Raw genomic sequence first — 288,358 nt, forward strand, 5'->3', positions numbered from 1 at the left:
CAGGGAGGTAACCATGTACATACAGTTAAAAAGGGTTGGGAGAGTAAAAATGGGGTTTTAGTAAGGTTTAGTAAAACGGTGCTAACGTTAGCTTCTCTAAAACGCACGCCTGAAACTGGTGGTCTGATTCTGCTGGTCTGAATCTAGTGATCTGTAACTGGTGGTCTGAAACTGGTGGTCTGATTCTGCTGTTCTGAATCTAGTGGTCTGTAACTGGTGGTCTGAAACTGGTGGTCTGATTCTGCTGGTCTGAATCTGCTGGTCTGAATTTGCTGGTCTGAATCTGGTGGTCTGATTCTGCTGTTCTGAATGTAGTGTTGTGAATCTGGTGGTCTGAATCTGGTGGTGTGATTCTGCTGGTCTGAATCTGGTGGTCTGATTCTGCTGTTCTGAATGTAGTGTTGTGAATCTGGTGGTCTGAATCTGGTGGTGTGATTCTGCTGGTCTGAATCTGGTGGTTTGACTCTTGTGGTCTGATTCTGCTGGTCTGAAACTACTGATCTGAAACTACTGGTCTGAAACTGGTGGTCTAAAACTTCTGGTTTGATTCTGCTGTTCTGAAACTGGTGGGCTGAAACTGGTGGTCTGAATCTGCTGGTCTGATTCTGATAGTCTGAATCTGCTGGTCTGAAACTGCTGATCTGAAACTACTGGTCTGAAACTGGTGGTCTAAAACTTCTAGTTTGATTCTGCTGTTCTGAAACTGGTGGGCTGAAACTGGTGGTCTGAATCTGCTGGTCTGATTCTGCTAGTCTGAATCTGCTGGTCTGAAACTGCTGATCTGAAACTACTGGTCTGAAACTGGTGGTCTAGAACTGCAGCTGGCTTTTCGGCTCTGCAGATAATGTTGAGTTCATTGGATGCCATACCTTAAGGGGCAGTAGTGGCTCAGCAGTCAGAGCACCGCTGAAACAAACAGCTTAGACCAGAAATGTATTTATTTTGTAATTATATTATATTATATTTGTAGCAGGGCAGTATGTAGGGCAGCTGCCTTTTTAGATGTAAGAAAAATGTAAAAAATGAGTGTTTTAGAAGGCTTGATTATGTCAGTGGAGATATATAATATATTTAGATATCTATATATATATTAGACACTGCAGCGTCCAGCAATATGCTAGCTAGCGAACTAACTATGCACAGCAGTGCTTACCTTCAAATGTTCCTTTAAAAGCTGAAAGAACATTTACTGCTGTGAAAGCAGAATTTCACACTGGGCAGTGATGTTCCTTCATGAAAAAAAAACTTCATTAAGTTCTTGGTGCACAATATGCTGGGATGGCTTAAACTTTGCCACAAGGGGGCGCTGTTACACTCAACTAGCTCTGTGTGTGTCATTACAAGGGCAGAAAAGGCCACGGCAGACCGCAACAACAACAGCAGCATCTCACAAACACGTGTTCGCTCACTCCTTTAGAAAAAAAGCTTGGTAAGAGTAGTGATCCTCTTTAGGCTGTAACATTATCCTGGTTGTAATCACTGTGTTTTGTAAATGTACCTGCAATCGAATGACTTACATTTTCACCACAACATTAACTGACATTACAGTTTCTGGTATTTTTTTGTATCCTGATTATGTAACCCGTTATGTAAATCCTGTTATATGTGTTTCGTTACTACCCAACCCTAAAGGCAACAGTACAGGGCAGAGCACACCAACCATACCTTCTGGGACAAAGCCCAACAGGCTAATGTTGGCAGCTGTGAGAGTTCTGAGAAAAGACCTTCCGTGGCACACCAGTCAAACACCACACAACACAGCTCGTCTGTGAATTATTCCCATCAGGATCGACCATGTTTGTGTTTTCCTCCATCGTCCTCTGAGAAAATTACAGACAGAATTACCTTGGGCCCCACTTTAGTGCTCTTTAGGCGAGCCATCAGCCACACACCATGTAGCTTGATTTAGGGTGTCAGTGTGTCTTTGCTATCATAACGGTGGAAAAAAATATGCCTTGTACAACTCGAAACACGCAAAAGGCATGTACTAAGTCTCTTAATTCATCATAGGTGTGTTTGGGTGTAACGTGCAATAAACCAATCAGCGTGTCGCTTGCCATTCCCTTTAAGAGTCAATTGCAGTCTGAACTTGGGGGTATTGCTATTTCAGTGGCACAAAGCTGGGCGTTGGACGAGCGTTGGGCTGCACGCACCTGGGTTGACAATTCACTACTACTACTTCTGACTGTTGACGTCTGCCTAGGTTGTTTTCAGTCAGTGGCGCTCTTGTGTTTTCCGTTGCCAAGATTTACCTGAACACACCTAATTTTGAGACCACCACGCCCATCGGCGTAGATATATTCACAGGCACCGTTGCTGTTTAAACAATGCAGGCAGAAGGCGTGAAAATAGACTATTAGCGGGTTGTGAGATAGCAGTGAGCATGGCGACGTGCCTTGTGCAGGGTGTAAGATAGAGTAAGATAGAGCCCCTACTGCTTTTCACTAACCACAGCAATCAACGGATAGTTTTAGACCCACTGCTCTGCACTGTATTTATTCTCCGAGCGCACATATCGGAGCTCCTCCAGGGGATGTTAAACTTTCTGAATCGCTAAAGACTGAAACATAAAGGCTAACCTGCTTATTTCTTCTCCACAGCACCACCTGCTTTTTAACAAAGTTAGCTACACCTCACAGAAGATGTCAAAGCCCCAGTAATATAACTATATATCCCCAGGAGAAGGCGTTTGAATAGTACTTTGAGTTTTTTGACAATAAGTAAGTCCTCCCTGTCCAAAAGGCTGCCATTATCACGCCTTACCCCAGCAGAAATACTAGATAAACAGCAGAATCAGTGAGCTGTTGGCTACGGTTACCCAGAAAGCATGAGCTGAAGTTATGGTCTGTTGGAAGTTATGGCCAACTGCCATTCATTCAGCATGTCGAATTCGACCAAACATTTCCAGACAAACCCGAACAAACACAGACAGCCATGCCCCACCAGCCCCACATTCGTGTTTGTTCGTGTGCATCCGGTCGGTGTTCTCCAGCCTTGAAATTCCTTATTGAGTATTTAAGTTGTTTTTGATGAATAAACAGTGAGTGTGTGACTTTGGTTGAGGTAAAATGAGCTTAGATGCACTTTTACAGGCCTGCTTACCACCCTGTTACTTTACCTCAGAGTGAAACGCATTGATTTAACTTATACCGAGGGCTTGTGAAGAAGAAAAGGAAAGCTCTACTCCAATTGGCTGCTTTATGGGACCACAATAGCATAGTTTTAACTGTGTAATAAAATGCTGTAATTGTAATTTTTCTAACCATAGCCCCGTCCCACAACACTCACAGTGCTCAGTCTCACAGTCAGAGCAGACCCACACCGCTCCACGTCCACCCTGCAAATGAACTGCGCATGCCCACAGCCGCCGCTGACCCCGCCCCCTGTCTCCAGAGCGGGATGTAAATAGAAATGCGTCTCAGAGAGACACGAAAATAAACCACTGCATTTAACTCACACAGTCTCAGTCACCCCCTCACCTCCAGACTAAAACTACAACTAAAAAAGAAAGAATATAAATATATATATATATAAAACTGAGGAACTCAGAGTCAGGCTCTCTTTTAAGGTCACTTTGCCGGAATCAAGCCCGGATAAAGGAGGAGGTTGAACGTAGAGTAGCAGTTCCACCCACATAACAGTCTTTAGATTATATTTGATATGCTGACATTTAACAACACAGGACAAAATTCAATTTATATAATTTACGTAAAAATCATGTAATGTGGGTCTAGACGAAGCATTAAAGTCATAGAGAAATGTTTCAGAATTATTTCAAGGGCAAAAAAAAAAAAGAATCAACATAAGAAGTTCATTTATTCAGAGTTCCTGTGTCGTTCTGACATATTTAGGGTGTTTTTACTTACTTTTTCCTCATCATTCTTTTATTCTACAGCTTCAAATACACGCAAATGGGAGCTTATGCAAATTAGGTGATGACGTCATTTAGCGACTTCTAGACAATAGCTACTTTCCTTACTGAGGAGTTGGCAACACTGTGTCCTCTCAGTGCGATGGGCTGTTAGCTAGCTGAAGAGCTTGTAGCCAGGTTAGCTCCAGTGGCTACTGCTCAGGAAGGCCTGCCTTCTGCAGGTAACAAGCAACAGCTGATAGCATTCAGCCTGATAAATAAGCCCTCATTTAATGTAGTTCCTTTATTTTAGCCTCTATTTAAGCAGCTAATAGCATTTAGTCCAGTAAATAAGCCATCATTTAATGTAGTTCCTGTATTTAATACAAAGGACAGTTTTCTCTGAAAGTGCAAATTGCAAATGGAAAGAGCGTGTGGTGTGAGAGTGGGCTTCAATTTATCGGGGGATGTCCTTTGAAGGTGCAAATTGAAGAACTGGGGTAATTTTTGTAAACACCTTCAAATAACAGCTTTTGTGGAAAAGTGTAATGTGGATAATGGGGATAATAAGTTATGAAAATGTTATTAAGTCACCAGCTGAATGTCACAGAGCAGCTGAAGGTGTGTGCTAAGGTGTCTAATAGAGCATTGCACAACTCCCGTCTCAACAGTCTCAAGCTCATATGGTGGACAGACCTTATGTCTGGGTGAAAGGGACTATACGGTATATGTACATGCACTTTGGAGCTGGCCTGCTGTGAACAGATTTGGGAAGGAAATCCTAGGCATTCTCGGTAATTGGGCTGGCTGTGTTATCCCGTCTTGTCATAAATTCTCTTCTTATTTCGGTAGGCATTATTACAGCACCTAGAGTAATCCTAAGCCACAGGAAGAGTAAGCGTGCACCGAAGTCAGAAGACTGGATGATGTTAACGACTGAAACAGTGGCATATGAATTGGAAAAATGTACTGGATGAAAAAATCAATTTCCCATAAAGTTAGCAGTAGATTCCAGCAACCGTAATAGCAGAATAATATATGTCTAATATCAGGGCAATTCTGTCATGTGTGTTTATTTAAAAAACAAACAAAAAAACACCTTAAAAATGTCTTTAAAAAAGAAAAACACACCTTAAAATGCATTTAAAAAAAAAATAAAAACTGTCATGGTGTGTACGGCCAGACAAATAGAGATGAACACTCGCAGGGATGGGATCAAAGCGAGAAGGTTTACTAACTAAAACAAGTACAACACAAAGGGGCATGAAACGTGGGGTGCAGCAACTAAGAGCAAAACAGTAAACAAACTCAAAACGTGGCAAACAAAATGGTGAACACAACAAACCTGGGACTGGGAGCTGAGCATGGAGAACCGGATGTAACGACGGGAGAACCAAGGAAGGGGCCAGAACTTAGAACCACAAGCCGTGCTTGGGCGACGGGGGGATAAACAAACCAAGGACAGAACGGCGCTTAGTAAACAAAAGAGGAGTAGCTGGGGAACCAGCCGCTAGACCGAAGGGCAAGGCCGACCTAACCTGACTTTGCAGCGTGCTGCCCTGAACGTAGGTCGCCTTGGAACCAAAACGGAAGCAAACGGAGTCAACAATGGCAGTGAACAAACAGGGTAAAGCTCCTTAAGTACTCCCAGTCCCAGGTGCAACACATGAACAAAACCATGACCAATGAATCAACACAAAAGAACATGAATCAAACTAATTAAACAGAACCAAACACACCTGAACACAAACAAGCCGGAAATGAGGAGGAATGTGGGCCTGTGGGAGGGTTATTGACACATTCTGTCACCAACACCCAAATCGACGACTCAAAAGAACAGAATAAGGCCCAGCAGGGGCTCTACTTGAGGATGCAGATTTTTAGAGGCTTGATTAGAGCCTTTTGGCCCTTGGCAATGCTCTTACCAGTCTATCAGTCTATCTAACTTTTCACCCTGGTTATATATTCCTATGTGTAGTTAATTCAGTAACTACAGTCGTGTGAAAAGTCAGGACACCCCATTAAAACCTTTGTATTTTTTAATATATTTAAACGGATGGACATTTGATCTTCATTTAAACAATACTGTTAGATGGGGGAAGCTTTTGATGGTTGCTGGTTTCATATGGTCTGAACTGGTCCTTGATGGTCAAGGCGGTTATTCAAGCGAAGACATACACTATGCTGGCAAACTATCCGATTTAGCTGATTGGTCAGCTTAGCTACTGACCAGCATATCAATGATTTCATTCCATTTAATGGACTAGGCTGGTCTGTTAGCATTGGCCTATATGAGCTGGGCATACTTGTGGACCAGTGTGGTCAGATTGGTCAACCAGCTTGTTGACTAGAGCAGCAGGGTTTTTGACACATGGGACCACTTCATCAATGCAGTTTGTACAGGACCTAGCGGCTACTGCAGTGTAGGTTGAGGAGGGGTTCAGTGAATCAATTTGGCAACCATGGCCTACTGTTAATGAGCTGTATAGGAACGCTTAGTATTAATAATACATTGTTTTACTTCTAGAAGATTGGTGTGAATGATCATATTCATCATTTATTAGTTATGATTGCATCATGCAGGTTCATCCCTACCGTGTTCTGACAATTATACAGTGATCTTGCCCCTAATAATGAATGCATTCAGCTACTTTAAGCTGCACCCATTGCTGACACAGATGTGCAAATCCACACACACAGTATAGTCCCTGTAGAGAAGTTTTGCCAATAGAATAGGACTCTCTGGAGAAGATAAACATGGCACCATGCCTCTTAATGCCAGGCATGAGGCCGACCAGGACATGGAGCCCCAGGTAAAGGGCTAGCTCAGGGCTGACACAGGGGGAAGAGCTGCAGACTGGTCAGAGCATGGTCAACGGCCAAATCACAGGGGCTTAATCAAGCCCTTTTGAGCCTTATTATGCTCTTTTGAGTTGGGTGTTGGTGACGGGATGTGTCAATAAAGGTCCCTTCAGGGTTGCATTGAACTCATTCCTGTCTGTCTCTGTGCTTGGCTGACTACTGGGTCGCCCGCTGTCCGCGACCCTTTCCCCTTTCCCTGAGAGACGTGCCACAAGGGGTATGAGCTGTGGAGCAGTGGAGCTGTGTTCTCTGGAATGATGGTTGGTGCTCCATCCAATACTTTTGGGATCAGTTGGGGATGAGGGGGGTGTATGCACTCAAATCCTGAATGCACTCAATTCCTCACAGCAGTGCTCCTCCAAAGTCTAGCAGAAAGCCTTCTTCCCTGGACGGTAGAGACAGTTACTCCAACAAAAGCAGGATCAACTATGCTGTAATATTTCCTCGATTTTGGAAAAGAACCAATGTATAATGAGGTGTCCCAATACTTTTGTCAATTTTGTGTATCTTGCTTTGATACACTTTCCCATGGGCTCTTCTATGGGAATTATGGATTTTACATCATTGCACGGCTGTATAATAAATCCTTCACATTCAGGCCTGTGCGCTCCAACCCATGCTAAACATGAACAGGCAGAGGAAAAACAGTAGTCACGGTACTCCGTCTCAGACATCACACCATTTTTATTTTCTCTATTATCCTTCCACTTACTGATTCTCTCTCTCTCTCTCTCTCTCTCTCTCTCTCTCTTTCTCTGTAGTGCAGACATGCATACAAATTCCCGTCCTCTCTAATTCTTCATCTTCCCCTTCTTCTTTTGTCCACAAGCATAAACACACACCCTCTCTCGTACACACACTCTGAGGTTTCCTTTGAAGATCTCGCTCAGATAGACAGGTCTTGGCCCGCACCTCCGACCTGAGAGACAAATAAGCTATTTACTTTCTCATCACTTGGCTGGCTGTATACACAGCATGTCAATCAGACAGCAGAATGTGAGTGTGTGTTGTGAGTGTGAGTGTGTGTGTGGGGGGGGCAAAGGAGAGGGCGTTTATCTGAGCATCTGGGCGCATGTCTTCGACCATGAATCTTGGTGACACTCGGAGGGTTTTATCGCCACACCCGATCCTTTTGTGATTCCGCAGCCTTTCCCTTTTTTTTGTGCCGATTTGATCTCGTGTGCTGACTTTTAATGTAATGTAATGTAATTGCAGCGTCGGTCACACAACTGCACAACTGACCTCAAAGGGGTTGGTGGGTGACCAGTCCAATTTACAGTACACAATTTGCCTCCTTTCCCCCCACCCCCCTCCCGAACTGCAATTCATGAATGAATACATGCTAATACACAATATGGACAAAAGTATTGGGACACCTGCTCATTGATGGTTTCTTTATACTAAATAAAGAGTTGATCCTGATGTTGGTGGAGTAACTTTCTCTACTGTCTCTACAGGGAAGGCTTTCAGCTAGATTTTGGAGCTTATTGCTGTCAGGATTTGATTGCATACAGCGACAAGCATGTTACTGATCACCGCTCCACCTCAACCCCAACTGCCTATGTCATCCCAAAAGTCCTTCCAGCAAAGGTCCAAACTCAACCAGCCGCCTCAAACATTTTAAGGTACAGCAAAATGTGTCCTCCGTAGTTTACCTACCTGTGGTAGTGAACACACACACACACACACACACACATTAGTGAACAAGGGCAGTGAGCACACACCCAGAGTGGTGGGCAGCCAACTCCAGCGCCCGGGGAGCAAAGAGGTTATCGAACCCACAACCTTCTGTTCTAACCACTGAGCCACCACTGCCCCTTATTTATGCCCTTATTTATCCCACATTTATGTAGCAATAGGTTTTGATAGATATGTGAACCACTAATACTGGAATTGGAATTTAAGCCAAATCTTTCAGCCCTACATGACGCGCTTGCATGTGTTGATGCTTGGTGCCGGAGCTTCTTTTTAACTGTAAATCCTATTTCTCCCTCCCTTTTATCTGGGACCGGAAGACTGGATCCACTTCCTGTATCCCTCTTTTCAAATTAAAGGCAGGGAATTGTGATCTCATGGGATTTCATATAGTTCTGAAACAGCGGAAACACTGCCAGGTTAATCCAGTTCCATTCAAGGACACCTTTAGAATCATTCAGGGTCTGTTTTGAGAAGGTGGTGCACCATGTCAACAAGATCCTGCAGCTCAGAAGCGGTGTTGGGAAACACAGCAGCTTTCAGATTTATTCGTTACATAAGCTCTTTATCCATTGAACGCCAATAACTCACCTCCGTCTGTTTTTTCCGTGATGTGGTTCTAGACGGATGCAGCCCGGGTAATCTGAATCCCAGACAGACCTTCCATAATGGATAGCGTATACTCTGTTCTTGTCTGAAGGCGGTTGCCCTTCGAGGCTTATGTTCTCCCAGCGCGTCACTCGAGTTCCTTCTGTATTGTTTAATAGCCTTTATACCTGCGAGGACACCTGATATGTCCATTAAATAGTCCAGTGGTTCCTGTGAGTGCAGTCTGTCAGCTGCTCAGTGGACTGAGATGGTAACGGCAGGGTGTTAAATCCCAGTCGCTTGACTGGAGCCAGCGGAAAAACAAGGGCCTTACTATTCCCATCTGTCGCCTGCCAGGACGGAGCTCTGCGACTGTTCTCATATCCACTGATAAATGTTTTTCATTATTTACTCATGCCAACATTCAATTTATTATGCTCTGTGCCCCTCTTGCATTGGATTGTTTGCGGAGAGGGATCGCACACAGCATAATTGTGTCCATTTCCATGTAGAGCTCAAAACCTTGCCAAAACTGGCCTTTTCACACGACACTTTGTATTCCAATGCTAACATTGCTAACACGCACCACTGACATCGCCGTCCATATGTCACACTGATATCGAACAACAATTAGAGCTTTTTGGAAAGAGGGCCTAGTTTTAGGAATCAGATTGGCTCATATCTTATTTTTTCGTGGGTTTTATGTTCTCTGCAGGTGCACTTATAACATTTGTGTGAGTCGATGTACCACAAACAGTCGTATTTTAGTTTCACGTCACCGCTTTCCAGCCTCTCTTTATCTCTTCATGTTTCTGTGCCATTAACACTGATTAACACTAACTGGTTGCCCTGAATGTTGCTTTAAAAGCAGTCTGAGTGGAAATTCTCCTCATAACTTTAGTGTGATAGGGCAGGGCTAAACCTCTGGAGGTTAATTTTGCAGTCTGGTTTCTAGACTGCAAAATTAGAGGCTGCAAAAATATGGAGGTTCATTTTGCAGACTAATTTCTCAAGACTTTCATTTCTATCCCAAAATGTCTTAAAGTATTTCTTGGAATTTTAACTTACTATGTAAAAAATAAAAATAATAAAAATTAAAAATATTTTTAGAATAATAATAAAACAATAATAATTTTTTAATTACATTTCCACATTATTCATTTTAAAACAATGACTTACTTTGTCAGAAATCGCTAACTTCAGTTACAGCAATTTGCAGTTGTAAAAGGCTGTGTTTCAGAAGAAGTCCTGGAAGATTCAGGAGTGGTTGTCACAGTCTTCTGACTTGAACCCCATAGCAAGTCTTTGGTGCAATTTTGGTGAAGAAGGGGGTTGCAGCAGCATTCCCATGATTATTAGTGAACTGAAGGCCACTGCCCACGAGGGGAGTACTGTATGTACATTTCCTGTGTTCTAACTGTGTGCCAGGAATAGACTTGCTAAATCTTTCCTAATACATAAATACATACAATACAAACATACATAAAAGATAGATCATTTAACTAAGGTCACTTAATTTTCCCTTTTACCCTGAATATAATCGCCAAGCTAACATGTCCATGTGGGTCCAGGATGGGACCAGGGCCCCATCTGGGTTCTACACTGTATACGGGGCCTAGACAACAAGATTAAACGTAAACGTAGTAAGATGTACTATAGAGCCCATTAAAAACGCAAGCACAAACCCACTCAGAGCCCATGCCCACCTGGAAGCCACCTAGCCCAAGTTCCATCCATGTGGGCCCCACATGAGCATGTTGGCTTGGCGATCAACTGCTGGGTGTTTGGAGTTTGCTTCTTTAGTCCTGAACTGGGTCTACACGGCTACTGTAGCTATCAAACAATGGGTGCTTATACTGCAGGCCCTGTTCATCACTCACTTGCCTCAAACTATGTGGAGATGTTTATTCAGAACTGTTTACTCCTCTTCAGACCTTTTCTCTGAAGGAGGGTCTTTCTGCATGTAAGAACCTGACTGATCAAACTAAGCTGACACTGAAACGTCCTGCCTGGTTATGGTTTATTCTGATTCAGAGCAATGTCCATCACCCGAATATGTACTGGCTTTTATTATGACGGGACTCTGGAGCTCTTTTAAAGCCAGGCTTCCACTCCGAACATTGGCAAATGTACACAAACATGCGCAGATAACACCTGATGCACCAGCTTAGAGAGAGATTTATTTTCTCTGGCATGATCTCTCTCTCTCTCTCTCTCTCTCTCTGTCTTTTTAAGCAGTATTGATACGCATACCAATTATCTCCTTTTCTAATTTTTCATCCGTCCACTTCTCTGTTGTCCACAAGCATGAACACACACACAGTACACACACACACACACACACACAGTCTTCTTTGAAGATGTCTTACAGACAGACAGGTGCTAGCTTGAACCTCCCACCCGAAAGACAAATAAGCTGTGCAGCAGACCCTTGCTTACATTATTTAACTGTGTGTACTGCTCTCCAAAGGGGCCATGTTCTGTATTTTTAGTGCAGTGTTTTATTTTACCCTAAAAGAAAGGCATTCAGCCACGTAGCATTTGAAGCGGTTTTATGGTATCTTTTAAATAATACAATGTTAGAATACTGTGTGTGCATTTCTGCCCAATACGTGGGCGAATAGTAGAATGTTCACCTGAGTGACTTGTGTTTAGTTGTTTCTAAACTTTGAGGTATAGAGCTATTTTTAGCCTTTTTAAACTAGCTGAGGTTATGAGCTCTCTAGATTAGAGCGTCTGCTAAATGCCTTAAATGTAAATGTAAATATTTTGACTGGTTGCCAAGTGTTGTTTCAATAAAAGGTCCAGGCTGAATGTATGGAATAAACTACTTTAATGATTTTTTTTCTTTTAAATAATTTAATTAGCTGAATTTGTATATAATTGATAATAATAATAATAATAATAATAATAATAATAATTTCATTATGTCATATGTATATTTTTCCTTTTTTCCTCACAATTTTGGTACGAACCCAACCGCACTAGCATTAGCAACGCTCCTAAGAAGTATAAGGACTTAACATGTCTCCTCCAGCCAGCGCCTCCTTCCAAAATGCTTCCAAGCGGTTAGATAACAGGGTTGTGGGTTCGATTCCCGGGCTCGGCAAGCTGCCACTGTTGGGCCCTTGAGCAAGGCCCTTTACCCTCTCTGCTCCCCGGGCGCTGGAGTTGGCTGCCCACCGCTCTGGGTGTGTGTGTGTACTCACTGCCCCTAACACATGTGTGTGTGTGAGTGTGTGTTCACTACCAGATGGGTTAAATGCGGAGGACACATTTCGCCGTACAGTGTACACTGTACAGTGACAAATACGTGCACCTTTACCTTTTTACCTTTACCTTTACAATGCAGCATCATTGGGCAGCCGACAGCCTCTAACTCAGTCCCCAACTCCGCCACACCAGCTACCATCGCTTTAAGAGTGATGAGGAAAGAGCTCCATCCACCCACCCAGAGAGTGCACAGCCCATTGTGCTCTCTCAGACTCCGTCCACTGATGGCAAAAGTGCTCAGGATTCGAACTTGTGACATGCAGGCCTTAGTGGGAGCATGATAGACCACTGATAGTCACTCTGAGCCCCCATAATTAACTTAATTCATTAAGATGGAGGAGTGGAGTTTGGAGTGAAATGGTTCATTGCAGAGAAACTTACTGACTTGATTGATTTCTTTGCAGTGGTGATAAATTAGAACCAGGTGTCACAATATCTACACTAGTATAACCTTTTTATTTATCATAAAAACACTAGTAAACCTATGCATGTGTTCTGAGCTTTATATGTAATAATATTTATGGTAAAATAGCAGTGAAGCTGAAAAAAAGGGACTATTTTACTTTACAATGATTTTTCCTTGCCCCTCCGCCATGAACGGATTTATTGTGATGGATATGTTGTAAACCTTTAATTAAAGTTAATCTAAAAACTATCATAAAACAAATCATCACAGTCATGAGACAGAATATTCATATTTATTTCATGTATCAACTTTCTCTGAGGGTGCTTTTAGAAGCATTAAACTTTTGGGACGTCTGGTTCCATTCCCCACCACTGTAAACAAGTCTGATGGAAAGCTTCTCAGAAATGGAGCTTTTCACATCGAATTCACACTGAATGACTTTACTCTTTTGGTTATCTGGGTTAATTGGAACTCTGCAGTGATATATTTGCTTCCAGCCATCTGGGCACACCATGTTTTTCCTCGTATCTTGCACTCCAACACTCCGCCTCGCTTTGACATGAATTAACAGCTAAAAATGCTGTAGGCTAAACGACCTGTCATATGTAAATATGCTCATGGCTGTGGCATCACAACCATGATGAATTCCGAACCATCTGTTACATGAGTTTCTATATAGGATAGGGAGGATGGAACACACTGAGGGGCAAGCTGGAACAGCTGCCATAAATGTCTGGTAGATGGATGCTAACACAGTTTATTTTCAATACACTTCTATGTTGTTTAAACCAGACAAGTTGTCCAACCTACAGTCAAAGGCAAAAGTTTGAGCACCCCAGGTCAAATGACATGTATTCTTTATTCCTTATCTAAGTGGATAAATAAAATAAGTGAACAAATATACTATATCAAACCTACTTTTACATAGGCTAGTGCACAGTTGCTCATTATTTGCTTAATTTAATATATTGGGAAAAATATAAAGCATAAAATGTATATACAAAAAGTGTACCAAAATGTGAATGTGAATAAATAGAATAGCACTCTAAATATGTTTTGGGCTCTGTAGAGATTTGTTACCTTACCTAAAGGAGTGTCCAAATGTTTGTGTGTGACTGGGAATACATAAAATATAAGCAGTTAACATTTACTTAGTATAAAATATTAAAATCGAAGTACATTTTTGATGAAATGTTTGATGAAATTATGTTTAGTGGTTTTGCATTGAATTATGAGGGGTGGGGGGTTGGATTCGTCTTTGGGTATGGATTCTTTGGAAGACTAAGGTATAACACTGTGATAAAGGTTCCCTATTGTGGAAAATTGAAAACTTATCTTGGCATAGGTGAATGATTAGAGTTCAGTACATGGAAGTGAAATACTGTGAACCTCAACCATTGTTGTTCCACCTTCGAAAGGAAATCCAGCAGCACCAAAACAGAGCTGCAAAACAGGCCAATTCCAAAACCTCAAAACTGTTACATCACAGTCTCAACTCGCTTTATACATGCACCAAAAATGTACATACACGCAGCCCACTAGAGAAAACTATTCGAAACCAGACCTTATAACCGCAGCTTTTCCTGGACCAGACCCCTGAAGAAGGAGAGCGTAACCTGGGAAGCAAGGCTAAAAGCTAACATTAACCAACTGGCTTTAAGCACCAAAACTGTGCGAGTGAGAGGGTGCTAGACGGGTGCTAGGCTAAAGTCATTGGCTGACTGGCTGGCTCTTCAGCTACATTTATTTGTTCTCCTGCCCAACAATTCAAGGGTGTGCTAGCTAGCATTTTAACTTGTGATTAATCATAATTAATTAGTAATTAGTCACAGATTATTGTTGGGATTAACACTATTAAATGTTTTAATAGGCCTATAAATAGGCCTAAATAGGCAAACACACAGTTGCTCATTAATTGCTTTAATATTTAATATTTTGGGGAAATAAAGCCTAAAATGTAGTATGTATGAAATCAAATCAAATCCAATTTATTTGTATAGCTCTTTTTACAACTGGCATGGCTATGAATTGTCATGTATGTACAAACATTTTACCAATTGTATGCTGAACATGTTAAGTTCAGCGAATAAATAGAAATTGCACTCTAAACATGTTTAGTCTCTGTAGAGATTTGTTAACTTAACTTTTTCTAAAAAACTAATTTCTAAACTTCGACAGCAAATACATAAAATATATGCAGTTAATATAATTTATGAAAAAAGGTGGTCTAAAATATTTAATTTGATAGTACTTTTTTGATGAATCGGTGAATAAAATCTGAGAATATTAGGCACACATTTATTTGTTTGTTCAAGTGAGCACTTTAGTTATTAACTAATCATAATTAATCACAGAATATTGTTGTGATTAACACATTTAAGCTTTTTAAAAGATTGACACCACTCATAAATATGTATATATGTGTATATATATATATATATATATATATATATATATATATATATAGGAAATTGGAAGAACAAACAAATGACCACCTTTGTATTTGCTGTAAAGTGCAAAAGTTTGGACACCCCTTTAAGTTGATGTGTGGAGGCTGTACCTTAGCCTGGCTAGCTCTCACTGTGTGTTATTTAGATGCCTCAAACTGACATTATGAGGCACCAAGAGGGAATTTAACATAGTATAGGAGTGAAATCTGCATCTGATCCACATCATTCAGTAATCAAAATGCAACTTTCCTGATCCAATAACGTTCATAATCCTGAGAAAGTCCAAAAAACGTTGTCCTGATAACTGTAAAGATTCACAGATCACACTGCTAATGGTGCTAATACATTTTCCAGCACATGGCCACTTGCTCAGCAGTGAAGTCCCACTAACTTTATTGGTGTGAATCTCTGAGCACTCTCTCTGCTTTTACCTAAATGTCATAATAAAAGGAGCAAGGTTGTTCTTCCAAAGCCTCACAGTGCCGCCTGGCTCTCTCTTTCAATGTCACAACATGCTCTCAGCAGCGGTGGCGTGTTTGCATGTGTTGTATGTGTTACATGTATGTGTTAGGCTACCAGGTTAGGTGGTTATAAGTAGTTCTCTCCCGCAGATGCAATCTGGTTGCTAAGTGCGCTTCACCCTTTCCTCTGTTTCGCACAACAGCTGAGCCCTGATGTGATGCCTATTGATTGGTGCGGCGCTGATGCTTTGCTATGACAAACCATGCATTCACAGCTCTGGTGTTTGTGGTCCTCTTTCCTTACTTATTTACATCAGAAACTCAAAAGACTCTAAATTACAGACACTTCTGTAGGCCGCAGAATGCGGCCCATTCGTTTACATCAGCGCAATTTAATGCAATGGAGTAGCTATAGTGACGTCCAGAGGGGCGGAGCTTCAGACGTGCCATCTGTTACTATAATTTCATTTCGTTTAATTACTCTTCCCTGTCGTTAGGGGGCCAGGTGGAGTTGTTTAGCGAAAGGAGTGGAGACACTTTAAAAATGGGCTTTAGAGGTGTACATTTTTCAGCACAAATGCTCTGGTTTTATATAGAAAGGAACCAGGGTGAAGCTGGGACAGTGATTCTTTGTTATGCGTGCTAACATCAGCAAAAAGGGCGGCCTAGCAGAGAATGCAAGCAGCCTATCGGTCCTGATCTGACTGAGAGCAAACTAAAGCTGGCAGAGTACTCCAAAAGAATACGAAGCCAGAGAACAAAGCGTATATAAACACACTGCCGTAAGTATACGTAGAAACAACGCCTTTATGCAGTGACCATGTGACAGCACAGTCATTAGGAGGTCTTTGTTGGTGATTACGACCAATCATTATCAGAGGAGGTCTCAAAACAAACAATGTGAGACAATGTGGGAGGTCTCACATTTTTGATTAGGACCAATCACAGTCCTGTCAGGGGGGTCCCAAAACAATATCATGGTAATTAGGAACAATCACTGTCAGAGGAAGGTTTTGCAGCAAATAGGCAGTAATTAAGACCAATCATGGGCAGGAGGAGGTCTCAAAACAAAAAAAACACAGGGAGTAGGACCAATCCCAGTCAGGGTGAGGTCTCAAAAAACAACAGCATACTGAATAGGACCAGTTACTGCCAGGGGGAGGTCTCAAAACAAATCAGTTGATGATAAGGACCAGCCATAGTCAGAAGGAGGTTTTAAAACAAACAAAGTAGTGATTAGGACCAATCACAGTAAGGGGGAGGACTCAAAACAAACAACACAATGATTAGGACCAATTTCTGCCAGGGGGAGGTCTCAGAACAAATACGTTTTTGATTAGGACCAATCACAGTCCTGTCAGGGGGAGGTCCCAAAACCACATTGTAATTAGGAACAATAATTAGGAACAATCACAGTTAGGGAGGTTTTAAGGCAAAAAATGCAGTAATTAAGACCAAACATGGGCAGGAGGAGGTCTCAAAACAAAACACAACAGTGAGTAGGACCAATCCCAGTCAGGGTGAGGTCTCAAAAAACAACAGCATACTGAATAGGACCAATCCCAGTCAGGAATAGGTCTCAGAACTACCATGGCAGGGATTAAGACCAATCACAGTCAATGTGAGGTCTCAGAACTACCGTGGCAGAGATTAGATCTAGTTATTGGCCTTGAACCCAGTTGTTGGTCACCTAGAACCTTAAGATCAACAGAAAAGCCAGTTCACCACTAGTCTCTCTGCCATGGTCTCTCATTCTCTTCTGTGTTAGAGCTGGTGCTGCTGTACCTGGCAAGAGCATCACCTGCTGGGGTCCCACAAAAGAAGGTGGCCAAGCCAGGGTAATCTTGTCAAGATGGACCCTGGTTCACAGTGCTGAAAATCTGGAGGTCCTGGACTTGTTGTCAGTAGACTGCCTCTCTCTACTCTGCAAGATGTACGTCTCTGCTATCCCAGGACTAGAGTACTGTTATCTGGTGACCACCTCATTTAAATGTTATTTAAATGGATCCAGAAGGCTGACATTGACTAAAATGTGAGACCAGTTGAGATCCAAGATGCACATAAAGTCGTTTCTGCTCTAGAGACTAGTAACTGGTACTCACCTGCCTGTCGTGCTGGACAGTTATCCCTCGCTAATCTGCTCACATAGCTGTATGTGGATTCATCTGTCTCTGCCCACCTCCAAATTTCATTTAAATGATCAAGTAGTTGAGCGATTCAATCCAAATTCATCCTGGGAGTGTTTACACCTGATATAAACAGCCTACGAGAGAGATTTGCCCCGTCCCTGCCAGAGTCTACAGGTACTGGTGCCAGCCGTTCTGACAATACAGTCCCACTGATCCCCATAGTGCTGCTTGGCATTCAGGAGGGTGACACCATGCTGCCTATCACCAGAGTACCACATGGCCTTCCAAAGGGCACCACCATGCCGTGACCTGTTTTGTCAGCACCCCGAGTGAAAATGAGTGGATCAGAGCATATCATAGAGTGCATCAACAACGTTGCCTGGTGTCCTGGAGGATGCCAGCATGCCATTACCTGCCCCAAAGGTACTGCTGGCACCTTATGGCAGAAGAAGAGGTTAGGAGTACAGACTGCGACGCTATGTGATACGACTTTTTCTAGCATTTGCATTTGTTACACTGTCATTTTACCCTCACATGGATGTGTCCTCTTGAGGCCCTGCTTTATTTCCTTGAGAGTTGCACAGTCTGTCCCCCAGCCAGCACCACGAGGTGGATAATGAAAGTGAGGGTAATGAAAGTGTTGTTGACATTTATAACCGTCTCAGAGTTTGTTCATAACTACCTATTTAATCTAAGGGAGTGATCCTTGCTGTCTCTCCTAATGTTGTTAGATTTCACCTAGAGGCTTGAGAATAAATTCGGAGAAACGTCGGAGAAAAATGATGTTTACAGCATCATGCAGCTGATTTGGAGGCGGCTTCCGTTTATCTCAGCTCACCTTTTAATACCGTGATATCTCTTTCATTTTCAAAATTAAGCTAATTTTGCTATCATCCCACCCTGAGATATGGATGGGAGATGTCATAACACACCTACCCAGCCTCATTATTTCAGCTGGATAGTCTTGTTTCCTCGTGTCTGGAATTTAAATACAGGTTCACAGGGAGCTCCCGCTACTGGCTGGACTCTGGGTCCTCTGGAGGACCTCTTTCAGTTTGTATTCAAATGTTTTTCGCTTTAGCATGGCAAAAAAAAAAAAAAGGCTAGAAGATGGCTAGAAGAATCCCACCTCCCGCATCTGGGCTCATTACTAATACCCCATCTCCTGCACTGAGCCAGGATCTTGCACTAGATTGGAAAGTAGTTTGTGGACCCCTGGACTGGCTGGCTAGTAGGATCAATGCTCCTGTGCTGTAATTGGCTAGTAGTACCTTACCTCCTGTGCAATATTTGGCTGGTAATAGACCTCTGAAATACCTCTCATTCCATGACATAGTAGCCCATGTTCAGAACTCTGGGTCAACACAATTTGTTCTCTGTAAGAAGAACTCCTATGGTGTCCATTGCTAAACAAATGTTATAAGTATGTTATAAATGCGTATGGTACTTAAAGATGATGCATAAGGCATCCATTCTTGTTGGACATGATCACCGCTATCATGCCTGGTGCTAAACAATAACAATGGTCCGAACTAGGAGTACACCCAGCCCTCTAGCAAGAGCCCTAGTCAAAGCTCGCTAGCTCTAGTCAGTTTTCTGAGACAGGCTGCACATCACATACAGACTCTGATAGTTTTGGAGTACAGGTTGCTATGTGAACCAGGCCTCACGACTGTGGCTTTTCCCCGTACCAGTCAAAAACTTTCATAGAAAAAGCAGGGAAATTAAGCCGGTGCCATGCTATGCTAAATCCCCAGCTGACCGGCTCTAACAATTTTTTTTTTCCAACATTTGCTCCCTTAGAAAGCAAACTGGAGTGTCTAATAATTGGCAGGGGTCAACTCTATGGAAGCGAGCAGGTGCTAAGTGGGTTCTAGGCTAAAAGCTAACACTGGCTGACCAGCTACAATTGTTTCGGCTGTATGTAACTGCATGACAGCAATACTAGACAGCACAGTAATAAATGCTATCCAGAGTATATATATCCAATATATCCAGTGTATATATATATATATATATATATATATATATATATATATATATATACAAAGTCTATGTATAGCCTTATTAAATGTTCACAGGCCCATATAAATGCCCAAACAAAGCTATGCTATGCTACACTATGTGGCTCCTGTGATACACTATGTGGCTCTGGGTGACATAACCAGTGAATCACAGCAAAGCTCATCAAATATCAAATTACATAACCAGCGAATATCAAGTGATATCAAGTGACATAACCAGCGAATCACAGCGAAGCTCATCAAATATCAAATCTCCTTAAAGGGAGATTTTGAGACAAAATAACTGCATTTGAGCCTTTTTTACCCAAAAATACGAGAATAATACTTTAAAAACATCTGTAAATCCTGCCTAAATGCATTCCTTGGCATTTTTTGTGAAAAGTGTCCCATAAACATCAGGTTTGGAACATTTTTTACCTCTTGATCTTCTTAATGGTCATTCATTTTCCTCATAGAAAAAACCTGCTCAGACTCACCTTAATATAACTCCTTATATGGTCATGACATGACTACAGAATGACATGCCTTCAGAGGTCTATGTGCAGTAGTAGGATCTCAGCTCCTGCGCTGTGATTGGTTAGTAACCACGCCCCCCTCCATCAGATTGCTAATGATAATGAACTACTACCCAATCTCCGCGCGGGGGCGGGGCTTGTCGGAATACGGGTGGGAAAGGAGCGTCAGCCTGGCTGGTAGAGACTCGCGGAGAGAGGAGAGAGGGGAGAGGAGAGAGGAGGCAGGCTCCGGGCGCAGCATCCCGTCTCACAAACATGGATTTGCCGCTGAGAAATAACCGCGGAATGCTCCTAGGACTTTCCCTGCTGCTTTTCTGCCACGTCCGGGGGTCGTCCGGCAAAGGTGAGACCACGTCGCTGTCTCCTTGTCACTGTGTCCTGAGGGGGTTTGGAACAGACGTCAGCAAGTTGCTTTCTGAACTTTGCTGCCTGAATCAGCGGCGCTGTGTGGTTTTAATGGTTTGCTGCAGGAATTCACCAAATCCCATTCAAACCAGTCTGAAGCTTCACGCACAGTAACTGTGGGACTGTGGGGGGCTTTTTTTTTATTTTGTAAATTTTTTTATTATAAGCTCTTAAGTGAGGTTTGTTTTTCAGCGCATTCATTTTAATATACGCATTTAAATGGGCGCGTGGACGTTTAATTTGGCTACATTGTGGCTACTAGTCGCCTACGGGACTGTTGTTTTAACCGGCCTGTGCTGAGAAAAGCTACAGTAAATAAAGTAAAAGCTCACACAGTGTATTTCTTTACGTTTCACGAGCTGAGCAGAGAGAACCAGAAGAGCAGCGGGGCGGGGGAGGACCTGCTGCCCGCTCTGAGAGCTCACGGGCCGGCGTAGAGTTGGAGCGGAGCGCTGCTGCAGCTGCTGCTGATGCTGCTGCTGATGCTGCTGCTGATGCTGCTGCAGCTGCTGCTCTTTTCATTGGTCGGATTTTCTCTCACAGCCAAGTTCGCCGTTCCGGGGCTGGTGATGCTCAGCAGGGCTGCATTAACACTTACAGTGTTGGAGTCACTCCATACCGTGGTCATTTGCGCCCACAAGGACCAGGAGTGACCACAGTAGGTGTGTAGTAGTCGAGTTAATGCGGTAGGGACTGTGTGTGACACTGCTCACTTAGCCCGGAGTGGTCCACAGACCTCCCTGTTTGGGGAGGGCTGGAGGTGTTAAGTCAGCACTGTGTTGAGGCAGCTGTATGTTCTGATTCAGCCCTGAACAATAGGAGATTCAGCTATATAGACTAGGTGTTCATTCAGTCATGGTGTTCCTTCAACAATAAGTGTTAATAAGGGGACAGCCATGTCTGTGGGACTCAACACTATAGGCTTTAATTAAAGACCCTAGGTTGGAGCTCAGCACTGTCAGTGTTAAGTTAGGGGGTCATCCCATCCTTAACTCAACTCTGTAGGCATTCATTCAACACTGAAAGTGTTAAGGCAGGACTTTTAAGTGGACAGTCAACCCCAACACTATGCATTACTTAAACACTGGCTGCGTTCAGGCATTCTTAATGTGTTTGTGGTCATTTAACACTGTAGGTGTTAAGGCTGTATACGCTGAGTGGTTGTCGGCCAATTCTGTGGGGCTCTAGTCAAAGCTGTAGGCAGTAGTTAAACACTGCAGGTCTGAGTTGAACACTGGAAGTGTTCAGGCAGGGCTTAAGTAAGTGTTTAGTCAACAGTAGGTGTTAATACAGCGCTCGTATGCTGTATGTATGTAAGTGTACATTCAACCCTATGGGCCCCTATTCAACACTATATGCATGACTTAGTGTTCAGGAATGGCTGTAAGTGTTTACCCAGCTCTTAATGTGGGTGGTAATTGAACACTGTAGGTGTTAAGACGGTGTATATCGGAGTTCAACGCTGTGTGTTAAGGCAACGATGGGTGGTTGTTCAACACTGTATGTGTACGTCCAATTCTGTAGGGCTCTATATGGCAGTATAGGCATTAATTCAACACTGTAGGTCTGAGTTCAACACTGTGTTAAGGCATCGCTGTACATGTACGTCCAATTCTGTGGGGCTCTATACTCTGTCTGTGTTCAGGTAGGGCTGTAAATGTTAATCTAACATACACACACACTTAACCACATACACACACACTTAACTACACACACATGTTCATGTTCAGGGAATACTATGTGCAATATCCCACCCCCATGTGCAATTAAGAGTCTTTTACTGTAAATATTGTTTATTGCTTTTTTAATTCTTATCTATATTGTGTGTATATAGTGTAAATTATTTATTTATCTAAATTTTTGTAACTGAGTGTCCTGCTATCCCTTTCTGCTGTTACACTGTGAATTTCCCCACTGCGGGACTAATAAAGGACTATCTTATCTCATCTTAAATATGTCTATTGAACAATAGGTGTTACTTGTTAATGTAAGTGTTAAGGCATGGTATTCAACAGTTGGTGTTAATACAAGACCGTAGGACACTGTAGATGGTTATTTTAATACTGTAAGTGCAGCTTAACCCTAAAAGGACTTAATTCAACTCTGTTGATGTTAATGCAGAACTATTTACCCTATATTTTATATAGAACTGTATTGTATATTGTGTTGGTGTTAATTACGCCCTGTGTAATAAGTGTTGAGGCATGGCTTTAAGTGGTTTCTCATACTCATACTGTAGTTGTAGCCTCACCCTAATAGGACTAAATTCAGCACTGTTGATGTTAACGCAGGACTCTGTGCCGTGACGTACTGGTGTTAATTCAACCCTGTCGGTGTTAATGCAGCACTGGAGACTTGCCCTCTTATTGGTGGCATTTGGCTTCAGGTCAGTCCGCACCATATGCTCTGATTCTTGAGCACTTCCCCTGCTGTATCCTCAGAGCATGTTAAATGCCCTCTTCAGTCAGCGTTTAGGAGGTGCGTGCGGTGGTGATGAGGCTCCCAGCGCTTCGGTGCAGAGCGTCGTCAGCTTCTTCAGACGCAGCACTGTTTTGCCACTGGCATTGATTCTGAAAGTGAGAGAAGTGTGTCTGCCTGCAGTGTGCGTTTCTATTATTGACACGAGGCTAATAAGAAGCACTGTAAGCATCTTTCTAACGGCTCTGATTGCAGACTCCGTCCTAGTCTGCTGTTTGTTCATGCTTTTGGCTGCTGAAACGAAGAATAGACCTTACGCATGTCTGTACAGTGCTAAACACGAAGGTGCTACAAATGGTTCTTTGAGTGATGCTGTAAGAGAACCAGTTTCATTAAAGCAACATTATGAAGCATTTTTACATTAAAACAACAGCTTCAACATCATAGTGATGCTTTACTGACCATGATATGAAAAATATTGTCCCTGTCCTTGATGCGTCAGACTCGGCACGCCGCTAACTGCACTAGGTCACTTGGTGAAGCAGGCAGGATGCTTGTGAGAACTGTGTATTTTACCTCCTCAGCCCACATGTTTCTTTAACTTTCTCTGGCAGTTCAGAAATGCATGTGTAAACGTGTCCTTTGGGGGTGGGTCACAGCGTGAATTCCATTTCCTGACTGTAGGGGGAGCAAGACACCCATGAGCAAGACATGCCAATTTTTGCATAATGCTGCTTTAATAGTTATGTATTTATCATAGAGATGTGTGAGCGTGAAGAACCTTTAAATCGGTAAAGATCCTTTGGATCAAGTGAAGGTTCTTTAGACCTTTAAAAGATTGCATTATGTGAACCCCACTTGCAACATTTGTAGGTATAGGGCTAGAGCAAAAACGTTGAGGGTTGGGGTTCCTGAGGACAAGTTTGAGAACTGCTGCCTTAGACTCTTAAAAATAAATGTGCTTCAAATGGTTCTTTGAGCGATACCATGGAAGAACCACTTTTGGTTCCATGTTTGTAATAGAGATATGTGAGTGTGGAGAGCCTTTATATGGATAGATCAAGTAAAGGTTCTTTAGACCATGTAATACATGGTTCTTTATGGAACCAAACTGTTCCATTGGTATTGCCATTTGAAGCACCGTTATTTTTACAAGTGAACAGTACTTGTGTGTTCATGTGTTTAGGGAAGCAGTAATGAAATTCATCTGTGTTGTAATTGAAGCAGATGGCTCTGAACTTCAATGTGCCCCGAAGAACTAGCAGCGTGACGGATCCGATTCCATTCCCCCATCGTTAAAAAACCACTCTGGACGGAATGGCGAGCCTTCGAGATCTTCAGGAGTTCCTTCTTTCATTTTTTACGGCTGTTCAGAAGAGCCGCCCCGCACCCAGGCTGGAGATGCTCCTGAGGCCAGATAAGAAACAATACTTTGTATGGTTTCAGGTCAAGGCAGTTGAAATGAGCTGCTCAAGAGGACGAATGGCTCGCGGCACTTTAAATGAAAGTGACCTCGCCTGCTTTTTTTCCCCCTCCTTTTTCCGAGGAGCTGGGTTAAAGATGCTAAGATATTCTGGTGCTCGTTGCTGAGGGTGTCAGAAAGCAGGACACGGAATCAAAGCCTTGCTATATTTTTGCGGATCCTCCAGAGGAGGGCAGCCGAAGAGGCAAAGCTCACAGTAGCTGAGCCTAAGTTCACAGCTGGAGCCTAACGTTTTCTGTTTACTGCCTGAGCCAAGTGACCCATTTCCCCCCCCACCCCCCCCCATCCTTCACTGCCCAAAAGGGCCATTCACATGAGGCCCCCTCCACATTAAGGTGCGGTTTAAGATTATTTTAGAAACGGACCTACTACTGTGTGCTTGTGGGAGATAGCAAGTGCAACCTACTGGCCTGGGAACTTGTGCTGCTTTCAGACACGAGTTTTCTCTAACTTGATTTGGTCCTTAGACCAATCGTGAGGAGTTCCACATAGTTTATTAAGGTTCCAAATAGTCTTGGGCTTCAATCGCTCTCATTTAATTAAGTGCCAATATTATGCAAATGAACACCATTAAATTCCCTTTCACGTGTCTTTTTAATTGATTTACCTTTATGTAGCCATCCCCGGTTAAACAAACTGTTGTGTTACACTAAAAAAGGGTTCTTTGTCTTAATAGAATAGTGAAACATTTTTGGTGCTTGGATTGCTAGGATTGCTACAGTGCTTTCATTGTTATTGCGCCATTAGCATCGCTACCACCCCAGCTGCCAGCCTCGTCCAGCATCGCTACCGCAGAGTTAGGCACAAGCCGCAAGGTCCCGACCCCTTCACATCTAAAAATTAGTAAATATATGGTCTACATCTTGAGGCTCTGAGGGCAAGGCTTGAGTCTGTTACCAGGCAGGGTCACATGAGATGGTACATTGATGAAACATAATGGAGCTCATTTTAGGCCACAGTACCCTTTTCACAATAAAGAGCAGGTATTTAGGGCCCAAACCCCCAATTGTTAAAACACCATTGACGATTCTATGGAGCCGATGACGGTACGACAAAACTAGGCTTGCCTGTTTTTTCTTGTTTTAAATAGGAACCCAAAAGTGGTTCTTCGGTGGCCTCGCTCGATGAATTCTTCATATTTGACGAGCGCTTTTGAACAAAAATGAAGCGAAAATAAATCTGGGTTACTTATTTAAAGTACTTTACTATTACCACCAGTGTACGGGCTGCTGGCATTCTGTTCACTTCCCTTCTCAGCCATGAGGAAAATGGCACTGATGACTCAGTTCAGACCATTCAGATTACACAGAAAACTCCAGTGTCCCCGACTTCGTCGTCCAACTTCAAAGGGTGCTCCCGTAGTGCGTCCTTGGTGGGAAACTAGTTTTTTCCAGATAAAACCCAAGACCATTTGAAAGTGCTATTAGCTGCAGCCCATGTGGCTGTGTGGTAAGTAGTGTGGGTTTGATTTCAGCTGATGGCTACTGTCATTGTGTCCTTGAGTGAGACTCTTAACCTCATGTGGATAGGCACTCAGCCCCATATGGATATGTCCATGCAGTGTTTAATGTGAAGCAACATTGGGAATGGCATCAGCTGCAGCTCTGTGCAAAAGTCAGTGACCACTGGTTATTGGCTTAACGAGCAGTCTTGTCCAGCAGCAAGTATAAGTTCTTGAGGAGCAACATTACGCAGGAGTTTTACCTTCAAATAGCTGCTTCAGAATCTTGTTGATAGTATGCCGACTACGATGAGTAGAATGGCGTCTCTGTCATTGCTGTTAGGGCAGCCGTGGTCTGAGGGTTAGAGAAGCGGCCTTGTGAGCAGAATGTTGCCGGTTCGATCCCTGAACTGATAGGAAACCACCCAAGAGCCCATGGGCAAGGCACCTAACCCCCCAACGCCTCCCAGGGCACTGCATCCAGGGGTGCGAACTGTTCCCTAGTGTGTGTTTGCTCACTATTGTGTATGTATGTAGCCTGCATGTCGCCACGCTGCCACTGCAAGGCCCTTAAGCCTGGGCAGCAAAGGCTGCCCACTGTTCCGGGCATGTGTCCTCACTGCACCACTCTCATGTGTTCACTGCATGTGTTCACTGCAAGTTCCATCTGCGTCCAACACAAATGATGAATGTTGTTGTCTTTGATGCAGAAAAATGAAGAGCTTGACAGCCGTTTAACTTGAGGTGAAATAAATGAAGGGTGGCTTCTGACCTTTGCCATACATCTAAAGAGCAGACGTCTGGAAGAAAGTCAGGGATGTTACAGCGTAGAAGCAGGTGCATGGCTTCATGTAGGCCACACTGGGGATGACTAAAGTCCTCCAATTAAACAGCTACTCTGCTACAGAGGACCGTTTCATCTTCATCTGTTTACCTGCCTGCGCCCGAGCCAGCCCACATTCATGCAAATCAAGCGAGCTGCCTGACACCAATGTTTCTCCTTCACGTTAGCAACACTCGGCGCACTGCGGTGGATTCTTCGGAGAGAGAAGCGGGCAACGGGGTTGTCGGTTCCGAGCGGCGTCTCGCCTTTTCGCACTTTTCCTTTCTGCGGTAGCGAAATTTTAGGGAGTGCTTATCTGATCTGGGGAGGACTTACTTTCACTCCTCGCGTTATCGGCGCGTTCAGGGGTGTTTATCTCTGTCGAAAGCCGGTCTGGAGGCAGCCAAGTGCTCAATTTAATCACCAACTGTATGGCGGCTTATGGGCCCGACGCAGTATCTCGGGCGAGCATGTGTTATGATAAAAGTTAGTCGCCGGCAGAGTGGCGGAGCGAGAGGCTCTGGCCGTAATTGTGAAGTATGTTGGCACGGCCGGCTAAAAGCGAGCAGCAGAATCAATTACACTGCTGGAAAGGGGGCGGACAAGAGGAAAAGCCAAGAGAGGTCTCCGCTTTGGCCGGCTTTCAACTCCGTCCGCTGCCGTCCGCCCAAAGATGCCGTGGGAAGAGCGAGCTCCTCTAAAGGCGAGGTCTAATCTTCGATAAGCTCTTCTGTGTCCTCTTGTTCTCGTCGGGCCGTCCAATTTGCACCATTTCATTGTTAGCTGTGGGAGGCACGGATGAGGTTGACTCTTGGACTCTTAAAGAGCCCAGATGCTGTTTTTCTTGTTTATTTTTTTTGGTTCTTTGACTTTGTGTGGGTTTGTTGGTTTTTAAATGATACATATTCAGCTCTTTTACGAGACCAAACTCTCTTATAATTAAACAGGCTTTGCTTTATGGGCCTTTATTGTGCCTTTAACCCTTCTGTATACTCCCCTTGTCCTAAGAGTCAGAAATGACCCAAAGACAACTTTTATGGATCATGGGCATAACATGGTGTGGGTTGAACAGCTGAATATATGCAAATGCTTTGTAGTTTCTACTAATATGGGCTTTGTTTGGCATGAATCACTGGGACATGAATAATGCTGTTGGTTGAACAGGTCAATATATGCAAATACGTTGATGGCATCGCTCAAAGAACCATCAGAAGAGTCTTTATTTCTGAGATGTGAGTGTAGGGAACCCAGAGTGTTTTTTTATGGTGTTCCTATTCCTCCGAAAGATCCTTGTTTGCCTTGTTTGGAGGTGCGGTTACATTATGTGGAGGCTGTCTAAACCTTAAAAGTTCATAAAGTTCTTCACAACAGATTTACAAAGACAGCTCTGACATTCTTTTTACTAATAGCTTGTTTAGCTCAGTGGTTCTCAAATGGTCCCCAGGGAACCCAACTTGCAACACGTATAGATGTAGGGATAGAGCAAAGATGTGGACTGTCAGAGATATTCTGGAGACAGGCTTGAGAACTACTGCTGTACATTCTTGAAAAATGAAGGTGCTTCAGATGGATCATTCAGAGATGCCATAGAAGAGCCACTTTTGGTTCCATGTGGTCCCAAGAACCTTTTGTACCTTTTGTTTTGGTTCTGAGGTTCTGTAGACCTTTACAATGTTCTTCATACTAACATGATTTCTCTATTATAAGGTGGGTGGAAAAGGGGTTCTTCTATGGCATCTCTCAAAGAACCATCTCAAGCATCTTTTTTTTTGAGAGTGTAGGGAACCCAAAGCGATTCTTCTATTCCTCTGAAAGAACCTTTGGCACCATCATTTCTGAGAGTGTATGGAAATGAGAAGCGGAGCGCTCGGGCAGTCGGCGCCAGCCTCGTCCGAATTAATCGCTTTTCAATGAGCCGGTTGTTTGCGTGGAAGGGAACATAAACTCCCCCCGAATAAGATCAATTTGCAGCGAATGCTCTATGTGTTTCTCCGCAAAAGCACACTGTCCATTATGATTCATGAGAGCATGGCGTCTCAAAGCGCCTGAATGAAGGAACTGGGGGGGAAGCAGGGAATAAATCACCCTCATACATCTTCTTTACTGTCATTTATGAAAATATGTGATTGGAAAGTCAAACAGAGAATGAGAGTGTTATGGAGTCAAGGTTACAATGGTATCAGCGGGGAACTTTTCCTTTTTTCCCACCCCTCTCCCTTCTCCGTTCCCTCCCCGGCCATGAACCGCAAGCCGGCACTCATGAATCTAGATTTATTAATACGCAGTGCAGTATTTAAGCAGAAAATTGGCCGAAAATTACGCCCGCACCTGTCAGTGACTTATGCCTCCCTGTTTGCTCTCAAGGCTGAATTCCTCAAAAGACTTGAGCACCTAAAGCCGGACACATTCATCTTACACAGCTGTCAGCGCTGATCGGTGATACAGGGGAGAGAATTCATCATCCAAACTGATTCTGTCTCACGGTATATACTGCACCTGGGAAAATATTTCCTTAGCTGCCAATGCAAAAGCCAGATTGGGAGTGTGTTTACCTTCTTATTTGTCATGCATTTCTGTCCACACGGAACTTCTGAACACGTTCTTTCTCTTGCTGGCAGTTAGTAGAACTAGATAGGGCGTTGAGGGCATACACCTGCCTTGAACACTGGTGAGACTAACCACTGTCATATAGGCTAGAGTTAGAGTTTAAAGCCATGCACACATACAGTATACACTGGTCTACGGTAGAATACATATAAATGTTGGACACAAATGGACATTTTCTACAACTGAATGTACATTTTTCTGTTGGACTCAATAGATAAAATCAATATTGCATTATTGATTATTGTAATAACGGTTACTGTTGTCGACAATGTCAATGCTGAATCTTTCTTCATAAATATTCTCTTTCTGTGACTTTAGCTTCTTAGGTCTCTAAAACACAGACGCTTACCCCAACAGTTCAAATAACAAGTGATTTTACCGCTCCGTAACCACGCTCCATGAGGTCTGTCATTTCTGGCTCAAGTCCGATCGACTCCAGCTTTAAAAACATCTGGGGCTGCAGCAGAGTCTGACCCGGTTGCGAAATAGGATTTTTAAAAGTTTCCAAAGACCCCAGGGAGACCCTGAAATTAGCATGTTAAAAGGTGGTTTGTACACTGGGCAAAGTTCTGAAGGCAGACCTTCAGATGTGACACACAATAACCTGAAGGGAACACAGAGAGGCGTCACTACGCAGACTGACTAAATTGATTACATTTTTTAAATAAATAATTTTACATGCTCAGCCTTTTGGTAGGAAAGGTAATCGTTTAGAATAATTGAGTAATCGTCAAAATAATTGATAGATTAATCGACTAATCCACAAAACAGTTGATTGCTGTTGGTGGCAGGCCTCATGCAACCAATGGTAATAAGTATTACACTCCTATCATTTCTAAGGTGTTTATGTTATACATGACCGGGTACACTTGGTGAGTGTTAAAGCAACATTCTGTAGCATTTTTACCTTCAAATAGCAGCTTCAAGATCATGTTGATGCTACACTGACCTGTTATAATGAGCATAGCGCCTCCGAGCTAGTCATGCTGTCACTGCTGTTATTACTACTGTTACTAATGTAACTTTGGTGAGGCAGGCAGGACAGCACTCTGTATATCTCAGCTTGTCCATTCCACTTCCCCACTGCTGGGGGAGCCCAGGAGCAAGAGATGCCAATTTCGCATAAAGCTGCTTTAATTGTTAAGTGTCATATCATTCTCAATCATAAACGTCCCAATCCTGCCATCAGCAGCCAGACCCCGAGAGCTCACTATTGCCCTTGCTCTCTCTGTGTGGATAGTGTATGCTGTTAGCAAGTTAGCAACATTCTATGCTAAGCTCAAGCTGCATGGCGTCTGACTATGGCGAATGCAAATGACTCACTGCAGCTAGATCTTTCCTTTGGCATGTTGACCTTAAACTTTTAATATTTTGAGTCTATGCTTTAAAAAAAGTGCTACAAAAGATTCTTTGAGTGATGCCATAGAAGAAGAAAGAAGAAGAAGCGTTTTTGTCATCAAGAGAAGCCTTTTTGGGTATTTTATAGGTTCTTCACACTCATACATCTCAATGACAAACATGGTTCTTTATGGAAGCAAACATGGTTCCTCTGTGGCCTCAGAACCATTCAAAGAACCATTTCTAGCACCTTTATATGAAAGAGTCTAAGTGGACCGAACATAAATGGATGTCCTGTTGCTTGTTTACCAGAACAATCCATTTGTGTGTTGTATTATTAAAAATATGACCTATATGAGAGTGCTTAACACACTACAGGCTTTTCTAACTTCCTCAGGGGGGCGCTATCCAACACCACGTTGGGTGTGACAAACTTGTGAGGGGGCTGAACCTCGAATGTCACTCCTGTGGGCGAGTGGCTACAGCAAGCAAAGTACTAACCATGACTGAGGTGCTTACTAGGAATCAACCTCAAAACGAGAAGAAATTAGGCTGAGATACATAGAAGTAGAAAAAATAAGCCAGTGTCTCTTGCTTTGCATAAGAGCAATAATGTAGAACAGACCTATTTTTTTGAATGTGCTGGCAGTGGCCTTTTATTTTTCAGCATTTCATGTCTTTTGATTTAATTAGCTTTTGATGGTTGTGCCCCTCTCAGAGTTGGATAACTGTTTGTAGTATTGTGTTTATTTAGTTTGATGTGGTGTGCTTGATCACTTTCACACGCCTACAGTCCATATGCGACGCTAACAGAGCTGGAAAACTTTAGATTTTTTGTTCTATGATGAGTTTCTGTCCTTTTCTGAGGTTCAGATCTTTTGCAAACGGATTGGTTCATGTCTGTGTGTCTGTTTATTTATGAATAAGATTAGAATACTCAAAGTATATCTGAAGTAGGGCTGTGGGATATGGTAAAAATACTATATCACGATATTCAAAGACACTCATGATACACAATATATATCACAATACATGTAACCACAGACAAAACACATCTTAAAAAATACTCTCAGATACTCTCCTGTTTGTAATGAAATTTGTATCACCGTAACAAAATTCATCACGATACCATAAAATATCATCATCATATTATCATATTGCCCAGCCCTAATTTGAATTTGGGCAGGCCAATAAAAAGTGGTTGAGTCTAGGCCCAATCATACAGTCACCATTGTATCAATGAATCTATTCGGAACACCCTCTATGATATAAGGTGCACATGAACCTCAGGTTAATTGGTAAAGTTGAACCATTACAGTGTGGAATACAGATTTTGCTGCCGCTGTTACAGTTTACAGTAATAATTCTCTATGTTTCAATGCAGAGCTGCAGTCTGAGTGAATGAAAGCTAGAATTACTGTTTAACATCAAAACATCTGATCCATGACTTAAAAGCCATGATCCGATCCCGACTGTGAGTTCTGTGATTCGTTACGTACTGCATTATATTATTGGATTAACCAGACGAGTACAAATAACCTATGTAATACTGATTTTAGTACTATAGGTGATCAGTCAGACACTGTGAGCGCTAATGCTAGGCACTAAATAGAGAAATTTGGGTAATTTAGGTAAGTCCACTTACCTTGACTTACTACTACCAGACATGTCAGGGCTAAAATCATCCACAGAGATCCTAACTAGGCTAGGATGAGTAAGGACAGAACACAATAATCTAATAAATGCTAAACTCTATCCTTACAGTGCAAGCCTATGCCCGATGTGCTGACTTACAGTTACAGTGATTCATCAACCTGATAAAACCGTCACATTTACCTGACACAAGCATTCTTTTTACAGAATGAAAATGACTATTTTAGCTTACTTATCAATCCTACATACCCTATATGTCCAAAGGTATCCAGACACTCCTTCTAATTAGTCAGTTCAGCTACTTTAAAGAAATAGTTACGTGATTTATCGTGATTTATCGCTTACCCCAGGTGCAGTTAGGCCAAGGCATGTAATGGACTGTCACCAATCTACATACCCATGAATGCCTCAACCGTCTCGAAACACATCATTTCTTTTTGGACAGACAAACAGACGTGGTTTAGAACACATTTTGACTTTCTTAGGTCTAAAAAGAGTAAGAAACTGATTGCCGATTGTTGAAGGGTAGGCAACAATCAGCACCAGGGCCACTTTTACCTCGGCACAGTACGTGGTATCATTTCGTGCACTGCAGTCCAGTTTGGAAGTGGAATAGGACCACACTGTTAAAAGTAGAAGATTCTAGAGGAGATTTTTGGAGGTGTATCAGTTTACAACTGTGGAGGAACCTCTTAAGGCACTTTGAGGAACCTGAAAGGAACCTCTTCCTTTGAAAACTTGGAAGGTTTTCTTGAAGCTTTCACATTGCACCTTAAGCGGTCCCTCTACAGTTTTGTGAAGAACCTCCAAACGTTCTGCAAGGATCTTTTAACAGTGTACAAGGCAGAACATTATGTGGATGATGATGTAGTTCCAGCTGTATCCTAAATCTTATAATTAAATTGCTCACAATGAAACTCCTATGTTTCCAGCCTAGCATCGTCAGATACCAAACAAGTCTTGGCTGATCAACTGCATCTGGGGTGATTATTCATGTGTATTGAATGCACCAAAAAAAAAACACCTATTCCTTTAAAACGGCCGAAATTACTGCTTAGAATGGGTGCCTGGATACTTTTGAAAACATAGGGCCAGTTTAGGAGACCCAGATTAAGGTTCTTCACTGGTACTGCAGTTTATTGCAGTAGACCAGTCAGAAGATCATGCTTCCCACTTGTGAAGTTGGAATTACAAGCAGGTCATGATCAAGTACTTTGTTGTTGAAGCAACATGAAAAATGGGCACTAATGAAATGTGAGCAGTACACGTAGTCAGTTTGCTATGGATGGAGTTTTGTACCATGCAGTTAGGGCTGGGCGATATGGTAAAAATATTGTATCCTGATATTTAAACATATTTTCACAATTTCACAGACGTGATCGCAGACAAAATGCATCAGTAGTGATGGATTTTTAAAAACTACCATCCAAACACTCTCCCATATTTAGTACAGTGATTTTTAATGAAATGTGCTGTACTTTATTCAGTTAAACCAGACTAATTACACTGTTTGTAATGAAACATGCAGCTGATCAGCGTTATGTAAGGACTGATCATATCCTCAATATGCCTAAAAAATCATATTGTGTATCACAACAGGAAAATTTATCATGATATGATAAAATATTGTCATATTGGCAAGCTCTGCATCCAATACTGATTCCGATTCTTCTCTGCCATGTTAAAAGGTTGAAGATCACATGAACTTGAGACTCGGAAACTTATTAAGATTGTTCACATCTTCTAAGTCGGAAACTCCGATTGCATGTGAACGCAGCATTAATCTGTCTGGGAAACTATCAGCTTTAATGTATCTAGGACTGAAGCACAAAAATAACATTTAAAAACTACAGTACTGTGCAGGTGTTTTAGGCACCTGAACACATTATTTCACAGCATTTCTCTCAGCAATAAGAGATTGTACTGTAGAAACTCCAGATCACACTGGATCAGATGCAGGTAACCATAAATCCAGTAAAAAGGAACAAGAATTTCTCATTTTGAAGAAAATGGTGGAGATCTTGTGAGCTAGTCTTAAAAACAAACCTGGCTTGGTTCCAGGTTCCTCCTGGAGGCCTCCAGCCAGCACAGTGTGGATGTGTTCAATTCCATCAGCAGCAGCAGCAGCTTAACCTCATTAAGCTCTGATTTACCAAACCAGGTGTTGGAGGAGAACTCTAAATAATACTAGACTCCCATGAGGAGAACTTTGGAGATGTTTCAGTGAACACAGTTCTGGTGAAACCACGACTTTCTGCAGGAATGTTATTAATATTAATAAGGAATTAAATACCTACTGCCCAGATAAGCAGCTTTTTAGTATTAATATTTATATTTAGTGTTTTATAAGTTTTGCACAGTACTGTACACTAAAATCATCCATTTATTCTGTAAAAAGGCAAAAAGAAAAAAGTATGTTTGTTTTCCTCTTGGAAATGTAATATATTAAATATGCAAGTATTCACTTTTTTTTTTACTCCCACCCCCGGTTATATTATATAGTGGTATTGTTGGGCTGAGTAAGGAGGAACAGCTGCAGGCATGGTACCAAAAATCCACCAAAACTATTTGCTCAGATTAGTGTTAGAAGTTTCAGAGCTGCTAGTCTGACCCCGGGACACAGACATTACTGAACAGAATTACACACCACCACCCTGCCAAGGAACAGAAAGCCGCTGCAAAGTGTACCAAGAAGGCAGGGAATACAGCAGACAGTACAGACGCGAGGCGGTACAGGAAGTTAGGGTGGACTGTCTGACCATCCCACCTAGCGGCCACCCTTCAGCTGTCTGCCGCTGCAAAGCTGTGTGGCACTCGGGGCTTGTATTTCATTTCACTCTCCAGTGCTTTCCCTCGGGACGGGGCTGTGAGGAAGACGGGCCTTCTGCCAAACTGTGAAGAGACAATTTGTTAGATGTTCCTGTGTGTGTGGTAAAGCTCCCTGGATGGATGCATGTGGGTATTTTATTGTGATGAGGGGTCTGACCGCTATGGCAATTATTCCACCATGCACATTTTCAGTTTTTCTTTTTTTTTTTTTGAAGAACTGATAACTAAAAAGTTCTGATAACTGATAATAGCAGCTAAGAAGTTAGTTTCAATAGTTATGGTTAAACGGTGCTTTACTGGCTGTTATGATGTAAGTAATTTCAGTGGTACTTTTCCTCAACTCAAATAGCTAAACATCAACAACAATTAATAATTATTATTATTAATATTGTTAGAAAGTTTTCAATTTATGTTTCTGTGGTTATTTTGTCCATCAAAATCCATCTGTTTGGTCAAACCAGCTTTATGTAAGCTTAATAGCTTGATTTGTATATTTGCTCCTGTGCAAAAGCTAACCTATCTAACCCTACTCACAAGCACCTGGTTATCCTAAGAGCTAACCTACCTAACCATATTTACTAGCATCCAAAGCGTCCGCTTGACCAGACTGCTTCATAACTGAGACATTTTTTTGAGTAAGGATGTTCCAGAGCAGACGTGTGGACTTTTGGGTGGATGTTTAAAAGGCTCCCCCTACAGGCGTGCAGTGTAATTCATGTCTACACCCCTACTGTAAATACAAATCAAACTTGGAATTGGTAGAAACTTGGTCAAACTTGGGAATGATAGAAACGCCATTCTCCCTGTTCCAGTCAGTGGAGCATCGACCTCATTCCAAAGTTGACCACGGCTACCTAGGACTCCCAATAACACACAGTGGTACCACCTCTAGGAGGGTGAAGATTGAGCCACATGAAGCAAACCAACCACATCTTTTCGAACTGCCGATGACTCAACATCATAGGACCATTGAACACGATTGGAGGAGAACACTACCTGCCAGTTCTGTTGGGTAGGATGGCACCTCCCTCTTCCTCCATCACTCAGAGCGATGCTAGCCAGAGACCACAATTGGCCTCAGTCTCTCTGGGCGGGTAGGATGACCCTGCCTCTCCTTCATGACGTCTGAGTTTACAGAAGAAGCCTGCAGTGGCTTGCACCGTGCTAGCACGAATGTTTGTGGCATTGCTGGAAAACAGAAAGTAAAGAACATTGGATGGTGCTAAATTTTAAACATCCACCCAAACGTCGACATGTCTGCTCTGACCATTTTTTTTTACATACCCTTAAAAGTGGAAGTAGCAAAGTACAGTGGATACAGTTGTAATTTGCACATTATAAGATAGCAGAGAGTAAATAGCCCATCAATTAAATTCATCCATGAAATTAAATCTAAATAATGCATATGATTTGGTTGTTTTTTAACATTGAGGACGTTCTTAACTCAAAACGTGTGAATTCAGTTTAATGCATATTTACTGGCCTAGCGACACTAGATCCAAAATCAGTCAGACATTTAGTAAAATGTGACGCTTAAAATGTCTTTCACTGCATCAGAGCATGCTTAGCAGTAGGAGATTAATGGACCCCCTCAAGTACACCATTCTAAAGTACTTCTGGAACTCTCTCTCCCAGTTTCTGCTTCCCAAAGCCATTTAATAGCATTATGAGAAACCAGTCCGAAATAATGGGCCTGCTCATAGGGAGATCCAGAACTACACAAGTCATAGAGGACACTGGTCTTAGAAAGTGTCCAAAGGATCATCAGCCGGAATCAGCTTAATTCATGGAACTGCGTGAATGTGTTTCTGACAGAACTACTTCAGAATGGATATAAACGTATTATCAATGTATATTATGTCTTAATACCCAATTGTAGTTTTTGTTACAGTGAGTGATAATCTGTGCCTTACAGCAGTGTTTTCATTAGAGCGCTGCATTCCCGCGGGACCCACCACAGCATCTTGCAGCACGGGGCTAATTTTCAGTGCTGCGAGTGGGAACGGATGGTTAACCAGCCCAGTGTGGGCGAGAGTGGGATAAGACATTTTGCTGGAGCTGGATGGACTTTTTTGTGGAAATGGGAGTAAAAAAAAATCAGTGCCGCGTAGAACTTAGATTTTATTACAAATTTCAAACATGCCACTAACAAGTATCAGAGGCATTTTTGCTGATATCACTGGAAGTCCTTGTAACCAAGGCTGACTGGCAGCAAAAAACAGCCTGGGAATTTGCTGTCAAGTGGCAGGGGGTCCTCATTATCACCTGTAGACTGCTTAAATATATCTCTTGTCTTTGTGGGGCTGTGTTTTGGCAAGAAGTCTGCGATTTCAATATGTTGATGTATTGCGAGACTGTAAGCAAGACAATATATTGAAGTTTTTTAAAAATCAAAATTAATTTTAGGAAAAATGTCTACTATTGTGGAGATAAAAAACACTGACCAGCTGCATGGTTCATTACAAAGAGTTATCGGAATACAGTTGCTATGTGAACCAGGCCTTATGACTGCAGCTTTTCCTGTTCCAGGGCCTGCAGAATGGATTTAGAAGCGAGCAGGGATCCATGCAAGGCAAACACTAGCTAAACTATCACCGTTTTTTCTTTCCATCATCCGCTCCCTTAAAAAAACCTAAAAGCCTAGTCTAGCTAAAAGCTAACTTGGCTCCGCACTCTTTTTCTACCTACACTGCCCCTGTGGCGGGAGGACATAATATTTGGTAAGACTCATCAGTAATTACAAAAATGATTACAGTGTTCATATTAACGTGTTAAAACAGAGCTATGCTATGCTACATGGCTCCTGTGAGCAATTACAGGAGCTGTAAACCAGCCAATCAAACCAGGTTGTTGTTATTATTTTTTTTTACAAGCCCTCTGTAAAAGAAAAATCACTGTCTTTAATTCTAAGGGCAAAATAACAGGGGGGTAAGTAGGCCTGTAAAATAGGCCCTTTCTGAGCATTTTCACCCTGACCAAACTCACAGGCTTACTGTTTATACATAAATACTCAATAACCTTTCTAATCAAAATAAAGTAATTCTAAATAGTGAAGTAACTAATCACATGTGGACAACACACAAACTGCACAAGCAACAGGGTCCTATATAGAATTACAATATTGATTCATTTTTTTATTATCTTTGTAGAACAGCTCACAAAAGAGTCATTTTACCAGGCAAAGAACCATTTAAGCATGCAGGTGGTTCTTGTTTTTGGCCTCGATTTACCAGTTTGTGAAGTTGATCTTGATAACAACCCCGTCACACACCCCCATATCCCCTCCCACCCTGCTCCACTGACTGTAATAAAGAGAATAGCGTCTCTAATGTTGCTATTCCGGGCCACCTCAGTCCATATACTTCTTTCACTTTCAGTGCCGGTTCAGTATCTCTCAGCTTGTCCAGAAATGCATGTACGAGGTGGCTTACACAGTGTGAGTTACACTTCCCAACTGTAGGGGGAGCCCAGGAGCAAGAAATACCAGTTTTCACATAATGCTGCTTTAAGGGGTTTCTAACAAAAAAAAAAAAGTGGTTAAATCACCATAACTCCCAGCCCTCCCAGCATTACTGCTTAATATTTTTACATAAGGAACACGGTCTAAATGAATGGTTGCAGGCCTGCTCCAGGCTTTCTTGTAATCGCTCACCCACTTTGATGGGCGTGCTGCTCTTCACAATTACGCAGCGAGAGAGTAATACGTCGTTTACATTCCCGACAGAGGCTAAGTAGTTGTTAAAAGAAGCGATTACAGCATGCGTAGCGCACGTTGACTGAATTTATGCTCGGCACCTCTCCCGTTCCCTGGGCGTCGGCCCGTTACAAGCCGGGATTCATCAAGCACTTTAAATAGCCTTGCCGTCAGGAATTATCATTTCTAACAGGAAGACAGATCTCATCCTAAAATAAAATCTCAACAAAAAAAAAAAAACGTCAACCGCATCACAGGCGCAGATAAGATGCCCGGCCGGAGAGCTTTGAAGCATCTCGGCGGCAGCATGCAGATGAGAAACACGTGGAGATGAAAAAGAAGCTTTGAGTGAGAGGACATTAATGGACTATAGGAAGAGATGTGCAGTTGCTTTGGTGCTACATACCTCCTGCTCTTCCTTTTCCTTCTCAACAGAAGATCCTCCTTAAAGAGGCGCGATATAGGGCCGAGGAATGAGATGGAACAGCTGCGCGTAAGTGAAATCTGTTGATGAAACCAAACTGTTTGATCAAGAACAGCGTTAGAAGTTTCAAAGCTGTCAGTCTAACCCCAGGACACAAACTTTACCACCCGCATTCCAGGCCCATCCCGAGAGCTTTAACTTGTAAGCTTCTGAGAATCTGAACCAGTGCTGAATAATGAATGGCACAGAAGACTTGGTGCAGTTTTTAGGCCAAACCTCTCTTTCTCTCTCTCCAGCTTTCATACTCGCTCTCTCTCTCTCTTTAAGACTGACGTTACAGGGGGTGGGTGTGCATTACACTCGTGGAGGAACTCCACGAAATAGAGCCGAAATATACATCAGCAGGTGAACCCCTCGCCTCCCCTGCCTGACCTCTGTATATTTTGAACGCACTAGCGATTTCTTTTGCACTTGCCAAGTAGCACTGGAGTATCACAGTATTAGGTTTAGCAATACTGTATCGATTGTCCATGAATTTTTTATGAATACTTTACATTGGAACATGAATCGTATCGCCAGGTCCTTGCCAATACGCGGCCCTACTGCCAAGTAATATTCAGCTAGAAACAGGCTTCCCACAGGTCCTAGAAATTTAGAGACTACTCCAGTCATGTAAACTCCTGAAAATTGCTAAAATTGTCCTGGAAAAGTTAAGCTATTGAGCCACGTAAACTCCTTGCAGACATGCAGTGTAACCCAGAACTTCTATGAACATTATCCAGAAGAAAAGGCAGCCCCCTAGTACAAAGTCTGGGTAACACCCCTTTGCCAAAACCATCCTGCAGGCCCCCTAGTACAAAATCCAGAAAAACGCCTTTTGCCGAAAGCATCCTGAAAGCCCCCTAGTAGAAAGTCTGGTTAACACCCTTTGCCAAAACCATTCGGACAGCCCCCTAGTACAAAAGCGAGGTAACGCCCTTTGCCGAAACCATCCGGAAAGCCCCCTAGTACAAAATCCAGATAACGCCCTTTGCCAAAACTATCCTGCCAGCCACCTAGCACAAAGTCCGTGTAACACCCCCTTGCCTAAACTATCCTGCGGGCCATCTAGTACAATGTCTGGGTAATGGCCTTTGCCGAAACCATAATTCCGGCCACACAGGTGCTGCCCCTTGAAGATTTCCTATAGCAAGAATGCGTCTGGAGAATATCTGGCTGTACCCTAGTTGTGTGAAAGGGTATCAGCAAAAAATATCTGGACCTGATTATTCCCAGGACCAATAGAAATGCTCCAAAATGACTTGAAATAAAATCATTTTACATTGACTTCCATTGAAAGGTAAGAAGGTTTTTTTCCTTTCCTTGTAAAGTTGCCATTTTGGAGATTTTGTGTGACAGCAGTGATACATACCAGAACCTGACATCAAAATCAAAGTTTCTGCAATTGGTTATAGTACTTTGACTCTTCCCCGTTCATCGACAAGGCAAGAATGCAAAGTGCCAGGAAACAGAACACATCACGAATAACTGCCAGTTAAGTTCGAGGGTAACCTATGTCCTTCCATAGCTCTCTAATAATGAGCAGTAATGATGAACAATGTGTGGTTCAGTATGAAACGCAGCCATGATGCATTGTTTCCTTGTTTTGGCTCATTATGCATTCCCATTCATCACATTGATCTCGCCATCCTCTTTCCAGCGGCCCTCGCCAAGTTAAAAGCACGAAGGCCGATTGATGTCGATGTGTTCTTTTCATCGTGTCATTATAACCACATCACGTGCCCCCTAGGTCGTCGTTAGATGCGACTCGGTGGCCTTGACATCACGCCTAATTGTTTTGCTATTGTTTAACAGAATCATTTCCACGGAGATGAAGGTGGCGCGGCGCTTAACTGCCAGGTGTGTCTGCTCAAAGATCCAAAAGCAGGGGATCAAACGGCACGTTGCTTGAGCGCTCCGCTCAGGAGCTGACAGCACCAAGCTAAGGGAGTCTGCACAGCTTCCGCTCAACTTTAAATATTAAATACTGTATAGGCAGCGTGAACCCGGCCACTCAACAGAATACCTATGTTTTTTACGAGCTACAGAAAGTTGTGGAAAACTCTGGACCACCTTCAGCAAGTGTTTTCAACACTACCAAGAAAGTTAGAATGGTGTGTTTCAGAAGTGTGAAAAGCAGAATGCTGACAGACAAATTAGTATGTAAATGATTTGAATATAGTAGAGCTGTGCACCTTCACTTCTTCATTATAACCATACAGAGTATTAGCAAGAAGCTGTACAGCTGTAATAATCGTAAAAAAAAAGACAAAATTAAGAAAGTCTAGCTGTGTCCAGAGTGATGAACAGAGCACTAGATGATCCTAATGGCTCATAATAAGTTATAATAAAACTGAAACATATTGTAAGTCATTATAATTTTATTGTAAAAGTGTTCTTTGAGCAGTGCCATAGAAGAACCACTTTTGGTTCTAAAACGAACCATTTTTCCAAAGGAGTTGAACCCCTTAACCCCTGAGTTTTAACCCCTTAACACTCCAAGGCTGTTTAAGGGGTTTAAATCGGTAAAGAACAAGGGATGTCCCGATCAATGGGACACAAAAGGGATGCCCCCCCCTCCCGATCCAATCTGAGTCTCTTAATGCTGACTGTCACCCCATACTGATCCAATCTAATCTGATCTTTATTCTAATCTAAATTCTAATCTGATCTACTTTGTTTGTAGTCTGTAGTGTTTAATATCCTACAGTCCAGTATGACTGACCGCCCTGACCATTCAGCTCCCAGTTCCTTTACAACTCTAATCACTCTATCAGCAGTCTAATCACTTAGTGCGCATTAGCATTCGCCTCTTCCTCGGTTCTCAATGCACAGTTCAGAGCTTGTGTAGATCCACAGAAAGGAACGTGGTTCTCTTGCCTGGTAGAATATTTAATTCCCATTAAGGTGGTTGGTTTGTAACCAGACGAGATTTAAGAGTAAAGACGGGATGCGTTGGATTATGCCTATGATCCGCTGGCGGGACGAAAGTGGTATTACAAACTTCTATTACCAGAGAATAGCCCACCAGTGTTTAGGGGTTAATGGAATAAAATATCATTGTCATTGAACAACTACAACCAAACTGGGTGTTTTTTTTGGCAGCGTGGACAAAAAATGGCAGAAAATAAACTTAAACATTTTCTGGAAGAGTAAAGAGTTGAAATCCTATTATGACACTCTTTACCTGCTGCTCAGTGAGCCATTTGTTGTTGCTGTGTCACAGCGTTTACAGCGAGACTCTGAGCTAATTCTAAGCTGAAGTTTTCCTCTTCCCCAAACTTTCCGTTCCACCCTAAATAGTGCAGCAGTGATGCTCTGCTGTTGAAACATACACTGTAACTCCGGCACTATTTAAGCTGGAATGTAGAGTTAGAATTAGAACCAGCTTTAGCTTTAGTTTTAGCTGCTAGGTGGTAACGTCACCTCACTTATCGGTCAAAATGAGCGTGGGGCAGTGGTGTCTCAACGGTTAGAGCACCAGGCTATTGATGACAGAGTTGGGGGGTCGAAACTGCCACTATTAGGGCCTTGAGGAAGACCCTTAAGCCTCTCCACTCCCCAAGAGCGTATAATTCCATAATTACAGTATATTATTCAAATACCTTGTTGTCGAACCCTTGTACTGATGCCAGAATGGAACGGCTGCTCACTCAATCAATCAATCAATCAGTCAATTGCTAAGTCAATCAGCCTTTATTGTGACTAGGAAATACACTGAAGGCGACCCTAATTTCTAATGTAGCCGTGCCTGACAATACAAACACAACAGACAAAACAGTAAAAGGCTACAATATATGGCCAAAGGTTTGTGGACAGCAGCTCGTCCTTTGTTTGTTTTGCCACAGTGATTGTCTCTGTCCCTTCTGGGAGTGCTATCTATTGGATTTTGGAACATTGCTGTAAAGTTGATTGAATTCATCCACAAGAAATGTAGTAGTTTTGCTACTCCAGCTCATCCAAAAGGTAGTGGATGGAGCTCTGTGGGGCTCTATACCCCTCTAGCCCATGCTTGCAATTGGCCATGATGACCTTAGGCTCAAGGACGGCCTAGAGCGGCTAATTCTATTGGCAGTGTTTTTTTTATAAAGATCATACAAACTGTGCACCTTAAAGTAGCTAAATTCACAAATAAAAGATGTTTTGGACATATAGTGTATCAGACTATCAAAAGTCTGTATAGTACACCTGATAATTTTACTGTTAAATTAATGCATAAATAAATACAATTAAAGACACAACCAAAAAGGACAACAGCGCAACCAAGAGAAACTAAAAGCAGCTGCAGGTTGAGTGGAAGTGGAAGTGTGACGAGATTAAAGGTTTGAAATCGTTGAACGACACGAGCAAGTGGAGCTTTAATGTGTCTTCTAATACATTCCAGCTCACTGAGAGCATAGTAGCTAAAAGCACATTTTCCCAGTTCAGTAAAAGCTCTCAGCACCTGAAGGGTAATGCAGTCACGGGAACAAGTCTCATCATTTATAATGAAAATGCTTCTATTTAAGGTGGAATGGAAATTCAAATAAAAAAGGCTGGCGGATAAGAAAGCAGCTGTATCCTCCAGATCGATTCATGTTCTAGATATTGGAACACGAACTGATAATAACATTGTTTTTGCAAGTCCAGACAAAAAGTACTGATTTGGTTATTATTTAAAAGTTAAGGGACATTTAGCAGGAGTGGAGGGGTGGTGCACTATTCTGTGACCTTTATTCAGTGTCAGAACTTCGCCAACAACCATCTAAACAAGCTCGATGCACTTTGGAAACACGTCCTGTGAACTGATGAAGTTAAAACAGAAAAAATGTTGGCTGTAATAAAGAAAGGTGTGAGGAAACAAATGGTGCAACATTTCATGAAAAGAACACCTCTCCAACTGTTAAGCACTGATATGGGTCGAGGTTTGAGCTTGCTTTGCAGCCACTGGCATGGAAAACGTTTCCTCTCTGAGAGGAAAGAATCCATTTCAAGAATATTGGTATTATTATAAAAGTACTGGATGAAGCACCATCCATCCTTCCAGAGAACACAGTTCCTCCACTGCTCCACAGCTCAATGCTATATATCCCTGTAACCCATGCATGGTAATTAGGCATGGCGCCTATAGGTTGATGTTAATCTGCTCCAGAAAGTCCTATTCTATTGGCAGTGCTTCTCTACAGGGACTAGACAAGCTATATATGCACATCTGTGTATATAGTGTGGTTATAGTGTAGTTGTCCTCAGGCAGAGTTGAGAAGTTTCCTTCTCAAACTCCTTCTCGCTTTATGACTGCTGGCCTCAGCTTGAACCCCTAACCTGCTCCTCGAAGCTGTAAACCTGCCTTAGACTCGTACTGAACTCCTTACCCACCACATTCTCATGGCTTATATCTGTCTGACACACTCAGCGCTCCAACAATAATTGACAGATTTTAACCCTCCCAGCTCCCCCATAGGGTGTACGTTTTAAAAGCATGTATTCCTTTAAAAATCTAACAAACGTGCTGATAAAATGTTAATATGATATACAGCTGTGAGCCAAAACATTAAAACCAGCCAATAACTATGACACATTAACACTCCCTAAACAGTCTATTGTCGTGGGCTTATTTTGAGCATCTCCAAAATGTGGGTGGCTATTAACTAACAGTGATCTGAGGGTCCTGGACACCCAGGAATCATTTACATTTACATTTACGGCATTTAGCAGACGCTCTTATCCAGAGCGACTTACAAAGTGCTTTGCTATTTACCCAAGAAAAGCCTTAGCTAGTTAGAATAGACTAATAATTCAAAAGATACCTCTAAGGTTAGACATTGCTAAACACAATACAATAAGGCGTCCATAGAACTATTCGTCCAGGTACTCTCTGAAGAGGTGGGTCTTCAGTTTGCGTTTGAAGACAGCGAGCGACTCGGCCATTCGGACACCCAGGGGCAGCTCGTTCCACCACTTTGGTGCCAGGACAGAAAAAAGCCTGGCCGCTTGTCTTCCGTGGATTTTGAGGGATGGCGGGTCGAGCCGAGCCGTACTTGAAGCTCGAAGGGCTCTTGGTGCGGATCGGCTTTTGACCATTGCCACCAGATACGGAGGGGCTGGTCCGTTCTTGGCTTTGTAGGCCAGCGTCAGGGTTTTGAATCTGATGCGGGCAGCAGCTACAGGAAGCCAGTGGAGAGAACGCAGCAGTGGAGAGACATGGCTAAATTTTGGGACATTGAAGACGACCCGTGCCGAATCATCACCGTTTGGGGGCAAATAAGGCTATCCCATCTGGGTGGAACCAACAGAAGGACTACTGAGGAATAAGTCTCAGAAATGTTTAATCAAGATTATAGGAGGCATACCTCCCAATACAAAGTGCATCACCCTGCAGAACAATCAGAGGGCACATGCTAACCCCTGTCCACCATCAGAAGTGCCTACTATGGGCATCTGGACTAGACCTGGAACAGTGGAAGAAGGACGCCTGGTCTGATGAGTCTTGTTTTCTTTTTGATCACTTGGATGGTAGGGCTGTGTATGGGCAAGAATCTTCTAGAGTACTCCTCCTGCAGACTACTCTGGACAGTGCTCATGCAACCAGCAGCAAACAAACAAAAGAAACAGCAGAGTTGAGGTCCACAATCAAGAAGTTGTAGATAATGTAAGCGAGAGCAAACGGCAGCATGTCTCAGCATGTCCCTGTTCAGAAGTACTGCCAGTAGATTGGAGCAGATAAACGTGACCCTATTGGCTAGAAAAGTATAAAGCCCCCCAGCATTGAGCTGTTGAATGATGAATGATGGTTGGTGCTCCATCCAGTATTTTTGGAATGAGTTGGTGAGTTGGGGATGAGGTTTGGGTGGTGATCATCCAACATCCTGACCTCATCAACCACAACAGTGTGGAATGCAGCTTTACTGCTGCTGTTACTTTTTACAGTAATAATTCCCTCAATCTGGACGCAGAGCTGCAGTGAACATGTGGATAAACCCTTTACAGAGCCACACATCTGTAGCGCCATCACTCTGGTGTGAGAGCGGAGAGGAGAGTGTGAAGCATGGGAATCTCATATGGACACGGGTTAAGTGTAAAAAGGAGGAAATCTTCACGCCAGTCAACCCAGAAACGTTACAAACGAGGTGACTGGCCGGGTGGTGATCATCCAACATCCTGACCTCACTAACACTCTTGAATGCAGTCAAATCCTCACAGCAGTGCTTCACAATCTAGTAGAAATGTTATGTTCTGGGGCTGCTTTGCTGCATTTGGCACAGGGTGTCTTGAATCTGTGCAGGGTACAATGAAATCTCAAGACTATCAAGGAATTCTAGAGAGAAATGTGCTGCCCAGTGTCAGAAAGCTTGGTGTCAGTCGCAGGTCACGGGTCTTGCAACAGAATAATGACCCAAAACACAGCTAAAAACACCCAAGAATGGCTAAGAGGAAAACTGCACTATTCTGAAGTGGCCTTTTATGAGCCCTGACCTAAATCCTATTGAGCATCTTTGGAAGGAGCTGAAACATGCCGTCTGGAAAAGGCACCCTTCAAACCTGAGACAGCTGGAGCAGTTTGCTCATGAGGAGTGGGCCAAAACACCTGCTGAGAGGTGCAGAAGTCTCATTGACAGTTACAGGAATCGTTCGATTGCAGTGATTGCCTCAAAAGGTTGTGCAACAAAATATAAAGCCCTTCGAGCTTCAAGTACGGCTCGGCTCGACCCGCCATCCCTCAAAATCCGCGGAAGACAAGCGTCCAGGCTCTTTTCTGTCCTGGGACCACAGTGGTGGAACGAGCTGCCCCTGGGTGTCCGAACGGCCGAGTCGCTCGCTGTCTTCAAACGCAGACTGAAGACCCATCTCTTCAGAGAGTACCTGGACGAATAGTTCTATGGTCGCCTTATTGTATTGTGTTTAGCAATGTCTAACCTTAGAGGTATCTTTTGAATTATTAGTCTATTCTAACTAGCTAAGGCTTTTCTTGGGTAAATAGCAAAGCACTTTGTAAGTCGCTCTGGATAAGAGCGTCTGCTAAATGCCGTAAATGTAAATGTAAATCTATAAAGTTAAGGGTACCATCATTTCTGTCCAGACCTGTTTCATTAGATTTTTATTTGTTAATTTTCATCGAATTTTTTATTTATTATTACTTTTGTCAGATTCAAGTTATTTCTGTGACCATTGTGGGTTTTTCTTTCATTAACCGAGGAGTACCATTCATTTTGTCTGTGTGTATATCAATAGGTATTGGTATCAGGCTGATATCAGTAGAGGATATGCTGGATTCCAGGACATTGGAGAGTACTTAACTATTTAAACGGCACTACTTCCTCAGGTGAGAGTAATCCAGCTCAAATAGGGCTTTAATCGAATATCTTGCTCAATGAGAATTTCTCTAGAGGGTTAATATCAGTGGCTTATCTTGCCGTTTCATTCGTGGGGGGGGTAGTTCAGTGTTTGAGTAGTTTTAGCAAAGTTTTAATCTACTTTTAGAAGCTCTTAAATTAAGTGCTTTAATTAAAAACAGCTCATTTGGAAGCCCAGTACTTTTTAAGAAGGATCAGTCCCATCTCTGGCTAAACTGGGTTAAAATGGAGGGTTTCTGCTGTTCCCCAGGTGCGAGTAAACCCATACACATATGCTCTACACCTCCTCCATATTTTCATTTCCACTGCCGTAGATTGCATCATCGCATCAGTAGTCACCTGACCGAACTAGCGTCCACACCAGCGCCCCACGCGGAAGCAGTCCTTTTCTGCTTTACTGCTTTTCTCCAGGGACATCACAGTCCGTCTTGTAATCTGAATGTTAGGCTCAGTGTCTGCCGCAGAGTCTCTGGTGCTACCCCTGTCTCGCTAATGAAGAACCAGAAGAGCTGGCTAATGAACTCCCTCATGCTTTGAATGTTTATCCACGGCCTGTTTTCAAAGACATAATCTGCAGCTCTGACTCAGCTCCGCTGCAGTTCACTGTTCCTCAGCGAGAAGGTGTTACAGCCTGATGCGTTTCGGATCAGCCACCGTGGACCCTTCCCACCCCCCCTCCCCGGTTCTCTTGAGTTTCCCCAGAAAGGCATTATTAAAAGTTGTGAGTGGATTTCTGCAGTCTTTTGTAAATGATGGATCGCTGTCATTAGCGCTCGCTCTCACACGCTGTCATTTGGACGCTTAGGTCAGTCAGTTATCCCAGTAAATTGTAAAATCAGACACCATGGAAGAATAATAGAGGCAGGAGCGTGCATCCCTGCCGGGACGAGGCGCACTCTTATCGATAGCGATTGAAGATGCTGTAGGAAAGAAAGGACGTCTCTCTGAGCTTGATGGAAAATGGTAAATCCCACACATGACACATGGATGTACCTCAGATTCAGCAGAGCTGGACTGAACAACCAGTTGAAGAACACAACATATTTACATTTCCACCTAACTGTCCTCCTAAACCCCTCCTGTGAAGGCTGTCTAGCATCTCTGTTCTAACTATGATGAACTAAATGGAAACTGAGTGGTGTCGCCTTCATGTCTAGACCAGATCTATAATGGTTGATTAGATCTTTTGGTCAAACAGCGAAAGCCTCTTTCTTATTTGTTTTATCGTTTGCTAAGGAAGCTAAATGGTCTCCCCACTGGAGGCAGACATGATTTGGGTTCACCTGTAATTCTTACAGTGCTTACAGAGCTTTAAGAGTTGTGTTTTAAAACCAGGCTTTTCAGAGTGATTTTACATAGCACCTGATTACCAGCCTTAAAAAGTCTTAAATTTATTAAAAATCAGTTCGGTCTTGTTGGCTGTTGGTAGGATGGTGATGAATACACTCCTAAGGCTGTACAGTAATATTGCTTCATATCTAAGGGGCAGTGGTGGCTCAGCGGTTAGAGCGCCGGGATATCGATAACAGGGTTGTGGGTTCGATTCCCGGGCTCGGCAAGCTGCCACTGTTGGGCCCTTGAGCAAGGCCCTTTACCCTCTCTGCTCCCCGGGCGCTGGAGTTGGCTGCCCACCGCTCTGGGTGTGTGTGTGTACTCACTGCCCCTAACACGTGTGTGTGTGTGAGTGTGTGTTCACTACCAGATGGGTTAAATGCGGAGGACACATTTCGCTGTACAGTCCACACTGTACAGTGACGAATACGTGCACCTTTATCCTTTATCCTGTATCACCAAAAAGTTGCTTGAACCCTCTGGAGTCTAAGGGCATTTACTCGATTTTTTATAATTCATTTAAAGACACTTACATATTAGATAATACGAGAATACGAGTTTCTGAGTTTCCATTGGTTTCACACAAAACCAGGTACACATTAGTAGGGCTGTACCTAACAATATTTTTTTGGATTAATCTAACAATAATTTTTTCTAATTTTTTCTAATTAGTCGATTAATCTGATAACTATAATGTGAGTGTGTTTTTTTATAATGTGAATTATTATTTTTAAATAATTAAAAAAAATCTTTTAATGTTGCAATATTTTCTTTAATCGTCTTTTCTTAAACACATAGAATGCACTTGAAGGCACTATTCTGTGACAAAAAAGAAAGTGCAACACATTTAACAATATAACAAAATATATAAAATAAAACAAAAAAGTCACTTCCCAGACGAACACTAGAGCAGTTTATATATAGTTTATATATATATATATTGAATATATATTCAATTCCACAGCTCCTTGTGTTCTTTCGACTACAAATTACTACACACACACACACATATATATATATGTATGTGTGTGTGTGTGTGTGTGTGTGTGTGTGTGTAGTAATTTGTAGCCGAAAGAACACAAGGGGCTGTGGAATTGAATAGCCTGCGCTGTAGGGGGTTCAGAAGCACGACTTAATGTATTAAAGGGAACCTTAAACGTACATGATCTATAAATGGTTAGAAGACTGGCGCTCTGACTGGACGTTTAGAGAAACAAATGACACATAGCCTACATACCTCACGCATAAGAAAACAGACATTTTGTGGACTATATGTTGGCAGAGAGCCATTTGAGAACCCGTTATGTGTATTATACAGCTCCCACGGAACTGAGAAAAGCCTTAGGTATCTACTCTGGGTGATTAAGAAACTGAGTGAAATACTCCCACACTTTAGATGCACGCGGGCAATTCTTTTGTAGCTACAGCTTGCTTTCCAAATAAACCCATGCTTTCAGTAGACACGGCCATCTTTGTGACGCATCAACACACGTTATGCAAATCGACGTAATTCTGTAATGGATTGTGATAGTTGGTGACGTCAACACAAGCGTTTCTTGCACTAACTAGGAACAGTTCAGGAAATAAACTATGAAACATAATTTTTGTCCAGTTTTCTGCACTGAAATTTGGGTATTAGCTTTATTATACCTTCTAGCAGTATATTTCTGAATCAACTACAACTCCCTTCTTCTTTCTAATTGTATATAAGAATTCTTTATTTTTATTAACAGCTATATAGTTCAGGTTGTACAGAACAACCTTATTATTATCACTTGATACATTCATCTGCAACTACACTGAGTTCATATTTTCAAAAGCCCTGATTCCAGACTTTTGAATGATAGTGAATATTCCAGTCTTCCACTTACAGTAATCCCCTGTGAGCCTCTGTACAGAATAATATTTGTAGTGTTGTAAGTGTTCAGTAGTTGATCATCTGTATTTTGGTTGCGTTGTACAGTTGTGCACCAGCAGTCTGACCGCTACTGGGTTGGCCTTGTTGTTTTTTTGAAAATGTCATGATTTGCTCTCAGCCTTTTTACAGAGAGCTTTGGGTGATAGGATGATGACTTTTTGTAATCCATTAAATTGTTTATTTGTGCTCTGTGCTGTTTCTGTTTTTTTCTTTAGTTGCTGATGTCTGTAAGTCCATTAAACTTGATTAGTTGATTGTCAAAAAAAATCATTGTGGTGAATCAGCAGTGATTAGTAGGTAGTTTTTAAATTATCCTAGAATTTTGTTTTTTATTTTTAATTAACGGCCTGGTGTACACACATATGAATTATATTATTTTATATATATTATTAGGATATTGGAGTATTTGTTCTCCTATTTAGCAGGGGAGTAATTATCTACAAAATTTAGAATGCAGTACAATACAGTGGTGCTTCAATTTTCTTCTCATAAAGCAAACATAAAGAATGGCTGAAAATGTATATTATATGAATATGAACATTTCACATTATAAAAGTACAATATTTCAAAAATGTGTGCTTTATAAAATCCCCACTGTAGGCCCTAAGATAAGCTTACATACTAGTTACAAGACAGCTATCCAGTATAATACAGTACGACACTTTATACTGGTACACCTACAGATCATTTTTTAAGCTACAAAAACTAAAAGCCTAAACTACAATACAGTACCAAAAGCCTTTACATTCAACAGTCATTGTCACACAAAATCATTGTTGTCACACAAAAACCTTAAACTGAATCTGGCAGTTGTTCTTTACATTGTGTCATTGTGTTGTTTATTACATTGCAATTTCAAACAGCGGACCTGTAGAAATACTCCAGAATTACTTGTAATGATATCTTTTTACATTGACTTCTACCAACATTTAAGATGGGGTTTTGTCTTTTTCTGTGATGTTGCCATTTTGGAGATATGAGGTTTATGAGGAGTAAATAATAGCTTAAAAATAAATTAATAAATTCACAGCAGGCATCCATATCATGTCACCTCAGAGTTCACCAAATGATGCTGCTTGTCATATAGCTAATGAATCTAGAAGAAATCACTAACTTCATAACAGCTAATTTCAGTTCATTCGCGCCATCGCCAATATACTTTATTAATACATCTAGATCACCTCCAGAATGTATTTTAAACTACATTTTAACAAACATTTTAAAAATATGATTAATGGCTAAACTTGACTTTTGTATTTAGGGGTGGTACTCGGGTCCTTGTTCAGAAATGCCAACAAGTATTCAAAGCCTGCAAATAGCTTTGCCAACATTTTTAAAAGTTGTTTCAATGCGACTTTTCTTGTTGAAAGGCTCTAATTACTTGATTATTCATGAAAATAATCAATAGGTTACTTAATCACTAATGTAATTAGTGCTGTTAGGCCTGGCTTCATGTAGGGCAACTTTATGAAGAAGAGATGTTAGTGTGAAACCCCTCTTTCCTCTAGCTTTTTATTGATGTTAGGTCAGCAGTAATGTGTAGAGCTGTGTGTTCACACAAAGGCAGGGTGTCAGAAGGTGTGAATAAAGCCGTTACACCTTCCCATCACTCCCTGTTTTGCGTCAGAGTAAACCAGTATAGGCATCGTTCACAATTCTTCAGGTCTGTGGTGGAATACAAAAGCTGCATGTGGTGCTGCATGGTACTGGTGACATTAAATATTTTTCACTATCACTGTATAAATATTATTATTAATATTAAGATTATTTTGCCTAGTAAATATTGTGCAATTTTTTTTTTTCATTTAAGTACCGAAGTTTACACGATCATGAAGAACATGTGATTTCCACAGAGCAAACGCAGCAGTGGCTGTATGTTCTGCATGTAATGGCTGTATGTGTGAAAAAATTAGGAAACCCCACAACAATATTGAGAGAAGGAGGTAATAAAAATGGAATCATTTGTGAAATGTTATTAATAGAAATGCATTTTTCTTGTGAGGAAAAAATGAGGACAGCCCCACATGTATAATTACTTCAAATTCCTAAACTTAGGAAATTAGTGAAGCCTGTCTTATTTAAATCTCAGCATTGGATTGATTACAGATGCTTGATTGTTGAAGTGAGTGATATTGCCATCGTGAGCTCTCTGAGGCCTTTAGAAAGAAGGTCGTATGTGTATATGAGTCTGGGAGAAGTTTTAAAAAGATCATCCGGAAGTGGAAGGCTTATGGAACTACTATTAGTAGTGGAGGCGGTGGGAACATTGGTTTCAGTCAATACCATAAGTAACGTACTCCACCGCAATGGTCTCCGTTCCAGAAGAGCCCGTAAGGTACCTTTACTTTCAAAGCGCCATGTCAAGGCTCGTCTGCAGTTTGCTCATGATCACCTGGAGGACTCTGAGGCAGACTGGTTCAAGGTTCTCTGGTCTGATGAGACCAAGATCGAGGTCTTTGGTGCCAACCACACCCGTGACGTTTGGCGACAGGATGGCACTGCATACGACCCCGAGAATACCATCCCTACAGTCAAGCATGGTGGTGGCAGCATCATGCTGTGGGGCTGCTTCTCAGCCACGGGGCCTGGCCATCTGGTCCGCATCCACGGGAAGATGGATAGCACAGCCTACCTGGAGATTTTGGCCAGGAACCTCCACCCCTCCATCAAGGATCTTAAGATGGGTCGTCATTTCATCTTCCAACAAGACAACGACCCCAAGCACACAGCCAAGAAAACCAAGGCCTGGTTCAAGAGGGAAAACATCAAGGTGTTGCAGTGGCCTAGTCAGTCTCCTGACCTTAACCCAATTGAAAACTTGTGGAAGGAGCTGAAGATTAAAGTCCACATGAGACACCAAAAGAACCTAGACAACTTGGAGAAGATCTGCATGGAGGAGTGGGCCAAGATTACTACAGAGACCTGTGCCAGCCTGATCAGGTCTTATAAAAAACGATTAATAGCTGTAATTGCAAACAAGGGTTTTTCCACAAAATATTAAATCTAGGGGTTGAATAATAATTGACATTTTTATGTTTAAAATGTATTATAATTTAACTGGGCAACTTATATTTTTTGTTTATAATATTTATGCATCTGTTAATAAAGGCTGCTCTTGTTCAAAGTTTGAAGGCTCTAACTTGCTTGCAATTTGTTGTATTTGCAAAATCTGGGGGTTGAATACTGCTTGGAGGCACTGTATATATAACGAGAGAGAGAGAGTCTGTAACACTATGTAATGAGTGATATACAGCATTCATATAGGGCACTCATGTCTTAACTTTATACATCACAGACTAAAGCCACCGAGTTTAAGATTTGGAGCTGAGATTTTATCAAACGTGATGACACTTCCTCATATTCCAATTATCTACTCATTACCAGAATTACCTGGTACATGCCCACTTTAATTATCTTATGTCCTCAACTATGAGTTATAGCCTCGGAGTCTGAGGCAAGATTGGGCAAAAGAGACTCAAAGCTAAAAAAGGATAAATCATCGCCTTCATTAACTTTCATCATCAGGAAGATAAGACCAGAAAAAGTCCTCTGTGCCCAAGGGTGTGTTTAAAACCTGACAAAAAACTCACCTCTGGAGCTGTTTGTGGCTAATGTAATCTTCTAAGCCCGAGTTCCTTCACTGCATGACTAGCACTGCCTTTTCTGGCAGAGCAGCACTTCGGAAATGGAAATTAGCTTTCTGTTTCACGAAACAGGAACCTTGACGGCTGCGGCTAAGGATGTGCGATACGGCAAAACTATAACTTTGGAATGGATACCTTAAAGCCAAAGTATGATGTGCAGAAGCAGAGCAGAGAGCGTTATGAATAAATGAATAATAGCAAAATATTTTTGATAGAATTCAGGTAGTTTTTCTACAAACCCCTCTACAAGATTCATTAGTCCACCAGACTAGTTTCCAAAATGTTTCAGGCTTGTTTAGATGTTCCTTTGCAAACATCTGACGCTACATTTTGTGGCGAGGACACAGGAGGAGGTTTTCTTCTGATGACTCCATTAACTCCATTAAGGTCATGTTAGTTTAGGTGTCGCTGCACAGTAGAACAGTGCACCACCACTCCAGAGTCTTCCTAAATCTTCCTGTAGGTGTTTTTGTTTCTTCTACTTATTTAACAGTAACACGGTAACAGACATTTTGACCAGGGATGCCCAAACTGCATATAGCATTACATTTGGGGAGAGTGTGCACAATGCATATTCATATTTTTATTATCATTGTGTTCGTATACATTTTTTAATTGAGGCATAGTTTGAGTGTTCTGAGCAATGCTACAAAATGCAGTTTATTTACTTTTTATACTAAATTACAAATGATTCTTTTATGTTATATCATGTTATTTTTGCTGATTAGGCTTTTGTTTGATTAGAGTTTAGGCAATAGGAACATATTTTATTGTCAGTGTGATAAATTACATCCCAATACATATTTCTGAGGTAATTATGGGTTTCATAAGTGGATAAAGAACACTGTCCATCTTAGTCTTGTTTAATTAAATTTGGCGCAGCACAGTGTATGACCCATAAGGATATTTATTAGTAGTTGTAAGTGAGACAACAATTGTTTTTATTTTTTTATGTACCATCTTATCAAGTAAAAATGACAAAAACACACATACTTGTGCTGTATCAGCCACCCCTATTGTAGATACTTTAATAAGTCTGGTTCTCCTGACAGCAACTTAAAAATATCAAAATGAACTAGAATAAATGAACTAGGGGTGGGCAATATGACAATATTTTATCGTATTGTGATAAATTGTGTTATCGTGGTACACAATAGGTTTTTTTTAAGTATATCGAGGGTATCGTCAGTTTTTACACACAGTGTAATTAGTCACTTAATTAGTTATTGGATAAAAGATTCAGATTCTGAATCACTACAACCACTGTAGTCAGTCTGGGAGAGTATCTGAACAGTAGTTTGTAAGAATCTGCCGCTACTGTTGCATTTTGTCCATGATCACATTTATCATGATTAATATTGTGTATCGTGAAAAAATCTTTCAATATTCTAATAGCACATTTTTATCAAATCACCCAGCCCTAAAATGAACAGTGTAATAATAAATGATGGTACCAGTCAAAGGGTTAAGTTATAAACTGAACTGAAAAGAGATGATTTGGTCATTGAGGTTGTAAAGGCTATTTATTTATATATGGTTTTGCTAAATGAGTACATTTGTATGAATTAATAAATAATGTACATTAACACACTACAGCTGCATGGTTTGAGAGGTATTTCCACACTCTCACACACACACACACACACACACACACACACACACACACACACCCAGCCACAGTCCTAAAACTTAGGCCTACTTGAACCCCACACCCCCAGCCATGACATCCTAATTATGGTGCATACCCGTGTGTCCCCAGTGTCCTCTTTTTTCAAAACTAAAATAGGGTCACCCTTGAATTTGGGTCAGCAGATGCTTTTAAGATGATGATCAGCTCATATTTCAGCAGGTGTGTCCAAACACTTGACTGTCACTGTATATAAGTGGCATCATGGACTCCAGCCAGCTGTTAGTTACTACAGTTTAGGCTGTTAGTGTATGCTAGTTGCTGTCGTTTACATGTGCTCTGCATTGTAAGCATTTTAAATATTTATGATGAAGGTGCCACAAAGGGGAGTGATGCACAAGAAGAACCATTTTTGGTTCCATAAAGAACCATTTTTGTAATATAGACAAAAATCACCTGAATTATTTGTGCATATTTGTGTATAATTGGTCTAAATCTGCTGTTTTCAGAATATATGCAGTTGTTTGGGGTTTTGTGAGTACTGACTACCACTGATACACATCATCCAGCAACTAATTTCTGCTGAATATTAAGCAGGAGAGCAGTAATAGAGGATGAAAAGATAACGAGTCGGTATGTTTGAAAAGTGACAATAATTGGTTTCGAGTCAGGTGTAGTTACTGAAGTCTTTAACAGCATAGGGAGTAGCTCACAAGTGGCCAAGGTTCCCCTGTTCAAACAGAAACTTTGCTGCTATGAACTACCAGTAAAAGCAACTGGCCTCCAACTGCAAACTACAGTTAGGTACTGTGCTAAACCACTGTCCATTTCAGTGTGCACTGAATACGTGAATACAGTGTTTCTATTTGTTTATTGGTCAGTTATTCTAATGTATCGGCATCATGCTATTGGCAACAGTTCCTTCCCGTTTCGGTTGTTTTGTTGTTTGTTCTGTGTATACCACAGTCTCCTAAAATGATGAGAATATCTCCAAATATTTCAAAATTACGATGTGTCTGATGTGTCCATCATTTATGTGCAGTTAAGAGAGCCACAGGATATGGGAGCTTTAGAAAAGTCACATGAAAGGTGTGAAAAAAAAGGCCCACCGTACTCATACTTAAAGGTGCACGTATTTGTCACTGTACAGCAAAATGTGTCCTCCACATTTAACCCATCTGGTAGTGAACACACACTCACACACATGTGTTAGAGGCAGTGAGTACACACACACACACCCAGAGTGGTGGGCAGCCAACTCCAGCGCCTGGGGAGCAGAGAGGGTAAAGGGCCTTGCTCAAGGGCCCAAAAGTGGCAGCTTGCCAAGCACGGGAATCGAACCCACAACCCCGTTATCGATATCCCGGCGCTCTAACCGCTGAGCCACCACTGCCCCTTGTGAGGTTAACAACGTGCTGAGTTCGATTAAAAGGGAAAGCAAGCAAACCTGGCTAGACCAGTCTACTATAAGTGCCTTTAGAATAGTCAAAAACACTCAATTTCTTGTAAGTTCATTTACTCGACTTTACTCGTGCCCTAAACTTGTGTGATTTGAGCCTCAGGTAGCTGGAGTAATGCCAGTGCTGTGGTGCTTAGCGTGCTAGCTAGTGCTTATTTAAGCTATTTAAGAGTCCAAACACATGGCATAGCTGATCTCTTTTCATCTTTCCGTTACTCTCAACACCATTCGCTCGAGGCCTTGTCTTCTAAACTTGTGTGATTTGAGCCTCAGTTAACTGCCTGCTAGCTAGTGCTAGATTATGTAAGCCTAGCTGGCTGTCTATTAGTTCAAACATGACACTACCAGTCTCATTTCGCCTTCCATCTTTCTGTTATTCCCAACACCATTTACTCGACTTTGTGTCTTAACTATGAGGCCTTGTCCTCTAAACTTGTATGATTTGAGCCTCAGTTAGCTGGAGCCCACTCAACCTCGAGTGGGCTACAAACCCAAAACCAATCGATCTGAGTGATCATCGTCTAAACGTTTCTAAGTGGGGTTTCCGTCAGCTAGTATCACGGCCGAGTTCTGTGGTGAACAGGATGTTATCATGCTAACTACGCTAATGCTAACCAGCTTTTCTCTCCTGATTCACAGCAGTGTAACATGCTGTTGTCAGACTGACGGTTGAACATGGTGTTTGCCTGGCCCGTGAACCTGTTTGATTGATTTGCCCATCTTACGCTACTCCCAACCCTCATTAATACCATATCCACCATATTCCACCACGTTCACTTTCACGAGTTTCAAGAATTGCCAATCTCTTCGTTTCTAATGGTTTACGGTTCGTATCGTATTACAAATGAATACAGTCTGAGGTAGGCTACTGCTGTGGAGGCTGATCGTAAAGGACCATAAAGTGGCTAGCTGTGCTAACCCAACATTCAAACAGGCTATTTAACGTTATTTAGAGCAGTGTTTCTCAACCCTGGTCCTGGAGGCCCACCACCCTGCACATTTTAGTGGACTCCCTGCACCCCTGAAACTCTGAAAGCGCTTGTTAATGAGCTCATCAGCTTAATCAAAATCAAATATTCGGGGAACACAACGAATTTGAGAGCACATTTAGCAGTACAGCGAACCACTGTCGGTAAACGAGTGGATCCCTCTCAGCTCACTCTGGAACAAGTTCACACGCCAAAGTTACCACTGACCTCAACTCGTGCAACCAAAATAACTCAGTCAGTGCTTTACTTTGAGAAATGAAAAACTGACAGACATACGACATACTACAGCAGAATGTCAGCCTTTAAAGCAGGATCTAAAAATATAATATATATTATAATATAATTTATTTACTTAAGGAAAAATCCCTATTATAATATATATGTATATGTATATATATATATTTATATATATATATATATATATATAGAGAGAGAGAGAGAGAGAACTGTGAATTTCTGTTAAACTGTTAAAACAGTAGTAGTATCTTTTGGAGATTCCAACGTTCTGACTGCATGAAAAGTAAACATTTTTACTCTGAATTTATGCATGTAGTGGTTTGTTTTTATTACTATGACAGTTTCCTTAAAATTAGATTAAAAAATCTTAAAATATCGCCTGGCTTAAAGTATCACAGTATATCGCAATATATCGAATCATAACCCCTGTATTGTGATACATATCGTATCGCCAGATCCTTGCCAATACACAGCCCTAGTCATGTCACTCATAGAACCATGAAAAGACTTTTTCTTTTCCCATTGTTTATGAAACTGTTTGACCGTGTCTGCACTGACCGGCGTGGGAGAGCGAGGGGAACAAGCACTGTTTTTAATCGCTGTGTCTTGTTTTCATTATCATTCAAGTGGATTGTTAAGTGTTATATTTTGACATTTAATTGTAGACCTAGTTAATCCTTTGGGTTTTTAGTCGGAACCTTTTTTCCCTCTCAGCGAAACAGCAAAAGTACAATATTATGACCATTTCTGGCTGAAGTGTTGAAGTGGTGGTCCATCCCTATTCTCCACAGCCTTATAACCCCCCCCCTTTGTTTCCTGGTCATTGCCAGCGCAGAGCAGAAAGCTGCAATGAGTATTGACCAGCCATGTTTTCAATATCGGCTGTGAAGTTACTTTCAGGACTACTCAACTCTGTGCTCTGAGATATAAGCCTTTATCCTCTAGATGTGTTATGAGCCTCAGTTAGTTGAAACACTGTCTGTACTGTGGTGTGTAGGCTGCTAGCCAACTTACTTAAGCCTAGCTGGCTGGCTGTCAGTCCAAGCATGACATGACCTGTCATTTTACGACTTTCTGTCACACCCAGCTTCACTCACTTAGATGCAGGTATTTCTGTGCAGTTTTTGACCATTTTTGGTCTCACAGCCCTTCTTCGTTTCCTGGGTTCATGCAGAGCATTTGTGGTAATTGCCAGCACAGAGGAGCCAGCTGCCAAACATTCATGCATTCATGCACTCAAGCTGCAAACCCAACCATAGTGGCGGTATAGTAGCAGCCTCTGTCAGTATTCACACACGGTCATTTCTCCAGGAGCTCCTTTGCCGTGGCTGCTCGTACCTGAGGGTTTTCTTTAGCACTAGTGAGCTGCATGGGGATCTCTAATACATCGTCCCCGCACCATACCCACATGCTTTAACACCGTACCCAGAACCGCCCACGTTCACTTAGATGGTATCTCCATATGAGGCCGGTATTTCAGAGTTCTGACACATATGATGTGTCTATTTCTGTTCCAAAGGATGCACTGTTAAGTTAATGCCAAGACCATTCATTCTACTCTGTACTCTCAGTTATGAGGATTATCCTCTAAACGTGTGGGATTTGTGCCTCAGTTTGCTGGGACACGGTCTGTGCCGTGGTGTTTAGCCTGCTCAAACGAATCGCACCAAGGGTGAAAAGGGCGAGTCCGATTTAACCGAGCTAAAAGGTGCTCAGAGAGTCTCAGAGGGCCTCAAAAGTTACAAATCACAAAATGTTCCCCTTGCATCATAATGTTTCATTTACAGGAATGCTAAACTGCTGTAATCCTTTTTTAAGAGTAAGAAACACCTTAACAATGTTCTTAATAATTTTTCTTTATATAACAATACGGCAGTCATGTGGGTATTAAATCCGCAGCTAATTTTAGGTGTAAAGTATGAGTCTTTTTATTAATATTTTCATTAACTTCAATAATATTACTTCAAGGCTTTACGTTGCTGCTTATTATTCAGTCGAAATGCCTTGCAATGCTATCTAAACACGTTTTTACCCCACAGAGGAATCCAGACCTGATGTTCCCAACATGGGTTTTGGTATAGATGCAACCGTCATGAAGTTTTACAGCATATTCCAATTTCGTTTCCTTTAAATCCAAATTGGCTGATTTTGTAGTTGTGGCTGCAGTATAACAGTAGCGCAAGATAGCTAGTCATAAAATTGCTATACAGATTGACTAAAACTGAAATAACAAATTGGAGGTTTACAAGTTGTACCTTTGGGGGATAAAGGGGCAGATTCCAATCTTCCAGTTCTGATTGTTTAGCTTTAAGTTCAAGGCTTTTAAAATAGGCAGAAAACAACAGTAAGGATATCAGGTTTCTATGAGGCAAACCTGGAAAACGCTGGATAAAGAAGTCAAACTCTGAGCTAATGGCAGATTTATAAGCAGTTTGTTAGCAACAGTTGGTAAGCAGTAATTGGAAGACAGTTAGAAAATAAGGTATGGGCCAATTGCTGTTCCTCCTACATGCTTAGACTATAGAATTGATCAGCGAGAATGCCAAACATGCTTGCAGACTGGGGAAACCACCTCACTGAACCATTTCCACACTATATAAGCATTTATCAAAGGTCGACCTGTGGTGAGGGGCAGTGAGACCAAAAACCTTTCTGTCATTTGTTATGTATAATTCTGCTGGTGCCAATAACTAAATATATTAAGAACATGCATATCTGGGGCTACATTGACCTGGACTGTCATTACAGACATATATAACATTATACTTGTATTTAATTATACACTAATCATCAGCCATAACAATAAGACCACCTTCCAGATATTGTGTTGCTCCCCCTATGTTGCCAAAACAGCTCTGACCTTTCAGGGCATGGCATCTACAAGACGTAAGCAGCTGCTCTGTTCCAGCAAGTCCCAGCAAGTTCAGTAAGATGAGAGGTGGGGCCACCATGAGCATCAGTGAGCCTTGTGCACCTGTGACCTTGTCTATCACTGGTTCACTGGTTCACTGGCTGTCCTTCCTTGGAGCACTTGTGGTAGGTACTGATCACTGCATATCAGAAAAACCCTATAAGGCCGTTAATGTTCTGACCCAGTCGTCTAGCCGTCACAGTTTGACTTTTGGGAGCCATGCTGCCAACGTGTTTTAGGTCCCTAGCTGTAGCATCCCTAAAAATCAGGGCTGAAATTGTGAGGCGTGCACTTGCCATTGCTGCTGCTGCTGCTGTTGCTGCTTCTGCTGGTAGAAATAGTTCTTTATTTTCTCCATCATTATATTTTAGTACCTCGACTAATTAACGAAACAACACTGATGTGGATCATCGGAAGCCAATTACGCTAATAGTGTCTGACACTACAGGCGAAGAGGTGCTGCAGTCTGCTTAACTGGGGGAACTCCACAAAGCAGCAATACTGCGTACACTAATTAATACATACAATAAGACAATTATTCGGAGCACTCGAAGCTTGTGAAACAGTGTATGTTTTAACTCGCGTGTGTCCTCAGGTTAACGACCGCCGCTGAAGTAATTGCGTTCCGGGCCGCAGGGACAGTGCATTTTCTATACAGAGCAACTGGGGAGCGTTCCTTGAAGAGTCCTGTCAGTGGACGTGCTTTACTGCGGCCATAAATTTCAGCCTTATCAGTAATAAACATGATGGTGCATAGAGCTTGAAAAGTCTCCCTCCCAAGTGCTGAAATTATAGCCCATTCATAAGGGAGTCTGCGCTGAATGGACAGCGGCTCTCAGCTGCTTTGGAGATACGGGAGGCGTATCGCTTATCTGTGAGGTTAAAAGATGCGTGTAATAGCATATCTCACCCTAATATTCTAGCATTGTTAATGGAAGGAGGCTAGAAGGAGGCCCAGTTAGTCTCTTACAAATGAGCTCGTACTGCTCGCCGTTAGCGTTCATTAATTATTAGCCACATTAGCATTTTTGACCACACATTATTCCTTTAATGATGAGTCTTTGTTAAGGATTGCCGTTAATGAATAAATGCTAAATTATCTTTACACTGCTCTCTGCCATAAATTACACTCCAAACACATGTGCAGTCTGACCTTTTTTTGGCAGCTGGGTAGGAGATTGCTCCTTTGTTCTTTTGTTTGAGTGCCTTCTTAGGGGTGGGCAATATTAAGATCCAATATAATTATACCTGAAGACTTTGTGATCTTCATGACAAACGATCCACATTATGGATGGGAAGTACTTTCAACACTGTTACAGTGTAACACTGTTTCTATGAAAGTGAGTACTCCCATGAATGCACAAAGGCAGTGTTGCCAACATTTTTCAGAAGAAAGTAGCTAAAGCCTGTTTGTGAAGTCACTAATAACGCTAGATGGCGTAATTCCCTAATTTGTAGGAATTTGTAGCACAAATTGTATATTGTATATTGGTTGTTTTAGTGCTAATCCAGTTCCGAGTCTTTATTTTAACCACAGTGTTCAGGCCACGAGTGTTGACAGCGGAATAAGGTCATGCTGCTGGACGATGTATCAGAGTCAGGTACTTAGAACTTTCCTCCGATTGTCACCAGTTGTCGGTTGGCGTTGCATCGTTGGCATTTTGGAAAAAGAGGTGATGGCTGGCTGGGCACTTGTTGGAGGAGGAGTGTGCCCCAGTGTGCCCCTGTGGCTCCCAGTGTCAGAGCATAAGATCATCACCAGCTGACCCGGAGTATACAAAATGTTAAGACCACACAAAGGTTAATGACAACATTTACAGTGTGCTGAAAAAACTATGTACCAATTATCACATTTATCATAATAACAATATCTAATGCTGCCATATTGCCCAAACCCATTGCTGAGAATAGAATCAGATGATGCCATCCCATGCTTTGCTAATCTGTGTTAATCTCTGTTTTCAGAGGGCTGCGACAGTCCACTGGTGTCCAGTCTGCCCCAGTCTGCGTTCAGAAGCTCATCTCAGCTGTCCAACAGCCACGGGCCTGGCTATGCGAAACTAAACAGGAGAGATGGTGAGTGTGGCATGCAGGTGAAAAGGTCAGCTAGCAGCAGCATAGAGGTTGGTGCAGTAGGTACTAAAGCTGGACAGTGAAACTGGTTTTATTGGGCATTGCGACGGTGACGTTTGCAATACGGAAATTGTAGAAAGCTGCAATATGCAAATGATCCCAATGACCAATCGTAGTTTCAGACAGTGTTGCTGTAGGTGTTATGAGAAATGAAGATGTTCACGTAATTTAATACAATTATATGCATTTAGAGATCATAGAGTAATCACTGATGTCTGAAAGCTAATCATTGCATTCATATATTGCATATTGTGGCTGTGGCGTGTACGTTTACGTGGCTTCTGTAGAATCTCACCCTGCTTGATTTTAAAATGGTTTTGGATCTGTAGCCCTCTCACTAAGCTAGCCTTTGCTTAACTAGCTTGGCTACAGCTCCACCGAGTATCTAGATTAACTGCTGAGCAACCTGATGAGAGCACAGAGTCAGAGAAAGGGTCAAATGTGTTTAGGCTCGGTTCATTTCTAGACTGGTTCATCCTTGCACAGACGACCCCCCCCCACCCCCCACCCCCTTAGGGCTCTCTTAAGTGCACAAGGGGGAATGAGCTTATTTGGCCATAAACTAGATAGACACAGAACAGAAATCTGACATATCAGACACGCCGTAATTTCATCCTTGTTTCGAGATACCCTTAACATTTTTTTAAAAGCCCTCATACCAGTCAGGACCCTGTGGTGGGTGAGGACACCATCAGCTTCTTTGTCCTTCTGCTAATGCTAAAACAGTGCTGGTGTCTTTGTTGTGCCTAAACCGCAGCAAAACAAGGATCAGTTTTTGGAGTTTGCTACAGACGTACAGGGTACGTCTCCCCACACGCCACACAGATGACTTATAAAAAAATACATCGCTTTTTTTAAACATCTGCTTCTTTTTGAAGCTTCTGCCACAGCCGGCACATGTAAAAGGGAAGAATTTGCCGATGCAGCACTCAACAACTCTCTGCCTCTTTTAAAGAGCGTAATTTTGAGGCACTAAGTCGCACTTGACCCCGGCAGAACATCCGAGAGCGTTCGCGGGGCGGCTAATCAACTTCCACGTGATTCAGCTGTGTTTATTGTTTAAGTCCATTTGTGCCGAGCCGTTTAGTGGCACTCGGTGACTACGACTCCCTTATTATCCAACATTAGCACGAGGTGTGGACATTTGCTGAACAGCAGTAATAATTCCTTGCACTCTCTCCATTTACAACAGTGCAAGGCCTGCTTTGCATTAGCATCGGATAATGTACAGGCCGTGCTGCATTAAGGAAACACGCTTCAACATGCGTGTCAGAAAACAGGGGATGGGGGGAATGACTCGAGTGGGAGGAAGGTATGATTATTTTCGCCGGAGGAAAGCGGCCTTCAAAAGGCAGCTCCAGCTTGATTTCCGGCCAGAATACCGTTTCTGGTCACGATTAGCGAAGCTGGCTCTTTTATTTTCTCACAGAGCGCACACAGGCTCCACGCAGGAGGCTTCACTCCCCACAGGACAGAGCGTAGTGCACTTCAAAGGCTGGGTACTGAAGCCAGGTCCTATATTGATGCCTCTGCTTAAAGGCTAGGTTGAAAGAAAGGAAAAGGAAAAGGAACGGTAGCGCTCAGACTTCGGCCAGAGGAGTCTATTAATGCAGTGCTAAACTCTGCACGCATTCTGCCGCCATCGGAATGAAGCGAAATCAAAACTAGTGTCTCCTCTTGGGGCCAAAGTGGATTTGATGCAGTGTCAGGGAAAGAGCCTGGATAAGAATGGAGACTTTCGCCTTTTCATTGAATCCGTAAGAGGTTTTGAACACATCTGGGTCACGACTGCCAGTTCTTTGTAAATGTAAGAGAGTTCCACCTCGATATATATTTATATATTTATTTTTGTATTTTTTTCATCACAATAGAATGGAGTTAGCCATATCCACGGGATAAAAGTACCACTTTCAGGATGATTGTATATATTTAATTCTTCCAGCTTCTTTTCCTCAGGGCTGCCTCCACTTCACTCGGCGAAACAATTGAAAGGAATCACAAAAGGCTCTAAAAATAGCCTATCTCTTAACTTTGATACTTCCCTTTCAAATTGAATCCCCTGCTTGATCCACTTCTCTATGAATCTGTTTTATTTTCTCTTCCAGTCTAAGAACCCGCCCATATGAGCGTTTTTCATGGCGGGTGTCCGCTAGGACAGAGCGCCGCTTGTGCACTCATCCCGGCAGGCAAGTGAGGTGCACGCACAGCAGGTGTTCTCAAAACACATTTACCAGATTTCGCCGCACAGAGCCCAATTCGCAGAACGCGGCCTACCTGAGGACAAACCGCAGCAGAGCTGGTCGCGAGAGTCTAGCCAGGAGGAGAGCATCTACACCTCACTTAGGCTTTGTTAGCAGTGATTTAACAAGCACATTGATGACGCACCATATGGTAATACTTTAGTGGCTTCATTAAAGCACTGGTGGTGTATTTCTTTTAGGACTGCTGATCTCCAGATGAACTGATCTCCAAAAGGCAAACATATTAAGCAACATCACTAGGTTACGTTATTTTGTACAATTTGTAGAGAGAAAACAAAGAAAGGAGCGCAGGCCTTGTCCACACGTCCACAGGTATTTCAAAATAACAAAACATTTCCATGTCCAGAGGAGTTCAGAGGAAGTGAGCCAAATTTTGTGCAATGGCGGATGCAGCCCAAATAGTGCTAGCAAGTCATGTCTGTGTTGCTTAGGCATGCTCTTAACAGGGCCTAAACAATACCTCTGTACATGTGGACTAGGCCTAAGAGATTTGGGCCCCCAGATGACCTATACCAAGGTCTCAGACCTTAATTAGACCGTTTGCGCTACAGCTTTTTTACAGTCATGGTTAGGAAAGACGAGGTGATACAAATTTCATAACTTCATAATACTCTGACTCCTCAAACCTTGTCTCAACAATCAGCAACAGTTTATCATGGTCATTTTATCATGGAAAAAAAAAACTAGCCATTTGCTCAGACTGTGAGAAGTGGCAGTTAATGACGGATGTCAGGTTGAGATACGGAGTGCACTGTTCTACTGTGCAGCAACACCTGCACAAATATGACCTTCATAGAAGCTTTCCTGTGTCCTCACCATAAAATTCACCAGTTTTCAGCATTTTCAACAGAACGTCCAAACAAGCCAGATGCATTGCTGTGATTATATTAGAAGTGATGCAATGAACTGATATTAACTAGGTTAGCTTAGGTCTGGATCACTCCAGCTGATTCCAAAGGTATTGTATAGAGTTCCATCACTCCAGAAATCGGAGTGTCTACAAACCTTTGGAAATGTAGAGTATTTACATTATAGGCTGTTTCTCTGAACTCATCAAACCCCACTGGATCAACAAGATAAACATGCAAATCCGATTGCTAATACCATGCTAATTCTGCACACGCCACAGGCCTTCCACAGAGTCAAGATCGCTCAGAAACGCTTCCCTCTACGTCTACCGTCAGGCATACCATTATGTACCTGTTTTATCAGCCGCTATTACTCTGCTATTAGTGGATCAGCAGGTTTATTTGCTGTCTCTCTTGGGTGGCTGAGTGGAGGGTACAGTGAGAGGCTTGATTAGCCTGGAAATTTGACGGCGTATCTCTGTGAAGGCATCTACCAGCTGCTAGGCAGTGGAAATTAGGCCTAATCCTGATGCAATAAATATACCCTTTGAGACGATTATTCATATTGGTATAAATATCCATCTCGCAGGCATGAATTTTCAAAGCTTAGGCTACATGCTGTCTTATTCACACATAATCCTCATATCCTCACGCGAATGTGGCCGGTTCGCTTAAATCTTGGTGCCGTTGTAGATTTTCTAAGCGGCTGTTTAAGATTGCTTCACTGCTTTGGCGAGCGATAATAGGCATCATTTAACATTTCTAATAATTTCATCTAACCAGCTGCGCTACACAGAGGTGACTCAAATGAGTTGAAATGGGCTGCCGGTGAATGGGAGCTCTGTAATCAGTCTGATAAAAAAAAAGGAAAGAGATACGATTAGATCCTGGAATGAAATTAACTTCTAATCAAATACCTTCTGTTAATGAACTTCACAGAGGTGATCGTACAGAATTGGGTCTACATTCCATGGCGTTGACGCTCTCGCCGACATTTCGTTCAGAGGAAGGTAATTGTCCTAAACGAATACCCAAGTCAGTGCCATCTACCAAATCCTATTTGCGGTACATGTGCTTCATCAGAGGCAGTGCCCCTTTTACTGTTAGGCACTTTGCTTTTATTAGGCAGTTTTTCCTGAATCCCCCCTCTCCCTCCGGATCCCAGGCTCATGCAGGTGGAAAAACGGTGAATTATTGATGAGAGCATGGCCAGTTCATTAGACGCGCATCTGCTCTTCATTGGAACGCTGTTTGCCATGCCAGACTTGCGTCAAGGGTGATTTGCCTGCTTCTGTAAAAGGATAATAGGCAATAATGCTTCTATTCAAGCTCCTGTTCCGGGTTTACTGTATCGCATGACGTTCTGGTAAATCTGCCTGTGTGACCAAACACCATCCAATGTTTCTTCTGAAATCAAGGATAATAATAGGCAGTTTGTCCCTTATTTGCTGCAGTGACAGCCTGAACTCTTCTGGAAGGCCTTCATACTAGATGCTGGAATGTTGGATCCTGAACGCCACTCCAACTCAGCCCGAAGGTATTGAATGGAGCTCCTTCACCCAGTTCCACTGTTCCACAACCCTACTGAGCATTGTGGTGGCCTTAGTAAGATCAGGCACATTCTGGATCACACATCCCACTCCAACTCATCCAAAAGGTATTGGATTTAGTTGTGTCACTCTAAAGAACCCACTGTTCCACAGCCTAATACACAGGGCTGTGTAGTTATACCCCCTACTGACCATTAGTAAGGTGACCTTAGTAAGTTGGTGTTCTTAGTAAGATCAGACACCTGTTAGTTCCGGATCACACATGCCACTCCAAATCATCCTATAAGTATTGGATTTAGCTCTGTAATTTTAGAGAACCCAGTTCCACTGGTTCACAGCCCAGTACACAGGGGGGGTTATACTCCTACTGACCATGGCGACCTTATTAAGTTGGTGATCTAATTAAGATCAGAACCCTGTTAGTTCCGCATCACACGTGCCACTCCAACTCATCCCAGAGGTTGAGCTCCCCAATGCATGGAGCTCCATCACTCCACAATGCAGGGCTTTATACCCCTCCTGAGCATGAGGGCCTGGGCAAGGCTGATGTGCGGCTCCCATTCTATTGACCGCCCTCCTCTGGGAAGATCACACAGCTGTGTGTGCACAATTGAACACCTGTGACAGCAGTGTGTGCTCTTCAGAGTCGCTGAATTCATATATTAGAAAGTCTGGATAGTTTTGGACATAAGCTGTAAAAGATGTTGGTTAGTTAGTGATAATAAGAGCATAGTGGAGTTCAGTATTAATCATTTATTACTTACATTATTACTACATCTGCTCTTCATTGGAACGCTGTTTGCCATGCCAGACTTGCGTCAAGGGTGATTTGCCTGCTTCTGTAAAAGGATAATAGGCAATAATGCTTCTATTCAAGCTCCTGTTCCGGGTTTACTGTATCGCATGACGTTCTGGTAAATCTGCCTGTGTGACCAAACACCATCCAATGTTTCTTCTGAAATCAAGGATAATAATAGGCAGTTTGTCCCTCATTTGCTGCAGTGACAGCCTGAACTCTTCTGGAAGGCCTTCATACTAGATGCTGGAATGTTGGATCCTGAACGCCACTCCAACTCAGCCCGAAGGTATTGAATGGACCGTAGCACCGTAATGTTCTACTTCAGGTGCAAATTCTGAATGTTCAATCAACACTACGTTTGTGTTGCGTGATGTTTCAGAACCCCCTTCCCTGCATGGTTTAGTAGTTTTCTGCTGTAACACACTACACACCTTCATCTCAGAAAGGGCTTAGGAAGCTGGATCAGGTGTGTTGGGAGTAGGATAACCAGTAAAACATGCAAGACCAGGGTTGGGAAGCACTGCTTAAGAAGAAGTATTGTTTTTTTTAGTTACATTATTACTTTCTGCATAACTCACTACGATGTCCTCAAAATCCATAACTCCAAGGATTTTAGAAAGAGACGTCCTTTCCACATTTGTCAACCACCCCCCGCCAACCCCCTTGACATGGGCCGACATGGGCCACGGCTTCGGTGATTAGCCATTGCAAATTGCCCTTTGTGTGTTTCCCACCGGCTTAGAGATTAAATGTCAACGGTGGTTTACGTGTCCTGGATCGGGTGATATAATACGACGATATGGACGACTAAATGCCTATCAGGAGCGCCGGTCGGCCGCCCTCGCCCACGACCCATCATTAACCCTAATTGCTTTGTTCATTTGCCAGAGCAGCCTCTGTCCACTCTGGTCAGAAGGAGTGAGAGAAAAGCAAGACTTTTGCCTTTATTTCGTCCGACAGCCGCGCTGTGATTGAGCTCATTTGGAATGAAGTTATTACACTTTAATCAGGGGCCTTTGAAGGGCCACTTAAAACCCGACTCTGCTTTAAGCAGATACTTAAACAGAAAATAACCGTACGCTCCGAGTCTCATCATCGGGAATGATGTCACCAGCGTGCTGCTGGACTCAAGGAGGAGAGAGCATTTTCACAAGTATTGATATTTCGTTTATCATATTCGTGTTCATTTAAACTCAATACTGTCATTGAAAGCAATGCAAACGCTTTAACTAGGCTACAGCCAATCTCTCTATCTCACTCTTCTATCAGCCATTTAAAGTAGAGAATAGTTTGACTTCTGCTGACCTGATTACATATGGAGAGGTCCAGCTAGGAAACGCTAGGCAACAGCCTACTAGACTATTAGCCTCCTTCGCTGTAGCTCTAGCTCTCTTCCTTTTTTCTGTAAATGCAGCACTTGATTGGTGACCTTGCAGTTCACTGCCCAGTTCAAAAAACTGAGAGCAACTAATGGCTAGTCTAAAGTGCGACCTTTTACAGCACTAGGCACTAGAATGTTAGCTTGAGGCTAGAGTTGTCTTGGCGCTAACTTATTAGTGGGTAAAGCATTAGATCAGGATACTGAATACTGAATCTGACCTGTATTATAGATTGCCATCCCAAAAGCTCAACATTAGCCTGCTTTATCCGTTCACAGCTACTGTTGATTTTTGTCTGGGTCACTACCCTGGTGGAACACCCAGTTCAAGTGTCCAAGTTTTAATCATCTAGCTGATGATGGTTTGAGGTTAGGCTGAAGAATTCCTATTGATTATGATTCCAACCACTTTATGCAAAACAGCCCCAGAGCAGGATGGTACCACCACCATGCTTAACAGTTGGTAGAGTTTTTTGGGTGGTTATCATTAGTCCATCAAATGTTCAAATCTTTCTCTCATCTGACCATTAACCTTTCCTCCATTGTCCATGTGATTCAGCTGCAAAAAAGGGTCTTTGTTCTTGCAACCAAGCTTCTCAGGCCATGGCGACATAGTGACACTGGTGTTCCAGCAGCTTCCAGTTTATGGCAGACCTGTGTCTTGGTGGTTCTTGGGTTGTTCCTGACCATCCGAACCAATTTTCTCTTCTAGCTGGGGTGTTTTCATGACTTGTGGAAAAACACCTGGCTACACCTCCATTCCTGTCTTGTGTATTCACTTCTTGAACAAGTGTTTATTGTGTTATGATAATCTGTTGACTCATCTTCTCCTAATGATCATCACGTTCATCATCATTGAGGCATTCTGCCACAACTTTTATCACAATCGTTTTTCTACATATTACTCAACTCTAACGTCACAGATATGATCCTAGTTAATGGCTAATGGCCATTTCACCCTTGAGCGAGGCACTTAACCCCAAGCTGCTCCAGAGGGACCGTCTCCGCAGTTGGTTAATGGAAGTCGCTTTGGGCAAAGCGTCAAGCGTAATGACCAAATGTAAATGGTGGCTACTGGACTGTCCCATAAGCTGCTTTCTGCGGCTACACATCAGAAGGAGATCTGGAGGTGGAGTGAACGGCAAAAAAAGGTCCCAGGGTGTTGTACATACCTTAGCTGACTGATAGTGTGAGGTGCTGTTGGATCCGATGAACATTAGCTTTTCCTTGGAGTGTGTCGTCTGACACCGCATTGCATCATACTGACCCTTAATAGCAAGACCTGTCTTCTTTGGTGACTAGCTGAATAGTTCTATCCTATACAGTGTCAGAAAACCTGTCCTTTTTACTACTGATTATGTACAGTATGGTCAAGCGTGTTTATTCTCACACATTGGCCAAATGTTGAAGGCTGCTTGTCTTCCACATTCAGGGCTTTTATTGTGTTCTTACCTGAACTGGTTAGAAAAAAACTCCAGCCACCAGTTCATCAGAGTTACAGTGATTAGTGATTGGCCCCGTTTATGCAAAGGGAATTTTCACACCCGAAAGTCCGGACCAGAGTCCGAACTGAGGTTTGGATATTTGGGCCAGTTCGCTTTGGTAGTTTAGCGAGTGCACTAAAGAACTTTGCTATTTCCCATCAGAAGCTACGTCTCCCTGTACTTGATGTTTTGAAGAAGAGCAGTGCGTCGGACGTCGGCGAGTTGCCTTTCCAGATGTTGGATTCCGCCTGTCTGTCTGTTATTTTGGGTGGGACCAAACTAATAAGTCTGAATGTCCGGATCACACAATGTATGTTGTTTTCTCACTACTGGTGGAGTTTCCTACAGCCCCAGCAGCATCTTTGTTAAGTTGAGGGGGATGTTGTTGCGAGTTAAGGTACTGAACCAAGCAACAAGCTTGAATGCACATATTAGTTGTATTACTGATTCCTGGAAAGCTGCTTTGTGACAACGGCAGGCTAATTTAGAGTTACATCAATTCCCCATTTCCCCATTTCTGCTCGGATTGATATGTATGAGTTCTCATTTTTAGGGCATTTTCACACATGAAAGTCCGGACCATGGTTCAGGTGCCACGTCCCATCATCATCACCTATGTAGGCGGTGTCCCCCTGTGCCTGGCACTGTTTGGTTTGTACAGGGTCACGCATTCGACGTCTGCATGTTGTCAGTTCGGCGTTTCACCTGGTTTCATCTTACTGCTAATATTACAACATTACTACAACGTCAAGCATAAAACTCCAGACTACTTCCACATCACCAAGTGAACGAGCTCATCGTCACTGACAGATATTTTTACATCTTGTTTGTTGGGTGATGACAGCATGCCTTAACGTACTGTAATTGGTCCGAAAGTTTGAACCATTCGGGAAAAAAAAGCGCTTTCACCACAAACGAACCGAATCCAACCATGCTTTAGTTTCATCTGGACCCAGAACACCTTTTCTGGTCACATTTGATAAAACAGTTCTCAGAAATTGCCAAAATGCACGTCTCTCTGGGCATCGCCTTATGAATGTGCGTGACTGACAGCCCTCTGTCACTAGCGAACAAAATGTGTTTACGCTGCCATGACACCACACACAGCCTTGAGACAGAGAAGTTGCATTTTTAGCTTGGATTGCGGCTGTCATTTCACACATTTTTAGAGTATAATGAGGTTCGGATATCTGTTTTGTTTAATGGGTGACGATAGCCTGCCGCACCTTCCTGTAATTGGTCCAAAGGCCACCGATCGCCATTGACAGATGCAGTCGTCCCCATGTTCTCCTGATGCTCATTTTTACTATTTTTCATCCGGTTCTTTTTCTTCCTCTGTGTGTTTAATGGGTGACGATAGCCTGCTCTAACTTCCTGTAAGTCCAAACCATTAAACCCAAACATAGTTCAGTTGATCCGGGCCGAGACCACTTCTTTTAGTTGGACCAAATTTTGGTCCTGTGGCCTGTGCACCCTTCACAACTTCTACTTTGGTTTGGACCAAACTGAAAAGTCTGATGGTCCAGACCAAACAAGGCAGGTGAAAGCACCCATAATAAGGCATTGTGTGGCTATTATTACTATATAAGTATGGTTAGCATAAAATGGACATATTATCCTGTTGATTTTCCGTCCTCTTATATCCATCCTGGTGGCTTTGTAATTACTGTCTCATTTAATTTCTGAATTATTCAAACGTTTCTCAAGCAGGACATTGACTCTCTAGCAAAATCACTCCCCTAGAATTCATCAAGATAGTTTTCAAGATAGACACTTTAAGGTGATTTTAAGTTACAAACTGGTCGATATTTGCTGAGAATCCCTCTGGTAAGAGCTGACAGCCTGTAAGAAGTGCAGGACCTGGGCAGGCCTTTGGAGAAGAGCTGAAAATAGAGGACTTGCAGAGCTTTGTCACTTTTGAGTAAGATCAGGGCCACTGCACTTTCTATAGCTTGGATGCTGAAGCTGATTTTTAAAAACCTGTTTGCAGGTCTGGAGCTTCTGCCTCTTTCACTTCGTCTCCCACTTTCTATTCCGCTCTCAGTAATGAGTAAAGGTCAATGTGTTTGCTCTCTCAGCCCGTTTCAGTGTCAGCGGCGGTGTCGGCTACTGAAGTACTTACGCTTGGCCTTTCGCCGCTGTCCTAAATGCCAAAACAGGCTTGTTATTCCACCATAAATATAACTAACCAGTATAAACAGTGAACTCTGAATGAGCTGTGCATTCTAATAAGGGCTGCTATTATTCTGGAGAACATAGTGACGAGGTCAGTGCCATATGCAAATCAATGGTTAATGGACTTGTCGGCTGCCGAGTGTTTTAACCTTTAATGTGATGGATTCGCATAGATGAATACAGCGTTCTGCAACGTCTCCTCGCTTTAATAATTTGTACAGACCTATTCTAAAAACTTGTGACACACACTGGAAACTATTGACACGTTGGAAGTAGGGATGTCCCAATTCGTTTCTTTGTCCAGTAGTTTGAGTATGTCTGAGCTTTGTTTTCTTTATTTATAATACAGCCATGAAATTTAGACAACATGTGCTTGTTAGCTAATTAATGCTGCAGTAAAATGGCTGTAGTATATGTGAACATGGGACCTTCTGCATTGATTTTTGATTGGGTTTTCATTTACTGTAAAATGCTGCAGAGAAATCCATATGGCTGGTGACAACCCGCATAAATAAAAATAAGTCGTGGCCTTGAGTTAGCAAGGTGTGGGAGTGAAATCCTAAATCATGGCCACTATTTAATTATCTTGTTCCCACGCCCTATTAAGTCATGGCCACGATTTAATTATCTTGTTCCCATGCCTTATTAAATTGTGGTTATGATTGAATTATCTCGTTCCAGGCCTTATTAAGTCATGGCCATGATTTAATTACCTCATTCCCACACTTCACTAAGTAATGGCCATGATTTAATTATCTTGTTCCCACACTTTACTAAGTCATGGCCATTGTTTAATTATGTAATTCCCATGCTTCACTAAGTAATGGCCATGATTTAATTATCTTGTTCCCACACTTTACTAAGTCATGGCCATTGTTTCATTATGTAATTCCCATGCTTCACTAAGTAATGGCAATGATTTAATTATCTTGTTCCCACACTTTACTAAGCCATGGCCATTGTTTAATTATGTAATTCCCATGCTTCACTAAGTAATGGCCATGATTTAATTTTCTTGTTCCCACACTTTACTAAGTCATGGCCATGATTTAATTATCTCATTCCCACACTTCACTAAGTAATGGCCATGATTTAATTATCTTGTTCCCACACTTTACTAAGTCATGGCCATTGTTTAATTATGTAATTCCCACACTTTACTAAGTCATGGCCATGATTTAATTATGTAATTCCCATGCTTCACTAAGTAATGGCCATGATTTAATTATCTTGTTCCCACACTTTACTAAGCCATGGCCATTGTTTCATTATGTAATTCCCACACTTTACTAAGTCATGGCCATGATTTAATTATGTTATTCCCATGCTTTACTAAGTCATGGCCATGATTTGATTATCTCATTCCCACACTTCACTAAGTATTGAACATGATTTAATTATGTAATTCCCACACTTTACTAAGTCATGGCCATGATTTAATTATGTAGTTTATGTAGTAATTATTCTTATTAAGTTGTGATTACGATTTAATTATCTAGTACTCCTGTAAACACTCTGAACGGATGGCTTTAAAATACTTACAGTGCCTTTTGTAAATGAGTCAGGTGTTGGGTATTTTCTCTGGTGATGTTCTGCCAGGCTTGTACTCCAGCATATGAGCATGCTTTAGGATTAAGATCAGGTCACTGACTTGGTCAGTCAAGAGTTTTCCAGTTTAAAGGCTTAGCACTCCCACTACCATGCTTCACAGATAAGGTGGAACACTTCTGCACTGATAACTTCCATTGCCTAATTTATCCTTTATTGCCTAATTTACATCCATTTCTACAGACCAGATCTAAATTGTTAACCAGTTGACCTGCCAGTTTACTGTCTACCTTTGTACCATTTGAGATCACTGGACACTGTATCGTTTCAGGTTATTCACTGGACCTGTTACTGGACCGTACTTTGAGTGAAGTGTGTGTTGATTTAGGCCTACAGTTTGCACAATGTTAATTCATTGGGGTGTAAACTTCCTTTGCTTGTTAGCGACTTTAGCTTCATAGCTTGTAACCTCAGACACCAAATATTGTTTGACAAACTGCTAGACGTTGGAGGAAGGAGAAAACTGCAAGTCTGACTCTAAGTTGAACCTTATTTTTTTGAATTAGCAGGCCTGTGTTTGAGAGAGAGTGAATTACGCTGCTCCTCAGACTGACCCTGTTTAGACTGGCCCAATTCTGCACATCCTCCTGATCTCTGCTGACCGCACGGAAACGGCTCACACTCGGCTCAGGACACCTCCCTATAGATCCTGAGAACTCCAGCTTGATATCTTTTCATCCTGGTTTATAAAAAAATCTCATTCACACCATTTTCCCTTTACCTTGAACGTCATCGACTAGCCAAGACATGTGTGTCCATGTCCAGAGTTAGCTTCGGTTAGTGTTGTTAGTTCTTCTGTAGTTTCTGATTCTGTAAGACATTCTGTTCTGGTCTGAAAAAGGAGACAATTAAAAGTATTAGGGCTTGTGTGTACAAGCACAGGTGCATGACAAAATACTGTATGACTAAATGTGACAGCAATGTGAGCCCATAATGTGTCTCAAATGAATGTTTAGTGTGCTAAGGCTGCAGCTAATCATGCATACTGCACATAAAAGTGGCTGCTAATTGCGCTGTATTTGTGAGGAGCAGGGCCTAAAAGGTGCAGTGAAACAATAGTGCCATCAGCAAGCTCAGGACAAAAGCAGAAAATGATGAAGAGAAAGAGATGCTACTAATGAAGCACTTTCCCACCCAACCAACCCACCCACTCAGAGGCGTAGTTCTTCTCCGGCTAAAGAAATGGAATTTGGGAAACAATACCATAGATTGTGAAGGTGTATATTACGGTCAATCCAGGCACGTTGTTCTCCACGTGTTTTCATATACATAATCCTGAGAATATAATAACAGTACAGAAAGTTTCAGCGAAGCTTATTGAATATATTTGCATATATAAAGAAGTATTTTGGGCCAAAAATCTAACTGGCATGGTTTACCTCTTAACTCAGATGCTGTTGATCAGCAATTGACATTGGCATTGGTATTTGGTGTTGTCATGGGACGATGGGACGAACACTCGAAGAGATAGAGGCAAAGCAGATTTATTAACAAAATAAGACAAACAAAGGGGGGCAAGTGAGGCAAAAAGGCAGCAAAACATGAACAACAGTGATCAACAAAAACATGAACGTGGCAAACAAGAGGGCGAACCCAAAACGAACCTGGGACTGGGGGTTGAGCTGGGGGACCAGCTACTAAGCAAGAACGGCTAGGCCGACCAAACCTGGAACCACAACCACCGTCTATCTGAGATGTGGGTTGCCAGTAAGTCCTGGCCGTGAGCGAGCGAGCCTCGTGGATGACATAATGACCTGCTCCTGAACGTGAACTCTGAGCAGAAGCTGGCCTCAACACACTTCTATAGTATGGGGAACCTCTCGTGAAACCTCTCAAGGTCCCAAACAATCTAATTCTCGGCACAGAATGGCGGTGTTGAGGCTTCTAAAATACCCCCCAATCCCAGGTCAAACACGTGAACCAAATGAATATGAATCATGAGCCGATACCAAACACATGAACGTAAACAAGGCGGAAGCCCTTATTTGGGCCTGTGGGCGGCGGCTCGGAATCGCCCCGGGGGAAGGCGCGATACCGAGGGGCTGACAGGTATGTCTTTGGCATCTTCAGTTTCGAGCGGGAGATGCTAGGCTAAGGTTGTTTCCATGGTGTTTAGATGCGCAAAATGCCATATAGAGGTATCACTAGCAATGCTAATCTGGAATTTTGCCATAAAACCTAGATTTGCCATAAAACACTGGTAAAGGATCATCAAACCAGTTGTGGTGAACGGCAAAGTCTTTAGCTAGCTGTTGTTTTTTTTGCAAATGTTTTGAAATAGTGTACAGTTATCAGACTGTTTAACTGGAATGCGGTCAACTCGGGAACTCATTCCCAGCTCCATCATCTGGCTTCCGAGGTAAATGGAACATAGCACTAGACCGCCACCAATCTTATCTCTGTAAAGATATGATCTAAGACATAGGGATGCATCGATCCGATTTTTCTGTTCCGATACCGATACAGATACACAAACTTTGCATATCGGTCGATACCCGATACAGATCCAATACCATTGTTGAATTAATAAACCATATGCCTCACAATGTGGGAATGACTTAAAGCATCAGGATTGACTTAAACTTTACTTTTCTACTTTACTTACTTTTTAAAACAAAATATAACAAATTAACACACTAAAAAATTAAATAAAAGTACTAAATTGCTATTTATTTGTCACTAAAATAAACAATGGTGCTGGACACAGCATTTAAATTCTAAATAAAAAAGAGGTCAAACTAAATATATATAAAAACATCAAATGAAAATAAGTAGCTTCACATTGTCGAACACAAACAGTAATGAATCTTATTTTAAAATATTTCGCATTATTTACAATAAAATCTAGCAGCTGAACCTGAGAATAAATAAGTAACTTGTCTAAACATCCAAGCAGTAATCAAAAATTGAACATGTAAGCATTTAGTGCAGTCTCACACCAACAAATTAAAGTGAAAGGATCGGTTCCATGGATCAGCCTAATTATCCGATACCTGATCCAGCTAAATTTGTTAATATCGGGACCGATATCCAATCCTAATATTGGATCAGTGCATCTCTACTAAGAAAACCTCTCAAGTATTTCTTAAAATTCACCCAGAGTTTTTATAAACATAAAAATATACTTCTTCACAGAGCTGAATGGTGGGACATTTTGTGCGACTGGTACTCTAAGCTTTGGACAATAAATGGAATATTTGCAGTCCAGAAAGTGAAATAGTTTTACAGAGCTGGACGTTATGCAGAAGATAATGTACTTCCGAAAATTTGTTAATAAATGATGCTTTTGAGCATATATTTACAATAACAAGATTGGTGACAGTCTTGAGTCCAGTGTGTCTTAGTAACATTAGTCTAGCATCTTCCAGTGTAAACTAAAGAAGCACAAGTCAGAAATCAGACATGTCTTGGTTGATTGACTGCATCTGGGGGTGAGGGGGGGCCATTTATGCTTGGGTTCTCCACTGATTTAGATATCATGGCATTTATAACAGCCTTTTTATTTGCTTTGTTATGTTTATGAGGCGCAGCCTTTTTTTCTCTCTGCCACAGAGCCAAAGCGACACGCTCGACTGCCTAACAGGGAGGCCGCAAATAACTATTTCTGGGCCCCCGAATCAGCAAGGTTGTAGAAGTCCATCCCTTCTAGGGCAGGATTTAAAGGTCTCCTACAGGGAAATCGACTCTGTTAATACACCGAGGCTGCATGGATTTGGAATGCCGATGACACCACACAGTAGAAAACCTATTAGCTGGCGTAAGCGTTGACAGAATTGAACTGTCTTTTGAACGCGCCCAGAAAGACGGTCCTGTCGGAGTTGGGAGGGGGGGGGGTGTATGGGGGGTGCTCAGTTTCATCATATTGTCACATTTCATATTTCATCTCTTATGAAATGCTGCATTTATCTGCGTACACACAAACATGCACTGGAGGTGAATAATAACCCCGTACATGACGACTGTATAACAGCTTGCGCCTTAATGAAATATGTTGATTAAATCTTAATCTCACTGCTTCTTAATCATCTGTTAAAAGATTGCTTCACCATTTTTGCGCAAACGCCGGGGGGAAAGCGGGGGAAATTGTTTCCTCTCCACACAATCCCTTGACAGATCGCCTCCAGATAGGAGCGGCGCATAATGCAATCTGTTCAGCTCGTCTTCGCTGCCTTTCACCTCTTAGTATGAGAGGCATAGAACAAGAATCCACCGCTCTTAACCTGCTGTTGAAATTTTTATAGACCGGGCAAGGCTTGAGTGACGCTCTGATAATGTTTTAGGAACTTTAAAAATGTTTCATTGTAACCAGACTAAGAGCTGGGTGCATTTACATTTATGGCATTTAGCTGACGCTCTTATCTAGAGCAACTTACAAGGTTACCCATATTACAGAGGTGGGTCAGCGTAGTGTTAGGAGTCTTGCCCAAGGACTCTTATTGGTGCAGCGCAGCATAACCACCCAGACTGGGAATCGAACCCCAGTCACCCACGTGGTGTGGTAGCTCAGCGGTAGGTAGTGGTGTTATCTGTTGCACCACACCAGCTGGATGCAGGTGTCCAGTGTGGGTGGTGGTGGGGGGTGGGTTTATGTAGCTTACAGAACACCTATTTTTTTTGAAGTGTTGAACACAGATTGATTTGTGTTGATGTATGTGTTAATATTATATGTGTTTATAAAACTTAAAAGGTGTGCCCGTGTGCCCTATTTAATGTATAATGCACTAGGGCTGGGCAATATGACGATATTTTATGGTATTGTGGTACATTTTGTTATCGGGATAACATTAAACTTTTCTAAGCATATCGAGGATTCTGTTAGTGCTTAATAAACACTGATCAGCTGCAGGTTTCATTACTAACAGTGTAATTAGACTGGTTTAATTAGATGAAGAGCAGCAGATGTTGAATAAAAATCACTATTCAGTACAAGAGAGAATCTGAATAGCAGTTTATAAGAATTTGTTGCTACTGATACTGATTTTAGTCGTAATAAATATCGTGTATTGTAAAAAAAGTCTTTAAATTTCGTGATATAGTATTTTTACCATATCACTCAGCCCTATAATGCACTACTTTATGGTTTCAACATTTTGCAGCAGTGTCTAAAAACAAACTCCTGAATTTTGCCACAACTTCTGTTACCAGAGAATAGTCCCACCAGTTTTTACAGTCCCTGTAGTTACTGAGTAATACACCTTAGTGTGCAATAAGAAGTTAAACCTGTGCTTAAATGTTCCATATACAGTATGTATATGTATATGTTTATATAATGTATGTTTTTATAACGTAGGTGTGACCGTAACTGAAATTGTGCCCCATTCACTATATAGTGCACTGTTTTAGTTCCGCCATTTCGTAGCGGTGTCCGAAAACGTATAATAATATATTCACCGTAATTTATAGTGTACACTTAACGAACAATGTACACTAAACTAACATGGAATACCCATAATCCATCACTGTGTTTGGTTTGAATATTTGCGTGCAGCTTCCCTGAGGGAGAACAAAGTTCAGACTGGTTATGTACTGTTTACGTGTTGCCAGATTGGACAGTTTCTAGCCAAATTGGGTGGATTTTGCAACACTGACATCAGGGCCCTTTATCAGGACTTGGGTTGTGCCACAAAAATCTATAAAGTTATCAAATTATTTTGAAAAATAAAATATGTTTTATACATTGTTAATATATTATAACAGTTCATTATTAGACCATGTTGGTGTGGTTTACTGTCGTTGACATGCTGGACATCAGCTGTTTTGATTGTTTACTTTTGGCTGGCTGTTGAAACACATTTGGCTGGAAAGCACTGTTGCAATCTGGCAACCCTCTATGTGACACTGCTGTCACCCATAAAAGCTGAAATTGCTCAGTTCCTTGTGGAATTCTGTTCCCTATAATAATGCTCTATATAGTGATCTGGGTTTTTGCATGCAGTGGATAGGGAATAGGGCACGGCTTCAAACACGACTAATTTCTCTTGCTCTCTTGAAAGTTTGTAAACAGTCTGTGATGTCACAAAAACCAACACAAAATTTGCATGCATTGAGCTATCCACAGTTTAGCTCCGCCCATTCATATTAAAGTTACAAGAAGTGTTTCATGTTTCATGTTTCATTCCCTACTGCTTTTGGAACGAGATGTAATACAGGGCAGTCAATCGGAACAGAGCTCAATTACATATGTCTGACTTTAAGGCAGTAACAGTCTGTATTATTCTTTTCTCCCAGCTTCATAGTGGCCAGTTCGCACTCACTGTCTAGATATTTCCCAATCACACGATGCTACCAGCAATGGGAGGACGAAGCCAGCCAACTGTGTCTTTCCAAACTGTTGCTGATGCTAACGTACTTTAATCAGCCATATGTCAACATAAAATGTTCTATTATTCATGATAATTGTCTAACCATTCATCATATTTTTTTTATATTATCAGAACGAATGTATTATTATACAAAGAAAAAACACTACATGTGTAAGATTTTATTTAGGTACTATCTAAATGTAATTTGGTGCCAAATAGGTTTAAGAATTTAAATGTAGACATTAGAAAAAAAAATTGTTATGTATTAAGTATTATATAGATTCTGGCATTGAAAATCTAAAGATATATTGGCAGTGGCAGGAGGGGCTGAATGGCAGGTTTGCTGAAACGTTGCTGATAGTCAGCTTAAGGCCACATTCTGACCATTCTGAGATGGTCTTAAATGGTGTTAAAACGTTTGAGCTTGTTTTCTCAAGGTCATTTGTTTTGACACACATTCAAATTGACAGACAGTGCGTGGCACTAATTAAGTACAAATCAAATGTATTGACTGTATGTTAAGGCGTCACACAAGGTTCAATTTTGGGTTCAGTATTATTCTTTATATATATATATATATAAATGAAACTCCAAAGCACACCTGTATGCATTTGTACTGTTCCTGCTGCAATAATAAAAAGCTGCAGTGCTCTTCAGTGCCCTACAGGTTATGTTTTTTAATGTCAAGAAGAAGAATAAGAAGTTCATGCTGTTTTCCAGATCTACTCAAAATTATTCTAGGAGTGTAAATATCACTATCCTGAGAGGATTTAACGTTAAAAGAGTCACAGACTATGAGTGCCTTGGCACATAGCTGGATGATAAACTGACATCAGTATTGATGATTAAACCTCACATCAGTAAATTAGTTGGTAAATGCGGGCAGAAACCTTTAATTGTCTCTATCGAAATTAATATTGTTTCCTGATGTTGGCCAATTGTGCTCTCTCTGACTCCAGATGCTGATGACAAAGTGGGATTCAGACCCCCAGGCCATGTAAACTATGTATAAATGTTGAGGTTTAATATTCTATACTCTGACCGTAAATGTAAATTCTTGGCTCTGTTTCTTAGCCTAAACTCTTATCTTTGTGATTGATGACTAGCACTAAACTGTTCATCATGGTATAGTCTCTAACTGTACAGCAGCAAGGTGAAGCTACCTAATAAAGATTCTTAATAAAGGGGCTGATGAGTGTACTTCAGTATGTCAGTGTCTATCAGTTCTCAGGGTATAAAGTATTGAATTTTTACTTTTACATGTCGAGTCAAGTCAATCAGCCAATCAATATCTCCCCTGCAGGAGCTGGCGGCTGGTCTCCACTGGATTCAAATAAGTATCAGTGGCTGGAGATCAATCTGGAGCAGCGGACAGAGATCACGGCTGTGGCCACCCAGGGCAGGTACGGCAGCTCTGACTGGGTGACCAGCTACCTCCTTATGTTCAGCGACACAGGCCACAACTGGAGACAGTACCGGCAGGAGGACAGCATCGGGGTAAGTGGCGACAGCCCATAGGATGGCGCTTTTTAGCCAATGCTCGTGTAGACTTTTTATTGGGCCCAAATATAGCTGGAGAACATTCTGTTTAAGGCCTGACCTGCACTTGACCCACAGTACCAAGTTTAGGAACCAAAATGTAGCTCAATAAAAGTCTGAGTGAACCTGACTATGACCCAACTCAACCACCAGCAGCTGGATATAGAAAATTTTATAGTCCTTTACCTTCTAGCATAGCAGGGCTGTGAGAAGTATAGAGAAATTGTACTTCAGGTGAACAGTATGTGTATATTGCTGTCATTTCCAAAGGAAACACTGTGTGAAATATTAAAAATGATACAAAAATAGAGTTACAATTACAATAAACGTCCAGCATGATTGATTGACCGACATTGTAGGACTTACCTCCCACACTGATTTGCCACTGTTACAGCAGTAGTTCTCATTTTCCAGACCTCAACTCGATCTCCACCTTGCTTGTTAACTGCCAATACCTTATATACATTACAAACATGATAAGGAGTGACATGAGAAATGAGTGAAACAGGCTCTGTGCAGGTGGTGCTGTCGACCCTGTTGTGTCTGCTTACTAAAAACTCAAATGGATGGATGAATTGACTGACCTCAGCATGACTAAGATAAATCATGAAGCTGTGTGAAAACTCCCAGACCTAATGGATAAGAATTCAAATCTCAAAACGTGAAAAGATGACCATGAGTCAAAATTTACATTAATAGGCTCAAAGTGGTCCAGGGGTCCAGTTTGAATTCCGGGTCATGCTGCTTGCCATCAGCAGCCAGTGTCTGAGAGAGCACAACTGGCCTTGCCAATGTCCTCACCACATCACTCCTAGTGTAATGTTGGCTGCCACAGGTGTCTGTTAGCTGTTGTATCGCTTTCCTCCGAGCGTGCTGCCTACCTAGTGATGCTGCACCAGCTGCAGTTCAGAAAGAGGTAGTAGATGGCTTCACATGTGTTGGAGAAGACATGTGTGAGCCTTCACCCTCCTTGTGTTGGGGGTATTGAACAGGGATTGAGTAAATGGTCTTCCAAACTGGGTAGAAAATGGTGTAATATTAGAAATTGAAAATTATTATTACAAAATCAGCATTACAGAAATATAAAATGATTAAACTAAGGGCTAGCATTTATCAACATAGCTGTCAGCAGTGTCCGATTAACATGTTATCCTGCTCCAGTGTCTGTGAGGGGGTCCACTATGGCAGTTCTCGCAGCTTAAAGATGAACACAACACGTTCTTATCTAATGTCACTGTGACCTTCTTAAACACAACAACCAGTCCTTGAATCTTTAAGTGTCTTAAAAGTGTCTCTGGAAAGGTGAAAGAGAAGAAATGAGTGGTTGGAAAAAGGTCTTCTGGCCTGTATACCACTTTACCCCATGCAGAACAGGCATGTGCTGGCCATACCGAGCAGAGGTTCCGAGCACTTCACTCAGAGAGCGTGTTGTCTCGCAGTTCATAGTCTTTTGACCCCAGGACCTCTCGCAGAACAGCAAAGCAGCTTCTCTGCCACTCAGGGCCACGTCTTCTCACAGCAGTCATCAACAGAAAATGCCCCGACCTTCACAAGAGTCCTATAATAGCACAAACAACCTTCAAGGCTTTGTGCCCTTGTCATTGTGACAGAACTAGACAGAGAGTGTGTATTAAACATCCCTCTGAATTATTAAGTAATAAATTAGAAAAAGAATATAGCTACATTTCTAAAACAGTTCATTACTAAAAAAAAGTGCAGTTCCTGAAGGAAACTCAGAACAGTTGCACAGATAAAGTGGTTCTCACAGGTTGCTATGGTACAACACAGGTGGTTGTTATGGTGGTTGCTAATCCATTGCTATGGCATAGGTGTGTGGTAAAATATGCGGTACCTACAACATTTGCCCAAAAGCTAATTCTATAAGTTTGGCTAATAGAGATGTGTAATGTTTGTCTAACATCTAGGGTGCCAACTTTTGACCAAAAGATGTTTGAGGCAAAAGCTCTTTCAAGACATTTGGCTTATAGAGTGGTGTCTACAAACTTTTGGCTAAAACATGGATGCCAAAACTTTAGCTTAAAAACGTATCCAGTACTTTTGGCCACTAGAGCTGTGTCTACAAACTTTTGGCCAAAATGTGGGGCCTGAAAACATTTGCCCAAAACATGGTTGGTCCAAAAGCTCCTCCAAGCACAGACAGTGCTGGAGGGCAACGGGGAGAAGGGAAGCTGTGAGCGTTCTCTCAGCTGATGTGTCGGGAGAGTGACTTCCAACTCACCAATCGGTTCATAAAGCCTAACTCATAAACTACACTATTAGTATTAATTTTGCCTAATTTGGTGTCTGTAGCTCGAATGATGGGACTAGTAGAGAAGTCTTAATGTTTGGTTAAAAGTTTATGGACAAAATTTAATGCAAAAAAGCCATGCATTCGAGACCACATCACACAATGGGCAGACCATCATAAGGCCTTGAGTATCTCCAATCATCGGTTTACTGCTGTTGGATTAGAGTTATCATTAAAGTGCTTGCTAGAGTCGTCTTTGCACCCAGACCAGCTGATTACCAAGGCCTTCCAGAGTTGAAGTGGATGTATTACAGCAGGTATACACTAAAAAAATGTCGAGGGGAGAGTACTCCAGGACCAGCGTGGAGAAGCACAGCCCTACTTCAAGCATTGTTTCTGCGTAGCCCTGTGTCGCGAGCATTGGCATAAAAAGATGATGAAAAGGGCCATTTCCATGAAGTGCCCATTTAAATAGGCTCTCGTGGAAAGTGGAGCGCACTCCAAAGCGTTTAAAGTTGGTCCGTCGCCTCCAGTAGGCTGTGCCGACTTTGACATTGACGGTAAATAAAAGTTGCCCGGAGCTGGCTTCAGGAAATGTAAATGGATGTAGCGTGCGGCACGGCGCTGAGGGAATGTTCCAGCTTCACATTTCCATTACGGCTTTGGGTGGGCCGCTTCGTATGAAATAAAACGGTGCGCAGAGCGCTCCCGGTTCCTTCCAAATTGAAAGGCGGCAGGCTTTCCAATCTCCCCTTGATCTTGCGGCTGCACGACGGAAAACCAGCGTAGCAGGCCTGGGCTGAAGTGGACGGGAGCCGTAAAAGTTCGCCCGTAGTGCGTGCCGTGCCTTTTAAGCCAACCTAATTGCCACAGTCAATCAGAGCAGGTTTTCTGTCTTCACCGATGCTGGCAGTCATGGGTTTTTTTTTTGCCTGGAACGAAGAGGCGCCTCGAGTTCAGGTGCTAGCCTTTCTTGTTATTGCACGGCTGCTCCGCTAGCGAAAGGCTTGCGGCGGCTAATGCCAGAGGATTTGCACCTTGACTCCCCGGCGCATTTCAGGAGGGCACTTTAAAGCAAATGAGCAGCTCTTCTCGGGCTTCCTCAGCAGGAAACAGTGCAATTTGTTCGGCTTAACGCTCCACTTCACCAGACGCCTGATCCCTTCAAAGGCGCCGAACACGCTACTCAACCCGGAATTAGGCTGCGCTAAGGAAGGCGCATTTGCGTTCGCATCAGATACTATGTGGAATAAATGAGAGATACAAAAATAAATAAATAAATAAATTTAAAAAAAAAAGATCAACTAAAAAGTTTGCATCCAAGCCTCACTCTTTCACCTTTTCTTTCTTTTTCCTGTAAATAGCAGCCGTGGCCCTCAGCTGGAAGAACATCAGTGGGCCTTTTTTTTTTTTTGGTTCCCTCCGAGTTAAGTTGGGTCTTATTGATTTCCTTTAATACAGGCAGGTGATTGGGAATGCACAGGTCACTCTTCATGGTGGAAATGTTGGGCCTGAGTAGTAAACAGGTCCTGTGTTTATTGATCCCTGGCAGAGCTGTGAAGCTGTACTGCCCAGATTACAGGTGGGCCTCAGTTACAGCTTCACGTTATGGACATAAAATGCGATGTTTGATAAATTGGATATTGACGCAGTGACGATATGAGAGGACGCAAATCATGATGAAAATAGTGCTCCAAAATATAGGCTCAAAAAATGATATTAATTATCATGTGTTTTATTAATATAGCCCCTTTCATTCAGGGCTATGTATGCCATGTAGAGAGGGCTTAAATTTTTATATGTTTGATAATACATGTGTGTAATTTTAGTTAATATTTAATTAATATTACCTTATTACATATACTTATATGTAATTCTTAAATAAATATATATTTTTGTATATTTTTACATAAAATATGTACATATATGTAGTAAACATCAGTAAAATATCAATTAGTTCATTATCAGTAGTTCAAATATGCAAATATGTTGATTAATATCGTCCCTGTCATGCAAAAACCTTGTGTCTCCATTTTTGCCACATTTGCTTTGTGATGTGAATCTGGCAGTTGTTCTTTACATTGTGTCAGGATTCCAAAATGAATAACTGTCAAACCGTGGCAGTAAAAGACTCTAAAAGACTACCATAAATACATATATCAGATAACACATTACATATCTTTTCAGGAACAAATACATTATTTCAACATTAAATAGTCCTGCACTGTGTTTTTAACAGAAATCACTGTTTAGAAAATACATTACACTTAAAAAAAATGAACCGACCTGATTGGCTTGAATGTTGGATAATCATGTCTTCTATGCTGCAGTCGTCACTCTCGCATTACCACAGAATTATACTGCCATTTTTTGACAGATAGTTATTTTATTACTCAATGCACCCCGTATAAACCCTAATACAAACTTCCATGACCAAAAAATAGCACCAAAAGTCCCTGTAGTTAGAATACATATGTAAATAGGTGTCCCTAAGGCTTTTTTAAGTTAGTGCAACTTACTAAAGAGTTCTTATAAAAAAGAGTTCTTGAATGTAAAATGTATTGATGCCAAAAATGCATTCTGTAATATCTTCCACATGGGGACCATATAATGTACAGTGAAATTCTGGCAACCACAGCTGCAAGTATTGTGTTGTAAATTTCCTTTTTTTTTTTACATTGTGGACCAATAGAAATGCTTTACAATTTTGGAGGTTCTTGCATGACTTCAACTGTGTTATTTGAAATGTCCTGCCAGCTTCTGGTCACCTTCAGAGGACCAACTTCAGAGGTCTGTTTGGTCAGATCAGGTCAAGTTCAAGACTTCAGAGAGAACTGCTCTTTGGATTTGACTGCAAAAGACCTTGATGTGGATTTGGGCTCTCTGTTCAATATGACCTTCATGGAAGAGTCATTAGAAGAAAACTTTTTCTGTGAGTGGGTAGCAGCGCAGCAAAACAGCACAAGGATCAATGAAGAATGGGCGAAAATCCCCCAAACAAGAACTGAAAGACTCTTAGCTGCTTCAAAAGCTGTTAGTCATAAGTATGGACCATGCAGGGTGTCCAAACATTTGCTTCAGGATATTTTAAGACTGTTTTATCAGTAATGAAGATCTTTGCATGTTACTCAAAGCAGTTGTGTACTTTTCTCATGCTTTGTATCATCCAGTACAGGCATTACTTTAGGCTTTTGGGGCCTTTTATTGCTGATGTTGTTTACCACATGTAGTCATCTCCGTATGTTAATGGACCTGGCCATGCAGGAGCAGAGCAGTATAGAACATGTAAGATTCATCACCATTCATTGCCTGCATCTATGCACACGAACATTTGACAAATGCCAGGATTCTAGCGTGTGCTGGCAGTTCCTATGCACAGCTCACACACACACATACATTGATAAATGAGCCCTGTGGTCTGGCAGATAGATTCCAGGTTTGATTTATAGACTGAACGAGCATGTATAGGCCGTACTGTACCCCATGTTTGTTGTCTAATGCCTGCAGAAATGTGTAATCAAATCTCAGCTGTTGTAACTCAGTAAACTTTCTCATCTTGTGTCCCTTAGGCTTTCTCTGGGAACACCAACGCTGACAGCGTGGTGACATACAAGCTTCAGCAGCCAGTGTTTGCTCAGTTCCTGCGCGTGTTGCCTTTGGATTGGAACCCCAACGGAAGAGTCGGGTTAAGGCTGGAGGCCTACGGCTGCCAGTACAGTAAGCATGGCTCGGATCCATTTCACCATAACTGATACCAATGAAACAAAATAAGCAAATACAAATGTGCTATTCAGCTTCTTAGCACTAACGTTAGCTATCTGGTTTCTGGCATTAGCCAGCTAGCGGAGGAAACAACTGTTCAAACAGACTTTGAGGTACATCATCCGAAGAGGGTATAGTAGTCTTTAAACTGCCCAAGGACTAATATTTCCTCACACTTTTAAGATGCATCATCAGAAGGGGCTTTCTCTAATCCTTGAGTTGACCATGCCACTTAAAGTTCCACCCGCTTTTAGGATACACTATCAGAATGGTGGATTTCCCTAATCCATAAACCCCCCAGAGCACTTATAGTTCTTCCCACCTTTCACATACGTCATGAAAAGGACTTCATACAGAGAATTAGGGCTTTCTAACACTGTTGTATGTACATTTGAGACGTTAGGAGATGTTTGTGAATAGCCAGTGGGCTAATCCGCTTGCCAGAAGAGCCACAGTGTTAGCATATTTCTGTATTTGATATAGAAAAGCAGAAAAACACTGAAAACAGTGGAAGTTTCCAAATGACAATGTGCAAAAAATGTTTTTCTGCTTTTCTAAATGAAAGAAAATGATAATTTGAGCTATTTAGCCCCATTTTCTACCATTTAATAAGGAATTGCTTGGGTGTGACTTGTAGAGTCATTTTTTTCATACAAAGCAATAAGAAGAGGTTCTTAAGAAACTGGCTCACAGCTCCTTCAATCTTCCAATCTTCAAGATACATAATCAGAACGGGGTTGTCCTAGTCGTACCCTCTGATGTTTGTAGTACTTTATACGATCTAGAGCACTAATGGTTCCTCCTACCATCAAGATACATCATCAGAAAAGGGTTGTCCTAGTCTTAAACCATCTGGGGTACACTTATGTCCTCCCACCTTTAAGATACATAAGCAGACTAGTGTTGTCAGTCTTTAAATTGTCCAGAGCTATTACAGTTCCTCCCTCCTTCAGCCGTCATGGTAACAAGGGAATGTTCCCAGTTGTAGTTCCTCCAACCTTCAGGATACATGATCAGAAGGGGACTGTCCTGGTCTTTCAGTTGATCAGAGCACTTACAGTTCCTCCCTGCTTCAACGTACATCATGAGAAGTGCATGTTCCTAGTCTTAAATTAACCAGTGCATTTATGCCTCCTGCCACTTTTAAGATACATCCTCAGGAGGGTTTTTTGGAGTCTTTAAACTATCCAGAGCACTAATGAGGGGTTGTGCTAGTCTTAAAACCGTTTGGTAGACTTAATGTTCCTCCCACCATCAAGATACTTCATCAGACATGGGTTGTCCAGATCTTTACACTGACCAGATCAATTGTAGTTCCTTCAACCTCCAAGACACACCTTCAGACGGGGACTGTCCTAGTCTTTCAATTGATCAGAGCACTCATGTGGAGTGCATGTTCCTAGTCTTTAATAACCCAGTGCATTTATACTTCCTGCCACTTTAAAGATACATCCTCAGGAAGGGGCTTTTGTACTCTTTTTGTACTTTTGTAAACCGTTCTACCCAAGTTTGAGATACATTGGGGACTGGGGTTGTTCAAATCTTTAAACCGACCAGAGTAAGTATAGGTCCTACAACCCTACAACCCAGGATTCTTCATCAGAAGGGGCATTCCCTAGCATTTCTACTGCCGAATCTCATTCTGCTTTAGGATCACTGTAGAAAGCAAGCCGGCTTGTGTACAACGGATATAGCAATGGTTACATTTTTCTCTTGGCCATCTGTAGCATATGGTTGATTACCACAGATAATACCTTCGGCACATTTCCCTGTATTTACTAAAAGAACAGCAAACTCATTGACTCCACACACACTTATAATAGAAGCTAATGGACAGGTGTTTCAGCCTCTTCAGCATCTGCTCATTGCGTTCTATTAAGTGCTTTTTGAGTCAACAGGTTTTTCTGTTCTGTTCTAAAGCACAGGGACATTAATGTTGGTGGTAATCTCAGCCATGTACCACAGATGCAGCAGATAGAGATCAGATTGAGAAGGGCTGTATTACATGGTCACGATTACAGCACATTATCGCTGTCACACCAAAAACTTCTTGTTTCAACATTCACTGTCCATTATATCCACTCCACTCATCATAGAGAAGCACTTTGTAGTTCTATAATTACAGTCTGTGGTCCATCATAGTTACACTGCATGCTTCATTAGCCTCCTTTCACCCTGTTTTTCAATGGCCAGGACCCCACAGGACCACCACAGAGCAAGGCAGGATTTCTCAACACTGCAGTGAAACCGATTGACATTTACATTTACGGCATTTAGCTGACACTCTTAGCCAGAGCAACTTACAAGGTTACTCGAATTATAGAGGTGAGGCAATGTAGTGTTAGGAGTCTTGTCCAAGGACTCTTATTGGTGTAGAGCAGCATAGTGACCCAGACTGGGAATCGAACCCCAGTCTCCCACATGGTGTGGCAGCTTACTGACAGTTAGCGGTGTTATCTCTTGTGCCACACCAACCATTGACATGGTGGTGGCGTGTTAGTAGTGTGTGTAGTGTGCGCTGATACGAGTGGATCAGACACAGCAGTGCTGCTGGAGTTTTTAAACACCTCAGTGTCACTGCTGGACTCAGAACTGTCCACCAACCAGAAATGTCCAGCTTCCAGTGAGCACTGATGAAGGAATAGAGGATGACCAGCACTGCTGTGTCTGATTCACTCGTACCAGCGCACACTACATACACTACTAACACACCACCACCATGTCAATCGGTGTCACTGCAGTGCTGACAATGACTCACCACCCAAATACTACCTGCTCTGTGGTGGTCCTGTGGGGTCCTGACCATTGAAAAACAGAAATAGATGGACTATAGTCTCCAATTATAGAACTACAGAGTGCTCCTAAATTGGAAGTGGAGCTGATAGAATGGACATTGAGTGTAATGTCATCGCTGATCAGTGTATATACTTTCAACAGCTCACCATTCCAGTTCATCTGAAGGTAACAGTGCTGCATTTGAGGGGAAATACATGATGCCAAGCAGTAACGCCAGTGCTGGAAACAAGAGAATTTCTACTGATTGTTCCCAAAGAGAATGTGATTTACTCTGCCGCATCAAAGGGGCAGTGGCATCTGATGAAGCTCCAAATGAATTCCAATCTGCCCCCCCCCCCCCCCCCATGTGTTCCCAACACGAAACCAGGCATGTGGCTAAATTTGGTCTTTTTGACGTCTTATCGCCAAAGAACAGCTCTTCTCCACTTGACTCTTTTCAATCAGGCTGCTGTTTACACGGCTGTTTTATGTTTTGTTGTACACAAATAATATATATGATTGTTTTTGTGTTTTTCCCACTCCCTCTGCCGCGCTACAACTGGAGGGAGACGTATTGTTGGCGAAATTAAACTGGATGGTTCATTCTGTTCTGATACTTCCAGCATTGTTAGCATTCGGCAGCGGCGCGGAGATAGAGGCTCGCGAAGATGCAGACCAATTACTCATCTTGGTGTATTCTCACTTCTCTGCTATTTTTGAAATCTATTCTTACGCAGACACGTATATGTCCTGCATTGATTGGAATCAGCCCATTAGCTGACCCCTGACAAGCTGCACCACATCCTGCCTCCATATAGTGCCTCTTAAAGCTCTGGTGATGCACATGCTTAGACTGGGGTGCTTAACGTGCACGATTGACCCAAACGCATGTTCAGAATGATGAACCTGGATGAATTAGAAGAGTAAAGCTGTAGAGTTCGCCTGGGAACGATGCAGAAGCTGTTAGATTCTGCAGTTAATTGGAGGATCGGTCATTCAATATGAGGGAGCAAAGGCCAGGTGACCTTATCAGCCTTATTAGAATCAGACACAGCATGATATGCCTTGTGGATTAGGGTCACACCTCTGAACTGTCTGAATTGTCTCTGACTGTCCACTATTTGTGTAATTTAACCCTGTAAACTCCAAAGAACAATTGACATACGCTGTATGTTCAAATGTTTGTGGACACCCTTCTTAATGAACACATTCAGCTACTGTTAGAGGGGTATAAAGATTGAGCTGTGGAGCAGTGGAAGAACTGTGTTCTCTGGAATGATGAATGATGATCCATCCAATACTAATGGGATGAGTAGGGGAGTTGTGGATGAGGTGGGGCGATGACCATCCAACATCCTGACCTCACTGAAGCTCATGTTGCTGAGTGCAATCAAATCCTCACTGTAATGCTTTAAAATCTAGTAGAAAGCCTTCTTCCCTGGACAGTAGAGACAGTTACTCCAACAAAAGCAAAATAAACTCTTTTTTTTAATACCCTTGATTTCAGAAGAAACAGTGAATGAGCAGGTGTCCAAATACTTTTGTTTATACAGTGTATATATTATTTAGTTTGATAGTATGAAAATGATCAAAGGTATCTTCAAAGCAGCCTATTCACAATCTAATGAGTGCTGTCAAAACCCTTCATACATAGTCAATCCTGATCGTTAGCGGAAGGTTAAAAGTTAAATGACATTTTTTTGTTTGTATATTGTTTGTATATATATATTTCTAACGATATTTCGGACTTAGTCAGACTTACGTAGTATGTGTAATTATGACCCAGTGTTGATTTTTTGTAACTCATTATGCCCCAGAAAAAGAACAAAAGAGTTAATAAAGCTCAATATTGACATGACAATCTTATGTAAATGTCCTACCATAACTGTGTTTTCTTAAATTAATTCTATAAATTAAAGGCAAGTTAAGCATCTACAAGCATCTACAGAGCACATGCAGTGGGCTATTCAAAAATTGTTCTATTAACCGTACCATAGAAAAAACACTTTTTGTGTCAATAAAGAACCATTTTGTGAGAGAGGTGTAAGTGTGAAGAACCTTTACATTGTTAAAGAACCTTAACTTCCACTTTTTTGCCCAATTTTTTTTCCAATTTAGCTTGACCAATTAATCCACCCACCTACTAGGACATCCCCTATCGCTTGCAATGCCCCCGACACTAGGAGGCTGTGGATAAGCACATGCCTCCGCCAACATATGTGAAGTAAGCCATCGCCTCTTGTCAAACACAGCCAATGCAGCATCTCCAGGCAGTCATTGCTATCAGAAGAAAGCGCCGGATCTCCGGCTCTGACGCATCAGCCAGCATAACTGTCAGAGTGATGAGTGGAGAGCGTAGCCAACTGTGCTCTCTTGGGCTCTGGCTGCTGATGGCAAAGCAGCATGACCCAGGATTCGAACTCGTGATCCTTAGGCCACAGTGTTAACATCTTAGTCATCTCTTTTACAACCATGTTTCTTTTTGGAACCAAAAATTCCCTCTAAAAATCTTCTGTGGCATTCCTCAAAGAACAATTTGTAGGCCCCTTTATGTGTAAGATTGAAGACTGCACTACAGGAACTTTTTAAATGCTCATAAAATCTAGTCTCTATTTGTACTACAACAACAAATAAGGTGCTGATTGCTTAGAACACACTTTCACCAGTAATTCTGCTTGTTTCAACAAGCCGGGAATGAGAAATAAACGATGTGCAATTACACCATGCTTTCACCACCCAAAACCAGTGTTCACCAAGTCTTAAGCTGCTGCACTCCCATCTCATTTTATCACGAAAGGTGAGAGACTTTCAAGTCAATAAGCTGCATTGATTGTGGAATGTTTGCTTCTGCTGTGTTGTTTGCAGAATCCGACGTGGCCAGTTTTGATGGAACCAGCTACTTGCTCTTCAGGTTCGATTCGCCCCCCGGCCCGTCAGCCAAAGATCTGCTTACCGCGAACTTCAAAAGCCTGCACCACTCTGGAATACTGATTCACATGGATGGCCAGCATGGGCACACACTCACTTTGGAGTTGCTCAAAGGGAAACTCCTTCTGCATCTTCGAAAAGGTAGTGTTGCACATGATTCTTCACATCTGTTGCTCGCTACTCCTGAATGAATTTATTGGTAACGCCTCCAACTTTGGAGGTACGTGGAGGTTTAAGGTCAGTTCAATTCGTCAGGCCTCAGAGAAATCGGCCCAGGTAGTAGTTGCTAGCTCTTTTTGCGTGGTGTGTTATTTATAGTTGGGAAATCTGTGGTTCTGGGAGACCTCCATAGGTAGCAGGGCTGAATCAGTGAGTCATTTGTGAGGACAGTGTGTGTGTGTGTGTGTTTTTTGTATGGGGGAAAAAAGGTCATATTGTGATTGTTTTGCTAGACTGTGGCCCTTTCCCATCACTCGCACTCATACCCTCACAACCCTTGTTTGCACATACCTTCTAGGTGTGCAAGGCTGTAGGGTGTCCCCTTTCATTACATTTCCTCATTAAGGGTGCTCACGAGTGCCCACTATGATCACTTGATGCTCCCCTCTTGTAAGTCTGCACACTGTTACTCATGTTCCACTGCGATAGAGAAAATAGAGAAAAGGTGAATGGGACCTGTTACCTTTTTCTTTATCAAGATTGACATGGGTTTGGGTCATGAATCAGAAAATAGTGTAAGTAAGTTAGAAGACAAGGCACTTATCAACATGTGAAAACCGTCAGTTTAGCAGCAGCACAACGAAAACAGCAGCAACTTTTACACCCAGCATTGACTCAAGTGCGGTATTGAAGGTGCAGGTGAAGAGACGTGAGGCAAAGTGTGACCCCATTTGTGCTTTAAACTCTTTGACGCCTTGAACACTCACGCCCCTTTTACCCGTCCTTCGACAACTTTGTGGAAGTGCACTTCCAGGAGGGGCTTAGAACTTAGGGTGAGTTGGTGTCATGTTTGTATTTATGGTTTTATCAATTACAATAATTTACCCTGTGAAAGTCTGTTAACAATGTTTTTGAAGATGCAGGTCTACCCACACAGGCTCTTCATAACACACTCGTAAGTGTTGAATAATGCTATGCCAGTAATTGCAAGATGACATAAGTGGCCTTAAACTGAAGTGACAGAAATTTGTCTCATTTTTAACACTGCTCTAAAGAACTATTCCCATGGGTGGAAGGTAATGGAAGCTAAAGATGCCGTGGAATGACAAGCTGTGTTTATGGGTGAATAATGAGGGTTCAGTACATGGAAGTGACAAGCCATGAACCTCAAACACTGTTGTCCCTCCTTCAAAAGAAAATCCAGCACACAGAACCAAAACAGAGCTAAAAACAGTTCCCAGTGAGCAGGAATCCGTGCTAGGCTAAAAGCTATGTCAGCTCGCTTAAAAACAAACTTCCTTAGCTGAACCAAACAGGTGCTAAACACACATCAGAAGGGAAATCACTGCTTATTGTTAGTTTTTTGTTTTTTACCAGTAAGGCGCCAGAAAGTCAAACCCAGGGGCAATACTAAAAGCTAAAGGCTACAATCCCTTCAACTTGCTAAAAGCATATTACTCTGAAAGGATACAACCAGGGCAGCAACACTATCCAGTAAGACTCTGGAGTAATTACAGTGGTTTTGTTGTTGCAGTGTTAAAACTAGGCTTTAATGTGTGGCTTTTGCGAGGCGGTGCTGGTGCTGTAAACCAGCCAATAAAAACAGAGCTTACCGCTTTATTTTCATGAGCGCTCTGTAAAAAGAAAACCAGGGTGTTTCATCCTGAGGCTAAACAACAGGGTTGTGACATCAGGACAATTTTCACACCAAGCAAAGTTACATTTACTATTTAGACACTAAACAACAACCTCAAATGCTCAATAAATACAATAAACAAATCTTTATTTATAATAAAAGGCACCTTTGGGGCCTAGTTAAGAACTCCATATAACAGTTTTACTGGTTATATTTCTGTTGGAATTGGTATTTCTTGCTCCTGGGCTCCCCCTACAGCCGGGCAGTGTAATCCACACTTTGAGCCATTCTTGAAGGACGTACTTTACACATGCATTTCTGGACAAGCTGAGAGTTCCAGAACAGTCACTGAAAGAAGCATGTGGGAGTGGGAGTTCCATAGTGCAGTTAGCAGCATGCCAAGTCTACAGGCGCTACTCTATCTATCACAGGTTAGTGAGGCTGTTATTGTAATCATAGCTGGAGTCTACAAACACTCCGGCAGGTCAAATGAGATTTTCCTTGATGTTTCTATTAATATCTTTGTGATCAAACATTTCCTGAATCTGTAGAGTCTGTCCTTTCGATTGTCCAGATTGCACATGACTCACATCCAGAGTTACAAGGCTGTGAAGACGAGTCGAGACCCTCATCTTCTGCCTGACTGGTGGATTTGTGTGTCTGTCATCTGCCTCTCATCTGCAATTGGTGGAGTCGTGAGTCCAGCTATGGTTTTGTGTAAAACTGACTAATGGACACTCAGAAGCTCGTTTTCAGCCTCTTTTCATATAATCATGTAATTCATATGATCCACTCTGAAGTCGGACCTCGGTTTTTAGGTTTAGGGTCAGATTATCTCTACACATAGTGCTCTAGGTCACATGAGGTCTCATTATAGAGAGACATTCTGATATATATAATGTGGGTATTATCTTATACACAAGTGCCTTTGAAGGTGAATTTAAGAAGACGAGAAAGGTGAGAAAGGCAGACCACGTCCAGTTCCAGTTTTTTGACCACCACCAGTCTTGAATACGTCGCCGAAGCAAAGTAAGGCTTTATTTTAACCACAATTATGTCTCGTTGGCGTGGTGAGCGGTCAGGATGCTCCCAGCACAGACTAAACACTTGCAATTGGTTCGAGACTCTTTCGCATATTGCAGTCACGATTAAAGAGCACTATGCCGGGCATTCATGCGAGAGTGTGAGAGAGACAAGCTTTCAGGTGCTGTCCGCGATCAGGGCTGTCGTAAGCGCTGGCTTTCGGCTCAGCCTCTGAGAACGCCATCTGTGTGCATGCGGTGCAGGAGCCTCTGCCAGACTCACACAGCGTGAGCCCGTCCCCAGAAACGCTGGCTTTAGCTCGTCCTGGATCCAAAGCTAGCGTGCCATAATGGAGATATATTCAGCAATGCGCCGTCCTTGGCGCCGCTGATTTGCAAAAACAAACAACCTCATGAAATGTATGTAAATGTGACAACACGACATGATTATGAAACCCTAAGAGCGAAATGAACAAATGCTCATTAAGGCCCGATAACTGGCTTAATAGACGCACCAGTACTCACTCCTGTTGGCCAAGCGGGGCGGCCTTTGCCAGTGTTTGGCGTCATTGAGTGCAGCTGAATTTTGGGGCATGCTGTGAGATATCATTCAACTCCAGACACAGACCTCAGACTAAATAGTGAGGCTATATAGATGAAAAGCCCATTGAAAAAGCATGTAAATAACAGACACTGTTCAAAAGACCAAAAAAAATAAAAAATCCCAAAGCCGCATTATGTAGCAATTTGACCTTAAAATAGCAGCTTGGAATCATGTTGCTGCTCCACTGACTTTAATAGAAAGAACAGTGTGTCTGTCATTGCTACTCCAGGCCAGAAAGAACTTGGGTGGAGCTGCAAGAGAACCTCTTAACAGAACTATGGTATGCTGCATAACCACATTTGCATAAAATCCTCTAATATTGCTCTACTGCCTCAGTTCTTTCACTTCAGTATCTTTCAGCTTGAAGGGCCGCTCAAAGCAAGATTTGTATTTACGGCAGTGGTGTAACAGTGAATTACACTCCACAACTGTAGGGGGAGGAAAATATAGCAAATACAAATTCTGTAATGCTGCTTTAAGCTTGCCATCAGCAGACGGAGTCAGAAAGAGCACAATTGGCTTAGCTTTCTCAGGGTTTGGTTGATGGCATTCCTAGTGTGATGTTGGTCAGCACAGGCGTCTGTTAACTGCTGTATCAGGGCTCTCGGAGCTCGAGGAGACATGTACTAGTCCTCACCCTAGTGTTGAGGGCATTGCTAGTAATGGGGTGTTCATAAATAAAGGTTGGGAAATTGGCCTTCCAAATTGGGTAGAAAATGGGTTAAAATTAGAAATAAATTATTATATTATAGGCTCTCATACTCTAACTACTGTTTAGGGCTGCTTCCGCTAATCAAAACCGTCAATAATGAACAGTTTCAAAAGGGGACAATTAAAATATCATGAAATATGACAGTTGCCAGCATCACCTAATTGTTTTTTTTAGCCATTTACCACCACTTATTACCCAAACCATATATATTCTCCACCTATCATGTGCAATGCTCCCAACACTGGGAAGGTGAAGACCAGCATACACCTCCTCTGACACGTGCACAGTCAGCCACCGTCTACTTTACCGAACTGCCGCCGATGCAACATCATGGAGCAACCAACGCACTTGAAGTAAAGGATTGTGTCCTCTGATGCATCAGCTCGCAGACGCCAGTGCCGGCCAGCATTGCACTGGAGTGATGTGGGGAGAAAGTGCCATCCACCCACCCTGGTGAGAGCTAGGCCAATTGCACTCTCTCAGGGCCCCAGCTGACGATGGCTAGCAGCATGACCGGAATTGAAAATAACAGCGATCCTCTGGTCATAGCGATAGCTCCTTATTCTGCTGGACCACTCTGGGCGCTATGCATTTCATCGTGAGTTTGAGCCTTTGGAGATGCTACAGTCATCTGTGGCCAGGATTCCAACACTTGTTATTGGTCTCGCTCTCCCTCTCTGGGTGGCCCTCCAGTAGTTTATGCAAATGTAAAGCACTTTGAATGACCTCTTTGCATCAGATGCGCTATACATACAAACCTGCCTTGCCTTGCCTTGGCTTGCCCCCTTCACAGATTGCGATTCTAGGCAATGTGGGAATCTATCTATTTGCTGAAAAAACATACTTCTCCCCCAAATGATGTTGCATTAGCAGCAGTTTGAACAATCTGGTGAGAATTATGTGGACGTACTTTCAAACCTTCACCCTCCCGGCTTGGTGTGGGATAGTGGTAGACCATGTGTGTGGAATTGATTTCGAAAAATTAAAAGGAATTAAAATGTGGTTTATTTAGTAAATATTAAATTAAAATGCCTCTAATTTTTCTCACAACATTTCATATTTCATATCAGCTCTCTGAGTGCAGGTCAGAAAGAAATGGACTGGAAATTTCCTAGGGACAAAAATGAGTTTTATTATGAAGGATTGCATGTTATTTCAATTGGCAAGAAATAAACACACAGACACAAAGGCTACTTTGCGGACTCTGTCAAAGCAATTATCACGTCCCGTCTGTGTTCATCTCTCGCAGGCACAAAGCTCTGTTTCGCAGTGTCTGTGTGTGCCTTCATGTCTTTGTGACCAAATGTAGCAGCTCATAGAAAGAACCTCAGGCTTCTCTGGCGGCTGTCTTTGAAGTCAAATGAGTTTGGCAGGCAACGAAAGAAAGGCATCTACAGTACCAGCCAAAAGCATAGACACACCTGATTGAATGCATGTATTTTGTTTCAACTTCATACCTAAAAGTATGTGGACACCCTTTGAAATTAGTTGGCTCAGATACTTCAGCCCCATCCGTTGTTAACAGGTGCAGAAAATCAACAGTCGTGCAATCTCGGAAGACGAACATTGGCAGGAGGATGGGTCATACTGAAAAGCTTGGATGACTTTTTGAAAGCCACTTTTCCAACAAGTGATGTTCTGAAACTGCTAGACCCGGTCAGCCGTAAGACCAGGTTGCTATTCAACAACTGTAAGACCAGGTTTCCATTCAACAACTGGAAGACCATGTTGCCCTGCAACAACTGTAAGACCAGGTTTCCATTCAACAACTGAAAGACCATGTTGCCCTGCAACAACCATAAGACCAGGTTGCCTTGCAACAACTGTAAGACTAGGTTGCCCTGCATCAACAGTAAGACCATGTTGCCCTGCAACAACTGTAAGACCAGGTTACCCTGCAACAACTGTAAGACCATGTTGCCCTGCAACAACTGTAAGACCAGGTTGCCCTGCATCAAGAGTAAGACCATGTTACCCTGTAACAACTGTAAGACCAGGTTGCCATTCAACAACTGTAAGACCAGGTTGTCCTGCAACAACAGTAAGACCAGGTTGCCTTGCAACAACTGTAAGACCAGGTTACCCTGCAACAACCATAAGAACAGGTTCAACAGTTAGCAAAAAAAAAAAAAAACAGGTAGCAAAAACAAGGACACAACAAGAGGTGGGGAAGTTTTTGTTAATATTATCTTAGGCATCTCCAAAGGCACATTTAGAAAATCTGCTCAGTTAGTTCTTACCTCTAGACTTCTTACCTCTAGGACTTTTGGTTTTGTCTTAAATATGTCAGTGTGGAGGCAGCAAACTTTCTGCTTTGGTCTATTTCCAGAGAAGCAAGAAGCAAGCATAATCAGTGTGCTGAAGTATTATGATTAACTAGTGGAGCTCAGTGTTAGAAGCCTCTCTGGGGTTATCTAAGAAGAATGAGAATGGAAATTATCCCAGGGATTGCTGTGAGGGCATGTTAATATGATAAGTAGGTAGGTAAGGAACTCAGTATAGTCTAAAGCAGGTGCAGAATGTCTACGAATGAGATTTTAGGTAACATCTGGCCTGGGGTAAGCCAACACCAGCTAGTCCTTAGAAAAGGAAGTGATGGTGGACTTTACTTTAAGTCTCCATGAAATTCAGCCAAGGATTTCAATCTTATCTGTAGATTAGGCTTCTTGTCCCCACAACAAGAGTGGCTCACAGGCAGATGATTGAACTGGTCTAGACAGCGGGTGAGCAGGAACACCCACCCGATGAAGGTTGAACTGGCACCAGAATCAATCCGTACAGGAGGGAAAGTTAGCTTTTCTGGAATCAGCTGTTTTTCCCAGCTGTTTGCTTGGGAATCATGCTGTGCACAGCAATCCTGACCGGACAAACATCTAACATGTTCTAGAAGAGTGGAGGCTGTTATAGTGGCAATGGGAGCAGATGCAACTCCCCATTAAAGCCCATGGTTTTGGAATCACGTGTGATGTTTATTTTTTCACATTATTTTGCCATTAATGTCTAATAGCATTTTTATCTAAAGGCTTAGGCCTGAAATTAGTTTCTAACGGTTATGTGCATTTTCTTTCCAAAGCAAACCCTTTTAAAATGAAAACAACAAGTAGTTTTTGGCCACCGCAACCGCTCAGCATATGTGGAGCTTCCTCAAGCCTGCTGGAAAAGCATCCCAGGTGGCTCCTCATGACGCTGCTTGAGAGAACGCCAACAGCGTGTAAAGCTGCATCAAGGCAATTGGGGACTACTTTGGCGAAATTTAAAATAAAAGACAGTTTGGCTTTGTTTGAAGAGAAATGTTCTGTATAATTGCAGTACACCCCTAGTTACATTTTCTATTACTGTGAAGAGTTAAGTGAGTAGAAGATGAACTCATGAGCTGAGTGGCTCAGCCGTCTATTACGCTGCCACGATGGCCCGCGGGTCATGAGTTGGAATCCCGAGCAATGCTGCTTTGCCATCAGCAGCCAGAGTCAGAGAGAGCACAACTGGCTATGCCTTTTTTTCATGGGGTCGGTAGATGGCATAGGTAGCAATGTTGGGGTGGGACCATGCCTAATGGTGTACAGAGCCCCCCCAGCATTGAGCTGTGGAGCAGTGGAATTGTGTTCTCTGGAATGATGGTTGGTGCTCCAGACAATACTTTTGGGATGAGTTCGGGAGTTAGGGGTGACGTGGGCTGCTGATCATCTAACATCCTGAGCTCACTAATGAATGCTCTTGTCGCTGAATGCAATCAGATCCTCACAGCAATGCTCCAAAATCTAGTAGAAAACCTTCTTTCCTGGACTGAGACAGTTACTCCAGCAAAAGAAGAAACAATGAATGAGCAGGTGTCCCAATACTTTTGCCCATGCCAAAAATTAGGCATGTGTTCTCACAGGTGGTTTTGGATAGTAACTATATAACCCATATTTGGATTATAGACATCACATGACAACTCCTGGTTCTTACTGGTGGATTTTCTCTAGAACAAGTAATTCTGTGAGTAGGTGTCTGTAGGTCTGTCTGTAGTATTCTGAAAATGAACAGAAAATATGCATTCTTGCTGAAAGCCCCGGCCATATGCTGCATTTAGTTAGATCTCAGCATGTGTGTTACTGCGCTTTCAGAGCACCATGCTGCAAACTGTGAGAGGTAAAAATGATCACTCAGCTTACGGCTAGACTGCACCCGTTCCCGCTCAGTGCATTCACATGCTCCTCTAGCATGAGCAGACCACAGCTGCGACTCTACTACACTAACATTTAAAGGGATACTTTCCGATTTACATGCATTTTCACTTTACTTTCACTTTTACCTTCATTGTAGCCAATCTGCTAAGAGCTGTTTTGCTGTCTGAAGTTTGCTTCTGTAGTTTTGTGCTGGAGTTATTTGTCTTTTTCCACAACAGCAGGTCACATATTACACTACTGTTCAACAGCAGCAGGTCAAATATTACACGACTGTTCAGCGACAGCAGGTCACATATTACACTACTGTTCAACAGCAGCAGGTCAAATATTACACGACTCTTCAACGACAGCAGGTCACATATTACACGACTGTTCAACGACAGCAGGTCACACATTACACGACTGTTCAACGACAGCAGGTCACATATTACACTACTGTTCAGCGACAGCAGGTCACATATTACACTACTGTTCAGCGACAGCAGGTCAAATATTACACGACTCTTCAACGACAGCAGGTCACATATTACACGACTGTTCAATGACAGCAGGTCACACATTACACGACTGTTCAACGACAGCAGGTCACACATTACACGACTGTTCAGCGACAGCAGGTCACATATTACACTACTGTTCAGCGACAGCAGGTCACATATTACACTACTGTTCAACAGCAGCAGGTCAAATATTACACTACTGTTCAGCGACAGCAGGTCACATATTACACTACTGTTCAACAGCAGCAGGTCAAATATTACACGACTCTTCAACGACAGCAGGTCACATATTACACGACTGTTCAACGACAGCAGGTCACATATTACACGACTGTTCAACGACAGCAGGTCACATATTACACTACTGTTCAGCGACAGCAGGTCACATATTACACTACTGTTCAGCGACAGCAGGTCACATATTACACTACTGTTCAACAGCAGCAGGTCAAATATTACACGACTCTTCAACAGCAGCAGGTCACATATTACACGACTGTTCAGCGACAGCAGGTCACATATTACACGACTGTTCAACGACAGCAGGTCACATATTACACTACTGTTCAGCGACAGCAGGTCACATATTACACTACTGTTCAACAGCAGCAGGTCAAATATTACACGACTCTTCAACGACAGCAGGTCACATATTACACGACTGTTCAACGACAGCAGGTCACATATTACACAACTCTTCAACAGCAGCAGGTCACATATTACACGACTGTTCAACGACAGCAGGTCACATATTACACGACTGTTCAGCGACAGCAGATCACATATTACACGACTGTTCAACGACAGCAGGTCACATATTACACGACTGTTCAACGACAGCAGGTCACATATTACACGACTCTTCAACAGCAGCAGGTCACACATTACACGACTGTTCAGCAACAGGTTACATATTACACGACTCTTCAACAGCAGCAGGTCACATATTACATGACTGTTCAGCGACAGCAGGTCACATATTACACGACTGTTCAACGACAGCAGGTCACATATTACACGATTGTTCAGCGACAGCAGGTCACATATTACACGACTGTTCAGCGACAGCAGGTCACATATTACACGACTCTTCAACAGCAGCAGGTCACATATTACGCGACTGTTCAACAACAGCAGGTCACATATTACGCGACTTTTCAACGACAGCAGGTCACATATTACACGACTGTTCAACAGCAGCAGGTCACATATTACACGACTTTTCAATGACAGCAGGTCACATATTACACGACTGTTCAGCGACAGCAGGTCACATATTACACGACTGTTCAATGACAGCAGGTCACATATTACACGACTGTTCAACGACAGCAGGTCACATATTACACGACTGTTCAACGACAGCAGGTCACATATTACACGACTGTTCAACGACAGCAGGTCAGATATTACACGACTGTTCAACGACAGCAGGTCACATAGTACACGACTGTTCAACAGCAGCAGGTCACATATTACACGACTGTTCAGCGACAGCAGGTCACATATTACACGACTGTTCAACGACAGCAGGTCACATATTACACGACTGTTCAACAGCAGCAGGTCACATATCACACGACTGTTCAACGACAGCAGGTCACATATTACACGACTGTTCAGCGACAGCAGGTTACATATTACACGACTGTTCAGCGACAGCAGGTCACATATTACATGACTGTTCAGCGACAGCAGGTCACATATTACACGACTCTTCAACAGCAGCAGGTCACACATTACACGACTGTTCAGCAACAGCAGGTTACATATTACACGACTCTTCAACAGCAGCAGGTCACATATTACATGACTGTTCAGCGACAGCAGGTCACATATTACACGACTGTTCAACGACAGCAGGTCACATATTACACGATTGTTCAGCGACAGCAGGTCACATATTACACGACTGTTCAGCGACAGCAGGTCACATATTACACGACTCTTCAACAGCAGCAGGTCACATATTACGCGACTGTTCAACAACAGCAGGTCACATATTACGCGACTTTTCAACGACAGCAGGTCACATATTACACGACTGTTCAACAGCAGCAGGTCACATATTACACGACTTTTCAATGACAGCAGGTCACATATTACACGACTGTTCAGCGACAGCAGGTCACATATTACACGACTGTTCAATGACAGCAGGTCACATATTACACGACTGTTCAACGACAGCAGGTCACATATTACACGACTGTTCAACGACAGCAGGTCACATATTACACGACTGTTCAACGACAGCAGGTCACATATTACACGACTGTTCAACGACAGCAGGTCAGATATTACACGACTGTTCAACGACAGCAGGTCACATATTACACGACTGTTCAACAGCAGCAGGTCACATATTACACGACTGTTCAGCGACAGCAGGTCACATATTACACGACTGTTCAACGACAGCAGGTCACATATTACACGACTGTTCAACAGCAGCAGGTCACATATTACACGACTGTTCAGCGACAGCAGGTCACATATTACACGACTGTTCAACGACAGCAGGTCACATATTACACGACTGTTCAACAGCAGCAGGTCACATATTACACGACTGTTCAACGACAGCAGGTCACATATTACACGACTGTTCAACAGCAGCAGGTCACATATCACACGACTGTTCAACGACAGCAGGTCACATATTACACGACTGTTCAGCGACAGCAGGTTACATATTACACGACTGTTCAGCGACAGCAGGTCACATATTACATGACTGTTCAGCGACAGCAGGTCACATATTACACGACTGTTCAGCGACAGCAGGTCACATATTACAAGACTGTTCAGCGACAGCAGGTCACATATTACACTACTGTTCAGCGACAGCAGGTCACATATTACACGACTGTTCAACGACAGCAGGTCACATATTACACGACTGTTCAGCGACAGCAGGTCACATATTACACTACTGTTCAACGACAGCAGGTCACATATTACACGACTGTTCAGCGACAGCAGGTCACATATTTCACGACTGTTCAGCGACAGCAGGTCACATATTACACGGCTGTTCAAAGGCCAGCAGGGTGGTCTGTTCTGCAGAGGGAGCTGGAAGTAAATAAATATACATTTTTGCAGTAAAAATGAAGGTATTATGGTTGAGTACATGCCAGAGTGTTCTGATACTGTGTGTTCTGAAACTACATCATACAACACACACACACACACACACACACATAGATGCATGATAAGGGTTTAATGAGTCCTTTCGCTTCTTCCTCAGCTTTCGTATGCGTTAATATGCAAGCGTTTTTAGCCATCTCACCTTCATGTCTGTCAGTGTTTAGTAATTTTACCAACAGAACAGAAACAACTCAAGCTCATGAAAATACATACACTGCTCACATCTGTCCTCTAAAGGAGTATTATAGTGTACAGTATTCAGTGTGTTATACCTCAGTTCGTTTCGGCCCCCCAAGTATTACTCCGCCACATACACGTAGCCTTGATGCTAGCACTTACAAGTCAAAACCACCAGCCATAACAAAGCAGTAATAATATAAGAATAAAAGATACCTCAAAAGATATCTCTAAGCCTAGATACTACTAAATACAGAAGTCAGTATGGAGAGCACAGGACTCAACATACACTACACTCTGCCAAGTACTCTTGGAAGAGCAGGGGCTTTAGTCTGCTGTTCGGACACTGAACGTAAGTTCCTTCCACCACTTCAGTGCCAGGACAGAAAAAAGCCTGGATGCTTGTCTTCCGTGGATCGTAAAGGACGGCGGGTCAAGCTGAGCTGTACTTGAAGCTGGAAGGGCTCTTGGTAAAGATCATCTTTTGACGATCGCCATCAAGTACAGAGGGGCTGGTTCATGCTTAGCTTTGTAGGCCAACGTCAAGGTTTTGAATCTGATGTGGGAAGCAGCTACTGGAAGCTAGTGAAGAGAGAACGCAGCAGAGGAGTTGAACATGGCTGAACTTAGAGACATTGAAGACAACCTGTGCCGCTGTTTTCTGGATCAATTGCAGGGGCCTGATGGTGAGCAAAGGGAGATGGAAGGGAGTTGCAGTAATCAGGTTCTGAAATGACTAGAAACTGAACAAGCACATGGATGGCCTCTCTATAGAGAAAAGGTCAGATTCTCCGGATGTCGTGGAGGAGAAATCTGCATGACCGGGTCAGATTTGCAGCATGAGTTGAGAACGATAACTAAGGCTTTGTGCTTCTGCAGATGGAATGACCAGTGAGTTCTCAAAGGAGATGGCGAGTAAACTATTCATTAAAAATTCATACTGTGTTTTTGGAGAATTGATACAGTATTGCAACACATAATACCTCAATACATCAATATTTTGATATATCGATGTTTCCGTATATATCAACACTGATATATTGATATTTTCTTACAGCCCGGTTGCTTAATGCAATGAGTTATACTTAAAAAGCTACAGAAACCATGTCTTGGCGAGTCAGCTACATGTTGAGCTAATAGGAAAATTGTGTTGATTAGTCATGGCGGTATCACTTTCTCCATTCTTACATTTTCAGACGCATCTAGGATGTGTATCTTCTCTCATAATGGGGGCTTTTAAAAGCGGCAGAATGGGCCCTCGCAGTCTCTCTTGTGATAATGCCTGTGGTTGGTTCATGTATTTCATCTTTCTTTCTTGCCCAGGGCGATAATGGCTGCCCATTCTCCCTGTCTTCTTCAGGATGGGCTGGGGAGAGATTTACACCCCTGTGGGGACTCTTGGTGTAACAGCTGTTCCCCACGCTGTCTTTTTAATACTTACATTGCGCGTGACTTAATTTTTTTTTCAAGCGGTAACATTTGTAACAGCGGAACAACGTGTGAGAGCGAGAGCTGTGCTTTTAACCTGCCTGTGGCAGAAAGTTCGGCTTAACAACGGCCTAAGACCCTCATTTGGCCTTAAGGGGAAAAGGGCTTCTTCCTTGGCTCTTCTGCACTGTTTCTTTCTCTTAGAGGTTTTATGCAAGTCTTGTTAGAAAGTCCTGATTCATAGAAAGTCTTTCAGAACACAAACAAGGTCTCAAACCTTAGTTAGCAAATCAGAGGCCTGAGGCATGACCCCAATTGTAATTAGGAACTGTCAGCCGAATCAAGTTCCTACGCTTTATGATTTCTTTAAGCCCTGTAGTTTAAAACACTCATCAAACACAGGCTCCTCAGCTAAACAACTGATCTGAACTGATCCGAAAGTGGTGGCTTAGAGTGGCCCGGCGATCTAATTTGAATCCTGAGCCATGCCACTTTGCCATCAGCAGCCCGAATCCGAGAGAGCACAATTGGATGTGCACATCTAAGTTAACTCTCTTAAACGATGTTGACCAGCACAGGTGTCTGTTAACTGGTGCGGTGGAGCTGGGGACCCGGCGCCTTCCTCTGAGCGTTTTTGCCTGCCCCACACTGCCATGTGGGTGGCAGTCTGAAAAGAGGTGGTGGCTAGTTTTGCATTTATTGGAGGAGACACGTGTTACAAGTCCTTACCCTCTTAGTGTCAGGAGCATCACTAGTGCTAAGGGGAGCTACAAATTGGTGGGTTCATTGGCGGTATCAAATCTGAAAATGAAAAGCTCGGAAGGCAGGGGAAGGCTATAAGAAGACAACCTATCATTTTCAGCCTTAGATTTCTACACTGTGGAGTGTTATTAAGAAATGTCAGTTCAGGGGGAGCTTTGGAAGTCTAGATGAGATCTATAAGACTGGTAAGACAAATCAAAGCAGATCATCCTCAAATACAACTGCCAAGAACTTGTAGGAAAGTTTAGCTGAGTTATGAGGGTGCTGCACCGTTCCACTGTGCAGCATTGCTCACACACAAATAACCTTCATGAAAGAGTAAGAAAGAAACATCGAGAGAAGCCACACAACTTTTGGAATGCAAGTGGACTGTGATCACGTTCAGTTTCCCACACCTCCAAGGTTCAGTCTTAGAAGTCCAGTTATCCGAATCACCCCAAACACATCCAGCGATGTTGAGGTCTGGAATCTTGGGAAAACCAGCAATTTCAACAGTTTGATTTGATCAAATGTTCTTCGAATATGTCTGTTTCTTTCTTGCTTGCTTCTGGATCATCTCCACACCCAGACTTTCAGACTCGGCCAGTGTTGAGTCGTCTTCTCACAGTGGAAGGATGAACGCGGTCCATCAAAACCTGCACAACACGTCATGCTAACAGCTTCTTCCCCAGAGCTGTAGCGCTCCTCAATCACAGTGGTCACCTCCCACTGTAAACCTCTAAACTTACAACTGAACTGTACCAAACCGGACTGAACAGTTATTTGCACTCTGCCTATTTTGCACTATGACTATTTGCACACCTGTACAGATGTTCTTTTCTTTTCTGTAAATATATTTTTCAGCTCTTTATTACCTTTATTACCTTTAGTACTTTCTACTTTTTTAATTTATCCCCTACCCTATTTATTGTTTAGTGTCATTTTCCTTTAGTTTAAGACTGTGTTCTGTGTTTCTTTGTTACTTGTCATACGTGTTGCTCTCACCAAGACAAATTCCTTGTATGGGTAACATACTTGGTGAAATAAAGAGATTCTGAGATTCTGAACCGAAACATAATATGTGGATGTTTCCAGATCTGAAGCAAGAGTAAAGCTTGATTTTGAGAACTCCTCTCTTTTAAAGGAGCTGCTTAGCTGATGTTTTGGTGGTCTACCAGGTCTTGCGCTGTTGTTCTCTTGTCTCTGTACTGCTGAAAAATTGAACTCTGAAAAATGAATTACTCATATTTACTGGCTGTTTTTTACCAAAAATGAAAAAAATAAAGAGTGGTTTCTGACTTGGTCTCGCTACTGTAGGACATAAAGGACTCGTTCTTCGCCTGCTATTGTCAGTTTGATCTCACGTTTCATTGTGCAGACAGATGTTAGTTACAGAAAGGATCTGCTTGTTTACAGAGAGAGAACGAGCTAAATAAGAACAGACCTGAAGATTTATTCCCTGTATCCTAAAGCATTTCATTTTGCCTGCAGTTTACATTCATCAAAATGTCTGTTTGGATTGTGCTTCAGCGGCTCATATTTTGTCCCAGTTTCTTTACTGTCCCGCCGATATGCACAGGATTCAGATTTACTCTGCTCCGCTCCAGTAACTCTAACCACTGGTGAGCTCCAGACGCCTGTCGTGAATCAACAACCATATGCTAGTATTGAGTGCTGCCGGGACGTTGCTTGCTGATTAATTGAGTGACCCGTGTTTTGGGACTTTCTGCGTTAATAATCATCGTCAGCCAGTGAAGGTGGGCCATAAAGTTAGATGACAGTCATCAATCAGCATTTGTCCTTATGCCTGTGGCTCATTTCTTCAAAATACTGCCTACCTTGTTGTGCCTGTTTTTAAAAGGCAGGGGTTCACTGAGCGGAGGTCCACAGCTCTTCGAATTCTGAATGGAAAACAACTGAGTTCTTGTTTCACTCTCTGAACCCTGGGTTAATGATTCAGCTTTTAAACTTAATGCAGAAACTGTTGTGTTTTGTCTGGTAATCATTTGGTTTAGCATATCTTGTGGAGTCCAACAAGGTTCTATTTCAGGGCCTATGAAATTTGATGCGAATGATGTCAGTAATGCAGTTGTGAGAGTCACGAACTAAAGTGTGGGCTTACATACAGGGTCTAATGTTTTAATCCTAGATATACTACTTTTCAGAGGGTAGCAACAAGGCCAAGGTTGTTATTAATAGGTATAGCAGTAATTCAGTAATCTACAAAATATGTTGACCACCCAAGGCATCAGGGTTTTAAAATGAGCTGTTTTAATAGCTACAAAAAAGCTCTTCACTTGAGATGAGCAAGCTAAAAGCTCTTCACTTAGAATGAGCATCTATATTCATGCTCAAACTAGTCAAACACTCTTCTACCCCACAGGAAGAAACACACACACACACACACTGGGAGTGCGTGGCTATTTCAGGCTTTTTGTTTTTGATTTGTTATAAATTGGATCGGCTTCATTCTTTTTGCCCTCTGATTTTGTGCTGACGTCTGCCTGATAACGGTACCCATCAATATCTCTAATTAAAATGCTGTGGGCCCGATGTGCTAAGCCTTTTACATCAGTGTCAGGCACAAGCAGCACATTTTGGCCCATGTGTTGTATATGAAAGTAGTGGATAGTGGCCTAAACACACAATTTAAGCAGTAACACTTGAAAAAAGGTGAAACCAATGGCAGCAGCTACATGGAGGCCCTAAAGACAAGCTAAAGGAATATTTCCCAACAGAACAGCGCTATAGGTGATTCAGTACTGCAGTTTGGGCAACTATTCAGTACTTTTTCACTTTATTTAAATAAGTGAGCCTCATATTGACTGTGCATTTTGTTGCATTTAAAGTGTTTTCTATTATTAATAATAATAATAATACAGGTGTCAGTCCCTGTTTGCCTCTGCAGCTATTGCAGAGTTTGAGTTTGGGCTCCTCTTCTGCAGGCATGAGGCCTGGCTCCCGTAGCAACTCGTATTCCCATAACTAGAAGAGTCTGAAAGAATCGAGCTGCTCTCCAGTATCAACAGCACTATTTCTTCACCAGAGTTTGCCAACGTGTTTTACTGCTTCACCAGCTTTGACTACAGCCTTCTCCAGTGTGTCCAGTTTGGGAGTGTAAATATAAGTGTGAAGGCTGTTAGGTAAGGTTTTAGAATTGGCCTGTGTTCTGGCTCTGTTTTGGCTCTGCTGGATGTTCTTTTGAAGGAGGAACAACAGTGTTTGAGGTTCAGGGTCTGATTATTCTACTATGCCCAGATAAATACAGTGTTCCATTCTAGGGCACCTTTAAAATCCGGGTAAATCTGCTGGTGTGTAGAAGAAAGATGAGGGTTTTAACTATTTTTCTAAAGTATCATTTGTTATCAGGTACAGTGATACTACACTTTGATACTACACTTGGTATCAAAATCCAAACTCTGGTACTGTAACAACATTTACCTGGAGTTCTCTTCTTTATTTTGGGCTAAAGACTGACTGGTGAAGTGAAAAAAATATATTATCTTCATCTACAGTGGCATCTGTGAAGGGGTGGGATATATTAGGCTGAACACGAACAGTCAGTTCAAAAGGGCAGGCATAAGAATCTGAGCCACTCAGACAAGAACCGAATTGCGATGGCTAGACAACTGGGTCAGAACTTCCCCGAAACATCAGGGCGTTTCCGTTATGCTGTGGTCAGTACCTACCTAAAGTGGTCCATGAAAGGACGAGCTCGATGATGCGCTCCACTGAGGCCCCACTTTGCAATTTACAGGAATTAAAGGATCTGCTGCTAACGTCTTGGTGCCAGGGGTCTTGTGGAGCTGATGTCTCGAATGGCCAAATCTGTTAAGGGGGCACAAGGGAAACCTACACAATATTTGGCTGATCTGTGTATCTGCAGATACTGATCCTGATTCATTGACATTTTATAATGTCTGGTAATTTGGACAAAATACACTTGACAAGCTAAATAACAAGCTTTACACATGCATTTCTGGACAAGCTGAGAAATACAGAACTGGCATCAGAGTATTGTACATAAATTTGACCCGGTTATGTAAGGTAATGTCAGTTGTTGCGAGAGTGGATCAGCATACTTTCTGCAAGGTTACAAATGCAGTAAAACTTCTAAAGTGCAGAGCATAACTGGTCTCTCTGGGTGAATTGACTGGCCCTCTATCTTCCCCATCACCCCATCTACCCTAAGACGTTGAGAAATAACAGCTTCGAATAACCTGTCAATGTGTCTGTACAGATGTTAAAATCAGGTACCAGTCAGTGTGCTAGCGTATATGTGAGAGAGCAGATGTCTACGAGTAATATAGTTTGAGTCTATCCTGCTTGCCTCCAAACTTGGCAATAAACTGCATAAATCCGACATTAAAATCAAAATGAACCATCTCTCATGATGCACTCCATGCTTCACTTTTTAAAAAGATCCAAACACTCGAGGCGTATTGAGCGCATTCATTTGTTGTACGGTTCCAGGCCTTGTGGGACAGTGATGTGAAACGACAGCGTTTGAAAAGCCTCTCTTCTCCACACAGAAGCTTCACATATGAAAGTCTAATACAGGCAGCGCCTGGATTTTTGAATTAATGCTCAAACTGTGATTGATACCTTTTTGAATGTTTTGTTGGGGATGTGCACAAACGCACATTTCAAAAGTGCAGTATGTTGGAGTCCTTGTGTGTGGTTTGTAGAAGCAGTGGGGGTTTTCAGGATCATACAGAAGCAGGTTTCTTCGACTTTTCAGTCGTCGGCCTTGTTATTATGGAGAGTGGAATAGATGCTGGGAAATCAGAATGTTCAATGCCCAAATTTTAATAGCGATATCCGGGCTTTTAGTGTCATGTTCATTTCAGCTTTTTAGCTATTCGACCGAGGTAGACCACCTCCAGGGCAACTTGTGGGTGCACTTTTGAGTGAGTTCTGCATGCAGATCTGATTTTACCTAACTCTTTTACTCGGAACAACTGCAGATTCCAAAATCTTCAGTTCAAACAGTTGTACGTAAGTTGTGTGGTGCAGTGGATAACACCACTACCTGCCAGTGAGCTATCACACAGTGTGGGAGACTGCGGATCGATTCCCGGTGTAGGTGACTATGCTGCATTACGCCAATAAGAGTCTTTGAGCAAGACTCCTAACACCCACCTCTGTGGGCAATGCAGAAAACATTGTAAGTCACGCTGGATAAGAGCGTCACTGTTTATGTAAATGTACAAGTTATTGGGAAATGTAGCCACTTTGCCAAAAGTCTGGAAAAAGCGGTCTAATGCGCTACCACTTTGGACCAGAGGTTGTGAGTATCTGATAAAACAGCGCAACCCAGAGGTCTGAGTGGCTCAGTGGTCTAATACGCTATGGCTGTGAGTTCGAATCCCATAGCGACCGGAGCAAAATTGGTCATACTCTATCCAGGTGGGTAGATGGCGCTCTCTTCCCTCAACACTTAACACACAACTCCCTCCCCTCAACTTAAAGTAATGTTGACTGGCACAGGCATCTGTTAGCTTGTGCGGTGGAGCTGGGGACCCGACGCTCCGGAGGAAGGAAACAAAGGAAGGAAAGTTTAATGGTAGAGGAGACAAAGATTGAGTTATTTGGTCACAATGACCAACTGTTAAAGGTAGTGGTGGTAAATTGTGCTCTGGGGCTGTTGTTCTGCAAGTGGAACTGGTACATTGGACAAAGTGAAAGAGAAAGAGGACTACCTCAGAATTCTTCAGGATAACCCCAAACCACCGTCGTCTAGATGGTGTTAACTTGGACTTTGGTGTTTGGTGTTTCAACAGGACGATGACCCTGAACAATCAGAGGTGGTGGTGTAATGGATAAAGCAGGCTAACATTAAGCTTTCCTGACCTCAACCCTCAGGTTAGATTTGTGCCAGAAAACCAACGTTAAAAGTCTACTCATGCCATTAGGTGTGCCTTTCTAGCCAATCAGAAAGAAATTCATGCACAAGACAAGATTGTAGCCAATCGAGGAGGGCAGTTTACAAAAAACATGGCTTAAAAACAGCACGGGACTTTTGTCGAGGGACTACTTTATACATGCACCTCTTACTTTCTGCCCATAGAAAATCATGAATTTACCTTGAATAAGGCATTTTCTCAGTGCTTTGCTTCTCATCAGCTGTCAGATCAGTCCAGACATGCAACCCATATGGTAGACCATCAGCTTTTCCTTTACGGCATGTTTCGTACGGTGCAGTTGGATAAAAAGAAGCAGAGGTGCGTTCGTTCGCTGGCACAGATGGCAGATGAAAAAAGCGTGTGCGCTTTTGTGGCGTCCTCGTGCTGCGGTGACAGCTGTAAACCATATAGAAGGTGTTTATTTAGCTGATGGAAATATTTTGACATAGATTGTCAAATGCAAGGACACTTTTCTCCCTAATCAGAAAAGCAGCGAAGGGAGGAAAACTTTATTCCTACTTCGGTTTTCCTTCACGGTTCTTTTATTCTTTTTCTTCATCTTTTTCATTCTCATAAAGGGCCCGTTCAGTCTCTTTGGATTTAGCCTAGCATAATAAATGAATGATCCGTCTTTCAATCTTCCCACAAAACATTTCAAAACTAATAAAAAGGCTTCTTAGACACTTCCCAGTGTTCCTTAATAAATTCTCCAGGGCCGTGGAGGATAGCTGGAGGTTTCATTTTACTTTTATCCTGCCAGTTGCCAAGTCTTGCACTTTTGCACGCTGTGAAAGGGCTTCTTCTTGGCTCCTGTATTCCGATGCATTGTATTAAAACGAGCGAATTAGCGATGCTCATGGTGGCACGACAAATTAGGACTGCAAGATAAACCTTACAGAAAGCTTGTATCGGCACAGTTCCGCGCTAAACACGTCTTTAGAGGAGTGTTAGTTGATTTTCCCGTCCCTAATTCAAAACTGTGAAATCTGTAGAACTATTAATTAACAACATGTGTATTAGATTCCCTGAGACAACCTGCTTAAAAGACCGGGGCCTTGTCTTTGTCTTGTCTAGTCCTTATTGCCCTGTTTCTCCACCCCATCAGATTAACCCCTAATTATTCCACCCCCATCTCCTCAACGGCCCATTACTCTACCCCATCTCCTCACCGCCATATTACTCTACCCCATCTCCTCACCGCCCTATTACTCTACCCCATCTCCTCACCGCCCTTTTACTCTACCCCATCTCCTTTACACCCCATTACTCTACCCCATCTCCTTTACGCCCCATTACTCTACCCCTTCTCCTTTACACCCCATTACTCTACCCCATCTCCTCACCGCCCTATTACTCTACCCCATCTCCTCACCGCCCTATTACTCTACCCCTTCTCCTTTACACCCCATTACTCTACCCCATCTCCTCAACACCCCATTACTCTACCCCATCCCCTTAACACCCCATTACTCTTAACCACGTCCTCAATAGCTCACTACTCCATCCCATCTTCTCAACGCCACATAATCTCACCCCATCTCCTCAACACCCCATTACTCTACCCCATTTCCTTTACACCCCATTCCTCTACCCCATCTCCTCAACACCCCATTACTCTACCCCATTTCCTTTACACCCCATTACTCTACCCCATCTCCTCAACACCCCATTACTCTACCCCATCCCCACAACGCCCCATTACTCTACCCCATCTCCTCAACACCCCATTACTCTACCCCATCTCCTTTACGCCTTATTACTCTACCCCATTTCCTTTACACCCCATTACTCTACCCCATCTCCTTTACGCCCTATTACTCTACCCCTTCTCCTTTACACCCCATTACTCTACCCCATCTCCTCACCGCCCTATTACTCTACCCCATCTCCTCACCGCCCTATTACTCTACCCCTTCTCCTTTACACCCCATTACTCTACCCCATCTCCTCAACACCCCATTACTCTACCCCATCCCCTTAACACCCCATTACTCTTAACCACGTCCTCAATAGCTCACTACTCCATCCCATCTTCTCAACGCCACATAATCTCACCCCATCTCCTCAACACCCCATTACTCTACCCCATTTCCTTTACACCCCATTCCTCTACCCCATCTCCTCAACACCCCATTACTCTACCCCATTTCCTTTACACCCCATTACTCTACCCCATCTCCTCAACACCCCATTACTCTACCCCATCCCCACAACGCCCCATTACTCTACCCCATCTCCTCAACACCCCATTACTCTACCCCATCTCCTTTACGCCTTATTACTCTACCCCATTTCCTCACCGCCCTATTACTCTACCCCATCTCCTTTACGCCCCATTACTCTACCCCATCTCCTTTACGCCTTATTACTCTACCCCATTTCCTCACCGCCCTATTACTCTACCCCATCTCCTTTACACCCCATTACTCTATCCCATCTCCTTTACGCCCCATTACTCTACCCCATCTCCTCAACACCCCATTACTCTACCCCATCCCCACAACACCCCATTACTCTACCCAATGTCGTTATTACCCCATTATTCCACCCCACATCCTCAATACCTTCCTACTCCACCTCCATCTTCTCAGTGCCACATGACTCCACCCCATCGCCTTAACACTTTACTACTCCACCCCATACCCCTAACGCCCCTTACTCTACCCCATTTCATTAATGCCTCATTTCTCCTACCTACCTCCTCAATACCTTACTATTTCATCTCCTTAGCGCCACACAACCTTACCCCATCTCCTCAAAACCCAATTACTCTACCCCATTTACTCAATGGCACATACCTACACCCCATCTCCTCAACGCCACGTAAATTTGCCCCATCTCCTCAGCGCCCCATTACTCTACCCCATCTCCTCAACATCTGATTACTCCACCCCATCCCCTTAACGCCTCATTACTCTACCCCATTTCCGCCCCATCATTACACCCTACCTCCTCAGTACTTTACTACTTCACCTCCATCTCCTCAATGCCACATAACCTTACCCCATCTCCTCAACACCCAATTATAGGGCTGTTCTGCTCACAGTTAGGTTGCCACTTTCTTGGATCTGGCCTAATGCCTGTTTAAAGGGGCTGCGATGATGAAATGAATCGATTTACCTCACACTCGCAGCGCAGAGTGACATCATTACAGGTTTGAACATTGGTCTCCTGCATGGCGAGAAAGTGAGTAATGATACCTTTCTGCTACAACTCACAAGACAAGACACAACACTTGCACAGCTCAAATAGCACTCTGTAAAAACACTCCAGATGCAATGAATACTCTCACTCCCAGAGCTGTGTGTTAAATATGTGAGGCAGTAATTAGCTACTGTCACAACATGCCTGCACCACCATAAGGAGCTTTTTAGGGTGAAAATAAGTAAACAAATCCTCCACAGATAACACACGTCTGCACGTCTGAACACAATACAATAATAGTAAAAATAATATAGTGCAGAAATATGGTTCAAACATTTCCTGACTGTAGAGCCCATCGTTTGCCCATCGTTTGGATCCATTGCAGCCCCCTCACACTCTTTCCTTTTCCATTGCCAGATCATATGTGATTCACATCCGGAGTTACAAGGCTATGAAGATGAGTTGAGAAACTCGTCTTCTGCCTCTTGCTAACTAGTCTAACTAGTGGATTTGTGTGTCCATCATCATGCATTCGTCTATGTTTTATGTGAAACTGACCACTGGACACTCAGGAATCAATAAATCAATATATATATATATATATATATATATATATATATATATATATATATATATATATATGACTACAGTTTTGTCCCGGTTCAAGACTGTTCAAGATTTAAAGTTACAGATAATATCCGATTTTATACTATTTTAATTATTTTATTCATACATTGCCTTTCTGAAGCTAAGACTCTAGTAAACCCATGTTTTCACTATCTCACGAGAGATTTCACAAAAGACAACATTCTTTCTAGGTTTAGGGTCAGATTATCTCTTTACACAGTGTTCTATGTCACATGTGGTATATAATAGACTTTAATTATAATATATATATAATATATATTAACTGAGATTGTTCTGAACATTTTCATATAATCATGTGGGTATTAAGTTACATGCAAGTGCCTTTAAAGGCAAATTTAAGAAGATCTGCAGAAATCAAGAAAATGTCCTTTGACCCCATAGGGTTAAACCAGTGACCACTGACAGTGTAAGGCAATGAAGAGATAAGGACCTTATGGGGAAAGTTCTCATATTAAAAATAAAAAATGAAGGTGCTACAAATGGTTCTTTGAGTAATACCTTAGAAGAACCACTTTAAGTTGAAAACAAAACAAAACATGACTGTAATAGAGATGTGTGAGTGTGAAGAACCTTTATACTGGTTAAGAATCTTTACATCTAGTGAAAGCTTTTTAGACCTGTGAAGAAAGGTTCTTCACACTCACACATCTCTATGACAACCAGTAGGCCTCCTTCACCAATATTTTCCTAGGAACCGTCTTAAAGTGGATTTCCAACCACCACCCGACACCTCCCTTTTAACCCTGTCATCTATCATTCCTTGCTCCACAAATCAGAGAGGACAATGGCTTCCTATCACAAAGCAGAAGCCACCTGAACTCCAGTCTAAAATGCCTGTCCTGGCATCACCGTGGAAGTTGATAAGGGGGGGGATGTACCAGGTCCCCAGCTCCGCCACACCAGGTAACAGACACCCGTGCTGGCCAACTTCGCCATCTACACACACCTGGAGAGAGCATAGCCAATTGAGCCAGTCTCTCAGACCATGGCTGCTGTTGGCAAAGCAGCATGGCTCGGTATTCGAACTCACAGACCCCTGACCATAGTGGCAGCTCCGCCAAGCCACTCGGAGCCACTCGTAAGTGGGTTTTATGCCCATGGTTCTTTCTCCCACGGGACCAAACGTGGTTCTCCTTCTACAGCAATGCTCAAACAACCATTTTTAGCATCTGTAGTGCATGTATTAGTGGAACTGTCCTTGCTGGAAGATTGAGACCAAACCTTGAAGTTATACCAGAATACCTCATGGTCCGCCCAGCGGAAGGGCCGAGTAGCTCATTAATATTCAACAGAAATATAGTTTATCAATTATTAAACACCCACAGCACTACATATACCACTGTCTACAGAGGGGTTTCCTTAGGAGGAGGGAGGGGGTGTAGAGCGAAACAGCAACAACATATAGATAATGAGCCTGCCCTAACAGTAGTTCCATGTCATCAAGTTGACTTCATGATTTTGCTGAATAATTGATGTGTTTGAGGAGTGTGTGTGTGTTTGTGTGTGTGTGTGTGTAATACCTGTCACAGTCTGTAGCAGATCGCTGTTGTAATAAAACATTCTCGCCGTTCCGCAGCGATCTGCTGCTTAATGAAAGTTTAATAGAGGGACCATTGGCAATTTGGCCTTGAACAATGCTTTGAGGCAAATTCTCCTTGCTGGAATATGTGGGGGGGGGGTAAAGAGAGCTGCAGTCATTAGAGGCTCACTCGGCTTCATGTTTCATTGATCACTCCCTCAGTTCCTGCTAACATGCTGCAGGTTGCTAATTATTATGGATTGCTTGCTTATTGTTTTCTGATGTTGCGCACCTCCTGTATCGAGGAATGGCTCTCGCCTGCCTGTTCTTTCACTCTGTCAGTCCAGAGAAAACAGGGACCACACTCAAACGCGGTGTTATTTCCTGCAGAATCCTGTTTGTTCAGTGAATTTTACATACGGGAAATAAATGACAAGCATATTATTCACACTGTCATGCAAAAACCTAGTAAAGTCTCCAAAGTATCAGCTCTACAGGAGATGGAAGAAACCTTAGTTGTACCAGAAGACTCTGGAGAAATGAGGGCAGCAAATCGTACATTTTATCTTGGACTAGGACTGTCGATTGTCTTTGGCGTAGGCCCCGTCGCCCGCCCAGCGCCAGGTTTGCCATACAAGATCGTTAACTGGTCATCCCCAACTACTGCAGGCCATCTTGCTTCTGCAGGTGAAGTGAACAGGGAGTTCTCTCAGGGATTTTGTCTCTGTCCAATGAAAAATATGGTAACATCTCCAAAATAATGACTTCACAAGGGAAGGAAAAAAAATTCGGAACTTAATGGAAGTCAGCGTACAATGACAGTGTATTCCAAGTCATTTCGAGCATTTCTATTGGTCTGTCCATCCAGAATTATTGACGCAGTGTACAGAGCAGCTACAGGGTTCAAACCATATTTATTTCCCAGCACCTGAAACTGTTTAGGCTGATGTCTGAGAATGGCCTTAAATGTAGACTGCTTTAGGCAGTTTACAGAGTTATCAGACATTATATGGACACCACCTCAGACCCATCATTCTCCATTTTGCAAGTCACCTCCATACACACACCCATACACAAGACCGCGACAGGTGAAGACATGTTACTCGAGGGCTGGTAGGTAGGACACCCGTCACCCGTATAATTATATGCTACAAACATACATTTCCTAAACTGTTATTATTAAAAAATACATTGCATTTTCAAAGAGTGTAATTGCATTATCAGGCTGCTATTTCATTAAAATATCAGCGTCATAAAATCACAGTAATAATATTATTAATCGTAACAATTTCTGGAACAATATATCGTCCGAAAAAATTCATCGCACCAGGCGTAGACAGCCACCTGCCACTCCACATTCAACCAGTGCAGTTTAACCACCAGACAACCACTAGACATTTCCTTTGGTTTGCATGATGCAAATCTGTTACCATGGAAACTTGGTTAACCGTCACCCAGCACAGGCCTGCATTAAAGAGTTAAGAGAAAACCTCAGGCCTTATAAAATGGTTGTTTGCTGCTGCGGAGCACACCCTGAGGTGAAGCGGGAGGGCAGACTCTGAAGTGTTTTGGCCAGGAGTCCGGGCTGGCTTTCCGTGGTCAGTGTGGGAAGCTTGCCCCCTTTTTCCTTGTTAGAATGGAGGTCCGAAAAAGAGGGTATGTTTTAACTAAGATAGACTGTAAGGTGTGGGTGTATAAAGGGGATGAATATCTGGAGTTGGAGTGGTTAACCCCTTAATGCCCCAAGGCTTCCAATAAGGTGTATTACTCAGTAACTACAGGGACTTCTGTAGCAACTGGTGGGGCTATTCTTTGGTCATAGAAGTTGGCTTCTAAGGGGGTGGTCCTTCCCCCAAAAGCAAGTTACATTCTTTTTCAAAATTCTTAATTTGTGCTTCCTTATTGGAATTTTGGACAGTTTTCTTCTCAGTTTGGTCATTTCCAGTTTCCAGCCATAAGCTAGGATGCTGTGGCTGTAATTGCACCCAGGATTGAGCTTAGAGGGACCGCACTTAGACAGCTGTTCCAATCGGGAGCCCATAAATGTTGTTGACGTAAAAAAAAAAAAAAAAAAAAGACAACAGCACAGACCTGTCAGTAGGCCTGTCAGTAACAGGAGTTTTGGATTTGAACAGCTGTGTGGAAAATAACCTTGGCAAATGGAGAAACAGCATGTTTACCTTTTGTTTTACTTTGTGACAGTGATAAAGCTCCAAGCCCCACCCTGCGTTTTCTCCCCCGAAACCTACAGTGTGGCCAAATGTTTGCTAAGCGGTGTAGCAGAAGGTTTTTTTTTTTAGATTCACATTTTGAAGTCGACAGGTGTTTATAGGAGTGTAACAGTGCTCACGTGCTCTGTGTTTTGCAGGGAAAGGCACGCCGGGCGATTTTCACACCACCGCGTCACTGGGCAGTCTGCTGGATGACCAACACTGGCACCATATTAGCATCGAGCGGCTCCGCGGACACGTCAACTTCACGGTGGACAAAAATACACAGCGGCTCCAGCTCCCCGAGCACCAGAGTCACTTTGAGATTAACGAGGTGTGCTGCCACTGACCTGCTTCACACTCCTGCCCACTGCCCGCACTCATAAACAGCCTGCTCCATTTCCCTCCCTTCCCTCTGTCTGTTCCTCTCCTCTAATACCAGCTCTCTTTTCCTCTTCCTCTCTCTCTTTTTCATTCTCTCTCTCTTTCTCTCCCCTCATTTTCCCCCTTTTCCCCTTTCTTCTCCTCTACTCTTCTCTCTCCCGTTCTCTCTTTTTTCCTAACTCTCTCTCTCTCTCTCTCTCTCTCTCTCTCTCTTTTCCTCTCCTGTCTCTCTCTCTTCTCTTTGGTTCTCTGTCTCCTTCTTTTTGTCTCTCTACTTATTCCTTCAGTCTCCCCTTCCCTCTCTTTTGTCCTAACTCTCTATCTCTCTCTCTCTCTCTCTCTCTCTCTCCTTTCTTTTCTATCTCTTTTCCTCTCCTTCCACTCTCTCTCTCTCTCTCTCTCTCTCTCTCTCTCTCTCTCTCCTTTCTTTTCTATCTCTTTTCCTCCACTCTCTCTCTCTCTCTCTCTCTCTCTCTTTCTCTCTCTCCTTTCTTTTCTATCTCTTTTCCTCTCCTTCCACTCTCTCTCTCTCTCTCTCTCTCTCTCTCTCTCTCTCTCCTTTCTTTTCTATCTCTTTTCCTCTCCTTCCACTCTCTCTCTCTCTCTCTCTCTCTCTCTGTTTCTCTCTCTCTCTTTCTCTCTCGCTCATACTCGTTCTCGCACGCTCTCTCACACGGCTCACACTTAGCATAAATTGGCTGGGGTAAAGATGGTGGTGAGTGGTGCTCAGCTGGGTGTATTGGAGTTGATCGTTGTGTAATGTCCTTCGTTTCAGAAGTGCCTGTTTTCATCAGCCGCTCCCTGGCAGCTGCTAGATGACTTCCTGTTTTTAAGCAGCTCAGAGACATTAGTTTTAATTCATCGACCCGCGCGTCTCCTCGCTGCGAAGCGCGGCGTCAGGTCGACTTCGTTAAGCCCTAACGTTTTCATCATGATCCCGTCAGCGATCAGAATGTGTGCTCAGAGGAAGCGTGGATAATTTAACATCAGACTGTTGTTCTTTCACAAGATCAGTTTCGGCGGCGTGTCGGCTGTCGGGGCTCAGAGAGACCACTCCAGAAGGAACTTCCACGGCTGCCTGGAGAACGTGCTGTACAACGGTGTGAATGTGGTTGAGCTGGCTAAAGAGAAGAGAGTCTCCATAGTGGTAAGCAAAAACTGCCCACCAGTGACTGGAAATCAGTGAGGTAAAGCAGTATTGTGTGAGAACTGGTATGGTTTGCTCCTGGGCTCCCCCTACAGTCAGGGAGTGTAATTCACTTTTACACCACTTTTGTAAATATAAATCAGTGTAAAGTGTGAGGAACCTTTCTCCTCATGTAAAGGTTTTTTTATGAGCTTAAAGGTCAGGCTTCACACCCACACATCTCATAAACCTCATAAATCTTAATCTTAATGAAACAAAAGTGGTTCTTCCGTGGCATTGCTCAAAGAACCCTTTGAAACACCTTTTTTTTCCCTTATATTTCCCAATTTGGTGCTGCCAATTAACCCAGCCGTTCACAGCTCCCCCTAGTACTAACGATGCTTCCAGCACTAGGAGGGTAGGGACTTAACACAACCTAGAAAAGCGTCAGGTCCCCAGCTCAACCACGCCATCTAACAGACACCTGTGCCAGCTAACATTGCTTAAGAGTGATGAGGAGAGAGCAAGGCCAATTGTGCTCTCTCAGGCTTCGGCCGCTGATGGCAAAGCAGCATGGCTCATGATTTAAACTTGTGACCCTCGGGATGTAGTGGCGGTGCATTAGACCACTGAGCCACTCAGCCTGTGGTGAACCAGCCTGTGCTGTCAAGTCTTGCGCAGTTCAAGCTAGAGGTCTCAGACACATTCCAGCAAAGTTTCATAGTACAGTAGCACAGTTTCAGCCTTAAGTGGCAATGACAGAGACACCATTCTCTCTATTAAAGTCAGTGGAGCTTCAACATGATTCTGAAACTTCTATTTTAAGGTAAAATTCCTACATAGCATACATTTCTGAATAACGTAGAGAATATACAACATACAGACTCAACACAGGGATATCACAGTGGCGTTTCTCAGCGTGTAGCTCTCTCTAGCTGCAGTATTTGAACAAATGACCTCGCTAATTAAAACTACAGTATCATCTGTGTAACATCCCACTATGTCGTACTAGTCTACGTAAACTAGACCACAGCACATGGAATTATACCACACACTGTGCAGCGGGTGTGTTCTGAGCAGGTTGAGAAACCTTTTAGAGTGTGTTTTTACAGAAATATGATTGGAGGCAGTCTACGTCCAGTGTTTGTTAGCAACATTAGCCTAGCATTTGCCATTCTAAACCAGAGAAACACACATCAGATATTAAAATGTGCCTTGGCTGATTGACTGCATGTGAAGTAAGTGGTAAATCTTGTTAATGTCGTTTACCACCAAACTACTCCTTTAACGCTGGTTCAACTAGGGCTGCCTGGCTCATTTCATTTCCTGTCAGCGAATCTGAGACTGACCTCGTTTAAACATTTAGAATGATTCTACAAATTTAATAAAGTACTGAGTCACTGGGGACTTTTATAAAGCTCTGGAAACTACTAGCACTAGAGCCAACGACAAATCCCAGTTTCAATGTGTTCAAATCCAATCTGAATCCCTTTTAAACAAATTACATACACTATGTCCAAATGTTTGTGGACACCCTTTCTAACGACTGCATATCAGTCTATGTGACATTGCACCCATTGCCAGTATTTCCAATAGAATAGGACTCTCTGGAGCAGGTACACATGAACCTATCCGCACTATGCCTAATGCCAGGCATGGGCTAGAGGGGAATAAAGCCTCCCAGCATTGGGCTGTGGAGCAGTGGAGCTGTGTTTTCTATGGAATGATGGTGCTGCTCCATCCAGTACTTTTTTGGATGAGTTGGGAAGTTGAGGATGAGGTGTGTTAGTGATCATCATCCAACATCCTGACCTCACTAAGGCTCTTGTCGCTGAATGCAGCGATTTGCGTTGAATTTCTCACAGCAGTGCCCCCAAAATCTAGAAGAAAGCCTTGACTGGACAGTGGAAACTCCAACTGGTTACTCCAACAAAAGCAGGGCAAAGAAACGAGCAGGTGTCCCAATACATTTGTCCATATAGTGTATTACCATTGCTACATTTGCAAAGTTCTTTACAGCCAAACATCATTATCCGCTGTGTATTTTTCATGGAGCCGTGTACCACGCGGACTAATACAGAGCATCCGTACATTACTCATTGCTTGTTTTTCTCTGTTAGCTCTGTTCACTGGGGAATTAGAGGTTAAGCCAATTACAAATTCTGTTAATCATGGTCTTAATCAGCCCAGACTCCGTGTGGGGGAGCCCGATGCATAATTTACAAGGCAAACATCATAACTCACATCCTGAGTAATTTACTTTCAGAAATCTGTTTGCATGAGTAATGACTTGTGAACTGTGGGATGAACTGGAACTAAGACGTGTGTTTAGTTTTTTTTTATGCTCCACACACCGTTGATCTTTTCCAGGGAAACGTCACATTCGCATGTTCCGAGGCCGTCGACGTGCCGGTGACTTTTGCCAGTCCGGATAGCTTCCTGCAGTTGCCGTGGGCCGTTTCGCGGGACAGCGTGTCGGTCACCCTGCAGTTCCGGACGTGGAACAAAGGGGGCCTGCTGATGACCTCCGAACTCCAGCACCAGGTGGGAGCACTGTGGCTTTACCTGAGCGACGCCAGGCTACGGCTGCAGATCTACAAGGCCGGCAGGGTCATGGTGGACATCACGGCAGGTCCGAGCTCCTCTCTTACGTGAGATGTACTGAAGCTCAACCAGCGTGGCGTTGTAAATGAACTGGGAATCAAACCCAACTAAAGGCATCTTAGTGTTCTTAGTGTCTTAGTGACTGATGCTTTGGACAAACCCTGAAGAGCCCACAGCTGTTACACACCTTTGATATTAAAGAAAGGGTTTTTGTAGTTATAAATGTAGCAGCTTATTGTGTCGATGCCTTTTCCCGTTTTCTACATGTTGATCACAGGTTTGACGCTGAACGATGGACAGTGGCACTCTGTGGAACTGAGCGTCCGGCGAGGTCGCCTGATCCTGGCAGCGGACAAAGCGGACACCTCAACCACCACCACGTCCTTCCCTGTGATGCCAGCCAACCATATCTTTTTAGGAGGTAGAGTAAACCCCGATGTACAGGCTGATGTTAGCTGTTCTGCGCTAGCTTTCCTCTAGGCCCCAAAAACTCAATAAGTTTTTTTCTTTTTTTCTACCAAAGCAAAGAGTTGCAAGCATTAATCCATCAATGCCACACCATTGCAGCCTGTCTCTGCGTTCACCCAGCCTTCCCCTGTTCTTCGAAAACACAGCCACTCATTCATGGCTCCGGCTGCTTGGGAGAGAATTGGTCTCCCAGCGTCTCTTCCACTCGGTTTGCTCCTAGAGAGAGACAGAGAGAGAGGGAGAGAGAGCGAGCATGTGGTTTAATTACCTTTAGCTCAGTAATTGGAGGGAGCCCTAACGGCGTCTCGGCGCCGCACTGGGGATCATGTCAAAGCTCTGCTCTCGTCTCTGGCGTCTCGCGGCGTTTTTCGCCCTGAGCCGAAAGCACGCGCCGTTGAGGATCACATACAAAATGAGATTTGCCAGCGTGAGCCTTTAAATCATGCAAACACCCTTGCATTATATCGGGACCTGTGGTGATTTATGCTCAATTCGGAGATGGTCGGGGTGCCTGACAAAAATTCAGGCTTCAGGATAGTATTCGCTGTTGTTTTTAGCTGCGATGCTCACTTTTGTCAATTCTCACAGATAACAGTAAGCCGTTCAGTATCAGAAACCACATAAGAAAGTCTGGTTGAGATGAGACACGGTCTAAGGCAAGTATGTGAGTAGTATGTCAGTAGGCATGCAGTAGGAACGTTGCTAATTGGCAGAGTGCAAGCTTCCATTGCTTGTTAGCCACATTAGTCTTGCAGATCCAATGCAAAAGTAAAGGAGCAAACAAGTCTTGGCTGGGTAAATTAGATTTTTGCCAAACTGAGCACCAATGATAAACTGAAAATGGGAATCAGCAATGTTTGGCCGTGTCTTAAAGCATTAAGTTGGTGAAAAAACAAGTCCATAAGCCAAACAACACTAATACTAACACTGTTTCAGCCTTATTAAAAGCAGTGTTGAAGTAATAACATGTAATATCTTACCTTTACCCCAAATGTGATCGATCATTCACAGCATGATTGATGCCCGAAGTTTCATTTTCTAGTTTTACAAGGCCAATGGAAGCCAGTGGAAGCCAATAGAAGCTGAAGGACAACTTGGATGGTCCAGAGAAGTTAAAGCATTAAAGCTAACCCTAAACCTAACCCTAAACTAAAGGTTTGGGTTAGGGTTAGGTTTAGGGTTAGTTTTAAGATTTAGGTTAAGGTTAGGGTTAGAGTTAGTTGTGCAGCATTTGATTGAATCTGAGCAGAGAGTGGAGCTCTATACACTGACTGTCAGCAGTCACATCATCAATTAACACCAGCGACCCAGTTCCACTGCCAGCTACACATGCCCATGCTGTAACAGTGCCTCCACCATGTTTGACAGATGATATGGTATGCTTCTGTTCATGATCTCTTTCTTCCCTTCTTCATATTTACATTTAGGGGTTAACGTGAATTTGGTGAAGAAGGTTAAGGTTAGGTGTAGGTTTTAGGCTTGATGCAGGGTTAAGGTTAGGGCTAGGGTTAGGTTTAGGTTTTAGAGTTGATTCAAGGTTAAGGTTAGGGTTAGGTTTAGGTTTTAGGGTTGATTCAAGGTTAAGGTTAGGGTTAGGTTTTGGTTTTAGGGTTGGTTGAAGGTTAAGGTTAGGGTTAGGTTTTGGTTTTAGGGTTGATTCAAGGTTAAGGTTAGGTTTATGTTTAGGTTTTAGGTTTGATTTAAGGTTAAGGTTAGAGTTAGGTTTAGGTTTTAGGTTTGATTCAAGGTTAGGGTTAGGTTTAGGTTTTAGAGTATATTTAGGGTTAAGGTTAGGGTTAGGTTTAAGTTTTAAGGTAGATTCAAGGTTAAGGTTAGGTTTAGGTTTTAGGGTTGATTCAGGGTTAAGGTTAGGGTGAGAGTTAGATTTAGGTTTTAGGGTTGATTCAAGGTTAAGGTTAGGTTTAGGTTTTAGGGTTGATTCAGGGTTAAGGTTGGGGTGAGAGTTAGGTTTTAGGGTTGATTCAAGGTTAAGGTTAGGTTTAGGTTTTATGGTTGATTCAGGGTTGAGTTTAGGGTTAGGAGCAGGGTTACATTAAATAGGCCGTCATTTACATTTAGTTCAGAGTTCAGTTGCATTTAGCTAAAATGGACCATCCAAGTACAGTGTTACCAATACCTGGATACCACTGTATGAAGTGTAGTGTGCAGTAAAAGTTCTGGAACTGATTTCGTGGGAAATCGCATCTAGAAGCCGTTAACGGAAACCCTCGATATGCAGTGCAAAGAGGTGTTGATGCAAGTGATGGAGGCCTTCATTAAGCTGGAAAAAAAATCAGAGAGTATAAACAAAAAGAGTGGCCGAATTACAAGTCCACTCTTTAAAATAAGGGATGCACTGGCGAGTTTAACACCAGCAAAACCAAAAGACCTGGTAGACTACAGAAAAGATTACCAAAGCAGATGATCATAAAATCCATCCCGTGGTCCATCCTATCCATCTCTACTTTCTGCTCAGATTCAGTCAAATGCTGCAAAACTGATGGATGGATATCTAACAGTATAAATGGATAATGTCCACATGTGACTCCCATGCCTCACACTAATATAACTCTGCTCTCCAATCAGTAATGCCTCTGTAACTGTTCTCGTGACAGACAGTTGCTTATTGTATCTGTGTTCACTGCAGCTCTGCGTCCAGACTGGCAGCTGGCAGTGAAACTGAGTCAGTGGTGTTAATTGATGATGTGACTGCAGATGATCAGTGTGTAGAGCTCCACTCTCTGCTCAGATTCAGTCAAATGCTGCAAAACGGATGGATAATGACCTGAAATGTAATACCAAAGTAGCCCAAAGCTTCTTAAGGCAAAGAAACAGGATGTTCTTAAAAGGCTGATTCAGTCACCTGACCTTAAACCCAACTGAGCTGCTTTTTCTTTTTTCACTGAAGACAAAACTGAAGCAAAATGACCCCCAAACAAGCAGCAACTGAAGAGACTTCTCCTCTTACTACATCTGAACATTGGCTGGCTTTTGTCTTTTACCTTTTGGTCAGCACCTGCCCTCCTTTTGTATGTGTGTGTGTGTGTGTGTGTGTGTGTGCTAGCTGTTTGTAACCTGCTGATTCGTTCGGTTGATTTGGCCAACAGGATGTCCAAGCACGGAAGGCGACAGCGGGTGTAGGAACCCCTTCAACGTTTTCCAAGGATGCATGAGACTGGTCCATTTGGACGGCAGCTTAGTGGACCTGATCAAGGTGCAGCAGATGCTGATCGGAAACTTCAGCGACCTCCAAATGGACATGTGCGGAATCGTCGACAGGTACGTGCCGTTTTGGATCACCGAGCTTCCACCTCCAGTGTTTTTCCATCTCTGTGAATAGGGCATACTCAGGCTCATCATGCAGATATAATGTTGCACTTCATTAATTAGGCGACGCATTAGCAGCGAATATTAATACGACCCGCTAAGAGCAGGATACACAGATAGGCGCTGTGGGAGGGGGGTGAAATTAATTAATTGTACTTTGGTACTTTTCTCGTACAGTAAATGAAAGTAATCCGTTACTTTAGCTTTTCCTAGATTCCCACTCCATTTCCAATTCTCTCTATTCAGAAAAGCGCTGTCATCATATCTCCTGCCTCTACTTTCTCGGTATAATGCAAAAAAACCCAAACAAACAAAAACAACAAACAAGCATCTTTCAACTCGTCTCTAGAGGAAGATACATCTTGTTCCCAACCCAATCCCCCCTCCCTTCACCTCCACCCGTCAAACTTTCCTTTTGAAAGTTCCATGGGAACTCCGCTTGGGTTGATGTTCTTCCTCGACAGTTACAATTTATTTGTTGTGTGCTTTGAAGAAAGGTAAATAGATTACTTGAATCAAGCAATCGGCACAGAAGTAGAATCAGCGACAGGCACCATGCAACATCCCATGTGAAATTTGATGTTATTGTTCGGCGGATGCTGGAGTTTGGACATAACCATTGTGACACTCCCTGCAGTAATAGATGTCTTCGCTCTCAAAGTGCCTCCTGGTTTGGCCTCCATTTCGCCATTTAAAGAATTTATCTTCCTTTCCTCTCTCTCGCGCGCATCGCCTCCCGTAAACCGAGTTGAAATACAGGCCGTATATTAAAAAATAGCCTTTATTGCGGTCACTAAACGTCGTTGTGACATGCCAAGACCATCATCTCATTTCCTGAGTCGTTTTACCTCGGTGGCTTCGCCTTTTCGGTCGTTTGTCTTCATGCAACAGCTGCATTCAAGCAGATGGACTTCCGCTGGTCTGATCATGTTCAGTAACAAATGCTGTTCAGCAAAAAAGTACTGCGTTGTACTTCCACTCACTGACCGCTTTATGAGCTCCACCTGCTTTATTGGTCCACTATATAGGTGTACATTGCAGCCCATCTGGTGTGTCAGTGGCCAGCGTGGTATTTGGATAAGTGGAATCGTCTAAAGTGTGAATAGCAGGGGTGTGACGATAAGGATGGGTTGAAAATCTTACTTACAACGATAAGCTATCATATTAGTAGATTGTGCCACCACAGCAGATCTGACCATTTGAGGCATGGACTCCTGTGGTACTCTGTAAGTTCTGTAAACTGTGAGGTGGGGCCTGCATTGATTGCATTAGTAAGCCATAGTTGCTCATGATCCTGTTGCCTTTTCACTGGTCGTCCTTCTATAGAGCACTTTTGGCAGGTACTGAACACTGCCTACCCGAAAAAAAACTCTGACCGAGTTTCCCAGCATTACAATTTGGTTCTAGTCAAAGTGGCTCAGATTCTTACACTTGCCCATTTACCTGCTTGTAATACATTACTGTCAAAATCTGACTGTTCACTTGCTGAATTGGTGTTTTCACTTCATGCATTACAAAATCATTTAAGTACAATATTTAAAACACAGGGCCCTGGCCTAACACTCTAGCTTTTGTGTAAGCCCCACCCCTACACTAACACACAAGCCACAATATATCACATTAGCTCGAATCTAGCACACTAGCCACCAACTGACAGACTAGCCACAAGCTAACATAACAATACACTGTGATACAAAATATGCTGTATTGTTATCTTGTCAAGCTAGTTTTGTTTATTGTCAAATAATTTTGTCAAAAATATTGCTTCAAGCAACCAAAATGATCAGCTAGCGTAATGAGACAACTTATATAAGTAACAAATAGCTAAAATAATTAAAAACATTTAGAAATAACTTTATAATTTACATTTATGGCATTTAGCTGATGCTCTTAACAAGGTTACAGATATTACAGAGGTGGGCCAAAGTAGTGTTAGGAGTCTTGCCCAAGGACTCTTATTGGTGTAGTGCGGGATAGTCACCCAGACTGGGAATCTAACCCCAGTCTCCCACATGGTGTGGTAGCTCAGTGGCAGGTAGTGGTGCTATCTGTTGCGCCACACCAACCAGTTATAATATTCTTACAACGGTCAAAAATTGGTAAGTTTCTCAACTACACAAAGGTTATTTAGTAAAGCCAATGGTTCTATATAGAATCATGACGTCAACTCAAAGAACCATTTGTTTGCTTAAATGGTTCTTTACATGGTTCATTAAAGCGCACTTCGAGACCCTGTTGGTTTTTCTGTGGTAATAATGATTCTATATCGACTGCATTTTTCTACATAGCCCAAAAAAGGGTTCCATTACCCCTTTCCATTACTACACAGGACACCTTTTGGTTGTGGTGCAGAATTAAGGGGCTTATATTATAAAAAAATGGCCCGGGGGTCATTAGTCTGAATCCCAAGCCATGCTATATTGGCCATGTTCTCTCCGGGAGGGTAGGTGGCACTGTCTTCCCTTTATTCTCCCCATTACTCTTTTGTGATGTTGGCTGGCTCAGGCACCCGTTAGCTGGACCCGGCGCTTTCCTCCAAGCATAGCGGCTGCCCAGCGATGCCGTGGCAGTGCGAAAAGAGGTGGCGGCTGATGCTAAGGGGAGCTATGAATGGGTAGGTTAATTGGCAGTTGACTTCCCGTGTAGAAGATGGCAGTTATAAGGAGAGTTTCAGCCCAGACCGCTTTTAAGTGAGGCTCAACACAGGACACCCAATCAGAACAGAGCATTTTTCATGCTCGGTCAGCACAGTACAGTAAGAATACCAGCCTGTTTATTTGTATGGGTTATGGGTTATAGGTTTTAACCAGCCATTTAAAAAAGAGCACATGAACAAGTGGACCTTATTGGAATATAAAGTCAAATATAAGCAGAACACAGGATGTGGGCTCTTTAAGATCAGTTCATCTTCTGCAGTGTACCTCATTCATCACGGGTCAGTTTCTGACCACAGGGCCGCTGTTGTTTGGGTGGTGGACCATTATCACAGTAATGGTAATGTGTGCAGTGCTGGTACAATTCTGTCAGGCACAGCAGTGTTGTTGGGAGCGCTTGCGAGTGCTTCACCACACATATATCCAGCCAAGAGAAGCACTGTGGTCAGAAACTGACCATGGATGAAGGGCTAGAGCATCACGAATGCCAACTGTGCATGGACCCAGTTTTCTAACCGAACCCCACAGCAAGGTGGAACTGTATGGTACGAGAGTGTGTGTGGTCCCTGTTGTAACTACAGCATTCCATATTCGCTTGTTTATTTCTCCCATTTCAGGACTTCCCCAAATACAGTCTGCGATGATGAGCCTCTTAATCGTCATATGATATAATCTAAGAGGATCCATTGACTCGGGCCTACAACAAGACATCAGATGTGCTTGTTTTTTGCTTGAAGTCCACATTTTTGGGTCATTACAGCTCCTGGGCACAAGCATTTGGTTGTAAGTCATTTGAAAGCAACACAGAACAGAGGCCCGGCAGTTGGCTGGGACTTTTAGGAACGGAATATTTAAAACGGGCTCCGGATTCGAGTACCATTATTGCATTCTTGGGAGCGCGAAAGTTAGGCTTGAAATCATCCCAGCAGTTCTCTTCTCTCATTAAAGCAGAGGTTATTGAGTCTGCAGGCAAGAGAGCGGACGGGGGAGGTAGAGAATTGGGGGGGGGGGGGAGAGAGAGAGAGAGAGAGAGAGAGAGAAAGAGAGAGAGAGTGAGCAAGAGTGAGAGAGATGGAGGAAGGTTCGGTCTCCTCCGCATGACGCAAGGACCGAGATTCAGCTGTGAGGGTTATTAGCTCTGAAAGAGGTAACAAAAATAACAGTGCCGCCCATAACAGAGCAGTGCATTCTGGGACAGCCGAACGTCTTACAGTCGCGAGCCCACAGCCCCGGACAAAGGAGGCATTAGTGCGGAGCATGCTTCACTATCTCCAGCGGACCAGGCCTCCGTTCGCAACCTCCAGATCAAAGAACCCTCCAAAAAAGCGTAAAATGTATCGTCCACAAGCGATTCTCGAAACCACCGTAATCGCGTTAACACTTGGAAGCAAACGGTGGCTTCCCGGGTCGTTCCGACACTGCCGGGTTTGTCCTTTTTTGTTAAAAGGAGCAGGTTGCATTATGCTCACATTGTAACGGAAAGCCAATCAGTCCCCAAGCATGAGGGAGAATATCGCTCCGGCTCTGAAAGGGCTTGCTAAGACGTGGGGTGCTAATGCGTAGCCCATCATTCGCGCGTGGTGGCAAGAGATGTATTGTGGCGCGCTGAGCGGGAAAAATGTGATGAAGAGGTAACGTCCTGACAGCACTGCTGACTAAGTGATGTTGGGAGGGTGAATATTACCTCCGAAAAAAAAGGAGAGGGAATTCTGCATAGTCTACACTTTTCCCCTGGAGAGGCAGACAGCTATATGCTTGTCTGTTTCCCCTTATAGTTACGAGACCTCCGCTGCTAGCAGAGTAAATACCGATCGCCGTGCCTCGCTGTATTTCTGCAGCATGTCAAGGAAGATGAAGGAAGCAATGCATTAAAAGGCTGTCCTGTGAGGAGCTGTTTGTGTGTGTGTGTGTGTGTGTGTGTGTGTGTGTGTGCATATACACATATCAGTGCCTAAGTGTTCTTTAGGGTGGGTTAGCTTTTAACTCCTAGTGTATCATACTGCTGTCATTGCTGCACCAGTTGCTGAAGCCTCCCCCGCGCTGATCATGATAGCGTTCATTTCATTGTATTCATGATATAGTTAAGCTTGTCAAGGCATTCCTAAGGTGAAGAGCAGAAATAGAATCCTCATGAAGCAAAACTGTGTTCGTGTACAAGCTAGCTAGCAAGCAACAGATATGTAACAGTACTGTCCATCTATAGTCTTTAAATCTGGACCTTGAATCCAGTTTCCAGTCCTATATTTAGTTAATGTAAGGGGACGGTTAATGTAAGTGATTGTCCATGTAGTGTCACAGCTACCAAGGATTACAAAGTCCAGGACAGTTTCCAGTTTCAGGTCTCTCTGCTCATCAACAACAAGGCCAGGGGAGTACATCGGGCAGACGTTCTTCACCTGGTCAAAAGTTCCTTTGCTGATAAAAAGCTCAGAAAATAAAAAAATGACTAGATTTCCAAAAAGATGACACTTTCCTTTAATATTTTAAGCACAATTACTTTTTTATTTCCATGCTTTTTTTTAGGTTCAAAATACCAAAGAAAAAAAAGGAGAAGGGCCCGAAGCAAGCGTTTGGGCACCCGTCACCCTGTCAGTTCATAGTAACACTGTTCTTTGTAACAGCTAGGAGTCTTTCAGTTGTTAGTCATGGGATTTTCATCCATTCTTCTTTGCAAAAGGCTTCTAGTTCTGTGAGATTCTTGATCTCTGCTCTTTTGAGGTCTATCTCCAGATGTTTGATGATGTTTAGGCTGGGAGACGGTGAGGGCCATGATAAAAACTTCAGCATGCACCTTTTGAGGTAGTCCATTGTGGATTTCGAGGTGTGTTTAGAATCACTGTTCTGCTGTAGAAGTCATCATCTTTTCATCCTCAGCTTTTCTTTTTGTTTTGTTTTGTTTTTTTACAGATGATAGGATGATAGGATACAGATGATAGGATGTTTGCTTCCACAATTTGCTGTAATAAATGGAATCCAGTTTTCACTTTACCACTAAAATGACTGAAATGTTCCCTGTGCCACTGGCTGCAACACAAACCCAAAGCATGGTCTATCCACCCCATGCTTAACAGTTGGAGAGGTGTTCTTTTCATAAAATTTTGCACCTTCTGCACCTTATGTTTCTAAATTCCCCAGGCTTGTTTGGATGTTCATTCAAAAACTATGAGCAGTTATCTCTGCACGTTTTCCTGCTCTTCCAGACCTCAACTTGACCTCCACTGTTTCTGTTAAATGCCATTTCTTAATAAGGTAACAGCTGCCTGTATATGCTTTGCTATCTTCCTGTAGTCTTTTCCTGCTTTGTGGGCATCATCATTAATGTTCAGAGTGCTAGGCAGCTGCCTAGAGGAGCCATTGGCTGCTGATTGTTGGGAGCAGGTTTGTGGCATAAAGCCATAGCCCTAACAAGCTGATCACATCTCTTGCAGCACCCAAACTTTTGGCGTTTGTTTTTTTTTTTTTTACTCTAAAATTGGAAAATAGGAAATACACTTCATTTCTTACAACATTGAAAAGAATAATTTATCTTCATGCCTTCTGGAGATCAGTTCTCTAGATCATCTTCCACTTCAAAGTCATGTTTTTAATCAGTGTAAAAATGAATACACACACGAAACTGCATGCAAAGCCAAGAATGTCACTGCAGCCTGGCAGCTTGGACATTAGCCGGGTCACTAAACATGCTAAATTTGCAGGGCAGGTAAGACCTCATACTCATAGAGCCCCAGGTAGGCTCCACCGTACATCACTGGTGTCAGGAGCCGCAGCTGGCTGAGATCAACGTCAGCGGATGAAGAGAAAGCACAGCGCTTATGATGAACTAAGGCACACATCACAGCTATGCTGACATCACAGACTTCACGACCACTCCATTACCTCAGAGGCCGAGCCGCAGTCAGAGGAACGTGGCGGCTGCACCATCTGGCTGGAAATAATGTATGTTGGGTTAAATAATTTATGGTATGCTCCAGTGCTGGGTTTTCACCATGCTTGTCTGCCATTACAAGAAACTGCAGGACTCTCTGTCCTGTCATTAATTCAGAGGAGGGGAACTCTCCCTCAGCTGCCTCCCGCTGAGCCGCCTCATTATTTCTGCAAACGGGACCGCGCTCCTAGCGGAGTGTCCTGCCCTGGATGGTGTAACTCACGTCCATAAGCCCATTTGCACTAGAGCAGCCAAGAGACTAGAGTCCCATCCTCCTGCTTGTTTTTTATTATTGCTAATTGCCCTTAGCTCATTTAGGACACATTGCACAAATAGAACACCAAGGAATGTTCCTCTGGGAGGGGGATACAGGAGGGTCACTCTCTGATCGGTCATAAAGGACGCACATTCACTCATCTGCCGCTGTATGAGATCTACCTCGCTTATAGGTCCTTATTACACTGTGCATCAGGGATTTGCTCTTGGTAAATGGTGAGTGTTGTTACCATGGTGAGATCCAAAAACCTTTCTGAGACCTTAAAAAAAAGGTTGTGGATGCATATGAGTATGAAAAAAGATCCCAGGAGATCTATAAATCATCCATTCCACTGTCCACAAAATATTTATAAGTGCAGCAACTGCCAACGTGTCCAGGCCAGGCCATCCTTGCAAGGTCAGTCCAACAGCAGACCGCAAAATGTGTAAAGAAGTTTCCAACAATACTAAAATCTCACCACAGGATCTACAGGTAGCTCTTTCCACAGCTGAAGTCTAAAGTACAGCATCTACCATCAGAAAGGAAGGTGGTGACCTGCACCGACTAATCTTCCTATTAATATGTCCTCCTTAGGACAGTAGATTAAGAACAGGTGAATTCAGTGCTTGGAGGTTGTGACCAGCACTGTCTGTTCTAATGATCATATACAGTAGGTCTATTTATACTGCAAGTGAACTCAGGCATTGGAGGTGATGACCAACACCAACCGACCTAACTCCTCTTTATATTGTAGATCAAGGACATGTAACCATCCTGGGAGGTGGTGACCAGCATCGTCTGATCAACCTGCCTTAGAGTTCCTCTATGCACTGCACATCAGGGACAGGTGACATCAGTCCTGGGAGGTGGTGACCAGCACCAACCGACCTATCTATTTCATAGGTCCCCTATACACAGCACATCGAGGACAGGCGACTTCATATTCCTCATGAAGATACCTCTCAGGTATCGACTTCAGTCCTTCGGAATAGTGACCAGCACTTACTGATCAACTGATCTTATAGGTCTTTTACATACTGTAGATCAGAGCCAGGCAACTTCAGTCCTGGGAGGTGGTGACCAGCTTCATTTGGCCATTTTCCTGATCTAACGCACCTAATCCAACTCAACAGCAGCAGCTAAATGCCAGGTTTAGAAGTTGTGTTTGAGAAAACATGTGGTGTGGGCTCTAGCTTGACCACTTTAGGCCCTTGGCTTCTATGCACAATCTGTCAGCCACACCCTACCTCAGTCATCATTGGTTAGCGTTGGTGTTGGTCAACATTGGTGATATTATTTTCCAGCCAACATGCTCATGTGGGGCTCACATGGGAGGAACATGGGCTAGGTGGGTTACAGGTGGGCATGGGTTCTAAGTGGGTTTGTACATACGTCAAACTACTGGGACCCATTAGGACGTCCCGATACAGCCCACCGATACTAGTCTCACATGGCTCCATTGTAGGCCCCATGCGCAATGTACAACCCAGATAAAGAGTCCATGTTTGACCCCTCCTGATCCCATCACTGACCCTGGTGGGACCATGTTAGGCATCCATATATATGTGAGGCCACCTTAGAACTCATGGACAAAACCTTCTGGCTCCCAGTTGGGCTACTCACACAGGCCCCACATAGTATGCTGTATGGGTTCTTAGGTGAGCTAATCCCAACACAGAAGTGTTGTTTTTTTTAAGCATGTCAGTGACACAACTAGGTTGTTGAATGGGTCACCACCCAAAATATTCAGCCAAGAGCAGCTCTGTGGTCAAATACTGACTACTGATGCAGGGCTAGAGCAGGAGGATTTAATTCGGGTCTTGTTTTCCTACTCACACACACCTGATTCAACTAATCTGCGATTAATGAAGATTAATTGGTGAACCGTGATGCCTAGGCTTTCAGTTTAGCCCTCAAATGACAATATTCCTTCAAAGATTTTAGCCCTATTACTTCCAAAAGTGTAATATTTCAGTAAGGCAATTACTCCACAGGCTGCAGAGATTAAATGAATATGTCCGCAGTGTTTGGTTCTCAGAAACCATGAGGCCTTCTTTATCGGCTTGGGCAATTTAATGGAGTGTTCTCTGCCTGCTCTTGGAGAGCTACCTTCCCACAGTCTTTGATTCCAACCCTGTGATCCAACTAAGTACTGTCTTCGAAAGTCCTCGATTGGCGTAATGAGGTGTGTTAGATTTGGGTTGGGGTTAGAACCTGCAGGCAGACAGCTCGTCAGGAGGAGGGTTAATAGGTGAGAGACAGCTGGATTAGTAGATGTGTTTGAGCAGGAGAATAACCAAACCGCACTGAGCTCCAACTCCCTTCACAGCCAGATTTCAACAGAAAGAAACAACACCTTGAATCCAGACCTCCACGTTTTACAATGTACCATTTCCAAAACAGCATTTCCCAGAGCCTGCTGCTACCACCACCATGCTTGAATGCCTAATACCTCACTGTTACTCCTCCAAACATCCTTGTCTCGTCTGATCATGAAACTTTCCACCAGAAGGATTTTTGCTTTGTCCATGTGGTCAGATGCAAACTTCAGTAGAGCTTGAAGGTGTCATTTCTAAAACAGGTGAACAGAAAAGTGCATTTTATGGCTACTGTGAAAGGGGTTAGGGTGGTGGGCCACTTGGCACTTTCCTCAACACATTGGGAGGCTCGATAACCCAGCAAAGCCACAGGTTCACAAGAGTCCTGTGGAGCTTATACACATCAGCACATTCCATCCCATTGCAGCTCACACCGATTGTGCTAGAGAAGGATTCCTTTAAGGTGTTTTATCCGGGCCCGAGACCACCCGCTCCACGAGTTCAGTACATTTGATCAAGTGTGAAAGCTGTTTTTAAAGCTGGGACTGGCCCAGAGAACCAATCTCTGGTCCTGCTGAATTTGGTGGTCTGGGGTTTGCCGCAAGCAGACTCTGGCCTGGTCCGCTGCAGGTGTGGTAGCTATCCTCTCCCGGCACTGCATGAAAACCTTCTCCTACGAGCAGGGCTTCTCGTTTGAGGTATACCTGCATGGTGAAATGCAGTGACTCCAGAAAAGTGAATGTTTGAATGAAGGAAAATAAGGAACAGCGATAAACAGATGAACCTAGGTTCCAACATTTTGCTAGAATGTGCACAGAAAAAGTGACAGTCGAGACTGCGCAATTGCTCCACGCTTCGTTTGGAAATTCTTCTGTGTGAAAGCAAACCAGCGATAATGGTCACCTCCCTTAAAGAAGCCCAGATTTGACATGAAAACGCCCTTAACTGCAAAACTGGGCTGAGATCAGTTGGCTAATGTAAGGAAAGCAGGCCGTAATGCAACTGTAGAAGCTGTAACAGCTCCGGGGCTCGATGTTGAAACTCTTAACGCAGCCTAGCTCCATCCATCGTGTTTCCGAGGTGATCTACAGGTCACGTGGACAGCACGGGCTCTGTCTTCCTTAATTTCCCATGATTCACCTCTGATCCCTTCCCTGGAAGAACAGGCCTGTCTACACCCCCGTCAGCTTCCTTGAAATGAGGAAGAAAAGGAGGAGGGCTCCTTCTCCTTCTCCTTCTGTGCTTGTCTCTCGCAGTGCCTCTGTTTGTCGCCCCACGGTGATTAGGGTCACGTCGGGAAGACCTGTTCTTGCTGGAGGAGGATAGCGAATGTGTGTGTGTGTGTGTGTATGGGAGAGATGGAGGGCAGTGTAGGGCACTTGGCCCACTTCACTGTCAGCCTTCTGCCCAAAGACTATTGTCACTGTCGGCTCTCTGGATAGACGTGCGGACCTTTCTCTCCGCCCAAAAATGTGTTTGGGTAGATAATTTCCACTTTGTGTATGCTGTTCCAACCCATGTCCCTTCCCATAATAGGTGGCATGTTACTGTGGAGAATGGAAGTTGCAATGCCAGTGTTGGGCTTTCAGTGATTGCTCTGAAGTGTTGTTATTTTCTGGAGCAGAAGTATTTATTTTTTGAATACTTTTTGAACACAGGGTTGGAATTATTCAAACAGCACTCCTAATATTTGGACCCTTAGCTAGTTGCACCTTGACCAGATGCTTTTGGTAGCCGTCAATAAGCTTCTGGCAGTTGGTAGAATTCTGTTAAATTGGTTGGTTTTCTGGCACGGACCCAACAGCTGAGCATGTTTCACGTATTTGAGGTCAGGACTTTGGAGGCCTAATCCAAAAGATTTCTTTTAGCCTGCTTTCTCCATTTCACAACCACCATTGATTTGTCTTTGGGCTCATTGTCCTGATTGTCCTGTTCAACCTTGTAGTTTATGGCTGAATAATTCTGAGGTAGTCCTCCTTTCTTCATTATTTCTTCCACTTTATGCAGTGCACAAGTTCCAAAACTGCCCCAGAGCATGTTACTACCACCACCCTGCCATGCTTAGCAGCTGGTACGGTGTTCTTGAGGTTGCCGGGTCGGTTTTGGAGCAGGGACTTTTCTGGATGGTAGCCTCTCCAGTCCATGGTGATGTAGAACTCGTTTGACTGTAGTTAGTGGTTCTTGAGCTCGTCTTCCACACAGCTGTGTCTTCCAGACTTTGGCAAAGTGGCTACACCTCCCGGTAACTCGTACTTCTGTTTGGAACAGTTTCAGTGTGAACGGATGATCTTGGAACCTGCAGTTGTTTTGAAATGGCTCCAGGAGACATTCCTGACCTCTCCGATCATTCTTCATGGAGCTGCACTGAGCTCCTTGCAATTTCCCATTGTTGTTTGCGTTCCTCAATCCAATTAAACCCTTATAATCTGGGTCTAGAGCCACTACCAGCCAATCATGATCAGAGGTCTTGGCCTTGGCAAGTTAAAAGACATGTTGGAACTTTCTGTATGTTGTACATGGCACCGCCTTAATCGCCTTAATGACAAAGAACACCTTTTGAGGCTCCACTTTTAAGAAAAGTAAGAAGCAGAAATGTCAGAAACCACAAAAGGCCTTGGCTAAAGGCTACATTTGGGATCAGATGGGATTTTGAGTAAACTAGAAAAAGGAATTTCCCAAAGGAAATGCAGAATGGGTGTGCAGCATAAGTGATTACCCAGGTGGTTACCCCAGGCGGTTGCTATGGTGTTGCCAAGTTGTATACAAGCCTGAATCGCACAGACCAAAGATCTGGGGTGTCTATATATTACGACAGTATCTAATCAATATGTCTAATGCTTTGCAATGCGCACTCATAATTGTCCATATTTCTCAATATACGTTCTACATGTCTGTTTGCCTCCCTACAGAGTAGAGTAAGTTGTTATTGTGTCTTCACATTTTCTACAGTGTACAGATTCCCTCTGCTCAGAGAGGAGACGCTGTCTTCTCGAGACACCGTAGCTGCAAGAAGGCTTCCGACAATCTGGTTCTTTCAGATGTCAAGGCAGCATTCGTTAGCGGAAGCCCTGTTTCTTCATTCCAGGACCCGTCTGTCTCAGAGCATTTGGAGAGGGGAAAAAAACATGCCATTTCACTTCAGTACTGCCTGTTCATCTGATATTACTCTCAACTCTCAGTGCCTTCTGTTCTGAACCATTAGCAGTGAGAGATGCTCCTGCAACGTCGTAGTCATTTGTGTAACGCGTGTCACTATCGATTACTCCAGGCAGGAAGGCTGGTAGCATCAGCAGTTTGCGCGGCCGCCTCGGCTGGGTTTGTTTACGACGTCACGTCAGCAAGTTCTGTGTGTGTGTGTTTGTGACTCATCCAGGCCAAATCTTTGTCATTAGTCTACCTGTGGAGGCAGATTGCTGGAAAAGCAGAAGAGAGCAACCAAGAGAGCCTTTGGGATTCAGCGCTGTGACTCAGTAGACGTGCCAGGCTCTGCGCCAAGCGCTACAATACGGCTCGGAGTGTGGCACTGAGCCGAGTGCCAACATGTGGCACAAACGCAGACTTTGCTTCAGTCCCTCATTTGTCATTTTAAAGCAGTCGCTTGGCAGAATTTCAAATTTACACAATTTGCTCCGTACTCAGTGCAGTCGATCAGCCAAGACAGGCTTGGGATCCAAGGTTTGATTCTTTTGTTTCAGAGAGGAGCTACAGTGCTAATGTAGCTAGCACGTAATGGAAGCTTATACCCCACCGATTGGCAATGTGCAAAAGCCAAAATCGGCAGGCACTTGCCTTAAACTATGCTTTAAACAAGGTGTAGCTATATTTACAATGCAAAAAAACTCTCCACAACCACAACGGAAACTAACTATGGACCAAAAGGCACCAATGGATGGAAAGCTGTATTCTTCTTGGAATAGTTGAGAAATGAGAGTTCAGTATATGGAAGTTCCTCCATCAAATAAACATTCAGCAGAACCAAAGCAGAGCTGGAAAACGATCCAACCAATCCCCAAACCCTAGCACTGTTACAGAACTGCCCTGACTCCTTATGGTTGCACATTGCATACAATTTTGTTATGTGATTTAAATATATATATATATATATATATATATATATATATATATATATATATATATATATATGATTTTCTTAATATTATTATTTTCCTGCTGAATATTTACCCCATAATTCATATCGGCACCGTTCCATTTCTACATTGCTTAGTCTGATTGTGTTATGTGGGCTTGTATGCAGCTTTTTGATTGGACAAACAGTTTCCACGTAGCAACAAATATCTGCAATTTTTTTGAAAATGGAAAAATGAAATTGTCCATGTCTATAAACCTTTAACCAAAAATTCAAACTTCTGTACAGGTCACACTTTTCGAGCTGCAAACACAGAAAGGTCACACTGATGATGTCACTCTCCCGCACACCAGCTGAGACAAGGCGCATTGCTCTCCATTGGTCTCAAATACTGTCTGTGCTTGAAGGAGCTTTTGGACTTTTAGCCAAAAGTTTGTGGACACAGCTCTATAAGCCAAACGTAACGGTTGGTGCTCCATCCAATAATTTTGGGATGATTTGGGGAGTTGGGAGATGAGGTGGGTCAGAGATCATCCAACATCCTGACCTCACTGATGCACTTGTCGCTGAAAGCAATCCAAGGCTCCCAGCAATGCTCCTCCAAAATCTAGTTGAAACCCTTCTCTGGACAGTAGAGACAGCTACTTCAACAAAAACAGGATAGACTGTGAATATGCAGGTGTCCCAAAGCTTTCCTCTTTGAGAGAGAGGAGAAAACCAAGCTTCACTCCAGCCTTCTGCTGTGAGAAGACGACTCAATGCTGTGGGTCTTGAAAGGATGTGGAGATGATTAAGAAGCTCTTCCTGAGGAAAAAGGAAAAAGAACATCTGAGGCAGTTTCTCAGACCACTAACGAGTCCAGACCTCAGCATCTTTGAATGGTTTGCTGTGTGGATTGCTTTGACGGCAAAAAGCAGAACTTCTAAGACTGAATTTGTGAATTTGGATCATGCCGTCAGCGTATGATAATGAGATTGTAGGAGAAGGTAGAGGAACTCTCATGCCAGACCAGCTGCACACCCTCCTATCACTGCTACCTGTCTATTGACCATGTTAAAACCTAAATGGACTCTTAATTATCTGCCACTATTTATATTACCACTATTAACTATCATTACTCTCATTACTCTGACCATCACTGCCATGACTACATTAACTTATACTACACCATGATTGTTATATGATTGAGAATATGTTGCACACCTGAGCTCTACAACAGTTTAGGTGGTTTGGTGACTTTTATCAATCATTTATTATTAGTTATGACCAGAGGAGGATGGGACCCACCTCCCTGTGAGTCTTGGTTCCTCCCAAGGTTTCTTGGTTTTTCATTGCCACTGTTGCCACTGGCTGCTCACTGGGAGTCTTAAGTTTTCATGTCTTCTTATGTTCTTGATTTTCGTGTCTTTACACAAAATCTCTATACAAATAAATTTGGTTTGATTTGATTTGAACTCGGAGGGCTTTGAGCTGGAGGCCCTGGTGGCTTCTAGAAGACCAGACCCCTTCTGATGAGTGGAGCCATGTGTAAGACATACAGCAGAGTTAAAGGGAGATGGAGGGGTGGTGGTAGGTTCTGAAAACGTGGTTGGGAACATGTGAACAACGTATAGATTTTAGGACTTTATAGGACTTCAGGCATGTTCTTCCTTTCAAAATTCTGTTCTTTCATAACTCCACCTTTGGAGGCATGGAAAAGTCTTTCTGCAAACACACTGATAGTGAGTCTCCTGAAAAGAATGGATGCTGCAATAACGGTAAGGGTGGACTAACAAAACACTCAAACATCCCAACATTACATTAAGTGACCAAACGTTGAGTACATTTGGGGTAAGAGTAAAGTTGTGTAAATTAGACTTCTGGCCAGACGATTCTTTTTTTTTTTCCAGGACAGTGTCAGAATCAAATGCCAGCAGAGAGACAGATAGAGTTCTCTGTGTAGCCTCACCTCTAGGCCACTGAAGTGCTCTGCGGTTTGGGAAGCAGATAAAACGTTGTTTGGATAGAAACCCATTCACCGCCGCTGCGACCACAAATGGAAACCTAGTGAAAGAGACCTCTGTTACGGCGAACACGAGTAATCTGAGAGCCGGTGATGTTTTGGAATTCAGGAGAGAAAGACAAAGAGAGAGAGAAGTAATTGTGTCAAGTGTCTGAGACTTTGCTCTCAAGGACACGATGATATCCAGCGGGCCTTTTAATGGCTTTGGCGAAAGGAAGCCGCAGATTGGCGGAATGGAGATAATGACACTTCTCCAGTTGTTGTCGTCTCTTCTGTAGTTTTAAATGCATTGAAATCCTTAATCTTCTCAACCTTGGAGTTGCAGAGACAGGCTAACTCAAGGGCCGCTGTTCTTGGATATTTCGAGCAAAGTGTCGTTGTTGTTGTTGTTTGGAAATGTAAGTCTGAAACTGAGACAATCTGCATGAATCCTGTGAAACAAGTGGTGGTTGGTGTGGCGCAACAGATAACACCACTACCTGCCAGTGAGCTACCACACCATGTGGAAGACTGGGGTCCGATTCCCAGTCTGGGTGACTACGCTGCGCTACACCAATAAGAGTCCTTGGGCAAGACTCCTAACACTACATTGGCCCACCTCTGTAATACGAGTTACCTTGTAAGTCGCTCTGGATAAGAGCGTCAGCTAAATGCCGTAAATGTAAATGTATTCTTTAAATAGATGGTCATTCTTTATGACTTGATCTAGGCAGTTGCAACAGGCTATGTTTGACCGACCCTGAAGCTTCAGACTCTTTAACATCCAGGCTATCTCCATTTCTAGAAAGCCTGCATTCCTGGTACATCTAGTCACCTCATGAGCTCATTCTGCGTTTTCACACACGTTAACCAAGTCGTTCATTTTGATGGCAGTGTTGTTTTCTTGTTTATTGGAATAATAAAGCATGTGGAGGTAAGATATAAAAAGTACAAATATGAATATCTGGATTTATAGCTATCTAAGTTGTACAGAGTAGTATAGAGCTGGTATTGGTATCAGAAAAGGAAAAAGTGGTATCGGTGCATCCCTAATATTAACCCTTTAGGGATGGGAATTTCTAGGCACCTCAGAGGGCTGCGGATGTGTGAATATAAAACAATTAGCAATGCGTCTTGATGTGTCTTGTTGCCTCTACTTGGTGCCTTTAAAATATCTGTAATGATCCATAATGAAATTACTAATTAATAAAACTAATGGAAGGGCAGTGGTGTGTCAGTGGGGCTGCAGTGAAAAAAGCCATGCCACAGTGGGCAAACTGAGAGCTAGGTTGAGCATGCAGACATAGGCTTCCACATGTAGGACTTTACCCAGTTCAGCAGCAACAACATGGTTGGATGCGTTATCAGTTATCCGTAGCTGAAGCTAATCTTTCTCAGTGATCTGCCGTTCCTCTGCTACAGTCTTCAACAGCTCAGCCATATCTGCATTATTTGGAGTACATGAGACACTATCTGTCTGACATAGGATTATCGCATCACGTGTTATAGCCATCCTACCTGTTTTTTTTCAGTGATTTAGTGACTTCTGTGCCAGATACGGGAGGCCGCTGTATCTCATAGTGCGCAACAAAGCACGAATACCCTGGTTCTTAAAGACTGAATTCAGACGCAGTTATATTTGCAATAGAGTTGGGAGTATGTGTCGCCCTTTCAGAGCTGGGTGGAAGCTCTGACATCGCTTGCGCGAAGCTATGTTTTCATTCGTAGCCACAAAAAACACCTGGTTGTAGTTGCTTGCATTCCATCAATGCTACGTTATAAATAAACATGTAGAAAATCGATTCTTGACATTCCGCAACGAGGCGCATCTAAAAATCACATTTTTAATTTTCAATTTAATTTGAATTAAATTGAAAGTTCAGGTATCATAATTTCATAATCTGCTGATTTGACCTAATGAAGATGGAAAAGCAGAATCTGATGTACCAACAGGTCAGAAATTGAAAGACTTCATTTGCTTGCTCTCTCTCTTTTTCTCTCTCTCTACCAGATGCTCTCCCAGTCACTGTGAACACGGAGGCAAATGCACCCAGTCATGGAGCACGTTCCACTGCAACTGCACCAACACCGGCTACGGTGGAGCGACGTGCCACAGCTGTAAGCAAACACCAAATTCCTCACATTCACACAGTCTATTCCTCTCTTCAGAAGCCAGTCGCGGCATGTTTAGTGTCTGTGTCTGAGGTGTAGTGTCTGAGGTTTGCTGCTTTAGTCTTGCTCTGGAGCTTTGAGACAAAAGTACAGCACAAAATTCAGATCTGATGCAAGTGTGTGACGGCACAGGGTCCTGTGAGGTCTGGGTTATCTGTAAGAGAGTGGGAGAAAGTACTACAGAACTTGCATGTGTTTTTAACATAAATAGTCAGGAACAGCAAGAATAGCTCAGTCGTTTGCAGTAGTCTAGTTTACTACACATGCTTGATCTTAACTAGCAGGCTAAGGATTCTAGTTTTAGGGAGTGTATGCTAAGCATATTCAGTACATTTACAGCATTCATTACAAATTGCACAGGTAGGAGAATGCAGAGTTCGACGTCTAGCCCACGGACGGGGTAGAGTGGTGAAATTGCCTGGCCAGGGAATTGAACCCTAGTCTGCCAAGGGAAGGTATTGTTGTGACCCTCTGTGCTACATCAACCACTAACCAGTTTTGCTGATCTCTTAAATACTGAGCAAATCTCACACTTAGTCACTTTGCATGTTTAAGGTTGGAGTACCTATGGGCTCCTGATTAGGCTATAAATACCTGTGGGGTGTGTGACAGGACTCGCATTTGGGCATGTCAATGGCCAAAGTGTGAAGGAAGTAGCTGAATCTGCAGGTGTATCGATGCGTGAGGTCATACCAGCAGTGGCACAAATCCCAGTCTACAGGAAATTCTCGTCAGGATTGTGGACAAAAGGCAAAGCTGACAGACAGGGACTGCCATCAGTTGTCTGTCGAGTGTTCTTCAAGAAATTGCTTATAAAGGACCTGCGTTGAAGCAGTTCTTGCCTGGAAGTGAAGTAATTTTTTTATTCACAAGCCATGAAATCTCTCAGTTTTGTCTCTGCACTGGACCACCTCGCGACCATCCTCGTGCAGCACCATCTGCAGGAGCCTGAAGTTACTCCCACCTTAAGCACACAAGGAGACTAATCTTCAACAGCGGTGTTAAAGTGAATTACACTCCTCAACTCTGGTGGGAGCTCATGAGTAAAAATACCAGTTCCCACATGATGTTTCGGTTCATCGGTGAAGGCTGAGTTCAAGGCTGAACTAAAGAAGCAAATATTCCAACACCGTATCTCGACTCATAGCCTACAGTTTGTGTGACTAGGAAATTTCTGGCAATGTCAAACTGTTCCTCTAACACAGACACAGACACAGAAACTCACCATCACTACCACTAAATAATGTTTTACTCCAAATATCAGTCCTAAGCACAAAGTCAAGGACACGATGGAAAAGCTCTGAGGGGATGTGCTTCTTTTTCCCCCTCCAGCCAACAAACAAAAAAAAGTGCGACCCAAGGTCAAATGCTTATCAGCGATCCCGCAGTAGCCGCAAAGGCCTGGCTGCCTGACAAAGCCATGCTATTGATATGGAATATGACAGAGTCTCTAATGATGTAAAAGTCTCCCTCCCCTCCTCTCTCTCTCTCTCCTCTCTCTGTTTCTCTCTCTCTCTCGCCCGTCATAATTTGCTCGGAACAGGTTTGGGGGTGAAATTAAGCACATGTCACTCAAACAAAATCTCTCCAGTGTTTAACACTTTCACACTTGAGTTGCTCAAATGTGAGAAGACGATAGAAGGAAGCTTCGTCGTCTGCACTGTGTAATTAGATTTTTTTAACAGAAGCGCTGCCAGTCAAAAGGCTGGTTTTGAAGTTTTGGGGGAAGAGACAGACAGAGAGAGAGAGAGAGAGAGAGAGGCAAAAAGGAGTGTATATAAAGAAGTGAGCAGAATCTGAAGTGCATCACTGATTCAAGTATCTAAGTATCTAAGTAGTGAGGAATAAATAAGGCATGTCCTGATCCAGTTCGTTTTTGTATACCAATCCGATCTGAGTACCTTGAACCCTGGGTACTAGCAGTCATACACTACACCAGTGATTCGCAACCCTGGCCCTTATGGCACCCTGCCTTGCACATTTGACTGTTTTCCCTGCTCCCAACACACCTGATTCAGCTAATCAGCTAATCATGAACAAGCCCTGCCAGAGCATTAGAGGCTGTGTTAAAGCAGGGATCCACTAAAATGTGCAGGGTAGGGTTCCTCCAGGACCAGGGTTAAGACACACGGCACTACACAGTTCTGAACGCGGCCCAAAACACGCGTGCCTTGTGTCATCTAGGAGACACAGATTCATGCCGCCATTTGCACTGACTCAAAACGAGAGAAAGGTCGTGAGGGGGAAGACGGCGTCAGCATGCACTGCACAGACCACAGAGGGAGTTGGAGGAGAGTAGCACAGCACATGTTGGAGGCTACCCTATGTAGATGTGTATAAGGTGTCCAATCCACCTTAAATGTTGATGCGGTATCGGACACGAACTAGTGCCACAATGTAGCTGCTTCATCATTTAGGGTGGAGTGTAAAATTCTAATTAAAAACTGTCTGAAAACTGCACTTTTCGTGCTCGATTTTCATTGGCTATTGATGGGACCCATTCAGATTGTGTAGATTTGACATGCTCCAACTGGTCTAAAATGCAATTGGGTGGCCAACCAAATATCAGAATCTGCACCCCTCACACACCACTTGATTCTCTCTCCAACTGTCGACTCTGACTGACAATAAATCTGCAGACTAGAGCTGACCAGCACAGACTCTCAGCCAGTATATATATCTCACAATATATCACATACATCGGCTGCGTCTCCCTCTATTCAACATTAGAGAAGAGTCAGGCGTCATATATATATATATATATATATATATATATATATATATATATATATATATATATTTTTTTTTTTTTTTTTTTTTTTTTTTTTTTTTTTTCTCATGGGCTCCCTCAAGAGGTGGATACACTTTTGGTAAATGTGAAGAACCACTGAAAAGCATATAGAACCAATTAAAATGTATATATATATATATATATATATATATTTAAAAGTGGTCCTTCTATGGCATCACACCAACAACCATGTAAAGCACCTTTAAAAGCAGTGTTAGTGTTTGCAGTACTGCTGTCACTGAAATATGCTAATGTCACAGTGTTTTCTCTGACTTTGAGCTCCTGGCCTGTCACAGTTCCTTCCAAATGAGTGTATCTGTACTCGCTTTACTGAGTCAAAGAATTTTAGGAATGATGCTTGTGGAACAACACATTTAGAAGTCCCACAAGCATTTCAAACCCAGCTAATGCATCAAATAAGGGAGCCTTCGGCTCGCATCCACTCTCTATAACAACTGCTTACTTAGTGTCACCCCAAAGACAGCTTATGCCCAGAGCTCCCCTTGAAATATTGTAAGGTTAATCAGTTCTCCCTGACAATCATCGACGAATATGTTTGAGGATAAAACAGGGCGTGTGAAGACACATCAGACTCATCTTTTGATCGTATAAGCAATTCTAAGCCATTACAAACTTTTCTTCATTTGATTTTTGAGTTTTAATTCAAATGCCTTACAAATGTCTTTAGGCACTTTGCCTTACATGCTTCAGTTTTATATATCATCACTGTCACACAAAAATACCTCCATTTTTGTGTTTTTTCACTTTTGGCAATTAGAGTCTGGCCAAAATTTGTCAAACTTTCAACCAGTGGAGATTACATGTCATGGTATTTGCATGATAGCCACAGTATGTAAATTTGTAAATGTGTACAAATGCTCTGATTAGGTACACACATACACAAATATCATCCCACAGCACCTGCCCTGGTCATTCATGAAAGAGGCTAATGGAAACCCAGCACAGTTGTGCACAGGAAGAGGCCAATTACCAGCAGCCATAACATCAGAGTGCCGCTCTAAATGCTTTCTTGTTAGGCACAGCCACTGTGGCCGCTGGGTGTGCAGAATAGCCCATATCAACATTTTGTAGGCAATGCTAATTAGAAGGAGCTAATAATTCTGATAACTGATAATACTGGCTAATATTATTTCACATTTGTATTTCCTTATTGCCACACGATATTCACCCGATCAGCCATAACATTCGCACCCCCCCCCCCCTCCCTGTACCAACACAACAGATCTGGCCATTCCAGGCATGGACTCCACATGGGCCTCTGAAGGTGTCCTGTGGGATCTAGCACCAATGAGTGAGCAGCAGATCTTTTAAGTCCTGTAAGTCGTGAGGTGGGGCCTCCATGCTTCGAATCAATGACCCTGCCGGACAAAGCACTTTACATAGAAGCAGAATTGTCCCACCAGTTCTGCAGACACTCTCTCAACTCAATTTTCAGCTGGTCTTGATAATGCAGAAAGCACAGTGGAGTATTCATCATCATGGCTGATGTATCTGTTCCGTTTGAAACATCCACTAAAGCCCGTGCGTATTTTTACATGGCGTAGTAGGTCACATCTGGTCCGCATGACACTTCATCCCGATTTTTATCCCAGATTTTAATTAGCCAAGACAAAGCCCTGGTCCTGTTCTCCAGCGCTCGCATTCTACTTGCCTTGGTAATTACATCTCCCGTTCCATTATTAATGCTGCTCAGTAATAAGGTCCTGCCCCACATTACGACATTCGGGGCCAGTTAAATAGGACATATTTAAAAGAAATTGAGAAAGACACGGTCGATTGTGCCTCAGTCGTCTGATTTATAGATGTTGACTCTGTCTCAGTCGCTTAACTTGAAAGATGCTACGAACAGGTGGCAGTTGTGTACGGAGTCAAATACTCATTAGGAACATATGCAGGCTCTAAAGGGATTCCTCCAGGTTCTGAACAAAGGCTCCTCAGGATTTCAGAACAGTAGCTTTCTCCAAAGGGTGACAGAGCTGGACACTTGCGTCCATTTGCTGAGAATTGACTCTAAAGAAAGATATTTTGCAGGTAAGAGCGGACAATATGGGCTTCACTAGAACGTGGGTATCACTGGCAGTAATTCAGTACCATCAGTTTCATAGTGTGAACGTAAAGCTCTATAGAAGATGAAAATCAAGCGATCCAGTGGTTTGCAGTCTGCATCACTGACCGAGTGCAAGAGCAGCTGCATGTTCCAACCACTGACTGTAAACAGTGTAGGGTAGAACTTGCATATCACACATACAGTCAGTGGATGAGCCTCTCACTCTCACGGTATCTCTAAATGAGGACGTATCTCAAAATGATGACATGTCCGACGTGTCTAATGTACCAAGTAACCAAGTAAAGCTCATTCCCCCATGTGCACTTAAGAGAGCCACAGAGTGGGCTTTGAATCGTGGGCTTACATTAAGGGTCTAAGGGCTTAAGTCATCTAAGATGTGGAATTGTATACTGCCCCCCTCCCCCAAATCTAAGTAGCTCCACCCTAAATCTAAGAATTTAGACTTTTCAGGGTAGCTGGAAAGTGTAATAAAAACAGGCGAGGGCCGGGGTGAGCAGTATGTCATCATCATTTAAAGGAACATGCACCCCAAGCGAAAAAAACATAATTTCCTCAGGGGTCTAAAACGTTTAAAATGCGCCCCCTAACCTTCTGTACATTAAGCTGTGTATTTTCTTCGTCTTTGCTTCGTTAGCGCATTCGTTCCACATCATCAAGAAACGCAGCGAAACGTCTCCAGCCTCTCACTTGCTGATATTTAAGGCATTAACCTGTAGGTGCATGTGCGAAGATCGTCCACTTGCTGTCAAGGCCTCGCCGTCACCCTCTGGTGGTTTGGAGTAATGAAACATAACACGTTCTCCTAATTGACTTCACCCCCGCCCGCCCCCTTCTCCCACCGACAGTGTTTTGGTTTTCCAGCGACTCCGCCAACGCGTGGAAATATGTTCAAGAACAAGTGTGAGTACACAGTCTTGGCACATTATCCTTTAAATATATCATTCTCGAGTTTAATTGCGATTCTGGGCTCTCGACCAGGTTGTCATGGAGCCTTATTAGCGATAATAATCCAAATCTGTCTGTAGAAACGGTTTGGAGTTATGCATACAAAATGAAGCACATTTCATGTAGTGTTCAATTACTGCCTTCAGAAGGGGATTTTCTACTTCGCGCTCACCTTAATCACGATTAACATTCTTCAGTACGTTCCGCCTCGAACCCGCTGCCAAGACGCAGATGGTCGAAATTAAGGCCACTTCGCCTTACTTCCACCACCTGCACTATTTAAGACACTCAACACAGTTTACGCTGTACGTTGCAGAGCACCGTGCGCTGCATCTTACTGCATCTTACTACACCCTTACAACGGGTTCTTCCAGTACTCTGCAGGTTACCTTTACTAAGTCAGCAGTTCTGCCTAGAACCGGGGCACACAATGATGGTTCTGCTCTATGATAGAAAAGCTTTTTTCTCTTTTCTGGGATCAGTGTAGCATATCCTCTCAACTTAAGCCTGGATATTATTCTGTGGCAAATGTTTAATAAAGTGTCTGATGAGTGGTGTGTGTTTCAAATAAAGTGGCCAATTAGTGGTAGGTGTTTCTAATAAAGTGTCTGATGAGTGGTAGGTGTTTCTAATAAAGTGTCTGATGAGTGGTAGATGTTTCTAATAAAGTGGCCAATTAATGGTAGATGTTTCTAATAAAGTGGCCAATGAGTGGTAGGCGTTTCTAATAAAGTGACCAATTAATGGTAGATGTTTCTAATAAAGTGGCCAATTAATGGTAGGTGTTTCTAATAAAGTGGCCAATGAGTGGTAGGTGTTTCTAATAAAGTGACCAATTAATGGTAGATGTTTCTAATAAAGTGGCCAATTAATGGTAGATGTTTCTAATAAAGTGGCCAATGAGTGGTAGGCGTTTCTAATAAAGTATCTGATGAGTGGTAGGTGTTTCTAATAAAGTGGCCAATTAGTGGTAGGTGTTTCTAATAAAGTGTCAGATGAGTGGTAGGTGTTTCTAATAAAGTGGCCAATTAATGGTAGGTGTTTCTAATAAAGTGGCCAATGAGTGGTAGGCGTTTCTAATAAAGTATCTGATGAGTGGTAGGTGTTTCTAATAAAGTGGCCAATTAGTGGTAGGTGTTTCTAATAAAGTGTCAGATGAGTGGTAGGTGTTTCTAATAAAGTGGCCAATTAATGGTAGGTGTTTCTAATAAAGTGGCCAATGAGTGGTAGGTGTTTCTAATAAAGTGGCCAATTAATGGTAGGTGTTTCTAATAAAGTGGCCAGTGAGTGGTAGGTGTTTCTAATAAAGTGGCCAATTAATGGTAGGTGTTTCTAATAAAGTGTCTGATGAGTGGTAGGTGTTTCTAATAAAGTGGCCAATTAGTAGTAGGTGTTTCTAATAAAGTGTCAGATGAGTGGTAGGTGTTTCTAATAAAGTGGCCAATTAGTGGTAAGTGTTTCAAATAAAGTGGCCAATGAGTGGTAGGTGTTTCTAATAAAGTGGCCAAAGAGTAGTAGGTGTTTCTAATAAAGTGGCCAAAGATTGATAAGTGGTAGATATTTCAAAAAAATTGTCCAATGAGTGAAAGTATAAGATTTTTTGTGAGTGGAAGCAGAAGGTAGGTGTTTCTAATAAAGTGGCCAGCATGAGAGAAACTGTTTAGAGAGTCAAGAGTATCAAGTGTGGCCTAACACTGAACAAATTTCCATCATGATGCATCACTGAATTCCAATCCACATGTAAGGGCTTTGTGCACACACACACACACACACACACGCACTTGCGATGCTTAGTCTGGTATCGGGTGTGAATGTAGAAGTTGTGTTTGAAGAGCTGATGGGACTGACCCCTGATGGTGCCATGCTCGCGTTTTTACACACTGCAGGCATGAAAAATGAATGCTGCGTTAGCAGAGACACAGCCTTCACCCCCGATTCCGATCTTTACAGTTTTGAGGCTGACGCACATCGAGCCGCTCGCTCTATAAAAAGCAGGCTGCACATAGACTGCCTAATGAGGACTGTCACACTTCATTATCTCTGCTCCAACGCACATTCTCATACAGACTGGCAACTGTTACACTCTCTTCTGCGGAGGGAGCGCTTTTGCATCCGTTTTCCGCGCTGTTCATTTGTCATGTGTTCAGAGTCGTTCTCCCCTCTTTTTTTCCAGCCATCTACGAGCCGTCGTGTGAAGCGTACAAGCACAGAGGGAACACCTCGGGGCTTTACTACATAGACGTGGATGGAAGCGGCCCCATCAAGCCCCAGCTAATCTACTGCAACATGTCAGGTAAATGTTGTATGACACATCGCGAGGGAGGTGGTTCCATTCACTGACAATTAAATATTACTTTAGCTCACATCAGCTGACCTTCTAGCTCCGTCACCAGCAGTGGGCAGAAACCATCAGCCGGGATCTGTTTGATGTCCTTAGCCAGGCTCCTGGACCAGCTTGAGGAGCTAAAAGAAAGATCTGAAAATACCTGTACACCTTCTTATTTCGTGTAGTCATCTAAGCAGCCAGTCGTGTGGTGGCAGCACTGGTCATAAGTCATGCAGATATGGTCCAGCGGCTTCAGGGAATGTTCACATCAAGCATCAGAATCCATCCAAGTCAACTGACCTCAGAGCTGTTTGTCTTAACACACTCTTCTTCTTCTGGGCCTCTTCAGCACTGATTAGATCTCAGACCAGCCTTTGTTCACACCACAATTCTTTTAAGGCCGTTCTCACACCTGTCCCGAATACACAAGTTCGCACCCAGGACCGATTCTGGGCTCGTCTGGAGGGAGGGGGCTTTTCCCTACTTTCCTTGGATACAAACACTCAAGCAGAGAAGAACAGCGCTTCATTGGAGTCATGCCATTTCCCCATGCGGGAACTCCTACAGACGAGGAGCCGTTCTCATAAGAGAAGGTTTTTAGCCATTCAGGATAAGTCGAAGAAGTCACATGAAAAATGAACCAACCACGCCACCCCACATGCAGCCACGCACAGATTTCAGGAGAACCAGAGATTGCCAGAGTGCTCTGAACTGCTCCCGAGACCCACAAACAGCCTCCACACCTGACCAAATGTACTGAACCCGCTGAGCTCATGTACCTGGGTCTGGAAAGAAACTCTCTTGTGAAAACACCCTAAAACTCAGACCCTACCCGGGGAAACCACTGAATTATGAGCAGTGTTGTCCAAGTTCATCATATAATAGATAGAATTTTCCGAGCTAGGTTGAAAACATTGATCAGAATACTCCAACAGTGGCAATAAGCTCATAAAAGCCATTAAACGCATACACGGATTGATCTATGATATTATTGTAGACTGTATTTTATTGTATTGAGTTTTATTACAGTATTAAATTGTTTTATTATATGTTATAAAAACAGTAGCCACTCAAGGCCGTGCGGTCGGGGGTTTAACTCACTGTGACTTGTATCACTCTTTAATCAAGATAAAATCACTGTAATGCTTTTTTTTTGTGAGACTTGGATGTTAAAATACCCGTACTGCTGTTTCTCCATGAGATTACACTAGCCCACGGGCAGCCATTCTCCCGAGGAGTTTGTTTATGTTACCCCACTCCTATGTTCGCCTGCTAACCTGGAAGGCTGTGGTTGTACAGTAAGCCTCAAGGTTCTCACTGCCAATACAAGAGGTTTGTGCCCTTAGCAGTTACCTCTGTCCATGTTTATGTCCATTTACACAGTGCTTACTTGTTGGCTAAATTAGCTCTGTAGCATAAGTGCCAAGCATGATGATGCTAATGCGTCATGATGTAGGAATTGTATGAGCACTGATGGATACTTGCTTACAAACATATAGGCCTGGATCAGCTTTGTGCAAAATCTAAAAACAATATTTGGTGATGTGTTTGTTGTAGAGCATTAAATGTTTAGGAGGGTTAAGGGGATGCTGGACTAATGCACTACAGTATCTGTGTAATTTTTAACAGGACTGCCAACGTTTACATTTTCCTTTGGCGTGAGGTTCAGGTTTGTGCTTGCCAGAGGATCGTTTTGGATCCCATGAAAAAATATCAGCGCCACCCCACCCCCATCACAGGCCACGCCACCCCTATAACCCCTTGGCAGGGCCAATATAAAGACTTTGTGGATAAAATATTCCATTAATAAAGATAGATGAATAATTTATTATTGAAAAATGTACCTAATGTTCTTTTATTTGTTTAGGGCCACGTCAGGCATAGACATTCCAGCTGGCTGAGCTCCACTCCTTCAGAAGGTCGCTGTTGAGGGTCCAGAGGGTGTTGCAGAGCGGCAGCTGTAGGAAATGTTATCCGTAGTCCAGTTCATCCTGAGGTTGTTGAGGAGGGGGATGAGGGGTTGTCAAAAATGCGTGAGAAATGGCAAGAGCGTGACGCTCTCAGCCAATATGTGAGAGTCTGCAGCTTTGGGGGGGGGTCTGGCTTCAGCTCCCATTAGCTCGGAGAAAATTCTGGAGTTTCCCTTCCTGGCCTGAGCCAAGCGAGCGTGGTCTGCACTTTGCAAAGTGTCTATTAAGCTGGTTGAAATGCACAAAGCCTGGGCTGGGTATCGGCAACCGGTCAGGGGTCAGGGTCTAAACACAACACTAAATGAACCACGGTCTGCCACCAATCTTTACATATATACTATTCATTCAATTCATTCGTTATTGATTAAAAATAGATACAGAATTGCTAAACATAATATCGCAATACTTCAATATATCAATATTTCTTTACACCCCTACAAGAAGCGTAGGGAGAACAGACGGCAGCTTGCTCAACCATACCTCTGTCGCCACGTACGCCGCGCTTTGGAGCAGAGCTATTCAGGACATGATGTTGTCGTCCGCGGCTTGTCAAAAATAAAGGTCGCTTTGCGCTGTCCCGGCCCCCGCGGGGCGTCCTGGCCAGCGCTTTTATCGGAAAACGTCTCATCTTCTTTCTCCCCTGCCTCGTTCCTGCCTCGTTATCATTTGCATAATTATGTCTAATGATTCCCCTCTGTCTCTCCCCACCAAACTCTCCCCACAGATAAAGCGTGGATGGTGATCCAACACAATAACACGGAGCTCACCAAATTAAGAGCGTCCTCGGGGACGAATCAGCATTTAGCCTACTTTAACTATTCCGCCGACACCAAGCAGCTCGGGGCTATAATTAGCCAGGCTGAGCACTGCGAGCAGGAACTCTCCTACCACTGCAAAAAGTCACGCCTCTTAAACACACCAGGTAAGCCCTTTTTATTGAGAGTATCGATCCCCCTCTTCTCCCTATGAAAGGTCAGGCTTATTAAAAAAAAAAAATCATACACCACTCCACACCAATCTATACACACACTCTCAGCAAACCCATCCGCTCTCATGGAGCTTAAAGCGGACAGCACTAATTGATTATTACACTTTAGTGTTTTTTTCGCTAACTAATTTGTTCTCTTTCTGACAGCAGCGTTTTCTATTTTTTTGTCCCTCGTGACTCAGGGCGTCCTTTTATTATTATTATTATTATTGCATGTCACAGTGCATTAAGCTGGGGAAAAGTCACCTTTAGGGTGGATTATTTGTCTCACTGTTCCGTTGATTGGTTGGTTGGTTGGTTAGTTTGTTTATTTTGTTTGCGTGGGTTTTAGTCATGGGCGGTTACGTATGCGGCCTATTAAAGGTCGAGCGACTCGATAACAGTTCCCGTGGCCCCCCATATAAACAGGAGACATCCGAGCAGGACGCAAATTGCTGTCCGTTACTGCTCATCTGTGCCAGACCACTAAGGGCACTAGTCTGCTGGCAATTTATTGATGTCGGTATGTCTCCAGCAGTTCACTGGGTGAAGAATACTTAGCTGAACCACCTAGGTTATTTATTTTGCCCCCTCATTTAATTGGCCTGCTGCCAGCCCCTCCAACCTGAGATTTTTGACCACTTTGATCCTTTGGCCTCATACGAGGACATTGTTTTTAGCAAAACCGACTTCCTGTACAAAGACTACGTTTAGTTCTCATACTTTAGGTCCTACTAATCCTAAATAGGAGAAATTAAAAATGTGCCCCAAGCAAAAGTCCGGGTTTCAGGAGGTTAAATTGGGCGGAGGCCAAAACAGCCCACGGTCCTTGTGCAGTGAGCATGTGTGTGCTCTCCGGTGCTAGCCTACTCTCGCTAGCAACTCGTGAGGATTCCAGCAAACCGCAGGATTGCAGTATGTAAGAAACGTGGGGCGTATGAGTATGTACTATAAGATATGTAACATTAACATAAAGTTCATTTTTATTTTTGCTGATACAGGAATTATTACACCCCTGTTAAGCAGTAATGACCTTTTTTATTGCATTTTGTGCTTAAAGCAGTACTAAGTAGCATTTGTACCTTAAAATAGCAGCTCCAAAATCATGGTGATGCTCCACTGACTGTAATAAGGAAGCGAAGCAGCTCTGTCGTTACCTCGGCTCGCTGCTGCTGCTGCACTATGCTCACTCCGGTGAAGCCGCCAGGACAACACTCGTGAGTCGTATTCATGTGAAATCCTGTCTGACTGTACCCTTGGTTGGTTGGTTAGTTTGTTTATTTTGTTTGCGTGGGTTTTAGTAATGGGTGGTTACGTATGCGGCCTATTAGAGGTCGAGCGACTCGATAACAGTTCCCGTGGCCCTCCGAGTAAACAGGAGACATTCTGAGCATAACGCAAATTGCTGTCCATTAGTTGTCTCATTACTGAGGACGCTGATGAGCCCTGGAACAAGAAAAAAAACAATGTCAGGCATAAATAAATAATGTTCCCGAATGCCAAATGAAGAGTAAAAGAGAGCGAGAGCAGACATGGGTCGCTTAAAGCCTAGACAGACAAGTCTAGATGGATGGACATAAGCAGACGAGTGATGGACTGGACAAATCAATGGCAATTTCTCTCCCAGTGTTAAAAAAAGAAATAAAAAAGAAAGAGTGGATCTGCTCAGCTTTTAGGGCTTCAAGCCGAGGCTGTTTGTCCAGACAGGCCCGTTACATGGCTTGCATATGCATTTGCATGTTTCTGATGGTCAGCCATGTCCACAAATGGCTCATGAAGCATTGATCTGAATATGATTGTTTTTAGTTTAGATTGTGAGGAGACTGTGGACCACCGTCTATAAGCAGAGAGCATGACATCAAAACAAAAATAAGACTTTTGTGCTCAAATAATATATATTTAATCATTTATTTCTAATTTTATTTGATTTTCTGCCCAATTTGGAAGGTCAGTTACCCAATCCCCATTCATGTGAACTCTGCCCATCACAAGCAAAGGCCCAACAGTGACTGTAATAGGGAGAGTAGCATCTCGTCATTTCCACTGTGTAACTCTTTATCTTAACCTCTTGAGACCCTGCGTCCTCATATAGGGACATTACATTTCTGTTTCTCTGCACCATTAAAAACGTTGATCCTTTCATCGCTTCATACGAGGACATTGTTTTTAGCAAAACCGACTTCCTGTACAAAGACTACGTTTAGTTCTCATACTTTAGGTCCTACTAATCCTAAATAGGAGAAATTAAAAATGTGCACCAAGCAAAAGTCCGGGTTTCAGGAGGTTAATTTGGGCGAAGGCCAAAACAGCCAGCGGTCTTTATGCAGTAAGCATGTGTGTGCTCTCCAGTGCTAGCCTTCTCTCGCTAGTCTACTCTCGCTAGCAACTCGTGAGCCCAAAGCTTTTGGTGCTGACTGCGTCGCCATTAAATTACGCAGTGCTGAATGTCTTTCTGAATGTCTTTTGTAAACCGCAGGATTGCAGTATGTAAGAAATACGGAGCGTATGCCGAATTTGAATCGGGATGTACTGTAAGATATGTAACATTAACATAAAGTTCATTTTTAGACACTCCTTATTTTTGCTGACACAGGAATCATTACACCCCTATTAAGCAGTAATGACCACATACCACTTTCTGCTGTGCTAGCGATAATAAATATATAATATTTTGAGTATCAGCTGAAACTGATCACAATGACCTGTTTGTAATGAAGCTCTTTTACACTGATAAATGGTTTACAGTCATTTTCACTTCAGTATTTCTCACTCCCAGCTCAAGGCAGAGAAATTCAAGGGTACCGATTTCATCAAAACCACATTATTTATTACAATATTTTAATACAATATCTTTTTTGTGAGAAGAAAGGATAAAGGTGCACGTATTCGTCACTGTACAGTGTGGACTGTACAGCGAAATGTGTCCTCCGCATTTAACCCATCTGGTAGTGAACACACACTCACACACACGTGTTAGGGGCAGTGAGTATACACACACACCCAGAGCGGTGGGCAGCCAACTCCAGCGCCCGGGGAGCAGAGAGGGTAAAGGGCCTTGCTCAAGGGCCCAACAGTGGCAGCTTGCCGAGCCCGGGAATCGAACCCACAACCCTGTTATCGACAGCCCGGCGCTCTAACCGCTGAGCCACCACTGCCCCTAACACATCCAGTAAAAAAAACATCCAGTAAAAACAAATGAGAGAATCTAAATGAAAACTAACTGAATTTTATATAACTGTGTACTTTTTTTATGTAACTGATTTATGTAACAGACAGAAAGCAATGTGCCGCAAAACACAAGCTATCATAACAGGCCTCTTAGGGTTAACTGAATGAGCAGCTGGGAGGTCTCTTACATGCGAGTGGTGCTCTTATTAAAGTAGTCTGCTTTGATGCATTATGGATGCTGCTTGCTGTTGCAGATGGGGCCCCGTTCACCTGGTGGGTGGGCAGGTCAGGGGAAGCCCACACATACTGGGGAGGGGCAGTGCCGGACAGCCAGCAGTGTGCCTGCGGCCTGCAGGAGGACTGTGTGGACCCAGAGCATTTCTGCAACTGTGACGGAGACCTCGACGACTGGTACTGAACCTGCAGTCTTGTTTACGGGCTATTGAAAGTCCCTGGTTCTTGCTTATGGCTTAGTGCTGCAACAATAACAGCAGTGCTTATTCTGCTCTAGGGTTGGGTGATACTGCTAATAATCTTACTGCAGTATATTTTTCACTGGATATCATTTCATATAAGTATTTATCTTTTAAATTGTGATTGTTATAACAAAAGCATGTATCTTGTATGTGGTGTCTTTCTTATACTTTCTTATCCTTATGCTTAGTTAGATCTTCATCAACTTTGGACAATTCCCTTCTTTATTGGTGAATCTGAAATTCACCAAATAATATATTGAGGCCACAAGATAATTTATTGAGGCCCTGGGATAAAATATTAATGCCACAGAATCACATATTGAGGTCAAAAGATAATATATTGAGGCCACAGGATAATATATTGAGGCTACAAGATAGTACATAGAGGCCACCAGATAATATACAGAGGCCACAGGATAATATATTGAGGCCACAAGATAGTACATAGAGGCCACAAGATAATATACAGAGGCCACAGGATAATATATTGAGGCCACAAGATAATATACAGAGGCCACAGGATAATATATAGAGGCCACAAGATAATATACAGATGCCACAGAATAATATATTGAGGCCACAAGATAGTACATAGAGGCCACAAGATAATATACAGAGGCCACAGGATAATATTTTGAGGGCACAAGATCTCATATATAGATATAATTATCTCATTATCTTGTAGCCTTCTTGTAGCCTCATCACAACGCCTGGCTGTCAGAGTGAATGGCTAGACATGTCCTTGTCCCTCACTCTTTAGCAAGTCATCACCTGATGTACTGATGTAGCAGCAGTTTCAAACATCTGTTGCTAAAATGAGATTGAGGAATGCAATGGGACATGGAACAGAGCTGAGCGGCTCATCGCAAAATCTAATTTTCCCAAAAAATAGCAGATTAATCCAGACATGTTTGGCATCTGAAGTTTGTTTTTTTTGTTTTGCAAGCTAAATGTAGCTGTGAGTGTAGGTGGAAAATCTGTTAGTATACCTCTGTTATATTTACCTTGTAGCTGCTCTGCAAAAAAATGTCATGACCCGTCTTGAGAACATGTGTAAGAGTTGTTGTGATGAAACATTCCTGTGCTGTGCCGGCTGTAGTGCTGTTGATGCCATTTTAAAATAGTGCATGGGAAACTGTTTTCTGCCTCATCAGAAGCTTACAAAGCAGTTAAGATGATATCACTTTAGGGCACTGACCAAATTATTCAAATGTCACTTTGCCTTTTCTGACATGCTGTGTTTTTGCTCTTGCACGTCAGTGTTTTCCAGCTTTGTTATGATAATGTCACTTGCATTAATGGTTTGACTGTGCTCTGGTTTTATATCGGACAGGGCAAATGACTCAGGCTTCATCTCCCTTAAAGAACATTTGCCCATCAGACTTTTAGCTGTGGGTGACATCAACAGGCCAGGCTCAGAGGCAGCATATAGAGTGGGTCCCCTACAGTGCTACGGTGACAGTAAGTACTGAGCCTGTCAGACATGGCCTTACCCAGGGACTCACATCATCAGCCAGGCTATTCAGAGCAGCAGAAAACTGTACCGAGTTCTACACTCATCATCCACTTTATTAGAACTGTCTGTCTGGCCCTTCTGCTCATTGACATGCATGTACTTCTTTAACAGCTATGCTAACGTTCCACATTACTGAATTATTAAACAGGTGCATCGTCAAAAAACTTATAAGTTTACTCTTACTGGCCACTTTATTAGAAACACCAACCCTGTTCTTCTACTCATTGGCCGCTTTATTGGAAAAACCAACCCCTTTTCTTCTACTCACTGGCCATTTTATTAGAAACACATACTTTGTACTTCCACTCATTGGCCACTTTATAAGAAACACCTACCATTTTCTTCCTCTCACTGGCCACTTTTTTAGAAACACCAACTCTGTTTTTCCACTCACTTGCCGTTTTATTAGAAACACTCACCTTGTACGTCCACTATCTAGCCATTTCGTTGGAAACACCTGCCTTGTATTTTCCCTCACTGGCCTCTTTATTTGAAACACCTACTTTGTACTTTCACTTACTGGCCACTGTATTAGAAACACCTACCCTTTTCTTCCTCTCACTGGCCGCTTTATTAGAAACACCAACTATTTTCGTCCTCTCCCTGGCCACTTTATTAGAAACACTCACCTTGTATGTCCACTCACTGGCTACTTTATTATAAACACCAACTCTTTTCTTCTACTCACTGGCCACTTTATTAGAAACACATACCTTGCACTCATTGGGCACTTTATTAAAAACACCAACTCACTGACCACTTTATTAGAAACACCTACCCTTTTCTTCCACTCACTGGCCACTTTATTAGAAACACATACCTTGCACTAATTGGGCACTTTATTAAAAACACCAACTCACTGGCCACTTTATTAGAAACACCTACCCTTTTCTTCCACTCACTGACCACTTTATTAGAAACACCTACCCTTTTCTTCCACTCACTGGCCACTTTATTAGAAACACCTACCCTTTTCTTCCACTCACTGGCCACTTTATTAGAAACACCTGCCTCATGTATACAAATACGTAATCAGGTAAAGAACCATTCAGATGGTGCTTTGAGTATTGTTCTACACAGAACCTTGGAATAACCCTTTCACTTTACAGTGTAAATCAGAGCCGAGCCCGTGCAGCAGTCAGAAGTAACTGCAAGGCCATGAAATGCTTTAAAAATCCATCAAAGCCCCCCTGTATTGGATTGTGTAATGAACTGGGAGCCAGCGCGGTGACGGTAAAGCTGGAGTAACACGCTCTCGCTGTTTGTACCAGTTAATAATCGAGCTGCAGCATTTTCAGCTAGTCGTAAACAAGCAAGAGACGTCTCACTGAGCTCGAGATACAGTGCATTACAGTAATTCACTCAGAGTGGAGCGAAGCCTCGAATGACTTTTTACACTATATGTCCAGATGTTTGTGGACACCCCTTCTAATGAATGCTTACTCCCATCGCTGACACAGATGAGCAAATGCACGCACACACAGCCTGTCTAGTCCCTGTAGAAAAGGACAGAGATAGAATAGAACAGCATCCACAGTGCAGTCCACGTCTGACGGTTTCAACCTAGCCTTGATTGCAATGATGTGTGCAGTCAGTGATCGTCTAAATGCCTTCTGCCTTCAGATGACTTCTGGAACGCGGCCTACTTCAACAAAGAGACGTCCTACCTCCACTTCCCCACGTTCCACGGAGAGCTCAGTGCCGACATCTCCTTCCTCTTCAAGACCAGCTCGTCCTCCGGCGTCTTCCTGGAAAACCTGGGGATTAAGGACTTCATTCGGATCGAGCTGAGCTGTGAGTAAACCTTTGTGCTTAATGGCCGGAAGCGTTCTGCTTGCCCGAGGGACCGACGATACCATAATTTGGTCACAGTAGATCATCACAGCCATGATGTTGCTGGTGATGATCGCCCTCGCCCTCGCCCTCGCGTGTTCTACTGCTCGCATACAGTAGGTTAGCAAGCATGGAAAGTCCAGAGCATTCCGTCAAACATGCACTATATGTCCAAATGTTTGTGGACACCCCACAATTCAGCTTTGGACATATGTTTGGACGTATTCGAATGGTGTTTACAGAACAGTGTCCCCGAGTCCCCTTTTTAAGATGTACACCAATCAGCTATAATATTAAAACCACAGCCAGGTGAATAACATTGATTATTTGGTTACAGTGGTACCTGCCAAGGGGTGGGATCGGAGCTACTTTCACATGATGACTGGAGGGTCAGAGTGTTTGTGGACACCCCTTCTAATGAGTGCATTCAGCATTGGGCATATAGTGTATATTGTTATACATGTAGCAACATCAATATAAAGAGTACCAAGATATCCAAGATATGCTCTTGACACTTCTGATGATCACTGTACACGCCGATGTATTCGAACGGCATTCAACGTCGGAGCATCTGAAGAACAGTGAAGCGCTAATGGTAATTTTATCGTGGGTGCGCTGCGCCGCCGGCTTTCACCTTTCGAAAGCGGACCTTTTTCAGGGTTAGCGTCTTACACAGCCCCTCTCCCCAGACTGCTGCCTCAGTCGGAACATAATGAGAGGTTAATTGAGCTCTCTCAGCTAAAGGATTTGCCATTATAAGAGAACAAGCGTCCGAGCCCCGTTTAAGTCCCCTCCTGCTCCGCGCTCATCCATCACGTGAACCTGTTATGTGCGAAGAATTTAATAGTTCTTTTCCTGCGCAGGCTAACGCTACAGAACTCCTGGCGGCCTTGGATTTTCATCGGGACGGGTCGCGCGCCTTGGGGGGAGGGAGGTGCCAAGAGGCTTAAGATAGAACAACAAAAGAAGTGTAGATGATTATTTACACTCAAGTGGGTCTCCTCATATCAAAACAGACGAGAACCTCCAGCACATGCTTGAACGTAGCCACAGCGGCGACGCTGCAATTTCCCTCGAGAGGCGGCGGGCCGTATATTCAGGTGGCAGCTTCTTGAGATTATTTCTCCTTTCCGTACCAGAGCCACATGCATTTTGTAAATAGTGCTGGCGAATAAGGAGAACAAACATATGGAGGAGTGCAGGCAAACATCAGGCGCACAAACAAACACAAACACACACTCTCTTTTTTTTTTCTTTTTTTTTTTTTTGCCAGCGCCCTACTTTTGCGCAAGGCAACTTCATACAAAGTGCTGTTGGGCTCTTTCTCAGTTGCTCAGCTTCTTGTGATGCAACTTAAAGGACGCTCTAAGTCTGTTAATACAATATTTTCCTGTTATGTAGTTTGTTACATATAAAAAATGTAAAAATGTAAAAGGACTGACATCACAGTGAGTCTTCACCAGTTAATTACTGATACTGATTATGGTGGGTATTTTTGGTACTGAAAGTTTACCCTCAAAATATGTAGAATTTTGCAATTGCTGGTGTTTATGTAATTGTAAAGACATATCACAAGAAAGGATTTCACCAAATCAGCTGTTCGTAATCTCATTATGTACTTGTTTAATGGAGGAATCACTAAGCTCTGTTATTTTACAGCCCTTTTTTTGTAGAACCACGACAATTAATTAAGCTATTAGCAATATATCATCACTGTCATGCAGAAAAATGTGTGTATCCATTTTTGACATAATATAAATCTGGCAGTTGTTTGTTTTATATAATATTTATTACTTTTATAGTTTTAGAAACTTTGCACTATGCGGAGGTTCTTTTATCGTAACTACTGTAATGTTCATATAATGGATACAAGCATGTCTTTGTGAACGTGGCCTAATGGGTGATACTGGTTCTTGAACCAAGCTAAATTAGCAGAACTATGGGCAAACTATGCTCTTTGAGATTGTTTACTTTGAAGATAAGCTAAATTGGGCAGTGGTGGCTCAGCGGTTCGAGCACTGGGCTATTGATGGCAGGGTTGTGGGCCTGTGAGCAAAGCCCTTTACCCTTCCTGCTCCCTGGATGCCGCATCAATGGCTGCCCACTGCTCGGGGCATGTGTGCTCACTTTCACTGTGTATGTTTGATCACTAGTGTGTGTATGTGTGTGTGTGTTCACTGCATGGTTAGGTTAAAAAAGGCAGAGGTCAAATTCCATTTCGAGTCCACTGTAGGGCCCTTAAGCAAAGCCCCTAACTCTCTCTGCTCCAGCTGGGCTGTAGCGTGGCAGATCCTGACCACATAAGCTGGAATAGCTGCATAGTATTTTTTATTATATTGGAAGCAGCATTTTGCAATTCTACTCCTTGGCTCCCCCTACAGTTGGGGAGTGTAATTCACTTTGACAGCACTGTCGTAAATACAGATTGTGCTATGAGCATTTCTGGACAAGCTAAGAGATACAGAATTGTCACTGGACGTGAAAGAAGCAAGTGAACTGAGGTGGTAGAGTGATTTTCCAGGATATTACACTAATATGACTCGGGTTACACAATTCTGGCGAGCGTTGTACAGTAGAGGAGTAACAACGATAGAGGCGCTGTTCCCTTTATCACAGTCAGTGGAGCATCCACATGAAGGGAATGTTTGAATGTAAAAATGCTGCAGCTTTTATTCAGTAAGTGATACTGATAACAAATAGATGGTAATATTATGCAAATTATATATTTTTCTCTTTTATGTGCCACATGTTTTTAATAACACCACCGTTCCTCTTGTTAAGGTGTGCTATGTTTAGTTCTGGGTACTACTATATACACACCACACTACAAAATCTGCTCACAGATCTGCTCTCCAGAAGATCTGCATGTCCAGAAGAAGACCAGTGCTATAGTTTCTTTAAAGCCTGACTCATCAAATAAACAGGAGTGTTTATTTAACCTTCTGACCTTTTTGCATATAGGACATCTTATTTTGGGAAATATCTGGAACTTAATAAACAAAAAAAGCAATTTATATTTTTTTAATTTATTTTAAATTAATTTTATTGTTTGTGTAATTATTTCTTGTTTATTTGATGTATCATAAATGATTTTTTTTTTATTTCTATATTATTTCATAATTATTTATCACGCTGCTGGTCTCAAAAGCTGAACTATGTATCAAATAGGATACAATGGTCTTTAAAGGGTTAACAGTGTGCCTCCCGTTTTCTTAGTTAACTACACGCTGATCATCTTACCATCATGGAAAATATGAGATATATAAATTTGGATCACAGTAATATCTCAGTGTAACCATTCAAGCTTATTTATCACTGCTGACAGAGTAAGCATGCACATGTACACACACACACACACACACACACACACACACACCTATGTTTTCCCAAATTTCTATACGGGTATATTTCCTCTTCTGCTGGAGTCGCTGCAGTGCCATATTGGGCCCGAAGTGCCAGCCCCGGTTAGGCTCGCTGCGTGCTGTGAATAATAAAGAGGTCATAACACATGATCAGCATTTTCTCCGAGCTGTTCTTGCCTTCAGAGAGCTGCAGGATGACAGAAGGTAGCCCTTCTCTTCGTTAAAATGTGAGCGCATCTTACAGATGGGGCAGCAGACTGAGCTTGAGCCAGGGACGGTCTTCTTCTGCGTTTGCGCGGGATGAACGCGACGGATGTTTCAGAGATGAGTGTTGAAGGAAGATTATAAATTATTGAATATGTGCATCTAGTGTGGACTCTGAGAGCTTCAAATATGCACTCGCCGGCCTGCTTGCACTTACGCTGACAGGTCTCCTGCCTTATTGGACCACTATGTAGGTGTACAATTACATTTAGCAATTACGTCGATCCTCTACGCCATTCGTTATTGGACAGATTCTGACCACAGTAGCACTGTGGACCATCTATTGTTTGGGTGATGGCCCATTCTCAGCACGGCACTGACATGGTAAATCGGGCACAGGTTGAGTGTATCAGGTGTTGCTGGCATGTCTGTGTTACTGCTCGGTTGAAATTGAGTCCACCCTCCAGAAATATGCAATCTTAAATGGCTCTGTGGTCAGGAATTGCTCACTGTTGATGGGCTTTACTGAGCACCAGCAAGATATCAATATTTTCAATATTTCCCTTTTTCTTCCAATTTGGTACTGCAAATTAACCCACCTGTTCATAGCTCCCCTTAGCACTAGCAATGCTCCCAACACTAGAAGGGTAACGATTCAACAGTGCAAAGCCAGTAACAGCCGTATTTTTACTACCACCGATTCAACATCACCATTCAGCATACTTTTAGGAAAGTGCCGGGTCCCCAGCTCCACCACACCAGCTAGCAGTAGCCTGTGCTGGCCAACATCTTTTTAAAAGTGATGGGCACTTGTGCTCTCTCAGACTCCATCAGCTGATGGCCATAGTGGCAGGGCATTACACCGCTGAGCCCCTTGGAGCCCCAGGCAGATTTATTAAGAATGGAGAGCTCTACCTTGAGAATTGGAGATGTAATGAAAGCATGTACCAGAGTTTCTGCAGCTTTCATGGTGAGCTTGGGCCGAAGATGAGCAGTATTACAGAGGTGGAGAAATGTGTGGTTGAAAAGAAATCGATGAGTCAAACAGTGTACCAAGGTTGCAAACAACGGATGAAGGTTTAACGGTCTCAGTGTCTCAAGTTGAGTCAGAAAGGTTTGAAATTATCAACTGGAAAGTTTTGCCAATGAGTAAAATCCACTAGACTTTGAGATTGAGAATTGAAAGTCTAGAAATCCATCCTCCATATGTCAAGAAGGATGGCAGGTCAAGCCGAGCTGTACTTGAAGTTTAAAGGACTCAGGTACAGGCCAGCACCGGGGTTTGAAACCTAATGTGGGCAGCTACAGAAAGCCAATGAAGGGTACGCAGCGAAGGAGTGAGAATATTAAAGGTGCACGTATACTTGTCACTGTACAGCGAAATGTGTCCTCCGCATTTAACCCATCTGTGGTAATGAACACACACACTAGTGAACTAGGGGCAATGAATACACACACCCAGAGCGGTGGGCAGCCAACTCCAGCGCCCGGGGAGCAAAGAGGGTAAAGGGCCTTGCTCAAGGTCAGGGACAGTGGCAGTTTGCCAAGCCTGGGAATCGAACCCACAACCCTGTTATCGATAGCCCGGCGCTCTAACCGCTGAGCCACCACTGCCCCACAATGTTGAGGACTACAGTAGGCCTACATCCTAAATTATATCTACGAGCTTCCATAGGTTGACTTGTGCAGAGCATAGAGGAACAACCAGTATGGATGGACATGATGCGTTTCTGGAGTTGGACCGTGTTGACATGCAATTGCAGATCTCGGGGATCTGGAGTAGATTATTAATACTGGTGTAAAGCCAGAGGAGTGTCGCTGTGAGCTCTCAGCTGGATTTAATTCCGTCTGAGAAGATGCACAGCCTGCTGGCTAGAAAGAAAAGCGTTGAGCTTCTTTCATCTCCTACTGTAAAGCTCCAGCGTCAGGGTGTTGTCATCTAGAGGCAGATTAAAAAACATGCCGAGATTAAAGACCACCAGCTCTCTGTTTACGGAGCTGCCGCTAAATTGGACCCTCCCCTACGTTATTTTGTCAAGTCGCTGCGCTGGTTTCCGTCTCTCGGGAAATAAAATAATTAAATAAATAAAATGGATTCCACATTACTTTGATATTAATGCCTTATTACGCCAGCATAATAAATCCCTTTCCCACCCCTACTAAAAAATTCAAAATAAACCCTCCCTTACAGACGTATTTGCTGGAACGCTTTGCAGCGTGGTTATTCACATGTTCTAATTCATGTATAATAGGGCTCTCCTTTCTAAGGCAATAGCACCTAATTGTTTAGTCTTACAAGTGAATTACAGTTAAAGTCGTCAGTGTTGTAAATGGAGGCCTGGAATATGTAGCTGGTAAGTGCCCATATATTGGAATTAAGGCTATTTAGCAAGAACCTGGCAATACAATACATATCACAATACAGGGGTTATGGTTCAATATATTGCTGATATGCTGTGACACTGTAAGCAAGACAATATAGTACGATATCACATGTAATGCTTCTGACACTGGGAGGGTGAGTGCTGACACCTGCCTCCTCCGACACATGCACAACTAACCACCGCCTCTTTTCAATCTAATGCCCATGAACCACCACCAGGGAACCAATGCGCCCAGAAAAAAAAAGCGCCAGGGACCAAGTTCTGATGCATCGGCTAGCAGACGCCTGTGCCGGCCAGCATTACACTGAAGTGATGTGAGGAGAGAGAGAGTGAGCCATCTACCCACTCAGGAAGAGCAAGGCCATTTGTGCTCTCTCGGGCTCCGGCTGCTGATGGCCGGCAGCTTGACCTACACATATATATTTCTGTAATTATGGATAGTGTTACTGAATAGTAGTGCTGTCCTCTCTGTGCTTTTATTTGTATCAGAGATGTGTGTTTTGCTTATATGTATTGCCAAGAACCTATATATATATATATATATATCACGATACAGTGGTTACGATTCAATATACTGCCATATATTGTATATTGTAAGCAATACCATATATTATGATATATGTATTTTTTTTTTTTATTAAAATTTTCGGAAAACTGATTACAAAAAGTTGACTGCATTTACAACAGTGGGATCTGAAGACAACACTGCTGTCTAGTGGTCAGGGATTACAACACAAAATGAACTACTCTCTGCCACCAATCTTCACATCTAAACTGTTTGTTAAACACTGATACTCTGTTTTGAGAATCAATGCAGTATTACTAAACACAGTATCACGATACTTCAATACATCAACATTTCTTTACACCCCTATTGGTAAATGGAGTGGAATTTTAGTCAAGTCTTAGTCAGAAAGACAGCCCTGATTAACACAAAACTAGGCTTTACTCACGCCACCAAGTCCAATAAAGGCTTCTTCTTGTTTTCCAGCACCGACCGAAGTGATCTTCTCGTTTGATGTGGGGAACGGGCCCTTCGAGGTGCGGGTGGAGACGCCAGAGCCCCTGAACGACGAACGCTGGCACCGTGTGAAGGCTGAGCGCAATGTGAAAGAAGCCTCGCTTCACGTGGACCACTTTCCTGGAGCGGTTCAGAAGGCCCCTGCCGACGGTCACATCCACCTGCAGCTCAACAGCCAGCTGTTTGTAGGTATGGATGGAAGGTTTTCAAACATTTGATGTAATGCTCTCGCACAGAGTAGGGAATCTGACAGCATCACACTTAATTGATGTGGGGAGAAAGAGAGAGCCATCTACCCACCCGGAGGGAGCCAGGCCAATGGGCTCTGGCTCCGGCTGCTGATGGCAGCATGACCCAGGATTCTACACTTATATACAATTCTGTAATTATTCCAGTCTTACCATAAGGTGCTGCTGTCCTCTCTGGGTCCTCTCTGTGCTATCATTGGTCTCTCATTGGTCTATCACTGGAGCTGTGCTGTTGCTTATCCAAAATAAAAACCTCACATAAAAAAAGTAAGAAGCATGAGGATGTTAATACAGGAGAAAACAAACCCAACAGACGTGTCGGTACACAGTAAAGCTGGCAGTGTTGAATTGGCAGTTAATTTCAGTCCAGAACGAACACAGCAAATGTGATTTTACAGAATACTAATGTTGTATTGTGTCATTCATATTGTCAGATTCATTTTTTTCATGCCAACGCAACGCAAATTGCATTTGTGTGATATATTCTGTACAATTTATTATTCTTTAATTTGTCCTTGTCATAAATACTGACACAAGCTGCTTTGTATGCATGCTGTCAAATAGCATTTCTTTGACAGAACAAGCGACAGTTTCGTAAATATCTTCTTACACACTCGGTAGGAAACAGCAGCTGAAGGTTAGATGCCCAGATAACAGTCAAAACCTAATGTTCTTTTGCTGATATCTTGGCTTTTTTGCCACTTTATTAGAAACATTACATTTAAGGCATTTAGCAGACGCTCTTATCCGGAGTAACGTAAGTGCAAAAAGTGCGTCACTGTTTACTCAGAAAATACCCTTAGCTAGCTTGTATAGACTGGGATCCAAAATATATCACTAAGCTTAGATGCTACTATACACAGAAATCAGTATGGAGACACCAGTACTCTACACTACACTTCACCAAAGTACTCCTAGAAAAGGAGGGTCTTCAGCCTGCATTTGAAGACAGTGAGCAACTCCACCCAGGTGAAGTTCGTTCCACCACTTGGGTACCAGGACAGAAAAAAGTCTGGATGATGCTTGTCTTCAGAGGATCTTTTAAGGGATGGCGAGTCGAGCCGAGCCGTTCTTTAAGGTCAAAGGGCTTCTCTTCATACAGATCGGCTTTTGACCTTTGCCATCAAGTACGAAGGCTTTGTAGGCCAACGTCAGTATTGTACTGAATCTGATGCAGGAAGCCTGCATCAAGGTTCTACAGGAAGAAACACCTACCTTGTACAAAAAGACCAGCTAACACAAATTGGATGAGCTACACCTGAGTGTATGACTGTCGCGCCACAAGGTAGGAGCTTCTGATTAAATGGATGTAGTGTGTATTCATACAGTACCAAACAGGAACCTCCCTTCCACATGTAAGCTCACAGCTCATAGCTGACCACCGTCCAACTAGATGTTGTACTCGGTACACTAAGTACCTTGTTTGAATTTGGTCCGGCCAAAAGAGATGGTCTCGCACCAGATCAAGCTGAACCATGGTTAAGCCCTCTGCTCTTCAGCAGACCTGTACGTTTGGGGTGTGCTGATATTTAGTGAGTAAAGAGGTAAACTGTTGTGCTTGAGCACTTTTGGAGCCCAAGACTGTGCTGACTGTGTGTGTAGCTCTGAGCTGAGTGAGAGGGACTCACCCCTCCTCTTTGTGTTTCTCTGAGTAAACAAGGACTCTGTGCTCCACGTGCAGGCAGACACGGTCAGGGAGGGAGAGAGCGTCAACTCTATCCACACAAAATCGAAGATACACTAAGACTGGAGGACATATGGACATATGTTAAGCATCATATTTAATGTATATATTCACATTAATAATAACAGTCTTCAGTTATTATTAATCACAAGCTCAAATGCTAGCTATCACGTCCTTGAATTTTTGGAGGGGAGAACAAATAAATGTGTGCCTAATAAACTGGCGGGGGAGCCTGGGGACACAGGCGAGTTAGTTATGAGTTTTAATCCATATTTCAGCATTAATAAAGCGTAATCTACCCTCTGAGCTCAACAGTAGCGGCAGCTAATACGTCTGTGTGGCGGCTCTGTGAAGACAGTGACCTACGGGAGCAATTTTCCCGATGTCTGATCCAGTGATTTTGGCCAGTATCGGACTGATACCGGCACACACCTAATGCCGATACACTGCTACTGCTGGGCTGGCATGCTCACATGAGCGGTTTAGAGTCGTTTAGATGTTCCTGTGTGGATGGACAGGTTTTCCGAAGTGCTGCTATAAAACACGAGGGCAGGGCCAGTTTTAAAAAAACTGCAAAATGTAAACTACAACAGTGATTCCTCTGGCCTGTTCACTTTTAATGATGGACAGTGCTTTTAGACTGACCTTATATGAAATAAATGTGGGGCCCCAAAAGGAGTTTTGAGAGAAAGGTGGTTGAAGTTTTGGGGGACTATTTTTTTTCCTTATAACACCTTGTATTTATCTTTCCACCATGAATTAGTTGGGTTTTAGGCCAAAGGCCATCAGGCTGCATCTCCGTAACTAATGTATGTAGCTTTAAGAGGTAGTAAAAAATCTGGACATCTTGTTCTATTTACCTCCATTGTAAAGAAATTGTCTGTAAGAATCTTTTAAACAGAGTGTTCAGAGGACCACTCTAGCTGATCTCAGCAATTGAATTATGCAGAAATTCGAATTTATGCAGAAAAAATGGTGAAATTCCCTTAACAGATTACGCTCTCTAGGACAGTCCATGAGAAAAATCGAAGCCTAGGACAACAAGCCTAGATGATGACACCTAATCTACTGGCAAATATTAAAGACGTGTGTACCGCTCTCCACCAGTTTAAATCAGCTTTAGTGAGACAACAGACTTAAGAGCTCGTCCGTCTGCTGAAGACAAACATAATGAATATAGATTGTCCCTGAGAAGGAAGTCCCCCGTTTCGCCCGCAGTTGTGATTGAGCGCTATCGGACTTGATTAAGTTTCTCTTAGTTTAGGAACCATTTACTACACGATTAACGATGTGAGCAGGACGACTGCTAGTTTCCTTCCACGTCAGCTTTTCTCGTTGCTGTTCTGCTCATCGCATTAACATGGAAAAGCATGCTACAGCGGTAGCCCGGATTCACTTAAGTTGCTTCAGTTTCCTACCCATTGCTTCGCACCTTGAAAAGACCACCATCCGCAGTGTTGCAACCACAGCATTCAGAAGGCAGTGTTTTCCTCACAGCAATTACCACACAAAGGACAGCAAGGTGCTGAATGGGATGCTAGGAGAATGACAGAAGCTTTGTCACGGCTCTACAAAAGAAAAGAGCTTGCTGATCATTTGTTTCGAATAGGCTCGCCCAGATTCCAGGAAACAATCCTCGTCTGCCAGGCCTGAACTTTGTGAGGAGCTCCTGGTAGAATGAGGGAAGACAGTAGACGGGCGGCTCGACAAAAGCCGGCTGCGCCTTCTGCATCGTTTTCCACCCACAACTTTGTTTTCATCATCTTGTCATTTGAAATGGCTTTTGCCAACCTCTCAAAAAAAAAGGTTGACAGCCCTGTGCTCTCGGAGAACGGAGGGCGGGCGGCGACGGAGTCACTCCGTGGCGGCACCCGTCATGTTGTCAGCTGGGAAATAAAGGAGGGCACTAAAGACGGTGGGGGTGGATAAAAAGGGAAAAAGGCACATGTCTTTTCTGCCGGCTGTTTCAGGAGGAACCGCCTCGAGGCAGAAGGGCTTCCTGGGGTGCATCCGTTCGCTGAAGCTGAATGGGAAGACTCTGGATCTGGAGGAAAGGGCCAAGATCACCCCCGAGGTCAGGCCGGGCTGCCCGGGCCACTGCAGCAGCTACGGGGGACTGTGCCAGAACCAGGGCCGCTGTGTGGAGAAGTATAACGGCTTTGCCTGCGACTGCGGCACCTCGCCGTACTCAGGGACCTTCTGCCACAAAGGTGAGCGCAAGCACAGGTGTTCCTTACATTGCTCTTAACACTTTTACCCGGGGGGTGTCAGACTGCAGTCCTGGAGGGCAACAGCAGTGCAGAGGTTTAGCATTCTACCTTATTTCACAAACCTGATTTAGCGCAGCAGATCATTAGCAAAGTTGCCAGGAGTCGAGTTCACTGTGTTAAAAGATGGGAAACTCTGCAGGGGCTTTGGACCTCCGGGACCTGATGCTTAACACCCTTAGCGCTAACATGTTGCACAGTCACGGCACAATCAGTGTTCTGTTAACTGCCATCACCTAGAGTGCACCTTCCGAGTGGTGTCACTACCCTGTGTACACCGGGGGCCTGTTTAAAAAGCGCATCTCATCAGAAAATGCTAAAATCGGTAGGAAAGACTGAAGGCTACCGAACGAGTCTTCATTTATTCAGAGCCATGACCGCTTCTTCTGGGTCTCTTGAATAAGCAAATGCCTTTGCCAGACTAGTTAGCATGATATCCATGATATCTGCCCATGTATTCATTCATTTTTAGCCATATTAGCATTTTAAGTGCATCCCAAGAATGACAAGGAAAGCCAATGAGAGACTACATAGCATGCTAACTAACAAATGTCTACATGTAGGTTAGCATTTTTGAGCACATCCCTAATCTATATCATAGCATGCTAACCTGTTAGCATTTCTTTAGTGCTTTAATTAACTAAAGCATGATAATAAATACCCATTTGTTGGTGTTCATCTTTAGCCATGTTAGCATTATTGGGTGCATCGCTAGAATGAAAAAAAAGTCACAGCGCGACTAGTTAGCATGCTAACAAATGCCCATTTGTTTTTGTTGTTGCCATTTTAAGCACACATACAACGAGAAAAGCCATTGGAAGACTAGTTAGCATGCTAGCCAGTGCTCTGTTATTTCCATTATTAGGCATGTAAGCATTTTTACCATTTTTACCATTCCCTTGAATGAGCGAAAACCACTGAGAACCATATTAGCTAGCATTTTTGAGCACATACCAATAATGGAAAAAGCCACCGTGAGGGTAGTTAGCATGCTAACAAATCTATTTGTTACTACTACTTTTTAAAAAAGGTTTTATCAATATTATAGTAGTTTGAGCACAAATCTAAAAAAACAAAAGCCACTGACAGACTAGTATGCTAGCATGCTAATCTATCTATTTTTTGTGCATCCATTAAACAAACTAAAACCACTGTTAGCATAGTTAGCATGCTAATATATACGTTTCCTTTTTACAAATTTTGTTAGTAAAATGTTAGTATTTTATTTAGAATAGAAAATGCCACTGACAGACTACTTAGCATGCTAAAAGCATGCTTTTTTTTTAGCATCCATTAAACAAACTAAAACCACTGTTAGTGTCATTAGCATGCTAACAAATGTATTTATTCAATTCAATTATTTGTAATGGATTTTTTAGCAATGTTAGTTTTTTATTTTTAAAGGAGAAGGCCACTGTGAGACTAGTTAGCATGCTAGCCTTTTTTTCCTTTTCATTATTTTTTGGCACATTAGCATTTTTTAATTGACTAAAGCTACAGAGAGGCTAGTTATTATAGATCTTCTTTGTTGATTTATTCTTATGTTAGCATTCTTAGCCAGGTTAGCATCCCTTACACCAGTGCTTCCCAATCGTTTTACTGGGGTGGCATCTCTAGGTCCTCTCAGCTAGAAAGCTTATTTTGACCAGCTGTTTTAGAGGTGTGTGGGACGTGGTGCTCCAGCTTTAAGGTTTGGGAATGTCTTTATAACTAAAACCATCTCCTCCCCCCCACAGAGGTCTCTGCGTATTTCAGACCCGGCACCTCGGTCACCTACACCTTCAAGGAGCCGTACGAGCTGCACAGGAACGCCAGCGCACAGTCGTCCTCCATCTACTCGGACCTGACGCTGAAAGGGGAGAACATCTCGCTCAGCTTCCGCACCAGCCAGGCTCCCGCACTGCTCCTCTACGTCAGCTCCTACTACAGAGAGTACCTCGCCGTCCTCCTGAACAGGAACGGTCTGAAACCACTCTAATCTCCCCCCTCATTTCACTCAATGCAGCTTAGGCACATTCATTTGGATTAGCGCGAAGGCTCCGAGTCTCTTAAGGCGCGGGGCTCGTCAACCGACGCGCGCTACTCAATTCTGGCCGAGTAAATTACTTTGTGCTTTGTCGAGGCCCGTGAAAGGGGAGCGGCGGAGAAAAGCCCCCCACCCCCCAGCCTCCAAGGTGATGCGCTTCCGGCTGTTAGCCTGGATCCGTTAATCATATGCTAGTGATATTTAGTGCCGGGGACGTCGCTTTTGAGTCACCATTAAAGCAGAGAGTCATCATTAAGGCAGTGACCTTTTGGGTTAGTTAGCTTGATCATCTGCGTGAGATCATTAAGCATCCAGGGCTTTAGATGATGTGTGGAAAACTCTCTCTTTCTCTTTAACTAGCAGCAGCACCTCCAGCCACGCAAGTCAGCACAACCTCATTGCACTGAACCCAGTCAATATAGACAGCTCAATGAATTAGGGTTACCATGGTGACGGAGCGATCTACAGCGCATGGCAATAATACCTGTTAGTCCAATTAGGGAAAAGTTTCTGGAGGTTCATTTGACAGTCTGAGGATCCCCAGAGTTTCGTCCTGACAGCTGACAACTCCTACCCGCGTTACAGATGTGCCCGGTGACGTTGGCCCTCTGGAGGGTTGACCCACTCAACAGGCGCGAGCGTGCGAGTCTGCTTTAGGCAATTTTATGGGAATCTCATTTTAAGCAACCCTCTCCAAAGCCTCTCAGATCTTCCTTTCCTCTCAAACAGACTGATAAATCCCGCGGATGCTGATGGATTATTCAATTGACTGCACTTAAGGCCTGTGTGTGTTTTTTCTAGGTTGAACTGAGTCTTGACTAATATTGAGACAGCATTATCGCCAAAGAAACATGGAGCTCTGCGCTTCGGGATGTTTTCCTTTCAGCCATTGAATTCTCCATACAGTACACTTTCTCGAGTCGCCGAATCAATGCAAGGCGCCCGGGCCGCTAAGTCCCTCCCTAAAATTATGAAAATGAATTTGTTGCAGTATGTGTTATTGATAGGGGATTAAGTATTAATCCTCTTAAAAGTCAGCTTTGTAGTCACAAAAATGATAGTTAGCGTTATTGCATATTGATGTTGCCATCCCGGCTGTAAACATCCGAACTGCGGCACGGTCACCGTGACTTTGCCGCTGAGAGCGCTCCAATGTCCTCTTCTTTGATGTGAAACAGGGATGATCTGTGCTTTTTTAAAAGGGCAACTGGATGTCAAGTACAAACTGCAGAACAACAGAGACGCTGAGGTGTTCCGATCGAACGAGAGGAACCTGGCCAACGGGCAACTGCACCAAGTGTCCATCAGGAGACTCTCCGAGAGCCTCAGCGTTCAGGTAAGACAGACACATCACACACACACACACACTCTTCATTAAAATGTCAAGGCCATGCTTTTGACTTGTAGCGAAGGGCAGTTTTGAACCTTTTGGAAACTTGAAGGTTTTTTTTTTTAGAGAGAAGCACACTTTTTTTTCAGCTGGACGCATTGAGCCACAAGGCTGTCAGCTTGTCTAAACAAACAGGTTCAGTCAAGGCCATGTTTGGTCATTATGTTGCAAAGAAGGTGTCACCTTGAATGTTCTGCCTAACAGAGCAGACAGAGAAAGAAAGAAAATAAATAACTACGCAATACACAATAATAATAATAAAAAAAAACTACCTCTTAAAAAATGAACCCAAGCCTGATGTTGTACTTTTTAAAAAACCCTGTCAGGCGTCAGTCAGGTAGAAGAGCTCTACTACATAGTACATTGCCTTTTACACAGCCCCTCTAGTAGTCATTTCACAGGTATAATGAAGATTTTTACAGGTTTCAGTCAGTTGATAGAAGGGTCACAGTGCATGCATGTTCACAGCACACATAGTAAAGCCTATTGGGGCTGTGTGTTGTTTCCTATAGGCAGGTTTTTGTTCTTGTTGGATGTGCTGTGTTTTTTGTCTCTATCTAATGGGTATGGAAGCTCATTCAGAGTCTGCAGTGTGCAGTTTGGATCAGTAAGCAATGTTTATTGTTGTTTTCTATCACAGTCAGGCTAATATTTCTGAATAAATTGTAGCTTAGAGTAATATAGAACAGCCAAAAGAATAAAAAAGATTTCACTAATGCTAACAAACCATGCACAGCCTTTAAAAGCAAATAGTAAAGTAAAATTTAGGAGCATAAATATATAACGAATTCAGTCTGTAATGTAACAGTTGTGGGGGTTTTGGAACAGGCCTGTTTTTGCAGGAGGAATAACAGTGTTTAAGGTTCATGGATCTTTATTAAAAGTATGCCAGGATAAGTACAGTGTAACGGCATATTAAATAGGTTATGTTTTTCCCTTCAACATGTTTAATTCAGAAAATAAATTAGACTTAGTAGATTAACACGCTGCCACTGTGATCTGAGGAATGCTGGTTTGAATGCTGTTGGGTCATGCTGCTTGCCATCAGCAGCCGGAGTCAGAGAGAGCACAATTGGCATTGCTCTCTCAGTTCACTCCTCGCTCCATGCTCACTTCTAGTATGATTTTGGTCAGCACAACCACCTCTTAGCTGTTGTATCGGAGCTGGGGAGCTGCACTTTCCACCGAGCGCGCTGACTACCTGGCGATGCTGCATCTCTGGCAGTTTAAAAAGAGGCGCAGACTGGCTTCCATGTTTTGGAGAAGACTACAAAACGCAAAAGGCTAGTCTTCAGTCTCCTAGTGTTGGGGGCTTTGCTAGTGATAGGGGGAGTTCAAGTGTATGGGGATTGAGTAATTGGCCTTCCAAATTGGGCTGAAAATGAGGTAAAAATATGAATTAATTATTATTATTATATTATATTCTTAACTTATTTTTCACTCAGAAAATAAACAAAATATGTCATTTGACAGTGGGTATCCAAACCTTTGCATAAGACTGTGTTTTGGGTGTTCTCATGCAGCTAAACCGAATGATTATAGATCAGATTAGGGATCCCTGTCTTCAGTTAAAATTCATTTTAAAGCATAAATATGGAATTGCATTGTCCCGTATTCAAGATCACCAGTTACCATTCAAATAGCCAGCTTAGTAATTGAATTCTATTTACTTTATAATGGCAGGAATCTGTTGATGGATCATGTATAGCTGTAAACTAAGCTGGGTGAAAAAGCTAGGCCAGCATTCATCGTGGCTTTACTGTAACGCTGCACTGATGCGCTGTACTTGCAAATGGTGGAAGCAAATGTTTATTTAACTGTTCCTTCCTTCAGCCTCCAGAGTGGATCCTTCAGCATTTAGCAGGCGAGGCTGGGAGTCGGACTTCCTTTAGTCACTATAATGCTCCAGTCAATAGGCAATCTGCTCTGTAGCGCTGAAACAAGTCTGTGCCAGAGTGGTGCTCAGCAGATAACCCCCACCAATTAGTCTAAGCCTTCCTGATAATCGCATTTCAAATATGTAAGCTAGGCTTGGAAGTCTTTCCAGAGTCGAGCACTTCTCACTTATTTTACTTTCTTTTTTTTTCCCCCAACCTCAACACTTTCCTCCCAATCCCCCTGGCAGAGAGGCGCATCGCTATAGATGGCGAGTTTTAATGACTTTGAAGAGCAGATTAAATGGCAGTCATCTTCCATGTGACTCCTCCATGTTTACCAGCTTCTTTTGTTTATTGTTGTTTTTTTGCATCTCCCAGATTGACCAGCACGCAAGAGAAGACTTCAACCTGACGTCAGACGTGGATTTCAACACCATCAAAGCCATCGTTATTGGGAAATTGCATGGTGAGTAAGGCCATTAAATGCTGCAGACCGCCCGTCTGGGTTCAGCTATTAGAGAGCGTTCAATAAAAAAAAAGAGAGCTGGGATTGTCGAAAGTACAGAGCTTTCAGGGCCCTGCTTATACCCTATGCTTTTACATATGACGGGAAGAAAAGAAAAAAAAACATCGCCAAGTGCTGGCGTCAAAGAAATGCAGATGGAATGTCCTTATAATTGATCATTTTGTATTATTATGTGCATTTTGGACCCATACTGGAAAGACGAAACGTCTGGGAAAAGGAAAGAAAAAAAAAAAGACCAATGCAAATGCTTCCAGGGCTTGTTTGTTCAGTCAAGCGAGCGCAAGTCCAATAAGATATTTTAAAGAACGTGATATTGCAGATGTCTGTTTACTTCAAGGACGGAAAAATGTTGTAATTTTGCATTATTGTTGCCGTCTGGAATGGAAAGAAATAGGTCAGTTTAATGTTCATATCTAAAAATAGAAGCAGCACATTATACAGGCCTCCGAAACTAAGACCCGCTGCGTTAAACGTGATTAATCAGTAATCGCAAAGGAGGAAAAAATGAGATGACTGTGATTAAATTCGCTGAATAACAAGGTCATTCCGATTTAAATGCTTATGTAACTCTTTTGTTCGCTTTAATTTGAAAATAGAGGCACTTTACATAGTTACAGTGTACAGGCAAAATGGCTAAAAGGGTCTCTGTGGGTGCTTTTATGAAGATTGCGGTCTTTCAGAAGGGCAGGAAATGACCATGTGCGCCTCTTGAGATGTTTTATACTACTTTTTTTCTGACGTATTTCTCAGATTATATTCAAGCGGGCTGCTAATTTTGCCCATTTTAAGATGAAAAAATAATAATAATAAATAAGTCAGGGCTCTCAGAACATCTTATTCTGAAAGGTTACACAGTGGCTACAAATTTAGTTCGCTGATGCACCCTGCTTTTTGCAGCTGTTGCGTTCTCCAGGCCCTTGTTCTCCAGTATGTTGCTAAGAATTTTTATACATTTGTTCTTGAGAAAAGTCGACGTCAGGTTGATGATGTGTTTTTAAACTGCAGAATTGTTCACAGCTCTGCTCTTATAATGCTGGATCCCATTAAGAAAAGTATAGATCCTAAGAAAGAAAACACTGGTAAATGTCAGAATCTTCATGAAAAGTGAGAAAGTAGGTTTTAAGAAGACATTTGTTCTTATGCCCAGTGTGAATAAGGCTTTACTCTCCATTTTTTTTATCCGTTTTTAGTTTTCTCCATGGTTTAAACCCTGTAGCTGCTCTGTATGCTGTGTAAATACTTCTGGATAAATAAACCAATAGAAATGTTCTAAATTACTTGCAATAAACTTCCAATCAAAGTTTTGCTTTCTCCTGTAAAATTCCCATTTTGGAGATGTTTTTTTATTGGACAGCAATGAAATGAAGAAAATTTGCAAGGAAATCTACCATTGAGCAAGTTCTAGTTCTTGGTGGTGTTTTGTCTCTTGTAAGAGCATGGAAACATAACGCACTGGCAAGCATAATGACTCACAAAATATCCATTAACTGGTAGCAGATACCATCTGTCTGCTTAGTGTCTACATCACTGATACTGTCTGTTGTTTTGCCTTTCATAAGGTGAAGGTATGTTTCATTGTTGTTGTTGTTTTTTTTAATTGAGCTCCCCCCCGCTGCTACCTTCTGTCATGTTTCATGCAGTTGTGGTTGGAAGTTTACAGTCTAGCTGGTTGTTGGTTTGTAGTTAGGTTGAAGAATTCTGAGGTAGACCTCCTTCCACTTTGTACAGTGAACCAGTTCCACTGGCAGCCAAGCAGAACCCCAGAGCATGATGCTGCCACCACCATGCTTAACAGTTGCAACTTTGCCTCACCTTTACTCCTACAAACATACCTCTAATGACAATGTTTGTCTCGTCTGACCGTAAAACTTTACTCCAGAGGGCTTTTCCTTTGTCTGTGTGGTCAGCAATTTTGGAGCCTCTCAGTCAACAGCGATATTCCAGCAGCTTTTAGTTCATGGCAGGCCTGTGCCTTGGTGGTTCCTGGGTTGTCAGCTGAGGGTGACAGTCTGGGTCTTCTTCCAGACTTTGGGAAAGTGGCTACACCTCCCTATAACTTCTACTTAGGCACAGCTGTTTGAACTGATGATCTTGGAATGGTTTGGAGTCAAAGACAGCCTCGCTTTCTCTGAGCAGGTAGGATTGACTTCCCTCGCCCCCGCTTACTTTAAATGATGCTAGCCAACATGGGCATCTGTTAGGTAGCAGGGCGGAATCAGCAGTTAGCGCTGCCTCCTCCGAGCGAGATGCTATGTCTAATGACATAGCAGCATCAACTGACTGAAAGCCACCCAAAGCATTTGGAGGTGTTAGGATGACTTTTCAGCATTTGTCTAGCACCAGCAGTCACATAAGCTTTCAGTTGCCAGGTTTTCATCTTGCGAATAACTGAAATGTCAGCAACAATTATGTGAATCATGTGGCATTTCCATCAGCTCTGTAGTAGGCCTGGGTGATGGGGCCATGTAATCGGACATCTGTGATGACGATGCTTTAAAGGCGATGCTCGGTGTGTTGGGAAGGAAAGCTAAAAGAGAACTGTGGAGGAGAGGAAATTTTATTTTAACCCCTTAAACACAAGGGGTATATTTCAATAACTACAGGGACCGGTGTACAAACTGTTGGGTTGTTCTTTAGTAATAGAACTTTGTAATATCACTTTCGGCCCACCAGTGGTTATGTTAAATAATATATACAGTAGAATTGAGTGGTATTGTCAAAAATCACAGTATTTACATTTATTCATATACTATTTATTAAGTTTTTTTTTTATTTAAAAGTAAAATTATTAATAGTAAAATTGATTTTAAAATTGGAGCAATAAATTGTCTTCTTTTTAAACTATAATGCTATTTGAAACACTAGGCCTGCCTTTATAGGTTTTATTAAATACTTTTTAAAGATCTTATAACTTATAACATTATTACACTTATACACTTATAATTAGAAATTCTAGTGTCTTTTTACTGGATTTACCTGCATCTGATCTAATGTAATCTGGAGTTTCTATGGTAAAACCTTAGTCAGTAATTACTACAGTCAGTATTATTATGATTATAATTATTATTAATATTATTGTTTGTTTTTTTTTTGTTTTTTTTTTTGTATGTTTTGCCTTCTTTTGCCAGTCCCCTGGGACATGCTGGCCAGCTGTCATGTTTCATTGCTACAGCGCAGCACAACGCTTCTGGAGCTCCCTTTTACAAATGAAGCAATTTGCTTCAGTTCATGGCCTATTTTTCCTTTTTCTACGCATCTTCCATCATCGAAGAGCAGGTTCATTTGTTCCATCCATCTGTAAGACCAAGATCTTTCGGTCCATTCTAGCCAACTGCAGCTGATCTGTACCGCTGGAGCTTACTAGAGTCGTCTGTCTTTCTTTTCTGTTCTCTGTGTAATTTTCCACATGTAATGGCCTTTGACCCATCTGTACCTCCACTTCAAAGACTGTTCCCGACCTGTTGCACCACCCCTCAGGGATTTTTCTAAAACTGAAAGGGCTCTTCTGCCATCCGTTGTAGCAGCTTCTTTGGTAGCTGTTGTTGTGTAATGCGTCTAGGGCAGGGCTCGTTAATTCCACTCTGGGAGAGCCGATGTCTAGCACAGCTTGGTTGTTCTCCTGCTCAAACACAGCTGATTGAATTCACCTGACATTTGCCAGGTTTAGTAGGTGTGTTTGAGGAGGGAAATCTCCAAACTCTGCTTGATGCCAGACCCTCTAGGATGGGAATTGGAGAACCCTAGTAATTCTAGTAACCCTAGTAATAATTGGAGAAACCTGTAATTTTCATGAATTTCAGGAGTATGCTAAACTTCCTAATGCAACTAGAGGAACTGGAGTTATGAAATAACTACATTTTTGGGAGGAGGAACATGCCTGAAGCCTCTTCCCCCAATCAAACATCCTATAAATACCAGCTCTACCTTGTGTGCTTGTCTATGAAATACTATTATTATATTACGAAATATGCATTCCATCATCCTGCATCAGGGCATTTGTTAAACCCTCAATTAGGCCTTCGCTTTGAGAAGTCCAAAGCATTGGAGTGCAGAGCTCAGGTTCAGTGTCCACACAGTTTTGCTGTGTGTACTTTAGCCATTTTCTCATAAAGCTTTCGATCCTCCAAGGCCCTCAATATTGTCTGACTCGGTGTAACTTTGTTTCGCTCTTCAGGTCGATTCTTGTTACCCAGAGAGCAGTTGACCAAATTACGCAGATTTCCACATCCGCCTTGATCTGATTTAATGGAGGCCAGGGGGAGGCCACAGTCGTGTGTGTGTTGGCCGCAATATTTAGCCTGATCTCCCCTGTGTTGTTAGCATGGGCCCGGAAGCGAATTAGCCATAACCCTATGTATAGTGTGTCATGGAGGGGATTAGAGAGCCAGCATGAAAGCGGATTCTGTGTCATTCCTGGCAAAGCCTGCCATCGATCATCCCCACCAAATTGGCCTGTAATGAATACGGAATCAAACGCAAAACATGCATGAAGCGCTTGAACAGTAACGGCAGGGGCTGAGGGCCAGTGTTCATAAGGCCGTGTCAGAGTGGGAGTTCTGATCTGGCTTGTGTTTTCTGACTGGGATCAGAAGATCAGCCTTTTCTAATGGCGATACAGGCCGTGGGAAGTAGAGAAGGTCCCTGCGAACAACTTCAGTGAACTTGCAGCTGCTGAGTTTGATTTAGTATGAACTTTGTTAAAGCTCTCATCCTCCAGTCCATTCAGTCAGTCTAAGGACATTAAACTGTAGTCCATTGGTTTTGTGATGGCATTTACATATAGATGCCATTTCAGCCTACAGTAATGTCATCTGTCCATTCCTGTTGTTCCTACTCAGCCTGGATTGCTTTATGAATGACAGGCTGCTTAATTCTAAGGAATAAAAAAGTCCGGGCTGGTGGAGGTGGCGGTGTAATAGTATGGGGAATGTTTTCTTGGCACACTTTGGGCCTGTTAACACCAATCATTCATTGCTTGAATGCAGCAGCATATGGCCACAGCTGAGTACCATTGCTCATTACGTGCATCCCTTCATGACCACAGTTTACACATCTTCTAACACCCACTTCATCATGCACCATGTCACAAACTGGTTTATGAACATGACAATGAACATAAGTCCAGGGTTCTTTAGAGGCCAGATCTGAATCCAGTAGAGCACATTTTGGATGTGGTAGAACAGGAGATTAGCAGTGTTGAACGTTTCCGGAATCCAGTGCCATGCAGAATGAAGAGACTCTCTACCCAGTGTTAGTTTGTCTTTTAATAAATTGCTCAGTGAGTCCACATTTAGCTTAGCAATAAGAGAGTTTTAGCTTAAGCCGAGGTTACACTACATGATCTGTAACCTGATTTCAGCACCGAGTCTGGCCTTATTGGTTCTAGTCTTCAATTTTTCATCAGTCCACACTTAAAGACAGAATCGAATGTGTGAGGGGCGCAGACTCTGATTTTTGGCCTCCCTTCATGAAGAGTGAGAGAGTGAGAGCTTGTCTGTTAATAATCTGTTTATAATGCTACAATGCTATAATGCTAGTCCAGTAAAATCCAGTAAATCCAGTAAAAAGGAACAAGAGCTTCTCATTCTGAAGAAAGTAGTTGAGATCTTGTGAGCTAGTCTAAAGAACAGAGCTCGGTTCCTTCAGGTTTCTCCTGGACGCCCCCCAGTCCAGCCAGCACAGCGTGGATGTGTTCAACTCCATCAGCAGCAGCAGCTCACCTGATTTACCATCATTAAGCTCTGATTTACCAAACCAGGTGTTGGAGGAGAACCAAATAATACTAGACTCCATGAGGAGAACTTTGGAGATGTTTTAATGAACACAGTGATGGAGAACCACCACCACTTTCTGTTGGAATATTCTTGATATTTGTTCTGATTTTAGTGATTTGCATCATGTCATCATTGCAGCAAATGCATCATGTCACACAAGTCGAACCCACCTGACCATGAATTGAATATTGACACTAACAATTTGTTCAATATTTGTGAAAGGGCTACAAACCTTGGTACTGCATCGTGACAGCCACTTGGAAGCTGTTCTTAAAAGCATGTCAGAGTAAAAGTCTCATGTTGGGACAGGGAATCATTGAAATGTGCAATTGAAACTATTTTATTTGGGATTTTATACACAACTTAATGACACTTTTAATAGCTTACTTCATCTGAATATGTGGCTGGACTATCACACCACCTGGCATTTTTAGGTTTTGGGAGACAAATGAATTTGAATTAAATGCACTAAAATATATAGGCATAAAGAGGTAATGTTGAATACGTCATCTGCATGTCATGTCATTGACCCAGGTCTCACGTAATCTTAGTAATGTTGGCCTTGAGTATTAGTAAGTGTTTATGCATTTACTCTCGCCCCACTGTGTATGTCACATACAGTGCATTCGAAAAACCTTCAGACCCTTTCACTTTTTTCACACTTTATGTTGCGACCTTGTGCTAAAATTATAAAAAGGAAGTCATGTTTTTTCCCCCATCAATCTGCACTCAGTACATGAAAACAGATTTTTAAAAATTTATTGAAATAAATTGACATAAGTGTTCAGACCCTTTACCCTTTATCTCTACTTAGTTGAAGCACCTTTGTCAACTATTACAGCTTCCAGCCTTCTTGGGTACGATGCTACAAGGTTTGCACATTTTCTGCCATTCTTCTCAGCTCTGTCTTCTCAGATGCTCTCTAGCTCTGTCGGGTTGGATGGGGACGGTCGGTGGACAGCCATTTTTAGGTCTCTTCAGAGATGTTAGATTGAGTTCAGGTCTGGGCTCTGGCTGGGCACTCAAGGAAATTCACAGAGCTGTTCCTAATCCACTCCTTACATTTATCTTGATCACCTTTGAGATGTTTCTACACCTTGGAACCAGTAATTGGGGAAGAAGGGCCTTGATAAGAAAGAACCAAGAACCCAATGGTCACCCCATCACTTCAGCACTCCACCAATCTGGGCTTAATGACAGAGTGGCCAGACAGAAGCCTCTCCTTTAGATGTCTCCACATGAAGACACCTAAAGGACTCTCAGACTGTGAGAGAGTCTCTGGTCTGATGAAACCAAGATTGAACTTTTTGGCCTCACCTGGCCAATACCATCCCTGGTCATAATTCTTCCCCAATTACTGGTTCCTCCATTTAAGAATTATGGACGCCACTGTGCTCTTGGGAACTTTCAGTGCAGCTAAATGTTTTGTAGCCTTCTCTAGATCTGTGCCTCCATACTATCCTGTCTCTGAGCTCTACAGGCAGTGCTTTCCTCCTCATGGCCTGGTTTTGCTCTGATATGTTTTGCCAATTGTGGAAGCTTATCTAGACAGGTGAGTGTTTTTGCAAATAATGTTCAATTAACTGAATTGACAACATGTGGACTCCAGTCAAGGTGTAGAAACATCTCAAAGGTGATCAAGATAAATGGAAGGCCCCCACAGCTAAGTTTCAGTTGTCACACCAAAGGATCTTCATAGTTATGTCCATACTTACTTATGTCCATGAGTGCAGAATGACGAGAGGCAACTTTTAAGCACAAGGCCTCAACGTAACAACATCTGAAGGGGCAAGTGAAAGGGTCTGAGGACTTTCCGAATGCATTGTATATGCTACTTATAATCTCTGCACCCCTCAACTTAAAACGCCTTCCCGCGTCCCTGTAGGAACCCAAATATCAGCCCCAAGCACATGTTAAAAGTGTAGCCTATGCTTTTAGAACAACAAAGTGCCAGTCCCTTGCTTTGCTATAAAGCTAAAACAGACAGTTGAAGGTGAGGTTACACCTTTCATATTCATAAGCAGCAGTCCATAACATCAGGCTACACCTACTGAAGCTGCTTTGGCTTTTGTTTATCTTTGTTTTTTTCTTCTTTCTTTTACCTGTCAGATAATGGCGCGTGATGGGCTGAGAAATGTCTTTCTAGCTCTAGAGGCAGCTGAATAGAATTCCAGAAGAAACATTTGTACACAGTAAAGCATAGCTGCATGAAATGGCGTTAGAATTCGGCTTGTGTGGCTTGTTTAAAAGCTTTACCCTCTCTGGGTGAGAAGCTGTGGCAAAGGCGCTGTAGTCACACAATGTGAGCTATTTCAGCTAATGTGAGGATGACAAGGTTGGAATTCTTAGCGCAAACGCCACCGCCGGCGGAGAAATGCCTCACGCAGTTACAAGCCCTGTGCTCTAGGTCCAGCTACAGCAGTGAAGAGCACTGCTCATGCAAAAAGAAAACAGTCAGCAAGATGACATTTTATCAGCCTGCTTGTCACCCTAAATGATGGACCATGCAGCATATACAGTATAATGTCTATATTAAGTTCTAAACTGAAATCAGTGAGTGCATTTACATGCTTTTACTAATCTAATCATAGTCGGATTTCTGCAGTAATCTGATTATTAAAGTGGTCACATAAACAGCATACTCAGATTTCTTAGACTGGAGTAAGGACTAGAAATCCAGTTAAGAAATCTGATAAAGAGAGATGGATTTTAGGGCAGTATTGGATTTCTCAGTGCATGTATACACTTTAGCCAGATTTCTCAGTCTGTGCATGCGTGAAAACAGCCAGTGGTACCAGAGATAAGCAAGCAGCATTAACACAGCACCTGGGTCACGGTGACAGAACTCTTCTGGAGCGAGACTGAAACTCAGGGATTTAATTATTTTTATCTTCTAGAGCATGTTTTGATGGTGTTTGCATTGTGGCTCGAGGTGTAAAAAGTTTGGGTTTTACGTGACGGTTATGCAGCGTCTTAATCTGTGAGGGTTTAATGCCCTGGAGGTGCTTTGCCATCAGTGGCCGGAGTCTGAGAGAGCACAATTGGCCGTGCTCTGGGTGGGTAGATGGTGCACACTTTCCACTCATCACTCTTAAAGTGATGTTGGTTGGCACAGGCATCTGTTAGCTGGTGCAGCAGAGCTGAGGACCATGACACACATGTGTTAAGTCCTTACCCTTCAGGTGTTGGGAGCATTGCTAGTGCTAGGGGGAGCCACAAGCAGGTGGGTTAACTGGCAGTATCACATCTTTAACAGTTGCTGAGACACAGAGGATCCATCATCCTGTTTGTTGGCATGCCAAAGCCAGAAGTAACTGTGTGTATATTGTACAAGGAGATATGCTTTTAGAATGGTCTCTATTTATAATAGATTATGGGGTCTAAAAAGGGACTGTCTGCCAAATTTCCTACAAACTGACCTTTTGACCTTGCTATAGTAAGCAGCAGACTATAAACAAGTCTAAATATAATATTTTTGGACATGACTTGTGTTTGCATCACTGTTGAATAAGGTAATTGCACAGAATTGCCACTCTGTTTTGGTTTCAGAATGCATTATTAAATTATATATGATTAGTCAGGGTACTTAAAAGCACACAATAAAAGGATTGAGGTTCCTGTATGATTTTAATTACAGGTTTCTCTAGTACCAGTATTCCTAATATCAGAATATCGGAAATCACAATAACAAACAATATACTTTTTTTGCATTATTACAATAAGGTTTCTCTGTCACTCTCTCTTTCTCTGTCTCTCTCTGTCTCTCTCTCTTTCTCTGTCTGGTTGTGTGCAGAGTCAGGCGAGATGGATCCGGAGATAGCCCGGCTGAATTCTCTGGGCTTCACTGGCTGCCTGTCAGTCGTCCAGTTTAACTCCATAGCTCCTCTGAAGGCAGCGCTGCTATATCCAGACACCAGCCCTGTCATTGTCACCGGGCCCCTGACGGAATCCAACTGCGGCTCCTCATCATCATCTAGCCCCTATGCAGCAGAGACCACCCACTCACTCTCTGGTAAGGCCAGCTAATTCACACCAGCATCAGATCCACTCTGACTTAATATATCAGTTCAGCAAGAAACAACAGTAGCTGGCTTCTGCCTCAATCCTGCCCATTTCTTTTTTTTTGCACTGGAGTTACAAGGACAGTGTAGCTAACAAGTAATGGGAGCTCCATCCAATATTTCTGGGATGAGTTAGGGAGTTGGGGATGAGGTGGGGTGGTGATCATCCAACATCCTGACCTCACTAACACTCTAGTATCTAGTAAATCTAGCAGAAAGCCTTTTTCGCTGAACAGTAGAGACAGTAACTCCAACAAAAGCAGGATACACTTTTTAAATACCTATGATTTCAGAAGAAACCATGAAAGAGGGAAAGAGGGAAACCATGAAAGAGGGAAAGAGGGAAACCATGAAAGAGGGAAAATGAGGGAGTAGCTGGCTTTGCATTAAAAAAGCAGTAAAAGAAAAATGTTCTGAAAATAAAATATCCTAATATTAATTTCTTAAAATACTCACAGCACTGCAGACTTGTAGCTCCAGAGCAAATCTAATACAGCTAACTTCACACATGTTGGCTGATCAGCTACATTTGTGGTATGGGGCAATGGTGTAAATTTGTACATTAAATTTTTTTTTTGTCAAGCTAAATCTTTTGAAGTTTTAAGCCCACTCTGCACATTTCCAGAACTCTGAAATGCATGAAGTGTGTCTTTTGCTTTCCAAAACACAAGTTTGGAATTTAGCGCGCACAGAGGTGAGTTTCATATCTCTTCTGGCACTTTGTTTTTCTTCTCGAAAGTCTAATTTCACAAAAAGAGAGAGAAAACTTTATCAATGGCTCAGTGAATACATCCACATCCCTAATTAAATTAGCAGCATAATGATTCAAATGTGGCCAATCAGTTTATTAATCTGCATGAGAGAGAATTTTAATTTGCATAATCTTTCTTCTCTCTATTTCCACTTTCGCGCTTTATTGCCTTTTCATGGGCTGGAGATGTACTATTCAATGAACCACGTCCTCGGCGAATGACGAGTGTTTGAATCGTGCTGATGCTCTGTCTGTCTCTTCTGTCTTCTCTCTGCCGTAGATCATTTCGGTACTGTAGGAACAGGCCAGCCAGTAGTCAATGCAATCAGCAGTGACTCGGCTTTGATTGGAGGTAACGGCGATCTTCGTGCACCTTGCTCACTTTGATTTGATGAGAAAATGAGCAGCCCTGCACGGAAGCTGTTGTCCAGCCCCATTTCATTTATTCCTCTGTCACTGTTGTTTGATTTTGTTTGCTCCCTCCATGGCTTGCTCTCTTTGACATTTCCCATGCTTTTGCTGTATTTCTGTCTGTAGGTCTCTATTAATGCCAAAACTGCACTGCAATCAGCTCTCTATTGACTGTAGGGCTTTCTGAAAAGATCAGTAACTCAGCTGAGACATACGATTCACAATGGGGAAACCATTATCATCAGTGTTTAACCACATTCAGCTCGCTTTTGCAGACTTTAAAGGCTTCAGACAGGCTACCTGACTACCTTATGTCCAAAGGATTCTGAAGACCCTTTTTAAAAAACAGAAAGCTAATCGTAAAATGTTAAGACATGACATTGACTTCAAGAAATGGCTGATTAATTCCCGCTTTTATGTTGGCTGAATTTGAAAAGTTGTCCAAAGGAACTCACAAAGGACACCAAAACTAATTAAACGTTTAAAGAAATTATTTGCTGATTACGGAAGTTTTACCACTATCTTCAAATACTTTATCCTTTTTAGAACCACAGTAATGTGGCATTAAATTGAGTTGAGATGTATTCTTGGCGCTTCAATTAGACATTTCTTTAAGCCGCCATAATTAAATGTACCATGCTTAGCTGAATACAAAGGAGAGCAATATTTTCCAAATGTCTTCCTCTGGCAGGAGGTAAACGTGATTCAGGCTACTTTAGCCTGTGTCCAAGCGCTAAGCTAAACATTCGACTCCATTCTGAGTTTCACCAGCTGACAGAAGTACGTTTTCATTAAACAATTTTAGAGCCTGAAGGAGAATCTGAATTTAAATTTGAATCGGACTAATCCAAATAACTAGCTACAATAAAGAGATTAGTGACTAACATCAACAGGGCTGCAAAAAAAGGTCACCTGATTTCTTTGAACTCATTCAAAACATGCAAATTGTATGAGGAAAGTTTAATGTAGCCAATAGGAGAGTTAAAAAAGATCATTCTGTTATCCATGCTAACACATGAGGTTGAAGTGTTAGCTCAAAGCCCCAGACTCACTAGCACTTTGTTGATGAAATTGATTAAGTGAAACTGCAGAACAGAATAAGACCATCTTCTTATCACTCATTTCCTCTGTAGGTCTCATCTATCTCAGAAATCCTTCAGTGCTCTGTCAGAATATCCCCATTTATCTGCAGAATGACCTACAGTTAAATTCTGATGTTAATCCCCTTTTTTCCTAAGGGGGGTTTAGAAATCCTACTATTCTTCATTAACACAATGCTGAGATCTGCTTTATTTCTGTTCAGGTGTCGAAAAAAACAAAAAAACATGAGAAATGAAGATCCAAATGCAAACTGGAGGAAATGCTAACTTTAGCAGTGTCTTAGCACGACTCTCTAAACATTTCTTTTCCACAGGCTATAAATAAAGACATAAAAGTGACACTGCATGATTTGCAGGCAACCAACTTTACATGGTATAAGTTTATGAACGCCATCGCGATGTTGGGCTTTCAGTGATTTCTTCCTAGACAGCACAAGTGGCCTTGCTCTCTCAGGGGTGGGTTGATGGCACTTCCTCCCCACATTACTACTCCTAGTGTGATGTTGGTCAGCTGTTGGCCACCTAGCAGTGCTGTATCGGAGGGAGTTTGAAAAGAGGCAGTGGCTGGCTTCACGTGTGTTGGAGGAGACATGTGCTAGTCTTTACCCACCTATTGTTGGGGGCATTGCTAGTAATAGGGGGAGTTCATATAAAAATTGGGCAGAAAATAGAGTAAAATCTGAAAAGCAAACAAAAAAAAAACATTTGGTGAACAGTTGTTTGAGTTTATACATACAAGGTCAAAAATACACCCACAGCATGCCTTATATTTGATTGAATGCTCCTTTAGCAAGTTTTATCTTGACCTGATGTTTTTGGTAGCCATCAACAAGCATCTGTCAGAATTCTGGTTGCAAATTTAACCACTCTTCTTACCAGAACTGCTTAGAGATCAGTAAGACTCAGACCCATCTTTAAGCACCGTCCACATATTTGATGTCAGGACCATTGCAAAAATGTAATGCTACTCTTTATCGTTAGCCTGCTTTATCCACTCCACAACCACCCTTGACGTGTGTTTGGAGTCTCTGTCCTGTTGGAACATCTAGTTGTGTCCAAGTTTTGATCATCTAGCTGATGATGGTTTGATGTTCATTATTCTGTCCACGCTGTGCAATGTACAAATATGATGCTACCACCACCATGCTTAACAGTCAGTACAGTGTTCTTGGGGTTGAATGCCTCACCTTTACTACTCTAAATGTTTCAAGTCTCATCTGACCCAAAAAAAGTCTAAAGTGGGTGTATGTATAAATTTGACCCTGTGATGATTTGATCATTTCAGAATCCCCACCCCCAATAAAAAATAAGCACTGCTGCACATAGTCACGCCACTTCCACCAACCACAGCAGTTATTTACGCCTTTTTTTGGATGCTTGTTGAAGTAAGCCTTAGTAACGGTTTATGCAGGTTAATGTCAATTGTAATGTCAGTGTCCTTCAGCGTTAAAAATGCTGCCCCTTAGTCCATTGGTTGCACCTGTTTCACAAGGCAACAGCAACTACCTTTCCAGTGTGACTGAGGCTGATAATGCTTCAGTCACTCGCTCGACTGCATTGTGTGTGAAAGCTGAGGTTATCTGCACTGATGTGCGAATGAGTTTAAAGATAACAGGTGGCCTCCTCTTACGTTCCATTGATCCATTGATGCATAGATTATAGATGCAAAAGCGATGATGTTGTCATAGCACCTTCAGAGCAATATGACGGTGCTGCCGTCGCAAAAAAGGAGGATTATCAGCTGAAGTGAGCGTAAATTTTATGGCTTTTAATAAAAGCTTCCGAAACAGCTCTAGCTTTCGAACCGAGAGCAGCAGTGTTATGTGTCATGCTGTCCCCTGGCATCTTCATTTCCACGGTTGCATAAACCGGTGTTTAATTTCCAACATGTTCCAACATTTGCAGGCGTAATCGCGGTCGTGATATTCGTGATCCTGGCTGCTCTGGCTGTAATGGCGAGATTCCTGTACAGGCGGAAAGAGACTTGTCAGACACCGGAGTCCAAGGGAGCCAAGCCGGAGGACAGTCCAGAGACACCCTTCAACAACGACCCCACACCGCAGAGCATAATCAGTGACACCCAGAAAGAGTACTTCATATGATGAATCCCGAGAGCCGGCCACCTGAAACTTGGACTAATCCCGCAAAGCAGAGGACAGAAATGCCTCGCCAAGCCTAGAGACGTTAACATTCGTGGGGCATTGCAGAAAAAAAAGAAACCCTCAACCCCTCAAGCTGTCAACGGTTGCTGATGAGGATAAGGTGATGAGGAAGGACCGAGCTGTCCGTCGTTTTTTGTATATAGGCTTAAAAGTCCAAAAAGTTTGACTTGAATAGAATTGTTTCTAAGGTGTGTATAATGATCTCCATCCAAGTGTAAATATTCTTTTGAAATGTACATGTTCAAATAATCAAATATCTTTGTAATGGTTATCTTCTTATGTTGCCTTTTAAGACATACTCAGTATTACACTTAATGAAAATCATCCATCACAGACTTTAAACATCTAGAAACGTCACGTAAAGAAGGTCACATAACTAAATAAACGTCTGAAGTGGCAACTGGGAAGTATGATGAAATAATAGCATTCGTGTCGTACACCTGATCTTTTCACGCTAACAAACAGTCAGTGTTTCGGACACACAAGTTGCTTCACGGTGCTCTTAGCGAGCGTCCGTTTCCTCGGGTGGTCAAAGCACATCATTTATTTAATAGCTGAGTCCTCTCCAACATCAAAAACAAAGTGAAATCCTTTGATACTTGCGCAGATGAGCCCATCTCCCTTGTTTGTTCCGTTCCTGAGTCGGAAGGGTTCAGCCGTGTACACACAGCAGGCTTTGTCCTTGTTGCTTTGTGCCCGCTCTTAATCTCCATTAGACTGAAGGGAGGTATTCTAAGTGCTCCTCAGCACTTTCCAGGGTAAAAATAAATTGTGATTGCTTCTTAATGCCGTCAAATACCAGCACAAGCACACCTGCGAAGAGTCCAGCTTAAAAAAAAAAAGGGGCCTCCATAAAAGCCCAGAACATACCAGAAAGACAGCGATTATTAACTTCCGTCTACATAGATGGGTTATTTTAAAAGAAAAAAACACATTATGTTAATCCAATGAAAGTACACTACTTATCCAGCTGGCAGGTTGTGCATAATTCACGAGATGTGATAGATAGCACTAGCGTGAGGATCTGCGGCAGCAGTGTAGATGCAGCCGTAATGAATAACAAGCCACCGCAATATTATTGAGGATATCACAACCTCCCAGCATGTTTCCGCTCTCACTAAAGTTACAGTCGCTTTATTTATTGATTTATTGTGAATGCTCAAAAGCGGAGGGTTGGGGCAGATTCAGAAGCAAGTATCGCCGTGGTAACGTTTTGGTATTTTTTTGATGGTTAGCGATGTTTTTCCCTTGTTTGCAAGAAAGAAAAAAAACATCTGTATAATTCTGAGTGTCAATTCCCTGGCAAGAGACTGATTTAATGATCTGTTCTGGAATGTTTTCAAACGTGTTTGGTCACACAGGCGAGTCTAAATATTAACCCATATAATTAAAAGACAGTTTTTGATCTGTTTAGTTCATCTGAGAAGAACTTGACCTTCCTAAGAAGGATTTCAGAGCACATTAAATATTTGGCGAGTAAGTTCTGGCTACCTGTATTGTATTGTCCGTCCAGAGGGAGTTCTTTTAGCACGAGTACTGCTGCAGTTCTGTAAAGTTCTGCATCAGTTGAGGTGGAATGGAAAATTTCTGCATTTTAAGGATGCGCTGTATGTTGTGGGAAGACTAATAAGTGGATGAATTTAAATTCAGTATAATAAAAATGATAATTCAGTAGAATTAAAGCAGATTAAAACAGAACCCATGGCTAAAGGGTTAATACAGTAGTCAATAACTGTTTTACAAAGCTTTTAAACAAAGCTCGCCCAGACATTAAGGCCAGGTATAGATTAACTAGATTAATTAGACTTTAAGATCTTTTAGCTGTTAAATCATACGAAGTGTTTAACTAACCGCTAGCTCTATTTGCTAGCTTATCGTCTGGACCTGGCTTCTGAAACTTGGAGATGTGAATCTGCTCAACTCTTCTGTCTACTTGAACTAAGAGCTAAGACAATATGGAAAGCTAAGTGTGGCCTGTGCCCTAATTGATTATTAGCATAAAGTGTGAAAGATTCTAACATTTGGCGTACATAACAACACACACACACACACACAGCAGTAGCACACTCACCGTTAAGCAAATGTCCTTGGTTGTTTGACTATTGACTACATTTTATGTGGCGGCCATTCAGATATAATATAGTTCTGTACACTACATTCCCTTGAAACACATGAAATATACATAACCCCATTAAGCGCTCGGAACGAGAGCCGCACGCTTGCCGAAACAGTTTTCATTTTGAAGGACCATCAAAGTGTGTGAAGAAACAAAGCATAAAATGATTTCCAATATCCTATAAAAACCTGTGTATTCTGTATCACTCTGGGTATTTCAGTGTATGGTGATATGTGGCTGTTTGTAATGATTGTATTGTTATTGCCACATTGGGTTGGTTGGCGTGAAGGTGGTTTTGGATGTGTCTGGCTGGGAAAGCAAGGACTACTTCTGTCAGAACTGGCAGATCACATCGAGCTCTGCTGGCGGAAGAGCAGTTCTGCTTCGGCTCGTGTTTTAACTGTATTGTAACTAGAATAAAGTTTCTATCTGAAATTAGGATTTTTCAGCCTGTAAAAATGAGAGTATTCGAGTGTGTGTATATCAAGAGGGTAACAGCTTTTCATAAAAGCACATGATAATATTTGCTCTGTCATATCAAAACTTCGGAGCTCCGCTTTGTGTGTTTATGTTTTTTCACCGCTTGAAATCGACGCCTGTTCTTTGCATTATTGGACATTTCCTGATGAAAAAGGTCAAAAATCAACGTGAATAAAATGTGATATCATTGACATACAATACAGTTTAAAAACCTGGAATCACAGAAAGTTTTCAAGTAAATAAATATTTGTTGAAGGTAAATCTATACACACTTGCTGCTGAAAAACTCTTGTATCTTTTTTTTTTGGACATCTCCAGAAAATGCCAGCTTTCCTTTTTCATTGTGTCTAAAATCAAAAGAAATGCTCCAAAATAACAATAAAATTGTAGTGCTTTCAAACGTTTGGGCACCCTTGGCCAAATGACACATTCATTAAGAGGTAGTAAACACAGCCTCTGGAGCTCTTCAATCATAAAACACATTATTTACAGATAATACAGATAATGAAAGAGCACATTAACCCTTTGGTGAGTAAGTTCTGGCTACCTGTATTGTATTGCCAGTCCACGAGCACTGCTGCAGTCCTGTGACATTCTGTATCTTCTGCACCTGCATTGCAATTCCTGCATTTTAAGGATGCGCTGTATGTTGTGGGAAGACTAATAACTGGATGAATTTGATCATTCAGTAGATCAGATTAGAGTAGATTAGTAGATTGGATCTTGTGGCGAAATGGTTAATGCAGTAGTCAATATCAACTATTTTACAAAGGTTTTGAAGAAAGCTCAGCCAGACATTAAGACCAGGTACAGACTGAGTAGAGATCTGGCCAACAGATTCCTAAAGATCCTAAATCCTAAGATCTGAAGACTTTTAGCTGTTAACTTTACAGTGTTTGACTAACCGCTAGCTCTATTTGCTAGCTTATCGTTTGGACCTGGTTTCTGGAACTTGGATGTGTGTCTCTTGAACGTCTGTATGTACAGTGTGTGTCCTCTTACGAGAAGTGTCTGTCTACAGAGCCACAGTTACTCACACTGCATCAACTCCAGATATGACATCACGTAAAGCAATGGCTCAGTATGCTATTTTTCCAGTTAATTTTAACCCCTTAAAGCAGGAAAGCTTATTTCACACAAACTGGTGGCTCTACTCTTTGGAAAAGAAGTGTTTAATAAAACTTTTACCATTTAAGTGGTTAGGGCAGAAAAATAGACAGACCAGTTCTATGTTTATAACTCTGATGTTTATGCAATTATATATAATAAGAATTCAGCATGGTGTATATTTACAAAGGTGGTAAACTTTTAAGGAACTAACTTCAGAATCGTACCATTTGCTTTTTTTTAAAGAACTCTTGAGGAACTTTCTTCATCCATCCTTGAATGGGTTCAAGGCACCAGTAAAGTAAGCCAAAGCTAATACATATCAGCAAGCTGATAAACACCCATTTCATAGCCTCCGTTCTTCTTTGTCCGTAACAAAAAAACACATAAAAGCACACGCTAGGATGACAAGTTACTCCTCGTACAAAAACAATCACTCTACTTGCACTTAAAAACAGCATTACTAGGTAATGCATACACTTAGGTTGTAAAATAAACAAAATTTTCTAGGACAGGAAAGCGGGGCTGCAATTCTGAAATGAATTACTGGGGGCATACCTGTAAGGAGCTGATATTGCAAGGCATGTCAGTGAGGGATCTGAAAGTGCGGTACTGACACTTTTCGTTTCCGATGCATTTTCCTGTGCTATATCTTTCGGCTGTGACATTTCTGGATGGCCTCTATTTCTCATATAGTCTTGGGTCGTCTTGCTGCACGGCTTGTTTTAAGTTTTTTATCTATAAATGCTTTATAATGTTTAGGTCAGCTGGTTTGACGTTTGCGTTCAGGATTTGCTGGTATTTTGTGGAATCCATTGTTTGCAAGTAAGGTTTCCTTCTAATGGCTCTTCCATGAAGCTTATGTTTGTGCTAGCAACATATGGTCAAAATATTTGAGCCTTTGCAATGCTTAGGGTGCCCAAACCTTTGCACAGGCTGCACTGATGATTTTGGTTTTAAGGGGTTTTAAATGTTATAAAGGCTTTTAGTGTTTGCTAAAAAGAAAAATCTAGTGGTTTATGTTTGATTAGCTACAGAGGCTGTGTTTACAACTTCCCAATTAAACACTAAAAATGCTAATGCACTGCCACTATGGCCCGGGGGTCGCAAGTTGGAATCCTTAGCCATGCCGCTTCAGAGAGAGCATAATGGGCTGGATGGCATCTGCAGAAGACTTGCAGAAGACTTGACGCTGGCCTACAAAGACAAGAACGCCCCTCCGTACTTGATGTCAACGGTCAAAAGCTGATCCGCACCAAGAGCCCCCTTCGAGCTTCAAGTACGGCTCAGCTTGACCCGCCATCCCTCAAAATCCGCAGAAGACAAGCGTCCAGGCTTTTTTCTGTCCTGGCACCAAAGTGGTGGAATGAGCTTCCCCTGGGTGTCCGAACGGCCGAGTCGCTCACTGTCTTTAAACGCAGACTGAAGACCCTCCTCTTCTGAGAGTACTTGGGCGAATAGCAGAGTACTATGGTCTCCGCATTCACTTGTGTTTAGTAGCGTCTGAACTTAGAGGTATCTTTGAACTATTAGTCTATTCTAACTAGCTGAGGTTTTTCTTTAGTAAATAGCAAAGCACTTTTGTAAGTCGCTCTGGATAAGAACGTCTGCTAAATGCCTTAAATGTAAATGTATATCACTGCTGTCATAGCAAAACCTTTTATCTCTATTTCATGACAAACAAACCAATGTTAGGTGTTTCATAATCCTAATCAAACACAGCTGCAGGAGGATTAATAATGACATCAAATGCCTCGCATTTAAAAATCTCAGGCAGAGTCTGTAAATAAATAATTGCATTATATTATTTATCATTTAATAACGCCTTAAACATATTAAATAAAACATCCTAAAACACCACCTGCTGTCTTCTTTATAGTATTCCAGTCTACTCTATTTAAGACATTTTCATATGAAATAAATCCAGTTATTAATCTGACAAATGATTCCAATTTTTAAACAGTAGTGAATATGAGCATTACATACATCTGTTCCCATATCAGAGTGACAATATATTACCTCATGTTCCTCTGGTACTGTATGTAGAAAGAAAGACGTCAGCATTACTTATCTTGCACTGATCAGGACTCTACATTTCTCTATGGACCAGTTTCCTGGACACAGATTAGCCATTTAAGTCCTACATATCACTGGGGAATCGCAACTGCTAGCGCAGAAGGAGGCCTAATCTGTGTGGGAAACGGGCCCATTTCAATAATGATGGTATTCCATATTGTGTCAACCAATTACATGCAAGCAAGAAGGGAACCCTAAGCTTGGATTCAGCTTTGAATCCCAGTTGTGCCGTCTGGGTCCACTCGTCCTTCAGAGCACAAATGGCCAGTTATCGGTGGTATGGAATGTCTAATTGAGCATCTACATGGACATGCAACAATGCAACACAGCCATTCATTTATAACAGATGCAGTGCAGGCTTCAGAGTACACTGGAGATATGTGCTAGACCGGGAGATAGAGCCCAGGCCTATTACACTGGGAAACAACTGTGACGAAACTGGAGGAAAGGGTATAAACTGCGAAGTTCCAAAACAAAACTACCTTCGCTTTGTGATGGGAAACTTTTCCATGAAGTGATCCAGCAACGATCACGGTATTGACTACTGCGAGTAAGGAGCTGTGCTAGGAGTGAGTGATATTGATCGTGTACAGTTTTTAGGCTTATCATATAGCAAAGTTGTAATACTGTCATGTTCAAATCTGGAAATAAAACCAATGAACCTAAATATTGGGTTGAATTTATCTGAATTTAAATGGAAATGACTAAACTGCAGATGAACCACTTAAGGATGTTCATATTGTAATTACATCATAACTTCATTTTGAGGAGACGGAGACGGACTAGGGCCGAACTCCTCCTCTCAGTCCTCTTATCCTTTATACACCCCGCTTCTCAGTCCAACCACGTGTCGAACAAACTTCGCACCCACCTCCTTTTCTTCCATCACTCACCACACCAACAAGGGGGCCCGGTTTCACACGCTTACCACAGGAAAGCTGACCCGGTCTCCCAGCCAAAATACTTGAGAGTCCACCCTCCTGTTTTACCTCAGGGCATGGTCTACACTAGCAAAACTGTAGTAGTCTTGACTTCAGAGTTTTAGAAACATCTGAGAAGTCTTTACCACCTCATGTTCTTACTGCAACAGAGTGTTGAAATTGAAGGTGCGTTACAGAGGCCTGTAAAAGAGGCCTCAAGAGTTATTAATAGTTAAGTGAGCAGAACCATTGATCTCCAAAGATCAATAGTGTGTAGTAAGGTGTAGATTAGTGTATTATTTGTGTTTTATACATTCTCAAAGTAAAGGAAAAAGAAGCATCATGCAAGTTTAGGCACTCTAAGAAATTTGAGCTTTCAGAGAACCCTTACTTTAATTAGCTTGTTAGGGCTATGGCTTGTTTGCAGTGATCATGAAAAAAGGCCAAGTGATGCAAATATCAAAGCTTTATAAATACTCTGACTTCTTTGTCACTTTGTCTCAACAATCAGCAGCCATAGGCTCCTCTAAGAAGCTGCCTAGTACCAACTAAAAATAACTGAAGCACAAAGAACACAAAGCAGGAGAATGCTAAAGAAAATAGCAAAGTGTTTTCAGGAAGCTGTTCACTCAGTTACAGTAATGTACACACAAGAGTGTTTTAGAGAGAGCTGCAGACAGGATTGCTAGACCGGCAACTCCAACAAATCCCACTTGACTTCAGGAAGACTCTGGAGTGGTGATGCACTGTTCTACTCAACGACTAGAAGAGTCATTAGAAGCAAACCATGTGTCATTATTACATAATTCAGGTCAGATGTTTTTGGCTGCGATGAAAAAATGGTGCTGAATTTGATGAAAAGAACATCTTCCCAACTGTTAAGCACAGGGGGTTGATCAATCATGGTATGGGCTTGTGTTGCAGCCAGGGGCACAGGGAACATTTCACTGGTAGAGAGAAGACTGGATTCACTTAAATACAAGCAAATCTGGGAAGCAAACATCACACCATCTCCAAAAACTCTGAAGCAGGATAATGATCCTGGACGATCTCGCGATCACAAAGGGAACAATGGATTCCAACAATAGATCAATGGTGGTTGGAGAAGAGCTGTGTTTTGGAATGGCCTTAACCCTACTGAGATGCTGTGGCATGACCTGAAAAGGGCTGGGCTTGCAAGGCTGATGAACTGGCAGGAATCGCAGCTACAGGAAATGTTTGATAACAATCAGACACATAACCAAAGATTCCTCTGCCAGGATCTACAGTTACAGAAGAACAGTCAGCAATGGACAAAATGCTTCTGTGCAGTTTCTGTTATTATAATACGCCGCATATTCATAACAGCAAGAATTCATCCGAGGAGATTCCCTGTTGAGTGGGCTGAGCGTGTATAATGATGGGGAAAATGGTCTGCTTGCCTGAGGACGTTTTAGTAAGGACAGTTCTTTTCGTCTCCATGAAACAGGATTATGAATGTTCCGGTAGTGGTAACAAGACTCTTTTTTTTTTTTTTGGGCATTGTTGATGTTGTTTTATAGCCACATTTTCTTAAACCTCCACCTCCTTCTCACTCTCTCCTTTATCTTCTGAATTCACATTTTGGGCTGGGAGCTGAGGTTTCCCCCAGCTTAAAAGAGCCATACATCTGGCCTGCGTTGGGTTTCAGCGGCTGGCCAGCTGGCTATAGCCCAGAACAGATGGCTGGATGCTTGACTCCATCACCCGAGTCTAACTTGGTGGGCCAAGGCCCTAAGAGAAAACCTGAGGAGGTTTGTTTTTTTTTTACTTGTAGACTAAAGCTGGAGTGCATGTGATGTGATGCAAGCTTTGGCTCTGCATGGCCACATAGCTTAATATCATCATTCCATTGACATCCACAGCCAAAAAATCTTTTTTGATTATATTTTGATGAATTTTGGTAGTAAAGTTGTGACGAAATGAACTGCTGCTTATTTGTATGCACACTGAGCACTTCACTAAGAACACCTGTACACCTGCTCATCCGTAGAATCCGTGGTTTGAGTAGTTCTACAGTCCCTAGAGTTTACTCAGAATGGTGAAATAAAGAAAGCACATCCAGTTAGCTGTGATTCTTCAGACAGAAACACCTGGTTGATGAGAGAGGTCAGCAGCGAATGGCCAGACTGGTTTGTGCTGACGGAAACCACTCTGTACAACTGTGGTGAGCAGCAGGATGAGCTACAACAGCAGAAGACATCACACACCGGGTTCCACTTCTGTCAGTCAAGACCAGACAGCTGATGCAGTGGCTCAGCACATGCTCACCAAAACTGCACAGTGGAAAACGGGAGGAGCGTAGTCTGGTCTGATGAATCTGGATTTCTACTGAGGAACACAGATGGTAGATGGTCAGAATTTGGTCACAACGGCATGAATCCATGAACCCAACCTGCCTTGTGTCAACAGTACAGGTTAGTGGAGGTGGTGTAATGGTGTAGGGAATGTTTTCTCTGCAGACTTTGGGCTGTTAACACCAACCAGGCCTTTTAATAAGAGTTTTCAAATGGGAAAGAACTCTAAATAGTAACATTGAATCATGAATCAATAACGGACTTATACATAGAAATGTTTTTTTTTTTTTTACATAAAAATGCTAAAATACACAAACCTTTAATAGAGTAGTATTTTATAAGTAGATTTAGCTCAATAACTAAGCTAGTTAGTAAGTTTCCATTAACGTCTCTACGCAATTTTAAGTGTTTTGTTAGCATCAAACTAATAGTGCTGTAATAGCACTCCCTTTTCTCCCTGGGTCCCACTGGGCCAGATTCTTTAGTTCAGTTGTTGGGAAAATAAATGGTCAGCCCCTCAGAACCTACTTCATCTGGTAAGTACATTTAATGGTCCATGCGAGCAGAATAACAGTCCACTAACCAACTAATAGTTTTTCACCATTTTGTGCTTTAACTTCATGTTCTTTCCTATCCTAGATTCCACACAGCACGTCTGAAAACGTGATTTTATGGATTTCCAACACACTATTGTTTATTAAAAATGGACGGAGAGATTTACTCAGTATCACAATAACAAATCTAACAGATTCTGTTGATTAATCCTCAACCTTTTATACAAAATAATAAGAGAAGTAGTGTGACATCTCTCACTGCATTCCACATGCTTCCTCCCAGAAGAAGTGACCGCACTGAGTGCCACATCTTTTTTATTAGAACCGTTTGATGATTTTATGCAGTTTTAAGTCAAACCAGAGTTGACCTGAACATTGTGACAGATATATAATATATATTTTTAATTGCTGAAATTACATTTTCTTCAGAAAATAGATATTGTATTCTATTGACATCATAACTGTTGATAGAGGAAACACAACAAATGATGACAGAATTATTTCATATTTATTCAAGTTAAATATACTGTATATATATATATATATATATATATATATATATATATATATATATATGAATCAGGATCTGAAGACAGGCAGTGCTGTATGCAGTGGAGGTTATTTAGTTCATATTTCTTTTATGTATAAAATGTGTCTAAATTATACACAAGCATATTCATGATGATTAATGTAAATAATGCTATTATTCAAAACTGATTCATTAAAGAATTATCTGAGAGACATGAAACCTACTTCTAGTTCTAGAATGGAGGGAGGGGGGGTATATATCAATGTCAGTTACTTTTCAGTGATAAAAAAGTCCAATATATACCAACAATGGTTCAATGTTACAGTCAACGCTTTTGACTATATTTCAATGCAGAATTGCTCACAACTTGCAATCTGGGTAACTGCCCCCTTAAAAGCAAGATGTCTTTTTATGACCTTTAGCAGCAATAACTGCATTTAAACATTTTCTCTGCCTTTTACATCATTGTAGAAAAATAATTTTTTAAGCCCAGAACTGCTTTAATTCAGATGTAGTGGTTTCTGAGTGTAAAAAAAAGTGCTGATTTAAGGCACTGCCACAGCAGCTGTATTGGGCTCAAGTCAGGACTTTGACTAAGCCGCTCCAAAACATGAATAACCTGATTATGTCTCAGCTCCAGCTCATGGAGCGATGAACAGGCGGGCTACTGAAGCTTTTTCTGACACAGAACAGAATATCTGGATTCAAGCTGTCCAAGTCCTTAAGCAGCAGAGCATTCCCACACTTACCCGCTCCCACCGCCACCTTACCCCAGCTGTCCAAAGTAAAGAGACTTGTCCAAAAGTTCTGCCTATGGAACATTTTTCTAAAAGGTTTAGGGATTGTGCAGGTGCTTGTTGGCCAACGTCAATTGAGCACAGATGTTTATTTTGGTTAGCAGTGCTTTGCGTCTTGCTGCTCACCAATGAATGCCACTTTCACCCCGTCCCTTTTCTTACTGTGGAGTAATGAACACTGATCTTAGCTGAGGACACAGAGATTGGCAGTTCCTTGGATGTTCCCCATGCACTGTTAAAAATATAAGATCCATGAGGAACTTTTAAAACCTTTTTCTTCTAAAAATCCTCAAAGTTCCTCAAAGCACCTTAAGAGGTTCCTCCACACCTTTGGTGATTTTCTGGTTTGCAGTTGCTGCTGCACCCTTGGAAATGATTTGGTAGACTAGCCACCCCTAAGAGGATATACTAATGACTCTTCCTGTCGTTCTTAATTTGAAGACAATGGTTCTCACTGTGGATTGGTGGTGTCCTAGACCTTGTTTACACCTGGTCACGTCATGTGGCTAGTATTTGGACTGTATGCTGATAAGATTCTAGCCACTTTCATTTACCCTGGGCGGTCAAACGCGTCTCCAGTTAGTCAGACTGAAATCCAATTGCTGTGTGGGATGAAATATGCAAATTCTCTCATTGAGCGGCAGTTACTGGTGTTTAGGTGGTACTGGGAGGGGCTTTGGTTGTTGATTACAGTGTTATAACGTGGCTCAAATTTATCTCAGATCAGACCACCTCCTGATGTGGTTTCAGTGATTGAGTCTTGGGTGTGTTTACACCTGCATTGGCCTTCAGATACAATCCTGATACAACCCGGGGCAGTGGTGGCTCAGCGGTTAGAGTGCCGGGCTTGATAACAAGGTTGTGGGTTTGATTCCCGGGCTCGGCAAGCTGCCACTGTTGGGCCCTTGAGCAAGGCCCTTTACCCTCTTTGCTCTCCGGGCGCTGGAGTTGGCTGCCCACTGCTCTGGGTGTGTGTGTACTCACTGCCCCTAGTTAACTAGTGTGTGTTCACTACCACAGATGGGTTAAACTGTACAGTGTACATGTGCACCTTTACCTTGATAGTCAGGACACATGAAGTGACCAGATGTAAACTGGGACCTAGATCATTCCAACCCTTTTCCAGGCTATTAGATTTGCCCAGCTGATACTCTCAGCTATTCTGGATTATCTTTTGATTTTTCAGTCTAGTGTGCTTGGTCTGCGGCCTTGTGGTGACCACTCTGACATTACACTTCAAGCTGAATCTCACCAATTAAATGGTGTTAATCTGGTGGAGTTCATCTGAGCATGTTGGATAACTGTTCCTTAAACAAATAAAAGCATATACTACTTTATATACTCCATTTTTTCATAACTCTATATAGTAGATATGGTTGTTGTTTCTAAAGCAGTGGATGATTGTGGCTTCAGACTTACAGGCAGGCAACTTTCTCTTGCTAATAAGACATCAGGGCTGATAATTACATGCCACAATCTCTGCTTTCAAACAGAAGCTCGGCAAGTTCTGACGACCAACCAATTATCACTTTCCACCTGTTAAACTCTGCACGAGACGAGGACTGTTGTTTTTTCTCATTCCCAAGTATGCGGCGTATGATTAAGAACTGGCACTTCAGCTGAATGTGAAACTACTTACATAAGTAAATGCACTGAACAAACACCCCTTTCCCATTAGAGGCTGTGTTAGCTTATTAGCAAGTAGGCTTAGGATTTTTTTTTTAATTGGTTAATAAGTTAGCACAGCCTGTGATGGGAACACACACACAAAAAAAACAGAAGACATGGATTCAAGTTGTCCAGAACATCCCAACACTGTTGCACTACCATCACCATGTTTAAATGTTAGGATAATAGTTCATACAGGATTAGCTTTAGCTTTAAGCTAGTTCTTAATGGACTTGGTTTAGGGTTTCTTTTGGTTAGCAGTGTTTTCAGCCTTGCTAGTCCTCCCCAATGAGTACCATTTTCACCCCGTTCCCCCCCGTACCCCACGTTCCCCACTGTGCAGTTCCAAGACCACAAAAATCTTGTAAATGGTTGAGAGACTTCATCCATTCCTTCAGCGTCCTTCGCTTTACAGTTTGAAGTGTTTTACATGGTTTAATATGGACAGAGACTAAGCAGGGCAATTACTGAGCTCAAATTATAGTGTACATTTAGGCAAGTGATTACTGTCTGCAGATTTATTGTAATAAACAACAATACTTTGATCCAAATTACCACATGTGAGCATTACAGAGCCTTACTCTGTAGCTTGCATTGTCCCAGATGGTAATATAATTAGCACATAATTAGCAACTGGGCTCTCTTCAGATATCACTAAATCACTTACAATAATAACTGTATTCCTCCCAGATGGCAACTGATGAACTGTTCTTCACATGGGATTGGTTGCCAAATATTGCCAAACTGCCACGCTGGACTTTCTTTTCTGGCCTTCTTGTTCATTGTACTCTCTACTGGAGAGTGGATGTCATGTACATGCATAGACAATTTTGTTGGCACCCTTAAAGCTCATTAAACAATACTTAATTCTTAAAGCACTGGATGGATGACATTCCAAAACCAAATTTTTAAATATCGTCTTGCTTACAGTATCACAATATATCACAGTATATTGAATCGTAAGCCCTGTATTGTGATACATATCATATTGCTAGTTTCTTGCCAGTTCACAGCGCTAGTGATACTACACGAAGATACGAAACAGCAGAGTGACGATTTGTCTCCATTTAACCCCTTAACCCCAAAAAGGCTTATTACACACTAAGGTATATTGTTCAGTAACTGCAGGGACTTCTGTACAGACTGCTGGGACTATTCTGTAGTGATAAATTTAGTGAAAAAATTTGTTTTTCGTAACAACACTTAAATTTACATGATAATCCGAGCTCAGTAATTGTCCTGCTTAGTCTCTTACTGCACGTGTCCATATTAAACCATGTAACAGCGAAATGAAGGACGCTGAAGGAAGAGTCTCTCAACCATTTACATGATTTTTGTGGTCTTGGAATGTCATCTATGTCCTGTACGATCAGTGTATTAAAAATGAAGCATGGTTTAATGAGCTATAAGGGTACCAACACATTTGTCTTGTTTAATGTACACTTGTCTTGTTATTTATCTTTGGTATTTCAAAAAGAGTAAAGAAAGTGTGAAACTAAATACATTTGCTCATTGAAAATAGATATTCTTAATTGATTTGGACCAATTTGTTGGTAGCCCTAGAAAAGATTACAATTATACAATTAATTGGCTTATAGTGATATATCAAATTAATTATTTTCTTGTCTTAGTTTATTAGTATCACACATCTTCAAATGTTAAAATAAGTCATTTGCCAGTTAAACCCCTTTAAAAGTCTATAGCCTGCAGACCGAAACGCCTATTACCAGAGAATAGCCCCACCAGTTTGAACAGAAGCCCCTGTAGTTTCTGAGTAGTATCACTAGTGCTGTGTATTGGCAAGAACCTGGTATTACGATGTGTGTCATGATACAGGGGTTACGATTCAATATTATTGGTATATATTGCGATGCAGTAAGCAAGACAATATTTTGCAGTATTTTCATTTTATGAAAACTGTTGTAGTGTAAAAAACACAGCATAATTTTCATAAAATCGGAGTAAAGAATAAGTGGAATCCGAAGACTGAAGGTCAAGGTTTAAACACAGCACTAAACAAACCTGCCACCAATCTTTACACCTGAACTATTCATTTAAAATCAGAATCGATACAGTATTGCCAAACATAACATCATGATGCTTCAATATATCAATATTTTCATACACACCTATGTGTATGTCCACCACACTGAATATTGACCAACGAAAGTAAAGGACAGAGTTAGAAAAGAGAGAGGAGATCCTCTACAAGCAGGTTGATGGTCCTGTGACTATAGTCTTAGATCCACGGCACTCTAGCCAACCTTCCTGGACGTGTCTGCAAGAGGAAAACAAACCCCAGATTGAACAGAAGGAAAGTATGACTGGTAGACAAAGAGCCAGGGAACACTCCCAAAGAAATAGTCAGAGGTCAAGGTACATCAGTGTCTGATGGCACGATCTGTCGCTTTTTGAGTGACAGTGGGCTCTCTGGGAGAATTTGGACAGATGAGAGGTGGAGATGTTTGGCAGGTCACATCAGCTTTATGTTCACAGATGAAAAAAGGAAGATTTCATTGGTAAAGAACTTCACATATAGCCAAAAAATAAACCCTTTGTAGCTCATTTATTTCTTTAAGAATATGGAGGAGGCTTGGTTATATTTTGGGTTCTGCTTTGCGCCACCTGGACCACTTTGCACAATGAAATCTCAAAAGTATCAGGCCATTTGTATTATTATTTATAATATTTCGGCAATACAAATCCAAAGCAACGTCTGATCTTTATGAAATATGACAAACAACAATTGGAGACCAATTACCTTTGTAGGTTTCATGTCATTTAAGAGAAAATTGTTGATTCTTCATATGTTTTATCTGCATGAACCCCAGTCTACTTTACCAGACTAAAAATCTAATTCTATGACCATAATTACATACATACAGTGGGGTATAGGTAGTCTGATCGTTTTGTTTCTCAGAGGAGAAAGGCACATTCATGACAGAATGGTCTGTAATGGTCAATCCAATGAGTGCTGTCAAGCAAACCCTTTTTATGAGGGCACAGCAAAGCTACCAGCTGTAGTCTATCATGATCACTAACAGGAAATTAAGAGCTCTTGGACTTTAGAAGGCAAAAGACCTTTTGGAATTAATCTAAGTGGGTGTTTGTAGATTTTATGGACCCTCCTTGTCTAATTTTGACCCTGTGTTGATTCCAGACAACTCACCAATCTGACCAAATTCTTTTTGTTTTAGTTTTTTCCCCCAGAAAAAGAAAAGCTCAAAGAAATCATTGAAAACCCTATTTTGCCATCACATGTCTGTGTATGTAAACCACCAAACACAACTGTATATTTGATCCTGTCTGGAATCAGGCTTTAAAAAACATTTAAGCATAAGCTTTTAATCGAAATGTCTTTACCAAAAACTGTAAGTACCAACACTGCAATACTCCCTTTATGGTCCCCCCTGCAGAACACCAAACATCGGAAGGAAGTGGAGATCTGTGCTGATGTGAAAATGGGTCAGTATTACAACATCTGCAGAAAGACTGCTCTGCTTTTCAGTGTGAAGAATGAGCAAAAATATAATTCCCTCCCATCCTCTAAACTTGCAAACCTTGAAGCTTTGTTAGATATCTGAAGGAAAAAAGCATCTGAAACGCTGCAGAATCTTTTGAGAAGTCTTGTGGTGGCTGCAGAGCGTCTTGGAGCTTAAAAAGAGTTGCTGCAATTTGAACGTTCCAGATTTTGAGAATTTTTCACTATTTTTATGACAGAATTTGGGGCTAGATGTAAGTACATTAGAAGGAACAGCACAAAATGTGCTTTCATGCAGCTTCAATAAACTCCGAATGTGACAGAAATTAACAGTTGACTAAGATCAGTTGACTAAGTCCACTGCCCCAGGATGACCCAAACAGGGCCTACAAACTGCACTATGCTTGTAAGGTGCAGTCTACTTACGGTTGCTTGTGTGGGTTTATGCACCCAAATATTATCACAATTCCTCCCTTTATACTGTAGCTGCTTTTGGTACTGTACTTCTGCAACTTCGTTTCTGGGTGTGATAGAACTCCGTCCAGTTCCTTTGGGATGAGCTGGACTTGCGTTTGTGATATAGAACAGATCATCCAACATTAGTACAAGATCTTACGCTGGGGTTGGATGGGATTTAGATCCTCACAGAAATGGCCCAACAACTAGTATAAAGATGCCCCCAAAGAGTAGAGGCTGTAATTGCAGTGAAGGAAGACAAAATTCTTATTAATGATTGATTTGGGAGAAAATTATGGATTAGCCAGTTTGAAATATAAGATATTAAGATAAAAGTAATTGTGGTAATTCACTCATTTCCAAATTTAGTTTAAATTAAATTCATTTACAGGACCGTAAATCAAGGTTAAAAAAATAGAAATGGGAAAAGTTTTTAATGGAAAGTCAGTGCTAGAGTTGTAGGGATAAGCAATATGTCAAAAACATACCACAATATTTTGTTTATTGAGGAGTTTAGAGCAAAATGAAATGCACTGGCAAGCTCAGCAACACCATCAAATCTGGAAGACTGTGGAGAAATCAAAAGTAAATGCTTGCAGAATTCCTTCCATGGTAAAGAAAAAGCTTTGAACAACATCTAGCTTATCAGTATCAGAGTCTGCAATCAAGAATGCTTTCGTCAAAGTAAATACAGAGGGTTTACCTCAAGAGACAAACCGCCGGTAACAACCAAGAACAGAAAGACCAGATTAGAATTAGCAAGAAACCATCTAAAAAAAAAAGGTCTGCCCAGATCTGGCACAAGATTCTTTGGACAGATGACACCAATGTTAACTTGTACCAGCATGATAAGAAGACAAAACAGGGCCAAAGCAATACATTCATCTGTCAAACATGGCGGAAGAACTGTTATAGAATGGGCTTGTATGGCTGCCAATGGAACTGGATCATTGATGTTTATTGATGATGGGACTGCTGATAGTAGAAGTAGCAGATGCATAGAGCTCTACTTTCTGCCCAGAGCCAAAACCAATAAGACTGTGTTTCACAGCACAGATGGACAATCACACATAATCTACTGCAAAAGCAATCCATGAGCTTGTTAAGGCAAAGAAATGGGATAGGAACTCAGCATTTGGTTATGTCCATTGGTTCCAGACTTCAGCCAGTCGTTGTCGGCAAAGGATTTGCATCCAAGTAATACAAATAATCATTATGTTAATAATCACGTAATAATCACCAATTACTTTTGAGCCTGTGAAAATGTATAATTTCTAAACAGTTGGAACGGGTTGGAAGATCTACACTTCAATCACACCCTGACTGCTTCATTTTAAATGCATTGTGGTGATAATTATGGACCTCAACCATCATATCACATATAATATGTATAAAAATCATTTACATAGGTCTCATATAACATGCCCACCTTTCAGGTCATTCTATTTTCTTCCCAAAACCTAGAGCCACACTCATCTAGCACCTCAGTGTGATCATGCAGCGCCTAACCTCAGCATGCCTGTAAACCAGGAGGAGCTTCTTAAGATGCAGAGCAGCATTGGCCTGTTTGCTTCCCCCATATTTTGAGCATAATCAAGTGTATCAGCAATTAAACACACGTATTATTATGACCTTGACTTGCCAGGAAATAAGACGTGAGTAATGTGGCTCTGAAGGTTTATTCCCCCTCAGTAGACGGTGACCAACCACTGATTAGTGGCACCGGCTTTGCCATTAGCCAGCCTGTCACAGATTTTAAGGCATTTAATCTGGTTCAAGGCTTTATTCAAATTCCCCCCTGTCAACGATACAGTGAAACTAATTGGCTCTGATCAAGGTGGATGATGAAACAGGCTTTTCAGTCCAGTGGAGTGTGTGTGTGTGGTTGTACAGTAGTGGAGGAGTATCTGTGTAGCAGACAAAAAGCTCTTTTTCAAGATAAAAATCAACTGTATTCGGCCTCGGGTTGGCGGTGGGGGGTGGTGTTCGGTGGGGGGGGGGTTGTTGCTTCTTTTAGTGTTTCTCAATTTAATTATCCAACACCGCCGCCCTGCAAACAATGTACACACACATTAGGGTGGAATTTGTGTACAAAGTCAGCTGGAAAATGACATTTCTCATTATCCTTAAAAGCCACAGTACCATAAAAGGAGTGTTTGCATTAGAACCGTGAAAATATCACCTACAAGAAGATTATGCTGGGACATTAGTGAGCTAATAATTGCACCACGCTCCTGTACACTGACTTGTTGTGTCTGAGATTACAGTGTACTGGGGCCTTTATACACTGTATACACAAGACATACGGTGTCTCAGTCCGACTGTAATTTGTGGAAATATATTTGTGGACGCCCCTTTACGTTATAGACTATAAGACTATAAGACCCCGTATAGAAGTGCTGCCAATAGAATAGACAACATGGACCTATTGGCATCATGCCTAATACCAGGCGTTGGCTGGAGGGGCATAAAGCCCCCCAGCATTAAGCTGTGGAGCAGTGGATCTGTGTTCTCCGGAATGATGGTTGGTGCTCCATCCATACTTTTGAGATGGGTTGGGGAGTTGGGGATGATGTGAGGTGGTGATCATCTGACATCCTGACCTCACTAACGCTCTTGTTGCTAAATGCAATCAAATCCTCACAGCAATGTTTCTCCAAAATCTAGTAGAGTCAGCAGAAAACATGGATGTTCAAACCTTGTTATTTTCATTGGTAGCTGCTTATATAAAGATTAGGGATGTCTCAAATGTGGCCGATCCCGTGACTCGGGATCGGGGGTCAAACCAGACAACCAGACAAGATTCTCAGCTGCCGCAGTGAGGAGCTTGAAAACTACCCTAAACACTCAACGCTCATTTGTGGCCTTATTAACAGAGCTTTATTTTAACGTTACCAGTTAGCAGCCAAAACTGAACTTTCCATTCCACCTTAAATGATGCAGCAGCTACATTCTGCTGTTAAACTGTACACAACAACTGCTGCACCGTTTAAGATGGAATGGAGAGTGAAAGGGCAGACCTAGGCAGGTTTGTAGGATTCATATGCAGGCCTTAATGACAGAAGGAAATAGGACACACAAACACAGTCCAGGAAATCGTAGTAGTAGCCAGGGTAAGAGCAGTAATAATACCAGAGCAGAAAGTCCAAAAACCAGCAGGATAGGAGACAGCTCAGAATTGCAGTAGGGGAAAACTGGCAAAGCGTCTCAAGGAGTGGCGTATAAGGGAGTATAAGTAGAGGCAGTAATGAGGGGATTGCAGTCGGGTGTCATTGATGACGCCATTGCTCATGCAATGGTTAGTATTCTGGGGAAAAGGACCTCTGGTGGCTGGATGGAGCATTGTTAGAGCGGCCTTGTTTTGGCTGCTAACTGGTAACTCTTGTTTTTCACTGAAATAAGCTCACAAAGGAACTTATGCTTATGTGGAGGGGAAAGTTCAGGTACGACTTTAGTTTACTTCAGATTAGCTTAGCTTGTTAGTCTTGAAAACATTGAAAATGGCAACAGCAAGTAGTTCACAGAACAGCAGCTAAAGCATTTGTTAGGGGTGTTTTAACCACTCTGCTGTGAAACCTTAGTCTATTTTCTGCACACATGCTTGGACAGCTAATCACACTCGTTCAGTCGTTCATATGAATAGTCAAAAAAACAGCTACAGCTACCAGTTCAGTGTGTAAAACTATACACACAGACAAAGAGTGATCTGACAGCAGTGTTTTAAAGGAACTGGGAGCTGAATGGTCAGCTAGGTCAGTCAGACTGGACTCTATGATAATAAACACACTGTAAAGATAAGCTATAGAAGATTATAGAAGCTGTACAGTTACTAGTGTTACTAGTATAAACACAAAGATCATAACGGCTCGATCGGATCAGATCGGTCTCAGTCGAGAGTCAGCGTTAGGTTACTCGGATTGAAGGGGGGTGGGGGTGGGGGGCTACACACCTACAGTACTAGCATCTACACTTTGACATTGTATCAGACACATTCCAGTGCTTAATCATTTTGATTGGGTTTAATTCACATTCACCGGTCATACCGACTCTTCTCTATGGCCCATCTCTGCAGCGCTGGCGCTTCTTCCCCACCCCCGTGAAGCTTTTTCAGTCTTATATATATTCCACTGTGCCGCGAGACACATAACTTATTTAGGGCAGGTCAGGGCCAGCGGAGTGCAGAGTTATGTCACACAGCTAGCGTGGGAACTGCCAGAGAACGTGAGCAGGACACAAGGATCTCTTTAGAACAGCCGAAAAAGGTACAGGCCCTCTGCAGACCTGCAGACCTGCATACCAGTGCAGCTAGCCGGCTGGCTTGCGTGAGCAAAATAACGGACACGGTGAAGAACAGCTAGAAACCCTGGACTCCAGAGGCTCTCATTTTGCCCGTACTGATGATTTCCATGCAGCTCGAGTGGTCACTGCTTGACCTCCCCCATGACTACATGACATGTCCTTGTTCAGCATGGGACTGTAAAAATTCTCCATTCATGAGCTTGAAGTGCTAACTGGGGCAGAGTACCTTAGTGGACATATGTTTTGTACATTTAATTTGTACCACACTCTAATCAGCCATTACATTAAAACCAACTAGTGCAAGAAAACTACCAGCTCTGACCAACATACCCAGCATTAGCGTGCCCATGACCCGGTCACTGGATCAATAGTGGTTTTTCCTTTTGGTAGGTTTTGGTAGGTACTGACCACTGCATAAGGGAACACCCCAGAAGACCTGCCTGATGTTTTGAAGATGCTCTGACCCTCAAGTCGTCTAGCCAGTATAATAGAGATGTAGTCCAGGTGTCTCATATTCGTAATTTGTTTTAAGGTCTACAGAACATTGACTTGATGCGAAGGTTCTTTACCAGTTTACAGGTTCTTTACACACTCACATATCTCACATCACCAAAAGAGGTTCTACTATGGCATCACATCACAAACAAATCGATTAGTTTAGTTTTCCTTAAAGCAGCATTATGCGAGAATTAGCATTCCTTACTCCTGGGCTCCCCCTACAGTCAGGACTGCGATCAGAAAGTGGAAATCACACTTCTAAAGGACAAGCTTTACACATGCATTCCTGGGCAAGCTGAGAGATACAGAAGCAGCATCTAAAAGGTAAAGAAACATGTGAACTAAGGCGGCAGAGTGATATTACAAGATTTTACACAAACATGACTCAGGTTAGACAGTGTTAGGCAGTTCTCGCAAGCATTTTTCTGCCCGCGTTACCAAAGTTACATAGATAGCAGTGTACCGAGCCTGGCATAGCATTGACAGCTATTCTCACTATTACAGTGGGTGAAGCATCACGCTGATTTTAAAGCTGCTATTTTAAGGTAAAATTTTACATACTGATGCTTTAAATACAACTAAAAATGGACTAAGTGCACATTATCTTATATTGAGCTGTCATTATATCCATCTAGTTCAATGCAGTCAAAACTATACTAAGAAAATATAATCATTGAGATTGCGTGTACATATTTTTATTTTGACAAGGAATCAGGGCATCCCTCCTGTTTAATGCTTCTGCTTGAGTATATTCAGAATTCATCCCCATTTTTTTCTGTATCGCTGCTGAAAACGGTTGATAAACAGTCAGTTCTGAGCGTGACTGCCGTTGAGGATAAGACTGAATGAGAAAGGCAACAAAATGGCTCCCAACGTGGAGGTCAGCGCCGCTGATTTAGTCGAGTCATATGGAGCCGTGTGATTATCAGCAGGCTGAGCAAAATGAAGTCCCATTATGTCAAATGTGATTATAAAGAAATCTGTAGGATGAATGTGTGCTCCTGTGGAAACGTACGGTCGGCGATAACTTAGAAATATTCATCTAGTGCGAGAATGACTCCATATGTCACCTCAAAGACCATCCAGGGTCCATTATATAGTAATTGGATAACTTGTCATTCTGTGGAACCTTCTTGTTTGAAATGAGTTTGAAGTCTTCCTATCCTCACTGCACTTGCTCTCCACGTGCCATATTCAGTGGCTTACAAAGGTTTGGATGCCCCTAGTCAAAAGTTGTGTTACTGTGAATAATTAGGTGAGTGAAAGATGACCTGTTTCCCAAAAGGCAGCAACTTTTTGTATTTAGATTTTAACAGCTGTAACATGACACAAAAAGGAAAGAGCTCACCCTGCATGGTCAGTACTTAGTAACATCACGTTTGGCAAGCATTACAGCTTGTAAACACTTTAGGTTTAGCAGCTAAGAGTCCTCCAGTTCTTGTTATTGAGTCTTCTTCATTGCGAAAGGCTTGTAGTTCTGAGATCCTGGGGTTGTTTTGCAGCTTTGCTATTTTAAGGTCTGTCCACACGTAGTCAATGATGTTTAGGTCAGGGGACATGGCAAAGGTGAGAGCCATGGTAAAACCTTTACATTGCACCTTCTTAGGTGGATCATTATGGATTTTGAGGTGTGTTTGGGATCATTATTCTGCTGTAGAAGCCTTACATTACTCTTTTCATCTTCAGTTTTTGACAAATGGCCCCCTTACCACTGGCTGCAAAACAAGCCCATAGCATGATCAATGCAACCCAATACAATGAGGTATTCTTCACATTAAATTCCACACTTCATCAGTCTACAGGACTGGTTTAGATGTCCCTTACATTGAACATTCTCACATACGAACACATATGAGCCCTGCTGCCTGCTTATAGTCTTCTCTTGCTTTGTGAGCATTGACTATTGTACCTTTCCGTATGATAGGCAGCTGCTCAGAGGAACCAATGGCTGCTTATTGTTGGAACAAGGCATTACACACTAATACTATAAGGTAAATTCCTAATAGTGTGGGTTTGGCAAGTCAGTACTCAACATTTTAACATAAATTCTTCTAATATAAATTCTTCAAAAATCAGACAATGTGATTTTCAGAATGTTTCTCATTTTGTCTCTCATAGTTGAGGTCTGTGGGAGAACTTGCACAATTGGTGACTGACTAAATACTTTTTTTCCCCACTATATTCATGAATTTTGTACTAACAGGTACGATGCAGTGTTGCTATGCCAGCGTACATCACTGGAAGATCTCCTACCGCCAGCACCTCTACACTTGCATTGTTATCCACAATTTTTCCAGGCGTGAGTAACTCCTTCTTTTCTGTTTCACAAGAACCAACCAGGTCTAAGTATGCATCATAGATATTTGATTATATTCAACTTTAATGCTTTAATCCATATCACATACTTAACTAGCTAGTATCACTAATAGGTATGCGCTTGGGCCTCATCCAGGGTTTTTAAATAGCTTTGAAATTTGCATCACCTGACCTTTCCTAACACTGACTGTAAACATGCCATAGCCCTAACAAGCTCATGAAGGTCTGGCTTAGGCTTCGGTAAGTTATGAGTGCTCAAATCTCTTGAGGCGTCCAAACTTTTCCATAGAGCTCCTTTCATTTTTTCACTTTTGTATAAAACTGTATATTTCTTTCACAAATTGTATAAAACAAAAAACAATGCTAACCTTAAGTGCCTAAACACCTTGTACCTCACATACTGGCCACTTTATTAGAAACACCTAAATTGTACTTTCACTCACTGGCCACTTTATTGGAAACATTTGCCCTGCACTTTCACTCACTGGCTACTTTATTAGAAACACCTACCATGCACTTTCACTCACTGGCCACTTTATTGGAAACATCTGCCTTGCCTTTTCTCAGTGGCCACTTTATTAGAAACATCTACCATGTACTTTCACTCACTGGCCACTTTATTAAAGGCCTTTGCCATCCATGTTTTCTCACTGGCCATCCAACTGTTATTAGAAACACCTAAATTGTACTTCCCCTTACTGGTCACTTTATTGGAAACGTCCGCCTTGTACTTCCAGTAGGAGTGTAAACTCTGTCAAACTGTACACCAGCAAGGACTGGGGTTTGCTGAAGGTACAACTCTATATAAAGTTCAATTCCACTGCAATTGGAAAACTGAAGATTCAATTATTTCATCAGTATGTGTGCAGGACAGGGTGGACTATAATATCAGTCTACTTCGACGCTTCACTGGTCCCGGCAATGAAAGTGAAAACACACACACACACACACACATACACAGACATACACACTACTTCATTTAACAAGGTCACAAAAGAGTCAATTAAACTGACTACTGCTAATCTGTAATGCGCTGTAACCACTGAACTATTTGGATTAGGCCACTTGATGTTTATTAACCTGTAAACCCTTCCTCCCCCTCCAAGGCTGGCCATGTCTTTCACTCACTGAGCTTTAAAAGAGAGCTAAACACTAAACACAGCGTAGTGAAAAGGCTGCATCTGCACCCCGATGACTGAAGGCAAAAAACAGCAGAGAGCAGCAATGAGAAATGACGGACAGGATGTGAAAGAAATGGAAAAAGATCAGCAGGGTTATCAAGCCTTGAGAACACTGTGACATTTCAGTCTTCAGGTGGGTGGGAGTGTTATTCATGCACACATCAGTTATAAGATGCCTTAAAAGGTTTTTTTTTTTCTTTTTTTTCTTTATACCAAATTACCTGTTGGGAAACTGGTGGTGAATGGCGCCCCTGGCCTCCATTGTACTGTACAAAGAAGCCAGAATGGAGCTGAGAGGGAGGAAATAGGCCACTGCATTACTAGTTTGACTGGAGCTGAGAACTTTCCAGGAGGTTTAACTGACTGATCAATTTTGGCATAAGTTAGACGAAGCTAACATGAACTACCCCTCACTTTAGTGGTCCGTTCAAACACTAGGTAGACATGTTGATTTCCCAACAGACAGTGCAGTACAGCACAGCGCTGTTCGGCCACAGATCCAACTATGCAATAATGCATAGGGGGCTACGTCTTTGCTAGGGGGGTCTGGGGTCGGGCATGCTCTTCCAAGATGAATAAAATGAAATTTTATAACAGTAAATAAAGATGTAATATTAATGAAATGCTATCAGTCAGCTTCCAACAGACATAAAGGGTAAACAAGGGTAACGGCTTATCAGTATAAATTACTTCGAAATGTGGGATCAGAGATTTGTAGTCTCATTATCCCGTGGAAAAGGGCCATTGGCTCCCATTCAGATGTTTCTTTAATTCGGTTTATTTGACAGATGTGAACGCTCCTGCCGAACTCGGATTCATATTAAACAACTGGAGTCATTCTATACTCTTCCAGGTGAACCACTGTAAATGTATTCCCACAAGCACAAGCAAACTTCACATAAGTAAACTGATTCACTAAACTGATTCACTTCTCGTCTGGTGTGAACACAACTTTACGATGGGTCAAATAAAAAAATGGAATTCAACAAAGGCGTGTGATGTTCTTTCTTTCCTTCCTTTTCTTTGACAGATGCTTTTGTTCACACAGCCAATAAAGCTAAAACAGCTTTCAAACAATAGCAAAGCAATGCATTTGATTTTGGTCATGCCCGCAGACGTTAGGCATGTAAACATTTGACAGCGACAAACTGGTGTGAGTAAATTTTCATCAGATATTACAAACCCTATCGCTGAGCCCACCTTTGAACGCAGCAGCAGGCAGCCAGGACATTATGGCTCCCCTTTGTCTGATATCGTGCTTTATTGCAAGTGAGTGCGGCTGCTCTGTAAGTGTGTGCCGTCAGGGTCTCTGTAAAGCAGAGAGTTGACACAGCTAATCGATGGGCCATCAGGCGCACTGATGCGTGCCTAAGCCAAGCAGCCAGACAGCCTGAGCCAGGTAAAACCTGCTGATCTCTCACGTAAGATACTCACCGCCTCTAATGGACTGCAAGAAGGCACGGCAAAGCAAAGGTCGCTGGTTGAACCATAAGGAGGCTCTCACTTGCAGTAAGACAAGTTCTCGGTTCTGGCCCTTGGGTAAGAGTTGTCTTACCGTGCACGTTTTAGCCGTTCTTAGGCAACAGTTTCAGAAGCAATATGCAGGACTACTGGAGGTTTTGTGGTAGAGCTGGAGGGTCTGGGGCACTTCATTACCTGAACAGCTGACTCAGGCCTTAAAATCACAGTGAATATATTGTGTAGTGTATGGCTTTTTGCATTCATACACTACATACACTGTGTGGCATTCGCTTACTAGCTTTAACTCGCTTGTTTGGTTTCACTTAATTTGCAATTGCTTGTAAAATTTGCAGAATAGACCAGAGGCAGAGCCTGACACGCCTACTCATGTGGTTAGATTCCCCTCTTTCTTTTAGATCAAGTGTCTCAGACCGCTATTGAGCTTACAGTGCAGCCTAATAAGGTCCGGAGAATTCGACCCTTCCTCTCTAGAGAGGCCGCCCAGTTGTTCAGTCTCTCGTCACTTCCAGACTTGATTACTGCAACTCTCTTCTGGCTGGTCTCCCTCTGCGCACCATCAGGCCCCTGCAACTTATCCAGAATGCAGCGGCACGGGTCGTCTTCAACGTTCCTAAATTCAGCCATGTCTCTCCACTGCTGCGTTCTCTCCACTGGCTTTCTGCAGCTGCTGCCCGCATCAGATTCAAAACCCTGACGCTGGCCTACAAAGCCAAGAACGGACCAGCCCCTCCGTACTTGATGGCAATGGTCAAAAACTGATCCGCACCAAGAGCCCTTCAAGCTTCAAGTACAGCTCGGCTCGACCCGCCATCCCTCAACATCCGTGGAAGACAAGCGTCCAGGCTTTTTCCTGTCCTGGCACCAAAGTGGTAGAAGGAGCTTCCTCTGGGTGTCCGAACGGCCGAGTCGCTCACTGTCTTCAAACACAGACTGAAGACCCACCTCTTCAGAGAGTACTTGGGCAAATAGCAGAGTGCTATGGTCACAAATGTAACAGTTAATTTAGATAAACTACTCAGTAATGCAGTATGATATGCTCTTTACATGACAAATATGTAAATATTTCTGCTGTATAAATTTCATTTCAGTCATATATTTTGAAGGAAAAAACAATTAAGTGGTAACGCTTTATTTGAAGTATCAGTAACACATCGACAGCACATCAGTGCAGCGGCGGTGGTGAAGCATCTGAACACATGGAGGTAAATAACCTGAAGATGTTTACTTATGTAGACTTGATGTGTTACTTCCATTAAGCAGAACTTAAACCAGATTTACTCAAAACCCTAAACCTTGTTTTAACCCTAACCTTGACCTCAACCTAAAACCTAATCCTAACCCTCAGCCTGGTCCTAATCCTAACCTTAACCTCAACCTAAATCCTAATCAAGCTTTAACCTAAATCTAACTCTCACGCTGGTCCGAATCCTAACATTGACCTCAACCCAAAAGCTAATCCTAACCCTCATCCTGGTCCTAATCCTAACCTTAGGATCAACCAAAATCCTAGTCCAGCCTTCCACAAAATCTAACCCTCACCCTGGTCCTAATCCTAACCTTAAGATCAACCTAAATCCTAGTCCAGCCTTCCCTAAAATCTAACTCATACCCAGGTCCTAATCCTAATATTGACCTCAACCTGAAACCTAATCCTAACCCTCATCCTGGTCCTAATCCTAACCTTAACCTTAACCTAAATCCTAATCCAGCTGTATCCAAAGCCTAACCCTCACCCTGGTCCCAATCCTAACAATAACCTCAACGTAAATCCTAGTCCAGCCTTACTCAAAATCTAATCCTCACCCAGGTCCTAATCCTAACATTAACCTCAACACTTCAACCTAAATTCTAGTCCAGCCTTCCCCAAAATTTAATCCTCACCCAGGTCCTAATCCTAACCTTAACCTCAACCTAAATCCTAATCTATCTTTACCCAAAACCTAACCCAACCTTAACCTCAACCCAAAATCTAATCCTAACCCTCATCCTGGCACTAACCTTAACCTCAACCCAAAATCTAATCCTAACCCTCATCCTGGCCCTAACCTTAACCTCAACCCAAAATCTAATCCTAACCCTCATCCTGGCCCTAACCTTAACCTCAACCCAAAATCTAATTCTAACCCTCATCCTGGCCCTAACCTTAACCTCAACCCAAAATCTAATCCTAACCCTCATCCTGGCCCTAACCTTAACCTCAACCCAAAATCTAATCCTAACCCTCATCCTGGCCCCTTAATTTCAACCTAATCCATTTAAACTCTGGTTCCAGAATTGTATCAGTAGCAGGTCTAGAACAGCTGGTTGAGGATGTTGAGATGTTCTGTATTAGAGTTGTTAGATGATCAGGGATTTCTACAGATCTGAACCTGGACTTTCCAAATAAAGTGAAGAACAGTGGATGAATTCAGTGGATCTCTTCAGTAAAAGTCTGATAATCTACTGAATGTTCAGATGCTGTTATATCACTGAAATATTGAGCATCATGATTTACACATTTCTAAACATTAAGGTAAGCTCCTCATCATCTCTACTGGACCTCTGCTCAGTGATGTAGTACAGAGGTAGAAAAGATCTCATTATCTAGTCTGCTTGTTGAGATATAACGAATACGCCTCCGTTTACAGAGTCAAAGCATCACCAATCTGCAGAAATGCCAGAACCTAAAGCTGGACGAACACGCCGTTAACTGTACAGCAGGAAAAAAAAAACACCAACTTGAAGGAGGTGAGATTAGAGGTTATTTCTCACCGGGGGTTCACAAACATTTTATTACGAGACGATTTACATTTCCATCAAATTACAGCTCCGGAGCTCGCCTCTGCTTGCTCTGTTTGCTGCTGAGATAAGCTGAAGTTACTACTGTCCAGTTTAACCCCTAAGCTGCTGCTGTGAGAGAGTCAGCACCTGATCCAGGACTTGATCCAGACCAGAAAATAAATGTGGCATCAGCCCTGGCTGAGCCTGAATACAAAGACTACAGTCCAGCATGTCTAACTATGCCAACATTAGCTGGCTGGCTAACAACTAATTACATCACATTGGCCATTTTACACAAACATCAGACATCTGACCGAAAACATGTCTATCTGTTAATGCGGCCAACAGCACAACAACACGACACGACTACCAAACGTCTGAATTTAACAGTAAGAAGTAATGATAGATAACAGTACAATTAACTAGCTAGTTGCCTGACCACTGGACTACAGCTCAGGTCCTGCAGGCAGTCTCTTTCAGGCAAGACTGTCTGGACTGGATTTTGGGAGGGGACATAAAAATAGGCCAATATTAACACAGGGCAAACTAATTGCTGGAATAAGACACTGGATGAGAGACAGTTTTAGAGGAGATAAATGTGAGAACCAGCAAGCAGAGACACTAGACCTGAGGAGGCTTCACTTTTGAGATGTTACACTGTCCATGTTTTCTGCAGTCATTGTCCCCACTGTCCCATTTCATTCGCTAGCTTTCATTCACTAACTTAAATTTGTAAATTACCTTTGTTTGATCATTTGCTTTATGTTGTTAGTTTGTTTTCATTTGCTAACTGACGTTTACTAGTTTGAACTAGCTTGCTAGCTTATACTGGCTAGTATGCTTTTGCTTGCTAGTTTGCTAGCTAGTTAGGCTTGGCAGGTTGTTTTCATTTGCTAGCTTTCCTTCATGCTTTCACTTGCTAGCTTGAATTTGCTAATTTGCTTTGGTTTGCTAATTTGATTTGTGTAGTTTACTTGTTAGATTCACTGGCTATATCACTTTAACTAGGCAGATTATTTTCCTTTGCTAGCTTGCACTCACTAGTTTGTGTTTGCATGCTAGCTTTTTCTATTTGTTTGCTAGCTTGTATTTGCTAATTTGCTTTTGTCTGCCAGTTTGCTTTAGGTTGTTAGGTTGTTTTCATTTGCCAACTGTTTGCATCAGCTAGTTAGCTTGTACTGGCTAGTTTACTTTTGCTAGCGAGTTGGCTTAGGCTTGGCAGGTTGCTTTCATTTACTAGCTTTCATTCATACTTTGCCTCGCTAGCTTGGACTTGCAAGTTTGCTTTTGTTTGCTAGTCTGCTTGTTAGTTTACTTACTAGTTTCACTAGCTATATCACTTTAACTAGGCATTTTTTCCCTTTGCTAGCTTTTACTCACTAGCTTGGTTTTTTATTGTTGATTTGGTTTTACTTGCTAGTTTGCTTTGGCCTTCAGGTTGTTTTCATTCGCTAGCTTTCATTTACTAGCATGAATATGCCAATTACCTTTGTTTGATCATTTGCTTTAGGTTGTTAGTTTGTTTTCATTTGCTAATGGATGTTTACTAGTTTCAATTATCGTGCTAACTTGTACTGGCTAGTTTGCATTCACTTGCTAGTTTGCTTAGGCTTGGCAGGTTATTTTCATTTGCTAGCTTTCATTCACGTTTTCACTCGCTAGCTTGGATTTGCTAATTTGCTTTGGTTTGCTAGTTTGATTTGTGTAGTTTACTTATTGGTTTACTTACCAGTTTCACTGGCTATAGTGCTTTATCTAGGCAGGTTGTTTTCCTTCGCTAGCGTTCACTCGCTAGTTTGTGTTCGCATGCTAGGTTTTTGTATTTGTCTGCCAGTTTCCTTTGGGTTGTTTTCATTTGCTAACTGCCATTACTAGTTTCCATTAGCTTGTTAGCTTGTACTGTCTAGTTTGCTTTTGTTAGTGAGTGGGCTTAGCTTAGGCTCGGCAGTTTGTTTTCATTTGCTAGCTTTCAGTCATGCTTTCACTTGCTAGCTTGGACTTGCTAGTCTGCTTGTTAGTTTACTTACTAGTTTCACTAGCTATATCACTTTGACTAGGCATATCTTTCCTTTTGCTAGCTTTTACTCACTAGTTTGTGTTCGCTAGTTTGTGCTTTAGGTTGTTAGTTTGTTTTCATTTGCTAACTGACATTTACTAGTTTCAATTGTCTTGCTAGCTTGTACTGGCTAGTTTGCAATGGCTTGGCAGGTTATTTTCATTTGCTAGCTTTCATTCACGCTAGCTTGGATTTGCTAATTTGCTTTGGTTTGCTAATTTGATTTGTGTAGTTAACTTGTTGGTTTACTTACTAGTTTCACTGGCTATAGTGCTTTGACTAGGCAGGTAGCGTTCACTCGCTAGTTTGTGTTCACGTACTAGGTTTTGTATTTGTTTGCTAGCTTGGATTTGCTCATTTGCTTTGTTTGCTAGTTTGCTTAAGCTTGGCAGGTTGTATTCATTTGCTTACTGTTATTCACTAGTTTGCCTTGGCTTGCTAACTTGTACTGGCTACTTTTTATACAATGAGGTAGAGCTGGTCAATTGTGCAGCTAGTCTTTAACAGTGCACCTATATAGTGAACCTAGAACAATGGTGTTTCTAATAAAGTAGCCAATAACTGGATGTACAAGGCAGGTGTTTCCAAAAAATGACATGTGAGTGGAAGTACAAGGTAGGCTGAGTGCAAGTACCCCACAGGTTCTGTCAATAAAGCAACAGATGGGCTACAGTCTACACCCATGTAGCGGACCTATAAGGTAGGTGGACGTTGAGCAGTGGTCAGTGAGTAGGCGGAGAAGGTAGGTGTTTTTAATCAAACAGCTGATGACTGCTGAGTGCTTAAGCCTTTTACTGTAGCTTTCTTACACAATGTATGCATTATTTAGAATATTCTGCATGTAAAACAGACTGCATAGCCTTAATGAATTCAGGAAAATGGATTTATTCCAACAAACAAAAATGTATGTAATTTACTTTTTGTGAAAGTTTGCATGAAGAAGTGAAGCATATGGACTTTGCTTAAGAATGGCACCGCTCTGCCCCCCGAAATAGGCCGCTCGGATCTCTAAGACCTGCAAACATCTGCCATGCATTCTGATGCCCTTATTGATCACAACGTGAGGAACGAGCCGCCCAGCTAAGCAGTGGCCTTAATCTAGCCCATTTTCTTTTTTTCCTTTTTTTTTTTTTTTTTGGTCTTGTTTTTTTCCACTGGAGTGCTTTTTCAGTCCGCCAATTACACCGAGCTTTCATCTGCATCATGCATTAGTAGCTTGCTCTCGGGTGAAGTCATATCCTGTGTGTCGGGGGTCACTGAGACACTGTTTCACATATACCGTCCACTGAATACAGGCTAGCTACACCTACGCATCTGCCATTTAATCCAGTGTTGTCCATTAATAGTGGGATATCTCAATGCTGTACTTGCATGTATTTTAACAGGCTCAAAAAACAAGCTAAAATAAAATCTCCTCCTATACATTATACATGTATAAGTCCTGTTTGAGACCAATGTGAGACTTTCCAATGGGTTTTTCTCCTGTTTCTAAAGAGCTCAGCTCCTGAGAAAGAAGCTTCTGCTTTTCTCACTTGATCAAAATAATGTCTCACAGGTGGCTTCATCTCTGTTTGGTCAGACTGATCTCAGCTCAGTCTCAGCTGAATAAGAGTCACGTAAGATTCACGTAAGATGAGTAAAAGATTCCCTCATTTCTAAGACGTCTCGCCTCTACAGCTCAGAGATCTTTCAGCAGTCTGTCAGAGCAGAAGATCTCATGCTTTTCTCATTTGTGTCCAAAACCTCTCCCATTTAGGTGCTGAAGTTGATCTCTTCTTTTCTCCTAAAGGGGGGTTTAGGACGATTTCAGAAACCAGTAAAACAATACTGAGATCTGCTTTATTGCTCCTCAGACAAAGAGAAGAAAATATTTTTTTCCTTTGGGCATAAGGGGCTCATCACAAAGAATTATGTATTTTATTTTTATTTTTTTACAGTCATTTTAACATGTTTTCCATTTGCCTAAACTAAGCTACAAAAACAGACACTATTTTTTGTGGTGTCATTGTTTTTACATACACTATATTGCCAAAATTATTCACTCACCAATCCAAATAATTGAATTCAGGTCTTCCAAACAATTCCATGGCCACAGGAGTATAAAACCAAGCACCTAGGCCTGCAGACTGCTTCTCCAAGCATTTGTGAAAGAATGGGTCGCTCTCAAGAGCTCAGTGGATTTCAGCGTGGTACGGTGATAGTATGCCACCTGTGCAAGTCCAGTCGTGAAATTTCCTCGTTACTAAATACTCCATATTCAACTGTCAGTGGTATTATAACAAAGTAGAAGCGACTGGGAACGACAGCAACTCAGCCACGAAGTGCTAGGCCATGTACAATGACAGAGGTCGCCAACTTTCAACAGAGTCAATCGCTACAGACCTCCAAACTTCAGATTAGCTCAAGAGCAGTGCGTAAAGAGCTTCATGGAATGGGTTTCCATGGCCGAGCAGCTGCATCCAAGCCTTTCATCACCAAGCGCAATGCAAAGCATCGGGTGCAGATGTGTAAAGCATGCCGCCACCGGACTCTAGAGCAGTGAATCATGCTTCTCCCTCTGGCAATCCGATGGACAAGTCTGGGTTTGGCAGTTGCCAGGACAGGTGGTCTGCATTGTGCCAAGTGTACAGTTTGGTGGAGGGGGGATCATGGTGTGGGGTTGTTTTTCAGGAGTTGGGTTCGGGAAAGGAACTCTTAATACTTCAGCATACCAAGAGATTTTGCTCAATTTCATTCTCCCACCTCTGTGGGAAAGGTTTGGGGACTGTTCCAACATGACTGCACACCAGACATGGATGAGTAAGTTTGGTGTTGAAGAACTTGACTGGCCTGCCCAGAGTCCTGACCTCAACCCAATAGAACACCTTTGGGATGAATTAGAGCAGAGGCTGCGAGCCAGGCCTTCTCGTCCAGCATCAGTGTCTGACCTCACAAGTGCACTTTTGGAATAATGGTAAAAAATTCCCGGAAATACACTCCTATATCTTGTGGAAAGCCTTCCCAGAAGAACTGATGCTGTTATAGCTGCATCATATTTATCAACATCATATTTAACCCTATAAATTAAGAATTGTATGTCACTCATGTTCATATGCGTGCAAAGGCAGGCGAGCAAATACTTTTGACTACATAGCGTATATCTGCCTATTTAGCCTACAACACTTTAGCCCTGCCCACTCCCCTGCCCAGAAGTTTTTTTTGCTGGTGTTTTTTTAATAACACATAAAGGGGTTATGCTGGAGACTTTTGTTAGCCAAATTCTCATTTAACGATTCTGTTCCCCTTCTACTAGGTTTAGAAAAGATCATAAAAGAAATTGAAAGTGATGAAATGATTAAAGTTTTTTTTTTTTGTTTGCAGAGATGTGTTCTATATTGATATTATAAATAATAAGACATTAGACATTAAGATACACAAGGTAAGAAAGGGTTAGTGTGAATACTACATAAATGACTAGAAAAGGGACGTACGTTGCAAGGGAAAGGGCAAAAGCTAATGGTATCAGCCACCTTTACAGACAGCAGCGGCTCAGTTTGCACCAAATATGTTACAATTGCTCCAATTTAATGATTAAAATCTGCCTCCCACATCTCTGAACGCGAAAGGAAAATGAGGCCAAAAGACGGGAACTGATTGAAAGGCGTGGGAGAGTTCTCCTATCCTGAGCGAAGCACGGCCTTGCTATTTTCATCCCTGTGCATTTTCTGCTATGGCAAGCGTAAAATCTACAGTCTTCCACAGTGGCCTGCCCGGCTTCAAGAGATTCCTCACTTACCGTCTCATTTTCTGATTATTTTTGCATGGATGCTAACCCAGTACACAGCGGTGCCATTCATTTTATAGCATTTGGCACTGTCTGAGAGTCCATTTACCTTGTTATCATGCTGTACATGATCCCGCTTGTGTTACTACTAAATACGTAGAAAGCTAACTGGCTATATTGCTCAGCAGACACACACACTCTGTGGTCACTTCATTTAAACCCCTACCCTATCCTAGTTCCAGCTTGGTGGCGTGCAACCAGAGACTGTTCGTACAAAATTAGGACACACCTAAAGAAAGGCCTTTGCCTTCTTTCTTTACCAATATTGGGAGATGGAGATCAGTTGTAAAATGTAATTAATAAAAAAATAAAAGTAGGAAAAAGTTAGGACACCCCCACATATATTACTTGTCTAACATATATTAAATGTCTAAAATTGGAATCAGGTTCAGCACATCATCTGCAGATGATCAGAACATCATTTGAGAGGATTTGGAAAGAGTCTTATTTAAACCTCAGACTTTCGGATTGGTTTGCTCTTGGTCAGATAAGTTAGTGTTATCACCACAGTGAGATCCAAAGAGTTTAAAACAAATCTCAGAACACTTAGAAATTTGCCATTAATAATTCACACATGAAACAACTGCCAATATCAGCCCAAGAGCAGACCAGAGATGTGTAGAGAAGTCTCCAACAATCCTAAAATGTCAAAAACAGTCCTAAAAGGGCCTACAGGGAGCTCCTTCCACCGCTGATGTCAATATACAGGATCTGCCATCAGAAAGAGACCAAAGAAATGTTATGTTCATAGGAGGACAGTTAGAAGGAAATCCTTACTGGGAAGATTAAGTTTGCCAGAGAACAAAGATCAGGACTTGTGGAACATTGTGCTTTGGAAAGGTGAATCCTGAGCCTTGTTAAAATATGCAATAATTAATATGCTGTAAATAATTATTATTTTTTATTTAATGGGATATCCTAACGGTTTCACGACTGTATCTTCTATAAATCAGGAAACATGCCTTTTTATTATCACGCTGGATATTTTAGCATCACAAGCATCTAATATACCATACAACCACCTGCTTATACCAGGGAATTTCTTAAGCTATGCAGTCAATGTGCATCTACTCCAGTTTTTAGTTAGACTCTATTGGTTAAGGCTCTCTGACTACAGAACTGCTCTTGGCTAGATTCATTTAAGTGGTGGACTTCTCTCATCCCAGCAGTGACACTGATGTGTGTGTAACAACTCCAGCAACATCACTGTGCCTGATAGAGTCATGCCAGAATGGCTGAACCACTACTATATTGGCGTCACTGCTGTGCTGAGTTGGAAATAATATCTGGTCCTGTGGTCAGAAACTGACCAATGATTAATACACTAGAGAATAGGTGACAAATTGTGCAGCAACAGATGGGCAACAGTCCACAGTCACCCTTTGACGGGTGACAAATTAAAGGCAAAACCTGCATAAACTAGTGGAGAAACATATTGAGGCCAGATGCTTCCAGGCAGGTGTACTGCCTGATGCAATTAAGCAATTAACACCCTACCATGCTCTGTGGCAGGTATAAAAATGCTGATCAGGACCAGCTGATCTGGATTTTAGATCAAGACGGCAACAGGAAAAGATGTCTAAGTGACTTTGAAAGAAGGTTGTTCATTATTGGGGCATGGATGGCACTGACCAGTGTTTCAGAAGGAACAGTAACATCTGCACTGAGATCAGTGAATAGGGATGGAGACTGTGGTTTCACTTTCAGTGAGCTCGATGGTCATGTTTAAGGAAAAACAGGTGCCTGTGCTGACCAACATCGCACTAGGAGTGCCATAAAGTGCAGGGATGATTGTGCTCTCTTGGACTCTGACTCAGCATTCTGGGTTTTCATTTTTTACTTGTCACCCGTCTGTTTTTGTATAGAGGGTATGCATTGACTAAAGCTGCCACTCAGTACGTCTTTTCACCACATACTGAGCTTGGCCGCTTGTGACGTCATGTGCATACCCTCTCTAACATCACTGTCATGCAAAAACCTTGTATTGCCAAAGAGGCAACTTTTCAGGAGAAGGAACAAACCTTGCTATCTTTCAATGGAAGTCAATCTTAGTCTTTTTGGATCATTTCTATTGGTCCCTTCATTATGAAACTTTGCCATGTTTTCGCTTGCCAGCCATAATCTATGGGACTTAAAAGTTGGGTTGATCTCATCAGTACAAAGTAGCTTGTTTCTAATTAGATGGCAAGTGTAACTCTTAAGATGTGTTAAAACTGCGAAAACAACATAAGTGACAATGTTTCCAGTGATGTCACGAATGGCAATGTCTAAATATAACCAGCCTCTTCAGTCAATAAACCTAAGCCTATCCGCAGTGATAATAATACCCATACATTACAGCAGGTCTTGGTTTACCTTAATGCATTCTTGAGTGTTCAGGCAGTCACCCTAATTGAATTAAAGGCACATGACAGGTGTCAAATGCACTAAATAAACATGCCCACGTCTGAAGGTTAGCTGAATACAATATTTCAAGTAAGATTCCTCAGCTCTCTTCATGGCGTAGGTGGGCTGGGTAATTACCGGCGGTCCGGTATCTGATTAGCAATCCCGCAGGACCTAACGGTACATGGAAAACATCTCCACGCACCAGCCAATTACAAATGACATCGCAGACCTCCGTTGTCAGTTTGTATCCATCATAATCATCGTAGCATGATGCGCCACGAATATTAATGTAGCGTTTACTGATGCAAAAGGAAGCCGTGGCAAGCGGCTGTGTTCTGCACCAGCCCGAGGTACTTTATGGTCATAAATTGAGGCTGTGACACTCCTCAACCTTACAGGCTGGTGGACTGTGACATGGCTAAACAAGCACCTTGTGCTCTGGAGCACGGCGTTTTGCTTTCCCACAGGCTGGTCAGCCGCCACCGTTAGAGCCTGTAATGGCGTGCCCGCACTCTTTTGGGGTCAGTGGGCAGAGATAGTTTGGAAGTCCAGCCCTGAAAATGCTGTACAGCTGAAACAGCTTTGCTTTGTTTTAATCCTCAGATTTCTAGTTATTATTTGCTTTGCTTTATATTTAGTTTAATATTTAGGTGCCATCAAATGCATATATTAATTACACAGCATTGTAATAGTTGTTGTGTAAAGTACAAACAGTGAGTGTGAGACTTTGCTTAGGGTGCAAAATGTGTCGATTAGTTTTACAAGCCTATTTACCACCCTGTTATTTTGCCTTAGAATGCAACATGCTGAATTTCCTAATAATACGATGTTTGTTATGCAGCTGTGTGACAGATAGCCTAGATTAGCCCAGCTTAATATTGCTAGTAATTGAACTAAGACAAGTATTTTTTTATGTAATCACTCCCAAACCTTACCAGATAATGTTGTTAACACTGTGTAGTTAGCTAGCTAAAGAGATTACAACTATTTTAGTCATTTGCAGTGATGCAGTCCTCTAGCACAAATAACGGTAACAGCACTTGCTCCTGTGCACCTAGTAGTAGCTTTTAGCCTGGCCCGCCCATGCCAAGCCAGTGGTTGTGAAGAGGTCAGGAGAAGGCCTGCTCCTTCACCAGGATGCTACTCTATTAAACTGTGTTACAGGGAAATTAAAGCATATGGGTTTACCTACCTGATCTGTCCTTGTGGGGTTCCCCTGGTTGGAGTGGAGGCCCAATCTGGAGGAGGAGAGCCTTCTACGGGTGTACCTGTGGGAGAGAGAGAATCATGTGGTAGTAAAGGAAAACAGTATTCGCTTGCCTGTAATGCATGAAGAGAGACAAGACATGTCTGTAGGAATGAGATCGACCCTATTGTGTGTTGTGATTTTAAGTGTTCCCCCTGGCCTGTAAAGGGGGTATACAGGCTCAAAAGGGAAAGAGGGAGACCCGTTGGGTGGTTGGATGGTGGTACAGAAGAGTGCTGATGGGCTGAAGAGTCTGCCTAGCATTAGCTTTAGCATTTTGAGCCTTGCTTCTATATTCTCCTTGAGTAGCCATTGCATCTAGCTTTAAATGGCTTTCGCTATTTTCGCTGGGTGTATGGCAATTTTGGGGGTGTTAATGAGATGAGGAAAGACTGTTATGTAGCAGTTTGGGGGGTTTGGAATTGGCCTGTTGTACAGTTGATTTAAATCTGAGCAGGGTTTGAGGTTTACAGTCTGGCACTTCTATGTACTCTCATTATTCAACGAGACCAAGATAATTACAGTTTTCCATTCTAGGACTCCTTTAGGATTTTCTTTTAGGGGATTTTCAGTTTTGAAAAATGGGATCCAAAATGGGAAAGACACTATGGACCATTTGGGAAGGACAGGGGGTGGGCGCTATGATTCAAAAACGACAAAAAAAAAGGGCGTCCCAAAGTCTAAGCTGCTGTCCAGTTAGGACAGCCCTTCCTGACTACTAGTATACGAAGACTCTATTTGAAATAGCCTGAGCAGCACATTTAAATCCTACCTTTAATACATTAAATTAAAATTTATGCTCCATTAGATTTCTTTACAAACTCTCCCGCTGCAGCATCTTGGCGCTCGCAGCTTTCTCAACCGCTTCTTAAAATGTTTTGCGCCAGGCGTGAAGCACTGGGTCCCTGAAGGTCTTGAAGGATGTGTCATGTCAGTCTTGTCCATTACTTTCTCAGAACTGAGAGAAGCATTTCTCTGCTGTATTCAATGGATCTAAAATGGAATAGCCGTCAGTGATGTAATGGCCGAGAAATACAGGCTTCCTCTGCTTCAGGCTAGACTTTGGGACAGAGCTGTAGAAGGTTCAGTGTGAGCCAAACGCAGCCTGCTGACAGTATTACAGTAATGCTGATGAAATGCACGCATGAATTTATAAAATGCCTGTTCCATTCGCCCAGGGCCCCAAGAGCCGAGGGCACTACGGTCCCTAATGCGGGCCATTTTCAGCTCCTTGGCTGTCGGAGCTCAGGCTAATGCCTTGACTATCTTATAGTCTCAGCACATATAAAGCCTGTTTACACCTTCTGTTACCAGGTGTGTTGACAGGTAATCGGATCACATTTGTATATCACTTGACCTTCATTAAAGGCCAGGTGAAAACACCTCCAATATGGTGTTCCAATAGTTTTGTCCATGTTTTTGGGCACTACGTAAGCTTTTATTACCTCGTTTCGAAATCCATAGACATTAATATGGAGTTGGTGCCCCTTTGCAGCTCTAACAGCAGGTTTGGAGCTCTGTAGTTATTGCGTCAGCAGAGTGTTGGAGACTTTTCTGAGTCGCTGTGGTTCCTAAACGCTTCCACTTTTTAAGAATACCACTCACAGTTGATGGTGGAATATCTAAGAGTAAAAATTTCACCAACTGACTTGTGAGCTCTTCAGAACCCCCCAGCTGTTTATCAGTGTCATCTTCAGGCCACAATTCTGAGGAAAATTCCCTGTAGACTGGGATTTCTGCCACTGCTGGTAGACCCGTATGACCATATGCTTTGATACACCTGCAGATTCAGCTACTATATATATAGTCCATGGTTCCATGGACCTGGAAGTTAATGACCTGGAACTTGCTATTATTGAAGGAACCATTGATTCTTACGTGGACTTTAGCATGTCCGCTATCTGAATTGGCCTGTTTTACAGCTCTGTTTTGGTACCTGCACAGTTTGCAACATCCATCTACTGAAACCCTCATTACTCAACAATGCCAAGATAAACACAGTTTGATATTCTACAGCACTCGTAATTACCAGAAATCTGTGGGTTTCTAAAGGCTTAGAAAGCCCTGAGGGTTTCCCACTGTTGCCAGGTTTCCGAGATTACCTTTTTTTTAAGTTTAATCCCCACACAATCTTTTACAGCACATACACTATATGTCCAAATGTTTGTGGACACCCCTTCTAATGAATGCATTCAGTTACTTTAAGTTGCACCCTTTGCTGAGACAGATGTGCAAATGCACACACATATGGCTTGTCTAGTCCCTGTAGAGAAGTATTGCCAATATAATAGAACTCTCTTTGGTACAGATACATAAACCTATTGGCACCATGCCTAATGCCAGGAGTGAGTTGTGGAGCAGTGGAAGAACTGTGTTCTCTGGAATTATCCTTTTGGGATGAGTTAGGGAGTTGGGGATGAGGTAGGGTGGTGATTATCCAACATCCTTATCTTACTAACTCTCTTCTTGCAAATTCTCAGAGTAATGGTCCAAAATCTAGCAGTAAGCCTTCTTCCCTGGACAGTAGAGACAGTTACATTTACATTTACATTTATGGCATTTAGCAGACGCTCTTATCCAGAGCGACTTACAAGGTCAGTCTTATTACAGAGGTGGGTCAGTGTAGTGTTAAAAGTCTTATTGGACTCTTATTGGTGTAGCGCAGTCACCCAGACCGGGAATCGAACCCTGGTCTCCCACATGGTGTGGTAGCTCAGTGGCAGGTAGTGGTGTTATCTGTTGCGCCACACCAAAGCAGGAAAGCAGTTGCTCCAACGAAAGCAGGATAAACTCTTTTTAACACCCTTGATTTTGAAAGACACAATGAAGATGTGGTAGGCGTCCCAATACTTTTGTCTATTTAGTGTAGTTTCTTTCCATTCTGTATGCAGGGAAGTTGAGGAAGTTAAGAAAGTTCACTCTGATTCTTAAATAGCTCATGAGTTCTGACGGAACAAAGGAATGTCTTTTGAAAACCCCATGAAGAAAACATGCTCACTCATTTCAAAAACATTCTCAAAAGCTAGATGTCCCTACATGTCTGACGGGCAGCATAAACAGTATGTGTGTTGACACGTTCACTCATCCGTGTCTGTCACTCTTGTTTGCTGATCCACCAAGCTTGAAGGCCGACACTGTACCCCTGGACCCCTGTACCCTTGCGATTACACATTCCTGCCCAAGGCCTACAAATCAATAGACTCCCCCTTTCTTGATTGATTTCTCAGAAACAACAGTTTTTAATATTGTCTTAAGCTTCTTCATCGTACCTCTTCATCAATTCCGGTTCACAGAGCAGGACAACGGGGTAATTGACCCATAGAAGCTGACATGGATTGGCCACAGGGACTACCAGTAGAATTCCTGGTGGGCTGATCTACTGCTCTGTTGGTGGTGCCAATGATAAAAGAGATATAGAAAGACTCACACAACACTGCACCCCTAACGCACCTTTAAAGTCACACATTTCTACCTTAGGCCCCACCAAGCTAATTGGCTATGTGCTGTACAGGTGATATAGCTTTTACATTACAAAATGTGAACTCATGTGAACTCACTTTAGCACTAGGAATGCCCCCAATACTAAGAGGGTGAACACTAGCATATGTCTCTAGTGAATCCAGCCACCTCCTCTGCCGCTGATGCAGCATCTGTGGGTAGCCGGCGTGCTCGGGGGACCCCTGAAAGAGCAAGGCCAGTTATGCTCTCTCAGACTCCGGCTGCTGATGGAACGCAGTATGACCTGGGATTCAAACCAGCGATCATCGGATCATAGTGGCAGTTCTAATTCTGCATTTCTTAGGTTAGACAGTGGACGAATGAGCAGATGACTTTTGATGGATTGCTAGAAAGGCTCTGACTCTGGACTGGTGGTGCACCCTATGACCTCAGCTGCTACAAAAAAGCCAAAATGGGTGTTACGAAGTACTGATCATACAGCATACCCAAACTTTTGCTTATGGCCCTTTTCTTTTTGTTATTTTAAAACAATAAAAGATGGAAATTAGAAACATAATTTTGCTTAAAATATTAAATAAATGTTTTATCTTGAACGTCATGGCTTTTTGAAATCAGGTCACCCCTGGTCACCAGATATTTGAAACCTTGTAGCCCACTGTAGGTAAGATCATTAGAATGTATACCAAATGGAAAACAATAGCTCTACACTTGGAAGGTTTAAACGGCACTCTGTGCCTTTCTCCTCCTGTAGCAGCCCAGGCCCCCGGAGATCAGATAACTCTTAAGGCATAGATCATAGGTTTCTGTACAGCGCAGATAGGATCTGAGAGCACGGAGAAACAGCTACATAAATAAGAGTGATCCTTTAGATTTGGCACTCCTCCACCTCATGTTTTATTGATGCCCACCACCCTTACCTCGAGTTTAGCGATAAGTCTTTTTGCTCCCTGCTTAGCAGCCAAATCCAATAAGGCCTCAACAGCGTCCTACTTTCACGCACCTTTCACAGCTTTTCTGCTGCTCTATGAATGCAGCTCTTCAGGCGTGTTTGGCTGTTTTGTAGCGTGCGAGTCCTTGGGAACAAAAATGAAGGAGCCTCAAAGGCGCTCGCTCTGTTAAGACTGCCGCTCTGTTAAAGATCTACACAAGCACACAAGCAAAGACAAAACCAGAGGAACTCTGGCCTCGGAGGCTGAGCACAGGCTTCAGACACAGAGGTCTGCTATTTTTAGCACACTTCTCTTTATGACAGCTCATTTAAAGTGACAATGTGGACACTTCATCTTTAAACAGAGAAAATAACAAGTACAGCATTTTGCAGCTCTCTAAATGGTCCAGCGAATTTACTGTCATTTTGCCACATATTTGATTTACTTTACATAATAGTGGTTGCTATGGTGTTGATAGGTGGTTGCTGTGGAATTCTTTAGTGGTAGCTAGGTGGTTGCTATGTTATCCCAGGTGGCTGTGAGGCTGTTACTAGGTGGTTGCTGTGGAATTCTTTAGTGGTTCCTAGGTAGTTGCTATGGTATCTCCGTTGGTTACTATGGTGGTGCTAAGTGGGTGCTGTGGAGTTGTTTAGTGGTTGCAAGGTGGTTGCTATGATGTTGCTAAGTGGTTGCTATGTCATCCCAAGTGGTTGCTATGGCATTGCTATGTGGATGCTGTGGAGTTATTTACTGGTTGCTAAGTGGTTGCTATGGTATCCCAGTTGGTTACTATGGTGTTGCTAAGTGGTTGCTGTGGAGTTGATTAGTGGTTGTGAGGTGGTTGCTATGGTGGTGCTAAGTGGTTGCTATGATGTTGCTAAGTGGTTGCTAGGTCATCCCAAGTGGTTGCTATGTCATCCCAAGTGGTTGCTATAGTATTGCTATGTGGTTGATGTGGAGTTATTTACTGGTTGCTAAGTGGTTGCTATGGTATCCCAGTTGGTTACTATGGTGTAGCTAAGTTGTTGCTGTGGAGTTCTTTAGTGGTTGCTATGATGTTGCTTAGTGGTTGCTATGTCATCCCAAGTGGTTGCTATGGTATTGCTATGTGGATGCTGTGGAGTTTTTTAGTGGTTGCTATGATGTTGCTTAGTGGTTGCTATGTTATCCCAGGTGGTTGCTAAATGGTTGCTGTGGTGTTTTTCAGTGGTTGCTATGTTATCCCAGGTTATCCCGGCACAAGACCAAAACCAATTTGTAAGGGATGGAGAAAGGTTGGGAAATGGAGACATGAAGGATGAATATTTCTCTACATAAAACCACACAAATATGATCAGCAGGCCTCAGGAGGAAAAACAGAAAGGGATAGGCAATGGCCCTTCAAACAAAGAGTAAGAGTAGAGGTTATAAAAGTGCCTGCCATGGTGGTCCACACAAAGTCAGCCCCCTCCAAACAAACACAGAATGCCTGTTTGCACAGCGCTGCTGATTTGGAAGCCGATGCCCAGCGTAGTTTCAGACCTGCAGGCCTGCATTGTTTCCGTACCCTGGATCCCGCCTCATCCTTCGCCAGAAAACTACCCCGGCTTAATTGCGCTAGTTACTGCTCCCGGCTTATTTCCATATCCTTTACACTGCTGTTTTTCTTCCTGCTATACTTAATGATACCTTTAGATTGGAACTGAATTGGCCTGGGAGATAAAAATGGCAATCACCACGTGGAGTATTGTTCAATTTCCCCTTTCTATCAAAATCATTATAACAGTGGAAATTGTCTGTGATTCGGATTTGGAACGGCAAAGAGAAAAGGCTAAGACAGTGGAACATGTTCGCGGGGCTGAATTACTACAACATTTGCCTCTTTGCAGATTGCATTATTTGAACACCTGTCATCTGCATTTTTCCTTTTAGCATGGAAATGTGCACGGAATCATGTCGGCATAATGAAGAGCCGCTTTCGCAAAGACAAATGTTTTGTGCTATCACTGTTTCAACACACGGGTTCAGCCGTTCTGGCTCGGTGTGGAGAGCATTTCAGAATTCAAGGAAAGACAAACAACAAAAAAAATTAACTACCCTGTACTTTCACTGGCTGGCCACTTTATTAGAAACAGCTGCTGCCTTGTACTTTCGCTGGCTGGCCACTTTATTAGAAACTCCTACTGCTTTGTACTTTCGCTCACTGGCCACTTTATTAGAAACACCTACAGCCTTGTACATTCACTCGCTGGCCACTTTATTAGAAACACCTACAGCCTTGTATTTTCACTCGCTGGCCACTTTATTAGAAACACCTATTGCCTTGTACTTGTACTCGCTGGCCACTTTATTAGAAACACCTACTGCCTTGTACTTGTACTCGCTGGCCACTTTATTAGAAACACCTACAGCCTTGTACTTTCACTGGCTGGCCACTTTATTAGAAACACCTGCTGCCTTGTACTTTTACTCACTGGCCACTTTATTAGAAACACCTACAGCCTTGTACTTCCGCTCACTGGCCACTTTATTAGAAACACCTACAGCCTTGTACTTTCACTAGCTGGCCACTTTATTAGAAACTCCTACTGCTTTGTACTTTCGCTCACTGGCCACTTTATTAGAAACACCTACTGCCTTGTACTTGTAATCGCTGGCCACTTTATTAGAAACACCTACAGCCTTGTACTTTCGCTGGCTGGCCACTTTATTAGAAACACCTACTGCTCTGTACTTTCACTCGCTGGCCACTTTATTAGAAACACCTACAGCCTTGTACTTTCACTGGCTGGCCACTTTATTAGAAACACCTACAGCCTTGTACTTTCACTGGCTGGCCACTTTATTAGAAACTCCAACTGCCTTGTACTTTTACTCACTGGCCACTTTATTAGAAACACCTACTGCTTTGTACTTTCGCTCACTGGCCACTTTATTAGAAACACCTGCTGCCTTGTAGTGTCACTCGCTGGCCACTTTATTAGAAACACCTACAGCCTTGTACTTTTACTCACTGTCCACTTTATTAGAAACACCTACTGCTTTGTACTTCATCCGCTGACCCCGCTCTGTCATTTTATGTGGCCTAGCACTTTGTGGCTGACTTGCTGTCGTTCCCAATCGCTTCCACTTATATTATATTTGTTATAATACCACTGACAGTTGACTCTGCAATATTTTGTAGTGAGAAAATTTTACGTCTGGACTTGTTGCACAGGTGGCATCCTGTCACAGTACCACGCTGAAATCCACTGAGCTCTTGAGAGCGACCCATTCTTTCACAAATGTTTGGAGAAGCAGTCTGCAGGCCTGGGTGCTTGGTTTAATACACCTGTGGCCATGGAATTCAATTATTTGGATTGATGACTGAATAGCTTTGGCAATATAGTGTATATAATGTATGCAATAGATATGTATTTATATATATTAATATATACCAATTCTATGTTTAATGCCTATTCATTTTTGCTATATATGGCCATTTCTGCATGGGGAAGACCTACACATTAGAAGTTGCTAATAAGGAGAAGCTGAATTAAAGAAATTTAAGATGAGGTATTCTGGACAGTACCCTCTGCAAGTATTCTCTGAATCAAAATATTAGGACGTGTATTGATTGCAGCTACAATCTATGTTGTTCTCTTTAGCTTTCATGACATGTGAAGCCATTGCAGCGATTAAACACTTGACCAAATGGTAGATTACTTTAATGGCCTATTTAGGTATGATGAACAGGGTGCTAGCAAAGATGTCAATCTGGGCATAAACATTATGGAGCTATTTACCGGCTGTAGCACCTGGGCCTACAATTGAATTATGCAGTAGATATATGTGCATGATACTGAAAAGGATGACTGATGCTATTCCATGTCTATTGCATTATATCAGCACACTTTAATGCTGTTTATTTTGTGTTTGACAGTTCATTTATCTAGACACAGGGGCATTTCATTCCGTCGGCCCCCTACACTCCCCAATGAACTAATGCAATTTATTTAAATAGCATGATCATGTAAATATACAGAAAGAGGGGAGAAAACACCCCTTTCACACCATGAGCTATAGTATTATCAGCCTGGCCTGGCATGTTACAAAATGCCTTTGCTTTTAGCATGGAAGTGTGCGCAGGATCACGTCAGCATAATGACGGACCGGGTTTACAAAGACTAATGCTTTGTGCTGTTACAGTTTCAACTCACGTTTCGAGCTCGGCGTAGGGAGCATTTCAGAATTCAAGGAACGTTGAGATGAAAATTTTCACAAAATATCTGCCTTGTACTTTCACTTACTGGCCACTTTATTAGAAACATCAACACTGTGCGTCCACTCACTGGCCACTTTATTAGAAACACCTACACTGTACATTCACTCACTGGCCACTTTATTAGAAACACCTACAATGTACAGCCACTCACTGGCCACTTTATTAGAAACATTTACCTTGTACGTTTACTCACTGGCCACTTTATTAGAAACACCTACCTTGTACGTTCACTCACTGGCCACTTTATTAGAAACACCTACACTGCGCGTCCACTCACTGGCCACTTTATTAGAAACACCTACCTTGAGCTTTCACTCACTGGCCACTTTATTAGAAACACCTACACTGTGGGTCCGCTCACTGACCACTTTAATAGAAACACCTACCTTGAACTTTCACTCACTGGCCACTTTATTAGAAACACCTACACTGTGCGTCCACTCACTGGCCACTTTATTAGAAACACCTACACTGTGGGTCCGCTCACTGACCACTTTAATAGAAACACCTACCTTGTACGTTCACTCACTGGCCACTTTATTAGAAACCCTTACCTTGTACGTTCACTCACTGGCCACTTTATTAGAAACCCTTACCTTGTACGTTCACTCACTGGCCACTTTATTAGAAACCCTTACCTTGTACGTTTACTCACTGGCCACTTTATTAGAAACACCTACGTACTTTGTGGTTCTATGAGTTACTGTATTCTCTGGCTGGCCTTGAATGTAACAAAATGCATATCACTTTCACAATCACAGAGCCCGTCTGATTTCCATATTCATGTCTCCTGTCCACTGTGTTTAGGGGCCGCCTTGTTTGCGGATAATTATTCACCCCCTACTCATAATACATCAGCGGTGCTGTTTACAGCCCAAGGTCACACGCTCCACGCCGAGAGAGAAACAAATGCTTGATGGATTAGAATTTCGCAGGGCTCCGAACTGCACGAGACAGTGACGGATTCCGCGATTCAGAGAAGAAGAAATGGCCTTTTTCTGGAGAATGCAGTGAGACGCAGCCGAGATGCCGGATGAAGAATGTCTCGCACCTGACTGTCTCAGCACTGTGCCTCTGAAGTGTCGAGTCTTGTTAAGCAGCCTCAAATGTGGATTTCTGGAGCTTGCACATTTTTTTCTTTCCGACTTGGCAAAAATTCTAATCTACACAACGCCCCTCCTTATCTTAGACACGGTCAACCAGCCGAAGACATGTTCAGTGTCTGATGAGTTCATTTATATTGTTGCACTGGAACTGCAGTGACAGCAAAATAGGGATTTGACCACCACTAATTCCACCAAGTTTTCAAAATTTCTTTTCTAAATTAAAGATTTAAAAATTTAAAACCTGAACCATTGAATAGTTGCCAGAAAATTGGATTGGATTTTTTTTTTAAACTGAAGGTTTAAGGTTTAGAGCTTAGAGTGGTTTACAGGTCTATTGTGCTGCCACTATGGCCAATATGGTCACAAGTTTGAATCCCAAACCATGCCTCTTTGCCATCAGCAGCCGGAGAGCTGGGAGTGGGCCATTAATTTTTTTTCAGCAATTCTCTTGTAGATGTGCTGGTGTGCTTGAGATCATTGTCATGTTACATGACCCAATTTCAGCAATCTTGGCATTGTGTTATCACACACCTGAATGCTCCAGACCAGCAAACTACCTTGCTTTTATAAAGGTGCTTCCTCTGGGTGGGTAGATGGCGCTCTCATGTAATGAGTGATGTAGGCCGGCACAGGCGTCTGTTAGCTGGTGCGGTGGAGCTGGGGACCTGACGCTTTCCTTTAAGTGTGTCAGCTGTCCGACAAAGGCAATTTAAATAGAGGCGAGCATTGCTAGTGCTGGGGGGTGGGGGTGGGGGGGGGGTGTTTAATTAGCAGAACCAAAATGTGGGAAAAACTGTAGTCTATTTGATCTTCACTAAACAGTTTATTAAAAAATAAATAACACATATGAATTTTATTTTGTATCATATTTGACACATGCAGAATTAGTTAACACTTGAAAATACCAAAAGCTTCATACCTCTTATTTTTTACTTTTCAAATGAGTCAAATTCAACAAATAAAAATAAATATGTATTAAAACGTGCAGGAGTGTATTCTCTCTGAGGACTGACTTATTTTCACCAGGGCTGCCAAAAATGTTTCATGGAATTTGGCCAATCCAGAAAAAAGCACACATATAAAAAAGAAAGAAGCACATAAAATAGAGAAAACCCAATTAGAAAGCACAACCTCCCCTTCCAGCGCCTTGGCCTTTACCCCACAAATAACATGCAAACTGAGATCTGGTCATCGAACCACAGTCTAATCCCTTCCCACTACTTTACCCAAACAGGGGTGGGAGTAACCGAGCTGTTTACTCTTTCCTCTGCTCACTCCACCAACACCCTCCATCCCTTAATCACCTTCCTCATCACCAGGAATAACCTTACTCACGTTCCGTCAAACATCAGCGCTTTTCCAATCCTCTGAGAATTTAGCCAAAACCCACTGAGTACTGAACTCTATCCAGCTTTTTAGTGTTTGAGCATCTGCCTTGGTTGAAGCTCCACCTCAGCTCTTATTAACCTTCAGTGGAAGTCAAAGGTGGTCGAAGTCACTGCGGCCACGCCCACGCCCACAGAATAGCGCTTGGTGTGAATGCCGCTAAAAGGAAGAGCTGTTGAGCGACTGACCGTACAAATAGATTCAGCAGGAGCTCTCCTTTTACAGACTAAAGAGAAGAGAAGCTAATGGATTGCTGCAGTTCACAGAAGTTCACCGGAATCCAGAGGCCCTGAAATGTTTGGGAGCTCACTGAGTGGTGAAGTCACGCTCTGAAAATAGGTGGGGGGAATAAAACCCACAAGCCCACTGTAGCTGTGAGTTTAGCGACATGCTAAGTTCAGGTAAGATAGAAAGCTAGCAGGCCTGGATGAAGCAGTCTACTGAATGAGCCGGAAAACAGAGGACTGTAAACAGACACTCTGTGCTCTCAGATATGAGGCTTCATCCTGGGGATTAATGAGTGGGATTTGCTCCTCAGTTAGCTGGACGTTCCTGACTACACATCACTGTCCATTGGACCATTGTTCTTTAGTCATTTGATTGGATCTCTGTCAAGTCTAGCTGCCTTTAACTTTAACTTGAGCAGATAGTTGCTTGTTGCTTGGCCGTTTTCTCTAATAAACACTGCAAGGGGCGAGTCCCACCGCGGCGTGACGTTAATGCATATCCTCTGCTGGTTCATTTTTATGAAATTCGGACAGAGTGTATAGAACAACTGCCAGATTCACATTATGTCAGAAGTAAAAACGTAAAAAATCTGAGATACGAGTTTTTTTGTATGACAGCGCTGGTGTATAAACGTTACAAGGGTCTTCGGCTTACTTACGGTGTCTTGTCTGCCCTAGCCACGCCTGTCCATTAGTGTTTCCACCAGTGTCTCCTTTGTAGCCACGCCCCCTTGTTAGTCTCAGGTGTTCCTTGTGAGTCTCTTGTTAGCATCGTATAAGTACCCTTTTTTTCAGTCGTCCCTGGTCTGGTGTTATGCATGTTGTGCATGTATATGTATATGTATATGTGTATGTGTATGTGTATGTGCGTGAGCTAATGTTCCTGTTCTTGCGTATGTGTTTATGCCAGTTTATGGTTTGTAGATTTGGCCTGTTTTTGTGAGTCTTGTGTTCTTTATTTTGCTTAACTTTGTGCTTGTTTGGTTTCTGTTTCCTTGTCTTGTATTAAAACATTATCCTGTGAGTATGTCCGCCTCTGTGACATAAGTGGGATCCTGCATGACTGTTCAATATCGGCTTAGGAATCATGTGAAATTTGTTCTTGAGAAAAGTTGTAAGAAGAAGGGTCCGTGTCCGTTTTCTTCATTTTAGAATGAAAAAAAAAACAGAAAACAGACATCGGCCCATATTTTTTGGTCTCCAAATACAAACATGGAAAATGGATGAGCACCTATTATCATATTTCATGTTTCAAAAAGGGACAGAAATACGAAACTGAAAAATTAAAGCAAAAAAGGAAGTTGAAGCAAAGTGGAAACGAGTAAAGCAAAATATGATGAAGTTTCCTGGTGCTTTTAATGATCAAATTCAGATGATTTCCCCCTGCCTAACAGCTGTTGTGGCGAATTCCAACACCCCCCCCAACCAGAATCGCAGTCACATGACAGAGTGGCTGTTAGTGGTTGTGGCAGACATGGGAATTAAAGCGGAGCTGTGTTCGTTGTTTTCACACGGGTTTATCTTAAGGCCTGAGCAACATCTAAACCCCTGTTTGCTCCCAAAGGAAAGAGCTCCTTACTGTCTTACTAGACTTTAGCAGAAGTCTCCTGGCACTCAAGCTTGTCTCCTGAGATACAGCTCAAAGAAAGTCTCCTGAGATAAAGACTTCAGCAACATCTCATCCACGTCTCCTCTCGAGTTCTAGCACAGATCTATATAAAGTCTCCCACTGTGCTCAGATCTTCTCAGATCTGCCAAATTAATAACACTCATTTACTAAAGCACAGGAGTATCCATCTGAACAGCTGAACACCTAACCACTATATGAATTTACCTAGCGATTCTGCAGAATCATCATCATCATCCTCTCTCAGTGGAAGCCCAGATAGCCAACTGAAGCTCTCTTATTTTGGACACATGAGGAGAAGAATCAGTTCACTGGAGAGAGAAAAATAAACCCAACAATTCTGCTTGGAAAAGAGGAGGAAGACGACCAGCAACGAGACAGAGGTTCTTTTTTTAACTACATGAAATGATTGCTATTGAAGAAATGAAAGGATGAAGAATAGAAAGTAAAGCTGATTGTTTGTTTGGTCAGTGTTAATTAAACCGAAAGAGTTTAATTAGGTTTACAAAGCTTTAGGCTTTAACGTCTGAATGATTTTGCAGAGTCTTGAGATCTCATGCCCCCCCTCACTCTTTGGAGGACCATGTAGACTCTGGGCACCATCTAAAACCCTGCGCAAGGGACGGAACGGTGCTCACTGCTATCTCACACCCCGCTAACAGTCTATTTTCGCACCTTCTGCCTGAAACGTTTAAACAGCAACGGTGCTTGTGAATATATCTACGCCAATGGGAGTGGTGGTCTCAAAATCTGGTGTGTTTAGGTGTGTTTACATTTCTGGGGTATTGCTATCTTGCCAACGGAAAACACACGTCATCACTGACTGAAAGTCTGGCGTTCGTTGGTATCTTGGCAGTGAATTGTCAACACAGGCACGTGCAGATCCCCGCTTTGTGCCACTGGAATAGCAATCCGCCAAAGTCAGACCTCATCTGACTCTTAAAGGGAGATATTATACATATTGCTCACAGTGTGTTTGTGAGTGTGTGTGGAGTCGAGGGTTTCTAGTATGTGTTTTGGCTCTTTGGCTTTTTTCTGGTACTCACTATTGTAGTAGCTCTGTGAGGGGCTTGGGTGAAGTCTTTTAGTTTTTTTGTGGATGGAGATATAGTCCTGTAGTTCATGAGGGGGATCTTTCTGGTCTTGGTTGTTGATAGGAGCAATGGCTGGTTAAGGCATGAGAATGGAGGGTGATGATGATTTCCCAGAACTGGTGTTTTGGGTGCAGTGTCGGTGTATGTGGTGATTATTATTAAAGGGTGCACGTATTTGAAATGTGTGCTCCGCATTTAACCCATCTGTGGTAGTGAACACACACACACACACACACACACACACACACACACACACACACACACTAGTGAACTAGGGGCAGTGAATACACACACACCCAGAGCGGTGGGCAGCCAACTCCAGCGCCAACTCCAGCGCTAACTCCAGAGCCTTGCTATAGGGCCTTGCTCAAGGGCCCAACAGTGGCAGCGTGCCAAGCCTGGGAATCGAACCCACAACCCTGTTATCGACAGCCCGGCGCTCTAACCGCTGAGCCAGCACTGCCCCCATAAAAAAACGGAAGTAAAGCAAAGTGGAAACGAGCAAAGCAAAATATGATGACTTTTCCTGGTAAATCCAGTGAACTGAATCCAGAAATCCAACCACTGTCTGGTTATTATTATTATTATTATTTTCTATATTTTGGACAATAGTTTTTTAGTGGTTGATGTGTTATAAATATGAGAAAATAAATGCTAATATTGTTATGGATAAGTCATACGCATTTCTGTTGAATTTTGAACATATCATTGATGATAGCTGATGGTATTGTTGCACTTCGGTGTTCCTGATGCCATATTTCTGGGCTGATTGTGGAAGTGACAGGAGACTGGTGCTGTAAAATATATGCTTAAGAGGTGTGTCAATTCCAGAGGTGTCAAGTAACAAATACTTTACTTAAGTAGAATGTTTGTTATCTATACTTAAGTAAGTCATTCTTTTTCAGCCAACTTTTTATTTCTACTTACACTTACATTTTCACACAATTATCTGTACTTTCTACGCCTTACATTTCATTTCTGTTTGTTTTCATTCCGGTTTGCCACCGTTCCAAAAAAAAAAAAAACCTTCCATCCACCTGCACACTTCACGTCACACTCCAGCAAGCATATAGCAGTGTGTATGTAGTCTAGTAGTCTAGTATGAAGATGTCCGTGGCAGAGACTCAAGAGACCTGCAGTGAAACGTCCCAACTAAGATCCACATTTACATTCCAATAAAGCTTATTGATCACACGCCTCTGAAGTTTGACTTTCTGCAGCATTACAATACTTATAGACAACTCCTCCTCATATTTTCCCTCCATGAAACACATGTTAAAGCTCAGTAGACACAGAGATGCTCCTTTATTAGATCTGATATTACTGAAATGCTTCATTTTCAATGGGCAGATCTGCAGCTGAAACAGGATCCTAGTGCAGCCCAACATTTTTCAACGTCAACATTTTAATAGAACATTATCGTTATTATGGCTTTTAGAAAAATGTGTTTTTGGGAGGGGGGGGGGGGGGGGTTGTAGTGCACTATAGACCCCTGTGGCGCGGCCTAAGCTTTTGGCCTTTGTTTTCCTTCCATTACTTTTACTTTTCTACTTTACGTAGTTTTGAAACCAGTACTTTTACACATTTACTGGAGTAAAAAGCTTAAGGTTATACTTCAAGTTCTTTTTGAAGTCTTTTAAAACCCTAGTATCTCCACTACTACCTGAGTAATGAATGTGAATACTTTTGGTCATTCCACGATGGGAGAGTTTTTTTATTAATGACAAATTCCAGATTGTTCTAGAAAGGAGTGTGGACGGTTGGTGGGATTGTGGAATTTATTCATTTATAAAATGATCCACCAAGCTGTCAGAGTTGATGCCACTGTTACAGATTTGAAGGAGGGTGGTTTTTGAGTGCTTGGCTAATAAATGGGGAGTCTGAACTTTGAATATCGTTGCATAATGTTTGTATGACATTGATCCATGATTTGTCTGACATGCTGGGTTACCCATTTTAATATGTACTGTAGTTGATTTGCGAGGTAATAGTGGTAAAGGTTTGGGGCTTCTAGACCAGCGACTTTGAATTTTGTAAAGTGGTAAGTTGGAATCTGGGTGGTTTATTTGTTCAGTAAAATCCAGCTATGATGATGATGATGATGATGATGATAGTGTCTAGGGATTTGAACCGGTTAGGTGGAGGTTGAATGGGAATCATTGAATATAAACAGTTTATTTTTGGCAGAATTGTCATTTTAACTGCAGCTATTTTACCAAAGAGAGGGAGAGAGGTAGGTTTGCCCAGCGGTGTAGGTCATCGCTTATTGTTTTGCTAAGTGGATTGAAATTAAGTTTGACCAGCTCTTGACAGCTGGGCCTAGATATGTGATGTAGTTGGTGCTCAAGGGGATAGGAGGTGTTTTAATTTCAGCATTAATTTTATTCATATTTATCTCTGAATAGTTTTCACTGGTTTCAATTGTTTCTGTTATTGATGTGAGTGGATTATTATCTGCATAGAGACTAACTTTGGGCCCTATCTTACACCCTGCGCATCACAATGCTCATTGCTATCTTATGCCTACTTCATTTAAAAAGCAACGATTCTTGTGAATATATCTACGCAGATGTGCGTAAAGGTGCGGTGGTCTCGAAATGAGGTGTGTTCAGGTACATTTCTGGTGTATTGCTATCTTGGCAATGGAAAACCCAAGAGCACCACCCACTGAAAACAGCCTAGGCAGACGACAACAGTCAGACGTCCGTTTCTATCTTGGCAGTGAATTGTCAACACAGGAGCGTGCAGCCCAACGCTTGTAGCTATGCAAATTTTTCCATCAACAATACCTTCACAGCGTGAACGAGCAGGACAGCTTCCTCTGCTGAGAAGCGTTGGACACGTCCAGGTAGCTGCGCCATTGAAACAGCAATCCTCCAAAGTCAGACCACACCTGGCTCTTAAAGGGAATCGTGAGTGACAAGCTGATTGGTTTATTGCACGTTACGCCCAAAACACACCCATGATTAATGAAGAGACTTAGTACATGTCTTAGCAAATAGATACGATAGCAAAACGATAGCAAAGACACACTGACACTCCCTAAATCAAGCAGTGCAGTCCGCAATTGACGGCTCACCTAAAGATTGCTAAAATAAGGCCCTATATGTTCCATGTTTGGTGTTTCTATTCCTTTTATATTGCTGTTTTGACGTAGTGCTGCTGCTAGTGGTTCGATGAAGACAGAAAAGAGGTAAGGAGAGAAATGCTATGTTTAAGCAATTTTAAAAGAAACATCTCTGACAAGGCTGATCTCTGAATGAAACGTAAGTGAGATCACAGATACGTCTCCTGAGACATCAAGGAGCTACATCTGAGCGATACATCTTCCCTCCAGGCAGCACCAACAATCAGAAACCAGAAAGTCTGCAGTTTGTTAAGTGAATCACAGCTCATGCTTTAGGCGATATTTCAGGAGATGATACAGGGGGGCAAACTCAGTAGTCTCTTGGCTGGAGTTCAGGGCGACTAGTAGAGGGTTTGTGAAGCTTGCCCCTCCTTTAACTTACGCTCAAAAAATAAGGGTGCTATCAAATTTCTTTGAGCGAAGCTACAGAAGAAACACTTTGTTTTTTGGGACTTGGAAAGGTTCTTTACACTCACACACCTCTATGACAAACATGGTTCTTTATGGTACCTAAAGTGCTTCTTCTATGGCATCGCTCAAACAACCTTTTGTAGGACGTTTATTTTTAAGAGTGTAGGTGAGTGATGAAACGAAGGGAGGAGACGGGTGGTGGTGGGTGCAAAGTTGTTCAAACAGGGCGATGGAGGCTCAGGTTAACTGAGGCATGGTCCGTCTCCCAAAACTTTATAACAGCATTTATTTAAAAACAGAAACAGGAATTGTGATCGAGAAACGTGGACTCAAAGGGGATTCTTGTAGGGAGTCAGATTACGGCGGGGAGTTGGAATTCATCACAGTAAGGAGAGGGCATTTGCAAGAGAGGTTTGCCATGCTTCATTTCTAGGGTGCTTTCTGCCAAACAAACGCAAAATAGGGCCGAACTCCTTGTGTTAATTTTCTATGTCAGATGTAAAATCGGAAATCTGATAACCGGTATTTTCCCATTTTCCATTCCTATTTGGAAACAAAAAAATCGGGAACAGGTCAATGCCCGTTTTCTATTTTTCAAATTTGATTTGAAACGAATGGCCGAAACATAAACCCCCATCCACACCTGGTCACTTCATCCGTCTGTAGTATCTGAAAAAGACCAAACCAAATATAAACACTTATAAAGACTCATTTTAACCGGATACAAATCCCATCACTCAAACCTCTTCAGGAGGAGGTGGTCTGAGACTCATTTGAGCCACATGGTAAAGCTGTGTAAACGCATCCACCTCTCCAAGATGGATTCAACAACTAAAATTCAACCCCTCCCAGTAAAACCAAAACACCAGTAATAACTGCAGCGCAACAGGTGAATTAGCATATTCCGTCCCACACAGCGGTTGGATTTCAGTCCGCATTTAACTATCCAGTGTAAACACATGTGCCTAAAATCCTACCAGCATATAATCCAGATTCTAGTTACATGAAGTGAGCAGGTGTAAACGGGGTCACAGACGAGCCAAAACGTCTGCATCAGCTTCATGGAGTGTTTTTAAACTGCAGAATTGATCTGAGCTCTGCACTTATAACGGTGGATCCCGTTGTCCTTGTAAACCGAACTAATCTCCAATAGGAAAACACAGTATTTGCCGCAGGCATTGACATCACGGTTCTGCTGGAACACGCCCCGTTTACATTTCAATTTGAGAGATGTTTGCTCTGTTGGATTTCAGTTGGGTAGATCTATACTGGAAGATGCTGAGGTCAGGCGATTGATCAGAGTCATGCCTGGTCAGGAGTGGCGGTGAAAACAAGGAAACACTTGCAGAGATGGACGATGCAAGACTTTCGTAAAGAACAGGGCAACGTAAACAGAGCAAAGAGTGTAGCAATCTAAGGGACAGAACTAGAAAGCAAAAACGTAATGTGGCAACTCAAACAGGGCAAAGTAACACACCTGGGACTGGGAGGAAGGTGAGCACGATACAGGGGAAACAACAAACATACAAACTTCAACAAACAGAGGGACTAAGGCAGGGACAAAACAGGGCTAGACTACCAGGGCAGACAAGATAACAAGGATAACAGACACTAGACCAAGCAGGCAAGGACAAAAGCACAATACTTCCCCTTTAAGCAGACTGTGGAACACAGTGGTACAGAGGTTGCAACAGAGCTAATTCACAGCAACGTGGGAGAGCAAAGCAACGGCTTAAGAAGCCCCAGTCCCAGGTGTTCTGAATAGGCTTCACAAGTGAAGTTCCGGAATCCCCGGCTCCTTATTTGGGTCTAGGGGCGGAGTCCTGGGATTGCCCCGGAGGAGTGTGTGATAACGAGGGCCTGAGAATCAGATTGAGTTAAGACCTATATTCTGGTCTTCAAAACACAGGAAATGTTGGTTTTGCTGGTGACCATGTTCACTAGTCTGTTGATAGTCTGGTTCTGGGGTTCAACCTCAATACTAGAGCTGTACAAGCATGAAGCCCTCCGTCTATCCCAATCCTGCAGCCAGCTAGGGGAAACTCAAAGAATGACAGAGACAGGTCTGTACTCAAATGATTTCCTGTTTATTGGTCAGAAAGGCAGAGTATATATACATTGAGAGGAGGAGAGGCACACATAGTCATTACGTAATCATGTAATAGGATAATAGAGATAATAGATAATATGTTCTGAGCCCCAAGGCCCAAGTCTTGGGTCGACGAGTCAGTCTAAACAACAGATAAATTGGACACTTGTTCATCTACTAACACTGTCACTAAAAGTTATGGCCAGATCATATGAAGCACAAGCTACGGCCTACGTGTCATACAGGCCTAAATCCCATGTCTATCCCACGATCATGGGTATGCACTGACACAGACTCTAACAAGTAGTATGTGCTGTTGTTTTTTAACATCAGCATGGGGGCTTGACGATGGAGGGTTCTAATAAAGTGGGTAGTACATGTTTTGTTTTTTCGATTCTAAAGTCGTGAATCTGGGAGATTCTGAGTATCAGTTCTCAGTGTAATCCATACTGTGGTGGATTGTCCCAGATTTTCTTGTGTGCTTTAAAAATGGTGGTAGCACAACTCACTCGACTGTACTTCAAATGCTTCTGTTCGTTATGTGGAGATGACTGAGAGAGGGAAAAATTGGTGAAAGAAGCACAGCGTGCGGGCGAGACCTGATGCCGAGGGCTGTTTGTTTGAGCTCTGCGCAATTGTCCCCTTTTTAAGGCCAGCCTAATTAAAAAATCTCTGGAAGATGATAATAAACCGCTCAACAGGAGCTGCGGACCTCAATTGACACCCAGTGTCTGATGTCTCTAAACAGACCAGCTGTGAATCAGACATTGTAGTTACTCTCAAAATGAGATGGACAAATTGGCATTGGAAATGGGGAGTGCAGTGGCTGTCTGGTTGTCTGTCTGTCTGAATGGCTGTTTAATTGTTTTTGAATGCTGAGCATTAGCTTTATGTCTATGTTATGTTTATGGCTAGGTTGTGTTGGCATGTAACCCTGAATACTGCAAGGGCCTTGATGTGGCTAAAACCAACAATAGCTTCAGTGCCATTCCCATTGACTTTCTGTGTAAATTACAAGAGATTTAATGAAAATGCATAAAACGTTTTTGATTCAATTTTATTTTTTGTTTTTTTTTTTGTTTTTTTTTGCATTAGGGATGTCCTGATCTGATCCAGTCAGGGCCGATCCTGGCACATCATAATGGATTGGGTTTTGGCTATTTTAATCCTAGTCCAGTTCCTAGTCCTTGTTTTAACCACGGTGTTAAGAGCACCATCTGTTGTCCTAAAGGTGCCATTAACAGACATTATTGCCCAGCCGGCTGTAGCAGTGCAGACATTCTCAGAAGGTTTATTGTTTTACAGTGTAACATGAAAACAGACCATAATTTCTGAACCTTTATAAAACTCACTGAAACGCTCTGTTTTACCAGCGGGAGAACCGCACGCCTTTCTCTGTTTTTTAAAACAGCACTGAAGAGCTTATTCAGAACCAAGTGGAGGCTAACGCTAATGCTAATACACATGATGTAGAAACCCAGATCACACACAGCATCACATCCACCAACTGAAAACCAGTTATTACTCACCAGTAGATCAATAACATCAGATATCAGTCCACAGTGTGTTACCAAAACTGCAGTGTTGTAAAGGAGCTGGGAGCTGATTGGTCAGGGAGGAGAGTCAGACTGAATTATAAGATTTAAACACTATAAAACAGTGATTTTAAGAAAAGTCTCGACTAAACTAAATCAGTCAGTCCAGAAAGTCTGATTATAGAAACTGATTCTGAAAATAAAGAGATTTTACTGAACAGATTAATCAGCAGCTCAGCTTATCTGTGTTCAACTGTTTGGCTGGATTATTTATACCAACTCAAAGATCGGATCAGATCGGATGGGTATCGGCTGATACTCAGTATTAAGAGACTCCAATTCGACCGGGGGCAAAATAACCTGATCGGGACATCCCTAGTTTAAATGGTTCTTCTCTAAGATGGAAAAAACTCATCATCATATCGTTCAATTACTGACAAACCCTTTTTTCAGTACTATGTAACATAAATTTTGCTTAGAGTATTTTTAGAAAAAAATAAAATCCAATAAAAACAAAGTGGACCAAACATCTAGAACATCAGGAACAGCATCCTGAAAACAAAGCTCAGAAAGATGAATGAAGAATGAAGAACCACTGAGCAGGCGGGCAGACAGAAGTCGATGGACAGGAACACAATGCCATAAAAAGAAATATAAGCATAAACCTATCTGCACCATGCCTAACACCAGGCGTGGGCTAGATGGGTATAAACCCCCAGCATTGAGCTGTGGAGCAGTAAGACTGTGTTCTCTGGATGGATGGTGCTCCATCTAATACAACTGGGAGGAGTTGGGGAGTGACCTCACTACCACTCTTGTGGCTGAATGCAATCAAATCCGCACAGCAATGCTCTAAAATCTAATAGAAAGCCTTCCCTGAGCATAAAAGACAGTAAACTCAGACAGTAAAACAAAGAAGGAGCAGGTGTCCCGATACTTTTGTCCATATAATGTATTTTTGAATGTATAGTAGACGATGAACAAGACAGAGCTGAGGCTAATAATGGAAGAGGTGGAGTTACAAATAGATATCAGGTGAGAGGTGTAACAAGCCAGGTAAATGTGAGGGGTGTGGCAAGAGGGCGGAGCTAGAGAAACCAAAATAATGGCAAATAGGTGAGGCCTGACAAGTGCAGTGCAAAAGAAAGAATAGACAACTCATAGAGACAACCCAGCCAACACGCTCATGGGTGGAACGTGGGCTAGCTGGGCTCCAGGTGGGCATTGGCTCTGAGTGGGTGTGTACATAAGTTGGGCTTCCCAAATGTGTCGCATCGTTATAGCCCACCCTAATCTCACATGGGTCCCATCTGGGCCTCATGTGCAGTGTTTAACCCCTCGTGATCCCATCACTGACCCGGGTGGACATCCATACGTGGGGCAAGACGTTCTGGTTCCCAGTTGAGCTACCCATACAGACCTAACATGGACATGTCCACTGGGAAGAGGATGGATAGAAGGGAGGAGTCAGGGTGGAGGAGGAAAATAAAGGCATAGATAGAACTACTAGGAAAGAAACTATATTTATAATATAGTATCTCGCTGAAACAGCAAAGGGACATTACAGCTGCTGAATAATACATGACCATTACTGAAATATGAGCTATAATATTAATAACTGAATAATAAATGGGTTAAATGGCAGCAGGGATGATAGTTTGCTTTCCCCAGGACGTGAGCAGTTTATGCTTGATATAAGCTTGATATATTGCCAAGTACAGTAAAGCCTACTGCAGTATGGGTTTGTGTACAGCGCAGGCCTCCTTCAGGTGACCTTTCCATGTGGAGTTTAAAGTTAAAGTTTCCAGTCGGCAGGTGCTCTCAGGAGAGTGGGCCGGAATTGGCCCACGTGTACGCCGCAGCCACGGTAACGTTTCATTTTATCCATAATGCATAGAACATCTATTTAATCTCCCTTGGCCAGGAGCGCGCTGTTTGTTTCTGTGACATTGAGGTGGCAGCCCAGATTGCGTGATACGCTCCCGATGGCCGGTGGGTAATTTTCCAGTGCCACTGTGTAAACAGCAGTGTCATGATCGGCCTGTGATTATACAGGCTTGACCGGCCGAGGCCGCTGTGTTCCTCATTGAATTCTCATTAAAGGCCCCCGCAATCAGAGTACGCAATGAATGCTAATATCATAATTACTCCACTGCTGGGGCAGAAGCTCCTTATCAAGAAGCACTCGCCGAAAGCTTTAAGCACGCTAAGGCTTCAAGTGTGGCGGCGAGAGCTAGCATGAAAGTAGCTGTCTTAATTCTAATTACTTAACATGCGAGTTTTGAATTAGGCCATGAAAGTCAATTTAACTTATCGTGTGGCAGGGCTGAGGACGCAGGCGCTTTTTTACATTATGCTTAGGGGTGGGGGCCTGGTTTGACCACTGGGAGACAGGCAGCGCTAGCATGTAGCACAACAGAAGCCTGGAAATGGGATTCTTTTTTTTTTTTCCAGAAAGACCAACGTATATAAAAGACTGCCGGCGTAACTGGCCTGAACACATGTCGGAGTGTCGTTTTTGAAGCCCACGCTTGTAAATTCACACAGCCGGCTTGTCCCACCTCTGGACGTGGATGTGATTATGTGTGTCCTGCACTGAAAATGTGTCGGGGATTTACGGTGGAACCATGTTGTGGACCAGAGGATAAACCAAGCTTACTTCAAAAGAGAAATCCTGGCACCCAAATCCTTCGGCAGCCTCTGGTAACTGCCATAGACAGTGGAGCGGTTGGTTGTTGGCGTTTAGGTTTTGTAGGGTGGAGGTGGAAGATTACAAAATCACTGTCTGGCAAAGAAGAAAATCCTTCAAATGGCGAGGACGGCTCAAAAATGTGTCCCCAAAATCCACACTTCAAGGAGCCCCCACATTTCAAGCCCTCTTTTTCTTGTTGACTTTGCCGCCACTAGAAATACAGTCTCGTATTTGTGCAGTATGATAACGTTGTTTCTCAGTATCACAGGAATAAGGAATTATCTGCAAAAAAAAAAAAGCTAAAATGATTAGTATGCCTTTTTGGTTGGTGTTTCTAGTGGCAGTGGTGGCACAGTGGTTGGAACACAGTGTTGTGGGTTTGCTACCCAGATTCGTTGGGCCTTTAAGCAAAGGGGACAGTATCGTGGCTGGCTTGGGGCTGGAAGGTCACTGGTTCAGTTGCTTGGAATTGAGGGCAGGGGGCAGGAAAGGAACAGTGCCTTCATGCCTGTAGTACTTTTTTAGCAAGACCAATAGAGCACTGGGTTATTGTGCATAGGGTTGTGGGTTTGAAGCCCAAGTTGGCTAAGCTGCTCACTGTTGGGCCTTTGAGCAAGGGGCAGAGTAACATGGCTGACCCTGTGCTCCAACCCTGGCTTTCTAAAAAGGGCTATCGGGTGCAGCCGTGGACTAAATGTTAAATAAGCAGGCTTGGGGCCGGAAAGTCACTGGTTCAGTTGCTTGGAATTGAGGGCAGGGGGCAGGAAAGGAACAGTGCCTTCATGCCTGTAGTACTTTTGAGCAAGACCAATAGAGCACTGGGTTATTGTGCATAGGGTTGAGGGTTTGAAGCCCAGGTTGGCTAAGCTGCCCACTGTTGGTCCTTTGAGCAAGGGGCACAGTAATATGGCTTTCTAAGAATGGCTATTAGGTGCAGCCGTGGACTAAATGTTAAAAAAGCAGGCTTGGGACTGCAAGGTCACAGGTTCAGTTTCTGGAATTGAGTTCAGTGCTTTCATGACTGAGATGCCCTTGAGCAAGGCCAGTTCCCACCCACCAGCTAGGTGTTTCTGGGAGTCACATGAAGCGGCACTACATCTTCCTTAGCTGCTGCCAACGCAACACATTGGACAGCTCAACACGTTCAGAGAAGAACACTAATTGCCAATTGTGTTATATCAGCTAATAGACACCCACACTGGCTAGCACATGTTGGGTGATGGAGGATGGGGGCAGCATCTTACCCCAGAGTGTGAGGCCAGTCATGTGAGTGAAAGAACACACCCTGAGGATATAATAGTCTCTCTGTATCTCTCTCTCTCTCTCTCTCTCTGTGTATAAGATGCTGTAAACATATCATGGCATTACGCAGACTTACCTCTGCTCCCTTGCAGAGGTGCAGCCCAGTTAACCCCTGGCTTTGCCTTCAGTGCTACGTAGACTTGCACTCTGCCCACACAGCGAGGACCAGCCCAGCTAAACCCCTGGCTCACTCTCACAGCACCTCAGAGAGGGTTTTAGGGGGGCTTTTTTTTCCTCACGATGTTGCAGAGCACCCAAGCCTTCAGAGTGATGTTACTGAGGCCGCCCCCAGTGAAATGTCTACTAGCTACATATGTTGGCCATGTTGTAGACCATGCCACTGTGCCCATGACCAACTTAAAAAGGATACCTTAAAGAAGGTCGGGCCTTTATCCACTTTCCTTTTGTACGGCATCCAGGGAGCTAGACAGCTAGCTTACTAAGACGCTGTCTAAGTTAGCCTTTGGTCACCAGGTTGCTCAGACTCAAAAAGAGGCCTTGTAATTGGTCAGGGTTATGCTGATGTGAGCCTGACCCACTTTTAGGACCACCTATTCACCTTACACTGAGATGAGAGCAATACTGCAGAAATATAGCTGACGTTAATTAGACTTTGGGAAGATACTCATAAGACATTTGTGTACTTTTGTGTATTTGTGTACACTTACACTGGGGGCCCTGAGAAGCCCCATTTTGAATGAATCCCATTTTGAGCAAAGCAGTCATTAGAATTATGGATGGCGGGTCACAGCAAACCATCTTGGTCACCAAAAAGGTTGGACCCACCATCCATAATTCTATGAAGACTTTGGCTGCTTTGCTTAAAATGGAATTCATGCAGAACGCTTTACACTGAGGTAACCACAGACGTCTCTCAAGGGGAAGCTGAAGCGAGCAGAGCTGAGCTCTTCCGAACTTTCATTTTCTTGCATTATCGTGCATCAATTTAGCATGACATTGAAGTTCTCTGCCTCTTGGCTGAAGTGTAGCATACCGCTTCAGAAATGCGCTCCACGGTACATATCCGAGGTTTGCTTAAACAATGTGGAAAATAACACATTACGAGACGAGATGAGAAAAAACCCAAGCAGGTGTTGTTGCAGAGACTGTGCAATTCACGTCCATTAGAACGGCTGCAGCTGACAAAGTCACAGCAGCTCCAAAACGGGCCGTTCCATTCGGAAAATGTTAATGCATGCTAATGTGTGGTAATGAAACAAGCGCCACTGCTGAAATTGTGCACCCAGGCAGCGATGCAACTTTATTAGGACCTTAATGTGGCGTAAGCTAGCATAACAGCGCTGTGGAAAAGTTGGGTTTAGCCTCATTGTATTTTCATTTTAGCTCGCTGAGTCATTTGCCAATTTCACACAGCAGTTTGAGGACTGTCAAACGACAAAGAAAATGCAGTGTGAACAACATTACAGACCTCTGGTATCTTATAGCATATGTTTGTATGTAGATTCGCTACAGGAAAGTTCTAGTAGAAACTTATTCCAGTCTTTGATGTTCCAGTGGTGTAGCCAGAAGGACGGCCAGGCTGGGTGCCTTTCCTTCCCGTAACTAATGCTTCCACCCACTCACCATCTGAGAGCAAGTCAATTCATGGAGTAACGCACAGCGACACTTCATCAGAGTGAAGTTTTACAGTTTTACTGCAGCTGGTTGCAATGTTTTCTCCATGCCTTCTCCATACTGGTGCTAGCGGTCTCCTGCATTCATTTCCAGAAAGCCAGATGTGTCACAAATGACCTCACTGTATTAGTTTTAGTCATGTGCTGTCATACCTCGTCTACGCTATCACTCATTCAAACATTTTTGAGTATTTAAGTACTTTGCATCACAGCCTATAGGAGCAAGGTCTTGTTGCTAGCCACAGTGCTGAGCCTTGTTTGCTGTGCTCACTGCTTGCGTCCACGAAAGCTGCTGTCCACTCCACTAGCAGTATGTGCAGTGCTTGCCGGTTGGGCGCAAAAGTGGGAGGCGCTCTCTGCAGCAAGAGAGTTACATGGTTTGCATGTGTGCATATGTGTACTGGCTAGTTGGAGAGAGCACAAGGCTACCTATTTAAACATGGAAGCCCACCTTGGCAGAGACCTGCTTCCATGCTAAACCTTGTCTTGATGGGTGTTGATGGGTCAATCAATTCAGAGGCTACCTTGTCTTAGCTAGTACCGACAAACCTGGAAGCCCACCTTGGGCAGACACCTGCTTCCATGCTAAACCTTGTCTTGATGGGTGTTGATGGGTCAATCAATTCAGAGGCTACCTTGTCTTAGCTAGTACCTACAAACCTGGAAGCCCACCTTGGGCAGACACCTGCTGCCATGCTAAACCTTGTCTTGATGGGTGTTGATGGGTGTTGATGGGTCAGTCAATTCAGAGGCTACCTTGTCTTAGCTAGTACCTACAAACCTGGAAGCCCACCTTGGGCAGACACCTGCTGCCATGCTAAACCTTGTCTTGATGGGTGTTGATGGGTGTTGATGGGTCAGTCAATTCAGAGGCTACCATGTCTAAGCTAGTACCTACAAACCTGGAAGCCCACCTTGGGCAGACACCTGCTTCCATGCTAAACCTTGTCTTGATGGGTGTTATGGGTCAATCAATTCAGAGGCTACCTTGTCTTCGCTAGTACCTACAAACCTGGAAGCCCACCTTGGGCAGACACCTGCTTCCATGCTAAACCTTGTCTTGATGGTTCACAGTAGGTTTTCAGACTGGGATTTTTTAAACAGATATAACTAGCCTTTCCTCAAGGCTTCCTCAAGGCTGTGTCTGGTTTCCCAACCAGGAACAGCAGTGCACTGCTCTCTGATTGGCTGAGACTCGGCCGACGCATGTCGTTCAAAAGTTGAAAACGTGAACTTTACATGACCCCGCATGGCTGCGCTTGTCGCTGAGCAACAAAAACATCAAAACTCCACATCTGTGCCGCGCAGCCTATTGAAAATAATGTGTTGCAAGCATCGTTTCTGCGTGCTTAGCCTTTTCTGCGCATACATCAATGATTTGTAGCGGGATTTGCCCCTTTCAGATGTTTCTGCCTTTTTTCTCAGGACATAACAGGGTTGTAAACGTGTGTGTAAAACCACATCTTAGCATTTTTGCTTGTGTTCACGCAGCAGCTCATACGAATCAGACAGAGCAGTCTCTTTCTACACCTTTCGACATACTTATGTCTACATCCGCTTGAGGAATAAAGGCCATGTAACTTTTTTTTAGCTTACAATCCTTAGCTATATAAAGCTTGACAAACTAGACTAGAAGAGACTAGCCTAGGTTAGCACTAGACTGAGCTAGCTGTTAGGCCAAAATAGACTCTGTCTGTTTCTCATTAAAACTGACGACTTGTGCTTGTCTGATTTTTTTTTTTTTTTAGCTCTGATGGCTTAATGAAAGACATGTAATGTGTTTGTAGGAGAGTGTGAGCGTTACATTGACTACTTATTCCAATCTTGTGTTCCACCTTAAAACCATACAGCAGTTACATTGCTTTCTAGGGACACCAGACTGTAACTGCTGCGTCATTTAAGGTGGACCAGGGTTTGAATAAGAAGCTTGCGAATAAGAAGCTGACATTATATGAATCAGTTATGTATTAGTCCAAAGCTAATCCTAGTTAAGCTGAAGGTGTATGCTAGCTAGGTATGGTTATCATGTATGTAATCTGTGTTTGGCTTTGACCGTGGTGTTTTACAAATGAGGTGATGTAGCTAGGCTAGCTTAATTTGTGTTTGGTTGGAGTTATAAGAGATTCTTCAACTTCCACCCCTGCATGTTTCGACATCTATATTGGAATAGCGGCTAGCCCAGGCTAGTGCTAACCTGGTCTAGTTTGCTAAGCTTTATCAGCTAAGGATTGTTAGCTAAAAAAATTACATTCACTTGTTTCTACAAAATCACCTACTATCCTGCTATATCCTGCTAAAAATAGTCAACATAACGTTGTTCATCTGATGCCAGTGTCACCAGTTTTGTTCTCAGTCATTTGTGCTAATTGCAGCATTTTTGCACCCTCTACAGTTGCATTGGACCACCAAGATTCCTAGAAATTCCTAGAAATTCGTCCTTCAGTAATGTAGTACCAGAATATGTCAACAGGGGTGATTCTAGGAATCTTGAACCACCAAGATTCCTAGAATGACCCCTGTTGACACACTCCTGTACTCCATTACTGAAGGCCGAATTCCGATCATGCTCATCAGCTCAGGAAGATTGTTCCCTCCACCTCCACCTTTCTGCTGACTATGCATCCTATAAGAAGCACTCGATGCCTTTCTTTTGCCCCAGAGCAGGCTGATTATTACACTGATTCAAATTTTAATCCCTTAAGAACACTACTAATCCTTGTGATGCAAACTTGACAAAAGGCATGAAATATATATATATATATATATATATAAAAAAAAGTCCTCACTAAGATTTCAGAGATTTATCGCTAGGCAGGCTGCGCTAATGCCATTGCTCTTTGCTTACGTATAATGGTCCTGCCAAAGATTAGAGTGCGCATTAAATTTGGCAATGGAGATGTGTTTGTGTGCTGCAATCAGCGTAATGAACTTGCAATGGAGATACTCATCACTGCTCGCAGTCTGTGGCCCCCGTTTCAGCGCATTCATGTGGGGAGACCTTCTGGCTTCCTCTCTTGCAGGAAGACAAAGATAAGAAAGTACTAGTTGATACTGGTTCTCTAGTGGCTGCTAGGGTGTTGCTTGCTGGTTGCGCTGACTAAGTGCTCCAGGTGGTTACTAAAATGTTGCTTGGTGGGTGGTTAGGTGGTTGCTATGATGCCTGACCTGGTGACCTGGGTCCTGCTATGCTCTTTAGGTATAATGGTCTTGCCAAAGATTAGACTGTACATTAAATTTGCCAATGGAATCGTGTTCATGCCCAGGGATAAGAGCCTGATAAAATGCATTCAAGGTGAAATGATAGAGCTTCTTTACTTTCCCCTTTTCCTGCACGTCCCACGGGATGTCTGGGTTACTGGGCACTTTGGCACAGGACTTTTGTTCCAGCCCTAGCGCTGGTGGTCTTTGAAATAGCATCTCCCGCCATGGAGGTCACAGGACGAAGTGTTGCAATTAAGAGTCAATTAAGAATTCAGAATACCAGGCTTTGGTGGGGATCACCCATCATTTCCCAAATGTTGGGTTGGGCTTTTATGTAGCCAGATTCTGGCTCAATAAAAGTTAGGTGGTTTCTATGATGCCCGACCTGGTGACCTGGGTCCTGCTATGCTCTTTAGGTATAATGGTCTTGCCAAAGATTAGACTGTACATTACATTTGCCAGTGGAATCGTGTTCGTGCTGCAATCAGCGTAATGAACCTGCGATGGAGAGACTCATCACTGCTCGCAGTCTGTGGCCTCCCTTTGAAAGCATTCATCTGGGGAGACCTTCTGGCTTCCTCTCTTGCAGGAAGAGAAAGAAAAGAAATCGCTTGCTGATGCACATGCTGTGGAAATGTCTTCTCCTTGTTTACTTAACTGCCTTTTTTTTGTTGTCGAGTTTGGTACGCTGTAACAGCTTTACTCACCAGTTTACTAACTCTCTCACTGAGCTGCAGAGCTGTGAAGGTCGCATGTAGATATGTTTAATAGCATTGTGTGAAATCATGCATCTTCTTTATACCATCTGTACTCTCACAGCCTGGTGCCTTTTTCTTTTTGTACTCTTTCAGACACGGTTTCTGTGAAATTCCTACCTCACTCTGAACTATTAATTCCCGAGTGCTGGGCATAGCAGCCCTCCAATGTCTTCACATGCGTAGGCTGGTTGGTTGAGTTACTCTCATTACATATGATGGTGGAGTTTAACTTTCCATATACTGTATGCGGTGTGTGCATATCGCTGCTGTCCAATGAAAAACACGCATCTCTGTTTTTGTCCGTTTTTAGTTTTCTCCATTGTTTGAAGCCTGTAGATGCTCCGTAAATCATTCTGGATGAATGGACCAATAGAAATGCTCGAAATGACCTGGAATAAGCTCTTATTTTCCATTAAACATTGTTGCATTCTCCTGAAAAGTCAGAGATGTATGTTTTTCATTGGACAGCAATGGTATCAAGTTGCTATGATATCCCAGGTGGTTGCTGTGCTGTTCCACAGAGCAGATTTTTGCTAGATAGTTGATGTGGTGTGCCAGGCGGTTGCTAGAGTGGTCTTCTTTCCAGTTAGTTAGAGTAGTTAGACACTGGTTCTCTAGTGGTTGCTAGGGTGTTGCCTGCTGTTTGCTATAGTGGTTGCTATGGTATTCTATGTGGTTGCTAAAATTGTTGAATGCTTTGGCATCCCATGTAGTTGCAAAGAGGTAGCTGGTGTACAAGCATGAGGGAGATGCACAAACTTTTGCCCCCACACTTCCACCATTCATTCCTATGAAGAAAAATTGTATGAAAAAATGGTTGCTATGCGGAAACCATACATGGAAACCATACATTCAATCAAAAACCTGAATAGAAGTGCACCAAAAAAAAAAAAAAAAAAAAAAAAAAAAACCTCTTGACTGGGAGACGAAGTTGCTACTCAGGTGTGCTAGGAGCTAAAATGGGAACAGATGATTAAGACTAAAATGTGAGTCTTGGCTCACCATAGCGCTGCTATTTAGAAAATACTAGGTGGCTCACATCAGCTGCTAATAAATGCTAGCTAGTAAGAGACCAGCAAGGCATAGCTTATTCAGGAGCAGGTTCTATATGGAGACTCACTTACGAAAAATTCTTTAAAAAATGAAATAGACTAGACATCGCTATAATGAAGGAACCATAGCAGAATGTAGTGCAGCATTGAAATGACAATAATAACTAGACTCAACCCTTCTTATCTCTGTCCGCTTAGCACTCTGTCCGTTGTTCCGTCTTGTTTGATCAGCATCATTCTGTCTCTGGTGCCTAAAACCGATGTTTGCCAGGCAGAACTGGATTTTTTTCTTTAACAGCCCTTAATGGTCTAGCTACATGCTCCATCCACCACACACCTCACAAGCTCAGGTAAGGCCAAGCGGGGTCTTGTTTTCCAGTGCCTTCGACAGTCAGACAGTCAGGCTTCGCTAGGCACCACTGTCACAGTGACAGCCACCATTGTCCCCAGAGTGACAACTGGCCAGGGCAGACAGAAGGCCCAGGGATAAGAGCCTGATAAAAATGCATTCAAGGTGAAATGATAGAGCTTCTTTACTTTCCCCTTTTCCTGCACGTCCCACGGGATGTCTGGGTTACTGGGCACTTTGGCACAGGACTTTTGTTCCAGCCCTAGCGCTGGTGGTCTTTGAAATAGCATCTCCCGCCATGGAGGTCACAGGACAAAGCGTTGTAATTAAGAGTCAATTAAGAATTCAGAATACCAGGCTTTGGTGGGGATCCCCCATCATTTCCCAAATGTTGGGTTGGGCTTTTATTCAGCCAGATTCTGTGTCCCCAGCGTGACCAGATGAGATCCAGTTTTACTTTCTCCAAGGTTATAGACGCCTAAGACTCATCGATGTGATCCATGGAAGCCCCACCTCACAACTTACAGAACTTAAGGGATCTGCTGCTAACATTTTGGTGCCATAACATTATCACCGATATTGAGTAGGTCCCCCTTGTGCCAAAACGAGATCTAAAGATCTGAGATATGAGTTTTAGACTCCATAAGATCTCTGAGTGTCCTGTGGACACAGGATGTCTGGGTTTCTAGGCACTTTGGCACAGGACTTTGTTCTGGCCCTAGCACTGGTGGTCCTGAAAATAGCACCTGCCTCATGGAGGTTATAGATCCAAGCATTGCAATTAAGAGTTTAAAATATTTGTCTGAATTCATATTAGGCTTTGGTGGGGATCACCCATTATTTCCCAAACATTTCCCAAATGTTGGGTTGGGTTAGATGGGGTTTGATGGGAAATGTATGTATATCTGAGAATAACCCAAGGAAATTCCGACTATGAACTAAGGCTATGGTCAGGGTCATGGTTAGCCTAAGTTACAGCCTAATTCACACAGAATTTTGTTGGGCTACAGTCAGGTTCAGTCAATATTTTGGGCCTATTTACACCCGGCATTAACATGTGTCTAAATCCGGACATCCGGATAGTATCTAAATCTACTTTGACCAGATTCTGTTTACACTTGTCTTGACAATGTGTCCCCAGTGTGACCAGATGAGAGCCAATTTTACTTCCCCAGGGTCATGTTGCCAATGCATGTTGCATGAAACTGGAGGGCGTAGCGTCTGAAGGAGCATTGAAGGGGGATTTATTTGTTTGGCTGTTGAGTTTCACATACCAACAGTCGCTCTCGAGAATCCTGTACGGCACCTTTAATCTAAGAGGTTTAACCAACATTGCATGAACTTCAGGGTTCAGTCAACATTTTGGGCCTATTTACATCCAGCATTAACATGTGTCTAAATCTACTTTGACCAAATTCTGTCTACACTTGTGTCCCCAATGTGACCAGATGAGAGCCAATTTTACCTTCCCAGGGTCATGGTCACCTAAGGCTTATTGAGGTGATCCATGGAGGCCCCACCTCACAACTTACAGAACTTAAAGGATCTTGGTGCCAGATACCACTCAGAGGGCTTGTGGAGTACATAATTCAGATGTCAGATCTTTTGTGATGGCACAACAGGTGGCTATTCAATCTTAGGCTGGCAGTGTTAACGTAGAGTGGTGTTAAAACATGTAATATCAGGCTACAGCTGATTTCAGAGAGAACGTTGGTGGGGTACATTCAGGTTCAGACAGAATTTCTCAGAATCTCTTAGGCTAAGTTCAGGTTCGAAACTTTTTTCAAGCTACATTGGAGTTCAGAAAGAATTTATTCGAGCTGCAAAACTGTGCTGTGGTTCAGAACAAAATGTTCTAAGGCTATATTCAGGTTTGGACTGATATTTCAGGCCCGGTTAAAGCTGTAATGCAATTTCACCTCTGTCATTGGTTTTTGGAGCTTGGCGGTGAGGGAATCTTAAGTGCTTGTTTAGTTGGCCAGTCTGCTTGTGCCCTCTTTGTCTCTCCGCCCTGGTTTCTCATTTCCTCTGGTGATTTACAATAGGATCACAAAAACCAATCTGTAATCTTACAAAACATTACTTCCCCCCACAGATGCGGTGCTATACAACGGCTACCTCCACTAAGCAATAGGGTAGGAAAAAAAAAAAAAAAAAAAAAGCCATTTCATATCACCCTCAGGATTATGCTGAGGAAATAGAATGTTCCAAGGAGGGGCCAATAATCCCCTCAGGTGAAGTGACATACCTGTCTATCATGGCTGCCAAAGAAAAAGCCCTTTAAATGCTCTAACGATGGGCCTCTTATCACTCTGGAGAGCATTCCAGACCATATCATTTCTCATTTTGAGCTTCTATGAATCCCCTCCGTCTCCCTTTTGCCCCTTGTAAGAACGCTGCCCCCTCCAAGCCTTATCTTCACACCAACCATGTGAACTGACCGACTGTATCTGCCATTTTTAACAAGGGAATCTGCTCTGTCTGTCCATCAAATCAGAAATGGAAGCAAGCAGGAGGGGTGGGAGGGTGGGCATTCTCAATATTTTTTGGATATATTGGACAAAGATGCCCACAATCTTGATTCTTGGTTTTTCCAGACAATATATAATATATAAACAGTCATGTCCATAAATATTTGGACAGTAACAGTGGGTTTTGTTTTGTAATTTTGTCTCCATACCTGACTTTAATGGTATTGAAATAAAGCCATCAGAATGTAATTGTAAAGTCCGGACTATCAGCCTGAAAGGTGCTGTCCGGTGTGTTTGCATGCTGGTAAGAAGTCCGGTGTTCCCACACAACACTATTCCAGGGGGCAATCATGCTTCTGCAGGGAGACGTCTCTATCTGGCACCTGATAGCTTTGTGTTAAACTACACTACACGCATTGTCAAGGAGACACAGTCGAAAAAAGCAAAAGACCAGGGGGCGAAAACATGTGTAAGCACTGGTGAGGATCGTTTGGATGGTGGAGAGACCTCCGAACGTTGAAAGACATTAAAACTACAAGCGCAATGTCGCCATGTTACCAATGCGTGTTGCATGAAATTGGAGGGTGTAGCGTCTGAAGGAGCACTGAAGGAGGATGTATTTGTTTGGCTGTTGAGTTTCACATATCAGCTCTCCAAAATCATGGACGGCACCTTTAATCTAACAAACATGGCATTAACTTTTTTTTTTTTTTTTTTTGTACAATTTTCACATGCTCAAAAGTAATTGGACAAAATTACATGATTATAAATATATGGATTATTTTTAATACTCACAAACAAATGCTTGCAAATGTCTGTATTGAATAGTTGCCGATAAATTGCCCAGCCCTAGTCTGTACTGTATCTTGAAGTAAACCCTAAATTTCCTTAATTTGTCAAGAAATAACAAGGACGTAATAACATAATAACATAATAACATAAAAACATAATAACGTAATAACATAAAAAACATGCCACAGCTGAGCATAAAGCTGCTTATGTGCCAATTGTCCAATTATAACTTTGGAGCCTGTGAAAATGAAGAGACTGTTAAATATATATATATTTTAATTAATCACAACATTTATTGCCCATTTATTAATTCAATTTTCATCTGTAACCAAAACAAACGGAAGCATACACAGCCCGTGCATCAGAATCTACGAGATGCTAAAACCTGTCCCCACAGCGCTCGTTAATTAAAGCACCAAAATTCAATTTGTTAATCTTCAAAACTAAATCTATAATCAATTTCTTACATCCATATTTCATTGCGTGTTCCAAGTGAACAGCTATCTTTTTTCCCACTTATTTTCTCTTTCACGCTGCGGACTAATTAATTTTGACTGGGTAATTAATTGACTCGTTCCAAATGCTTGAGCTGAAAGCCTCACGGAACGCGAACGGTTGGAGAAGCGGGAAAAAAAAAATCCAAAAAAAGCAGCGACGGACATCCGGAGCAGTCTCCTGCGAATGGAGGCTGGGTGCAAAACGCCTCTGTTTGGAGGACCAATTAGTCGATTGCTGTAATCAAATTCATAACGCGTCTCACTGTTTGCCTTTTTGGGCGCCAAACCATCCTAACAAACTATTGCAGTCGCAAGGGTTTGGAGGAACTGGAGGGAGGGCTCTTTATTATTTTTTTTTCTCCCCCCCCTTCTTCCTAAGAGCTGGCACGGCCGAGAGATGACTTTCAGCACCCTAATTGGATTTCCCGCTGCAGTGATGGGCCTAGCAGGGCTGGACAGCGGCCAGTCAGCTGCATCCAGGCTTCTGGTCCTTCAAGCTTCGGCAGTTCGGTGATTCTCACTCATTACGGGCTTTTGCGAGGAGACAGGGTCCCTCGATGTGGGTGGGTGGGTGGTGGGTGGAGGGTGTGTGGAATATTTGGATGATGCTTAACCGGCATCTCTGCTGAAGGTGGCAGGTGAAGAAAAAAGGCGTTTAAAGGCTAGGAAGCGGTGAGGCCTCCTCATGACTACAGTACTGTCTGACTGTAGCGTGTCTATTAAGATTGAACGTCTCAGCCTTTAATGCGGCGGCAGAAAAACAAGGGAACGTGATAAGAGGGACTCAAGGGCTTTCTCTCTTTTCTTTCTCTTTTTTCTTTTTTGCATACACACAGCGAAAGATGATATGATTATCCATTCATCTCACCCAGCATAAATATGTAACTCATAAAAAGTTTAGCAGCACGTCCCTGTTTAGTCTGGAGCGGGGCTGCTGATTACTAAATACGTGCAGATACGGCCGCACGCAATTCATGCCAGCTCCAGGCCACAGATAATTGTCTCTGCATAATGCATTTAAAACAGCTAGCACGTGGAATACCAATCGTTTCACCTGACTGCTTGATTCACAGTGTTTTGGGCGGCTGGCGACGGTAGTTAGTTCCCATTGTGAACAAGGCCTTTCGCAATACAGTATTCGCTCCTCGTTGCCTCCGGGAGCCCGGCAAATTGGATTGCAGGAAACGTTTTTATCATAAATCAGGTGAAAACAAAGCTTCCTCACGGCTTCCCCAAAAACCATAAGGACAGAACCTGGCCCAATTAAGTGACGGAGTGAGTCAGCCTCGCTTTTATCTCTCACAATGGCTTTGTTTTTTGCAGCCATTACGAGTTGCAGCTCTCGTCTACCTCGGACTCCTTATCCTGCAGCATTACCACGTGTGGTGCCACAGAGGCTGCCTGAGGAAAAAAAGGAAAAAATAAAAAACACAACACACACACATATATACACACACACACTCACACACACACACACACACACATCAGTGGAAGTCTCACAGCAGGCCAGTGCAGCATGACAAACAACGAGAAATCAATAGTTACCTCGGCATCCTTCACATCTCGCAGAGAGCTATGAAAGCATTTGTCTTCGATGTGGCCCGCGGGTTCTCGCATTCAGCTGTGTTCTGGTGTAATATAATATCATGCGGTATAAAGAACAAAGAGGCGGAAGATATTTATATATTCCATTGATCCCGCTGCTCTCGGAAACAAACGCCGTGTGGCGAGATGGCTCACTGTCGCGCCTTTGTTTCGCGACGTTGTGTTTAAACCAGTGGTGAACCGTGACTGTGAGACCAAGGCCAGGGGTAAGCAACCCGAATGATAAAGAGCTGTTATGGACCGTGTCAACAACAAACGCACCATCATGGGAGCCACATTCAACGTTGTCTGTTGAATATTAAACATTTCCCCAGTTTTTCTACTCAGTTTCATCACTTTCAGAAGTCCCACCCATGAGCTAGGACTAACTGATTGCACAATATCTCCCTCTACTCACTCAGCGCTGGGATAAGCCAGCATAAGCTTCCTCTAAGATGCAGAAAGCCAGCCTGAGGCTGCGGTATTGGGCAGCTGAACACACTTGGAGGAGAACACTAACTGCTACCTCTGCTGTATCAGCTAAAAGACTCCCACACTGGCTAGCATTGCACCGAGGGATGTGGGGAGAGGGAGGACAATTATGCCAATTATTGCTTAAACCTGATATGATTTCCCCGTGATAGGACCTACACTTTGACAGGTGCACCACTCAGGAGCCACTGGTATAACACAGAGAATTGAGCTTTTTACTATGTCCCTAAATACAGGAAAATACAGGAAAAGCTTTTAATTAAAGTGTAAAAAAATATTGTAGTCATTTCTATTGGTTCGTTTATTATAATATTTTGGCAAAAAAAAAAAAAAAAAATGGAGATACAAGGTGTCTGCATGACAGTGCAGATATACATGTCTAAATTATAAGACCTTAAATATTTATAAGTTACAGACATGTAATCTACAGCAATCAAGAAAAGAATGTCTGTTTATATTTTTGTTGTTTGTTGATCGATTTGCACAGGATACGAATGGGAGATGGGAGGCAATTTTTTTAAAGTTTTTTTAGTCAACCTCCAAAAATGTGATGATAGCCAATCTTATAACCCACTTCGAGGGATGATTGCCATATAAAGGTAAAGGTGCACGTATTGTCACTGTACAGTGAAATGTGTCCTCCTCATTTAACCCATCTGTGGTAGTGAACACACACACACACACTAGTGAACCAGGGGCAGTGAGTACACACACACACCCAAAGGTAAAGGGCCTTGCTCAAGGGCCCAACAGTGTCAGCTTGCCGAGCCACCACTGCCCCATTACATTTTTGTTAGTGTTTTGTTTTGTTAATTAGCAGCTACATGCTTATAACACGTATATAGGCTGTAGGTTACGCTATGCTACACAATGACTTGCCTAAAGCTGCTTTTTTGCCACAGACTTGAACGATCCGAGGTATCTGCTCCTCCACACTTGAGGAAAAAAACGTGGATAAAAACTTTTTATTCTATTTTTTTCCCACAGGATGTGACGGAATATTTACTCACATTTCGATTCGCACAGGATCAATATAAGATTATATTTTTACATCTCGTTTTACAGAAGGTAGTATGTGCCAGAATCTTTACTGCCGCATTCGGACGGGACTACAATTTCTAAGAAACTCTGGTAATAATTACATTAGCCCGCCTACCCATATAGGCCAGTTTGAAGCTTTAGCTGCTCAGTTATGGCCGTGTGATGAAGGACGAATGGATCCATGTGACATGAATTCATGGAAAACGTCTCAATGTTTTATAATATTTGTGTATAAACGCAAAAGAGGCTGTTAGTTCATCTTTAATCTTTCTTTCTTGCCATTTTTAGGGGTGTAACCATTCACAAAAGAGGCTGAAACCCCCAAGTTTGCACTTCACGGTTCGGTACGAGTTTGGATAAATGGAGTAAAAAGCAACAGAAATCCCTGAATGCATAAGACTTACCATTGATTCATTGATTCTGAACAAACTGTCGTGCAAGTTACAGTTTATCCAGCCTGCAGTGTGTAAATGTTAGTATGTTCGATGTGTTTCACACACACACACACACACTCAGAACAGTCAACAGTGAATGTAAAAACTACAATTACCATAGCAATACTCCTAAATCACCTACAATTTCCACAATATCATGCAAAAAAGTTTCCTGCTAACAGCTACAGCTGAAGGATATTTGGTTCTGCATTACGTTTGCCGGCCTTCGTCCACAGCGTGAACCCTTTGTCTATAGCTGAGGTCATACCGTGACATCTGTACCATGATGGTTCTGTATAAATACATGTACCATTACACCCTTAGCTGTTCTGTTTGCTTGCTAGCCAGCTACATCACACCAACAGGTAGGTAAATTAGTAGTTAGAGTGTGTTAGAGTGCTCACCAAGGGACTATTTTACTTAAATGAATTTACTACTACTTTAATACTTCTAGATGTAGCCGCATGTGGCCTTTATACCAACAGCAACTCAAAATGTGAAGGAAAAAAAAAAAAAAAACCCACCGGTACGATGATGCTCATTTCTGCTATACACCTAAGGAATTTAAGTAGTATGTTAGCGCTAAGCTAGGCACATTGTTTTTGTCTAATCTGAAGCCTTTAACAGACATTTGCATATATTTTAAATTGTGTGATGCAGTTCAACAGTCCTAGCTTAGAGCTCTGGCCACAATTTTTTCCTAGAGACCAAAAGCATCCAGAAGACTACACTGGTCCCAAATGTGATTGGCTGATTGATTGTTCTGTCAGTTACTGTTGTTCAGTGTTGGGGGTTAATCTGACGTGTTGGGCCTTGAGTTCTGCTTGTGAAGTGCTAATCAGTGGGAGAGCTTGTTAAGCTGCATCTCTCTGGATACCACTCAGGAAGAATATCGGACAATTGAGCAATTTTTCAGTTAGGAATTCACAAACCTATGCTTATAAGTTGAAATTATTAATGAAATTAGATTGCTACTGTAATGTTTCACAGTTTACAAAGAAAAGCATGATTCTACAGACTCTGAAGACCTAGAAGGCCCTAAGGGTTCCCCACCGTGTTTATCGGAAATGTCAATGCTTCAGATTTAAGCAGTCCGCAGAGGTTTTTCGGGGTGCATAGCTTGTACAGAAACCAGACCGAATTTGATATAACAGGCCTTCGTGTGCACCAGCTTTCTTGAACAATCATGGCAGCCAACATCCAGCCAAGCCAAGCAGGCAGAGCACAGAACAATTTTAATCAAGTGGTCACGACTGCATGCGCTAGCTGAAGCAGCAGGTGTCCAAACCAATCACAGAGTCTCAGCCAGCTTTTGAGAAACTTTCCCCTCGAATGGCACGAATAACCCAAATTTTATTGACTGATCTGATGAGGTTGGCAGGCCTAAACCAACTGGCTAAAGCTAAATGCTTGGGGTTCGCTTTTTGGGTTTGTTTGGTTTGTTTTTTTGTGTTTTTTTAAGAAACAGATGGCCTGTGTTTTGGCCTCGACACGCCGACTTTGCCTACTGAAGCAGTGAGACATGGTCCAAGTGCATGAGGATTCATTACTACGCTGCCATATGAAGACATACTGCCGTAGACATTACAGGAACACATCACAGCCTTGGAAATCAGTCCATTGGCTAAAATCTCTGAATACTCCCACACAGAATAATTACAATACACATGTTTAAGTGCTTGAACAGGCCTCACGTCTGAGTGGGTTGATACGTCTGCCATTGCAGTGAATGAATTGAATAAATGTAGTATAATGTAGTCAAGTGTGATATTGAACAATGCCAGTAAAGCTTGTATAGTTACAACACCAGTACCGTTCAATTGTATGTCACATTGCATGTGGACTATTACACCTATATGATATTTTATAATACCTGTAAAGTCACTGGCGTTACTGGTGCCACTTTGTCAACATCAAACCTAATTGGGGTTCGATGTCTCATTTTCTATATTCTGAGCTCATTTCCATGGCTTCACAGTTGGGCATAGCCATTCAGTGACAGTGAAATGTCCTAGGTTTCCAAAGCTAGCATACGTTGCGATGCCCGAGCCCAGGCAGCTGTTCATAAAAGTAGAAAATGATGAAATCTTAAACGTAACAGCCAGAAACAGCCTCTCAGTTCAGCATGTGCAACCGCTTTGCAACAGTACAAGCCTTCACACACTCTGCCCTCTCAGTCCCAACCCAGCGTCCCTGCTAAACGCTGATTTATAGTCTGAGCAAAGAGATGCTTTGTAATGCCAATCCATCTCACTTCAGGGTGACAGAATGCTAACTTTGCTTACAGAAGTGTATCCATGAAGGCTATTGAGTTTAGGTTAGCTGGCCTAGCGTGACGATAGATGATGACTAGCCTGTTAGCGGAGTGGCAGGTAGCCACACAAGGATGTGACAGAAAAGGCCTGGAGCGGTTATGGCAGAAGGCCCCCAGCAATTCTGCTGGGATCTCATCTCAAGTTCCAGGGTGCCAATCAAATTGTCTGTAAACACTGCCTGACAGGGTTAAGGTACACAAGCTTCACACGCTGGCATTAAGGGAACGAAACTGCTGTTATGAACGTTTGAAATCGGGAGCTAGTTCGGGGTCAAGGAGCCTCCCTCTGATAGCCCATATTGCCCACGCTTCACATGAAATCTATTTTGATGAGTGAAGTGCATTTCTACTATCACTACGCAACAGAAATGCATCTCGATTATCTCATAATCATATGCATTACATTAGCTCTGCAAATTGCCTGACTGTCAGGTTGAATATTCATACGGAGAAGTGCGGCAGCTGACGATTTGCGCTATCTCTGGGGCCGTGATGGCATGACCTGGTTGTTTGAGAAGCAGGGGGAAAAAAATGGTGTTCTCTTCCATGTCAGAGTTTGACGGCCTTTCCGGGGGGCTTCGGGAGGTGCTAAACGCTCCCTCTGATCTCCCCCAGCATGAGGTGATGCTTTGATTCCAGCCAAACGCCATTGTTTTCAGATCAAGCGGTTGCTGGAGAAGCTATAAGACACGATCAATAACAATGCAATTAAAATGCCATTAGTGTTTGCCATGTTTCTCGGCTTGAGCCTCATTAAGATGAGAAGTGATTTTGCTGTGATACATGCTTAGAACTAGTGTTGGAATTCTCTTCGTCTCCCTTAAGCACATACCTCGTAAAGCCAATCACTCATATATATATATATATATATATATATATATATATATATATATATATATATATATATATATATGTCTACCGCATTATCATTACATTGGAATTCATATGAAATAATAAATATGAGAACAAAGCACAGACTTCCAGCTATGAACAAGGGTCAGTATTATATTCTGTCAGCAGTTTAACGTTCAATGCTTGACTGAAGAACAAGCCTTAAACACTGTACTTTCTTCACCGAAAGCTAAAAACCCACGCAAGTAAACAGACGTGTTACACCCCCTGGATTTATATACGGCCTCTCTACGTTAAACGCAACACAAATTTTACATCAGAAAAATAAAGAAGAAAATAGTGCTAAACCCAAGCAGGAGCCAGTGTGGTGTGGCCATCTGGTGTGTGCATGAAAAGGCTAAAAGCTAAAATTTTACTAAAATGAAAAAAATAAATAAGATACTAAAATGTAATTCGAGCAGCAGAAAAAGCTTAAAGCTAATGCTAAGCTTACCAAAGGTAAGCCACGATGCGTTAATCTGATGCGGTGACGCAGCTAAAAAGAGTAAAAGCAAAAATTTTACTAAATATAAATACGAACAGAGGCTGCAACCGGCAGCCGGGTCCCGAGAGCGCACAGTAGGCCTTGCTCTCTCCTGGCGCTTCAATCCAGACTCCAGCGGCAGTTCGAACAACGCAGAGGGGGGTGTGTGCTGGTCGGCCATCACCTAAAAATATATATTAGAGGCTAAAGATGTCTTTGGAGTGGCAGAAAGGGTAACACACACACACACACACACACACACACACACACACACACACACATTCAGATGTGCTATATGCTTGTTTATTCCCATTTGCCAAGTCTACCTACACACTACTTGCTCTTGGTTCTGTGTCTGCCTTGTTTTAAGGAGTTCCCAAGTGGCACGCCGTTACTAGGCCTGGATCTACTCCTACAATGAGCACTAAACAAAAGATCCATACGTTTCGAAAATCTCCAAGCAGACTGGAGCGGAGAATTTAATTTAGATGATTTTCAATTTATCCCCAGCGTGGTCAATCTGCCTGAGATGAGCTTTGATGGATCAATCAGCTTATTCCTTGAAGTTTGAATTTAGCAGCGAAGCCTCCAATGTGGGCTGACACTTTCCAAACACACACTCAATTAGGACGCAGTGATTGCGTGATTCCGACAGGTGTGGACATGCATAATGCATACTGGTGGTGGGTTGTGGCCTGCGTAATGCTAGTGATATTAGGACAGGAACACATACAGGTTAATGCAGCATGTTACACGTTGCTGATTTACCACTTTAAATAATAATATTATTATACATATGATGATAATATATGAATTAATGAGGCGAAGAAAGACGAGCCTTTCTGTGCAAATGCATGGGTGTGCTCTTGTATGTCAGTATACACACAGCTTTTCTGCCGAGACACTGTACCACCGCAGCTGAATGCTAATGCCAGATTAGGGGGAATCTCATTCGCTTGCATATGCCTGTGCTGAAATGAGGCCTCCATAGAAAGATAGGCATGCTTATGTAAAGGGAAAGGAAATGTCATTGTGTTTTCCACAGGTTCCAGCTGGAAGTGATTTATGAGGGTCACCGGTGTCGCTGTGAACGACGCATGCGCTCGCATCGCTGATACACTTCCGATGGAGAATGGCTGCTAAAAAAAGCCTCGTGTTTATGCCCCCAACAGACTCCACACCACCACACAATATGTCATAAATCCCACAAATGAAATTGGGTGGGCCTCTCACAACACCGCGCTGCCACAGGTCCATGCATGCCCCACATCCGAGCAGATTGCTGATACCGCCACCTGTCTGCATCTGAATAATGGACTGCCACGCGAGTCCCAGGCTTCATACACATCTTTCACGCGCCTCACTGTGAACTTCCCCCCGCTGCCAATAAAGACGGATTGTACGATTCCAATGAGCGCCGGGGGGCTATAACAGTGTCCCTGCACTCGATTGAGGTCCACATGCAGGTCATTTATATTTAAATTATATACAATTTACTAACTGACACGTATCACCCTGACTATACATTCATACGCTATGAAGAAGGGTCAGGAAAACAGAGCTATAACATTAGCCAATTCCAAAATCCCAAAGCTATTGTGCAAGACTCATTATATTAACACCCCCAAGATTTACATACAGCCTTTCTAGGTTAAACGCAAAAGAATTGTACTTCAAAAAAATATGAGAAGATAAAATAATAATAAAATAAAATGTTAGATGCTAACATGCTAATGTTAGACCAACCAAACCAGAGCCAGTGAGGTTATCTGATGTGGGAATAAAAGAGTAAAAGCTAATGCTCGGTTGACCAAAGCAAGCAACGCTGTAGTTTTCTGGCGCACTATGGCCTATGAAGCAGCTGAAAAGTCTGAAATCAGTATGTTTCATGACGGAAGCAGATTAGAAATAAAGTTGTACATAAATTAAAATGATTAAATCTCCATTTCCACCTTAACCAAAATCACATACTTATATATACATCAAACAACCACCTAAAAAAACAAATAAATATATTCTATGGCACCGTTAAAATTAGCTAGAAGCATTATGCTAGAATTGGTATTTCCTAGGCACCCCCTACAGTACGAGGAGTGTCATTGCATGTTTTGTGCCACCCTCTAAAAGCCTTGCTGTACACCTGCATTTCTGGACAAGCTGAGAGCTACAGAGCAGTCACTGAAAGTGAAAGGTGATTTACAAAAGGCCTTTCTAGGTGAAACGCAACAGAACTGTACTTCAGGCTAACACTAATGCTAGGCAGTTTCAGAACCGAATCTAAATCTAATGCTAACACACACACACACACACACACACACACACACACACACACACAACGTAGCTCAAATCACAGCACATTCATCCACTATAAACCAGTTATTTCACACCAGCAGTCGACAAACAACAGATATCAGTCCAGATTGTATAACACTACACACATGCAAACAGGAAGTGTGTGTGTGTGTGTGTGTGTGTGTGTGTGTGTGTGTGTGTGGAGATGAAGCACCGTGGTGGACAAGCTTGGTTATCTGCATGGCTGATTTAATGACACTCGGCGCACTCAATCTGCAGCCCAAACAAATAAATGCTAGCTCCTCGTGCCGTTCCTCTGGGCTTTACAGTACTGCTCACTTAAAGTACAGCTGGAGCATACATCATCGGGACAGTCGCTGGGACATGCCTGTTGATTCCCAGCTGCATTCAGGAATTTTCAGCATTTGAGCTCGGAGATAAAGCCGGGCTCCCCCACTCCGTTAATGATCTCTCCCCTCCAGCTGAATCATAAACGTCGTATAGAGATATCAGCCCATTCTAGTGGGGCATTCTACATTACAAGCCTGAGCGGACACAGTGGCGGAAATGACGGCCGCTTTTGTCTTTTCTCATCACATATCTAGCAGCTCTCAGATACGGTACTGCTAAAGCCCATTCAGGGCTAATGAAAAGAATGCTCCCTCACATGTGCTGCTTCACTGAAAGACCACTATGGTATATGGGTGGAAGAATGGCACGGGCCGCTCGAGCCTGGCCTATTGATTTGTACTCCCTGTATAACCGGCAGGGCAGTATATTGTCCTGCAGATAGCTGGATTACGTTGAGGGATGGATGGGGGGGGGGGGGGGGGGGTCATCCTACTCACACAGAGAGAGTGAAGACAGTTATGTTCTGGGACTCCTGGTCATGGATGGTATGGATGTAGCATTACCAGGGATCAAACCTGCGACCCAGGCCAAGGCTTAGTCTATTATGGGATTAGAAACGGTCATTAACAAACGATTAGAGACTGATTTTTAGGCTATCAAGGCCTGTTATCATGGGCGCTGGAATAGCAGGAGGCTAGCAAGCATTTTCTAATGCAAATTCATAGGACAGCCGAACACAATTGGAAGATATCTGTCGGCCATCCTGGAGCATCATAGTTTGGCACAGGTGAATCTTTCCCTTAATAATAATAATAATAATAATAATAATAATAACAATATAAAAAATAATAGTTATTTTTCCATATTAAATGTCTTAACCTGGAAGTTATTGAGGACTGTACATCGACCAATGGATTGGGGCCGGGGCCGATCCAGGCATTATAATGGATTGGGTCTTGGCTATTTTAATCCTAGATCAGTTCCTAGTCCTTGTTTTAACTACAGTGTTCAGGGCGCCACCTGGTGTCGAACATGAAAACAGACCATAATATCTGACACTTACAGAACTCTCACTGAAACACTCTTGTTTTACCAGCGGGAGAACCACTCACCTTTCTCTGTTTTTAAACCAGCACAGAAGAGCTTATTCAGAACCGAGTGGAGGCTAACGCTAATGCTAATACACACACATACGTTATAGAAACCAGATCACACATAGCATCACATCCACCCACTATAAACCAGTTATTACACACCAGTAGATCAACAACAATAGATATCAGTCCAGCGTAGGTACCACTAAACACACACACACACACACACACACACACACACACACACACACACACACACACACACTCACAGGAAGTGATTAGACTGCAGGAGCTGGGAGCTGATTGGTCAGGGAGGAGAGTCAGACTGAATTATAAGATTTAAACACTATAAAACAGTGATTTTAAGAAAAGTCTCGACTAAACTAAATCAGTCAGTCCAGAAAGTCTGATTATAGAAACTGATTCTGAAAATAAAAGGATTTTACTGAACAAATTAATCAGCTGCTCAGTTTATCTGTGTTCAACTGTGTGGCTGGATTATTTATAAAGATCAGGTCAGATCGGTATCGGCTGATACTCAGGTCAGACCGGGGGGCAGAATACGCTGGTCAGGACATCAGGTATATGCTTAAAATTATAATAATATCATAATATAGTATATCTTAGTATATATATATATATATATATATATATATATATATATATATATATATATACACATATAAAATTTTATTTTCATGGGATATACACTATAATGATATGAAAATGTAAATGAAATGAAATGAAATGAAATTAAAAATTCTAATAATTATACAACAATAACAAAACATAAAAACCTGAAACCCCCTGGTGAGCAGCCAAAGGTGACAGTGGCAAGGAAAAACTCCCTAAATAAATAAATTAAATAAATTAGATATAAAAGTCACTGAACCACCAAAACTGTTCTACTGCTCAGGTTTTCAAAATATTATAACATAATATAGTATTACAATAACATAATATAGTATAACTTATATTATGATAACTTAAATGTAAATTAAATTCAATTAAATAAAAAATTCTACTAATTATACAACAAGAACATGATAATTATTTCAATAATAAATGTCTATCTGCAATCTTTAGGTCAGTTTTCCCAGAGAGAAAAATAGCTAAAATTGTAGACTGTATCACAGACCTTTTCAAACGAGGGGTGATCTTTTCACATTTCTGGATGGATCACTTTCATGCCCTATACTCATTATGAAAATGAACACTTTCTGTGCTCCAGTCTGTCTGTTGAATGTGATCTGATGATGCCTGCACACGCTGAATCGAGAGACTACCCAGCATGGCTTCACTTAGCACTGTGTGCATACCTCCCTTGTCAAGGTAACAGCAGTGAATCTTCCCTAATGCTTGATGAGGTGGGAGAACCTTGTTGGCCAGACGGAACAGGCTTGCTTGATTTCCCTCAGCGCAGTCACTAAAGCACTGTAGTCTTTAGACAATCTCTGCAGCCTCTCCACGGGACACAAAGCGCTGCGTGCTGCCACACTGATGTCAGAAACGCCACTGAGCAGTGCTCGCCTGAGATGCCGCCTCTATTGTTATTCCGCTCATGTCGGAAGACACGATGCCACGCGGTCCCGTCCACACAGGACGCGTGGTCTCCAGCCTCTCCTATCGGAAGCTCCACTCTTTGAGATGTAACGCTCCATTTAGCGACGCCTTGCCCTGATCAGCTGCCATGATCTGGGGCATTAACATTTGTCTGTGAGAAATTGATCTAATTGTAAATTATCCTTGAAAAAATATGCGCTCATTAGCATAGCAAACAGAGATGGAATGCTGATTAGGAGATGGCAATTAAATCGCACAGTCGCGTCATAAGAGTGGCGCGTGGGCGACGTTCTCGTCGTTACTTTGAAATTAGTCGTGTTCAAAACAAACCCAGTGAAGGCCGAGGGAAGACGGGCTGGGACTGCGTTGTTTTGAGTGAGAGTAGTTAGGATCTGTAATGTGGTCTGCCTTGGGCCTGACCCCACCCTAAGGAAAACCAAATCCACAGTTTGATCACAAGCAGCCCTTTAAAAGCTGCTTTGAATCTCCGAGACAAAACTGAGCAAGTTTCGTCATCAGCTTGAGGGGATTTAAGGATTTAAGGCCTTTTCTCTCCAGTTTCTCTCACAACACTTGCAATAGCTTGGGTAAAAAAAAATATGGTAAAATTACTTTTAAAAATGTCTTCTTGATTTTGTGTAGCAAAGCTAGAGCTTGTAGCCTTATCACCTTTTTACCTTTTCACTTAGGAAATCAACGAAACAGCTGTTTCTAGACATTTGCATTCAACGGCAGATAACTAGACAGTGCTCTTGCAAGCCAGTTAGACAGCTAGAAACATAGAAAGGGATCCTCAGACATCTTCAGTAGACAACTTTAAGGGACGTTGGGCCTTTTCTCTCCCATTTACAGACCTTGGCTTCTTTTCCAGCGTAGAGCCAAATGGTTACTAAGGCTGTGCCATACTGCTCCACGCTGGTGCTAACACCGCAGTAGCGAAGTCGGACGAGCCTGGCAGCCAGGCCGTGCTAACACTGTGGTATCGATGTTGAAGAAGTCCGGTAGCCTGCATGCTAATAGAAGTTCTATAGCGATGTTGAATGAGTCCGGTAGCTGGCATGCTAATACTACTACTATAGAGATGTAGCCGGCACACTAATACTACTACTATAGAGATGTAGCCGGCACACTAATACTACTACTATAGAGATGTAGCCGGCACACTAATACTACTACTATAGAGATGGAGCCGGCACACTTATACTACTACTATAGAGATGTAGCCGGCACACTTATACTACTACTATAGAGATGGAGCCGGCACACTAATACTACTACTATAGAGATGTAGCCGGCACACTAATACTACTACTATAGAGATGGAGCTGGCACACTAATACTACTACTATAGAGATGGAGCCGGCACACTAATACTACTACTATAGAGATGTAGCCGGCACACTAATACTACTACTATAGAGATGTTGAATGAGTCCGGTAGCTGCTGTGCTAATACTACTACTATAGAGATGTAGCTGGCATGCAAATACTACTACTATAGAGATGGAGCCGGCACACTAATACTACTACTATAGAGATGGAGCCGGCACACTAATACTACTACTATAGAGATGTAGCCGGCACACTAATACTACTACTATAGAGATGTTGAATGAGTCCGGTAGCTGCTGTGCTAATACTACTACTATAGAGATGTAGCTGGCATGCAAATACTACTACTATAGAGATGTTGAATGAGTCCGGTAGCTGGTGTACTAATACTACTACTATAGAGATGGAGCCGGCACGCTAATACAACTACTATAGAGATGGAGCCGGCACACTAATACTACTACTATAGAGATGTAGTTGGCATGCAAATACTACTACTACTATAGAGATGTAGCTGGCATGCAAATACTACTGCTATAGAGATGTTGATAAGTCCGGTAGCTGCTGTGCTAATACTACTACTATAGAGATATAGCCAGCATGCAAATACCACTACTATAGAGATAGAGCCGGCACGCTAATACTGCTACAATAGAGATGTAGCCGGCATGCAAATACTACTGCTATAGAGATGTTGAATGAGTCCGGTAGTTGGTGTACTAATACTACTACTATAGAGATGTAGCCGGCACACTAATACTACTACTATAGCGATGTTGAAGGAGTCCGGTAGCTGGTCTGCTAATACTACTACTATAGAGATGTAGCCGGCACACTAATACTACTACTATAGAGATGTTAAAGGAGTCCGGTAGCTGCCGTGCTAATACTACTACTATAGAGATGTAGCTGGCATGCAAATACTACTACTATAGAGATGTAGCTGGCATGCAAATACTACTGCTATAGCGATATTGAATGGGTCCGGTAGCCGGTGTGCTACCGTTACGATAGCGATGTTGAATTAACTCAGTAGCGTGCTACTATAGTGTGCACAGAAATTGTACCCAACCCATGATCTCTTCTATCCCTAATGATTCTCAAAAGCTATACATGTCTGTACATGTGGTATACGGCTCTGAAATTAGTCTATGCTTCATTCCGCCACTGCTCCTCAGGGGCCTGTAGGTGTAATGGAGAAATAAACAAGTCTTAAATGAGCCCCAGATGTTCCTAAAATGCAACTCCCCTGATAGTTCAGGGCATTGGAAAGATATAACAGTGAGCGGCAGGGGTGTATGATAATATACCATTCTGCAATTTTATTGTTACATATTGCGATTGGGATATGTCTGGCAATATGTCTGGCTGTCAGAGGTAATGTGTTAATAATGTGCCAACACACTAAATTATTAACGTCATTATTTTTTAACGCATTTCCCTTGTTTAGCCTGTCAAACCATCCATACTTCCATGCTGAATCACACCAGCTGCAACATGCACACACTGTATGTTGCTCTAACAGAATCTGTGGCTGAATCTTAAATGTCTTTTTCCTTATTCCACGTATTTAGAGCCATTTCTAAATGAGAGGGGATTCCAGCAATTGTACGTAAGCATCATTTATTGGGAGGTAAGGCCACTTTGCCAAGGCCTGGAGAAAGACTCAAGTGGTCACTCTTAGCTGAGAGTAGTTACATTTTGGGGAACATAAGAGGAGCATGCCTGAAGCCCCTACTCCCTGATCTAACATCCTATTACTTCCATCTCTACCTTGTTCATGTGTCTATGGCAAGTCTGTGCAACCCTCCACCACCCTGCCACCTCTCTTTAAATCCTGTTATCTTGGCATTCATCAGAGGGGGGACTGCCGTCCTGCCACAAAACAGAAGCCATCTGAACTCCAGCCCAACTAGCAAAAATTAGCTCGGATATTCAGGAGCAACCCAGTGCCCTG

At 42.6% G+C, this 288,358-nt stretch overlaps 1 protein-coding gene across 2 annotated transcripts; it reads left to right on the top strand.

Moving 5' to 3' along the window:
• The first annotated feature begins 20,453 nt into the window (after positions 1 to 20,453).
• On the top strand, positions 20,454 to 200,863 carry cntnap3 (contactin associated protein family member 3). 2 transcript variants are annotated; one of them, XM_072658063.1, is made up of 24 exons: positions 20,454 to 20,596; positions 63,820 to 63,930; positions 83,696 to 83,889; positions 89,749 to 89,896; positions 95,582 to 95,785; positions 123,528 to 123,703; positions 124,763 to 124,900; positions 127,250 to 127,511; positions 127,761 to 127,904; positions 131,059 to 131,230; positions 148,511 to 148,617; positions 156,670 to 156,789; positions 159,517 to 159,714; positions 163,182 to 163,338; positions 164,737 to 164,864; positions 166,543 to 166,713; positions 173,694 to 173,912; positions 177,626 to 177,865; positions 179,659 to 179,883; positions 181,151 to 181,284; positions 183,594 to 183,681; positions 193,309 to 193,527; positions 194,608 to 194,679; positions 197,744 to 200,863. In XM_072658063.1, exons 1-24 carry the CDS (start codon positions 20,509 to 20,511, stop codon positions 197,938 to 197,940), a joined length of 3,912 nt encoding a protein of 1,303 aa, XP_072514164.1. In that variant the 5' UTR covers positions 20,454 to 20,508; the 3' UTR covers positions 197,941 to 200,863. The 2 variants fall into 2 exon arrangements, with proteins under 2 accessions (XP_072514164.1, XP_072514165.1); XM_072658064.1 differs by lacking the exons at positions 20,454 to 20,596; positions 63,820 to 63,930; positions 83,696 to 83,889; positions 89,749 to 89,896; positions 95,582 to 95,785 and having other exon boundaries at positions 123,532 to 123,703; positions 124,768 to 124,900.
• The last annotated feature ends 87,495 nt before the right edge of the window (positions 200,864 to 288,358 follow it).

Source organism: Salminus brasiliensis, chromosome 16 (genome assembly GCF_030463535.1).
Source record: "Salminus brasiliensis chromosome 16, fSalBra1.hap2, whole genome shotgun sequence".
In the NCBI taxonomy this organism is placed as follows: Eukaryota; Metazoa; Chordata; class Actinopteri; order Characiformes; family Bryconidae; genus Salminus; species Salminus brasiliensis.

Excerpts from the sequence above, each read along its gene's own strand:
- cntnap3 (XM_072658063.1), top strand. The coding sequence starts at position 20,509 with ATGGATTTGCCGCTGAGAAATAACCGCGGAATGCTCCTAGGACTTTCC. Across the intron at positions 127,905-131,058 it reads CAACCATATCTTTTTAGGAG|GATGTCCAAGCACGGAAGGC; the intron begins GTAGAGTAAACC and ends TTTGGCCAACAG. Across the intron at positions 173,913-177,625 it reads CAACAGCCAGCTGTTTGTAG|GAGGAACCGCCTCGAGGCAG; the intron begins GTATGGATGGAA and ends CGGCTGTTTCAG.